Source organism: Ammospiza caudacuta, chromosome 5 (assembly GCF_027887145.1).
Source record: "Ammospiza caudacuta isolate bAmmCau1 chromosome 5, bAmmCau1.pri, whole genome shotgun sequence".
In the NCBI taxonomy this organism is placed as follows: domain Eukaryota; kingdom Metazoa; phylum Chordata; class Aves; order Passeriformes; family Passerellidae; genus Ammospiza; species Ammospiza caudacuta.
Genome location: NC_080597.1, coordinates 30,443,780 through 30,732,137, shown reverse-complemented (window position 1 = coordinate 30,732,137; position 288,358 = coordinate 30,443,780). Strand labels below are relative to the sequence as shown.

Genomic DNA, 288,358 nt, shown 5'->3' with positions numbered 1-288,358 from the left:
CACATCTAAACTTGTCACATGGGACACTTCTCTGAATCCAGGCATTATTGCTTTCTGAATATCTTCCCTCCTCACAAGATGTACTGAAACTCTTCCTCACTAAGCACAATACAGGAGTCAGAGCTGAAATTTGAAAGCTGAGGCAGCTGTCTGAAGTCAAAAGACCAGAACCATCTTAGGATAGCTGGAAAAGGGTATCTCTAGGCTAATGTCCAGTTGGGAATCCAGACCAATCCCTGCTGAGCTGCTACCATACCTGTTTGGTACTTGGAACATTTTGTTTTAAATTTTTAATTTGCTCTTAGCATAATTTTTTAATTACCCCTTTGAACCCCTTGGAACAAGTTGCACTGAGACTCCTCAGATTTCTTGACACATTCAGCAGTCCAACCTCAGCTCACAGGGTGAAAACAACGTCTGTCAGAGCTGCCTGGGCTTTGGGAGGAGGTTGGAGTCTGCACCCAGGTCTCAGCCCATTGCCAGTACCCAGCAGCAGGGTCTCTTGCAAAGACGCCTGGCCTCAGGGCTGTGGCTTCTTCCCTTCTCCTGCCAATCTATTTAGAGATGGAGAGGAGAGAAATCCCTGCCATCCATGTTAATAGTGACTCAGTGTGTTATTTCTGGCAGTTATTCCACAAGATTTCTTTTTCTACATCAAAATTCAAGAGCCCAGGAAGGCAGCTTAGGGCTAGGCTGCAGGATGCTAAATTCTGTAACTCAGAGAAATACACAAATGTATAACAAAGCATAGATAAAAAACTTTAAAGGCTGCACTGTTCATTTTGTGAAGACCTTTCAAGGGTCCAGGATATTAAGACGAGAAACACAATAACCCAGCTCTCCAAGGACTATGCAGTCTTGTGCTGCACTGATGCATCTTTCCTAGGTTTGGCCTTTCCAGCTGCCTGCCTGTGACTGTCACTGCTGCACTGCCTGTCCTGACACAGAGGATGGGCACCCATGTCCCTGTCCCTGGGCTGGGCTGCACCCCAGGGGCTCTCTCAGCTGCACCCCTGCAGAGAAGAGTGGGTGCAGAGGATGGTGAGCCCCTCTCTGGGTCACAGCCCTGCCCCAGGGTGACTCAGCTGGGGGGACACAGCCCTTTACTTTTCTGTTTGTTTTTTTTTCTCAGTCACTTTCCAGGTGAGCCAGTCTCTCCCTGAAAACTATGGAGGGTGCAAAGCTCTCACTGACCATTCAAAGCCTGGGGTGTGGTGGGAGACAGTGGGGCCTGCATTGCTCTTGGTTCAAATATGAGACCGTGGCAGTACCGGCTGTTGGTTTCTCTGGGGCTGGACTGAAGGCACTTGAGACAGTAATTCATGTTCTAACTCAGGTGTTTATTATTTCTTATCAGTAAAACAGGCTCACTACTGTGAGTTTGGCAGCTTTTCATTAGAAGGCACAAAATGGCTAACAATCTCTTGTTACAAGGCCTTTTAAGACTAAATTATCCAATTAAGAACTGACACCTAAATTATTTTCCCTTTTCACCCAATAACTGATCCCAAAGAGCTGCAATGGGGACTTTTCTGCCCAATCACAAAATGCCACCCAAACCCAGGAAGAAGAAGGAAGAAGAAGCATGAAGGAGAAACCCAGGACGACACCCTGTGCCTTCCATCTTGCTTCTATCCACAACACACTAAAAATCCCAAAACCTAAATTTGTCACCAGTGATACCCCTACACTACTCTCTATAATCTATTTCACACTTTTGTGGATTCTAGTCTGTCTTCAAGTCTGGGAAACTTTCTCCATGAATGAGGGTCAAAGTCAGTGCTCCCCTGGGGGTCAGGGCACCCCAGAGCAGACAGAGAAATATTCCCAGTGCCCTGGGTTCCCACAAGAGATGAGCCCCTGATAGCCAACGAGGGTACTGTGGAGCACAGTGTATGTATGAATCTCTTCCCATGGGATTCCTGGGCATGCAAGGCACAGTGGAAATGCAAGGCACCCTTGGTCCTATTTCTCCCCAGCCTGGTCACTCCATCCCTTCTATAGAGCCTGCAAAGGGAGCATCTCTCTGCCACTTTTACTGACCCCTCCACACTGGCAGCCACCTTGCAGAGTTAGCCTGTAAATGCATTTTACCCTCTACCCCCAGGCAGTCCATCACATTCCCCATTCCTCTCCCAGCTGCCCCCACCATGTGTCAGCACATCCCTGGGGGTCCCTTTGGGTGACTACTGCCCCTGACATGGAGATGTCTCCTGTTTTCCAGCTTTCCTGCCTCTCTCTGCTCCTCCCTGGCACCACAAACTGGCCTCTACAGGGCCTCTACAAGGCCTGGCAGGGGTGGCTGGTTTTGGGGAAAGTACACAGGTGGGTGGCTGCAGAGGACAAGGGTTGAAAGAGACGCACAGAGAGAAAACAAAGCTCCTGGAAGAGATATGTGATAAGAAGGGAACCCTTCCCACAGATTTGTGGAAGGTCAGAGGTGCCAGTAAGTTGGGGAAAACCTTGGAGAAGTGGCACTGGTTTGCTGTTGTTGCCCAGGCACCTTACACAGCCAAGCCAGGTCTGTTGCACAGGAGGTCATGCACAGGGGAAAGCCCTGCTGTGGGCAGAGCAAGGTATGCACATGAAGAGTGAGACTGCAGGAGATCTGGATTTGGGGCTCAGCCTCAAGGCTTTGGTGCTTCACAGTGTGGCTCCTGGCTGCCAGCCCTTCTGCTCACTCATTTTGTGCCTGAGCTTTCCTCCCTCCTTCTCTCTTACTGTTCTGCCTCTCTGTTCAGGTAGCAGCACACTTCACTGTGGCTTGGCCAGGGCAGGAGCTCCAGCTGAGCCCACAGGGCCAAGGAGCAGAGAGCACATTGGTGGAGACAGGTGGTGGCTCCACGTGGTTCTTGGTGGTGGGACTTGGTGGTGGGGGCAAGGGCAGGGAAAAGGAAAAGCTGGAGGGAAGGAGGGGATGAAGAGTAGGAGTGGAACAAGCTGAATGAGAAATCAGAGGAGAAAGAGACCTGGCCATTCAGCTGGGCACCACACACTTTACACTGTGACTGGCTCCTCTGTGTCTGAAATGTTTTGGTTAATGCTTAGGGAATAAAAAATGTGGTGGAAGGCTTTTTTTTTTTTTTTTTTGCTTTTTTTTTTTTTTTTTGTTAATAACAGTCATCTATTTATAGGCTGTAAATTATACACCACGAACATTACTCAGAGACAAGACATTATTTTGCTGCCAACAGGGAAAAGGGAAGGAAAGGGGGAAAAAAGCAGATGGAGAGAAAGGAGAGAGGGAGAAAGGCATACAGAGAGAAGGTGAGGAAGCTTTGAGCTTCTGACCTCTCCCTGCACCCCATGAATCTACAGCAAAAGGCATGTCATGTGCAATAAGGATGACACTGAAAAGAGGAAGAGAAGCATGTGGAGCCAGCTGTGGAAGCTCAATTCTTCTTGTTCCTTCCTGCCACAGAGGAAGTGTGGGACCATTTCTGAATGGGTTCAACCATTTTCTAGTGCTTCTTTTGAGTGCCAGAATAAAGCACCATGAAAAATTTTGCACAGTAGCTGATGGCCTGTGGAATCTGACACCCTCCTGTCTGTTGCTCTTGCAGACACAAGTGCATGGGCCACTTTCCAGGATTTCCTGGCCCCCTGACAGCAATTTGAGCGCTTCAGAAAAACACTTTACCATCCCCCTCCTCTCTTTTCAGCCCCTTCTGGTTCCCCCCCAAACCCTCTCCCTCCTTTTGCAATCACATGTGCACAGATTCATCTGCCAGAATTAGAAACCAGATCACGCTGGCTTCCTTTGCAGTCAATAGAAATAGGGAGAGAGGCTAATTTGCCTACTTGATCTCTGCATCAGTTATGAGATGGCCCTACAATATTTAATTCAGTATAATACTGAAGTGTCTAACACTAGATGAGATGAAGTTAGGCTTTATGAGAAATCCAACAAATTGTTTCCATAAAGCTTGCTGTGTGCAGGATGAAAACATTCAGGAGTAATCCCAGACCATCGTAGAATAAGAAAAAATTATTTTTAATGCAACTGCTGATAAACTTTTTCATGACTACTTCGGCTTCAGAAAGCATCACAGCAGATCTAACACAACTTCCTCCTTTTCTAAAGCTTATTGACCTTTTCCTTTGGCTCCCTAAGCTTCATCACTTAAGTCTTTCTTTCTTTCCACTTCCTCATTTCTCGCCTAGATTTCCTACTGTTTCTATAACTTCATTCCTTTTGATTTCATACACTGGAAAAAGAATAAGAGTTTTTGACCCAGCTTGCCCATGGGATTAAAAAAGCTTTTTACTCTCTGAGGTTTCCCAGTATCTATCCTGTATGATAAAAGCAAAACCTGTAAGTGAAACCCACTCATTTTACAGCTCCACCATAGAAAGAAGAGTATGTGCACCCTGCTGATGCTAAAAACATACCCTTGGGCAGGAGCCCACTGCAAAGCATCTACTGAGAGATGTCACAGTCCAGGTATGGACCAGAACCAGACACTACTCCCTTCTCAGCCTTGAATGCAAGGAGCACGTTTGGAGGCATGAAACACTGAGATCCAAACTCAATTCACCTCTTTTCTCTGGAGCTTGGCAACTGGGGGCACCTGGTCAGCCACATTAAGCAGCCAGGGCTCCATGTGTTTCAGCGAGATCAACATGGAGAACTGGAAAAGGATAAAGATCTGTTTGACAGCCTACTGAATCATCAGCAGTTGAGCAATGGGTGGCTCAGTAACTGTGGGGTGCTGCTTGGCATTGTTTCAAGCCACATGTTGCTCACAAGCAAGAAATTTAAGTCAGTAATCCACAGGGTAGAGCAAAAGTGAGACCATGAATTTGGATGTGGGCTTGCAGAGCAAAAGCCTCGAAGTGTTTCTCTAAGCTGTAGCTAGGAGGGATGCACCCACGAGTGGGATGGTGCCATGTTCAGTGCCACGCCATGAAATCAGTGAGCTCCCTCAAAGCTCCTGCAGATGGGAGCAACAACATTACAGTGCTTGGCTTGACAGTGCTTGGCATTGCAAACCATCCTAGAACACCATCCTATGATGAGTGCCTGTTTGGTGACCTGTGTGCAAAGGCACTTCCTAGTTCCACTTAAAAAGGCACAGGAAAAATATCCTAGATGAATCCAAGGGTAACTCTCATGCAGTCGAGTACAGAGATATCTAAGCAGACACTTAGCAAAATGTTACATCATACAGAATCCCATAAATATGTTCAGAGGTATTGCCTTTAGCCCTGGGAGTGCAATGTGATACAGAGCATTCAGCTGAGATACCGTGTCACTGAATTGCTTTTTCATTCCAGCAGTGGGTCTTTCCACAGCTGGGAGAAGACATCCATGATGGCAGTGATATGTGGGCAGGGAACCTGCAAAGCAAATGCTGCTGCCAAATAAATAGAAAATCAGATCTCCAGAGTTTCTAGTTTGGCCTGGAGGACAAGTCAACCAGCAGAATGCATCAGCATAGATACGCCTCATCTGAGCCCCAGGGAACATCTTTACCTGAGCACAGCGCACCCTTACCCCTCAAGCTCTGATCTTGCCAGAGCTCAAATACAAGCAGCATGAAAGAATATCCCACGGTTGCTGATGAATTAGTACATTGCTGCCTTCTCTCCAAATCAGTGCTGAAGCTAAATCTGTCTGCATTACATTAAAGAGCTATGCTGCCTTCCCAAACCCTGACGTGTGAAACCTCACCTCATTCCTATCCCCTGAAGCTCAAAACTGATCCTGGACCAGTGCTCCCAGCAAGCCAGCTGGCATCCTGTACCCTTGGCAGGGTCTCACAGCAACCTGTATTTTCACTGGTGCAGCAAATCAGAACCGAGCAGTCTCCTGTTCTGAGCCTTGCAGGGCATAGCAGTCCAGTCTCCAGAGCTGCTGTCTGTAGCCTCTGCTCTCATGCCCTTCCCATGCCAGAAATGCCTCTCGTCCCTGTGCCACACAGCCAACCCATAGCTGCCATTCCAATGGCAGATACCTGCCAGGAAGTCCCAGCAGGGCTCAAGTTCTGCCAAATCACATCTGCTTCTTTGTCCTGGTTTCCCCCAGCTCATCTCTGATTTCAATTAACTGAAATCACGACAGCTATTCCAGTCCTACGTGGGCAGGGCAGATCCTCTCACTGTTTTTTCTTTTTTTTTAATGAGTATTATTTTGGGGTGTAGGTGGAGGGGTGGTGCTTAAGTGAAAAAGTCTGAATCTGTAGCATAAAATCTCATCTCAGCCTAAAAGAAGAAGCTGGCAGATTGATGGAAAGCATCACCATAATGTGAAAGAACAAATAGGGTGAAGATGCTGCCAGATGGGAAAGTGAATCCTCCCTGGTCCTATGAGCATAGATATCGTTGGTGGTGTATGTACCACTGGCACATTCTGCAAGTAAACTTTAATCTTAGCTGCATCTATCACCAAATTATGCCATGGTCTATAAGAAGCAGCAAAATATTGTACCCAAATGATCTGGGGGTTTGGAGAATCCTTTGCTTGCCTCACTCAGCAGATCCCAGATTAGCACCTCTGTCCTTACACCAGTGAGTAAAGGGATATTTCTTCTTTGTGCACCCCATTTCCCGCTCTCTAACAGCTGGAACCCTCTCACAGTGAGACAGCTGGGAGCAGTGGCCCTTTGCAGAAGGCAAGGTGGTTTCTATGTGGGTGAGATTGTTGTTGTGAGGGCTCCAAAGAAGAAGAAAAATCTCCTCTGTTACTAAGCAGGGATCTGAAGGCCATTGTCAGGGGAGAAACAGAAGAATTTCCATAAAAGGAAGAATTATTCTGCCTGCAGCCAAACCACCTGGACTTTAATCTTGTCAGATCTCACATCAGTAGCAGGACTGGTCAGCAAGGGGAGACAGGGTGTTGCAGTGATGCAGGGCAGAAGGGAGGGAACTTCTTATCCTGTGCAGACAGTAAATATATTATCCCTGTGGATTTTATTTATTTCTTTCTTTCATGACCAAAAGAAGAAGAGTCTTTCATGATCCAGAGCATGAAGTGTGCATCACATGATGTCTAATCTGACTTTGTCATCTAATTTCAATAGGAGCATTTAGATTATGCTGCATTACTTTTCCTCTTTCCACTTTCTTTCATCATTCACCTAAGCTGCTCTAACCAGTTGTGAGCCCCAGAACTGTTTGAAGAACTGTGTATGAAAAATTTCCTTCTGTTGTAAGCAACATAAGGCTCCTGGAAACAAAGTGACCCATTGTCTGAGCAGCAAGAGGGGTCCCAGGACATTAAAGCAGAAATGGACATGACAGAGGAGAAGGGACATGGAGTACAGAGTCTCTGTCCATCAATCCAACGGCAGAGCCAACAGGGATCACTGTGGACTGCAGGGAAAAAGAGGCACCCCCAGATCCCAGCCCCTTTTTCTGCATCAGCCAGGGATTAGCTCAGGCAGTTTGTCTCCTTGCTTTGCCTCTGAGCCGTGCCCAGCAGAGATGGCAAAGCTGCAGAGGCTGACACAGCGGAGCTCTCTCCAGTGCCCTTGCAGGCCCTGGGACAGAGCTGGTGTCTGGGTTAAGTGCACTCACAGCAACTTTCCCCTGGCTCCACTAAGTGGGTGTTGAGTTCTCTCCACATGATGGCTGCTTAAATTCACTGTAAGACAAGTAGGAGGAAAAGAATGCATCAGGGGAAGGAAATAACCAACTCTTGTCCTACTGCTCTTTGGCCAGTAAAGTGATAAAGCAGAAAAGAGGGGAGGCTTTTCCCGCTGCAGTGTTAAGAAGCTGAAAATTGAAGAGCAAATGAAGAGTATATTTGAAGATAGCACAAATCCTCGATAAAGCCTCTCTGAAACTTGATGAAAAATTTCAGTGTGCATTAGGAAAGTTGGGATTTGCTAGAGGATAAATCCATCAGACAGGACAAACTGAGGAGAAGAGACAGACACAGATGGTTTTTTTGGACTCCCAAACCAGTGGGAGTGGGGTGGGGGTGCAGGATGTGCATTAACCTCTGTTGGCCTGTGGGTCAGGGATGGAGCACTAGCATGGAGGTCCAGCATGCAGAGTCTCTTCAGTCTCTGCTAAGCCTCTTGTGTCATTTGAGGAAACAGCCCCAGCATGCTGGAGCTCAGATGCAGAAGGTTCTGGGGCAATCATGAGTCTGGCCTGGTTGCCCTCTTGCCTTTCTCTCTGTCCACTTCCCGCCGCAGGGACAAGCTGTGGGCTGCACAGGCAAGCTGCACCCTTGATGGCTCCCTGCCTCATCAGGAAAGCTGGATAGCATGAGCCGCTGTGGGCCACAGAAATCTAGAGTAATTTCAGATGTGGTGATGAGGTCTTTGGTAGGAGATACAAACCCAGTCACCAATCTCACTCTTCGTTTTCTCCAGTGTGTCCTATAGGAGAGCAAGCAGAAGCCCTCTGCCTAGCTTTCCAAATCTGCACTAATACTCTCTCCCCAAATAGGAAAAGATATGGCCTAAATTTCCTACATGCTCTTCAAAGATTTCTCTTACCCCCTATGCATTTCCAACAAATTAATTCCCTTGGAACAGGCCTGTAATTAAGAAACTGTACAGGGAACTTTGTCATCAGGTAAATACAGATGATGGTGTCTGGAGACAGAAATTCTTTCAAGGAAGGTTAATAAGCAGAGCTCCTGTCCCAGTCTGTCTGGCAGTGGGGAGAGCAGGGTTTGAACGTGGGGGACAAGGGTCAGTGCTGCCCTGCACATCTGGCACCTTCCACCCAGAAAGCATTGTTCATGGAAGCCTTCAGAGGTTACAAATAGTTTCTCTGTTCTCAGGCTTTTTGTTTAGGCAGAACTGTTATTTAGACTGTTCCTGCAGCAGCAGGGGAAAAGGGCAGAGAAAACATGATTATTCTTGATCAGAAAGAGACACTTCTATTTGCCTTATGTTCATTTGCTTCCCAGAGGGGACATGGACAGGAACTGATGTTTGCAATCCACACAGTGCATAGTGGGAAGGCAGGTTCCGAGAGCGGCAATAGGACACAGCTATGCCTCTTCCTGGCAAGATCATCCTGGAAACAGATGTTTGGCCTTAGGAGTTTGTGCTCTTCAGTGCCCACCAGGCAGCAGCAACCTGACTGCAAAGGCCTGAGTCAGTGAAGGGAGCAGGGAAGAATAAAGAGAAAAAGCGTTGCTTTACATTTTGAATGGAAAAAGAAAATATCCCACATGAGGACAAAAAAGCCCACAGAGGTCACAGCACACAAAGCAAAGGAATGGGAGGAGAGATGATCCAACACACATCCCAGAAACTGCGTTAAAGCAGCAAGAAGAAAAAAGGCTGAGGAAAGACACAACAAATACCCAGCACTAGAATCAATTAAATATAGCCAGAGAAGGAAAAAGGTCAAGAAAAGACAGGCAAGAGAACAGCAGATCCTGGTGTCATGTGAGGTTAGGAGAGAGTGCTCACCCTTTAACCAGGAGACTTACATCCATAGCTCCTGTTAAAGCACAGGTTTGGACAGGACTACATTCCCACAAACAGGGAATCTTGCACAGCCACATAGGAACTGTTCCCATGGATTTCATATGAACCATCCCAGAAGTTATTTTACCAACTCAGCCAGCAGCACTGGCAAAGGGGAGTGAAAAACTGTGTGTTTTTCACAGTGATCCCTTCCCCATCACCACTCACTGGAAAGTGGAATGGGCTTGGTGGCTCTCAGCAGCAGATTTTAAGGAGAGAAGGGAAGGGTTAGGCACACTGGCCATGTCTGATCATCCAGCCCTTTCCACAGGCAGCAGATAACAGAAGCACACTGCTCTTGAGAACAATCTTAGAAAAGCTCCTGCTTTTGCATAATAACTTGTTCTTTTAACAACCGGGACAATACCTGCCCTTCTTGTGACCTGTTTGGCCCTTGAGATGTTTATTGACAGAATTCCAGAAAGCTGGATCACCTGGCTGGGAAGGCACATGGGCACTTCAGGAAACACCAGGTCTCATCTGGGATACAAATGGCTTCAAGTAAGCTCTCAGTCCAAGGTGGTGACTGGAATGCTGCTGACATTCCCGGGAAGGAAAGAAATAAAAAAGGTGTTATGAGAAGGTGAGGAAAGCCTTTGATGCTCAGTTTATTGGGAGGCATAATGTGCTATATGAGAGATTTAGGCAGCATTATCAAGTACTGGAGGACACTGACAAGTGCTTCAGAAGAGTGGTGCAGAGCTGTTCAGGATACTTCCAGAGAATTTCTAAGAGGAATCATCATTGCAGACCTAAGAGAGGGAGTACTGGACTACTCCTTCCAGCTTGAACACACCTTGGCAAAAAAAAAAAAAAAAAGCTACAGGATGAGAAAAGAAGCAGGAAGATTTGGAAGGTAGGGTGTGCAGAGGAGGAAGAAGACAATAGGTTGACCCAGTCCCAGGTGAGTGAAAAGGACCAGACCCACCAAAAATGCCCCAGCCCAACTCCAGGGACAAAGAAAGAAACAGCAGAAAATATTCTGAATATCTCCCTGAATTCATGCCCTGTATTTTCATGCAGAGAACAAGGCTTCAGGAGATCAAAAGGAAGCAGGGCCTCTGTTTGACAAGCAAGGACATAATTAAGAGGAGCTGTATTTGGCACCAAAAGCCCCTGAGGGGCGCAGAAGCAGAGTAACCCCTCGCACTGCAGAAACCTTAACACAGGACCTCAGATTTTACAATGAAACCCTACAGGCAATTGCAATTCAGAGTGCCAGGAGGTCCCAGAGACAAGCAAAAAGCCCCTAGAGCCCACAACCCCAAGACTGGCCCAGGCTTCCATAAAAGCTCTCAACAGGGGCAGGACAAAGTGAATTTTTTCCCTGACAAATGCTCGTTTATGGTCAGCATTTCCATGCTCTGTACCACTTGCAGCCAGGCAGGGGATATTTTGGCCACAAAGGTTTCCTTAGGAGGCAAAGGCTCTAATTTGAAAATGAGAGTGACAGAAGGGGCAGAAGATGCACTTCTGATGTGGGGAAGGAGCTAGATGCCCAGGTGTGATTAATGCCATGTAATTTTTGGTGTCTAAGCACAGATAAAAGCATAACATAGAAAATGGAGCTAGAATTGCTTGCAGTCAAAGGAGAGACAGCTTTTACATCACTTTTACATTGTGATTCTTTGATCTTTTTGAGATAGGTACATAAGGATGAGATAAATCATGCCCTTCCTCTCCCACAGATATAAGGGGAGCCTGGCACTGTGGTAGGCAGTTTTCATAAGAGAGAAACTTGCTCCCCACAGCTAGAGAGCTTTTAAAGGCTTCAGTTATCCACATAAATACACAACTGACCTGGCAATAAAACCAGCAAGGACACCAGTGACACAAACCCTGTGCCAAAACCCATATATCTGGGAAGATGCTGTGCTTGCTGCAGGGGCAGGACCACTGCCACCACAGGGGAAGACCATGGGGCTGCCTTGGCCTTCACTCCAGAGATCAAGACATTTCTCCAAAGCCCAAGTGCCCTCCTCCTGAGGCCCAGCACAGCCCCAGCAAAAGGAGAGCTGTGGAGAGCAGAGGATCACCACCCACACCCCCTGTAGACAAAGCCCCAGAGTCTCAGAACCACCACAACCTTCAGTGGAAGAGGCATGAAACAAGCAGTTATCATTTCCTATACAAGACAAATGTTTATCTATCCCATCACTTAAGGCAGCCTCCATGCCAAGTAGGAGCTAATGCTCTGCTCTGCCCAGCCCCATTTTCTCATTTCCCTGCTTTTCTGGGTCTGCTAGTCGTGGCCCAGGAAGGTCATGGCTGCCTCTGCAGCTGCTCAAGAGCCTCAGCCTGAAGGGCAATTACAGTGAACACTTGCCTTTTCTGTTTGAGTGCAGGGTGGGGAGTTGTGCCACAAACCGTGCCCAAGAAGTACTTCACAGAGAAACCAAACGACTCTCTTAAAAAAAAAAATCCTGTTCTGGAGGGACCCAAAGAGGTCTTTGTTTAACAGGCACCACACACAAGTGAACAGTGGCAACTCAGGAGCCCCTGCCCTCCTCTACATAGTGAATGAATTTTGCTGGTTTCCAGGGAGGAATATTCATATCTTGATGTTCAGAATGCAGTCCTGCTTGGGGAGAGGTACAGGGCAGCCTTGTCCCCCTGGTGCTCCAGCACTGCTGTCTGAGGGAGGCCAGGCTGCTCCACCCCTGGCATCTCCTCAGACATTGCCAACAGGACACAGCTAGCTCCAGCTGCAGAAGGCCATTAGTTTTGTATGTGCATAATCACATGCACTGACCATGTGAAAATGAGCCTACAGAGCTGGAAAACAATAATTCCCCTATTTGCATAACTTTATTCTTCATCTTCTCTGCAGACATAAGAGCCTGGACAGTGGCCACAAGCAAGACAATCCAGTCAGAATCTGGAGAGCTCCAGAGGTCCACTGGGGTTGAAGGAATATTTTACAGCTAGGGCAAGGGGTTGTGTTCAGTCTTGTCTCTCAGGAAGAGAAATACAAGCTAGGTTTCTTTGTATAACAGCATCCATGGGGGTTCTCCACAAATGGCACACATTGAACGATTCTGGCCTTCACTAGTTCTATCAATAAACCTCAGTCCACTTCTGTTCCCCAGGGCCTGAGAGTGCAGGACGTAACAAAACATCCCTCCTGCACAGGAGAGGTTCAGGATGAAGCAGAGGGAGCAGTGGAGGAGCAGAGCTGACAGAGGGTTGAGCCTATTTGAGCTCACAATAGCAATGTTTTGTTGGAACAGATTGTGGGGTACCCAAGAGAGAGAAGTGGAACTGCTGTGCTCCCTGAAGACCCTGTGCATGGAAAGATTGGACAAAGAATTGAACAACAGATCTGAGTGTCAGGGGTGCTCATGGCTCCTCTGAAGCCAAGTGTTCCAGCACTGGAGACATACCAGCACCATGCTGCAAAAGCACAGCACTGAGGGCTCATCCACGCAGAAAAGCAGAGAAACCAGACCCTCATTGGGTCTGGCCATTTCAGAACCATTGCAAGTTCCTTTTTGAGAGGTTGTCCACTCAACACTAACAGGAACAGACACACTCCAAAACACCAAAAACCTGGATGCACACGGTGAAATGAGGAGCCTGTTACAGGAGTGAAGAGCAAGGGGACAGAAGCACTCTGACAATGGCCAGACACAGAGGGCATTGCATGTGCCATAAGGGTCTGGCAGCCCAGAATCTTCCACACCTTCCCTTCCTCTTGCACAAACCTGACAATAACACAGCTTCTTTCCTCTGTTCCAGCCTCATCGCACCCCTACCCCCCTCCTGGGGTCTCCTGTGCCTGACACAGCTGATTACATGGTCTGAGACTTGTCATGGGAATTCACAAACCAAGAGAAAGGCTCCTAGGCTGTGCTGTGGCCAACGGACACCCTGCCTCTTTCAAGTTCCAGTTATTGCCTTCACAAGCCCAGGATGTGATTCTGACTGCTGGAGGAGTTGTTCCTCAGCTGGCTGGTGAAGAAATCTGCATGAGCTTAGCACAACAATCCTGCAACAAAGCCCAGACCAGGCAAAGTGGAGAAGGATGCAGTTTCTCTCTTAGTTGTAGACATCCCAAAGTTGTGATGAACTATTTTTCTGGCCTCAAAAACATATGGCAAGGACTCCATCTGTATGGGCCCTGGTCAGACCTTGACATGGTCTGGTAAAAGTTTTACTCTGAAAGTATGGTTTTGTTTTATTTTTCTGGTTTTTGGGAGGGCAGTGACACTGCAAAATGCGAGGAAATAGTGGAAAAACATGTTCAGCAAAAACAGTACAAGCACTGCATGAGTGTGTCCCAGGAGCACTAGGGGGGGAGAAAGCAAAACGTGGCACATCATCTATTCCATCAAGATCCAACACACTGTCCCTCCAGTGCCAACACTGAACATTAAATCCACTTTTCCTCCCAAAAGCAGCCTAATTGATGCACAGAAGTGTGAGCACATTACCATATTACCATGGGGGAAGTGCTGTGGGTCTGTGTGTGTACAGGCAGGAAGGTGGTCCTGTGGAAATGGGGCAAGAGGTGGTGGGCAGTGGGCAGGGATCAGTGCCCCCCAGCAGGGCACTGGGGGGAGCAGGCTCAAGGGGTTGGCACAGGGGCTGTGGAGAGAGGCATCTGCAAGGCACTGCACAACTCACTGAGCACTCAAGCTTCTGAGTGCTCAACAGCCAAAGCACTTGATGGGAGCTGTTATTTAAACAATCCAGTTGTTAATAAGTGGAACCTTTTAGTCCTAATTGATGAAGAACCACAAGCCTGCAAGCCTCCCAGAGCTCTTCAATTATAGATACTGCCCCAGAACTGCTGGGAGTGACTGAGCTGGTTCATGGGCTGCCACAGAGCGGCTCGTGTCCATCCCTTCATACAGCTCTGACAGTGCCCTGCTTTGTCAGTGCTGCCATCATTGGCCTTCCTTGATACACTCTGCAGAGGCAGAGTCACCCTCAGCCAGTCAAAGGCTCTGAACTCTGCAGAATAAGGGCTTTCTGTGCAGCTGTTTGCAGCAGTTCTGTCCTCTGTCCACTGCAGGCTTCCATCCCACCTCCCACCCGGCAGCTCACTGGCTTTGGCAGAGCCTGACTAACACAGACTTTGTAGCCAAACTTCCATCAAGTGTTTCCAGGTTTTTTCCTGTATCTCCCATAACTTCAATAATCTTTTTCCATCTGTGGAGTGCTGGACGGGCCCAGAGATCCTTTGTTTCCATACCCAAGCTGAACCAGGTCAGCATGGTCAGAGCCCAGGTACTTACTGCCTTTAGCCAGGTTAAGGCATTTTTTCTCCCTTGATTTTTCTCTCTGCTGCAAGGTATATATATACTACCACTATAAACTACCTTTCTGTGTGTAGCCATGAATAAAAAGCATGCAGACAGGGACCATTGAGTGGTATGAGAGAGCCCTTCCCAGTTTGCAATATATTTGATGTGTCAGCACACAGTAAGGTACGGGAATTCATCTAAGAGCCACCAACCTCTTCTGAAGGCTCTGAAATCCTCTGGTTCACTGTTTGGAAAACCTCTGGCTCTGCCAAATTAAACATTCAGAATGTTAAGATCCCTTCCAAACCAAAGCATTCTGTGATTCTGTGAAAATGGCTGAGGGATAACTACCCTTTGGATACCAAAAGAGAAAAAACCAAAAAAAAACAACAAAACAAGATTGCTAGACTGGATACAGCTGCTGGACTCAAAGGCAGGAGGCTGGAAGCCAAGGTGAGGGGCAATGCAGCAGCCAATTCCTTTTCTAAACAAATATTTAACATGCCCGAGTCCCATCCATGGATTTATCCAGTTGGGTACACTCCTGCCAAACAACAAGAGCCTCATGAATCAGTTTTCTAGCAGAAGCACAATGTCAAGAAATTCTTCATGAAGCCTCAAATCCCTGCACATTCTCAGAGAGTCTATACAATGCAAGCAAAGTCTCAAGGGTGGAAATCATCTCATGGCTTTAAATCCATGTCATGGACCCTCCTCTTTCTTCATAAGGAATTAAGTTTCCTGTCTTCTGGTACAGCTGTGTGCCTTTGCTTTCAGACCTCTTATTTGCAACCCATGAAGATAAAAGAAGAATTAGAGGGAATTCTGAGGAGGTAAAACAGAGTCTGAGCTGCTTCCCCACAGGCAGCCTATTCATTCTGCTGCCAGTGTCTTGCAAGGACTTCAGCTGTCTGCTCCTGAAGCCACCTAGACATAAATAAGCATTGTGGGGAAGGGAATGCTACTTATTCATGCTTTGTCATGCATGTCTAAACTCAAAAGTAAGCCTCACTCTGGGTAGGAGCCGAAAGCCTCTTCCAGAGCAATCTCCATGGGTGTGAGCTGCCAGCCCAGCCCAAGCAAAGACCCCCAAGGAAAAGGCAGTTAAAGGCACGCTGGCAAGAGACCTCCTCCAAGCCACTGCAGCCATCCTCCAAGGCACTGTGTGGGGAGGGCTGAGCTCTGCAGGGCACAGCTGCTGCCTGTGGGAGGGCAGAGGGATCCTGGGCGCTGGCGGTCACCTCTGCTCCTGCTCCTCAGAGCTGATGGGACAAGCTCACTTCTGAGGCGTTCAAAGGGCACATGGGCACACACATGGCCCTTTCTCTGCTCGTGTCAGACCTTTTTCTCCACAGCCACAACTGGTTTACCTCCTCTAGTCTGTTCAGAACTCTTCAGTAAAGCTTTTATCTCTCCTGCAGACCTTTTCTTCCTGGGTATGAGCGCTCTTCCCTGACTTTCAAGCTTTTCTTTCTGTGAGAATTGTTCAGGAAAGCTGTTCTGCCGTTGGCAGTGGGGGTGTTAGTGGTTTCAACAGACTTAATCAATCCCTAACAGTATTCAGGGCAGACTGTAAAAATACTTTTGCACATTTTCATGCCAGGGCCTTCCTGTTGTTTCCATATGCAAGAAATATGCCATGACATGCTCTTATTGGCATAGTGGGAGAGCATACTGAATGAAATCAACACACCCCCTCCCATCCTCTGAGGTTTACATCTTGGCTCTTGCTGCCCTGTGCTGTCCCAGTTTCCCTCAAATCTGTAGGCCAAGGAAAGGCCAGGCTGGAAAACACAGTGATGCATCTCCTTCTATAAACAGGTTTCTTCCAGTATAATGTCCATCAAGTTTGGCTTCTCCACATCTGCTTCTTCCTAACCAGAAATCAGCCTTCAGAGCAAGCGATTTTGAAAAATGAAGAAAGGAAAACATAAAAGCCCCACAACATGGAAGCCCTATGTAACACGTTTTGTTTTTAATGAGGAAGCCTTTGAGGCAGCTTTGAAGCAGCTGTGCCAGAAGAATGTGTGCTGAAGCTCTTTGCCCTTGGGCTGTCACCTTATCAGACCTCCAGAGAAAGCAGGGAAAATTGCATTGGGGCTTGCCCAGTTCTCAGCTGTTTAGGTGGCCTGGAAAGGCTTGGGGATGGCTGGTAATTGAAAGGTTGGTGGTTTGAGCCCACCCAGGGACGCCACTTGCGGGGTTCTCAGCTGTTTAGGTGGCCTGGAAAGGCTCGGGGATGGCCTTGAAGAGCTCGCACTTCAAAAGACTTCAGGTCTTTTCTCGGTGTTTATTAATTGTTTATCTAAAAGATTTTCTCTTGGCCCGACAGAGGTCTGCCCAGCATGTCAGCCATGAGCACACTGAGTGCCCCCGGGGCGGTCACCTATCTTTATACTCGAAGTTACGTATACAATATTTATTATTTTCCCCCAATACCTTTTACCCTTATTAACCAGTGCACTTTTAGTAATAACCAATCCCAAAGTGCCAACATCACCACAGAAGATGGAGGCCGAGAAGAAGAAGAAGAAGAACAGGACACGCCCCAATTCCTCCATCTTACTTCTTTAGACCCCCTGTACAGAAATCCTAAACCCTGTGTCTTACACTCTAATTAACTTATCCCTTCACCATTCACCCAGTGAAATCCTCCCATCCTCATACAGGTGTCGTCTCCTGTGTAGGATCAAAGTCCAGCCACCAGACACTTCCGGCAACATTCCAGGACTCCCGAGCCCCCCAAGGGTGGTCTCGGCCACTCTGCACCTCCGTCCTGAGGTGCTGAGATCCCACAGGGGCTCAGGGAGGAGACTGCACAGAAAACCTTGGGTGCTAGGCAGGAGGCTGGAGTCAAAGTTACAGATCTGCCTTACATGGGCCTTCCACAGTTTAGTCCCTTCAACTTTTGCCTCATAGTTACTGCTCTGGGTTATTCTACAGCAGCAGCAGACTAAAAGGGTGAAGTAAAGTCCAGCTCTCCAGATTGTGTGGGTGAGGGAGGGCTGCAAAGGCCACTAGATCATACTTGTAAAAGCTAGAGCCTTTGATTCAAAGAACTCTGTTGATGAAGACTGACAAGCACAGGCCCTGTGATGGCAGCAGAGTGCTGGTGGCACCACAGTAGGGTGGCTAGGGAGGCCCCAGCACCGTGGTGCTTCGGTAAAGGCTCCAGAAATATCTGACCACAATATACACTTTACTCTTCAGCCCCTACACAGATGGTTCATCCTGCCCTGGGTTTTCATTGTTCACCTTGACAGCATTCCCCTTCCTGCCAAGAGACCATGCATTTTTTCTCCTTCTTAACATGGGCTCTCTTTTTTTTTCTGTTGTGTATGGGATGCGGGTTTGTCCCTTTTTTGCTTTCTTCTCCACAACAGCAAAAACTCCTTCCTGCAAGTAGCACTGACCTGCTCAGTCAGCAGGACCAGTCCTCCCTGCAGGGATGAGGTAACATGGTAAGAAGAGAACCTGAGGTTTAAGTGGACTTCATGTTCCTGCAATCAGTCCAGCCTTAATAAGAGCCTCTGCAGCCCCACATCACCTCCACCAGCAGTGAACCTGTGCTGTCACGTGCCAGCATATACAATAATACAAGGAAGCAGGGCACCTAGGGACTTGGCCCTTTTGGGGCTGCATTTGTTCTCACACTGTTCCCCTTGCTAGGGATCGGCTGCCCTGGTGCCCTGAGGCTCTGGCCCTTGCTCCTCTGCTGCTGGTGGAGCTGAGCCCTGTCGCACAGCGCTGCAGCCATGTCCCAGACTGTTCACTGCCACTGCAGCCTGCAGAGCTGCACACAGCAGAGCTGCCCTTGCTCGATGCTTTGTGGCTGTGAGATCTAGCAGCAGAGGAGATCTGTGTCATGTTGCAGCTATAGCAGCCTTTTTGGCAAACAGATAATTAGGTCCTGTTCTCTCTGTCTCTGGATCCTGCAGCCAGCTGAAGGTACAGCCCACAGACTGCCCTGAGCACCCACAGAAAGGGGAAACACACTCATCTGTGTGGAGGATGTGGGTCCACCTGGGTACTGGAGGGCTCTGAAGCTGGCAAGGTCACTTTTGGCCAGGAAAGAGCTGTGCTTTTGGGTGGTTTGAGCTCCGTGGGGGTGCTGATCTGGCAGCACCCATAGCAGTGTGTCAGCTGGGTGCAGAGCCAGGTCAGAACCTGTGAACACACGGCAGTGAGGCAAAAAGAGAAAGAATTGAAGTGTGCATGTGGGGAATTGCAGATTCTTGTGAGGTATAGGCAGGGAAGAGAGGAGGTGTAGAGGCTGTGTGTGCAGGGGTAGGTCCAGCTCTCAGCTCTCATTCACTGTGCTCCACAAGCCACACAGCAGAGCTTTCTACTGACCTAGGAAGAGAGTGGTGAGTGATTCCCCATGGCCAGACAGCTTTTGGAAAGGAGGGAGGTAGGTCACTGTCTTCCACTCCTGTCACAAACATTAATTTCCTTGAGAAAAGTTAGACATAGAGATTTATAATGATCCTGTGCCTTGAAAATTTGCAATGTTGTTTTGGGTGACTGAAGCTTGCTCAAGATACTCAGCAGGCATATCAGTGATATGTAGCATAAAATAAAATAAATCAGTGTTCAGCAAGGGATATGTGAAGCTGCCAAAAGATGAAACTGATCTCTGTTCTTGCAAATGGAGTTTACACATTTGTATTCCCAATTCCCATCACACAACAGGGACCATTTCAACATGTGCAGACTGTGACACAGGGGAGCTCTCATTATTGCAGTGCCACACGGAGAACAGGTCACTCGAATTTCTCTTCCTGGAAAAGAGAACAGGGGGAGCAGATAGTGTAAAACTCTGGCAAGTTAAGGATCACTGTGTCTTCGTGCCACTGTGCAGAGGACACCACATATTACAGGCTGCTGCAACCCTCCAGCTCATGAAAGCCGTTCTGGAGGGCTTGCATCGTATCCTTGCAGCGTTGGTCAGGATAGCAAAGTTGTCCCATTTCAAGTTTCAGTTTGTGTCACAGAGATGAGGTGTACAGCTACACAGGCAGAGGTGAGAGCTGGCAGGCTGAGAGGCACTGGAGGCTGCAATACAGATCTTGCCTAAAAATGCACAGGCACTGAAAAACCCTGCAAGCTAGATATCAATGCCAGGGTGTGCATGTCAGCAGGATTGCCATTCAGCAGTGAGTGCAAGCAGTAAGGCAGAAGTTGTTGGAGGATTTTCTGCTCTGGATGAGGAATGCCACATAGGAAAAGTGTCCTATTTCTGCCATAAACTAGCTATCTGACTACAACACTGATGATCCCATTAGAGAATGCAGTAAGGAAATAAAATAGTATAATAAAAATCTGAAGTATTTTAAAATTTTAAAAAGTGGGCCATCTGAAATATAATTAATGCCCAAAAATAGCAGAAGGGGGGGCCTCTTGACCTTGGAATCACCATGAGTACTTGTAATGGCAGCAAGGACTGTGCTGCTGATGGGCAGAATCAGATGACTGCTGGGCCTGAGCTGGCTTGCTTTTTAACATCAACTCTCAGCTGAGATGTGTCTGTAGCAGTGGCCACAACAGCACAGCACTTGGGAAAAATAAATGTTTTAACACACTAGCTGACAACTGCTTAAGGTTACTTACTGCCCACACTGAAGCACAAGCTAACACTGCAGGAACAAATACACACCTAATTAAAAAAGCCGTGGTAAATAGGGCAGGGACACAGCAGTGGCTGGGCTGCCTTGCACTGAAGCAGAGACACCCTCAGCACAGCAGAGCAGTGTCCAGGCACAATCGCTCTGCGCCGTGCATGCTAGAAAACCATTGGAGAGAAATGTTGTTCTCAGCAGAAAGAAATGTAAAATGAGTTAACTAAATGTCCCTGAAGGACAAAACCCTGCTGATGATTTAAATAGCTGTTTTGAAACCAGTCTTTACCACAAACTGGTTTGTGATTGACAGAAAGAAAGGAACAAAGAAGCAAAGGAAACATGACAGATCAAGCCAAGCATATCTGCATCACAGCAAGCACTTCTTTTGATAAAAATAATTTTATGAAATGGCCTCCCAGGGGGTCCATAGAGCGAAACTAAGCCTAACATCTTTGCCTTTACCAAGACAAATTACAGAAGTAGAGTTTGTAGTAGGCAGCCTCACCTGGGTGTAGTTTACAGAATGAGTTGCCCGTGACGACGTTACTGTTGACCTGGGATGTTACACACAGAAACAGGGCTCCCTTTGGCACTCACCAAAAGGATTGTGGCTGCGTTTTCTTAAAATTCCTTCTTTCCCTTTTTTTTTCTTCATCAACAGAACTTTATGCATTTTTCTCTGCTGCATGCCAAGATAAGACTGTTTAATGGAGCATAAACAAACAAATGAATAAGATTATTTAAAAAGAACTGCTGTGAAAAAAAGCAGTTAAAAATCCTGGAAAGACATTAGTAATGAGAAAGAAATCTGCTAAAATTCAGGACTTTAAATAATGGGTAAAGTAATACTTACAGAGCAGAAAGGTCTTTCTGCTCTGTTGCAGCTTAGTTGCTGCAACTGAACTCATCTAAGGAAAGGCTGAGAATGCTGTGGCTGTTCCCTCTGGAGAAGAGAAGGCTCAGGGCCTGTCAGTGTGCACAAATGGCTGAAAGGGGAGCGCAAAGACACTGGAGCCTGGCTCTGCTCAGTGACAAACACTGACCAGAGGCAATGGGCACAAGCTAAAACACAGGCAGTTTCCTCTGAACACCAGGACACAGTTCACTGTGACAGCAACTGAGCATTGGCACGGGTATCCCAGAGAGGCTGCAGCATCTTCACCCATGAAGGCACTCAAAAGCCATCTGGGTGTGGTCCAGAGCAATGCTCACCTGGTCCTTGGCACTGCCTGGTGAGTGAGGCCAGACAAAATGATCTCCCAGGCCCCTTCCTACCTCAGACATTCTGTGCTTCTGTGAACACAACTGGCAAGAGGAAAAGCCTTGGAGAAGTAAAAGAAGATGCCAAAGATAACTCTTTGAAGATTGACAGTCCAAGGTGTTAGGTGGTGTGAGATCACAGAGAAGCTGCTGTTGGAAAGGTTGCCAATCTATGGCATCAACAAGAATCCTAAAGACAAATTGGAAAAGGATCCATGATGTTCCTGGGGGTTACTAATTGTCCATGTGTAGCTATTGTTCAGATTGAATGAAATGGGAAAAAGCTGTTCTCATTTCTGTGAAGCAAGCTTTGCACAACAAGGAATGAGGGTTAATTGAAGTAAAAAATTGCGGGGGTTTTGTACCAAGTTTTGGGTGCATTCCTAATAAGCACTGATTCATTTGTGTGCTCCTCTTGGATGTGTCATTCCAAGCACACCATCAATGCAGAGTCAAATAGGGGAAACGAGAAATCCATAAAAATGACAAGAGTGCTGGATACATCAAGCCCTATCGGATTCAAGTGATCTGTCTTAGCACAGAACAAAATATCTGGCAGCACATTATGAGATTCACCATTTCAGAGATTCTTGAACAGGAATTCTGCCATTGTCTAAAAAGCTTTTGGATCCAAGATTAATTAATACTGAAGTTGCTACAAAATAAACCTGTGTGCCAGAAGACACAGAAGACCTCTCTAAAAAGAGGGTCAAATTGTTACTTGCTAGAGAAATGAGAAAGAATTTGATGTGTCATAACCACTAAATGAGAGCATGTGGCAAAAGTGACCATGACATGTTTGTATAAAGACAAACTACATCAACAGAGCTTGAAATAGAAGGCTGTGCATGAGTGTAGTTTAAAACACAGCCTGCCACTGATGAAATCACAGCATGATCAAAGGTCCGAGGGCAAGGCAAACGGATTTTGAAAGAAAGGAAAAAACTGACTGGTAAAACACCTCTGCCACCCACATCTAGGTTGCATGTCTGAGATGTCCCTAGAGATCCCCCTGAGAGAAACAGAAGATTGCACCTCCTTCTCCAGGACTCATACAACATCAGTAATGTTGCTCTGTGTCGGCAGAACTCACTCCTTCATGGCATGAAATGAGGTTCTCCACCTACTGGAAACAAGCCAATGGCCAAAGTGCACAGAAAGGACAAGTTTTGTAAACCAGGAATGGTTTGCTGATCAGAATAAAGCCCTTTCCCCACTGTCTGACTTTTGTTGGCTGGACTGAAATTATCTCTAGCAGTATTTTTTGATTACAGGCTTGATATGCTCTTAGGGGTTTTAATAAAATAACGGAATGTCACATTAACAAAGAGGAGCCAGAATGTGTATCACTGAGGAGTCACTTATACTCCCATATTACAGTGGGAAAACAGAGAGATTTTTCAGGCACACGGGTATTTCCTTGTGCTTGAAAGCAGCAAGCTTGAAAGGCTCATCTCAAGGCCCCTTTGCACCTCTTCTACAGGATTAAGGAAAGCTAAGACTTCTCCTCCTATCAGTTCTGCCTCCTGCACATCCATAGCCCCTCACTTTTATAGCCGAGTGACTGGATCACCTGTGTACATGGCAGATACAACTGGTCATTGGTGTGTTTGCACTGTCCCTGCTTCAGCTCTCCTTGAGCAGACACACAAACCTGCTTCCCCACCCTTGCAGCAGACACACAAACCTGCTTCCCCACCCTTGCAGCCACAAGGACACAGGAGAGTGTGGAACTGGCTCATGCTCCTTCTGTGCCTGTCACAAGAAGACTTGCCAGGGGACTTCCTGCCACGTGTCAGTTCCCTTGTAGTATTCTTCCTTTACAGTATTTCCATTCACGACCTTTCAGCATTTAACAAAGCAAAGCAGCTGAAGTAAGAGCAGTAGAGGAGTGCAAGCAAAATGTCTAAATCCATCCAAATAGGAAAAGCAGCTCTAACACTTACCAGCTGGTCACATATATACCCTGCCAGGAAGCTAGATCCCATGTTACTCCCAAGGGCAAGGAATTCCCATGCAGAGCTACCTCTAGCTGCTAACCCACTCCATGAGTTTACTTTTGTTTTGGGATTAATTTCCAAGAGTGCCCATGTGGCTTTGTATGACTGTTTGTTTCTAAAAACATTTAGCCTACCCTTTTGAGTTCTGCTTTTCTTCCACTGGAAGATAAAAGCCTCACAAGGGACTGAATCCCCAGAGAAGCACTTACAAATGTGATGTAGGTGGCTAAAACATATTGTTTAATTTCAAGAAGTTCACACTGTGTTTGTGCTGTGGCACACCTTTGGAGACAACCTCAGCACACAGCAAAGTCTCCAGCTGCTAGCTGCTGCACAAGCACAGATGAGAGCTCATCCCTCCTGCATGAGTCCTGCACATCAGACATGGTGAAAAGCTGCTGGCACAGCAAGGCTGCCAGAGGAGGCACAGCCCATCAGCCAGGGAAGAGGCAGGAGAGCCAACATAGGGACCCAGAGTGGAGATCCCCTTCTCAAGCCGTGCACCTGCGCCCTGGCAGCTGCTCTGCTTTCCTGATCTGTCAGCAGGATAGGATAATCTGTGCCCCACTGCCTAGCCCCTCTCAAGGACTTGTTCAACTATCACAGAAAGAGAAGTCTGAGGCCAGAGAAACCCTAGAGTAAGATGGAGGGGTAAGGAGCAGATACACACCTCTGCTCCAGCTACCTTTCCTCCATCATGGCTTACCCAACCATGGTTTGGGTGGTCCAGCAGCAAAGGGTACCCACAGCATCCTCTTGTTACTGTCAGCAGTGACAGAGTCACATCACAGACACTGACTGTGACACACAGACATTCCAGGATTCACGGTGAAGAAGCAATAACACAGGTGCCATTTGTGTTGTGTGCAGGTACCAACAGCCAGCATGCTTTAGGGGGCTGCTTTAGACTCATCCCCCTCACCTGAATGCCCCTGAGGGATCCCTCAGAGAGGAGACCCTTCTTCTTCTGCAGCTTGTCTTTCTTGTGGCCTAAGACACACCAGCAGGGAAGATAGTAGCTTTTTCTTCCCTACCTGAGCTCTACACTACCTGTAATTGGAAAATCCCTCATCCTACTATAGAATAATTTATGCTTTTGATTTGCTCTTGGTAAATTTCAACCAAGTTCTTGTTGGGGAACAACACTCCTACATTAATGTCCATTCTGTACATTTACCATTCCTTGTGCTGTACTGTGACAGTGGTTTTGGTCTGGACAGGTGGGAATTGATGAATCCGTTCCTCTCTGAGGGGTGTTTTGAGCCATGAGAACTCCAGCCAGCTGGACTGATGTGGAAAACAGCTGCAAGTCTCTCTAAGGACATTGCCCAGGAGCCTTGCTGTTAATAAATACCTGCCTGGCTTGCCATAAAATCTGTTACATTACATATATTTGATGTATGCAAAAAGAACAAATCCCAGGGACTGATTAATTGCAGGGTGAGAACTGTGAGTGCCTCTAATCTATAAAAAGGAAAAGCATGTAGCCTTTATGACTTCCTCTCTTGTACTAGGCTGGTTTGGAGTGTCTGTTGGCCTGTTCCTGATCATTCATCATGCACCAGTTTATTACCTACACTTTGGTCTGCAGATCCCCAGCCCCACCATGCATCAGCTCCTTGCTCACCCCCGGACAGCTCCTCAGCCCCTCTTGCTTTGGATCACTTGAATTGCCCTTCACTGGACCTCTATGATTTCTGCACTCCTCATTAATTACACCCTTCCTTTCTTCCTTCCTGTGTTTATTCTTCTGTTGGTCTGGGCACACCTCTGCTTGTTTTACAAGTACCTGGCAACACATGGTGACAGGGTGTTGAAACAGCTTAGCTGGTGAGGGCTGAACAGCCGTCAAAATGCCACGTTAGTTACACAGGCACTGCTGACTGAGGAATTGGCTCAGACAGTCAGTCACCCAGCACAGCACACTCACATTGCCTTTGCACTGAGCTGAGGGAGGGGACATGGCCACAAACATCACCACACACATCTCTGTGGGTGTGAGCAGAGCAGCAGGAACACTGGGCAGGTGAAGAGAAAAGCTACAGCCTCCTTCCCTATGTGATGCGCACAGAGAAGGAGACAGGGCTTGGGAGAGATGCTTGAAACTGTTTGCTCCCAGCACCAGCAGTGACATCATTGTCAAACTAGTTCTTAACGCTGTCCACAGGCTAAGGAAGCCAGCCATGGACACTATTTCTGCACTCTTCAGCCCTACTGAATAACCCTCCCTCACACATCTGCCCGGTGGTGGGATCTGCTCTGCCATTGATGGCACCCTCCACAAGCTGAATATTGAGTCTAAGTACTACCACACCTCCAAAAGGGTCAGTGGCCATTCTGCTGGCTCAAACTGAGCCATCTTACTCACCTCTAGCACACAACCACCTCCCACAGTCACTGCTACCCAGGCACTGAGGTGAACACAACCTGGCATCAGAGGTATAAAAAAGGATGTACAGAAGGACACATCTAAGTGCTTTGGGGGAGCACCCTGACAGGTCAAGCAAACGCCACTTTCTGGGCATGTCTCATTTGCAGTCAAACAAAGCATCTCCTCACTAGGAAGTGTTTAACACTATCATTCACACTGCAAATATGTTAATGTGAGCAGTTTCAGGGTTGGCTACCTTACCTACACAGCACATTGCCCTGTAGAGTGGGGCAGAGCACCTCTGCCATGCCCAAGCTGCTGCATTCCTCCACTCTTATGAATGGGTTAAAGTAGGCAGCTCCTCATGGCAGGGCTCAAGTAAGAAAACACATACAAGAACCCTTCAGTCAGGCATTAAACCCAGGATTTTTGGTAATTTTGGGACAGTCATTTTTCTCCACATTGTTAACTAAAAAATATTTCTGCGAAGAATAGGTATCATCTCACAGAAGAATCTTTTTCTGATTGCATCTCCTGAGCTCAGACATTTCCAAATGCATGTGCAGTGCTGAGTATGTGCCTGATTGCTGAATAAAGAACAGCATTCAGGTACCTGGTGCAAGGAGCACTCTGCAGTAATAAGCAGTCAGTCTTTGGGGGATTTGGATAGTTCAGGGTGTTTTCAATATATGGATGCTCAATCTTTTTTGTTTTCTTGGCAGGATATTATTGCATGTAGCCCCATATAGCACATTGCACGATCACACAATAATTTAAGTGAAGTGAATTACAGCTTTTGTTGGCAAAACAATACAAAAGATACAAAGAGGGATATAAATATGCATGCATACACATATGTAAAGGAGACACAAAATATTTAAGAAGTCACAGGATGAAAAAAAAAGAAGCTGGTGGTTTGAAGCTGTATTTGGGAAAAGATGAAAAAATCCATCCACACTCATTCAAAATTACAGGTAGAATTCTTAGATAAGAAGAAATTAATTATACAAGCTGGAACTGGGCCAGGACACTGTCCTTTTCTATACTACACAACGTTATCATGTTTGAACATGCTTGTAGCAAATTGAGTCACAGGACACAAAGCTGAGCACAACTTTCCTCTGAGAGCAGGAACAAGCCAGCACAGCCCCCTCCGGGTCACCCTGCTCTTATTGTCATGGGACATCATGCTTTTGAATGCAATTTTCCAGGGCCCTGCTAAATCAGCCAGGATCCAATCTCTGACTGAACACAGCGTTCAAGTACAAGGCACCACTGTCCTTCATGCTCTTGCAGCCATTTGTGCTAATGTTACACCAGCTGAGAAGAGGGCTCACCAGGACTTAGATAGAGAAAACAGCCCTGTGCAGCTGACACCAGGGAGCCATTCACAGGGACCTGTAAGCTCTCTACTTGCACAGCACTTTACTTACAGCTCATGCGGCAGAAAATGGAGAGACAAGAGGGGAAGCACAACATTGCAGCTGACTGACAACCTCAGTCTTCTTTTTCACTCCTGACTGAAAGCAGTGAGTGCTTCTTACACCAATAGATCTTCCTGCAGGATCCTGTTTGCCTCTCCCAATGAGGCTTTATCCTGTGCAAGGCACCGCAGTGACGACTTTTGCTTTAGGGTCCTCTAATAAGCCTTCCTAATTTGAGAATAATGAAGACTGAAGGGTTCACATCCCTCAGGCCACTCAAGGAAGAGGGCAGGCCAGGATAGTAGAGGTTGGGGACGACACTAATATATTTTAATTACTTGCTAAACTTTTCTTATTTGTCTGGTACAGAAAGGGGCCCTCTTTGCTCTGGTAATTTCACTGCTGGCACGTGATGGAGAGATTTCATCCCCCTCACCCTGCACTGGAGGATGTGGCTGCTGGCACAGGACCTCTCCTGGGGCAACCATATTTCTGCATAGCTTGGGATTAATGTTGCAAAGGCACAAACAGGAAGGTGGAAGGCAGTGCACACAGCACAGGAGGTGCTGGAAGCCTGCCCGCTCCCGATCCTTTGAGTCCATTTGCCAGCAATTCTGAGGGACTGCCACAAGACATGGTGCACCCAGCAGGGGAGAGCTGGTGCCCAGGGCAAGTGCAGGAGCAAAGGTCCTTCTCAACTACAGCTGCACTGTCCGTGCTGGGGAGGGTGCCAGGGATTATGTCCTAAAGGATGGCAGTGTGGCTGAGTTCTGGGACACATGTGGGACCCTCGCTGTACTGCAGACAATGTCAGCCACTGCGATCATAAGTACCTTTGATTTCAGCTACATTTTCCCCCAAAGACATACATTATTTTCTGACTCTTTGCTGCTTATTGATCTGCCATTGAGTGCAGGCTGCCAGAGATGCCTCAGACAATAGAGTTCATTACAGTTCATTGTACTCCCATTTTACATCACTCAGCCCTCCCCTCCTCTGCACCTGACATTTTCAGCTACCCTGCAGCAAAGAACTTGGCCAGGAGGGAATTCCAATCGCACCTCTGTCCTCAGGGCCTGTCACTCAGTGCAACTCACCTGTAAGGGAGGCATTTACCCCCCAGCAATGTCTGCCATCTCCAATTAAACACAAGCAGTGGGCTTTGGTTGATCTGTCCTTAGTTGTCTTCTGCTGAAGATGTCCATGGGTCCAAACTCCCAGCAGATGTTTTCCAGACCATGAGTTTGGTGGGAGATTTCTCTGAGCCAAAAGAGATACCTCTTCGGAGAGGATGTAAATGTCTTCTATAGTCCATTGACTAGACAGGGTCTAGGTGCCAGCGAAAACCTAAGCATATAGCTGAGGTTTGAACCCCTAAAGCTTAGGTGGGCCCCTAAACACACACACACACACACACACACACAGACACACACACACACACACACACACACAGACACACACACACACACACACACTCCAATGCCAATCATCTGAACAATTATAAAAGAAATGCTCATCCAAGGGCCTGTGTGCCTCCTACACAGGCCTCAGGCCAGCATAGCCTATGTTTGAGAAATGCCTTTTGCCTGGAGGAAACAGGCTTGGAGATATCCCCTGCTAGACACTGGGTAGGGTGTCCCTGTTAGGGAGATGCATCCCCACCTAAGGGGTGAGGGTAGCAGATCCTGGATGCAGCAGGGAATAGATCTTTTCTATCACTGTGTTCTTGTGCTGTGTTTAAAAAGCTTTTCTGTAAACCTTGGCTCTTCAAAGAGCCAAAGGTGTCAGTAAGTGCTGGTGGCATCAGAATCAACCTATACTTGTCAAACTTGAGTACCATAAGAGCAATGATAATGTGATTATTTCCCTACACGTTTTTACCCACTTTTTCATACCTAGTCCCAGGTCACCAGATTGTAGCTGAGGTGAAAGTAAGAAGAAAATCTAGAGAGGAAAGTAAATCGATCTCTTCCCACTTTCAGCACATTGTTGTCCATCTGGGAGATTCAGAAAGGGAATCTGATTTTTCAGTTGCTCTCCCAGTCACTGATAGCATCTCCAGGCCTCTTAAAAATCATTTGCTTCAGCTAAAGCACTGTCAGTTGAGCCATTTAAAAAGTTCTGGTTGGATTTTATTTCAGTGAAATTTACAGAAGTAAAAAAACCCTGAGAAATACTTTTCTACTGTTCAAATCCTTCTTCAATCCTTTTGATGATTATCTTTACTTTTCTCTCACACACTCCATTTATTTTTCTGTTTGGATTATTCGTAGTCGATTAGGAGTTTTCAAGTGTGCAGCTTGGCCAAAAGGTGAATATTTTCAAACCTGAAATTAAATTGGCAAACATTTCTATCTTGAAAGCAGAACCTGTCAATTAAAAATTTCAATAATGAAAAAAGGAGTAAATGTTTAGAATGGTATTGAAAAGGTACAAAATCTTTCTGTTTTGAAAAGATAAAAGCTCAAAACACTGAAACTTTCAAACCATTAGTTTCCCCTGCACCTCCAGCCAAGACTTTGTTCTGGCTAGCAGGTGCAATCTAGTGAAATGCCTGCCTGCTTCTGGCACATGAACCCAGGCAATGAGCTAAAGTTTGAATAAACTATACAGTATTTCAGCTAGGAGTTGGAAGTTAACCAATTTTGATGAAGTATCGTGCATTTGAGTGGGAATTAATGCAGCTCCATTCCAGACCCAGAAAACAGAATTTTGTTTTCTTAACAAAAAATATCAGGTGCTGGCAGAATTGGCCCAAAAATCACATTTCATTTTTGCACTAAGCCTCTGCCAAAAAAGTAATTATTACCCATCAAAATGATATTGTTGGAACTCAGAAATATAAAGGTGAGTACCTTATATTCGCACATGGTTTGAGACTGAAAACCAAAACCCTAATATTCACCTTTTTTTGGCCCTCTGGTGTCATTAAGGTCCCAAGTGCACCGGTGGATTTTGAGGCTGGGAAGAACCACTGTCACAAGGCTATCCACACAAGCAGCAGCTGAGTCATTTCACTGCAGCAAGCCCAGTGACTTACGGGGGGAGGGAACGGGGCAGGTATTTCAGGGTGTGACAGTGGGGGCCTGGAGCTGCACCCCTCGTCGGGTCCCAGGTAATGTCCCACTTCCTCTAGTGATGAACAGCACTGCAGACATGGGTAATGACCCATTTGTCTCTCCAGCTTCATATCAAAACGGAGTGTTGAGCCTTTCAGTCTCTCCTGTGCTATTATTGACTTATCTCTCATCATTAGTACTTAACATCTATTTACCGGATTTTCAATAAGCATGGGCTTGTGTATATATAATCCTATTTACCTTCATGTTTACTAGCTGGAGATTTTCTTTCCCTGGTTCACAGTTTTGCTCACCTTATGAATTATCTTCATTTACTAACATTTAATTTGTGTCAGCTGCTATAAGCTTCTTGGCTGAATGCTGCATTTCCTGTTCTGAATCTGACTTGGTGCATCTGAGCGTTTCTGCTGTGTTCCACACTTTTAATTGCACCCCACAGGTAGTCTAGCATCCTCTGACTAACTCAGCCAGTCCATTTTCTTTATTTTTAGCTCCCCTAAAAATAACTGACTGCCCTCTCACCATAAAAGGTGATGCACAGCTCTGTATTTCCAAAACATGTCAGTTCTTAGCATTTCTTTATAAATAACCTCTTGAGCCTTTTCCATTGTTTGGACCAGGGTAACCTCTACAAAGATCAACTCCTTCCCTCAACTTTCCTGTAGTCTTGGAGTTGTGATTAATGACTGATGCCCAGATAAGGTGACACCACTGAAGACTTCCATGCCATCTTTGCCACCCCTGTCTTTGCCACTCATCTACAGTCACAGTCTGGGCTTTGTTTTATATAAACCATGTGCCAAAGCCTTGTCATTTGCTGGCTGACAGGAGGGGTTCAAGATATCTCCAAAGCCTTGCAGGTTGATTAGCAGTGATATCAGCAACTTCATGGTGGTTTTCATCGTGCAACCCCCAGAAACATTTTCAGGCAGTATAAAGGGAGATTCAACCCACTGAGACAATCTCCCGTTCCTGTCTCTGCCTCAGTATTGTTTGTGTTTCATGAATATGATCAGGCTCCTTCATCCACTCACTCTCATCATCCAACCCCACGAGTGCAGCCTCAACCCATGGCTAATAGTGGGCACCAGGGCAAGAGCCTCTCTCAAGTGACATTGTCATCCTAATTTCAACTCATCACCATTTCAGGCTTTTAAAACATCACTCATTCATGCAGCAAAATTCCCAGGCATCCTCCAAGTTAAGAACAAAATGAACGATGACAACAAAGAAAATATTCTGATTATGGGTTCCAATTTTGTTAACCCTGATATTCTGTGGTACATTTCTTTATTTTTGAATATAAAGTGACAGAAATAATTTGTTGTTAGAAAAGAGAAAGTATCTTTGACTATTTACACGTTTTGTACATCACAATAGTTTTCATGTTTTTGTTGATTTTTCTTCTTTTTTTTTCTTTTTTTTTTTTTTTTTTTTTTTCTCCACATCCTTTAAACAATGCTGAACTGGAAATCTGAACAGTTCACAAAAAACCTCTTCCCCAAAAAACAAACCCCAATGAGAAACAAGAGAAATCAAAGGGGAAAAAAATTAACTCCTTTCATAGCTGTCCATGAAATCCATTTGCCTAAATACATATATTTTTATATTTATAGATATTAGTTTTTCAAGTTCAAACACCCAAAATTCAAGAGAGAAAGGGAAAAAAAAATCAAACCAAAAACAAGTGTCTTCCCCACCCCCCTCCAGAATCTGTTGATCCCTGCTTGTCCAAAATCAGAAAGAGTTATTTACAGAAAGAAGAACCGGAGGAGGGCGAGGGTGTAGGAGAGAGGAGAATGAGGTTGTGACAGGTGGGGAGGAGACTGTAGGATTCGGGCCTCGGAGAGGTGAGGCAAGCCTGAGTTCGACCGCGCGTTCCCTTAGGAAGATGCCACCCTGGGGAAGTGTCCCCAGTGTCCCCTTGCCCCCACGTTCAGCACAAGGTGCTGCCTTTCTGGATCCTGTCTCAGCCCACAGCAGGAGCTCGGTGTTTGTCTCTGCCCTTCTCCCCACACCCTCCCTTGGTCCTCCCACCCCAGCCAGCCCTGGGCATCTCCAGCCAAAGGTGCACCAGGAGCAGAGGGAGTGCCTCGGGGGTCTCTGCTGCACCCAGCTGAGCCCCTTCACACAGATCCACGATTGGCAGCAGTGGTTGCTGCCCCTTTCCCTCCCACCGGCCCCTTTTGCTGCTCACCCATTTCACTCCCAGCCTAAAGTCACTGTGTGTTCACAGGAGCCTAACTCCAGCTCCACAGGTTCCATTTCATGAGACTCATCCTGCTGCCAGCTAACCTTGGCACCCTCTCCTTCTGTTTCATGACTGCAGGGCTTTGGCAAGTAACAGGCACTATGGAAAGACTTCACAGAAAATCCACCTCGGATCCAAATTCTTCCTTCCCTCTTTACAATATTCTGACTTCAACTCCAACCTGCTGGAAAAGGTCTGCTAGCTAAGTCAAATTTTACACAACAGAGAATGAAGTTTATGTTGCAGATGTGAGCCTGCAATTTCCACATGATTTGTGTGTGTTATAATGTATTAATCAGGAAACACTATGTAAATGTGTGTAAATGCAGACCACGATCTTAAATCAGTTTTGCATAATGCAAGTAAACAAATTAATCTCCCAATGTGCTTGTAAATGTTAATAAAAACTTGACATTAACCGTTAAGTTAATGTCACTAGATGATAATGTTACTGGATGAGAAAGCAGTGTTCTGTGTCACGTGTCCTTTAAATGCAAATGAGTAAAATCTACATGTCCAAGAAACATGTTCTTGAGAACTCAAATTGCTGTTTGCTGCAAGTCATGTAAGCTCTACTTCATCCGTCAGCAATTTCTTTTTAAAACACTGCCTCCTCCCTGGAGAGAGTAAACCATCCAAAATGTAAGGATCCCTTGAATATTTGAAAAGTGGCAGTGACTGTGTAAGTAGGAGTATGCATAATTTAAAGGGGTTCTGGCAAGACAGACCTACAATTTTGGAACAATTAATTAGGCTGCAAATTGAACTAAGATGACCTGTAAACCTAGGAAAGCTGCTTTTATCACCCTAGACTTTTGAAAACAAAAGGAAGCTGGGTCAGCCTCTGTCCATTTGCATGTTTGTTTGCACTTCAAACCATCCTTCAAGGTTCGAAAGCAATGCCCAAGAAATAGTTGGCCAGAAAGTTCAGTCACTATTCAAACAGACCAGGATGTCTTGGATGAAATTCATGAAGAGTTGCCAAGATGAATGAGCACTTTGCATGATACAAAGAGGTTCTTGATGAAGCTTCTCCAATGTGACAGTCTGAGGTGTTACTGCACACTGGTGGAACCAAAAAAAGGGAAATATTTTCTATACAATATTTTGACAGTCTCCCTGTAAATGCTGAAAGTTTGTAGCAGCCTGACAAAAGCAGCTAAGGGATGCTCAAGACTACTTGTGAGGAGTACAGTAAGACCTTGATGTGCAAGTTTCCAAAGAAGGGAAATGAGTTGTATTTTGAATCTTAGTAGATTTTCAGCTGAGAGAAATTGAGTCAAGCTGGCAGCAGAGGCTGAGCCCCGTGCACTGCACACATCCTCAGAGAGCATTTACAGCTCAGCACCTCTCTGGATTAGGTCCATACATGCACTTTCCCATGCTACCTGTAAAAGTAGAGCTAATTGAAAATGCATAGAGCAATCACAATTTATGGTTCAGGTTCTCTTTGTCCAGGGCTGGGATAAGTTACAGCATCCTCAAGGCTTTGTCCAACTGAAGAAGTGAAATGAAGCTGGAAAACAAGAGCACTGCCAGAATATCAAGATTTCTCACCAAACTCACCTGAAGCAGATGTTGATTGCCCTGGGCATGCTGTCATCCCTTCGTGATTTCCAGAAATGTAAGAAGAAGAAAACGTCCTTCCAGGTACTGAAGTGGAGACTCTGGGGTCTTGTGGCTTGCTCCTGAGTGGATCCCAGATTCACCTCTCACTGCTCCCCTGCCTGTATAGGAAAACCTTATCACCTTAGAGCATGGGGGAATCTCAGTTGTGTGGTATGTGCACCATGCTGCAAAGAGATGAGTGTAACTCTTTCAGATCTTGAAAACAAAAAAAAAACAAAAAAACCCCAACAGGCTGAGGCCCTGACTGGCTCTGCCTTTCAGGTTGAGGTCTGTCCACATCCCAAATCAAGGCTCCCAGCACAAACTTCTGCACTATTGCTGACTGCATCCTGGGAAGTTGCTACAATGCTTTCCCCAAACAGCAATCATGAACATAATACTTTTCCAAATGAAAATGTCAGATGTCCTTTTCCTCTGCTCCTAGTCTTTATCCCTGTTCATACAAGTCATACCAAGTCACCTGGCTTATCACGCCTGGATGCCTCAATTATTTCCCCTATAAAATGTATGTCTCATTTAACCTCAAGAAAATTAGATGCAAATGCATGCAAGATTTCCGGATATTTGCATAATATATGTAAACTATGGCATCTGTCAATTTACTTGCTAATGTAAATGCTAATATTAACGTATTTTAGTTTAGCATCAAAACTGCAAACTCTTTGAAGTAAGGACTGTGGCAGAGTGAAGCATAAAATGGACAAATCTTGTCTGGAAAAAGGACCTAAATGTTTTGATCAATTTTATGTCAGGGCTTCACCCTGCTGGCACAGCATTTCACTTTACTTGCTGCTTCCCAAATTAATGACTGCTACTGACACGGTCCAACTCCATAGCAATAGTGTTGTTAGGAGAGGAGGAGTCATTTTGATCAACACAAAATAACCCCTGAAGCCACCAGTCACTGCTTGCGTTCAATGTGCATCCCCAAGCATACCTTTCTGATGAAATCCTGCCCCACATGCTACCTACTTCCCCCTCAGTGACAGGAGCTACTGAGGAGGGAACTTTTGCATCTTCTCCAGGGATCTTCATATCCTCAGCTCAACCCAGGGCATCCTCCAGGATTAGTTGGTTGTTGAGATTAATATCACAATATTTTAGGCTCAGGAGAACTCAATTAATTTACCTCAGTATTAAATACTCCAGCCCCTTCATGAAGAGATTTTTTAAAAGAATAAACATTTCTAGCTTCTGTAATGGAAATTTCTAAAGGCATCTGAGCATCTAAGCACTATTGGCTTTCGATAAGATGGGGTATAAGAAATTTCTTGTATGTTTTTAAAAATCCTTCTCTATGCGATGCAAACATGCAAACTGTTTATTTTTTCCCAACATGGAGTGCTAATGGCTCACATCTGGGGTTGCCTGGGGTGCTCTAGGTCCAGGATGTATACATGGGGAACTTGAACAGAGCCTAGCAAGTGCTAAGTGATTGAGACTTTGGACTCAGGGCTCATCCCTTGAGACCAAGGGGGTAGAGAAATTGACCCTGCCCTCCATGGCAGGAACTAGTCTATTCCCTCAAAAAAAACCAAGTAGAAACATGCCCAGAGGCTGTGTTTGAGCACCAGTCAAAGCTCTGCCTTATTCTACCACTGCTCTGTGCGGAGTGATAACTGCCAGAGTTTCCAAGTGAAGGATGAACCTTCCCTTTCTCCTTTCCAGGAAATTTTCCTTTGGGAGCTGGGGAAATAGAGAAGGAATAAGCCAATTACTTCTTTTCTGCTTTGATGTGAGTCTACACCCCAGCCTTGAAGGAGTGGCGAGCACACGGTGTAAGTCACTCAGCATTCCAGTGTGCGTCCACTGCCGAAGGACAAGCGCCTGCCCAAAGCTTCACCTTGCAGCTGGCAGGGCTCCTTGGTGTCCTGCCTCCTCAGCAAGGACAGCTAATCAAAGGGCCACAGAGACAGGTCCAAAACATCATGCTGCTCCAGTTTTAATTGAATGTCTCAGATAAGAAAGCAGCCACGAAGCCCTCACACCCTGCATGTAAAATGGGGAAGGTCAGCAGGGACAGCAAATTCAGTCGCTGGTGCAGCACAGAGAGAGAGCCCTGAAGTGGCTTGAGGAGGAAGAACACCTGAACAGTTAGTTCCTAAGTAATGTGGAGCTGCAAAGCTAGAAGAAGTGGCTGGTTCATTACAACTAGCTCCTCTTCATTCCAAATAGTGTGCTTTTACCTGTATCTTAGCACAGCAAGGTTCAGCCTCCAGAGCTGAAAAAGGAGTATCTCTGTGCAGGAAAGGACCAGAATCTGGGGAAGTGCCTTCATTACATGGAAAAGTCCTTATGTATGAAAAGCCTAAGAGAAGCCTAATTGTTTGCTTCAATGAGTAAATAACATCTGATAATCTTCCCCAGGTATGGGAAATACCCCCTTGGAGATGTCTTTTGTGTAACTACAATCCTAATCCCTTGCTCAAATGTCAAAAAGACACATTGAATATCTGGTTTTCGCTGACACAATCTTGGCTTCTGGTGGTGACACAAATAATCTGTGAGGGCAAACAAACCCAGCAGCGCTCGTTAACAGAGACATTTCAAGAGTATTCAAGGCTTGTGTGCTCCAGACCTCCAGATTCCTGCCTTTGCTGTACATATGTACTGGAAGGAGTTCTGTCCTCCCTCTGGCATGCTTGAATGTCTACTTGAAAGACCTGATATCTTTCAGGTAGCAGTTTGGTGCAGAGACAAGGTGAGAAGAATGAAAGCTGTTTCACTTCGTCATTAGTCCCTGTGGGTCTAAGGGAAGTTGAGCCTCCTGCTTCATTCCAGTGAAGGGAAGGTGAGCAAGCACACAGGCTGGAGTAGAATGGCCCTTGGCTCAATTTCCAGCAAACCACGTTGCCACAGCCCTGGTTCCAGAGTCTGAGACATTATGCTTGGAAATCTGAATCTTCAGAGCATTCTCCAAATGTCTGCTTTAACTCTGGTCCACCAGTAACAAATGCAGAGCTAGTGCAAAATGGTCACAGGTGGAAGATACCGTATTTTTGAAAGAAAGCAGGTGGAATCTACAAGGTACTTGAGCAAAGTAAGGCAAGCAATACCCCTAACTTATGTGTAATGACTTCTCTGCCCTCATAAATCACTGAAGGACACAAAGGAGTATCCCATAAAGGGCCCTTTTTCTTAACATGCAGGTGCGGGAGGTCACAAGGGCAAAAAGGATGGGATTAGCAGACAGAAGAAGTGGGAAGAATGGTAAATAGCCAGATACTCACTGGAGGAACAGCCTAGATTTGTAACTAATAATGAGAAAACCTTCATAAAGCAAAGTCTCTTCTTCCTTGTAGGAGTCAAAAAGCAATTACAGATAGTGCATGGCATAGGGATTGGCAACAGGGAGAAGCAGGCTAACTAGGACCCACAGAGGCCAAGAAGATGTTTCAGGATTTGGTCTTTTTTATGATAATAGGACTGTCCCCCTCTTTTTTCCGCCAAGAGGTAATGTTCCCATGGATCCTCTTTCATACCTGGCTCAGAACTCAAGAACCCACCAGTCTAGCTGGTCTACACCATCATTGCCTTCAGGTCCTCCTTATCTACTTCACCCAAGTCTATATTGACTTGAGCACAAGACAAAATTTCTATCCAGGATTCTTTTTCCTAGCACACTGCTAGAGGTGTGGCCTAGGTTGATACTGAGACTTCACTTTTTTTCAGACTTCTCAGTCAGTGCTGAACACAATTTACTTCATAGCTTATTTTAAGCTATATGGTACACTATTTCCCTGTTATCTTCCAGTCTACAGTGTAGAAGACACCCAGACAAAAAGGACAGGAGCATCAGAGAAGGTCCCTGCTAGTTGGCTGGGTGATGTTTTGGTGATTGTGTGGGAGATGGGAGCATGAGGGAGTGAAGCTGAAATTCATTTGCAGATCTGATTCACTCAGGCATGTGGAATACCTTCAGGGCAGAATGAACAGAGCAACCTACCAACTTTCCTTGACCATTCCAGAAACCAGCATCTCCTCTCTTCTGGGCAAGAAGGACTCACAGCCTGTGCTGAGGAACTACCTCGATCCACAGCAGGGTGGGGTGGGTGCTAGCACCTGCGCAAAGGCAATGTAGTGCTCCAGCACCTGGAATCAGAGCCCTCAGAGGAGATAAAGAGCACTGATACCTCACCACCTTCAGGGGAGCAGAGAAGCACAGCCATCATTTCTAAGAGGGTCTGGAATGCTGAGACGACACACTGTTTTGTCTGGAATTTGCAGAGGCAGTCTGCTTCCTTTAGTAAACGTGTGGGGGGAGGAGTAAATTTTTTTAAAGAGTGAAGAATGGCACCAATATGTCCTGCAAAAGGACACTACCTTATTCTTTTATGCAGAAGGAAATGTGAAGAGCCCCTGCTTTAACTCCCATAATTCACGTTACAAAAAAGAAAAAGAATTTTTTCAATCCTTCGTTAATGTCTTACCTCCTTCGTACCTGCCTCCCACTATTGATACCTCAACTACTCAACAATCTTAAATCAAGAAGAAAAAATCATGATGAATGCCACACTCAAAAGCAATTCATGGCCATTTTCAATTTGCCATTTGGTTTTTTGAGTCCTTGGGATTCATTCTGTTCTTATTTTCAAGGTTTTCTTCCCAGCAATCACAGATAAAAAAATCTTTTCATATAGAATGAGTTGTGGTTTTTCCTTCTTTTTTTTACATAATCACAAGATTCCAGCTACCAAGATTGAATACCAAGACTGAAGAAAAACATTATGTATTGTGAATCTCACTGTAAAAGCCATGACTGCAGTATCTGTCTCTCATACACCACTGCTTCTCTCTTCCTTCTTTTCCCTCCATAACTAAACAAAAACACCCTTTGCACAGCTTTTATTCTTGATCATTTTATTTTGGTGGTTTTCATGCTACATAAAAATTAGTTTTTATATCAAAAAATTATTCACAATATTTCCAAAATAGTTCAAGTTTTTTTTTCCTTTTTGTGTTTTTTAAATATTTTTAATGTATTTTTATTTCTTTTTTTTTTTAACTGCAGCTAGGGTTACAAAACATCCCATTTCCTCTCGCCACCACCAATTCACTGTCGGTTCCCTTTTACATTTGCATATGTAAAAAAAAAAAAAAGAAAAATAACAAAACTTTTTATATAATTTACTTGAGAAATAAAAAGTCATTTGGCACTCATGTCTCTGTGGCTCTGATTTTCACCAGTGAAGTGGCTGGAGGTGGGCGTGTGTGTGTGTGTGTGCATGTGCACACACATATGCATGCATAAAGGGTGCGAAGAGGAGGCAAAATTTAGGCAGAGATAGTCTCAGAAGCGGACAGGATATATCTGCTGTGTTCAACAGCCTGATGGGTGGCCAGGTTCACCACAAGGTACCAACAGCTCAAGAGAAGAGGAGGTAGCAGTGTTGGGCAGTAGAAGACTTAGACTAGAGGTGAGTATTTCTTTTTCTTTTGGTTGATAGACTGAGCTTGCCAAAGGTGCTCTCCAAAGTAAATGTACATTAGTTAGAAAGCAAATACAGCTGAAGTTGACCTGTGACAGGTCTAGAGACGCTACCTGCCCCAACCCTAGTAGGCACAACAGTCCTCCACTGCTGTCCCCAGCCACTTCCAAGTGCCAAAGGATGAAGGTGCTGGGTTTTCCCTTAGGTGTCATGATATTGAGAGCTGGCCAGCTGCCCATGCAACACCTCTAATTCATACTTCATGGTTTGTGAGACTCTGCTCAGCCTTGAATGATGTTGTCCAAGTTCAGAGTCATTCCTACCCACTTGCAAACAGGTCAGGAGAGACAAGGCTGAAGACTTCTGGCCCATTCAGGGTCATTCATTTGTCCCTGTTGCAGACCTACATGCCTGGCTCCTGCTCCAGTGTGGGAAGGACTGTGCAAGGGTCAGCGAGCCATCTTTCCCTGCCTGCCCTCCAGCCTGATCCACAGCCCACGCAGACTAGAGGATGATCAGCAGTGGGTGACCATTCCCTTTGGGTCAGACCCCTCTGCTGCAGGGGTCTTGTCCAAAGAATGGCCATGGAAACTGCCAATTCCATCCTCACCTGGAAATCTTGCACGGCTTCAGGAGGGCAGGACCCAAGGGTCAGACAGGCTCCCTGCCTTGCAACAGCCTTTGGTGCAATGGCCAAAGCTCACTGGAGAAACATTTTAACATATTTTAGGGGAAAAAAAGAGAAATTTTAAAAGGAAGGAAAGAGAGGGAGTACCAAAAAAAAAAAAACACCAAAAAAACCCCCACAACTACAACAAAAATCTCCAAAGCCCACTTGTGCAACAATTAAATATTTTGTCTTCTGTGACTCCACAGGGAAGTCAGTGAAAAGCTACTTCCTGAAAGGCTGCTGCCTCCACTATATACCAGGCCTCACCTCCAATTACAGATGGTGCTTTGGTCACTGGCAAAGAGACGTTTCAAGATAGCCCTGCCATTCAGGAAAAACATGTACAAAGGAAAGACCCCAAATACAGCTGAACCATACAAACAATAACCGCACAGAACTGAGGTCTCGGAAAGTTGTATTGCTGAAAACACCTCCCTGCACCCACTAAAAGGACTGTGTAAACAAACAAACAAACATACAAAATAAATCAGCAGCTAAACAATAAACCTTCCCCCCCCCCACTCAATGTTAGAAATTTTGAAAATGCAAAGCTAAAAAGAGCAGTTTGCTGTGTTTCTGACCTCAGGTGAGAGACAGCCTGCTCCAAAGATAGGAAAAGCAACCAGACAGGCAGAGGCCTCCAAAGCTAGCAGCTTTCTGTGCTAACCTCCACACTGACTGCTGTCCAGTGGGAAGGTCATTTCCTACAGCACCTCTTGAAGGCTCCAGCTTGCTAGGAGTTTTTAGGTGTATAGCATGTTGATAATAGCAATAATATCTAAAATACACACACGCACATGTACAAGCATTCACACACATATATCTTCTCTTCCATAAAAGACAAACCTGGCAGAGCACAGGATACAGTTTGATGGAGAGGAAAGAGCAGCTAGACATGGAAGAAAGCAGAGGAAGTGGATGGAAGTGGTCTGACAGAATGAGTCATTGGAGACCACAGATTATTCTCTTACATTTCATATATATGAAGAAAAATAAACCATCAAAGAGGCCCAGTGACACCAGCACTAAAGGGCTGGCTAAGCAGACTTTAGATAGGCTAAACGATGAGTGCCCTAGCCCCTAAACGTTGCTCCTTCCTTTTCTGACTAATCATGGCATCTCTTCATTGGGTCCTGATTGTCTTTTCTGGCTGCTGACAGAGGACAGCAGTGTCTTGTTCAGCAGTTGGCCAGTTGAAGTGCTGTGCCAGTTGCTGTAGGGCCCTCCCAGAAGGTCCTCCTCTCTGGTGCTAGCAGTCTCGTGATCTCTCCTGGAAATGAACGGGATGGAGAATGGCTGTAGAAAGTTTACTTCCTTCTACTCTCCCTTTTCACCATCTCCTCTGGAGAAATGGAAACCCTCCAGAGTGTAGGATTTGCAAGCTCCCTCCTCAGCTCCAAGCAGCAAAAGTGATGTTCTTCCAGGTAATGGGATGGGAGAACAGTTCACCTCAGCTCAGCTTTTTTGTGTGTCTATCTGACACAGGAGCAAGAAAGGACAGGCTAGTGTTTTCTCGCAAGTGGAATTTCAGTGCTTGCATCGCCCAAGGAGCCAGCAAAATGAATAGCAAGGGAGTCTCTTGTTACAGTCACAGATCAGATTGACCAGATCTCTCCCAAAAGACCTTACCACTCAGGGTGTGATTGTCTGCCTGCTCCACCTACCAGTTAAGGCCAAAGTAGGTAATGAGTGTGGCACAATGGTTTGGAAATGCAGCACAGTGGATGAAGCACAGAAGTGAATGAACACATGGAATGGGTTTCTGATGCTGTAGTCAAACCCTCTACAGGGGTCTGCATCCCAGCCTCATCACTGATTCAGATCTGGTCGCCTGGAATCCAAAGAAAGCAGCCACGCCAGGGTGTACCAGGAAGGAGCAAGAGGGTTGCCAATTTACCTGCAGGTACCTACCATCACCTGGCTTTAGCAGCACAGGGCTCCCATCACTTTTGTCTCAGCTCAAACACATGCGTACAAACACCTAAGCACAGTGGCACCACATATACAAATGTGTGCAGGCTGCATAAATACACATACCAACATGAACCCACCCCTGCCCCCCACGACAGACACGTGCAAGAAATACAGACAAGTAGCAACAGGCATGCAACATACACATGGGGATCCCAAGCAGAGGGAACCCCTCTAAGCTATGTTCAAGCATGGTAGGTTCCTGGGAGATGAATCCTGGCAAAATACACTGTGGGAAGTGGCCCACGCAAGGAAGAGAATCCAAAAAAGCCATTCCAGGCATCTAAACCCCTAAGTAGCTCTTTCGAAAGCTCCTTGAATTTCACAGGAGTTTAGCTGCCTGTGAAGATGGATCTGGCTCCAAGGCCTGGAAGGGAAGCAGAGGGAGAAAGTACAAAACTTGAATCTTATCCCCTTGACTGATTTTTGTCTGTTCAGGGACAGGTATCACCTTTTTCTGGTTGACATGGGACTTACCAGCCAAGTGCCCAAGAATCTAGAGAGAAGTCTCATGCAGTAGATGCATTCTCTCTGGACACCCTGCAAATGTTGCCTTTATGCTGCACTTCTGGCACACTGAATAAGCAAAGGAAACACAGCAAAGGCCCTTGTGATGTTCAGAAAGGTAACTCACTATTTTGCCATAAATTAATCTATGGGGTGTTCTCCCAAGGAGATACCTACCTGCGTCATTGAAGTAGCATTAAATGGGCCAGCATTTCCAACTCCATTTATGTTTAGAGTTCTGCCAGGAGTCACTCAAATGTGCAAACATATACCTCCTCCCAGCCTTACGGGTATTTGTAGCCACGTATTCACCAGCACACAGACCTCCATGGACCATGCTGGGACAGTTTTGCCAACATCATAGCAAGGGTACATTAGAAGCCTGACTACCCTCCTCCCACCTGGGAGCAGAGATCCATTCCCAGGTGGCTGTGGTGTTTTTTCTCACCCAGAAATCAGAAACACGGGCAAAAAAAATGGAATGGCAGGTTGAGCAAGAGTTAGCTGCAGCTGGGAGAAGGTTGCTGCTCTGAATAACCTCTGGCCATGCTGATCCTTTGCATTGCTCCCTGCACTGCCCATGTACTCCCATACAGCTGCACTACACACACAGAGACTGACTGGCCCTTTCTCAGACTGTGGCCAGCAGACCTTGGTGTCTTCAGGGATAAGCAGCCAGTGCCAGGGACATTGAGGATGGTGGGTTGATGGACGTTCATTAAGGAACAACGCAAATTGTCAAAAAGGGAAGGAAGGACACGTCTTGGCATCTGCCTAAAGCCTCTACCAGTCTCACATTGGCTCTCTCCATGCTTATTCACCATCCTACCACTCTTCTTACTGCTATGACATCAGACCACCAACCCTAGCAGATGATGCCAAGTACCTGTTTATAGTGACTTGTCAGACAGAAAGGGACTAAAGACTACCAGGGGTTCACTCCCAGGTCTGCAACACAGCAGAACTTCACATAGGTCTTTAGAAGCCTCTAGGCAATAAAGGAAGTGTCCTGTACTTTTAAAAGATAGCATACTTCTCTCCAGCAGCCTTGCTTTATTCACATAGAGTAAAAGCAAAGAAACTGTACTGATCCTGATATGGGTCAACCTGGAGTGGATAAAAACTCTCTCCCTGCTAATAATTCATCAGTCAGCCATCAAGGACAGAAATTAGGTTCTTTCTCCAGGCTTTCTCAGAAAATACAATTTCACTGCTCCCTTGCATGGGCAAATTTGCCATACTGATGATTTCTTGAGTGTGCAAGAGTAGAACAATACCTCAGTGAACATGACAGAGAAGTCAAAAATAGCTACAAAATATCATCTTTTAAAAACCTGGTCATGGCTAGAATTTTCCAGGAGAGAAGAAGTGGATGCCTGCCCTTCACTCATCTGCTACACAGCATTGCACAGGCTGATGAAGACAACAGAGCAACAAGGGAGTAATAAGAGAAGGAGAGTGGGAAAACAGCCAACATAAGTAATTCTGAGGGAAGAGGCATTGAGATGAAATTGAAGAATTGGTGTAAGATGGGAAAGATGGGCCAAAGAGATGAAGCAGTAAGCTGCTGGAGAGATCAAAACACGTGAAAATGAGGTTCTGCTAAAAGAAAGGACAAAGAGCAGAGGAAATAAAGTGGTCAAGAATGGCACAGAGGGTCTGAGACCATGGTCCTCCCCTTTCACTGGTACTAGAAAGACAACAAAAAGAGGGAGAAGGAAGGGTTGGCCAGGAGAGGAAGGCCCATAGGGAGGTCCCTGTAATCCACAGTAACAAATGCACCCTGCTGACATCCCAGGGAGAAGACAATGGGGACCAGGGAAGAGGAAGTAATCAAAGAGCAAAGCACACAGAGAAGGAAACAGCCTTGTGCCTCACACAAACAGTCCCTAGCAATCGACACGGCTTTTATTACAGGAAATTATTAACACCCTCTGCTACCCACCACCCCTTACCAATCCCAAACCTCCCCTCTCTGGGGACCCTTTCTTGGCACACACATATAACATCCAGATAAACTTTCCAAACCAGCAAAAGCAACCACTGAAACAACTTCAAACACCACAGACCAATAAAACCACAATTTAGAAGTTAACTTTCCCAACCCCCCCATGCCATTATTTAATAAGGAAATACTGTACAGATATAAAACCCACCCTTTTCCCAACCTGAATATAATTGCTTGAGCTAGTTTCTGTACATATATACACATGTATTTACACAGTAATGCTGCAGTCAAGAAAGCAGATGATGTAAAAGTCACAAAGTGAATACATAAATTAAATAACTACCAGCAGAATATTAGGAAAGGTCACGCTGTTCCTACTTGGCAAAAATGTGTTGTGGGACAGAGTCATTAAGTGTAATGCAATGTACTCTGTGTTGTGTGTGTGTGTGTGTGTGTGTGTGTGTGTGTGTGCATACAGGCACACAAACCTCACAGCCTCCTGCTGTCTCAGGTCTGTTTGTGTATGTCTCACTTCCCCAGTATGTCTTGTATGTGTGTGTGTGCCCAGAGAAACCCCTGTTCCACAGCATGGAATTATTTTCTGACCTGTTGGAGTGTATACCAGTGCTTGCTGTGAACTTTTAACGTCAGGAAGCCAGCAGGTTAAGAGATCTGAACTACTAACACCTCACTGAGATCCTTCTTTACCTCAGCACTCAGGAGACTACCCTTGACATCGGTGGACATGAGTCCTGCTCTCTGCAATATGGTTTCAATGCCTTTTTCTATACACAAGCAAGTTTATGCTGTCAGTTTTGTTGTCAGCAATGGCAGAAGGGTGCCAGAATTCACTCAAATGGCATGGCTAGGAGAGGAATTTGGGGAATTCTCAAGAAACAGAGAAAAAAGTTGAAAGCCAATTGCAAAGTGGTTTTTGTTGCTGCTGTTCTAGTGGCAGACACCCAGGTTTGTCTGCAGTCAGCCCCAGGGAGGTCCAGAGGGCCCATGAAGAAGATGAAGCAATAGTGTTCATATTGCCAGTGAGACACTCGGCACCCCAGTTTGCCTTTGATGGGGGAGGAGAGAGGAAGTCACAGGGAAGTGTAGGTAAATGCAGCGAGGGTCTATGGCTTGGAAATCTATTTGGCTGCAAATTGAAAATAAGCCCTTGTGGGGACAAGAATCAGGTCCCACTAGTTACTATCTCAATGTAACTACCTGCAGCATCCAGCAGCATGATAGGTGTGTTCCAGGTGGACACGCCAGGTGAGTTTACCAGCAGGGAAGCACTTATGGGAAAGAGTGGGTGCAGATGGGGATCATGGCTTGGAGTCTGTCCCCATTTGTTGCCAGCAATTTGGTTCCTTTCTCACACACAGCTCCCAGAGACTCCTGTGGCGACCAGGCATGTGCCACAGAAAGGAAGCATAACTGGCCCCTACCCTTTGCCAGCTTGGATAGAGAAGAAAGGGTGAAGTGTAATTCCACAGAGCAAGGGCACAGAGGGTCAGCACAAAGTCCTTTCATCAACACTCCTGATCTTTATCTGCTTCCATTTTCTCTTTCTTTTTGGCAACCAAAAATGTGTGGGGAAGTGCAACCTCCCACCCTTCTAAAAGAGAAGGGCTCATCAAAGGTTGCTTGACTGGAGTGGAGGATGTGTGAAAGGCCTAAGTCTGATCATTGGCTGTGTTCCCAGGCTTGCTTCCATCTGTTGATAAGCAATGGAGGTGGGAGGATATGCCATATTTGATAGAAAGCTCTAAAGCAAAGACTTGCCTATGAAGATCCCTGAGGTATCTCTGATCACTCCAACCTGTCACCACCATCATATTCATTCTTTATCTCCCCCTCTCTCTTTTGCTGGCAATTTTGCTGTGAGCAACACCCTGATCTGAATGTACAAAGGGGCACTATTCAAGATGGATGCTAGTGTCTTCTCGGAGTGAGGAGCCCAACATGAGCAGACATTGCTGAAGAAGAGGCCCATCCTGGCAACTTTTAACCCCTCCATCGAATCCTTTGCAAAGTCAAAAAGGAAGCTTCCTCCCCCAGTATGCTGGAAATTGAAGTACCAGTTCCCTACAGGCAAAGTTCATACTTTGATATTGCTGAGCATTCTGAACCCACTGGGGTTCTCACCTGGAGAGTTCTGACAATGCATGCTGGATTTCAGAGAGAATGGGATTTTTTGTTGTTGCTGTTGTTGAGGTGGGGACGGTGTGCTTCATTGTCTCAACTGACAACAAGTTCTGACTGCAGCTTTTCTTGCCTGCTTAGGATGTGACATTGCAAGCTCTGATACTGCCCTCACTGGGAGGCATGATGGGGAGACAGAGAACACCAGCCTGCGTTGTGCTGCACTACAGTAAAAAGCCGGTGTGAATACTCCAACAAGGTTTATGATGTGGAGATCCATGGCTGCAAGTTCTACCTGCCAGCTGCTTTCTACTGTGTATGGCACATTTCTGATATTTTTTGCATATTTCCTCCATCTCCTTCATAGACATCCTCCTTCAGCTGAGTATATACGCTCCAGTACCACTTCAGAAGAACATGGCTCATGAAAATACCTCTCAGAGAGCCATGCCTCTGGCTAGAAGTGAGGAGGCAAATGTCAGAAACACTGCCAAAGGTGCCTAATCTTTCCTGGGAGGCTGTCTGCAAATAATCAGTAGAGGTCACCAACTGTAGAGGACACAATGGTTTTTGCTCAGTATTCTTGTGTGCAGAAAACTTCAGAGAGAGGAAATGTTCCCAGCCACTGCCCCAGAAAATACTGGTGTTTCTACAGCAGAGAGAGAGAAATGGTAAGGCAGGGGATGTGGAGTTTTGTCAGGCTCTGGTATGAAATCCCATTCTTTTCTGGACAGGTAATAAACAGCACATGGGTGGTTTTCTAGTATAGACAACACCTGCTGCTAATATTACCTGTTTGATTCACTTGAATACTTACAATGAAAATACACCAAATCTAAAATTCTAAATATATAATCAGAGTTTAATAACATCATTGATTTATTTTCTTGATTATGAATTATACCCTCCCCCCTCCCACCCCTTCCCCTTCATCTCTGTCCCAAAAACTTGTTGACCTGTCAGAACTAAAATAAACAAAGCAACCAGAAAAGATCACTTATAGGAGAAAGGATTAACCTGATGGACACGTGGCCTAATATATTATGGGAGAAGGCAAAATACCAGACTCCTGTGGTTAGACCAGTGGTTCAGTCCAGAATTTCCAGTTCTTCTTTTCTGGTTGCCCTAGAGCATTCATTTGAGTGGTTTGTGGCACAGTTAATATTTGTAGAGCACTCAAAGTGTTAACAGTGCTACAACAGTAAGAATACTAGATAATGATTTTGGCAAACTATCATTTGCCGATCAGTGGAACAAGGGACAGACCAGTTCGGAGAAAATACGAACCAACTTTCAACCCGGAACACAAAAATCAGAACCTTTAAGAAGAGATTTGAAAAAAGTTCCATTAACTTCTTTTTGGTTTGTTTTCAGCTTAATTTCCCTGCAGAGCCACCCTCCAGGTTTCCTCGTTCCAGGTGGGGAGGGACAGAAAAGTACCGAGATAACCACCAAAGAGATTAGCTGCCCTCGTCAGCTGTCAAGCTTCCCAACCCCAAGCCCTTAGGAAATACCAGAAATTATCACGAGCTTTCCCAGGTCCAAGATTTCTAAACCAAAGTAGCATTGGAGAAGTCTCTTAATGTCAAAATGATGGTCCAACCTGAGTGGCCAACTTGATGGTTCACCCCACCACTATCAAGACAGTGTAGTGCCTTGAGGCCCAAATTCCACAGAGAGATGCTGGTACAGAGAGTTTATATGCAAAAAGGAATTGGGGGTGCTCCCATCAAAACATGAAACCCTGCTGGCAAGGCTTGAAGTGACGTTCCGGCGTCTTCCATTCATGAAGATAAAGGTGACAGGGCAATACAAGGGGCCTCAGGGGAACACAACACACATGGGTTTCTCTCTCTCTCTCTCTCTCTCTTTTTTTTTTCCTCATTCATACGGCCTCGACCTGCGTAAACCGCTTCCAAAAATGCAGCCTGAAAAGTCATAGAAAACAAACAGAACGGAAACAAACTTCCCCTCCCTCCCACCCCACGACCTGAATATTCACAAGAAGAGAAACACCAATTTATACAAAAACGCAATAAAAAAGAAATATTTACAAAAGAAAGGAACGCCTTCTTGGTGGCCGCTATCAGAGGTGTTCTGACAAGCTGCCGTGTGTTCTGGATTGCAGATCGCTCTGTTAATTTGTTTGGTTTCTTTTTTTACTCTTTTCCTTTTTGTTCTTGTAATGAGAGAAGAGGGAAAGAGTAAGAAGTGCCCTTACCCCAAAGACTAGGGGGTGGCATCACAAAGACTCTTCCCCTCTTTTCTCCTTAATTTCCTCTGTGAAATATAAGAAAATATTCCCCTCACCAACCCTGCCCACCCTCTCCTCACACACTTTGACTTTACAGGAAAATCCCACCCTCCCCCCTGCCTCAGCTTAAAAAATAAATAAAATAAATAGGTAAATAAATAAAAGGCCTTCTGTTGGCTTAAAAAGAGAACGACAAGATAAAATCAACCATGGTGTGGTGAGGAATGTGAGAGAGGTGGCTTGCAGCTCAAGAAATGTGGCTCATAAAGACAGGGCTGCCATCTCCCTTCAGAGTCAATCCTCAGCAGTGTCCCCATGCCCTCAGCACAGGACTCTCTCAACCCTTCACCTGGTGAGCCATGGTGATTGAGACACTGGGACAGACCCAGGATAAGCCATAGAGACTTTGCCATATCTCTCAGGATGGGAGAGGTCAGTCCACACCCCCACCTCTGGAGATAGATGACATATGAAAGGTGTGCTCAGCCTCTCATTCCTACCATTGCTCCTTTTCCTTTAGTTTAGCTTGCATCTAAAATGATACAATGAAAAGAAAAAACACTCTTGTTGATACTAAGTGCACCAGGAAAGCTGTCACTACAACTGCAGGGATGGGAAACCCTAGGCTATTCCAGCTTTACACCTGTGCTAGTATCTCTCTCTTTCACACAGAGGCACACACACACGTACACGCACATCTCAGCTTTGTACATCTTCAGTCTTCAGCACAAGTTTCTGTGCTCTCTGGCATTTATTCAAGCACATCCCTTCCCAGGAAGACAAGCTGTGTACTTCCTCTGTACATTCAATAGTAAATATACACATGTATTTCCCACGGGTGCATACACCCTCCTCCCATTTTCACATGTGCAAGGAGGCATTGAAACAGTCCACCAGCACCACCAGACTCACCCTTCTATGGCATTTCTTTTTTCCTTTCCACCATTGGCAGAGGGCACCCTATTCTTTTTCTTCCAACCTGCTGGCCAAGTGTAGAGAGAGCAGAAGGATTAAGCTCCTTCTTTCTCTCCCATCCTTGCTGAAAGAACATCCCAAAATGGGTTTGGTGTCCCCTGAAGTGACAGTGAAAAAACTCCCCACCTTTCCCTATTATTAAGCTCTGTTCTACTGTGTTTGTTCTCCAGACACCTCAAAGGATACTGGGTTTATTTTGCTTTCTTCATAGACATTTCAAGTATAAAGTTATTGTATATACTTGCAGATAGACAAACCCATACTATATACTGCTCCCACCCTTGAAGAATGTCAGAACTAGTGAGCAGCTCACAGCTAACAAACCAACCCTGTTCCTCTTTCCTCAAATCCTTCTTATTTCTGTGCAAACCAGCATCTTTTGTCTAAGTTTGGGAAACCAACCCTGGAGTCAGAGAGGCTCAAACTCCTACTCCACTTCTTTTCTCTATCTCCCACTGGTCTGCCATAGATTCAATGGCTGTAATAAGCCATAGTGAAACCACTAGCCTGACCTGCAGACAAATCTTCCCTCCCTCCCTCCACACCCCCCAGCAGACAATTCAAAATTTTAGCGTAAAATTTCTCAGCATATACGCAAATATATATATATATATATTTCAGCCCTAAACCCCCATAGTCTTCACAAAATAATGTAACAAGAACCTCAATATACCTAACATGTAAGTGCATCATCAAGTTAGTGTTGTTATTCTCCCTTCACTTTCTCCACGTCAAACACTACTCTTTTCTAGGCAGTTTTAGGAACAGTTGCCTGAGCAAGCACATTTTCCTGCATGTCCATTACACTGCTGTTGCTGCCTCCTCCTGTCACACACACACACAGAGACGTGTGCGCACATGCCTTTCCCTGCTGAGAGCCAGCAGAAGTGAACACTAAAGTCACTGCTGCTTCTCCTCAGCCCACCCCTTCCCTGCCTTTTTCTCTGCTTCCTGAAACCATGAGCAAGGATATCCAACTCTGACATCACTGTAAAGTGCAATGGCCAGGAATGGAGGAGAATGGGAGGAGCGAGAACATGGAAAAAGAGATAAAACGGGAGGCTTGGGAAAGGAGGAGGAGGGGAAACCAAAGAGGTGGCACTTGTCACCAGTGCTGCACTACTCACAACTCCAGTATCCCACAAACTAAGGACGACTCAGGAGAGTAGCTGATGGGATTGATCCCACCCCACCCTCCCATGCTCCACATACATCCCCAGTCCCTCCCCGCGCTGTTCCCCTCTCACTCAAACGTCAGACTCAATACTGGAGAGTTTCTCATAAACATGCCCGTTGCTGGAGCCATTGAAAGCCCTGGGGTTTTTGTTGTTAGGCACACAGGGGTTGGACTGGTTCCCTATACAGATGTCCTTCTGGAAACGGGCTGGCACAGCCCCATGAAGGGCTGAGACCACCGGCTTGTTGGTGGTGACAATGGCTCGGAAGTCTGGCCTGGCTTTGGGCCCTCCTGCCACCACAGGCTGCCTGAAGAAATAAGATTTGCTGCCGTGGAGCAAGCATTGGTCATCCCCAAAAGTTGGGATGAAAGGGTTTTGGGTGACCCGGTCGGGGTAGAGCGACTTGCTGAGCATGTAGCCCCCACTGCTGCCGGGGTTGTTGTGGTGGTGGTAGCTGGTGGCGGGCACTGAGGACTTGTTGTTGGCAAAGGTGGTCTCACTGGCTGGCATCTCAAACATGTGGGCGTAGGGGCTCCCCTCCAAAAAGCGGCCCTTGTCCTTGAGGCTGACGCTGCGGGGGGCCAGGGCCGAGTCATCCTTCTGCAGGTCCACAAAGGTGTCGTAGGAGTGCTGCCGGCGGAGTTTGTTGCGGTTCTTCTTCTGCACCTTAGAGGCAGAATTGGAAGGGCTCTGAGGATATTTGGAGGAGGAGGTGGCACTGGTGGCCACGGGCACAGGGGCAGGCGGCTGGTCCAGCTCTTGGAGGGAGTTGTCCTCACTGATGTCGTACAGGTTGCCTGCTTTCTTGCAAGCCTCACAGCGGATGCAGGCCTGGCGGGTAGAGTTCTGCCCCACCGTTGATGGTGTGTAGTTGTGCAGTTTAGAAGGACAACTGCGGCAGAAATTAGCCCCGCTCCGGTCTTCCCAGTCTAGATTGGTCAGGTTCTTCTCCCATGGCGCTGGGACCCCACTCACAACACTATGCTTGTGCTCATTGCTTCCACCAAACTCGCCTGAGCCGTGCTTGTGATGGGCCCTGTTAGTGCAGGATCCACCCCCTCCTCCTCCCGTGTCACGCTTAAAGTCATCTCCCCGTTCTTTGTAGATATCCGTCAGGTCCACGTGCTCCCAGTGTGGTGAGTTCTCCTTGGTCCGAAACTGGTCAAGGTAGAAGTCCCGTAGCCCTTCCTTGTCCCTGAAGTAGCGCTTGTGGTCAGGTGAGCGGGGCGGGCGCCGGCGGTAGGCCAGCTCTATCTCATCAAATTCCCTCCGGGACTTGGCGGAGGCTGGGCGCTTCTTCAGGCTGTCCTTGTACTGCTGCTTCCGCCTCTTGGCTGCATTGCCCTCAATGTTGCCATAGGTGACCGTGTGAGTGGAAATGTCAGAGACGTCTGAGCGGATCAGGTCGTCGTGGGTCCCACTACCCCCGTAGCGGTCACTCTTGAAGGAGAACTTGCCATAAAGGTCACCTAGCTGGCTGTGCTTGGCAGGGGGTAAGCCCAGGTCCAGGGGCTTCTTCCCAATGGAGCGCGACTGGGCATTGAAGGGCGGGTTGTCACAGTCATAGAGCCCGTCAATGGAGCTGGTGCTGCCAATGCTATGGGGGCGGTGGTGGTGGTGGTAGTGGTCCTGATACACATTGCTGTCCTTCAGCTGGAGATTGCCAAAGGTCCTTTCCACCTCACTAATGTAGTCACTAAACAGGTTCTCCTCGCAGGGGGGGTTGTTGTAGGATTTGCAGTCTGAGTGGGTGAAGCTGCGGCGGTGCTCAGAGATGTCGTAGACGGATGACTCGCGGCGGATAAAGTCCAGGGCACTCTGTGGTGAGCCGTTGACCCCTGACAGGTTGGCCATGTTCTTGGCTGTCCGAAGCAGGCGGAGGATGTTGGAATGGGTGTTGTTCATAGTTGCTGTGGGGGAGTTCATTGCTGACTGGCGTTCTTCAATGGCCACGCCGTGGATGCAGCTGTAGATACCCTGAAATGAGAGAAAGAAAGGAGGTGAGCAGTCCTGCAAAGAATACACAGAGGGGGACCTAAACTGGTAAGCACTCTGTGCATCAAGGTTCTGTTCCTGTAGGATAGTAGGGCCTATCAGCCTTCCATCGTGAAGCACAATCAAATCAAATGAAATCAGATCTGCTGTACCAACCCTTGCGGTTCTGACCCTCTTTCTACCCTCACATTTTTCTTTTCCCTCCATTCCTCTTCCTCTGCTTTGTTCCAAGTTGTATCACCAGGATGGAGGAATGTCTGCTTGCATCTGTGAGAGCTAGTCAAATCTAGTGGGTATAACACAGAATTGTAAATGGGGACAATAATATCTTTGGGAATAAAAGAATCAAGACAAATGATTCTGTGGGGATGAGAGGACAAAAGTCTGTTTTGGCCCCTGAAAATCATCTGGGCATCAGTGAATCAACAAGACAGGAGCTATCTTAAAAGGGAACAGCTTCATTTGTCATAAACTTAGTTACCTTTATCACCACTACAGATTAGAGAAGGAAACAGAGAAAGACCAGAGCTCTAGGACAGGTATTTAGATATTTTGCATGTGGTTGACTGAGGTACAATAGAATTCTTAATTGCATTCTGTTAAATTTAACAATGATAACAGGCTCTAAATTGACACCCCTGAAAGCAGAAGTCCTCTACTCAACCTCAAATCAGATAACAGAAAGGCCCAATTTCCACACATTCTCCACAAGCTCATTTCACCCATGACTGTTTGCAAGGGCTATTCCTAGGAACAGAACGAAAGGGGCTCCTTTATTCCCTGACCTTCCAAGTGGTGCCTGATGATTAATGTCAATTGTGAAATGGACACCATCACATCATGTTATCATGGTTTCTCAGCAGCTAGCAGATGATGAACACTTTTCAGACCTTTCACCAACCTGGCCCAGGTCTAACAGATAACCACAGAATGAAATAATCTATTCTTAGCTTAGGGTCACCAAACACAATGCCCCATCTCATCTCCAGACTAAACCACATTAGAAACTAACAATATAGAAGAGAGGCTGTGCCCTTGCATTCTAAAGGCTTTGTCATTTCTCTTCAATATGTTATGCAGCAATTATATACTCCTTGTACAATCAAAGTAACTTCTGCTACATCAGATGCTGAGCTAAAAAATGCCAAGGTTTGACCTCACTTCAGAATAGATCAGGAGAATGGACCAGTGGCTTGAAAGAAGGAACATAAAGCTCCAAATGGGATACTGCTAGCAACACTAATAGTAGAAGATGACTCAGAAATGGCTAGAATCTGTTTTAAATGTAAATGTTGTACCCTAAGGCAGATTTGCATAAAGCAATTGCTAAGTTTATGTGGTCATCCTCTGTAAAAAGATTTCTGCATAGTTCAGGGCATGGCTTTCAGTTAAGGACTTCTGACTGTCAATGAAGGCACACTTCTAGTTAACAAAAGGTCAGCTGAAAAGCCGTAATTTAGAGGACAATGTAAAACTCTTGAATATCTAATCATGCCATCCATCATTACTTGATTACAACTCACAACTGACTTTGGAGGAGCAAACAGTAACAGTTAACTTGTCTTTTCCTGTTTTCATCTCCATGTGAAATTTCCCTTTCCTTTACCATAATCCAGCAGAGACCAGAGATGTCACAGAAAAGAACTAACATGTTTTTGCAACGTTAACAGTGCAAAGATGACACTGTGAAGACTGCCACCTGTGTATTAGACAGTCTTGGTGGATATTCCCATCCCCAGCACCTAGGACTGTGTAAATAAAGCCTCTGTTTGTCCCTGACAGTTACTGGCACTCACCCTGCTGATGGAGAAGACCACACCAGGCTTGCCAGAGCAGACACCCATGAAGCAGTGGCGGAATTGCCAGTAGAAGAGATGCTCACAGATGAAGGTGATGAGACTGAGGGCCATGGCTGCTCCCAACATGTAGAAGACACCTGCCATGTTATCTATATCCAGCTGGCTGCTCATAACCTCATTCTTCTCATTGTGACAAATGCCAGTGAGCCAGAGAGCTTCCAGCTCCTCCATCTCCCCTAGAATGACAGACAGGAGGAAAGAAACAGGTTAGATAGTCCTGCAATGGCTGAAGAGCTCAAACTGGGGCATACTGAAAGCAAGATCTAATGTAATTTCCAGTCTTCACGTTCTTTTTCCATATCTCCAACATCCATAAAATATCCTGACTGCCCTTCTGATGTGGGCAAGTGCCATTTGTCACAGGAAAGTCAACAGCATTTTTCCAAAGCTGATATTAGCCATAACAAGCTGTACCACAGGACACAGCTATGATGCTTGCACTGATGTTTACACTGAGATCCTGAAACAGTTGTCCACCACGTGACTGAAGACCTGGCTTCACAAACTTCCACTTTCATTAAGTCAATGAAGGGAAAAATTAGTGACTGATAGTGGTAGACAAAAATTAATCACTTCTAGATGAAAACATTGTATGTTTCCAACTCGGAATCAAAATATTGACTGTTTTCAATCAATTTTTGTTTCCATCATATCCATAGCTCATTAAAACCAAATGCAATGTTCCAAAAAACATTTGAGTATTTTTACTTGTTTTTCTTCCCTTCAATTTTGTCCAAATTCAACACTTACAAGGGCTTTGACCAATCAAAAATTTTACTAATTTGTATCAGCTATGAGCAAATGTTCTGTACTCTAATTTCATACACCACTTACTACCATTATGGAGCTTTCATGAGGGGTGAGAGAGAGGTAAACATTCACACTCATGCATGAATATTGGGACATTCAGAACAAACTAATTTTGCAGGATGACAAATTGTTTCACGCTTTTAGAAAAGTTTGTTTTTCACGTTTTCCATCTCCGGTCCGGTGTCGGGGGAAAAATCCATACATTTAAGTAGTGCCATAACAGATTCTTTGATGCTTTGTGGAGAACTTATGTCCTTCTCTGAAATAATACATACTAGGCCTTTTAAGAAACAGAACAATCTATCTGTCAGGTGGCCAATTTTCTGAAGTATGTCCAAGTTATGTTCTTTCCATATTTATAGTACTGTATGCTATTTTCAGATTTCAGGGGAGAAAAAGAATACTTATAAATAAAATAACCAGTGAATTTTATTTATTCATAAAAAAAGGACACAGGAAAATGTAATGTGAAATGGAAAGACAGGAAAATACTTGCGAAAAAGGAATTTATTTTCTTATGAACAGTTTTTGTTAATACCAGCATTTTCTCTGTAAATTAAGAAGTGAACTATGTAACTATAATGTTCTAATTAAAAACTCATTCCAAAATATGGTTCTGAGCCTCAAGTTTTTCTTGGTTTTTTAAAAATTTGGTTTTGGGCTATTTTTAGGTTTTGGAAAGTCTGATTTAGCTCTTTCATCCATAAATATTTATCAATTCAGTAAAGTCTGCATGAATTGATCCTGTCTGGAGCTATAAAGTATGGAATAACCACAGACAATCCAGTATGATTAGTGGGTTTGGTCATGGCAAAACCTCAAAGCTAGTGAAAAATTCACACCAGAGTTCTTGTTTTTACAAGATATTTTTCACAGAAGATATTTTTCACAGAAGATATTTTTCAAACACACATCTGATCCTGTTCTATGAAAACTTTAGTGCTTTTGGCACTAAAGGCTTTTGATGATACCACTACCCTGCATCAATAACAAGAGTGACATTCTCGCATTTTTGGTGTGTTGCCTCTAAAAAAACCCCATTAATAATTCCATGTTCTCAACTCACATCTGAAGCACCAGAGCTAGAAAATTCCATTCTTTACATGCAAAACTCGGTATTTCTTAGGAAAATTCCAGCACTTCTCTTTCCTGTCACTTACCATCTCCAAAAAGCTGTAGAATTGCAAGATCAACCTGGCGCTTCCAGCCTGAGTCCTTCTGGATGGCAATGCCATAGCCAGTGGAGGCAAACACTTTCCCACTCCCAATTGTCACCAGCTTGCAGCCTTCATCTCTGCCAGCCATGTAGTTTAGCACTGCTGCATCATAAATGAAAGCATCCAACTTCCTGTACAGAGGCAAGAAACAAGAGGGCATAGTACAGAAAACATAATACCTGCATAAAATCAAAGGTGGTTTTAGCAAGCTAAGGAAGAAATTAACCTCTTTAATATGGACTGCAATATGCCATGTAGAATCATAGAAAGCTTTGGGTTGGCAAGGATCTTAAAGACCCCTTAGTAGCAACCCCCATGACATGGGCAGGAACACCTTCCACTAGATGAGGTTGCTCAGAGCGCTATCCAGCCTGGCCTCAAACACTCCTAGAGATGGGGCATCCACAACTTCATCACCTCACAGTAAAGTGCCTCACCACCATCATGCAAAAGATTTTTTTTCCTAATATCTAATCTTTCAGATTGAAACCATTCCCCCTTGTCCCATCACTACATGTACTAATTAAAAGTTTCTCTCCAGCTCTCTTGTAGGTTCCCTTCAGGATGGTCACCCTAAAGTCTTCTGAACAATCCCAATTCTCTCAGCCTTTCCTTGTGGAGATGTGCTCTATCCTTTTAATCATTTTGGTGGCCTACTCTGGACTCGCCCCAGCAGGTCCATGTCCTTTTTTGTGCAGAAGACCCCAGAGCTGGATGCAGCACTGCAGGTGGGGTCTCACCAGTGCAGAGCAAAGGGGCAGAATCCCCTCCTTCATCCTGCTGCCCACACTCCTTTGGATGCAGCCCAGGATACAACTGGCTTTCTGTGCTGTGAGTGCCATTGCTGGGTTGTGTTCAGCCTCTTGTCCACCTGCACTCCCAAATCCTTCTTGGCAAGGCTGCCCTTGATCCCTTCATGCCCTAGCTTGTGTTGATACCCGCGGTTGCCCCAACCCAGGTACAGCACCTTGTTCTGGGTCTTGTTAAACCTCATTAAATCTTCATGTGCCCACTTCCTGAGCCTGTCCAGGTCCCTCTGGATGGTATCCCATCCTTCAGGTGTCATCTTTACTTTCACCATACTTAGATTAAAATCTAAGCCTAAAGCTGTTTCACAGGTGAATCTGGGTTATAAATGAGAATCGTCTATTTCTTTCTGACTATGTGCTAATCATCATTTCTGATCTTAAAGGAAATTTGGAATACACACATACTGCAAGATAAAGATGAATGAAGAGGAAGTCAAGGGGATCTATATCCTTAAGAATAGCTTATATTTCTCTACTGCCTTTCATCTCAAAAGAATCTAAAATGCCTTATAAAATATATTAATATTAGATAGCAAAGTAGGGATTGAAGTAAGGAAAATATTTTCTCCAGTTCAAGTACTGACATGACTTAGCTGAGAAAAATGATTTTTTTTCAAATCAAATACAGTCAGGACATTATGTTTAACCCCTCAGTTACTGTGAAAAGTACTACCAGATCTTTACCAATGTCAACTGGCCACGAGAGCAGCTTTATAGTTTACCCTGTTGAATTGGTCTTTGTTAAAGAATTTTCAGTTGAAAATCACAACAAAAATTCTGTTTCAACACAGAGAAATCCCCATTATGGACTGTGTAGAGAGCACAATGGCCTGGTGAGAACCTTTTCACACTGCAACAAATTGATTTGGATGTGGGGGACAGTCTCAGGAGGCTGCATCTTCCACAAACCCAAAGACAGCTGATGAGTAAATCCTCCCACTAGATCTGAAATGAAACATTTTCTAATAAATGACCTAAGATCTTCCAGTTGCACATTATCTCTCACATACTAAGTTTACAATACACCTCCTGCACATATATTTACAGTACAGTGATTATCTCAGTACAAGTGCTTCTCTGTGAGGAAGTCTGTCCAAGGGTGAACATGAAGTCAGGATGACATCTATCACAAGAGATGACCTCTCTCTCACCAATATATTTCCAGGACAGTGCATATTTATTTCCTGAATGATGACTATCCTGGCAAATGTACTTTCCCAGGATGATATCCAACTATGGTACAGCCATTTGCAATGGGCTGCAGGCCTCTGAACCTGGCAAACAGGTTTAGGAATATTCAGTCAATCTAGTAATTAAATTGGCTGAACATCCTAATTTGTGCTTTGAAACGAACTTTCTCCTAAGAGTACAACATGAGTGTAAGCAAAAATGTTTTTTATTCACTGTGGCTGGGCTCTGACAACCAAAACGATCAGTTCTGAGAGCAGGTCTTTAATTACAAAGGACAAAGGTTTGCAAAATGTCATTTTGACTTAGGTCCTTTGCAGATTCCCTGTTATTAAAATGGGATGAGCTATTCAAGCATGCTTTTTGCTAACGATTTTTCCCATGTCTCCAAAATTACCTAAGGAAATGTTTACATTTTTATACTTCCATATTATTCAAATAATGTTTTGTTTAGCCCTTGATACTAAAATATTCCAGAGAGTGGGCTACTTCCAAACTATTTGCTTCAAACCTACCTTCCATTATACTGTATTAGCTGGCGATACACTGGGGTGGGATTAGTCTGACAGCTTCCTGATTAACATAATCTTTTACACACAGAAGGAGGGAAAACAAAGGAATTTCCAGAAGACAATATAAATGCTCTGAAAAAAAACTTTGTCCACAGAGACCTGTGAGCTTTTCTTCTGTATGCATAAAAACCCATCAGCATGAAACATCTTGATGAAGCAAGGTCTTGGGGACCAACACACACACGGATTATGTACACAGGGATACAGTAGATCCTCCTTTTCCTTTTTTAAATTCTTATAAACACAGCAAATCAAGAAACTTTTAAAAAGTATCAATAGAAAAACCTGGTAAAAAGAACCACAGAGTCACTCTCCTGTGCTACTGTGGTCTTGCTATACTTTTAACCATGGAATGACAATCCAGGTTCATTTTTCAAACCCTAAAACTTAAATTTTCCAGACAAGCATGCAAAAAGGCAGATTTCTGTGGTGAGTAAGCATGCAAGAAAGCCTCACCCAGTCTTCAGCGAGAACAAAGCATCGTCCACACCCCTCTGATTGAACTTCACCATGTAGCTGTGCATTTCAGGGTAGTTGTTGCGGATGTTCCTTTCCGTGCTGCCGTTGGGAACTGTCCCGAAGCGGAAAGGGGGCGAGAAGTCATTTGGTTTCTGGAACTGAAGAGACAGGAAAAGGAATATTTCTCACAGTCTTTCAGATGGAAACAGTCATTGGGTTGGGAGAACATCAGAAGGTTGATCTGATTTTATTTTACTATCATGCAGAAAACATAATTGAAAAGATATTTTATTGTTTTCAAAGATGAATATCTCCTATTAATGCCAAAGACACAAGAAGTAAATCTGAGGAAGTTGTTCTTTTTCTCTACTCTGGATTAAGTGCATAAAATAGTCAGTGATCAGAGATTAAGTAGGAGGTAAAATGGAAAGGGAAAATGTAACAGTGGTGCTGGAAAGGGAATAAAAGATAAAAGCAAAATGGAAAGGGAAAATGTAACAGTGGTGCTGGAACACAGTCAAGAAACGGTTTCCAATAAAATCTATGTGATGTGCTTTTTATCCACAAACTGTCATTTAGTTCCTAAGAAGTATCTTTTTCAGCTCTGTGGATGCCTTTACACTTCCTGGTCCTGACAGAGATAGAAAAGTAATTAATGAGCAGAGATGCCTCTCAGCACACCTCACACCCACTTCACCAAGCAAATTATTAGCTTTCAAAGTTTTGGGCACATGTCCCAAATAAAATGCTGTTAGTGGCTGCAAGTTACTAGTTACATTTGATGCCCAGAACAGAGCTGGCAGAACACTCCAAAGCTTTTGCTGCTCACAAGAAATACATTCATCATATCATTCCCCCACGGCTGCAAGCCTCTGAGATTTTATATGCCACTTGCTTAACTCAAGTCATAATCAATGCTCTCTGGGATTTTGTGAGGAGTAAAATTTAGACTGTCAATTATCAAGACTGCTTAAAACCCCTAGAACCATCAGATGAGAAGGAGCACAGAACTATAAACTAGGATCTGAATAAGCAGTAACGAAAAAGATGCAAAGGTAGGTTAAATGGAAGGAAGCCTCCTCCTCTCTGGATCTATCAAGCAGTAGCTTGCCTAGTGTTATTTCTTGGCTCCCAAGTGTGACTGTGTATTTCTATGATCCTGAGAGGCACACTGAAAAGAGGCTAATGGTCACACCAAAACCATTTAAGAGCAGGAGTGCACCTGGGTCATGAATACGTGCAGTCATGCACTGCCACCTTCTACAGGGATGCAATCCACAGATAGTTCTAGCTCAAAACACGTGCAGATGAGCCTTGTTCTTGAGCTCTACTTAAAGCCATTTGGGAACTTGGTCAGCTCAGCTGAGGAGGCCAGAGCAGTGTATCTCGCTCACATCTCAGCCATGAGAACAGCTAGAAGCTGGGTCTGTGGGTAGATTACACACTGTTCACTTGTTTCTGTGCACCAGCCAACTCATCTCTCCAGTCTGGATGGCAAGAGGGGCCAACTTGCATGTGCATGTGAATGTGTAAGAGAGAACACGTGTCCTACTGCTTTAAGCCAATAAAAAAACATCGGGGCTGTTTTTCTGAACTCAGGCTAGTGCATCACCAACAAAACAGAAGTTTCACACAGCATAAAACAGACTGTAAGGTGTCTCTTAGAACTCTGTCACACCCTCTAGGGAGGAAGAAAACTCGCAGCTATCAAAGACTGTAATGAAAGCAAACTTTGATGGGAGGAAAATCACCGCAGCATGCTAAAATTATTCTTTTTTACTAAGCTGATTAAAGCAGCAGCCTAGGGGACCCATCACAAGGAGGGCACTGCCATGCCAGACACAAAGAAACACAATCTCTCCCCTGACATGCTAAACCAGGAGATTGCAGCATGGATGGGCAACTTGCTTTCCCAGAGGCTGCAGAACCCCACCTTAAAGGCATACAGGACATTCCCATTCCCACAGAGCCCCCTGACAGAGTGCAGCCAACAGGAGAAGCATCAGGCTGGCCTGACCAGCATTTGTGTGACTGAGTTTTGGCCAAGTCCATTTTGTACCTCCACCCTCCATTCCCAGTCATACAATCTCTGCTTTTGTCTGCTTCCATCATGGTGCCTACAAACTGGAGTAAGAAGGATTACAAAGGCAGGCATTTCCCTGTGATAAGGGAAATAATCCCAGCTCTGAACTATCTTTTGTTCCCACACTGTTCCAGAGCCCATAATAGCAGCCACAAGTGAAAGGTTCCAGAATCTCCTGGGCAATCAATAAATAAATGAAAACACTTCTGTTGTAAGAAATTACTGTTTCTGGCTACAGGAAAGGCATATTTCTAGAGAAAGAGGCCAGGTTGATGACTTCTTCAAATTCACATACTACTCATTCATTCACCAATCCTTACCTCCTGCTGACTCCTTAGTCAGACCAGATCTTCAAATGCAAATAACTCTACACACACCAACATGCACACACACTTCTTCAGCAATAGCTTGGTGAGCAGCAAGACAGGAAGTGATATGAAAGGATCCATGCGGGGCCCACACCAGACAATTTTAGCCTGAATGCCCAAGAGGAACACAGATCCCCAGCTAACCTAGCCTAATGTTTACAAAGCTGAAAGTAAGCAATGTCCAGCTGACTCCACAGTCCCTGCAGCCAGAGATAAGCAGCTACTTCTCCCTATTTGAGAAGTAATAGCAGTACATGCATGGAGCTTTCTGATGGGAGATAGCAGTTCAAAAATCCCCATGTGTTGCTTGGCAGTAAGTGGGCACAGTTCAGTCCAAGGATGAAGGGATCTCCAGTGAGCTCTCCAGAGTAAAAAAGTATTGCATCATTCTGAACTAACTTCTGTCCCACACAGCTCATCCTGAGGGAACAAGAAGATGTGTGAACCTTCCCAGAAAGTTCATGGGACAGATGGGGAAGGAGTGTGTCCTCTTCTGCCAACAGAGTAGAGGAATGTGTGGAGGAGCTGGAGATGATTTGTAAGGAGGAAAGTAAATTGACAGATTGTCAAAGAGCTCAGTAAGGAAAGCCACTTGTTTGATTTCTCCCAGGGGCCGGGACCGTGACCCTGGATCACAAGTATCATCCCCAGGGAAGCAGGGCTCTTTGGCAGACGGGTCTGTAGGGAGTCTGAGACACGAGGGAGGAGCTGATGCACAATGCAGGGGCCATTACATGGAGGAAGCCTGTGCAGAGGTAACCTCAATGCTGCAGGGAACACTGACAAAGGAATTAACCACAGATGTGGACAGAAAGGGTCAGAATGTAGATTAATTAGAGAACTGTCCCATTATTTCATGCAAAAATTTCTCCTGTCAGAGCTTTAAGTCACAACAACTTCACTCCAGGCATCTGCAAAGAGAAGTCCTGTGAGATTCTGGCAAAAAAAAAACAAAAAAAAAAAAAAAAAAAAAAAAAAAAAACAAAAAAAAAAAAAAACCCAAACAATCCAAAAACAGTGGTAATGGGGGAAAGGAAGGTAAGCAACTACATCAGTTGCTGAGAAAACCCAGCTGTACAGGGGCCACACTTGTAGGAGCTCCACATTGTACCTGCCTGCAGCAGGACACCTGTCCTGCTGCCCAGCTCTACCTGCCTCAAGGGGTGACTGCCTGTGAGGAACCAGCAGAGCTCAGCTGCAGTCCTGCACCCAAAGAGCCCCAGACAGAGATGTATCCCTCTTGCATCCTCCCACTCATTCACCGTGGAACCTCTGCTGGGAGATGCTCCCCTATTATGTACCCAAGGTGGTGTGCACATCCTCTCACCCCTGAAAGAAGTCCCACTTGCTTCACATCAATTGTGAAGGTGGATGCTAGAGTTGGGGTGGAAAGCAGGCACCGAGGATGCCTGAAGGGCTGCAGTAGCTCTGGGCCATGAGATATCTATGTTCAGAGCCCAGTGGCTGCCTGCCTCTTCAACCCCTCACTCCACAAACTGAAATTAAGGAGCACTAAGTGCAAAGCAGACCTCGGCTTTGCAAAAGTAATCTCTGTGAGTCAGAGAGCAGAAATCTTCCTCCTCTGGAGAGCAATAAACACACAGGCTGGAAGCTGTTAGCACATTCAGGGCAGAGAGCTCCTTTGCCGCTCCTCTCCCCATCTCTCCATGAGCGCTGTCGACAGCGGCAATGAAAGCGGGCTGAAGTGGCTCGGCTGGCAGAGCTGTTTCATTAGCAATTTGGAGCCGTGCCGTGCAGAAAGCAGCATTGTTCTCAGATGCTCACATATCAATCTGCATAATGAAACAGGTGATAGGAGCTCTTCCCATTCATGCAGCAGCAAATGGAGGGGATTTAGAGATGAGGGGAAGGGGTTATGTCTAATTGGCGACAATTAATTTGATGAGAATTTTTTTTTTCAATATATTGTCTATCACCGAATGGATCCTACAGAAAAGCACATCTGCACTTATTTATCTGCCTCATGTAGGCCCTGTTTACACTGTAAAGTGTTTGCCAATAGCATTGAAAGCAGTTTCCCAAACTCAGCAAGCTTTTGCTACAAAAAGTCTCTTTTTTATCAGCCGATCTACTTTTACACTGCTGAAAAAAAGCCCAAATCAATGCACTGCTGAATAACATAATGAGCTGGCAGAACTTGGCACAAGAGTGGGTGCGTGGGTGTGTGGGTGTGTGGGTGTAGTGCTTTACCCTTACACAGCCTCCCTGGAAGGGCTCCTTACACTCTGTAATGCCCTGATGACCAGTTAAAGTTTTCTACCGCAGAGAGCTCCACAGCTCTGACCCATCAAACTGAGAGCCACAAATTCAGCTCCTCCGCTAGCTGCAAGTCCAAAAGAGCTTAAGCCCATGTTAGATACTTTTGAGCTCACTTCATTTACCCAAAAGTAAGTGCCAAGCTGAGATGCCTAGGGAATTTCACCCCGGGAACAGGTCTCTCATAGTCCCTGTGTCAAATTTGCCCACACCTAAAATAGCTCTAGACATCTACATCAGCCTAAATGAATCTAGCCACTAGGCCATTCAGCACTCAGGGCATCTCCCACCAAAAGCACAGGGAGCCAACCACTATGGGGAGCAACAAGCCTGAAGTGCCCACCACCCCCCTAATGTACAACTTCTTTGCATTGCCCAAACATCCTTGATTGTCTCCTCTTGTTCTGGTTCAGCTGTATGTCACTGCAGTCAGCTTGCCCCTTTCTTCATTGCCTGAAAATCCAACCAGGCTGTTTGCACAGGAGCTTCCTTCAGAACCTTAAAAATTGAAGAATGGGTCAGTGGTTTCCAGATCTAACTCTGAGGTAGCTCTATGCCTGTACTTAAGTCCTGATAGGTTACACATGTCCACAGCAGCATGTCTTGCCATAGCTGCCTTCTGTGTCTGTCCTCTGTTTTCAGCTAGGAAATTAATTCTGTCACAGCTAATGGACAACTCTCAAAGAGAAAAAGCTTGGTTTTTTCTTATCCCCAGAATATATAATTTTTGTCCTCAAGCTGCACCATAAACAATGTCACAGAATCCCAAACCTGTATTTGACCCTGAGAAGATGTCTCTTCCACCTCTGTCTCTCCAGTGAGTCTCTCCTGGGCATCACCATTCCTGACAGCTCTTAATCCAGTTCACTGTGGAAGATGGCTGGAGACTCTTCTATTCCCTGGACATTGCCCACCAGAGCTTTACTACTAGAAAGTTGTTCCAAGTATCTGAACTAAAGTCTTCCAGCTGCAAATACAACTGCAATATTTTCTGTTATCTTGTCTGTGGGCAGGGAAATCCAAATAGTTTCTTCTTCTCTGAAGGTGAATTTTATGTTTTTGAAGACCATTGTGTTGCTGCTTCTCCATGTTCTTTGACTGCAGCTAAAGAAGCCCAGTTTCTTTAGTCTTTCTTTGCAAGCTGTGGACCTGCAACCATTCTTGCTGTTGTCCTTTGGCTGTATCCTGCACGTCTTTCCTTTACTTACCTTTGGTTGGGGAACATATATGTTCACCAATCAAGAACAGATCTAATCCCCATATCAAGAACCATATCTTGATGGTTCCACCATATCAAGAACAATCTGATCAAGATCCAAAAATGCTGAGATAATATTACACTAAAAAAGCTTGCAGTAAGGCAACACAAACAATGCTAATCAGAGTTCATGCTTATTATTCCTCTTCTCAGGGCCTCTCTGCATTATATCATGTTTTGTCAATCCTTCATTTTCAGCTTGCAAGTTCTTCAAAGCTGCAACTCTGTCCTGATCTGCATCCAGGTAGCGACCAGTTTGTTTCTGGAATGTCAATCAACACTGCCAGCACCATCTTCAGAGCTTTTACTGTATTCCCTTCTTTCTGCGGTTGGATTGTGCACGTAGGCACATCCACAAACCCATGGCCCCAGTCCCCTGTCCTGCTAGAGGAGGTGCTCTACAGATTTCGAGCACAGAACTTGCAACTGCTGGTGGCTTGTTGTTGTAGGCACTGTAAAATTGACAAAATTGAATCCCAGCTCTGAGTGGACTAGCTGTGCCAGCCCAACAGCATAGGCAGAAAAACATACTGCAAACCTAAATCTTAGCACTGGTACAAGTCTGTGAGGAGAGCAGACTAAAGTGACTGTGCTGCTTATTCTCTATTATTAATGACTCTTGTACAGATACTTCTTGAGATTCATTCCTAAAGCATCCCTCTCCTCTGTGCACAGTCATGTAGTTTTGACATTACAGACATTTTTTATTTCCAAGGTGGAACTCTCAGCCATTTCCAAGTGACTATGAGTTTTCAGATCGTCCTTTTACCCTAGCTCTTTTTAGTTCCCTCCTGCATTCCGTCACAATAATATTCTCTGCCTCTTCAGCAGTGGCTGGGACTCCTCAAGCTCTGAATCCAGTTGCCACATCAACTCTTCCTGAAACCCCAGTTTCGTTTCTTCGCTAGTCAAACAACATGTCTGGATGCATAAACAAACAAAAAAAAAGGAAGCTAAAAAAATGGGGACCAAACAGCACCAAATCAAATATGTCAATTTTGGGAGGGCATAAAATTACCCTGTCCTCCCTCAGACTTTGACTTTGTGGTTTATCTTATTATTCAGTACCCAGTGATGTTTCAAATTCTCTGTCTTGCTTTGCATAGCGCTTTCACCCATGAATTGCTCTAGATAAGTCCAAGAAAGGAGTTATCAGTTAGTGCAGCTGACTGCAGTGAACTTGGCAGAGAATTCTATTAAAGTCCCTTTTAAAGGAAGATGTAGTGTGGGTCAGACCCACAAACAAGAAAGAAAAATATCTGTGAATGTCTGTTGGTGAAATATGGACATGTATGGGTCAGGAAAGGGAACAGAGCAACCTGGTGACAATGCAGAGGTGGGGGGGGGGGGGCAGGTGAAAGCAAAAGAAAAGAGTTCAAATATAGCAACTTTAAAAATAGTTGTCCTTGCAAAATAACTGAGATGAAAGCAGAGATCCAATTGGTGGAAGAAGCCTCCATCATATGCAGTTATTGCCAGAGCAGCGCACACAGTAGGACTGTGCAGGCTCTTTGCAAGCTAGATTGCCATGTACAGACCTGCTCTGTTCCACTCCTGCACCCTGGGCAGGGCAGCATCCCCCCAAACAGACAGCATGTCAGGGATCCCACGTCCTCCATGGACACACCTGCTCGTGCCTGCTGCCACCACACTGCCTTGACGCTGACCCAGGCCTGAGGGGCCCCTGCAGGATCCCACATCATGAACAGACAGAGCCCACCCACCACCAGCACACCTCAGCCTTCCGCGTGGGGCAAGTGCGGGAACATTACACAGGCTCTGCGCAGTTTCTCCACCTGACAGGCAACAGTAAAGCCTTAAATATTCCTCAGAACACATGTGGCACTACATAGGCTTCAAGTCACTGCTGGGTGTCCCTCAAGTTTGACCAGAAATCTGCAGGAATCACTGAGCTTCACCAGTCAGAGCCAAAAGCTGCAGTGTTTGTACGTACGCTATCAGAGCACCACAGTCATAGCTGTTGCAATGAAGAGTGCTATGAAATCATAGCTATGGTGCACTTTAATCTTGGTTGCATGCATGTAGAGGATGGAGATGATCTGTTTATCCAGCATCAAATCATGCCATGTATCTAATTCTTCAAAGTCAGCTTCCTTGGAAGGTACACACAATGGGACAAAGGGTATCTACTGAATAATACCAGGCAAACACAAAAGAGAAATTCATGAGGTAGAAAGATGCCACTTACTACACTCATGTTAATATCATTAGGAGTGTAGATGTTCATTCAGAGGGAGAAAATTAACTGATTAAAAAGACCTTGAGAGGAGAGGTGACAGCTAAGTACAGAGGAATTTGAAATCTGCTTTGTTTGCACATGAGACAGCTGGTTAACAAATTATGAAACACTCTGAGAAATTCAGAGGATGTAGTTTGGTGGGGAAGCAATTCCATTTTTCACCCATTTTCACTAACAAAGGAAGGTCAGATCCTCCTGTCTTCTGAATACTAAGAGTAGCCAACCCACTATTATGTGGGTACTATCCACTGGGCAGCAGGGTGAAACCTTGCACAAGCCTGGCAAACCTCCAAAAGACTTCACAGGGGCTATAATTTTCATCCAAGCAATTTTAAAAGCTTAGTAGTTACATTAGTGCAATTTCTTAAGCACATCTGTAGGGCAGAGATGCAAAGCAAAAAGCAGGGCACTTCAGACAGGGCAGCACCTTCCCAGAGCTGGGAGATAATGCCTTCCTTTAACCTTCTGATGAAAACTGCCTCCTACCTGCAAGTGAAAGACAGAGAAATGAAAGCCACATCACTCCCATGTGAGTCCTGGGACACTGAGCTACATCTGGAGTAAACAAGTCTAATGGGCCACCCAGATTATGGGGAAGCTTGACCTTGAGTAGCCAAAGGCCTGGGAGAAGCAGGGCAATAAAGTAAAGTAAAGCATGCAGTGAAGTAAAAATGTTTGGAAAGATACAACCTGCCAAGTATTTGTCAAGTATATGTATGTGCATATAACTCCAAATGTCACAGTCACTAGGCATCAGGAATGAAAGTGTGGGGATACAGCTGTTGTATTTTTGGGGTTTTTTTTGTTAATCCTGTAGATTACTCTCATCCCTTCCCCACCAGTGATTCAGCCCTGATCATTCAGCTGAAGGAGGTCAGCTCTCATCTCTCAGGCTGCCAAATTTTGGTGGCAGGGCCATTGTCTTTTACTTGACTGCAAAGTGCCAAGTACATTTATGGTACCATATAAATAATAAATAAAAATATTCATTGTTTTCCTGTCCGCTGACTTATACTGATGTGAGAAGCAGGACAATCCTTTGCTTCCCTCTCTCACTCTCCCCCTTACATAATTCTCCAAAGACAGCTTTTTCCAGACTGCCAAGCAATTAGCACAGAAGCAACCAAATTTACCCACTCCCTCCAAAGGGGATAGCTCCAAGAGCTGCTGAAAAGGCAGATGAAAAGAAAGGGTCAGTGGTGGCCAAGGCCTCGAAAAGGCCAGGGTGCTGTGGAGAGGGAATCCAAAAGCTGCAAGCTAAGGACTACGCCACGGCCCCATCCCCAAAGTCCCTCATCCTGCAACTCTCATCTGTACCTGAAACAAAACCCAGGGGTTTGCATTTCCTCCTTTCCAGCAAGGATGAACTAGGCCGACAGTCTGACTCTGAGTATCCCCTCCCCTCACATCTTACCTGCTTAAGTTCCCAACTAAACTGCATTTTAGCTGTAGAAATCCTAAATAGTTCCATTAGAAGATTTTACTGTCATTAAATAATAGAATGGGGTGGAAGGGACTTTAAAGACAATCTAACCCCAATTCTCATGCCATGGGCAGGGACACCTTTCACTAGACCAGTTGCTTGGAGCCCCATCCAACCTGGTTTGAACAGTTCCAGGGATGAGGCATCCCCAACTTCTCTGGGCACTGCTTCCTGTGCATCATCACCATCACAGCAAATAATTTTTTCCCTAATTCTTAATTTAAACCTATTCTCTTTCAGTTTGAAGCCCTTACCCCTCGTCCTGTCATTACATGCTCTTGTTAAAGTCTCTCTCCATCTTTCTTGTATGCTCCCTTCAGGTACTGGAAGGCCACAATTAAGTCACCCTGAAGCCTTCCCTTTTCCAGGCTGGACAATCCCGGTTCTCTCAGCTTTTCCTTGTAAGGAGAGATGCTCCATCCCTTTAATAATTTTGGTGGCCTCCTCTGGACTTACTCTAGCAGGTCCATGGTTCTTTTTATTCAGTAGACAACACCTCAGAGCTGGATGCAGCACTGCAGGTGGGGTCTCACCAGTGCAGAGCAAAGGGGCAGAATCCCCTCCTTCATCCTGCTGCCCACACTCCTTTGGATGCAGCCCAGGATACAACTGGCTTTCTGCGCTGTGAGTGCCATTGCTGGGTTGTGTCCAGCCTCTTGTCCACCTGCATTCCCAAATCCTTCTTGGTTTGGGAGTGCAGGCTGCCCTTAATCCCTTCAACCCCCAGTCATTTTTGATACCAGGGAAGTCCCTGCAGATGAACAGAAAAAGAGAGAATCATGCGAGACCAAGTGAAGGCTAAAGCACACTGCAGCCTCCTTGTTGCTCTGCACTGTACAGTGCTGAGGTGAAGAAAAAGAGGGAGAATGACAAAGAAACTAGGATTGAAGCAGGGGGAAAACAAAACATGTTTGAAGAGCCACTGACTTTAAATATTTATAGCCTTAAAAAATCTACTGAATCACATTTTAGCATACAGGCACAGAAGTTTGTTCCAAAGATCTCAGAAAGCATAAAAATTATCCAAATACAAAGACTGCAGAATGTCTAAAAATCTATGATAAACACACCCATCTGCAACTGCAAAAAAAATCAAAGATTATATTTATGTATACAATAAATGTGTCACAAAATAGAAAAATCTATTACTAACATATGATCAGCTGTAGCTCTTTAATAGCTATTTATTAATAAAAAAACTTCTAGCATAAATGTAATTACACACAGTACACATGCATTATGTGTGTTTACACATAATATATAGCTACACTATATAATATTTTAAAATACTTCTTACTATAGCACCTGATGATTTACAAGGACATGCAGAGAAACAATCAAATTTTAAGCCATAATATTTCAGACTATCAGTGCTCTGAGTTTGTTACACTTCACTATGAACCAGTGTTTATTTTATTAAGCACTGTAGTGGATACCACTGTTATTGATAAAGATCATATTTAAGCAAAAGGCACAGTTCAACTCATTTACAAGGAGATGTACCCCTAGGGAAGCACTGTGGAAAGAAATTCAACTCTACCCCATGACATAAGGTCTGGAGATTCAAGAACCTCTTTATTTTGGGGAGGATTTTTTTGTCAGGTATGGTGCATCATATTTACGCATTTTGGAAAAGGTTATGATTTATCACAAGAGGACAGGATTGGAAGAGGCATGGTCCTTCTTCTGTCTGCCTAACTCATATCTCCACAAAGGTGTCCTGACAATAAAAATCATTCTGCTGTTGAAAGATTACCTACTTTCTGCCTTTGGACAGTGCCACATAAAACTTCCTTTGTATCCTGCTGAAATGTGAGGAAGTACCACAAATGTCAGTTAACACTAAATATTTAATCCTGTGGAAGATTTGTACTGCCTCCAAGTTATCCAGTTAGACAATCTTCCCCTTGTAGAGCTCAAGACTGACCCTCACTTTAGTCCTCTTAAAAAACATCTAGCAGAAGGTGTCTGCTCTGCATTTCCCTGGACTTCTCCAGAACAGGTATTTGTTGTACAAAAGCTGCAAGCTCAGGGAAGCATTTAACTTCAATCATGTGAATAATAGCCCATTGACTTTAATGTCACCACTCATGAGCACAAAGTTAAGCACACGATTAAGTCTGGGATCCCTGCATATCTGGGATCCTTGTATAATTTCGATTTAATGTGCCACAAAGTACAATGTGGGAAATAATTCATTTTTCAGTTTCACAGCCAAGCATCTATTACTGCCAGAAAAGAGCAGATTCTTTTCTTTCTGTAGGTTTTTCAGAGTCTTTTTGTAGGTTTTTCAGTGAGGCTTTTGTTTTGTATCAACCTGAAATGTTCCATTCACCTCAGATCTACCTATATTGTTTAGTCTTCCAATTATCTCTGTCTGTCCCCTTCCTTTGTTACAGAAAAAAAAGAATCTTTTTTCCACTTTCTTCCCCCTTAAATGTAGGTCAGTTTTATGAGTAGTGCCTTTAGAAAATGACATGTCAAAATACATGTCAGAAATATCAAAGTATTTTGTATAAAGTGTACTAAAATGAGCTATTTTGGAAAATACAGAAATTCCTTCTGCCTTCTTATACTCTCCTCAAGTTTGTTTTTTTTTTTTCATAAAAATACTGCCCAGTTTTAACTTCAAAACCTACCTTTCAAGAAAAGAAATAAACTCATATCTATTGAAAAAATAACTGACCCATGCTGCATTTGTCTCAACATTGCATTAACATCTTGAAAAGCAAATAAGTCAAATGCGTGTGAAATTTCAGCAATCTATATTTATTTGCAGGCATGCAGAAATCAATTTCTCTTCTTTTCATGTCAATTACAAATTACCATTTTGATACTTTATTAACTTCTTTGGCATTTCCAACTAATTTATAGGAAAGGATACTATTTTTTTTTATTATTATTAACCTACTGCCTTCTAAATCACTTTATTTAAATGTCCTGCTGGCTGTCCACATTTGCTTTTATTCTATTACTACTTTATATGAATGGAAATTACGTATAGCTATTAGATTACTTCACACATTAGTTCATTTTATATAATCTTTCCTGTATTTATTGCCTTCGTTAGACCAAAATACTGCAGGCGCTTGTTTCTCTAATGTGTCTGAGGCTCTCCCGCTAATGGAAATTGGGTTACATCTTCTGATTGCACTCAGATGAAACCCAGACCCAGGAGCTGACTGCATGTTCTGCAGCAGGCCCTCTCACCACTGGGGCTTTCACAGGGCTCAGGGCAGCAGCAGCAGCAGCCGCCACGTGGATCCTGGGTGGATGCAGCCCAGCAGCAGGTGCAGAGATGCTCCAGTTGGGCTTGCTGGGAGCTGGCACAGCCACTGTGGCACTGCCCCTGCCAGGAACACCTCCAGCCCCTCTGCTGCACAGGGTGGACCAGTGGAGGTGGAAGGTGCTGCTTCGGCTCCTATGCTGGAGGAAAGTGGTTCAGCATGCCACAGGCACAGGGAGCTGGGAAGGAGATGCTGTCAACATCAGGACTTTTCCTGCAGAGCTGACAAGGCCAGTGCTGCTCTCAGGCAGGAGCAGGTTTCTCCCCCTTCAAACTGCTCATGGCTGCCCCAGAGTTAAGAGCTAAAGCTTGATGTGTGATTTAGCAGATCCCAAGCTTCACATGAGGGAACTAACAGCCATCATAAGGTGGGCTCCTGCCCCAACTCTGGCACCTGTTTTGAGCCAGCTGTGCTCAAAGGGTGGCATTCAGCAAGGTCAGCATCACCTGGGACAGAGAGAGAGTGGCAGAGGTCTCTACATTCATACAGGGGGCCTCCAGACACCGTCAGTTCAACCTGGTACCCTGGGACAGAGGCATCCACTCCAGCCCAGCTCAGACAGACATGCTCAAGCATCCACAGAAGCACAGTGGGGGCATGACTTTAGTCATTGTATTTGCATGCCATTAGGAAGTAAATGCTGGGGCACAGCCAAGACAGCATCCAAGAGACATCCACCATCCTGAGCCATCTAGAGCATTTCAGTCAGTTTTTCTGGGGAAGTGGCATGCCAGCAGCTGTAGGCATCTCTTGCAGTGGTTCTTCCCAGGCAAAACCTAGGAAGAGGGTCCAAGGAGACGCTCAGGATTGCTGTTGCAGAGTGTAGCCAAGTGACTACACCAGCCTTGGCAAGTGCACACCAGCCAGGTACAGGAATGGATTTTGTGAGTACATCTGGCATTTTGGCTGCTCTGCAGTGTCAGTGGGACACCTTCCCCAGGTACTGTCGCACCACAGAGACGTTTGCAAGCAGATCTGGGTTTAGGCAAGTAGGAACAATGTAATTTTGTTACTGTCACTTTGCCGATTGGCTTGGATTACATCATCTGCTAAGTCCTTGTGCTGGACACAGGTGTCCTTACCAGCTGATGGAGAAGGCCAGGAGACCAATCTGCCTGACTTCTGCTGCGGACACCAGATCATACATTTGGGATAAAAGAGATTGGAAGCATCAATCTTTCCCCTTGGAAAACAGCCTTTCCCACCTGGCTTTGAACAGTGACTGACTCTTTTGAAAGTCTGAACTGGCTTTAAGCAGACAAAAGAAGTAAGGTAGAACACAGTGCACCTCCATGTGCCCTGGATGTGGCTGTGCCCTTCCTCCTAGCCAAGCAGTGCAGTGAGAGGGTCAGTGAGTTGCAAGCAGTGTGCAGGCTTCAGAAAAGGGTAGAGAGGAGATTCAGAAGAGTGAATTCCTCCCAGACCAGGGGATCTTGAAGCACTGTGACAAATGTCTGGATGACTGCTCACAAATCCTACAGGGCTCTTTGCATATTCAGAGAGTAAAATCCATAAGCCCAGTAGATCAAGCTCATTCACTCACTTTATTTTGGATGGAGTTAGTCCCACCTGCTTTATTGCCCAAAGGCAGCTGTTGGCCTTCAGTTTCACCAGCCAATTTTCATTTGATTCCAGATGCTCTGGTAGGTTGTAATCTTACCCAAATATTGCACTTGCACTAGCAGCTATGTTTGAGGCATACCACAATCCTCCATGTACTATAGCCTTTCTCTTCCCCAAGGAAAAAAGCACATATGCTTTAGCGTAGCAAAAGTAAATACAGGTACATTGGCAGAGAAGTAGAAGAAAATGGCCTCAATCCAACACACACAGGTGGCCCGACAGTGAAATCAACTAAAACAGGCCTAGAAATTTGTATTCAAAGGCTCTGTGAAGTTCCAGCAGTCACTGCTTTCAAATGATATTTCATGCACATATCTCTGCAGGTATGAAGAATATCTTGAAAAATGTGAGAATGGAAGCATGTTCTCTCCATGAGCCTAGGCACAGCCTGAAACAATAGATCTCAGCTACAAACTATCCCATTTAGCTCAGATAGTTGAAAACCTAATGATGACAAACTAATGTTACCTCTGATAGGGCTGGCTTGTTTTGAACAGTATCTTTCAATCTGAAGGTTAGAGCTCACAGTTTCTAAGGAGTCTCTGCAACAATCTCCACCTGACAGAAAAGCATCCTCCCCTCCACCCCATCCTCAACAGACCACATAGCAAATGAGGAGACAATGTGAAACAAATTGAGGTCAAAATGAAAACAAATAACAGGAGCACTTCTGCATGGATTGTATTATTCTGTGCCACGTTTCATTCCAGGAAAAAAAACCCAACCAAAAACCAAACAACAAAATGAGTAAGAAAAGCTCCTATGGTTAATCCATCACAGGATTTCGAGCCTGCTGAACAGGACACCATATACACAGGAGGCCTGGTCACAAATTATTTCTAGACTGTCACGACAGACACAAGAGTCAGTAACTACAACCAACCCAGCAGCCACAACTGACACTTGCAGTCCTCCTCTTGCTGCTATCCCCAGTAGCAATGTGTGCAACCTGTTGCTATTTGGCTGCCCTGCAGTGGCATGACCCCTTGAGCAGCCCCAGTGACTGCACAAAGCATTACACCCTCACGAGCCAGACAGTGCTACCCTGCATGTATCAGCAATCTCAAATCCTCAAATGTTCAGAGTCCAGCAGAAGCGAATGCTCTGCATGGACAAAATGCTGCGCAGATAAACAAGGCATTGAAATGCAGTCTGAACACAAAATGATTTCTAGTGGTAAGCCTCCAAACACCTTGAAAAAATAACAGTATAACTGCAAATGCAAGCAATAGTAAATCATCAAAGGCACAGTGATTTACCCCCATGGACAGAACTTGTTTTCAGAATAAATTAATAGATCATATTTGCTAGCCTAATGGCCAGCATTCCTACCCAAAACAAATGATTTAATCCTGAAAAAACAGGTTACAGCCATTTTACACATCGTCTCCAAAGCTCCATTAATGTGTTTCTTGCTGACAGTCAAGGTATGGTTTGGGATCATGCAAGCAAGCACAGTTCAGTACAGTCTATAATTCATTCCTGAAGTGCTTAAGGCATGTAAAAGTGCAACTGAATACCAATGAAGAACAGTTGTGCTATTTAAACTAGGGTCTAAAGCTCTGATGATGTGACTCTGGAAACACCTGCCCACTTTCCTTGTGAAAGGAAGGAAAGAGATGGTAGAGCAGCCTATTCTGGGGAAATGGCTGCTTTGAGGGTTTGGGGGGATACATTACCTTTTTGTCACTCAAGCCAGACACCTGGTCCACGTATTCCTCTTGGATCATGAAGGCAGCCAGGTTGGCAGTGTAGCTGGCCAGAAAGATGACAGCGAAGAAGGCCCACACCGACACCATGATCTTGCTAGTGGTACCCTTGGGATTCTGTACTGGCACAGAGTTGTTGAACACCAGCCCCCACAGCAGCCAGATAGCTTTGCCAATGGTGAAAGAGGGACCTCCTGGTTCTAGAGTGATTGAGAAACATGATCCCACAGTGAGCATCTGACAGTAAGTGGTCTGCATTTCCAGTCATATACACATCTTGATTTCAGAGTTAAGAGCAGAATCTATTCCCACTTGTGAGGTGAATATCTGCAGCTGCACTCCCCAAAGTTCATGCTACCATATCTCAGCTACATACAACCTGAAAAATTATTCTTTAAAAATGTCCTCAGATTTTCATATTTTTCTATCTCAGGGATTTCCACTGAAACCTTATACAAGGGCATTTTTTTAATTTGACTGAAGTATCTAGAAGACCAAACATTTAATTTTGGTTGAAGAGTTGTCCCCAGAAACAGAATTTGCTCAGAAACATTCTATCCTCATTTCCATCTGTTCAAGAGTAATGTCCTCAAACTCCCAGTATACGTCTGTGTAAAACATGGCTCTCTTTACTGTACTTGTAAAGGTATGAGGAAGAGCACCATCTGAAATAACAGGGCTCTACAAGTACTTCTGCATGAATGCTCCATTACTCAGCCTGTTGAAGATCCATGAACCAGAGAACAACACAGCTCCCTCTCCCCATATTTTGTGTCTAAGGTACGTGACAGTGACATCTACTTCTTCCACCTTAAGAAAATCTGCAGGTCTGCCCTAGATAGTCCAGGAGCAGATCCAGTGTTTTAAAAGCTCCTATTTTCCTCTTCTCCCTTTTCAGTGTGGAAGCTCAGTCATTCCCCAGAAGCCATGTGTGCTAAGGAAGCACTAGATCTGAAAACATGTGAAATGGCACCTGTTTCCCAGCAATCCTGTATCCCCAGCACGTGCTGGTTCCATTAGTGGGAATCTAACCCAGAATTTCCTCAACTTGAGCACAGGAAGAGCTGAGAGGGAGAATGCTGATGTGATCACTCTTTGGACACTGAGAAGATCCTCTTAGGATGAATGGAACAGTTCAAGCATCTGTCCTTTCTCCAATGGTGCCAACCTGATCAGCATCCCACGCTTTATCTCCTCAGGCAGGCTGATTGGGCCCTAGTGCTGCTGCCTGTGGTTGACTCCAGCAAAATAGCAAAAGGAAAGAAAGTTTTGACATGCCCCTCCAAACCTCCAAGCAGCAAATAGCATGGATCATCTGGAAACACTAACCGTGTTACCCTAAACACAACTGAAGAATGCAAGGGGCTCATTTTCTACCCAGGGAACTGCACACCAAGTTCAGAGCACAGTCATCACTTGGTAAACAAGTGCCTTTAAATTCCAGGGAGGTGAAGTTCCTAAGAGAAACACAGTTTGGCAGTCTTTGTCTTTTTACATGCTGGGGTGGTATTTTTATATCACTCTCTACCTAATGTGTCCTAAGAGATACAGGTGAAAGGCCTGAAAAACATCAGTGAGAATTATATGGTGGAAGGAAATCTTGAGTAGTTCCCTTCTAAAAGCCTTCCTCTCTCCACTGATCACCTTATGTGCTTCCACAATTGTTTTGTCAGACACAAACCAAGATTGTAATGGGAGATTCCAATCCAAAAGTCTTGATGTCCGTAAAGAGAAAATGCAGCTGTTTAAGGCGTACTGTCATAGTTCAAATGCAGCCAAAGTAACATTCGCCAGGGTTCTCATTACCAAATTCAGCATTGCAGTCTCTGCAGCAGATTTCTGTATCTTCATATTTCATCTCTCAGGGATAATATCTGTCTGATCATGCAATACTCTTCATAATTACTCAGAAATATTGATACTTGTAGCTGCAGTTTGGCTAACTTAACAACTGCATAACTGCATGCCTGTACTAAAACCTGCTTCCAGTTCCACATCTGTGTTAATACCTCCTAAGAGACTCAGGTTTCTCAGTACTTGTGCCCACAGATCCGTGCAATCACGATCAGGTGCCATAAAGGCCCTCCACAGCTCTATGTTAAGAGACAAGTTCTCCACTTCCCCATATATGCGGTTCTGCCTGCATTCTCATTAACACTTTTTATTTTCACTCCTCTCTAATTTGATGGCATAAATTCACTCAAAGCACTAAACTTGGGAGCAAATGAGTGCATTTTCCAGTAACTGTCTCTCTCCCACTATTCTGTATGAACAAATAAATCCAGAAAGATTTGAAGGGCTGATTCACCAGGGGGTGAAGATATGCAGATGACTGAAGACTCAACTTGCTAATTGTTTTCATGTCAATAAGGGGGAAAAGCTGTATCTTAGGAAGGACACACAGCCTTTCTTTAGTTCATCTGTCTGCCTTCTGAAGATCAGAACCAAAAAAATGGATCAATTGCTTGGTCCAAAATTTCCTGCTGCCCTTGAAAATAATTTTTTTACCCACTCCCAAGAAAATCAGTTTCCCATTCTCTCAGTTGGACTTAGAAAGCCAGAAAGGCAGGGAAGGACCTGACCAGGTGACAGATGTGGATTCTGGAGGACAGAGCACTGTGCCAGGAGGCCAGCAGAGTGACTTGCTCTGCAGGGAGATGCAGCACTGAAGGATGGATTGACAGTGCTGAGCCCTGTGATTGTCTCAGAGTGCAGCATCGTAGACCCTGCCAGCACTGGCTACCAGGGCCCATTTTCCTTCAATGAGAAACAAGTTGGAGCTGGTATGTGCTTTAGACATGAAAGGCGACACAGCTCCGTCTCTCACGCCAAGCAAATGATCCATTATACACATCTGCTCTCTTCACAGCCTTTTTTCCGCCTCCATCCCCATCCTCTTCAGTCTGAATGCAGAGCTCAGAGTGGGCTAGATCCCTATCGCATTCAAGGCAAAGGAACACCCCAACAAACAAACAGAGACTGGAAACCAGAGGGGATCATTGGAAGAAACAGCCTCCCTTACCTCTGCCATCAGCAAGGCACCGATTGTAGCCCACAGGGCTGAAGTACTCAAAGACGAAGACAGCCACCGCAGAGATGATAAGCAGCATCACAAACATCATCACCCATACGTCAGCACTGAAAGGTTCTGGAAAGGAAGAGAAAACCATGGTAAAAGACCTGATAACACCTCACCTCCTTTGCTCTCCAGGGAAGTCCAGTGTGGGGCAAACTGGGTTGGGGAAAAGCAGAAGTTAAAACAAAGTCTTCAACCTGATTCTAAAAACTTCTTGAACTGGAAAAACTGAAGTTTCTGTCTCTGTATTGACTGCATTCCCTCGTACTGTTACATTTGTGACACATGGCTCCATCTGGAACCACGCACAGCCATTGTGGCATGCATTGATAAAATAAAACACATTGATGAAAGATTGTTCCCAGGAAGTCCTCCAGCACCATCTGGAGAGAGTGGGAAAAATCAGGCAGAACTGGCAGAGTTTCAGACAAGCATCCAACTTTCAAGATGTTATCCAGCCAAAGAGCATCTCCAAATTTCTAAGGTTCAGCCATAATGACAGTAGGTTTTTAGTATTCCATCCCTCTAGCAATGGGAACACTGGCTCATTCTAGAAATGTTAGTGTTCGTATTCTGCAAGTATTTGATCTCTGCCAGGTTTTCTCCTTCTCCCAGTCTGAACAGAAAAAGATAGGACTGAACTAGATCAAAGAAACAAAGAACTTTGCTCCAGAGTATAGCCAATATTGCAACTTCAGTTCAATTGCAGTTTAGAACTTAAGAGATAATTTTAACATTGCTTTTACATACCCCAGCAATATTGGTGGACTTGCTAAGGGGAAAAACTCCTGAGGAGTTAGTAGTCATGAAACTCATATTTAAAAAGGTCTGTGAGAATTTCATTACCCATATAAAAGTATTTCTGTCTGTGAATGTTCTCAGGACTCTGGCAGAGAGCAGACAGTAATTACATAACTCATATAGCGTATTTGCAGCATCATAAAGCACTTTATAAAGCCAAATAGTAGACACCAGGAAGGCAGGAATGTCTTGGGGAAATGCAGTATCATTTCCGTATTCTCTGATCACCTGCCGTCGCTGAAGGACATTAGAAATACCTTTATTGTAAGACACAGTGTCAGCACAGAACCGATGGCTCAACCGTTCTTGTAAAGGTCTATTAGTTCTCTAACTTCTACTAGGCGTCAAGGGAGGGCTTAGTTAACAACATCTTTACAAACAATGTCTCTCAATGTGCAACTATTTACTGCCAATTGCTATCACCATGTGTTATGGTATCCCAGCTATAAGGTTTGAATCAATTTTCTTCTGGCCTACACTCCTTGAACATACTATTAGTTGAATCACTGGGAAATCAAGTGCTGCAGTGTATGTGACAACTCTGAGTAAGCCAAATTTTTCTAGGATTAGGCATACAATTGCTGAAAAATGTCTTGGCTTGGAACCCATAGGCAGTGCCTATTGTCACTTGCATTTGCCTGGATTTTGCTTGCCTGTGACTCAGTTCTAAAACATTACAGTATATTTTTATATACGTGTCCCACAGGTACTCCCAAAAAAGAGCTTTCAGACTAAGAATCACAAGCAACCTTCACCTAATTTTTTTTATGACCACTGGGTGAAGTTTTAATTTTAGATTGAGACAATACCTAAGAAGGCAGAAGGTGAGACAGTTCCATTGCTACGTGACACCATGACACTGATTCCCGTCTCAATGAAGGGCACAGAGAAGTCCACCACTTCTGAACGTTCCTCATTAATGGTGAGGGATCCCACAGCCATATAGGCCCGTTTGGTGACAACCTGGAGGAAGAAAAGAAAGAGATCACACACAGACACTAGGCAGCCCTCAAGCACCACAGGCAAGCCCCTTCTCATCTTCCTGCCTTTCAACACAATCCTTTTACTCCCGTAATCCCATTCCCTCTATTGTTTGTAACATCTCTCCTTTCTAATCTTTCATCAGGACATCTTCTTCTTTCAGAAAACCTATAGACATTAATCTTCTCCTCAAAGCTGGTCTGTGTACAAAAAATAGATCCACAGAGGTCTTAGGATAAACACATCATCCACGGAGAAGACGTCTTATCTCATTTTTCTGTCCTTGCTTTATCCTCCCTCAAACACTGCAAAGCCTTATTTCATTCTTTATTCACCTTATATACAACCTAAGCATAATCTAGGTTGCAGCAACCATGGTGAATGGATATCAGCCTCTTTCTAAGACTGTGTAGGCCAAATTTGTGAGACCATAGAGAACAATAATTAATGGTCAGACAAGAAAGGTTGTCATGGTCAGAGCGTCAGAGCAAATTAATTCACTCAGTGCCAAGAAAGAATGCAGACCAGTCATTTCTAGAGTCACCTCTGTCCCTGCCTCAGAAGGGGACCCAATAATAATGGGAGGCTAGACCTGACCGGTATCACCCAGCCCAGGGTTGAAGCCCACCATGCCCTCCCCTTGCTGCTGACCTCTCCAATCATTCCATTCCACGTCCCGTTGATCTTTTTTCCATGCTTGCCATTAGTCACCAAGTAGAGGTCATAGGTGAACTTGACAGACTTTGAGATTTTCTTGAGGATGTCTATGCAGAACCCCTTGCAACATTTCTTCATGTAATCCGGCTCCTCATCAGTTTTGTTCCTGAACCATCACAATAATAATGGGTTAAAAGACTGGGAGAAACAATTGTAATTCCCCTCTGTTGTCAGTTTGCATTCCCCCTCCCACTATATAATGTGGACAATTTATACTGTGCTATCTGTACTGGAGGGTGAAGGGACACACTGCAATGATTTGCCCAAAGGGGCCCATCATGAGTGGACACGGGACAGGCTGGGCAAATGGAGGTGATTTTCTAAAAAAGGGTTATAGATTATGATGGTATTGGCCCAAAAGACACTTTACATTCTGCTGAGAACAAAGAGCCCCAGATGAGCAGAAGAATACAGGGGCGCATACTCAGTCACGATGCGTTTTTGGCAAGGGACCGTGTTCCTCATGCAGGTGCCACTTAGGGGATCCACGTTCTCCACAATGACAAATGGTGCCTCTTCCAAGGTCACGATACTCAGGTGATCGTCCTCGCGTTCCTCAGAGTCGGGATACAGCTCAAAGCGCGGCCACACGTAATACTTCATCTGCAACTTTTTTTCCTTCCATTTCCCCACCTGAGGAGACACAAACCACAGAAGATAGACTTCTAATTGTGCCATCCCTTTGCATCAACCACAGCCACTGCAGTAAGAGGTAAGAGGACCATCCTGGAGTACCCAAACTCATGACTCATGTAAGATGGAGACATTTCTGGGGAGAAGGCTCTGAGCGAGTGGATTCAAACAAGGGGGAAGTGCAGAACAAGAAATATCTCTGAGCTGTCTCATGTCTGTTATGGTCTCACCTCCTGGGAGAGTGAGTGGATAACCATGGGAATGCTGTGACTGTGGTCAAACAGACTTATAACCTTCAACCTTTTCAGCCAAACAACTGGAACACAATGACTTGGTTACATACCTTAGCTGGAAACAATGAATTGTTTTATGTTTCTGATGCATGAAAATTAATACCAAAGAGTATCTATGATGATTTTTAAATCTTGCTATTTTTTCCCTAATTCTCATAACTTCCATAAATCTCTTGCAATTTTAGAACACTTAATTTTCCATTTCCTAACTGAATAGAGATCATATCTTCAGTAGTCAAAAAAGGGGGCAGGACTCAATTATCTCATACCTACTGCTAAGAATGAAAGCTGTTTAGAAGCCACTGCAGTCCTTAAAGAGACAGTACATGCAAGCTCACCCACTGCCCAGGCAGACCATTTCTTGCAAAAAAGAACCCCAAAAAAACATCCAGGGAAAAAAGAAAACTTGAACACCAACTGTACTTTCAACTATCAAAGTCTCGCCTTTGTTCTCAATTCCCCCTCCCACCATCACAGTTGACAGTAATTAGCACCTTGGCTGGCAACCAAAGCTGAGAGGGTGAAGAAGCTAACTGGGCTTTAGAAGAAGCTTTCCTGTATGATCCTCAAAGCAAGTCCTCCAGGCCAGGACTGAGACATGCTGACTTGATGGCAGAGGCAGTGTGGGTGCGTGGGAAGCTTGCATGACTGCTCTTAGTGGTGTACCTGCTTGGTGGGTAAACAGAAAAGCTTCACTCCACTCCAAACCAACACCCCTCCCACAACCCCCTAAATTTCAGTCATTTATTTATTGAAATGACAGAATGGGAGGGAGAAACATTTATTAAAGGCTCATTAGGTGTCAGTGGATAATCTGTGAAACTCAAAGCCCAGCTGGGGTTTGGCATTTGAGAGCATCCAGAATTCACATAAAACACTTGTCACCTTCAAAACAAACAAACACTTCATCTGGCCATGAAAGAAAAATCCTCTCTGAGGGCTGTGGAGGGGAAGAAAGGCAGAAGAAATCACCCAGAGACAGCAGTTTCCACATCCACCCTCCTTGTTCAGGGTGAACACAGCACCCCAGTGAGCACAAGGTGGGAGGGTTGTAAAAAGGTGGGCAGTTGGTCTTGCCTTCCCAAAGGCAAAGAATGCCAAGGAGAACTTGCCAATAATGTTCCCTCCACCCATGGAGATGCTCTGTACTCATGCTAATATCTAAGCCTGGATGTGGAAAGTGAATTTCTAAGGGAATAAAGAGCACAGACTCACATGCTTATCCAGGGTCTGCTCAGCCCTGGGCTTCCCACTCATTCACCAAGCAGGTCAATTCATCATCATCTGAGCCAGAGATTTCTGCAGTACTACTTTAGCTCTCAAGTAACTGAGCTCAAATCCCCAAAAGTAGTAACTGCCACACAGGGCTCAGCAGGGACCAGTGATTAAGATGCTGCACAGAACAGCCCAGTTTTCAGCTCAGCAACATTAACTTATCATAGAAATAAGTGGCTGATGAAAGAGACATCTCACAGAATCTCAGCAGCACTTAGATATCTCAGTAACAGGCATGATATAACCCCCTAAGTGATAAATTAGATCAGATAGGCAAACCCAACCCATAATTACCCAGAAGTTCTCTGGGATAGAAAAGGGAGTTCACAAGGCTGTGTGCCAGGCACGTCTCACAGTGTTGTACTACACAGAAACATTATGAAATTAGGATAATAATGACAGCATTGCCACAGCCTTCTGTGCACTAAATCACCTCACCTGCAAATACAGTAGTACACATCCATTTCTTATTATCCCAATAAAATAATTCTAAATTGTCCAAAGAGGAAGAAAAACAGGAAGTAAGTAAATGTTCTGATCTCCAAATCAATGATGGATTGTCTCAAAAATATGTGCAAATGTTACATTTTATTGCTAACCTGAACAATCAGATATGCCACATAATTCCATACATGTTCAGATATGAATAAGAAAAGTCAGAAAATCATAGTGAATTAAAAGAGGGCAGACTTCTTTGCATGCTTATGCATGCAAAGGTCAAATATATATGCTCATAGTTAAAGAAGGATGGGCATAAGCAACATGTGGGCAATAAGAAACACCACATGTGCAGAGGATGGAGACAATGCAAGATAAAGAATACTCAAATTTGTAGGCTAGATAATCTGCCATAAGAGGAAAGGACCAATTCACTGCAAGGACAAAAGTTAGCAGAGTTAAATGCCATAGATTTGTCCAGGTAAAGAGGCCTAAGCTTAAAGAATATAACCTAGCAAGCTGTGCAGAGCAGAGCAAGGCATTTCAGAAGTCTCAGGGTACTTTGTATTAACAGCTTATGAACTGTTATTACTTGGGTTCTGATGAGTGCTTGCCTCAGCAAAAAGAGGGAAAATAAACTATCCCAGGCATCCTTCATATTGGTCACCCTGCAGTTTCAAGACCCGTTGGGTGTTCTCCAATCAGTCCAGTCATCCAAACTCCCACTAGGAGCCCTGAAAGGTCACAGAATCAGTAAAAGTAAAATACTAGGAATCTATAAAAACTCCTTTCTAATCATATTCTCCAATCCCTGTATAATGTTACTTTATGCTAGGATGCAGCTCCTAAGCAACAGAATTTCACCTTAACTGTCCCACACTCCATCTGATCATGTCAAGAAGTAAAGTCACTTTGGCTTGGGGGTGAATTTGGAGGTGTTCAAGGAAGGGAGTAGCTAACTTTTAACTTAAATATAAGATCTTATTTTGGATAACAAGATTGGAAGTAGAAGTCCAATACATTTGCAAAGAAAGAAAGGGAGAATTATTGTAGAACAGAAAGGTAATCACACATGCTATTTGTTTGTCTAAGCATATAAGTTATCCCATGCAGACAAAAGGTAAGATTGCCTATGCAAGGGGAAAACAAGTGGGAGCCTTCTGAAAGCATTCCAGCCAGCTGGCAAATTGCCTCAACCGTGGTATAATACAGCCAGAATAAAAGAGTTCTGCAGTATGTTAATGCGCATCTTTAATGAAAGGTGCATCGCATTAGTTCCTTGAAACTAATTCTTAACAGAGGCTTTTCTCTCCTCCCACGGGAAGCTAAGGCTTGTAACAGCCATTTGTGGCAGATGTTTCTCTAACCTGGCCCTACACTGACAGAGAGTCCGTGGTCTCCACAAGCAATCTATTCCAGTGCTTAGCTATCCTTCCCATTAAAAAGTGAGGTTTTTCTCCTGATGTTTAACCTAAATCTTCTCGCTCCAATTTATACCAGGAGAGTGTATTTTCTTATTCTCCTACATGTGCTCTTTTCAGTGTTATCAGGTCAGTAAGATATTTTTAACAGAGAGGAGCTGATAGTCTCATTCAGTGGGTATCTTATAAGCTACCCTGGCAAAAGCAGCCACCTGTTCAAATGACTAGCATCCAGTCTCACCATTCACAAAATCCTTACCCAGATGGGTAGTATGGACAAGTAGAAGCTACTCCCATGAATTTCCAAAATCATCTGCTCCAACAAAGGCAGAAGTAAATTCCTGAGTCCCTCCTCATATGGCAAGCTAGGACTTCAAAATACAAGAGCATCTGGAAAGACCTACAACTATTGTCAACAGATGGAAAACTAAAATCTCCTAGAAATTCAGTTTTCAAGGGCTAGGCACAAGAACACAGTTCTGAATTAAACCATAAATGTTCAGATATGTTTCTTAGACAAGATACTCAGCAGCATTGCACTGGTATTTGGGGTGGAGGTTCAGGAGAGGGCCTGAACCTTTGGATGCTTGTTTTTCGACAGGCTGGAGTAAAACTAGCTAGGTGAAGTCTCCTGAAAGTTATTATTTTATTCAGGCTCCTGTTTGCACCATGCCTTGCACCACTCTCTTTTCATTTACAATCTTATCTCAATTCCTGCTCTCTCTCTTCCCTGCCCTCCCTCCCCACCCTGCTATAGAAGAAATGCAAAAGGAACAAAAGGGATTTGGTTTCATCTGCAGAATAAAAAAAAAAAAAAAAAAAAAAGACCATTCTAAACTCACTTAGGACTTGAACTGCTTTCTGCATTTTCCCAAAAGATCAATGTTTCCTCCCTTATTATTGTTTTTTTTTAATTTCTTTTTCCCCAGGAGCTAAGGAGTTTATTCATTCCAGTGAGGAAGCACTAAAGCAACAACAGAGAGCATGAATTAGGAGGCAGAAATTCCCTATTCCACAAAGCATCTCTGTAACCCAATCTGCATCCTCGTGGCTCCACATTGGGTAAAACTGAGATAATGTCATGTTTTTACATCTGGGATGCACTGGGTAGATAAACACAGAAAAGACCACAAGGCTCACAGATACTGTAGAAATGAGGAGACACATACACGTGTCCATGTGTCTAGAGCTTGATGAGGGAACACATACAGCATGTGTCTATGAATGGTATAAATGTGAAATGTATAAATGTGTATAAATGTGCAAGCTTCCTGTCTTTAAAATTTGGAAAAATCTTACATAACTTTTCCACCTGAATTAAATACATGAAAGACGGAAGATCAAATATAGAAATAGTAAAGGTAGGATGTTGGACAAGGGGCAGAAAATAGGACTGTTATTGGTAATACAGTTGATGGAGAAGCATACCTAACCCCTCTGGGAAGCAGGGCATATCCAAGGAGAAACAAGATTCTTGTCAGTAGAATTGGTCCAGATCCTGAATGAGGACATGGGAAAACCAGAACAACTGGGCAGGACCTGAAAAGGACTACTCTAGAAGGACCATAGAAATAGCAGTTATAACTGGGACACTGCCAATGGAAGTAGGCATAACTCAGGGTACATATAATAAAGGTAGACCATGGGGATGCTGTTGTAACCTTAATGCTGCAGTAGACTGTGAAGAAATAAATCATGCATAAATAAAGTAGAATAATTTTGGATTGAAATAGGTTTCGGAAGGCTGGTACAAGATATTCCATGAGGACTGAACTACAGAGATCTACTGTAGCTCCACAGGCTTGGCTTTTAGTCTAGATGGAGATGTCATTACTGTTTCTAAAGAGAAATTTTATCAAGAACTAAGTTATTACGGAAGTCTTTAGCTTCACAGAGATTAGATGGAGAACAAATGCAAATTTTCACAGCAGCACCTTGATGTTTCTTTTTCTGGATCTGATAGCTGGCATCTTTCTTTACCCCAAAATTACTCAACAGGCAATAGGTCGTGATGTTTTACACTCAGTTTGGACAAAGCAGCAAGGAACCTTACAGGAAAGCTAGTTATCAGAAATAACCTTGGATTGAGCAATTAGGGGAACAGAGAGCCTGTCTTAAAGAAGGAGATTAAAAAGCTTGTCTAACCTAGATAAATGAAAGCCAAGAGGGGATATGACTGCTCTGTATAAATAAAGGGGGGACAGATACACAAGGGAGAAAAGAAAGTGATTTTTTAGCAGGAAAAACAATGCCAGTAAAAGAACAACTGATTGTAAGGAAATTTGCCTTGAAAATAAGATGGATTTTAACCATCAGAGGGGGAAGTTCTGAAACAGCTGTCCAAAAGTAGCTGTGAAAACAACTAAAATGGAGTCAAGAAGCAGCACAACTGGTTTGTACAGGGCTATATGATTTTGCTGCCTAGAGCAGAGGGATGGGACCAGATGAGCCTTTCCAGTCCAGTGACTACAGATAAGCAGAAGCAAGAGGAGGAATTCCACTGTGAAAAGCCTTTTCCCCTCAATTTTTCCATCTGCAAATGTCAAAACTCAGTCTTAATCATCATATCTCTGTCCCCCAGCTAACCCACATGAAGACAAAGACCGATGCAAATGATACCTCCAACTCCTTTGCTCCTATTTCCCTCATTCAGCAGCAACACCTTCTCTAGTGCCCTGAGAATAAAACATTCCTCTTAGCCTTCACCCAAGCTGGTTAAGCTGTGACTCTCAGATTTACAGTGCTGACATCACACCCACTACCAAAAGTATCATTCCTGAGATGCTACAGGTTTGTATCCTCACACAGGCTGGTCTACAGCAGGTGGAAAAGAGATGCCACAAAGGGCAAGAATCCCCTGTTTACAGACACTTTAAGGTGATTAATTAACCACATCAGCCAAAGCAGACAAGAAATGGTTGTGAATGCTCCACATGCAAAATTAATTAACACAAAAACAACACTCCTTCCTGAACCTCAAGTTCACCTTCCACAACCACCTGGGGAAGGATGCTTTCTTGACTGCACCTGCAGAAGCAGGAATTGCTCCTAATAGCCTTTCAATTAAAAATGTTGGCTACAGGAGATGGTGTGATTTTCTCCCCTCTATATTTATACAGCACCTAGCATATGCCAGAAGGAGAGAGGCTGAGCTTAAAGTACAGACAGGGTGAGATAGTTGCTCCTGCTTTACAACTCATTCTGGGAATAAAAGCTCTTTGCAGAAACACAGTCTTCCATCTCACTGAGGTCTGGCATTTACACAACTCTTGCCATTTTTGCTGAAACATTTATTTCCTGGTGCATTTATGTGCCTTTTGCAGTTGCTAAGGTCCTGTCCCCTGCCATGATTAGCCAGAGAAGGTTAATGAGGTATACTTTGAGAACTTCTGACTTCTGCAAAGTCAGTGAACTATGGGGCTCCACTGGTGTCACACAAAGGTCAGAGCTGTGAGAATGCCAAAGAGTTTGCCTTGCTAAATCATTCATCCAAACCAGAAGGCACCAAGAATTCAATACAGGTATAAAACTAGCCCCTCTGGGAGATGATGGTGTTCTTGATGGTAGCATTAATTTGGTATCCCAGAAAGTGGTTCATGCAGGCAAGGCTGGCCTGGATGCAGCAGGGACACCAGGGGGACATAGTTATTCAAGGACCTTAGTGCTACCTGATGTATACATAACCATGATTTATGGAAATGCAGACTGCAATCAGCACAGGCATAAATAGGAGACATGAGGAGAGAGGAAGCTGTTAATGGTAGCGGGGGCTATGATCTGAGTAGGCTGGAGAATGTAACTCTGAGCTTCTGGCAGGGGCAAATCAGGTGTTAGGATTTCGGAAGAAGAATTAGAACAAAATTTTTATCTTAACAAATACTGAAAACTGACTACCATCCAACATAACCCACCTTCAGCTAACAGGCAGTGACAGCACCTGACTCAGACTCTTACTTAATAGTGTTGTATACTTAGAGCCATCATGCCCTTCTGAAATGACTGTGTGAGGACAGGGGAGCTTAAAAAATGTCCCAAATTCCAGCAAGATCAGTCTTTTCTGATTCTGGTCTGGTAAATAAAATCTAAAGTTGGGGAGCTTATACTATCCCTATCATTGTTCATCTAAGGTGAAAGAAGGTTTCACCTTGAGCATCTCTACTGCTCTCCTTTGCAGGACTGTGAGGCAGGGGAAAATGTAGCAGGGGTTCTGGTAAGATTGCACATTTTGTGTCCCAGGCGGTTCAGGAGTCACAAAGGCTTTAAAGAAAATGTATTTTTATGTGCATGTATAGGCATCTAAATGCTTTATGTAAGCATTTTGCAGTCTCTAGGACTGCATCCGCATTGTGCAGGTGTGTGTCTGCATCCAGTACGTGTCCATGCATGTAATGCCCTATCTAATGATTTTTCCCCTTGGCTTTCCCTGTTGAATTCTGGGTTTGAGTTTCATTTTGCTGAGCTTTCATTTATTTCACTCAGATTTTTTTTTCTCCCCCTAAAGCATGTTACACAGAGGGAGGGATGCTTGCCAATTCACTCCACAGTCTGGGAGACAGTTTAGAGCTTTGGCTGCTAAATGGGTCCAGTACAGTGGTGTACAAAACCCTGACACATGTGCAGTGACACCTGCTCTCTACAGTGATTGAATATCTCTCCCAGAATCTCTTGGGATCTGAAGCTGAAGGAATGTTCAAAAATGCAGATGCAGAAGAAGGCCAAAGTTGTTCCCCTGTGCTGAGAAAACCTAAATGTTGAAGCTGGCCCCAGCAGGGTTAGGAGAGGAGAAAACATAAAAAGAGAGGGGGTGAGTTACCTAAACCTCACTTTTTTCTATGCTCTGCAAGCAAGACTGAAGGCACTGCTTGAAAAGCGTCTCTGAGAATATCAGAGAGAGATGCTTTACCTTTCAGTGGGGGGTTGTCAGAGTGGGTGAAACACCTCCCCACCCCTCAGAGAGCACCAGAGCCCCTGCCCTTGGCCCTGTGCCTGGCAGCCCCACACTGCCCCTGTGCAGAGCTGCACACCTGCCGAGAGCAGCACTGGCACGGCTGTACACACACCCCTCTGGCAGGGAGAACACGGGGTGCTCAGCTCTCCTCTCACTGCTGGAAAGGGGAGGATCAAACCTCCTCCAGAGGAATTACTGCACACGTTGGGAGCCAGATTCCAGGGAAACCAGTTACAAAACCACAAGTCCCCGTTTCTTTCTTCTCCCACCACAGACAGCACTGGGCTGATTGCAAATGCTGTCCTCATGGGCAGAACACCCTTTGTCTGGATCCTGGGTCTGGAGTCACACTGGCATAGCCACAGCCAGCCCCACTACCTCCAAATCTTCAGGGTGCGTATCTGCAGCCCCCCTCACCCTGGCACAAGGCAGGGAGTCTAGTGCATGCACCAGGGCCACCCAAGGGACAGCCAGCTGAAACACTGCTCCAAGGTGTCACCAGATCTCCAAACCAAGGAGAAACAACAGGTCTGCTCTGCATCCTGGTTCTCTGCCAGGACTCTTCTCTTGGCTTTGCAAAGAGACAGGATGGGAAGCAAAGCTGTGGGATAGGAGCAACCAGGGACAACCTTGCTGCTTTCCCTGTATTCCATGGGTGGTAAAAGGGGCTGCTCACTGCATTCTTGCACCTTTTCTTATCCACAGTCTCCCTTATCTGCCTCTATGCAGAAAGCATGTAAATACCCTCATGCCCTGATTCAGTTTCTCCTCCTTCTTTCTTTTACTCACTCAGTTGCTCCCCAGCAAACACAGGGGACAGGGAGTGGGGCTGGGGGAAAGCAGCAGACAGCAGACAGTCTCCATCTCACCCATGTAACAGAAATGGATGGTGGTCCCTCCTGCCCGGCCCATCTCACCCACCCACCTCTGGTCCTGCCTCCTGTCACTACTGTGCACCATGGACACAGTCCTCACTGCGCAGACCTGTGTCCTGACCACTGCCTCCCTCATGTCTTCAGTCTGGTGCCCCTGCGCCAGGACCAGTCAAAGGAGTGAGAGCAGTGCAAGCAGTCGAGAAACCTGCAGAGATAGGGGAGCAATTTGCAGGGTGATTTCCCCCCTGTCTCAGCTCCCACTGACTTAGATATGGACTGGCTTGTCTGCATCCCAGCAGCATCCACCTCTGTCCTGAAATGAACTGCTGGCCCAGGCCACAGCAGTGTGAGCACTCTACATCTCCATCAGCAGTGAGACTTACCATGGTACTTCTGCCTGCAAACCAACCTCTCATACAGCACAGACTGCCAGGCCAGATGGGGCCCCCCAGGAGCTAGTGTGGGCTGTACTCCCCAGCTGGAGACTTCTGCCTCAGAAGCTCAAGCTTCAGACTTTCTGATGGATAAGAACGCCAGAAAGAGAACCCATGAGTTTCAGGCTCCCACCTGACTCATTGCTACAGCCAAGAGCTGGGCTTTGCTTGAAAACCACAGCATTCTGCCAAGTTTGGGAGGAGCATTAGACAAGACCTGCCAGCTCTACCTACACCTTACAGAGAAGATCCAACCAGGATGGAGCCCACCAAGCAGGACAGCTGGTTCAATGGCACACATGTGCATATGCCATGCTGGTTATAGCCAGCAAGTGCTCTTGTGAGTGATTCTGCCAAAGGTTTTCTTCTCCTTTCCCACGCCATTCACAGGTACTCACACACAGAGGTACCCCCCAGCAGCAGTTATCTTAAGCCCATCTGAGCTTGGAGTCCAAGCAGAATTGCCAAGGGCCCAGCTGAGGCCATCTGGGCTGCAAGGCATCTCTGTGCAAAAGGAGCACAACCAGACATGAGTGTGGAGGGAGTGAGAGGTAACCTTGAAAGCAGTGATTTGGAAAGGAGAGAAGAAGCTATGTATTTGCCAGCCCTAGGTAGCAAAGAAGAGTTAAGCCAAGAACTGTTTTCTTGGGAGCGTGGCCTTAAAGAAATAAAATTCTTCCCTTCTCTCAGACCTGATAAGCCTCAGATACACCTCTTTTTCAATGTGTGTCATTTTGGGCATAAAGATGTTAACACAAAACAGGATCTTGTGCCATTTCTGTGGCCTAAAAGTAGGAGAACAGGCATGACAGAGGCAGTCTTGGAGACATAAGATGAAGCTAAGGCTCTCAGCAGGTTGCAGGATATCTTTTATGATGGCATGTAAGTCCACACACAGAATGATTTCCGTCAGTCTAGAACCAGGTGGATAATTTTGTGTATTTAATGTGTGTGTGCTGTGCAGTTACCACTGTTTTAAGGGGATAAGCAGTTAGCCTGTAATTAAGTTCTCTGACATTTTCCATTGCAAGAATCTTCAGGTCAGTTCTCTGAGAAAAAACAACAATTCCATGTTTTGCAACAGGGATTTCAAAGTCAGCAGGGCAAAAATTCTGAGGTTAAGGACATGTTTTTTTACTTTGGCCCAATAAATTTCATTCTGTCTTAGCTGCATTATAAACTGTTGAATAATCACAATTTCTTTTCTATCACTTTGTTGCAGAAATCCTGGTAGCCAGTCCGAACAGCATCTGAGCATAAATGTTTAAGAGCTAAACCCAGCACCTCAGTCAATCAGTGGAGACTCCCCACCAGTGCCATGGTAAGTACCACACCTCAGCTTTGACAGAGCAAGAGAAAGGCAGAGGTCCAATCAGGCTACACACAAAATGTGGACAAATCATCCAGGTTCTCTTCTACCTGTTTAAATGTGCCTCAATGTGAAAAGGTCACCTGCACTCCACTAGTCAGGATGCAGAAGAAAGGCAAACCACTTTGAGCTTTCATTAATGTCTGTGAAACAAGTGCAGGTTAGTCACCAGCTCGAACAGTCAGACTCAGTGCTGAAAGCTCAGCATGCATGAGAATGAACAATTTATTTTACTGAAAAGATTTTGAGGGGTTTCCTCTTAAGAAACAAATTAAAACATAGCACATATAAAAAACCCACCACCACACCATAAAACCAGCTACATGAAGGGTAATTTATTTACTCTGAAGTATTAGAAAATGGCAGGTTTACAGTTTCCTTTTCAGCCTTTCTTCCATCCCACTTGTGTGTGGACATTTCGATTCAAATTTTAATTAATGAGTACATGCAGCTCTCTCCATGGAGTCCCTCCCTCAACCTTTACACTTCAAAGAAACTTGAAGTAGAATTGAGGTGGCCTGGGAAACAAGACTGGCATTTCCTAGCTTGACTTCACAAGCTAAAAATTGAATCACTGTTCTTTTATTTTCTGTATGTAATTACTTCTACGGCTTGAATGTGCACGAGCTATTACAAAACCAATAAACGGGCCAAGAACTTTCTGTGAAGATGGAGAAAGAGCAATCCATGAATCTCCAAGCACTGGCAGAGAAGAGAGGAATAAAGAAACAGCAATGGACAGCAAGAAAACCAACCAATGTAGAGATTACACAATCCTGTTTTATGATGAAAAAAGCAGCACTGACCTTGCCAAGGGGTTGAATGAGGCAAAGAAAGCAGAAGCCAAATTGGAAAAGGTGCATTGGAGAGAGGTGGAAGAGGGTGAAGCTGGCAGGTCCCTCATTGTCATGGTGCCCAGAAAGTGAGGCTATAGGAAGGCATAATCAGGCAGATCATGCTGCAGACAGGTTTCTTGTGTTGCACAATACACTCCTAGGAGACCAAGACAGGGCTGAGGGCTGTACATGGAAGGTGAGGACAGGACTGAGCTGGTCTGATCTGTGTAACCTCAGAGCAGAAGCACCATGGCAGGGGTGGATGCAGTGGGGATGGTTACAGTCCAGATGCCATGTAGCCTGAGCCCAGCAAGGGCAAGGTGAGAGCCAGGGCAGCTTGCCAGGCTCACACAGCTGCCCTGCACCCTGCTGGCTGATGCACCCCCGTGGCACTGCTCCACACCGTATGGATTTAGCATTGCAAGCATATGCCAGCACAGGCAGCACATAGCTGTGTTCACAGGGCAAACTTGCCCTAAGCAGCTGTGCAGCAGCTGTGCAGAGAGCAGACGCTTTCTCCTCAGATGCCCAGGAGTGAAGGGACCCAAGTGCTGCCTGTTATCTTGTCCTGTGCTTACTCTACAACCTTAAGCAAGCCACCAAAGCCTCCTGAAGTTCAGCTCTCCCTCTGTTAAAGGCTCTGAATAATCAGTCCCTTGTTGCAAGGGGCGTGAACAAATACCTGACAGCTGAGAGCAATGACAAGGGTCAGTGCAGGAAGGAGATGCCTCAGCCCAACCACTCCAGAGGAGCTGTGCAGCTCAGGGCTGCACCCACACCCCCTTCCCGCCCCACATCAGAGGCAGGAGCTCTGCCAAGGCAGGGTGGGTGGTGGTTCCAAAGCAGAGTGGTGGTTTGTGGGGGGCAGCCGTGCATGACAGCAGTCGGCAGCGGGAATCGTGCAGATTAATGACAGAGCAGCAGCACCGCCAGCCAGCCATGTGCACCAGCGGCTCTAAATGGAGCAGCAGGGTCTTGCATGGGACTTGCTAGGGACTAGTTTTGATGCAGGAGATTAACTAAAGCTCAAGAGAACATTCTTGTGTTTTCTCCACCTGCTCTGGAAGCTGAAGCGACACAAGTGACCAGGCAGCTGTCTTTACTCACTCTCTGAAAATCACTTTCCTGGAAAAGGGAGCACAGCGATGCTCTGGCTGATGCAGTGGCACTCGGCACTGCCCACTCCAGCCTCCAAGAAGCAGATGCATCTCATCTCCCACACTCAACACAGAGCTCAATCAGCTGAGGCCCCTGGCCACAGCTCTCCCTCATGGCTCTGAAGCAGCCACTGTGCCATCCAGGGCCCCACACACTAGTTCTCCACACACAGAGGTGAGATGTGCGGGGAGGGAGGGAAGGAAGGAGGCTGCAGCCTCCTCAGATAGCAGCATTGCTTTTCCTGTCCTGAACCCTCAGAGCCCACCTCCAAGGATGGTTCCCAGGTGTGGCTGAGAGCTGTTGGCTCACCAGTGCAGTGCTGTCTTCCACAAGCAAACAGAGGGAGCCTCTGAGAGCAGGGCAGGAGAAACAGTCTTGGAGAAAGACAGACCAGCAGTCCTCAGTGACAACACAGGTTCTGTGGTGGGACAGGGCCCCACAGCCAGCCCAAGAACGTGCATGTGCAAATTCTCCTCAGTGCCAGCTTTACAGGCCTGGCTGCTTCACTGCTGTGCCAAGAACATCCAGTAAGCCAGGTCTTACCCTTTTTTGCGATAGAAAAGATCGTGGTTATGACTGAACATTTATTCCTTCCAGTCTGCTGATTATTTCACCAGGCAACCTGAACATTCCATTAATATCATCTTTTGTGGAGCTAAATATATACACTAACCACATATACAAATACATATAAATACATGTCTATCTAGCAGAGAATCCAATTAAGTGAATATGTTACGCCTTAGCAATTAATGAATTCAACAAGCTGAGCTGCCTCTTGCATATGATTAAAGTTCAAGCAATATCAATCATACCAGCAAAAAAGATTCCAGATTTTCCTACATGCTGTCTACAAAGATATTGTTAACACTTAAATCAATGGGCAAATTTAAGTGTGTTTGCAATGCTCAGGAAACTCATATTTTCGATGATATACAGCCTGTCCTTCAAATTATGGTAGCCTGTTCTTGAATGTGGTGTCTCTGGCCACCCTGCTGCCTTATATATCTTTTTTGCAGCATTTTCTGCATGGCAGGTCTGTAAAAATGCTTGTGTCCTATGGGTCAAAAGAGAGCAAATTCCTGACTGAACAAATCAGACTGACTCTAATCACTTGACTCATGCAAATGTTTTCCTTCTCTTTGTGTTCAGTTGCCAGTTTTCTGTTTGTGTTTATACACGGGTAAGTGTGTGTTTGTGTGCACGGCTGTGTGCTTGTTCTTTCACACATTAATCTTTTTCCAGGACAAGCCTGTTCCTGCAGTTTCTGCCTCTCAGCAATAGACAACACTGAGCCCTCTAGGGACTGCTCATTACCTCCTTCTCTCACAATATCCCTCCTCTGCATTCATGAGACAATCCCTAGGGGCAAGTACTACATAAATAAATATTTAAGTAGCCACTAAGCCACAGAAGATGCCAAAAAGCACGTGAGGGACTCGTCTGCAGCATTCAGGGCACAAAGGAGAAAGAACAGAGGCATGGCTTGGAGGGTTGAGAGCAGACAAGTGATGAGGGTGTGAACTGGAAACACAACTGTACCCTTCTCTTCTCTGACCCAGCCAGCACAGTGGGTTGGTTTTCACCCTGAGACCAGAGCTGATATAGTACAGGTCTGTGTTAGTACAGCTGCATAAATCCAAAAGCCAAGAATGTGCCATACTGGGAGGCTGATAGAGGAAAGAGCCTTTAACTGAACCATCACAGACACAGATAACGAATCCTCCTACTAATGCTGAGTCTGTTTCAGTTTAACTGCTCCACCGTTCTCCTAGTTTATTGCCATACTCCAGAAGGAGGCCTCGAATGCCCAGGAGAAGGTTGGAGGTTCATCTCTGAGGACTGGTTGGGTCTGTCACAGAGAGAGGCCAGGCATGAGACCCAGACCTGGCTGCTCCTCTACCCTCTGAACTGGGTACCAGGAGGTTCCTTTGAGAGTTCCTTCCAGGCTCACCAGCTTACAGATCCTATATCCACTCAGAATTACATCTGAGTGCCAGTGCCTGTGCTTCTGCCCTAGCACTACAGATTTCATAAGTCTCCATGAGTTATCAAAGAATATAATTTGGATATTTTCTAGATTCCTTGAGAAACACTGTTCTGAAAATGGGTATTTTAGGGAATAGGGCATGTATTTGGCCACTTATGTCAGCCATGTAAGACAGCAGTTTGAAGGGTGATAGCCATATAAAATATGCCATACTCTAGGAAACTACATTTTTTTATGCTTCCCAACATATCCAGGAAAGCTAAAAAGCTCTCAGAAAATCAGTCAAGAGACAGTTTCTTGCAGAGCACACTCTAGCAAAAATCATAGAGCCCACAGCAGGCACCAGCAGACTTGAAGGACCACTTGTATGATCAGAGGAGGGCATTTTTTGTGCACTGGCACACAGCTGTTGGAGGGTGACATTTCAAAGAGATTTGGAGAACTTTCCTTCAGGAGTATGTCCCAGATTTTTCACTTCCCCAGAGAGCAGGAAAGGTCAAGGAAGGCCCCCTTTCAGGTTCTCTAGTACTATTTTCTCCTCCAGTACAAAGATTCTGGCTGCTACTTGAGTTGTGGTAAGGAGTAAGCCATCAGCAAGAGTTTTGGGCCCGAAGTGAATGCAATCAGACAAAGTCACTTCTTCCCTCTGTTTCAGCAATTTCTGCAGCTTTTTTTTCTGCCTCAGCAGGATGGGTTTTTATCATATTTTTTACCCTGCTGTAGATCAGTGTTCTTTAGGAAAGGAAGACATTTGGGGTTAAAATCTCATTATTGATAATAAAAACAAAATAAAATACCCAATCTGTATAAATACATCAAAAAACCAAGCCTTTGCACATTTGCAAACTAGGTGCTCAATGGGAGTGGGTATGTTTCTTTGCCTGAACTCGGTGCAATAACTATATATAGAAATGTACCTCCTTTCCTAGGCAACTTTCTTCCATTACAGGGAGAAGCACCCCATCCCTCAGCAAGCTGAAGAGTGAGAAGAGCCAGCAGTACCTACCAGAGCAGCAGATGGAGGTGCTCTGTCAGTGTGGTGCACACCACTAAACATGAGAATTCAGCCCATTCCTTCCATCCATTCCCATTTCTCTCTAAGCAGAGTGGAAAATGAAAACATCCTTCCCAAGATGTCAATCCAGTCATCCAGATGTCAAATCATAACTGCATTTGCGCACTTGGGATTCCCTCGGGATTCTTCACAGCCATCACAGCTGATGATTTCCCAAAGTGGCTGCTGCATTGTCAGGTTTCTTGCAGTTTGCTTTCTGTGTGGCATCAAGCCCTTTCCACCCATCACCTCCTCCCTGTCTGTGATTACCCCTGCCTGTCAGCACTGCAGTAAATACGTGTATATTCCCGGGTCTCTCATTTTTCACTTTACAGAACTTTCTCGCCTAAAAAATGCAGACTTTCCAAACAGAACAGACACTAATACAGAGAACAAACAGGAATTTTTGACAGGCTAATGGGCTCCATTCACTATCCATGCATCTACCTACACATAAGAACTTTTTTCTGCCTCCTGTAGGTTATTCCACTTCTGCAACTGTGCCATTGTTAAGCTGTTGTCAGACGTGCCTGTAATCTTACACATCAGGAAAAACCAGGTCTCATGAGAGCTGGACAAGATATCTCCAAAAAACAGAAGTCTGGTGACATGCAGCAAGCAGCACAGCAGGACTCAGTGAAGGAGAGCTCATGCTCAAATTCCTGGGTACAAAAAAGCAAACCCTGCTTCTGGACAGACGGTATTTTGGAGGGGAACACAGTCAGGCTCTTGACCCCATTTTGTCTTCAAAGATGCAGATCTGAGGTTTGGGTTTAGGAGCCAGGTCTGTTGACCCTCACTGACATAAATGGTTCCGCTCCCTTCCTTACTCTACCATGTTTTCACTTTGGCTGTGGCAAATGCCTCCCAGTCCCCCAACCCAGCACATGCATTCTAAAGGCTGTTTCAGACATTATTTTCCTGGTATAATTTTTTCCCCGTCTTTTCATTCCTCTTTTGCCTCCCTCCTCAGTTGTATCAAGTGCCTCTTTTCCAAGACACTTTATGCCTCTAACTCCTCAGTCAGTAACAAGGTGTGAATGTTGACCTGTTCCACTTTCTTCAGGAGCTTTTCAGAGACCCCCACAATTTTCTTCAATTTTGACCTTCTTCTTGAGGGAGGTCCCATGAACACCAGTGAAGTTCTGTCATTGCTTTTTGTCTTACCCTACCATAAGGCTCACTTTTGCCCTTTTACTCACTTTCTGCAGATAATTTGCAGTGGTCAGGCTGCTGCTATGTTAAGCTTATAGTCCACAAAACTCAAAATTCTCACCCATTTACAATTCATATTTCCCTAGCAGGTCAATGCAAAAATATACATTGCCTTCAGTGGATAAAATATGTCATCTCTTTACAGCCTTTCTCCAAAGTATGCTGAGCAAGAAAATCCTGGCTATTTACTACTGTTCTTAACCTGCCTGCATTTGCTGTGCACTGGCTCTGCCCTCTGTCTCTGTGACCATGTTTTCTCAGCTTATATTTACCTGGTAACTATTTAGTAGCAGCAGCCATCATCTACATCCCTCTGTGCAGCTCGCAGCACAGCAGGGCACTGGTTATTGGCAGGCTTTTTCAGTGAATAGAGTAACACAGATAATCAAAATAACCATAAAGCTTGTTCTGCACAGTTCATAAATCAAACTCACCAGGGCTGGTCTGCATGACAGAGATGATAGCCTGAGTGCTATTCATTACAATGCCTGTTCCCCTAATTACCCCTCCATTTTCACACATTTCCTAATGGCCGGTTAGAAGGGCTTTGCACTGATGAACGGCTGCCACATCTCATCCCAAGAAAGCACAGTTACATCTCTACAGAGGGCAAAACAACAGAATCCTGTGAACAGAATTCATTCTCAGAGAGCTCAGAGACCTTCCCAGGCTCAGGGAAAGAAGAGATCTGCTATCACAGATTTGCATTTGCCTCACCAAAACAAGTTTATAGGTATCTGAGAAGTCTGTCTTCAATTTATGTAAGTAATTTATATGTATTTAATGGCACTTGAAAAAACAGCAGAAACTCAAGAAGCAAGTGTCTATTTTTTTCCATTCATACCTCAAAAGCTTCTCTCCCCACCCCCCAGCTCTCCTTCCCCCTATCCCAGCATGAAACACAACCTTTGAAACACTAGCTACTCACTCCATGCATGTGACAGACTGATTAAACTCACAGATAATAACCTTACAAGGCAGAGTCAAACTTGCAGCAGTACACGCTGTTCTCATCATTGGCTCCCAAAAATAGTTCGTTGCCAATAAGAGTCAATCAGTTCAGGCGTTGCCAGCCTGCACTTCTACTGTCCTCCCCCATCTCAGGGGTTGCTGACACAACTCATCCCCTCCTGAGTGGTTGCAAGGCTGTAAATACCACCAGGAGCTGTGTACTGAAAATACCTCAGGTTTGTAAGATTACTGTACACCAGCTTCCAGGGCTCCTCCCTGTCTTTGCCCCCTCGTGTAAGGGAGATACGAGAGTCCTGGCCTGCAGTAGCTGAGACAGCATTTATGGACTTTGGTTGGCATCTTCCACAACCTCCTAAGACATGGTGGCAATGATGGTCCTGGCACAGCAGTTTCAGCTTTGTCTAAGCAACACCTGCTGCAAGGACTCGGCACAACCATCTCCATAGAGGGAGGAGAGGAAGCATGAGACTGCAGACAAGCTGATCTGAAGGCATTTGGGACGATACAACACGGAGCAGAAAACAAAGTCCCAGGACAGAAACAAATAAAAAAGAGGTTCTCAGTATGCAAGGGTGGAGTGCAGCATTGACAAGAAGCCAAACCAAGCCTGTGAATGGGTCATTTTGGGGAGAGAAAGCAGTCCATTATGTCTTAGACCTGTTCATTTTGATATCTACATTGCAAAAATTTTCTCCTGACGTCAAACAGTGAACCTACTCTGAAGTCAATGGAATTGCAACTCTTATGCCAGAGGTGAATTTGGCTCCCAAAGGACTTTTCTATGCCATGATTTAGATAATGAACCTTCAAAGCTTACGTTGTGGCTATAGCGTGAGTGGAGGACAAAAAGGGCCAAAAAAGGCTGCAATAGAATAGCCATCTGTCATACTCAAGTCTAGAGCCCCACTAACTCAGATAAGGCTAGAGCTCAGCTATGGCATAAAATAAGGGCAAGAAATACTGGAAGCTAATGAGCACCCCTGGAGGAAATCCTACTCCCATCTAACAGTATGAAACAGTACAGATGTGTTAATACAAGTCTCTTTATGTAAACTGCATCCCAGAATATTTTGTGAAGTCAAATACAAGGCAGAAAATGGCACGCAGCATAAAGAATAGCTGGTGCACTGAGCAATCAAGAGGCAGTGCAAATGGCCATATAATTTCGCCTTTTAAAAGCAGCTTCATAAAAGCTCATTCATCCATAAAAATGCTGCGTTTCTGTTTTCTGCCTTCCTAGGAGCTTTCTTGCCTGCCCCCTTTATCTTCAGCTACAGACTTTAGATCTTCTCAAAAGACTAAGAACACCTGTCCTTCCATGCCCAAATATTGCCTCTGCAATTCAAGGTTGTTTTATATAGCTCCTAAGTATTGCCAGATAGGGCTAATCAAAGAGTTCACAAGGCCTCAGACTCTTAATAGGTAATGAAAGTAATGCAGATGATAACTGTCTATGAATATTGCATCACCAGCACAACCACTACCCCCCAAAAAAGAAAAGTATGTCAAGGCAGTATGTGGTGAATACATTTGAAATTTAAAAAATAGAAATTAATGGGATACAGTTTCAGGTATGGAAGACTAAATTTGTTTCCCAGTTCCTTTGAGAAAATACAATTTGGCACTCCAGCATCCAATGGAATCTAGACATCATTTTAAATGCCATGACATTCAGCCTTCAAACTCTCTTCAGCTTTGATATCTGCAGGAGCTATTCAGACACCAAGTTACAAACACAATTCATTATGCTGTAATACAGATATTTCATTTTCTCATTGCACCCAAGATCTCCCATTGTCTCCATATGTATGTTTAATTTATCTACTTGTAGTGTGCAATATTTCCTTTCAACACTTTCAGACACTGACCTCCAGAAGGTGTTTTTGTGGTGCCTAATAAAAGACACCATAATAATGGCATTAAAGATGAGACAGTTGATATATAAAAGTCCTAGAGAATTACTGCAAGCCAGAAGACAAATACAAGTCCAGAAGAGGAAGTTGAGGCAGTTGAATCTCTGTGTTATATATTGGTGATAGATAGGAAGATAGAGATGAAAGAGAAAAACAAAGATAAGGGCAAGTAAGGCAATAAAGAACAAAGCCTGGCTTGAAGTAAAAAAATATAAGAGACAATATATAGCCTTTATCCTCCTCCCAGGGTTACAGATGGTGTGCAGAAGATGACCTGCCAACCCTCCAACCTCACCTTGAAGACATCAGCTGGCACACAGCACAGACAGTGAGTGACTGCAACAGCTCTTGGGCCCGAGCAGACCCTTGGCCAAGAGGCACCCACTTGTTTCAAGTGTGAGAGATTCCTCATGAGCCCTGCTCCCTAGCTCCCCTTCTTTTCTGTGACAGCCTCCAGACACTATGTTGACCATGGCCCAAAGGAACTGTTCCAACACAGGGGAACCACCTGAACCTCTAACCACACAAACCACATCACAGAAATGCTTCCTCCACTGGGCACCAGGTAAACGTGCTGACACTGTCACTGATGCTGCTACTCAGTGCTGTCATAGGGATTGCTCTGGGGAAGCTCTGATTCAGAGTCCACTGCCTGTTGTGCAATCTCTCCCCCTTTCTCCTCAGTTCTCCAAATTACAACTAAACAATGCCAATTCATCAAATCCTTGCTTGTAAGGCTAATTTTCTACATTCCCGATTACTCTCGCTGCTTCCCCCAGTGTCATTCTACTTTGTCCAGACCTTTTGTGAAGTGCTATCCACAGAACTGCAGAGAGATTTTAAGCCACCATCGCCCAGCAAAGCACAGAGATTACATCATATGCCTTGCAGGCTAAACTCCTATTTATATGCCCAAGTACAGCATTTGCCTCTTTCTCAACAATACACAACCATGTTCAGCTTGTGATCCTCTTTTATCCTTTCCCCAATCCTTTTCTGCAGAACTGTGATCTAATTGATCTTTCTCTGCACTGTATTTATGTAGTCTATTGTTCCTGCCAAGGTACAATAGTTTGCACTTGTCTCTATTGAATTACATCACACTTTTTCAGTGTACCTCCGGTTTGTCAAGAGCATTATGAATTCTAACCCTGCTCTCCATCAAATTTACAGTCCCCCCAGCTTTCTGTCATCTTCAAATTTAATATGCAAATTCTACATCAACCACCAAGTCTATTAAAGAAAACATTGAACTGAAATGAGCACAGGACAGACCCTCACAGAACTCCAGTCCATTCTCCCTTCCCTTTTGACATTTTAATTCATTTTTGCATGCATTTGTTATTCACTCTCCTCAAGACCTTGTTCCTCTAGATTGCTATCAAAGTGTGATAAAAGAAATGAAAAAAACCTTACTGGAGTCCAAGTGGATGACACCTTAAGTTTCACCTCTGTCCTAAATGTCTGTTACCCTGTTACAGAAAGATACCAGATTGGTCTGACATGACTTGTCCTTAACAAATCCTGGTGGACTTCTACAAGTCTCCATTCATTGTTCAGGTGCTGACAAAGAGTTTGGTTGATAAATGATTTCATATGCTTTCTTAGAATCAGGGTTAAGCAACAGTGATGCCATAAATCTACAATTCCTGAGCTCCTTTCCCTTCTGCTCCTTCTGATCTTTTTTAAAGACAGGCATTGATGTTCCTCCAGTATCTGGCAAATACCAGCTGGGTCAGCTTTACACGTACAGATTCAATGCAGTGCCTTCAGTGAATGCCCCTTCTGTAGATTTGCTTTGAAAACTGAGCAGGTTGGGTATGTAATGTGTTGCTGCAACAGGAGAAAGGAGGTTGTTACTAAGCAGTTTAGTCAGTGTATCTATGACCCCATCTGCAGCATCTCAACTATTTCAGTCCTTCCTGCCACTCCACGCTCAGTCTTGTCAATATGCCTCTGTCCTGCCAGCAGCATCCCCAGCTGCTCTGTCCTGCTTACCCTACCCACCCTGTGTGCTCAGCAGGGACTGATGTTAAGCTGATGGCTTGCACCTTCCCTGATATGACAGTTCTCACCCACTGTCCTGGTTTCAGCTGGGATAGACTTAATTTTCTTGCTATTAGCTGATACCGTGCTGTAGCTTTGATTTAGTATGAGAACACTGTTGATAACACACTGATGTTTTAGTTGCTAAGTAGTGCTTACTTGAAGTCAAGGACTTTTCAGTTTCCCATGCTCTGCCAGCAAGCAGGTGCAGAAGAAGATTGGGGAGAGCATGGCCAGGACAGCTGATCTGAGCAAGCTGAATGGATATTTCATACCCTAGAATGTCATGCTTGGTACATAAACTGAGAGGAGTTGTTTGGCAGTCATCAGTTGCTACTCAGGGATGGGTAGGGCATTGGTCAGCAGGCATTGAGAAATTGTATTGCGCATCACTTGTTTCTCTTGGGTTTTATTACTTTCTTTTTTAGATTCCTTCTTATTTCTATTATTATATTTTATTTTATTTTAATTATTAAATTCTTTTATCTCAATATATCAGTCTTACCTTTTTCTAATTCTCTTCCTCATCCTACTGGCAGAGGTCAGGAAGGGACTGCTTGGTGCATAGCTGTTGGCTGGCATTAAACCAGAGCATCCACTCTTCCTCCTCCTTCTCCATCTCTTCTGGGACATTTCAACCCTGACTTCCTGCTCTCTCCTGCACCCACAGCTGTGTCAGTGCATCTTTCACCTCAATAAACGCAGCTAATCCTGGGAAGACAACAAGCTGTGAAATGTTTCAGTGTGAAAACCCAAGCTGTGGAAACCCAGGAGGTGATCTGAGGTCTGTTACACTTGTTCCAGTTACAGCAGAGGACAGGCTGGACAGGAGTGATCAGGGAATAACCCACTGGAGGAAGAAGGCAACTGAACTGTGCTCTGGTGTGACAAGTGGAAGTCAACAGCAGCCACAAGTTCTGTGCTGGAAGTGAAGCAGTTGAGACAACTGGAGAAAGGAAGTTTCTCTCTAACTACTGAGAGATCAATTAACTGGTGTGCTGAGGAAACAGTGCTGTTCCAGCAATGAGCTGTGATGGGCAAAATAGCATTTTCATGTACTAAACACCATGTGCACTCTTCAGTGCAGACAAGGACTCAGGTGCTCATCAATTATTGAGCTTGCTTGAAAAGGCATTTAGAAGAACTGCACAAGAGGCCAGTCTGCAGTTCTACCTCGTTCCCAACTGGGCTGCTCTTAGCAACCCAGCCAGTGAGAAGGAAAGAGAAAGGTGGAGGTGGGGGGAGAGAAAGAAGAACAGAGAGAGAAGAGGGAAGAGCCTTCCCCTTGCCAGAAGAAATCATGTGTGCTGCAGAAAAGGCCTCTGTGATGCCCCATAGTATCATCCATGTAGTATCACCCTTTTCCTTCCAGAGCAATTCCCGTCTTCGGGGTGCAGCCCATACCCTCTGAGGCCAGCTCCAGAGAAGTCCTTGGGCTGGAGTCAGGTAAAGCCAAGGACCCATCCTTGCCCCAGCAGCACTGTTACCACATCCTGACCACTGCACTGCCCCAGACCTCAATGACTTCACAGCTTTAGGAAGAGCTGCCACAGACTATGGCATAGCTCAGTGAGCTATGAAACACCTAAAGCTTCTTTGTGCCAATGGCCCTTTAGGGAAAAGCACAGACAGCCCTTACCCCAAATGAGGCGCCAACATTTAAACTCTCACCCCACCTATCAAACACATTTTCACATGGGGATGTGATAGAAGACTCTCTCCTAACAGCACAAGCCCATGCATCCACTGCACTTCACCAGGAATGTTTGCTATAGCCAGCATTTAATTTTCACCATTGTTTGGGTATGAAGCACAACTCTCCAGAAAACCGCATGTCTAGGTGCAGCTCTCTCAGGAGATTCACAGCTGATTGTGCTTTCAAAAAGAGAAAATGAGAAGAAATCTCAAGGAACAGCTGCAATCTCAACGAACATTCACTCACAATCACGCAGAATGTTTCTATTTGTGAACTAGATTTCCTTGGATGTGAAACGTCACTCAAGCCACATAACAAGCATGAAGCTAAAATTTGACCAACCACAGAATTACACTAGCACTAAAAAGTGTTTATTTATTAAAAAGAGGAATTTTTTTTCTTCACAGTAATAGAATTTGAAAAATACTTAGTAAAGTCAAATTCTAAATGCTTTTTTTTTCCCAAGATTTTTGTTAGAGTTTTGAAATTTTATAGAAATGTTGGGTCAAGCACATACAAAATAAGAATAGTTTGGATTACCTTGATCCTCAAAAGGCAGACCTTTCTCAGCTAGGAGATTGTAGAAGACTAGATGCAATTATAGAAGGCCACACTAGAATGTAATTGCTTACAATTTGGAAAAGAAAGTCTTATGTTTTGAACCTGGAATCTTTAAAAAGTGGCTACAAATTTGTCCAAATTTATTTCTATTAGTATCTTTCATTTAGCATCACACATACATGCTTTTGGGACCTAGGAAATACTTCTCCACAAACTAGAGTGTGAGATTAGGGAATTTGCTGTCATAGCACAACAGCAGGGAACATGGCTTGGTGCTGAAGAAAGGACTCAGTACTCCTAGGTTTAGAAAACACTCCAAAAGTTGCAATGGCAATGATTAGAAAGAAGCAAAGACAAAAAAACTTGTATTTACAGGAGTGGTAAAAACTCTTGTGGTCAATCAAGAGTGAAAGAAGCAATGGTGGCTTTTGGCCCTGCACACACACATAACAAGGCAGTGCTCCACACACTCTGCAAGGACCAATATCTCTTAACTCACACTCATAAACACACACAGGACCACTACACTACACTTCCATACCTACCCTGTTAAGCCCAACCATCCCTACACAGATCTGCAACTTTCTGCAGACACCAAACACCACTCACTATGCTCCTCAAAGAGCAACGTGCAAAGTTTTTTCTGCCCTACAGCACCTCACAGAAGCATCATCTCCTGGAAACACTGCAAAAAGGATCAAGATTCATGCTCAATACCAACCACTGCCTGCTCATGCCATGTTGAGGTTTGTTTCTAGGCTTACATTTGGTGTATTGGGTGCAGAAGCAGACAAATGCCAGAAGCTAGCCTGGATGATAAGTGTAAAGCAGAGCACAACATTGCAAACTCACACTTGGCATTTTGGTTGCCTGAGATCTTTGGCCATTGAACAGAAGTCCCAGACTGCAACCAAAATAAGATAATAAAGAGGATAGAAAAAAAATTATCACCCCAAAACTAAAAACTAAGACTATTTTCCCTGAAGACATAACATTGATGGGGAGTCCAGCTCATTCAATTATGTTTAAACCATTCTACAAGTAACTCTACCTCTGCTGACTGTCCTGGCCTATGGAGAACTCTGAAAGAACACAGCTTTGAATATAGAATTATGCCAGAAAAATGCTGTCCTTAGAACAGTTTTATTTCTTTTCCTGGGCTCCAGAGGGCCACACATTTCAAATATCCAAGGGACAAAGCCTTATACTTGAAGTCCAAATCACTGGACACTTAAATTAGTCCACTGGCATTTTAACAGTTCTCAGTATCTGTGGAGGAGCCTGGAAGGACAGCCTGAAGATGCAACTCACTCAGCTCACCAGAAAGCAGAAGCAGTCCTGCCTTGCTACTGAAAAAATGGGGCATTATGTCTGGAGCCACTCTGAAGTTTCCCACATCATTTATTGCCCACATTAAAACACTACCTGCTGTGGAGATGTTACACTTCTATCCATGCGCAGAAAAACCTGTAGCGTAGAGTAGAGGTTTCATAGCAGCTGCTGAAAGAAACTCCACTTTTTCTGATTGCCAATGAAAGTCCCTTGATCTGTCTTCACCATGAAGTTAAGTGGCAGAGACGTTGGACTGAAGGAGATGTTTAGGATTTAACATGTCCTTTCAAGAAGTACTTCTCTCTACCACCTCTTTCTCTCTCCACAGTTTAATTTCAGCTGCCATTTCTCAAAACACATCTTCCTCAGCAGTCAGGAGAACTGGCTCCTGTGTTCAGGGGAGGGATGGAAAATTGTCACAAGGACAGCTCCACCCCTTCTCCCTTGGCTCTCTTGGGGAGTTTGTGCACAGATTTAAGAATGAATTAGTCCATACCACATGCCATCCATCACAGGCTGCAGGGCTACTACAAGAAGGACCCAGAACAATCAAACATCACCCTTTCAGAGGCAACTGCCACCTTAGAGTGTTGCATTAAAAACTGCTGCTGTAAAACAGGTACTAAGAAAATAACATCGGCCCACAGCCACAAGCCAGAAGATCACTGGTAGTCAGCATGAGACAGAGAATTACAAGATGTCAAAATTTTCCTATTCTCAAATAAATTAATTTGTTGGGAATGGTGGTACAGAGGAAATTCTCATTCTGGGACAATAAATATTGAACAAATTTATCCCAGAAATATGCCCCTTTGTAAACTATACTGTCAAAAGACTGAGAATGGAAATCAAAGCAAATAAAATTGTGTCTTCTTCAGGGGGATTTAGAAAAAAAATATCATCACAGACAGTTTTAGTGAACTGCAGCAAAACCCTTTAGGGGTTTGCACTGAATGTGGCAAACTGCAAGAGGTAAGGGACACTTTCTCCAGAAGAGAAGCCAGAAAAAGAAGGACAAGTAGTTTATTAGCCAACAAGGATGCTCCAGGCACCACAGATGTAAGATTTGCCAAACCTTATAAGATCATTAGGTTTATTTACTTCCCATTCTGTATTGTGAATTATTTCAATGTCTCCAAGTGCAATAGCAATAAAATTGAAAAACATCCATGGAAACACTTCCAATTAACACAAGGTCAGAAAAATTACATTAGAGACCTCCACAGCCCATAAAGAAGAAAAACATCTCAGAAACAGCCTCAGCAAGCAGGCAGGCAGTGAAACTTGTCATAAAGGTCAGCAACCTTTTGCCTGTGTTTTACCAAGAGCACGGAAGAAAGCATCAGTGTCTAACGCCCTGTGTGAGTACCACACCACCTGTAAGCTACATGCACAAACCTGATTTCAATCCAGGCTCAAAGATAAACCTTTAAAATACTGAGCATGCAAAGACACAGAGGGCTCTGAAGAACAGATTCAGTACCTTCAGTTGCACCAGAAACACAAAACAAATTTGATCTACCCCTGAAAAATACATGTACTGTAGGGTCAGTGTATGAGCACTACTCAGTGAAATATCTCTAACCTCACTATGACTTTGGCACAGGCTCCTAAAAACCCAGTAGCCAGAGAAATAGTGACTGCAGTGAGAAGGGAACAAAGCACAGCCAGTAAAATAAAAAAAAATGTGTTTTTAAACAGCTGTGGTGCTATGTCTTGTCTGCATGTCCAACACAAAACAGATGGGACACCCTGGTACCAGGAGATCACCCACTCAGTCTCATTTGATGGGCAAATTGGAACACTGTCTAGTGCTTTTCTGAGTTCTTGTGGCCTCTTCCAGTCAAGTCTGAGCCTTGAAAACTACCAGAACCAGATGCTGCTGACACTCACATGGAGGTCTTATTCCCCAGACCAACCACCCTTGTAGAGATAAGCAATTACCTTAAACTACCCTGGAGTTGAAGTGAACAGAACGGAGGTGTTAATGAAAACCTTGTGTCTGACTCAGCAACTGGATCGTGGTAATTACAACCTTCACAGCTTCCCTGTTCCCAAACCTAAGCTGAAACAGGTGAAAAAAATCAGAGATCTACTTCTGCACAGGCAACTCAGAAACTACCTTCGCCTGCAAGGAAACTCTCTGACAGGCAGGGAGAAAAAGAGAGAGGTCATCTACTTTGGGAGTGGATGTTTGCAGTATCTCTTAGAGTTTCTCACGGAAGGCTGGTAACCCATCTCCTTCTCTTTCTACAGAGGCCATGGTGATGTCAGAAAATCCTTGAAGTCAGCTCCAGTTTCCACTGCTGTCAGTGCTGTACTGCAGGTAGATTGTTGACTGCCCACGTGGCAGTCAGTATTCAGCTCACTGCTCTGCAAAGTGCTGCAGAAACAGATGACCAGTAACTGCAAAATTTCAAGCAGAAATAACCTTGGCTTACTCTTCCCCAAGATACACATTTGTAATCAAGGATGCAGTCAATTTTCTTTCAACACAGATCTCATGAGAGTCCTTTATTTTAAACCTTCCCACCTCTTCCCTCTTTTCTTGGCTATCTTCCTTTTCTGACTTTGCTGAGCTCTCCACGACAATCCTGTCCAGCACTGTCTGAAAGGACAATGTTGGGAGAATGTGAAAAGACTTCCTCACCATGTGCATCTCACATTAAGAACCAGGCAAGAACTGCTGTCCCAGCCTGCCAGCAGACAGAGATTGTGCTTGTGCCCCAGAAAGAGGGGCTGGGTCAGGAACTGCAGTACCATTTTCACAGCATCAATATAGCTCAGAATAGTCTGGTTTGCAGCAACAGAAGTGGGAGAGAGCAGAAGGCAGCAAGGAAAAGACACATACTTTGCATGTCACTGTAGAGGATGGTGTCTGGGTGGTCTGTGAGAGAGGCCTCTCAAGAACACAACACCTCTTTTTTGCTTTAATTTTTAGGAGGCATCTTGCAAAGTTGTGATGTTGTCTAAATATTTATCACTCATTCTTGCATCTCCTTCCAATAACTTCTGTATGCTTCCTGCCACACAGCTGTGCCTGTGTTCACCATACCCTTCAGAAGGCCTCAACAGGGTTCACAGCTTCAGATTTGGCCAGGATCACAGAATGGCTTGAGTTGGAAGAGACCTTGAAGATTCCGCAGTCCCAAACACCCTGCCATGGGCAGGGACACCTTTCACTAGACCAGGTTTCTCAAAGCTGTCCTTGAACACTTTCAGTTCAAGGATCTCAGCCTTGAACTGATTTCCATCCCTAGCTTTTTCCTCAGAAACCAAGGTTTGATTATTCCATCAGCATCGGCACAACTTTGCATTTATCATTGCAGAACTTTCTGGAGCAGAGAGAGATGATAATTTCCTCTGAAGGAGGTACAGTGGCTAAAAGTATGTTCTTTTTTTAATACAAGAATCATCTGGTTCGTGTTTCTGGCTTCCTGAAGCACACAAAAATATCCATTTGAATAGAAATGAGAGGAGGTCCCTGACTTCTGCTGCTGAAAATTTCAAAATAGTAGTCAAAAATCTGAGATAAAAAACAAAACAAAAAAAAAAGTCCCACTTGTAGCCATAAAAGACTCAAGAGTGTCACTTTTCAATCTTTCAGACTTCTCAAAAAAGTTAGGATATCCCAATGAAAATAAGCACTTAAAAAAAATTGAAATACTAATTTTCAACCAAAAAAACTTTCAGAAGTTTTTCTGCAAGTTAATTCAATACAAGTTGCTTTAGGCCAGACTAACTCAAATACGTGTGTTTGCACACATAGGCCTCTTTTCCAGGGCCTACACTTAAGCATTGTAACAAATCAGCATCAACAGCTCTTCAGGTTACATATCCCTGTGACAAAGCCCCAGTGAGCAGGACAGACACACCAGAGCGTCTTCCAGGATAACAGCCACACTTCCATAATATTAATATCTTCATTATATTCCTTTTGGTCCATTTCTCTTTGCCTTCATGGGATAATTTACCAGTAGAAGCAATACTAATTGAGAAGTCCTCAGCTTGAAATCTCTCCCTGACTTTCTATCATCCCTTTAGAAAACCTCCACTGCCTTTCACTTCAACTTTGCACATCTGTACTTGTCTCAGGGACAGCAGCTGAGGTGGGACAGAGCACCCAGCACAAGGGCAGAAAGCGTGGGATTCATCTTCACCTTGCATCCTTTTTTATCCACTTTGACCCTGGATGCGTAGCAAGCCATGTCAAATAGCGACCTGCCATCATTCTCCTGCTGCTGGCTCTGCAGAAAGGTTCAACAGTCCTCAAGGCCCCTCTCCATTCTGATGCCAGAACTGCCATCCAAATTCTGGTTTTGCCCACTGCTCCCCACTTCTGCTCTTCACATGTGCCACTTTCTCTCTGAGGGCTTCTCCTGAACCATCTTCTGACCTTCCCACAGGCCCACCTATGAGCCTCTTCTGAAGTGTCCCCTGCAGTGCCCTTTCTGCTACAGCAGCCCTGAGGGAATGTGAACCCTTCCTGGGGATGGGTCATCCCAGCAGCCAGCCCTGTGCTGGCAGAGGAGTCTGTAGGCACACACAGCTTGTCCAGGACATGGGAATGTAATGCCAACAGAGCAACAGCGCTTGTGAAGCAGAGAGGAGACCCACAGGACCCACACTCATCCTAACTGAGCCTGTTTCAGGCTGGAATTTCAGGCTCTCTCTGTGGCAGAGGAAGCAAAGGGGCTTTTGAGCAGGGCTGACCTTTAGGCACTTTGAACTGCCGACTGGAAGAGTCAGTCTTGTGACTGGTCACAGGTCCAACCTCATAAATTTCCCTTTCCTTTTTCCTGGGATCCCAAGTTCTGAGCCTGCTCAGGAGCACTGGGGTCAAGCAGTACCCCAGGTACCAGCAAGGCTTTGTGCTAAGCTCCCCCTGACCTGTGAGACAGTGCTTGGAGGTCTTGCTTTCCTCAGCGGCCTTCATCATCCACATCCTCTACCTGCTCCCGCAGGTGCTGCACAAAAAAAGGCAAAGGCCCCTTTTCTGGAGCAGGACTTGAAAATGTCTTATCTTTTGCTCACATTTCCTTCATTTCAGATCCCAACTGAAATCACGGGGAACTTTTTTCCTCCCTTACCTACCTCTTTCACTGCCCTCTGTCAGAATTATTCAGCTCTCTGAAGCATTACCAGATACACTATGTAGGAAAGATATGGCAGAAGAAATTAAATAGTATTGTTAGGTATCTATAATTACTCCAAGTAATTTTTTTCCACAGTGCAGCAATTTGAAATCTCTCACAGCACTCTCTTTGGAAAGCAGATGTTGACCATGTCAGCTGTGTGCTAAGAATGCATTTTCATGAGTTGCATTTCTTGGAATTTGCAAAGTGATGGTGGTGGCAGAGGGGGATGATCCTGGAAAATTCCACCCGTGCAGGCGCAAAGCAGGCAGTGCAGAGACCTGCCGGCCTCCTCAGGCTATCAGGGGCTTCTCAGCCCTCTCTCTCTCTGACATGGCACCAACTGGGCCTGCCCCTGTCAAGCAAAGGAAATTTCTTCTACATTCCAGCCCATAGGAAGGAAGGCAGGCAGGGCTGCTGGGGGAAGAGTACATCTGGGAGAGGGAGGGTTTCTCCTGGGAGAGGGGAGATTTGTGCTGCTCTCCTTCTAGAGAAACACAAACAGACATGGAACAATGAAAATAAAAAATCTGCTGTATATCTCTGCTGTCAGCTCCTCTCCATCTCTCTCCCATGTGGTCTGTCCTGTCCCATAGTCAACAGTTACAGCAACCAGGCTCCCAGCAGGTCCATCAGACTACTGTTCTGTATCTTCTAAAAGAACCCACTCCTCCCTGGTACTACATTTAAATGCACTTTTGCTCCACCCTCTGCCTCCAATTGCTCTTTAATTACATTCACTTGGACTGTCATAAAGAAGTCTTTCATTTTCTCATTGAATATTTCCTTCAAACACTTGCAGAAAATTATCATACTCCCTATCTAGCAAAAATATGTATTTGGGGAAAATCTACCCTCTGGAACCAGGCAAAGGTCCAGTGAGACACAGGTGAGCCAGAGAAAATAGGTTTTAACTAAAGTTCAAGTAACATTGCACAATAAACCCTGGGAATTCTTCAGTGTGTTTATTTAAGATAGGGGACTTCTTAATGGAGGAAGTTCCTAGTGCCAATTTCACTAGACTGTACTCTTTTAATCCTTATTTATTTATAAGACTGTGTCTCCATTAGTCCCAGGCTGGAGCAAGGTGTCTGAGCAATGAGCAGGAAAATTTATACACACACAGAACTTATTCTGGATCCAAACAGGAGACAGAGCATGGAGAGGACAAACATTCAAACAGACACAGGGAGTTCTCCATAGGTCTGTTCCTCAGCCTTTCCAAAAACTGAGACCTCGAACAGCAGTAACCTGTAAGAAAAGGAACAGGGCATGAAGCTGGTGGAAACTACAAATGCAGGCTGATCCATACACACAGGACAAGCTCTAGGAAAGCAGCTGTCCACAGGTAGCCCCTGTCAAAGGCAAAAAAAGCTACAGAAATGAGATGCTGCCATAATCCCAGCAGTCTTTACAAAGCAAACATAATTTAATGCAGCAATACAAAGAACTCTGGCCTCGGTGAAAATGAGCACACATCTAAGAAGAAAAGCAAATAGTTCCCACTTCTAAAAAAGAACAAAAGTAAAGCACTCGCTGAAAGAAGTGACCTGAGCAATCTGAATTCTTAAAAGACCCAGATGATGCTTAGAGCAAACAGTTAACTCAGTGTGCTGATCTCCAGCAGCAGACTGCAAAATGGACTTTCTGTTACTTCCAGATCTCCCAGCTTGGATGGTGAGACTGTTGCACGACACTGTTTAGACTGGAAAACTTGCAGCATGTCTCTGCTGTCCAGTGCTGCACCCAATACAAGTTGATTTCCCAGCAAAGACTATTTCCTCTAAAGAAACACATGATTAAATAAACCAGGATGGATCTGAAGGGAGAACAATAAGATGTTCAATGCCTGTTAGCATTTACATTTCACTCTGCAGTTTCTCCAGTCACATAAGTGCCCACACTTCATGCTTCACCACTGACTAAAATGGCGCTCTGATGAAGCTGTGCAAAAAAAGATTTTTCAAAGCAAGATACAAACAATTGAAAAAATTAAAAATTAAAGATATTACTTTGATCTAAACCCAGGTACTTCTTCCATCTAAACCCAGGCTTGTTTGCTTTTTAGAATTTTCCACTACCCCAACTCAGTCATTCAACACACACAAAAAAATCATGTTCTTTACCAGACATGAATAATAAAAGTGATGAAAATTTGTATTGAAACACAGATCTGCAGAGACACTTCATTTACTCACTAGCAACAAAGTATCAATTTAAAAAATAAAATAAACTGTAAAATCCCAGTCCCAAAGGATAGACCTCTCTCATGAGAGGTCTGAGTCAGGCTGAAATGATTTGAATACAGTTTTCACACTGCCTGTATCTGTCCTCACTGTTTGCCTGACAAGGCTCTGGGCTCTGGGGGAAGGTGCTGCCATTTTCTCCTCCACATCACCTTTGTGAATGGTACCTAAAGGCTTTTGTGAGTCTACAAGAAAACACCAAGATGTCCATTTTCATTTACAGCATTAAAACTTCAAAATAAATTCTCAATATCTGGTCAAAATTAATATTTTCATTGATCCTGAACTATGTTTTTTCACACTCATTTGTTCTTCCAGCCATATTTCTGAGACTTGTACATTATCACCTGGAAAGAGAAGGACACAGGCCTTATCACTCCTCTTATTTAACGATCCATGTCATTTTCCCCACAGACAGACTTTGTGGACAAAGTTGGCCAGAATCTAACTTAAAATTCCTCGCCTTCTTCTGTTTGAGACTCCTGTTCCTTACCTTACATGGTTGCGCCGCGCTATTTTGCATCATTAAACAGCCTAACCCCATTCCACCACATGAGCAGCTGAATGTTACTCATAGTGAAATGTTGTCTCTATGTTAATTTTGCAAAGTGCTTGGGATCCTTCTCGAAGGAAGGAACAATAGAAATGCAAGTCATTATCGTGTATGGGAACTGAGGAAATAAACCTAAGGGGAACAAGCACCAGAAGCTGCAACACAAAATGCAGACCAATCTGAAAGCTTAAAGGGGAACAAGAAAACGGCTGTCAAAAAGCCTCTCAGGCTTGGCATGGTGGGAGACATTGCAGCATGCAGCTAGCCCAGCAGAAGGAAATTAAATAAGACTGTCAAACTGCTGACTTAGCAGAAGACAGCACAACTCCCAGCGCATTTTAGAATTAAACCCAGGTCAGTAAATGCCAGGCCCTTTCACAAGGAAGGAAGGCCAAAGGGTGGTGACAGAAACTCAGACACCACTGCAAGGCAAGGCAAGAGTCAGAGCCGGGTTCTAACATTACCAAAGGCAGTCTGAAAAAAATTACAGACTCGGGGAAAACACAGTTCAGGCACAGGGAAAACAAAGGATGCTGAACATATTGTATGTTCAAATCAATGACACTGAGCGCATGCCAGAGCTCATGAGCAGCGCGAGTAACTCAAGCACAGAGTAGTTCCAGGGATAACCACAGCTTTAATGCTGAAAAACCTTTGAAAAACAGCAGAGAAGTTTACACATAACAGTGCGGAGAAGACCACAAGGGAACAGACCGTCCTGGTCTAGTAAAAAACACCGTCAAGACGCAGTTCAGCATCAAGCCAAGTCAAGCACATACAACCAGGGTTCAAACACAAAACAAGGAGCATGCGAGAACCAGCACGGGAACACTGAACCAACACCAGAGGAGAGAAGCAAACCAAGCCACAGACACAACAAACAAGCTATTTCTTACTGAAAAATGTCGGAACCATTTCATATTAGGAAAACTTTATTTCAAATTGATTCAGAAGCAAATGTGGCCAGACTTTTACTGCAGGAAAATCAAACTGCCAAAAATCTTACCAAAACAAATAGAGAAGCGGAGGAAGAGGAAGAGAAAGAAAAAGGCAAAAGAAAGAAAAACATAGGGTCCTCTGAATATGCAGCACTTCCCTTCTCTCAAGCCCCATGGAAGGAAAACAGAGCCTCCAGTTAATAACATTCAGATAATGTAAAAATAGAAAAAGCAAAGGATTCACAGGCCAAGCAAAGATGTCGTTGACATGAGACAGTTTCAAGCAAATGCAACTGAACAGATGAAAACACACCCTTAGGCACTAGGGGCACGTTCACTCACTGTGAGTCTTCTTCAGCTGCAGCTCTGCTAGTTCTTTCTCCAGACTCAGTTTGGTTGGCTGCTAGCTTTCTGTGCCCTCACCTCTTCATGCATTTCAAATCTTAAAGCTGCCTAAACTGCCATGCTTTCTTCAGCTGCCTTTTCATGGCACGGGAAAAGGCAGCTGAAGAAAGCAACAGGAAATAAACTTCCTCTTCCAATGGCACTGTGTGGCTCCTCAGTGCTACAGACTCCCTGAAGTGATTTCCAGTAGATGACTGGGCAGAAAGCAAGGGAAAGTGAAAGTGGCTATGCCGTGCATCTATCCAGGACTGAAGGATACGTGACCTGTTCACATCACTCCTGAGCAGAGTACAGATGAAGTAATTACTTATAAATAGTCACAGAATCACAGAATCTTAGAATATCCTCAGTTGGAAAGGACCTACAACGATCACTGAAGTCCAGCTTCTGGCCCTGGACAGGACCGGGATCCCAAGAATCACACCATATGCCTGAGAGCATTGTCCAAACACATCTTGAACTGTGGCAGCATTGATCACTTCCCTGGGGAGCCTGTTCCATTGGGTGAAGAACCTCTTCCTAATATATAGCTTAAACCTCCCCTGGCATAGCTTCATGCCATTTCCTTGCATCCTGTCACTGGCCACAGTGAAAAGAGATCAGTGTCTGCCTGGCCACTTCCCCTTGTGAGGAGCAGCTGCACTTGATGATCCTTGTGGGTCCCTTCCAACTCCGAATGTTCTGTGATTCTGTGAAGCTGTGAATTCTGTAAGACTGCAGTGAGGTCTCTGCTCAGTCTCCTCTTCCCCAAGCTGAACAAGCCAAGTGACCTCAACCACTTCAGTCAGCTCACTTTTACATGGAATTTGGGGAAAAATCACTCCTGCGTTCTAATTGAAATTAGGGACAATATCGAATCATCATCCATGGTCTGGGTTTTTTGGGGGGGTTTGGGATTTTTTGAGGATGTTATAGACTCATCAGGGATGATGATAGGATGGATCCTTGATACTGTGCTGTGATAGGAATATGTAATTACTGTATCCATACCTGAAAGCTCATCTTCCCATAGCAAATCAGCTATCTCCTGCATTAAGATATGGATATTTACTTTCAACATGCTGAGATGAAACATTCCCACAATCAATGAAATGCTGGGACACAGATACACAGCAGCATCTGATGTGCCATAGAAATCTCCAAGCTGCTGGCAAGCAGGAGGATTTCAACAAGAAGCAATGTGGCTCTGGCACTAGCACATCAGCCCTGTACTGGGAGTTTGTGCTGCATTGCAAGATGTGGCCTTACTAGAGGTTTTTCGGTTCTCTGTAAAGTTAGGATTATCAGATATTAAGATAGACTGGAAAATTTCCAGCAGCATTGGGTATTTTTGAGCTGTTGCACCTTCTCAGCTGCACTCTCCAAGCACCTTTGCTGCTTTTCCCTGTCTGCCCTTTGCACTCTCAATGAGGCTCCCATAAGCCTGCACAAAGCCAGTTATAATTCTCTGCTGCCTATCAAAGCCTTCACAAGAGTTAGGCAGTTGGTGTGTAGAGCCTGCTGCCTACCATGCTGACTAATGTTGTCTGATTGTTCCCTTGTACTCCCCCGTTGGTCCATCTGTACCCATCTGCTACCTTTGTCTTGTAATTAAAGTGTAACCACTTTGGGGTAGGAGCCACCTTGTTTGTTAGCATTCACTCAGCTCCCTGCAGAGCAGGGTCCCGGGTCCATAACTGGGTGCTGGGGACAGCAGTGATGATGTGCAAGAGGTGCACATACACTGGCAAAGGGTTACAGCAGCACTTCCCCCTTGGTGGCATGAACAACTCAGCTGAGAGAGAGCTCCAGACAAGAGTTCTCATGCAGAATACAATGGGGGTGAGGGCAGTCTTCTCTTGTGGCTGGATGTTGTCATCACACGTTGTTATTAGTACACCAAGCACAATCCTCCAGGATCCTCTGTCCAAGGAGCTAGGTTGGCAACCCCAGTAAAGGTCAGATGGCTGCTATCACCCTCATCAGCTACACCAGCAGAGAAATGGTAGGAGGCATTCTAACTACAGCCTGAGCTTAATAAAGATCTCCAGATATTCCAATATCTGATTTGCATAAGAGGACAAGGTCTTTCCAAGAAGCTGTCATTGTTTCAATGTAAGAATTCCCTCCAGTAGCAAGGGAGTAGGGTCTGGTGGAGAAGAGCCAGAATATTTTTCTGCAGGCTCATGAATCATACAAATAGACTCCAAAATTCAAGCAAAGTCAGGAACTGCTTCAGCAAGAGGCAAAGAAAGCAGACAGCTCATAATGACATAACACACAGTGGTTAGGAAGAGACACCCAATATGTTCTCTTTGGTCAGAGCTAGACCAGCTTATTATTGCAGCATGCAGTAATCCAGCAAAGACACAGTTTGACCAGCACGTCTGCAAGATTTACATAGAAGGCTTTTTCAGAAAGATTGTTCTGATTATCCTCTGATAAGGAAGGCTTTGTGTGGCACTGGAATCTGTCCTTCTCCTTAGGAGTCAGTGAAAGATTAACATGGCCATAATTAGCCACAAATACATACAGTTAGATCCTGGGCAACTGTAAGAAGTCAGGCCAGATCCTGGCAGTGGATGCAGCATAGGTGCACAAATAAAGTCATCTGGTTGTCTGATTGAATCCGGGTCATAAACAGACCCATCAGATGTGACCTAGATCAGGTATCTAAGGGACACTCACTTGGGAGAGGGATATCCATAAAATATGTATTCTTTGATGCAAGTCTGCTGTCTAATGAGAAGTAAGGCATTCAGCAAATTACGGTCTCTTAGAGACATGTCCAGAAAGAACACTTTAAAAATAAGAGGGGGAAATGCACATACAGACTCCCATTCTAATTTCAACCATATGTGCTTGAATGCAGAACAGTCCCTCTGCCCTAGGAGAAGCCATATCCTTCTAAAAACTGGTTCTGTGGAAACAGAATCAGTCTCTTACTCTGAGTAGGTTTAAACAAACTTCTATGCCATTTATCCCCAGGGACAATGAGTCATAAATCCCCATGTACACAGTGAAATTAGCAAAACAAGACTGACTGGCAAAAACAATCCAATCTCGTCTCACTGTAAAAGGAGTTGGTGGAATAAAAAATAATTTCCTCCCTGGACACACAGGTGAGAAGCCAGAACTCCACATACACAGCAGAACCTGACCAAAGGCAGTAACTTCTACCCCATGGAGACAAGCATACATTTGCAAGGCTCGCCTAGGCGGGCACCAGACAACATGAGGAAGAAACTGTCTCAAAACATCTAGTTATCTTTCCAAAGGCAGGCGAGGGCCTTCATAGAAGACTTAGATTTGTACAGCTGAAGTTTTCACCTCAAAACCCTTCATTCTTGTTCCTTCGCTATTTTTAAAGAGCCTTCTTTCAAGAGGCTTTTATTCTCTAAGAAAGTGAAATAAAAAAAAAATCGAAGTCCTTCCTTCTGCTAAGCAATGTAATAGATAGGATAACATGATTCATATTGATTCCTCATGGAGTGGTCAGTACCACATGGACTGTTACTAAAAGCCAAGAATACTGATCGAATTTTCAGTCATCTCCCCTGTTATTTCTGCCACTGGGACATTGAAGCACACAGAGACATGACAGTGAATGTTTCTTTTAATGCACAGTAAGAGATCAGGCCTGAAGGCTGTATCATCATCAAATGCTACAGCCTCTTCAGCATCTCTGTGGCGTTCATCAGCTCCCCAAAGGTGCAGACTTCAGGAGGTGACAAGTGCCTCCGCAAGAGCTTTTGTTCACAGACATGCACAATAGCCTTTACATGCCGACTGCCTGCTCGTACAAAAGGTTCGTGGTGGAAGCTTGAAGAAATTATGTCCTCACTGGATCATGCTTGAAGTTTCTGCTGATCAGCTTGTCCATAACCCAGGTTGCCTCTCCTATGAAATAAGCTGCTTTTTGTGAAACACTCTTCAGGTTTGTCTTGCTCATCTAATCACAGAAATATAGACTGGCAGAGAACCACAAGAGATCACTTACTGCATCCACCAGCTCAGAGGCAGGACAAAATAGACTGAGAGCCTGCACTGTTGGATATTTTTCTCTATATACTCCAGCAAATGAACCTCTACCAGCAAATGAGCCTCACCATGTCTCACCATGCCAATAATTAGACAGCTCCCTACAAATCTAACTGAAATCTTTCTGTTTGACAATTTAGCAAGACAACTTTTTCTCTCTCCCTACTGGGGCATGAAAAGCAGGTGACTAGTATGTCCTTTTTTCAGCAATCATTTAGGTGTCCAAAAATGTATCTTGTTCTCTTTCCTCATATTTTTAGATAAGGGAAATCTTCATTTTTCATTTTTCTTTTCTAAATCCTTCTTTCCTTTCTGTATCTCTGTCCCACATCCCAGGGGAACTCTTCCCAGGCATGGATTGGCATAATGGTGCTCTGTCCCAAGCTGAAGACAGGGTCACAGAAGTTCACAAACTCATCTTATGCAGACTGTGATCGAGGTTGAACACATCTCTGGAAAATCCATGTGGCAGAGAGTAATGGCACTATTTTCCACCCTGCTGCATCATTAGGAAGTCCTGGAAGTCTACAGTCACCGAGGCAGTTGAGAGGATGTCACAGCAAATGGCCCCATCCCCAGGGAGCACTAATGTGTGCAATGGTGTAAGGGTACAGGCTAGGAGCAGCCTGCCCATGAATTTGTAATCATGGTCACACCAATGGCTACAGGAAGCAGAACAGAACCTGCTGGAGTTGAAGAGTTCAAAAGTCAAGTGCTGATAATTATAGCACCAGCAGCAGGCAAACATTTTATCTGCTGAGTGGGGTGAAGGTTGATAGGGGCAGAGGATTGGTACATGCAGCAAGGAAAATGCATCTTTCAACAGAAGTTTCCCATCTGTCCTCTAAGATGGCTTGTAGTGGCACCCTGACCAAAACCATCACCTGGGGCTTTGCTTGTCCAGACAGGAAGAGGAGTGAATGGGGCATGCTTGGTAAGAGATGGAAGGAGCTTGTGAATCAAAGGGTCTGTGGGGTGGCACAAGAACCTGGTGTCAGGTGCCTCATGGAAAGATGCTCTGAATCCCCAGTGACACACCCAAGAGAAGAGGCTGAGCACAAACTAGCAATAGAAGTGATGCCAAACTCACTAGTAATTAAAGTAGAGAAGGAATCTGAAAGAGGGCCCCAAAGTTCATAACATTTCTGTCACCTCCAGGTTTGCTGGGGGAAAGTGAGGAAGCAGATGGGGAGATCTGGGAGCTAATGGGACAGGACTGTTGGCAGGGAGCTAGTGGGATAGGACTCAGTAGAGAAGGAAGATGTAAGCAAGAGCTGGAGATAGCAGCACTTGCTAGCTCTCACAGAGGGATCATGAACCCAGAATTAAGTCGTCATCATATGTGGGATCACAAGAGAGCAGAAAAAAAAGGCAAATAGTGAAGAAAAATACTGGGTGAAATCTCTTCCCACACAAAATATCAGAACCCACTGACACAAAACTTAGAGCAGTACTCATCCTCTGGCTCACTTTGCAAGACATCTGGCCCCCACTCATCACTGCACTGAGGCATGGTCCTCCATGGGGCAAGAGAGTAGACATCCTTCACCACCTCCATCTGCATACCTGCCCCTCTATGACAAATATAAAAGGGGCATCTAGGCACCCAAAATACACCTAGGCTATCTGGCCAGTGAAGCAAAGAGCTTCACTAACCTGCTGATGAACAGGTAGTGTGGAAAGGCATGCAGCGTTCTGCCCCCAAGGAGCAGAGTACAGAGAAGTGAATGAAATTCAGCACATTTGCTTACCATGATGAACCATTACTCATGGTTAAGACAAGCAGGAGAGCCCAAGTTACTGCCCCCTTGCAGAAAGTGGGTTTTCTCCTTGCTCTTTCATGACTGTCAGCCCTACAAGGCTTCAGTTTCTATGAAGCACTCATGAGGAGATTTATCATCATCATCATCATCATCATCATCATCATCATCATCATCATCATAGTCTGGGGGCAGCTGCAGCTCCTCTGGAAAATTAATTCCTGTTCTGAAATAACTGGTGAGGTTGTGAAGATATTTATTGGGAAAAAAAATCAAAATTGCAAAAGATTTCACAGACCCTGAAATCCTGAAACAGTTCAGTCACTGTCTGGATCTTTGCTGCTCAGAAAATGGAAGACTTCACACCTATTTTAAAACACATCTTTTTATATATACTCCATGAGACATACCCTCAAAATCCATTTGCCATCTTTCAAGAATCAAAGATGCCAAGCTGTACAGAGCTGCAAGCTGTGTTACTAAATCCAGAGGAGACTAACAGAAATTATCAGAAGACTAGGAAACATGACCTACCAAGAGGGACCGAACAAATTCTTGTTTAACCTACACCAGAGGTGACTGGGAGACAACATGATAGAAGACTTCAAACCCACATGGGGACAATAAGAAGTGGTAGAGAATAAACAATTCCCTATGTCCATTAGGCAGACACGAAGTATTCATGGGCTTAAATTACAGCCAGGGAAATCTAGGTTAGACATTAGGAAAACTTAGCAGGGTAAGGAGAAAGAAGTCATAGAAGAGATTGACTTGGGATTTCATGGGATCTGCAGCACTGAAGGTCTCTCAGAACAGGTGAGACAAGCATCTGTCAGGAATAATTTCAGTCTAGTTAAACCCTCTCTTGGGGCACAGGGAGGGACTAGTTGACCTCTTGATGTTCCTTCCAGGCACAGCATCTGATTATAGATAAGTGTGTAGTTAAAGACTGAGCTACAGTGAATGCAACTGGACCAAATCAGTGTTTCCCACTCAGCCTCTCATCTCATGTCTCCTACTGCCTGTTTGCCAAAAAGTTCCCAGGATGAAGCACCTTGCTCTTTACATAAAATTAGTGAGAATTTGGGTAATGTTCCAAAGCACTATAAAGGTATTGGAATTATGGGCTAAAAATATATTAATAATTTCTTGTATTGTGGCATTGCCTGGAAGCTGCTGTTAAGGGCCAACAGTTTGTGTTGCTTGACTCTTTGCAAACATGAAACAGAACTATGATCATTGTCGCAAAGATCTCTGCTTCACATTTTTATTTTTATGTTTGAATTTCTGCTGAATGGAAAAAAAAATTAAGAAAAAGAGCATGAGGTTCCAGGCATGAAAGGTTGTACCTGTGATCAGAACATGCTGGAGATTACTTCAGTGTCTTCCAGAAAGAGCCTGCCAGCACAAAATTCAACCAGTTCAGAGTTTGATTATAATAATCTGATCCTCCCTGAGGAAGACATCCATTTCAAGATAAAACATTTGTGCCCAGGAAGCACTATGTGTTTTTCTTACCACTAATACCACAGCTCATCATAGCCTCATTTCAGTCCAGCCCCAGCTCCTATGAAGTTAAGGACTGTTTTGGTTTAATGGATGCCAAGTAGTCCTCACAGAGAGCAGGGCTCAAGAAGGTCACAGATCTAACCCAAACACTCTTGATAACCCTTCTACTAATTGTCTGGTTCAACTGAGAGACCACAAATTCACTCCCAGAGAGTGAACAACCCTTCTTACCACTGACAGAAGCCACCAAGCCTTCACTGAGGGTGTGACATGGGAAGCATGTGACAGGCAAGATAAAAACAGGACTGTATTTAGCTGTGCCTCCCCAGAGACTGCAAAGCATTCCAGCAACAGATTCCCACAGCCAGGCCTGCTAATAACCCCTAGGAGGATTCAAGCTGCTGCTGCTTCATTTTCCTTCTCTGATGATGGAATTTTCCCCCATGAGAACAAATGTGGTGCCAGCTAGGAACAAATCCTCCTGGACTTTTGCTGGTAAGCTTAAATGAAGTTGAGTGACAGACCAAGCCTGATGTGAGCTCTACAGCCTGAGCTTTGCATGTGCACACCCTGTGCAGTATCTGGACAGCCTGCATTCAGCTATGGCCAAGAGCTGCCCACACATGCTATGCCATGCCCTTTGTTTCCTCACACTCCTGGCCCACTGAGACCTCTTCTGTCTGTCCCAGAACACACACCCTCCTCTGGTCTGAACAGTGCCAAGACCATGAGGTAGACAGGTCATCCTGGAAACCAGGCACAAGCTGAGGGCTTTCACCTTCTTGGCAAATTCCTGCAAGTACTGGGAGACCCTAGTGACTGCCAGGCACCAATGTCATTGCTCTTCTGTCTCATTCACTTAGCACTCTCTTGACAGCTCCCATTTCATTCTCATTTCCCCATTAATTTCTTCCTCACTTTCACCAAGTAAGTCACTTGCAAGTCCATACAAAGAACAAGCAGGCAAGGAGAAAAAGTTTTTTGTGCACAGTGGGACAAAGGGGCATTTTTCTAAGCCATACACATGATTATATACAGACCTGCTTCATATCTATCGACCATTCTGATGAATTCTCCTTCCTTTGCTCTTTTCTCACACCCAAAACTTTTTTTATATCTCATTTTCTTAGCCCTTAAACTACCCCCTCTGCTTCAACAGAAACCCTTTGGGAATACTTGTTCAGAACCTGGACCACTGACATTTACGTGGGAGGTGAAATGAACCAAAACTTCCCACTAACTCAGAAATTCACACCATTTCTAAAATGGTTCTTTGGGTTACATGCAAATTATTCCCAAATATGCAAATCTGGATCTTTGAACAACTCAATATGATCTCACGTTCACCATCCCACTTAATGCACCATCCCATTGCAAGGGACACTGGCCAGATACATCGAGCACAGTTAATACTGGCACAAATTACTAAGTGTGGCTGTAGCTCAATCACAGTCACTTAATGTACAGAACTTCACTGCCACCAAACCATACAGAGAAATATTTTCTGTCTCAGCCATTGAAACTCATGGCACAGAGGAGGTATCTTCTCTGAAAGGCTGGAAAACCTACGTTCAGAGATTACAGAAAGGAAGCTGATGAATTTTTTATGCATGCTAATGGAAGACTGTAATGGCATCCTGCATGGAGAAGACAGCAGCCTGGGCAGTGGAGATACCAGTGGTCCAGGATACAAGAAGCAGATTGCCAGCCCTTGACAAGAAGTACAGAAAGGTGGGGAGGATTATTTGCCTGGAGCCTTCCCCCTTCTTCTTCCCTGACACAGATGGAGAATAATCAAACATATCCTACCCTCTCCCACTTCCTCTCCTTGGTCAAAAGGATGATGACCAGCTTGGGATGCATCTGGTATCCATCCTCACTGAACGACAAATTCCTGCCTTCAAAGGTGACATTGATCAGGTACCTGTGGGAGAGAGAAGAGAGAAAGGAGAACATTAGCGCTTGGAAACCAAACCCAAAACGAGACCCTGCCTCCCCTCTTCAGCTCACATCAGGAGGGTAGAAGCCCAGTGCAAAACAATGGAAAACCTTAGAGGAAGGGAGTTAGAAAAACAGGACAATTAGTCCAGAAATCGGGACAATCAGGTAAGGCAGGGAAATTGGCCCCATTTTGTGACTGGGATAGGGAACTGATGTACTGCGTTGGCTCTCAATGAATTCCTAAAAACATGTCTAAAAGTCACACACACAAAAGTCAAGCCCACAGTCCCTGGTTTTCCCTTGCCTCAAAGGGCAGAGGGATCCTTAGCAGTCAGCTGTGCAAACACACTGCACAGCCTACACTTCACTCACTCTCCAAAGGGGATTTTGCATGCCACTTGAGGACAGTGATGGGCAACAGGTGAAGCGGTGGGGACAGCCTCCCCCCAGCCCAAATACTGAGGCAATGACTCGGGAAGCAGTGGAGACCAGAGCAAGGAGCAGCACACCTGCAAGAAGCTCCATCCCTATCAGAGCCAGCACACCTCATGGGGCCCAGAGTGATCCTGTGAAGGAGCTTAGGAATAGGGATAAGGATGTTGAAAGAGCCCAGTGAAAGTCTTTTTTCCTAGGGACAGAGTCCAGCCTTACACCCAGTAAAATCAAGTTAAAGGGTGATCAGCCCTGCAGCCAACATCAGCAATTCTCTCTGTCTGGAAAGGCCCCATCACTCCTGCAGAAGGCACTCCCTGTTGGGGCATTTCATGTCAGCTGTACAAATGGACAGTTAAACAGTCCAGGCTTCAATCTCATTTATCCTAAAGCCTCCTTACCCAGCTCTGGCAATAGGGAAGGCCTTTAAGTGGACTGAGATTACAGCTACACTCATTTCAAGGCCTTGCTGCACATTAAGAGCATGTTAAAGGGGTGTTGCTGTAAATAAGAATCAGGTCTATTGTTTTCTTAACTGTCAGACCATCTAGAAATACACTGTAGGGAAGAGGAGGTAAATACACATTTCACAGTTCAGTGGTTTATATGACATCACCATGGCACTCTGACAGTTTACCCTGTTCATATATTTCACTTCAATTCACAATCCTGTTGCATGAAGTAGATTTTACCTTTGTAAATCTGCTCTGGCACCAGTAGCATCACATCACCGTGAGAGGCAGAGGTGACCAAGCTGCCTGCAGGGCTGGCCCCTGGACTCTGCACTCCCCTGCTTTGCACAGTTCTATAAATTACACAAGCAACATTTCTATTACAGACATGAGAGGTTTTCTATTCTATTACACTGTGACATCAGGAAACATTTCCTAATATTCAGCTTCAATTTGTCCCTTATGAACTCAATTTGAACCAATTTCAAGAAAATAAATAAGAGGGGAAAAAACTCTTCTTTCAGTGGGTTCATGCTTTCCTACTATCTGCACAAAGAGACCTCCCTGTGAATCTAATGAAATCATTGTATCAGGGAAACTTCTTCAAACAAATGAAAAAGGCAGGTTTTTTTTTTTTAATTTTAGTTTCTTCCTTTTTCAAACTTTTTTGTTTTAACTCCATTAATCAACCAAACTCATCTATTCACTCCCCATTGCCAAGTGCAATCAGCAATTATGTTTATTTCTAAAGGAAATTCCACACTTGCTCCATGTTATGACCTTCAAGGGACGTGTTCAGCATTGGAAACATGGCCATAAGGGAGCCCAGCATGAAACATCTGCAACAGGACAATTTTCAAAGGCAGACTATGGGTTATTTTCCAAAAACCAAAGCCACTTGGAACGCAAACATTGACTGAACCCCAAAACATCGTCCACCTGGAAAATCTTAGCCACAAGATAAGATTTATGCATAAAACATGAAACATTCCATGTCAGGACCACACATGCTCCTTTTCTGACTTTTTTTTTCTCCCTCAGCTGTGTGAATTGTGCTGGTATTCAGGAATGCCAGGCACGGATCATTGCCAGGTATGTGCACCCTACAAGAACTAATTAAGGCTCTGATGGTGGTGGGAGGGATCTTCCAGTGGACCAAGACTACAACTTCATGACTCCTCTGCACTGGCCACCAGAGTAAAGACAGAGAAAGGCTGCAAGAAGGTGAGGATACCATTAGCCTGATGGGAGTTGCAGCTTTATATGTCAGTAATTAGTAAGCTATGCCAACATCTAATTAAACAAACACCAATATTAAACCGTTCTCAGTCCTCTTTCTTCTTACACCCAAGAACGATTCCACTACAGGAATCTCCCTAGCACAGCTTGACAAGAAGAGTTCACAGAAATCAGCAACAGATATGAGACAAGAGGATGTCATTTATGCTCATTTTCACTGGAAAGATTAGAACCTCTAATAATAATCAAGGCGGGATCATCAACGACTTCAATCCTTGGAGCTGCCTTGAGATTTACACTTAAAGCAGCACTAAAATCCCTTGCTTCACACCTTAATGACTGAAATTAGTCTCCAAATTTGGCAATATAACTCTTCAGAGTGTTTTCTCTCCAACCCATTAGCAATATGTTTACAAAAGTTTGCAGGAGAAGTGCAGAAGAAGTGGCATCCCCCCCAGCTTTCCCTGCTCTCCTGTACCTATGCTGCCAGCTAAGGCAGGCATGCAGGGCGAGAGCAGCTCTCAGGGAGCTGCAGGGCTTGCCTGCCTGCACTGAGCCTGTGTGACAAAGCATCAGGGCTTGAAGGACTCCCAGGCAGGCCGAGTCAGCAGCATGCTGCAAGGCAGCCACACTCAAGTGACTCTGCCCTCCACCATTACTGCAGCAGTAGTCCTCCCCAAGCAGCACTGCTGCTCTGCTACATCAGCACCACTGCTGCCTGCTCTGGCCAGGGGCATCTGGTTCCTCCCTGCAGACTACACACACTCCAGTCCCTAAGCAGGCAGGCAGGGGGCTGAGAGCCTCCCTGACATGTCTGAGCTGAGCCACCAGATGTAACAGGGCCACAACATGAGGGCAAGCAGGTTGTGCATGCAGGGGACATAAACCAGGAGGAAATCGTGCCTGTAAAAATTTTAATCCCTGCATGTTTGGCACTCTAAGAAAGAGAAAGGGGGCATGGTGGGGGCTGACACATGCAATTTAATTTAATTTGCTAGAATCACCTTTCAGCAAAGGATTTTGCTTATGTGGCAGCTTCTGGAATTACTTGATGCAAGCAGAGAAGGGTTGAGCCCTTTGCCAGCCCAATGGCAATGCAGCGGATGCAATGCCCAAACTCAGACGGGTGAGAGCAAAACATCCACAGCCTGTGGAAACAGGCTGACCCCGTGAGCCCTGTGGTATGGAAAGCAGGCAGGAGCAAAGGGACATGCCCTTGGGCACAAAGCAAATTAGACCCAGGGGGACCTAAGCCCCATGCTGGGCTCTGAGGTAACATCACCCATCCTGGACATAAATCTGTCAGCCCTGCAAGTTAAAGGAGAGTGTTTTAAGCATAGCTAATAGAGCATTAAAACCACATCAGATGGCCAATTTAGGACCAGCAGAGAGATGATGGCATTTTAAATGGTTTCAGCCGTGATGGAGAAAGCCTGAGGGGGCAGATGGTGGGCACAGGGGGCTTGAGGGAACACAGAAAGACTGCTAACCAGATTTTCTCTGCCCCAGAGACAGGTGTTGAAATCAGCACTTGCCACTCCTACTTCTGCCTCCAGTGCCTTGCCTGGAATCAGCTCCTCCTAAGCCTGCTGACTGGAGGGGCAAATTTGGACATTGCATCGGTTCACTGTCACATTCCCTGCCTCACATGTGTGCAGCACACACAAACACACACCCTCCCCTGCGTCCTGTCAGTGCTGGTTATGCTTCAGTGAGACAAGCAGTCTGTCTGAAATGGCGTGATTATCCTTCCATCGATCGCTTCCCTGAATAAGACAGACCATATAAATAAAACAGCCTCTCCACAGTCAGCACTGGGGAGTCATCTCTGCAGCCCAGCACATGAGGAAAAAACAAGGTGTAGGTGGAGGGTGGGGAAGGAAAATCTGTGGGATACCTTTTACCTTTGCAGGGTAAAAGGCAGGTGGAATGTGATGCAGGATAAAGGGATAGCAGTGCACACCACCATCATCCTGTCTGGAATCTCACTGTAATGGGGGAAACACTGAGGCCAATCATAACAGCAGTGAGATGAAAGCAATGAAAGGCCTTTACTCCACAGAATCTGCATGGTGAAATAGCCTTTTTTCCCCCTAGAGACAGTGTTAAAAATTCACTAGTCTGAGGTATCAGGAAACAGACCCACTTCACAACCAGGAAGGAGCAAAAAAGCAAAAGCATGTTACTGCATTTTAGTAGAAGTGCCCACTGCTCCAAACCACATTCCCTCTCTCAGCACCAGCAAGACCAACCCAGCCTTGCCTGATGCAAACAACCAAGGCAGAGAACATCAATCCAGCCCTGCAGCAGGGTCCTGCCCATCCCTCACGCCTGCCCCTGAACAAGGATGGACAGACAAAAAGATAGGCGGACTCAAATGACAGGGGAAAGGGAGTCTAGGACCGGTATATTGATCTACAAATGGGAATTCTCACCTTCAAGGGGCAAGTGATTGACAGATCAAAGACTTAACCAGCACTAACTACGCTGTTAATGCCTTCATCAGAGTGACTGAAGTAGTGTTGACTTTTTTAATGAGAAAACCACAACTGATCCCTTTTGCTTCTGATTTACACCTCCATTCTCCAAACCCATGGAAGGCTTAAAATAATACAGATATTATTTCTCTACACCATTGTTCAAAATTTCCAGGGCTGACTGTGCCTCAGAGCACAGCCAACTCAGACACCAGAGCCGTCCAGACCCGGCTGTGCATGGATGAGTTCTCCTGAGGTAAGACAGGCTCCACAGGATATCAAACCCAATTGTTCACCCCAAAAGAAGGCAAAAACAGGCTTTGCCTGGGCCTTTGATCAAATTTCACCATGGAATCTGTTCTGAAAATCCTGATCCTGGCTGAGCCTTTCAGAGGTTCTCTCATTGCTCACTGCCCTGCACTGTCCCTCACACGGCTGCGCTGTCAGTGGCTCACAGAATTGTGAAAGGTGGGCACATCTGGCTGTATCTGTGTAACATCTGTCTGGTGTCAGGTACAATTTACAGCAAAAGGATTCCATGCAAAGGGCATGAGTGCAGCTGATTTTATGTAACAAGAGGCTATTATGAAGAACAAAACCAAAACAAATTAGAAAAAAAAAAACAGAAGCAACCATTGACTAGGAAAATTAAATCTTAAGGGAATGATATTTCACTCTTCTGCATTTATTTCTTTCTCTTTCACTGTCAGTGGTACTACTGCATATGGGGAGATGCACTGTAAGAAAGAAAGAGTAGAAAAGAATGCTACCAAATTCCAAATTGTACAGGCATCCTGCACCAGAAGATCTGCCCAGACTACAACCTAAATTACTTCTGGGAATCAGTCTGACCAGTAGCCTTAGAGAAATGCCTAGAGCTCAAGATTGTTTTCATTAAGCAAAAAGATTCAGAGATCATCTAGATTAGGAAATATGCCTCAGGCTAGAAGATAACAGAGATGTAAGAGATTAATTTGGTTTGTCTCTGCTGTCCACACCTTTTTAGAAGACAAGAGGGCAGCTACTGGGCTGCAATAAATCAGTGATATTCATCTGACATCAATGGAGTGATACTGGTCAATCCACTGAAACTGGCCCCTCACCTCTAGGAAGATTAATTTTCTTGGTGTTTGATCCTGACCTCTGAAATAACCATTTCTGGTGGAAGACAAATTTCTACTGAACTATCCTTTCTCCAACATTTTTAGCAAAGTTGCTTTGACAACAATGTGTATGTGTGCCGAGACTTCCAAGTGAAAGCTCCTTTGTACAGTGGAAGGATGAATCTTTTACATCAATCCCTCTCTTAATCTAAAAAAAAAATTGTGCTTCCACTTTGTTTCCCATTTCTTCTATTTATCTACCACAAATTTGTCATTTCACAAAGACTCTGAGATGACAGCTCCTGGGGACTGAGGATATATCTATCCTTGGAGGATGCAGGGAGCCACAGCAATGGCAGGGCTGCTTTCCTACACGCTTTGCTTGATCCTAATGAGATGGGACCATTCCTGAGAATGAGAAGCAAAGCTCACTTTCCACAGTGTGTGCAGCCCCCAGTCTCCCTCCTGAGAACGTAAGGGGAAACTTATCATTGCCCCACAGGGCTCTGCCTCACAGACAGGTATCCATCAGGAAGCAGACAGGGTGGGGGAGTCACTGAATTACCCCTCCAAAGGGAACACGGGTTCCAACCTGGGGCTGACAGGACAGCAATGACACCTGGGCGGAAGGCTGCTGGTGTGAGCTTCACAGTTTTCACAATACATTTTTCCTCTGCCTACATACAGTCATCCAGGACCTGATCTCCCATTTGTTTATCATCCTATGCAGTAATTAATGGGGAAAGAGGGGCCATTTAGGCCTCGTGGCATTTCACACTCCCCCTGCCAGGGTGCTGCTGACAGTCCCAAAGCCAGACTGCTTGTGACTTGTAGGATAAAGTCACACACAATATACAACAGGATGAGGTAACCTGTTCATGGGAAGAAGAGCAAGATAAATCTTGATTTTGCCCTGTGTGCTATACTGGTCACGGCAATATCTTGAAATTTCAACCAAAACCAATTTTTTTTCACAGACATCCTGACTAACCTATTTTCACAAATGCCAGGGCCATGAAAAATTATCTGGCAAAACCAGTTTTTAAATGGGATAAGAATGTGGCCACAACATTTTCTCATGAAGAGGTCAACATTTTGTTAGAAAGAAACAGAAACATAAGATCTGAAAACTGTAGTAATTTTGGACAGAAGATGAAGCTTCCGGTATCATCATGCTCCCACACAGTCTGGTCTGTTGTGTGACACCTTCCACCCTTTCTTCTGTGGAAAAGAGTCCCAGTTAAAATGCATCTGTGATGTGCCACATGGAAAGAATCCTACAAGGAACAGCATCACCTCAACAGGCGAAGGAATATCACTGAATATTTAGTTCAAGTTTTGTGAAGGAGAAATAGGAATACAAAATGCCCATGCTCCTAATCACAAGAGACAGCATATAGGATTTCCATGTCAAAATATTCCCTTTTAAACCCCAAATACTTGATTTACAAATTCTGATTTCTTCTAAATTTATCTATTTTTTTCTCCTTTTTTTTCCCCTGGGAAAACAACACAGTCCTAAGTAGCTAGGGAATATACCTCTACATCTTCTGGCCCCACTGGAAATAAGACAGAAATAAGGAAAAGTGTTCTAAGGGAACACTAAGAGCATAGTCTGTTAAAGCTGAAACTATCTATAAATGTCATAGGATATCAGCCTATTCTCAGAAAGGCTTTTTTAGCCAGAAAAGCTTTGATAAAAACAAATATACTTCTGAACTGACTCACCAAACCTTTAAGTAACAGAAAATAGCTAATAGAAAATTAGCTTTAAGGTCAAAATTGTTACAGTCACTGCATAAAATAAAAACTAAATGTTCAGTCCAAAATTGGATCAAGCTGGAAAGCTTTACAGAGTTATTAAATTCCTGCCAATTACTTTTTTAAAGTATTATTTTTTTATTGCTACACCTTTACATCCTTCCTTATTCATTAGGTACAGATAACATATCACTTTTCTCCAAAGCAAAAATAGCTTTCAAGGTATTTCTTTCATATTCACAGCTTACATGGGGCAGTAAAATCATGGAAAATTACATTTGTCAGAACAGCCGACAATGGGTCATAATTATGTCTTGGCACCAACAATGGGTCGCTGATGAAAGCCATACCACTAGAATAAAACAAATACTGAAAGGTTAGGAGATGTCCTGTTTATCTGTCTTAAGGCATAGTCATACAATCATTGATAGGAGAAGCAGTCACAGACCAGAAGTCAAATGAGGCTCTTCAGTGATTTTTCACCCAGGATGATGTCTTTCAAGCTCTGTCAATTTGAAAGGCTGTAAAAAAATATTCCAGTTGAACTATTGTCCCTATGCAGTGAATTTAATCCCGCTGACAGCAGCCTTACTTTTCTTAATAATTTTTGTACATCCCCTTGGAATCTCACACGGCTGTGGACCACGGCTTAAAAACTCTGGCCGAGCAGCTGTGCAAGTCAGGGACCTCTTTGGTCTCCTGAAGGTGGCTGGCATGCTGGTGTGCAGCCAGCCATCAGGGCGTCTCGCTATTCACCCAGAGTTCATTCCAGTTTCTGTCCTGCGAGTCAAGACCAGCAAACAGGTGAACATGTCAGCTTTCCTATAGAGCTTTCAGAACATTTTTGCTTGTGGAAAACCACTCAAATCTGCCAGAAAGATCCATCTCACTGACAGAAGCCAGGCAAGGCTAAACCAGCTGGAGACTGAAATAAATCCTTTTATTATATTCTCAGAAAAAGCAAACTAGCTCAACTTTTTTGACCCAAGGAGAAACCACTAGTGATTTAGGGGTTATTCAAGTTTATCAAGTGTTGGAGGCATTCACACATTTGTAAGGGGCAATGAACTCACAGTGTTGGCAGGAGTAGAGTCACGCCTGCAAGGAGGCTTGCTCCAAAAAGTGTGACTGGATTTTCTTGGGTCTGTAGCAGTTTGGCCAAGCTGGCACCCTATCACTTTCTTCCCTATAACATTTCCAAGGGGAAATCGATTCAAAAAATAAACAAAAAATCACTCCTGTCTGTAACTAGGAAGGGAGGGTCTGGAGGTTGCTCTTCCTTCACCAGAGGAGCCATTCTCCCTCTGCTGCTGTTCCCTCTCCTTTCTCCCTCTTTCTCTCCCTCTGTGGGTTGATGTTTCCATGGAAACATGTTCTTTACTGCCGCTGAAATTACATTGCATTTAAAGCATTAACCCTTCCTTGGGCTGAGGAAAGTCTCAGAACTATTAGCGTTCATTTTTTTTATTTTCCCTGTTTCCTTTAAGCTTTCCTGTGATTTTTTTTCCCCTATATCATTAGGTAAACCTCTTTCTTTCAAGAAGGCCTCCCAGCTAGCATTTGTGTGACAAGGGGCACAGGATACATCACCAGTGGGATAGTGTCCAAATTAAGATTTCTTCATTCCCTTTTTTATTCTACATGAAAGCCTTAACGCATTTCTATCCACACTACATGCAAAGAAGGAAAATGCTGCAGTAGCAAATCAAATAAAATGAAAGTAAGACAGAAGGAGAAGCAAGAAAGCCACAAGCTGGCACATGTGAAGAACACAGCTTTGGCTAATACCAGAGCTCAAACCCTTGTAGTCACGCACTGATCAGCATCTTCTTCATTACAAAGTGCCATAATCACAGACCTCACCACTCCTCCTTGAGCCTGCCTCCTCTTCCTCTTCACAATCCTGTCTGTAATTAGTCATCCTTGTCCTCACTTGTAATTAGCACTCCAACAACGCTTGGTGCAATTAGTAGCCTCCTCACCATCAGCCCTTTCCTTGTGTGGCTGCTTCTCCACCCAATCTGCCATGTCTGCCATGCTTCCCTTTGGCTCTCTGCTGGCATCCACCACTTCCATCAGCACTTCCAACACAGACACTGCTGCCTTCACTGCAGCCAGCTCAACTGCACAGGTGGTACTTTCTCTGCTCTGACTGTGACAACAAGGCTCTAAAAGTCAACATGTCCCCACTTGGGTGCTCCCTGGACCCCAGGTCCCAAGTCCAAAATTACCCTGCAAATCCTCAGCCCCCAGCCTTTTCTTATACCCACTCCAGTCACAGCAATAACACCTCTGTGCTCTTCTTTCACTGACAGCATCCCTTTTTCAAACACTGGGAAAATAGAAAAGAGAGATAAATACCAAGAAGTTCCTTCCAGTTTTTCACATGGTTTCCTACACTCCGACATGCTTCCTTTCTGTCCCAAAGTCCCATGTCCTGACAGCTTGCAAACTGCTTCTGTTAATTCCACCTGTGTAGCTACAGAGTCCATATTCCCTTGCACCATCTATTTTGGGTTTCCCAACACACACTTCAAGCCTATCTCACCATTCTCAACTCTTGCCCCAAAAGCCAGGGTGTGAAGAATCCTGCTTTGAGCTGGGTGCATATGTAGTGCCGTGAGGATGGATCAGTGTGGGAGGAAGATGCTATTCTGAAATGAATGATAAATATGGATAATAAACCCAACCTAAGTCTTTTATGCCTGTCTCTAGTGGGTTCCCAATATGGGAGATAGAAATATCATGGGTACATTTTGAACACGGCTGGGAACACTGCCAAAGTCCTACTCAGAGTTCACACATTTACATCATTTATATCATATCCGACTTGTGCCTTGTATTATTAACTTTGGAGAGTGTTTTGTGATGTAGCTTGTAGTCCAGGCTCTGTTAAATCAACTTACATGCCTCTCTCTCTCTTCCTTTTGGTAAAAGAGAGAGAGAGATCTGGGGCTACACAAGGTCTTGTTAAGCACAAGGAGGGTGACTGGTTTGCTGATATTCTCTACATTCTCATATAGTGTTCTGGAAAATCTTTTGGGATTCCTCCCTGAGGTCTGACAGGTGCAAAAAGAAGGGAAATACTGCATTCTGGTCAATAATTCAACTCCTAGACCAGATTGGTAGTGGTTGAGTAATTTTTATAATTGCTGCTAAGTGTTCAGAAGCCTCTGTGAAACACAGAGATGGGGTCCACCTAATAGGTGCCCAACACGCTGCTGCAACTTCTCAGGCTTCCTCCTCAGCAGTGTTGGAGAAGAGGTTGAAAATGGAAGTAGACAAACAACCTAGGACATGGAACTGAAGAAATTATGTCTGTCTAGAACAGAGTAAAGGCATATTGCCAAGGAATAAGGTAGAGTTCTGCTGACAGATCAGGCTTTTTGCAAGCATCGCTGAGAGATCAGGCTTTTTGCTTTCTGTGTGGCAGTTGGAAATCCATCACCTTCCAGGGATTAATCCAAAAAAAGAAGAGGCTCTAAAATGACCTAGCACTATGACTTAATGGTTTTGTAAACCAATAGTTTTTCTAACAGTCTGAAAGGACTCAGTGTTACACTCCACACTCCACATGTCCAGGCCAGATTCCGTGACTACTTCAGCATCTGAGGTCAGGTGAGCAGCTAGTGACTCACAAACCTGGAACACACAGACAATGGGGAGAGGTAACCATGATGAGTAGATAAGGAGACTGCAGCAGACCACCTGAACCTAGTCATATATATAAAAATGAAACAGAGCAGGCGTCCTCAGTGTTATTGCGTCCTGAAGCAAGAAAAGAGTCAACTTCAGCCCATGTTGCTTCATCTCCAGTGAAATAAATGTGCCATTTTATTTTAGAGTTGCATTTGATCTTGAATTACTTCTCTGCTTCTTCTCTGAGAAAAGGTCACTTTAAAGAAGCCTCAGGCATGATACTAACATTGCATCCAATAAAAGACTCTCAGGAGGTCTGAAATAAGTACAAGGTCCAAATTTGGGATATATTATCTGAAGCTTATTCCTTCTCCCTCCTGAAAGTCAGAGTAGGAAATCTGACAAGAATATTTCTTTGCTCAGGAGACTTACAGGACTCCTTGGTCCTAGAAATACAGTGAAAACAGCTTTCCAGCAAGCATTTCAGCATTCCAGGCCACAGTGTCCACGGTGGGAAATCTGAACATAGAAACAAGTGTCCCAGGAGTGAGACCAGAACATTTCCATGGAAAGTGCATCAGAGGGTCAAGCTCCACATCTATTACCATACCACAGCTCCCTCCAGTTCAACCAGCTCTCAGAAATTTAACTATTTTCACCTTTAACTGGTACTGAAGCTAACAAACTAAAATATAACCCAGAAATCTCATCCACAAGTCCTGAGAGATGTGGACATACCCTGAAAGCTTGGAAATTAGCCTGAGTACCAGGTGGAATGGAATAATGTGGCTCTAGTTCTGGTCTCATTCAGTACCTTCGGCTGTATCATTCCCACAGCTCTTGCTATGCACATATTGTGGCAGTGCATGAGTTGTCTGCACCCTCTTCTATTGGCAGCAATCACCAAAACCACTTCAGAAAAAGCAGCCTCAAGAGGAGGCACCTTTCAGAAATCTCTCACTCCTCCTTTTTCTCCAACATGTCTTGGGTGCTTATACATCATTGATTCAGATGCCAAATGACACAGTCCCTTCAAAAAAACTGGTCATAAACTCCAGTGCCATGTAAGCACTTCCCAAGGCCATAACCCTGATGGGGGGCCCATTAGCTGGAGCTCCCATGCAGAGCTTCATACCACCCTCCCTCCAGGAGGACCTCCAATTCCAAGATAAAGACCTCCCTCTTGCCAAGGCACAAGGTTTCAAAGAGGCAGATACAGCTTTCCCTACCCACACATTAAACTGAAAAGCAAACTTTTAACATGAAAAAAAAACCAAACCAAAAACCCAAACCCCAATGGGTGTGGGGGGATCTGAAATTCTTTGTGGATTATGACTTTTCCATGGCAACAGGCTTGAGAAACAGGAGGGCTGGGGAGGGGGGTGAGGAGAGGGAGGGAATGGGAGGCAGAGTGCTGAGGAGGGAGCAAGCAGCACTGGTACATTGCCATGGAAACCCTCTTCCATCGGCAGCCAACTGCCAAAGTCAGTCAGGATCCTAGAAATGGACTTGGAGTGGGGCCTGGGAGGTGCTGGGGGAGTCACCTTGCCAGCCCTGAGGCTATCTCAACCCCAAGAACCCCAGCCCCACTCCTCTCCCCCTTTCCCAACTGCCTTGACACTGCTCCTGCCCTTGCCTCCACCAGACAGAGTCAAATTTGGCCCAGCTGAAGAGTGGGAGGAAATACAAGTCAGCAAACAAAACAACGAGAGCAGGCGGAAAGCAGTGAGGCAAAGCAGGATAATTTTTCTGATAGCCCTTGGTTTTCTTTCCACCTTTCTGGATCGATTTGGACCACGCAAATGTATTTGTTTTCACACCCCAGATGGCTGTAGAAAGAGGATGTCACTCCTAATCACTGAAATCAAGATGGAAATGTTACTTCCCTGCAAACTTAGCTACCAAGGAAAGAAGCAGAGTTGTTGTTGGGTTCACATTTGCACAAGGCCAGGTCCCCTTCAACTGTGTCTATCCCACCCAGTATAGCACATGTCCTAACCTACATGACAGATGTCACAATATTGTGGCCAAGCAAAAATTAGAGGAGATTCTGTTAATGGAAATGAAGTACACGGTGAAAATAAGTTAATTCTGGCTTCTAACTCGCATCTGCCACACTTGGACGGCAGGCAACTCAGTGAAATGAGCAACCATTCACACCCTTTTGCACACTGTATTTCGTCAGATGCCTTTTGGTGCTGTAAGAAATGGTCAAAGACAGAGTTTGGAGAAAGAACTTTCAAAGGGCTGGCAAATTCTAGGAACCCTTGCTAGTATTTATAGTTGCACCCCTAGCATGGAAAGGGATGGATGAGTCGTTTCAGGCTGCAGACGGCTGCAGACGGCAGGAAGGAATTGACTCCTACTCCAACCACACAACTGGCTAAGCAAATTGTGGAGGAAGATTCCCTTCTCCTGAAGCATCTGTTATCACCCATCTGATTGCACAATGAATCAGTAGTATGAGGACAGGCTGCTGTGAGGGTGGGGGAAGAGGGAAAGAGAGATTGCAAATCAGGCAGTTATAAAGCAAGGAGATGCCAGTTCCCACCTCATCACAGAAAAGGACACGGACCAAACAGAAAGGGCCTGGCTTGTATGTTTTTAAGTTATGTGTTTGGATTACTACTGACAGTATAGCACCAATGAAGCAGCTTAACTTTTATTGCAACAGCAGCTTGGTCTTCACACATATATTTCAGAGCTGGGGATCCCGAAGTTCTCTGTGCTCTGATCATTTATCTCTCTAAATGATCTGTACTGATGAAATAAAGCAACCAGCCAGCAGACAATGCTCAAATAGAAGAAAAAAATCCTTGCCGCTGCGCTCTGAGCCCAATCACAGCTCTGCTGGACCACCAAGTGATTCATCCGCATTGCTCTGCTTATTACTGAGATTGGAGCCCAAGCGCAGGCCTCCAGACCACCTCTAAGATTATCTAATCACATTATATGGGATAAAGAAAATAAGCATGGACAGTGGCAGATTTTTTCTCAACTTTCTTGATGAGGGAAGAACAGCTGACTGACTTTTCTCACCTTCATAACCTCCTATGTGTCTGATGCAAATATACCACAATAATGCCTTCATAATCTCAGCATCAGGATGAAAAATAGTGAAAAATCACTAAAGGGTCAAACTCTTATATCAACTGTTCTTGGAACCTAAAACCAGTCAACATTTTGGAGGAAGAGAAAGGAAATTATAAAAATGACCTGTTATGGGCTTAAGCAGTAAACAAGTCAATGCAGAAAAGAGTCAGCATGGGATTAGTGTTTTCACATGGACTTTGATTGTGAAACAACCAATAAATCAAATCCAAATCAGTGCAGATTTTCAGATCTGACAAGAAGCTCAACATGACCTGGCAATGTGCATTTCCCGCACAGAAAGCCAGCCATATCCAGGGCTACATCAAAGGCAGTGTGGCCAGAAGGGTGAGGGTATTGAGACCCCACCTTCAGTGCTGCATACAGCTCTGGGGTTCCCAGCACAAGGAGGGATAGTTCAAGGCCAGGCTGGATAGGGCTTTGAGAACCTGGTCTAATGGAAGGTGTCCCTGCTCATAGCAGATGGGTGAGGAGTAGATGTTTTTTTCAATCCCTTTTAATACAAACCATTCTATGATTCTATGGTCTGTATTGAGAAGTCCCTGGCTGTTGCAGTGTGTGGTAAACTTCCTTCCCCAGGTGTGCCAATACCTCTCTTCCCCATCCCCCCTCGCCCCCTGCTGGGCTGTCAATCAGGTTTAACATTCCAGCAAGGAGTGGTGTGGTTGGTCAAGTTCAAAGGATGCCCCTCAGGCCCAGGGGTCATTGGCCTGTCTAGGTGTCATCCCCCCCTGAGACCCTGCCCCTCTCACCTGGTTGGGTGGCTCATCTGTTCCCTCCCCTTCCCCTGTCCCTGAGCTTAAAAAGGTGATCAGAGCATGCGGCCGGATTCTGTTGGAGCAGTTGCTCACGTTCAGACCTCTGTAACCATGGAATAAACCTCTGGACATTAAACCCTCCAGCAGAATCCTCCTTTTTCTCTTCACCATCGCCTGAAGCTATTCCTCCTGAGGTAAACGGGGTTCCAACAAGCCTGGACTTGTTCAGTGCCCAGCTGCAACCACCAGCAAGCCAAGGTATCTCTGGGGTGATACACGGCTGTTGCTGCCTTTGGCCCAGCAGCGAGGGTCAGACTGGCCCAGGCACAATCCAACTGGTAATATTGGGAGCCATTTTTTCCAATACCTGGCAAGTCTGTTCTTTTGGGACCAATTTCAAGCAGGTGACCTCACAAAGAGAATTTCTTTTTGGGCTGGGCCGCTTTGAAATCTTGAAGTAAGGTGTTGGGAATCACTCTATAGGTCAGCATAGGGGATGCTATTGGGGAAAGGTAGCAGGCCCAGATGAGTCCAAGCTTGGGTCAGTTTTGTGAGATGTGGTCTGATTTGGAGCCTGGACGAAGTACTGTGCCCTAAGGGCAGGAGAAAGGCATGGGGGCTCCCACTAGACAAGAAAACATTGTGATGCCTACCCAAAGGGCAGCAAAGCTATATCTTAGCCTCAGACAAAGCTGAAGACAGTGCACAGCCCAGAGCCCACTATGCATACAACAACTAACTGTGCACCAATAAAAGGAACCAATATCCAGTATTTTCTTTTTGAACTCACTGTTACAATTACTCTGCAACATTGGATGCACAGGTCAAAAGGGGACAGATTTATTTCTTGTGGTCCAAAGTCTGATTTCAGAGACCTTCTAGTTGTGAGCTCAGCAGGAGCTCCCAGCCAGCTCACTCCCAGTTATTTACCAATAAAATAACTCAGTGGCAGTACCAAACAGGAGCCTGCCCCTGGAAGCCAGACTCCTATCGGCTACTTTGTGCCTGGTACTGAATCTTTTATCCCTGTACCCCTTTCACCTGCACCTGCCTCCAGGGAAATGGACAGGCTATTAAATATGGACTGGTATCACTTACGAGAGCTTTGCCAGCCCATCTGTGAAATTGCTCTGTGTCTCTTGAAGGCGTGCACAAGAGATGCTCTCTCCCCCCTCCCTCATCCTCCACTGATGGATTGGGTCTGTCAGCTTGTCAGCTCTCATTGGGCACTGTTTGACATCAGTCCACATTGGGGCAGTGAAAATCTGTTTGCAGTCAGCTCTTCCAATAGCTCCTGTGAAAGAGGGGAGGCTGACCCACTCCAAAACATGCTGCCTCAGCTGGCATCCAAACAGCCACATATGATAATGGTGATAGAAAACAGCTCGAGAGAGGGTGGCAAAGCCACAGGTTTCTTTGGGGTCTGCTGGAAGGGTCAAGGAGAATGCTGAGAGCTGGGGTAGGGCTCTCATGACTCCTGAATCCCATGCACAAACACTGCTGCCAAGACCAGTAGTCAGCGACTGAAAAAGAGGAAGTTTACACAGATGAGGTTGTGCAGGGACGCAGCTCAGTGGAGTGGGCCCTGGAATAATGTTCTGAGCATCCCTGGCCTCTCAACTTGCAAATGTCATCTGTCAATCCCAGACTCAGTCCTTCCGGAGCAGTTCTGACAGGGGTAGCTGAGAAGGGACATCAGAGGCAAGCTTAGGCTTGCAGAGCCTCCAGAGGGTCAATTGCCATGGTACATCAAGTAGCCAGTCATTCAAAATAGAGTTTCTTAACCCTGCTTTCTTAATGTCTAAAAAATTCAAACTGTTTGATATATCTGAAAATCCTTCTCAGAGTCTTTACAGAAAGCCAGAATCAAGGCTCTTGTGGCTAATCACAGTGCCTTGTAATGAGAACATGAAATCATTAAGAACACTGAAGCTTCCATTATTCCCCCTTCAATTCATTTCATTTTGACATGGGAAAAGCCATGTGAGAAATATGAGTTTCTAGGAAGAAGCTGAGGTGCCACAATGGGTAGTTGAAAGACTAAGACCTAGTGCTGCCTACAGAGATTTGCCATTTTGGGAGCCATTTTGACAGAAAAAAAAAAGCAAACTGTACTGCAAAATTCATATCTAGGTCCAGTTTCAGCTTTGCAGTTCCACTTCCAGCTGCAAGCCCTCATTTAGGTCTCTGAAATTGTAAAGGCTTTGACCCTATTTGTTATTGTAGCCCTTGATTGGCAAAACACTTCTATAGATGAGCTCTTCAAATTGCCATTTTTTGCTCTCCTGCAAAGTAAGATTTGTTTAGGCCATGAAAGAAGAAACACTTGATTGGATTTCAGTGCCTAGACAACAATATTCCAGATACTGCCCAGTCCCACCATGCCACGCACTGTGAGACAAGCAAATACAAACACACCTCAGGATGAAAATGTCACTACAGCAAACAGGATTTAAGAGTCACATAGAAATTCAGGTTAGAAAGGACCTCTGCAGGTGACCTGGCACAGCCCTCCACTCAGAAGAGGGACAGCTTATGTAATCTTTTCCCATCCATTTTTCAATGAAGCAATCAAACATCAAACTATGATCATTAGCTTACTTGTCATCTGTTGTTTCATGTCATGGTAGCCCACTCTTACACAGCCAAATGACACATACACAGAGAGCTTTTTAGCTCCATTTTCAGAAAATAAACAATAGGTCTCAACAGTTACACTAACAAATAGCATCATGAAAAAAAATCTGAACAAAACCACTAAAACATCCTGCAGTTAGGTATGATGGGTAAAGAGTGGCAAGAGGTTCAAGCAAAAGAGGAAAGAGTGAAGGGCAAAAAATGTGACTGTAGAATGCTCGGATGGAGAGGTGGAGTGTTGTGGAATGACAAACCTTTGGATCTGTGATAGAAGTATAACAAAATATAAACAATTTCATAAGCAAGGATTAGTTTTTCTGAGTTTTCTATCTCAGCTCTACTTCAGAGCCAATGCGCATGGGCAGTTGAGCTAAGCAGCCATGTTTTAGATACTGAAGGGAACCTGCTTGGTTTTGGAGTATCCTTTCCACAGAGCCTCAATGGGTGCCAGCTCCCTGCTGGGCTCCCTCACCACTGAGTTTGCTCTCCCAGCACTTCAGTCCAGAGGCAGCCCTGGGTGCAGGCAGAGGCACCACAGCAGAAGCAGCTCATGTGCACAGCTCTAAGAGTGAAGGAAAGCTGATGACATTGAAGAGGGAGCTGATGTTGCTTTCCTTGCACATGGTAGAAAACAGAGGGATGAAGGGCTCAGAGTGAGTGGTAAGCACACAGCCAGGTCATTTAAAGATGAAACTTTCTCCACCTCAGAGCCCCACGCTGTGCATTGGTTTCATCATTAGCAATGACAATGATGACTGAGGATGCCCAGCCTGGAACAGAGATATGAGAGCATCTGCAATTCCCTCCTATCACTGTCCAAATGAACTTCCTGTCTCTGCAGAATTGATACATGAGCTTTTATTGCTCCTACCAAGCCCTGTGTAATAGCTGGGGTTAGTCCTATTCAGAAAGTTAGCTAAACCATTATGGTTTCTTTTTAAGCTATTTGCCATAATATTCCAGCTATTTCCATATTTCAATTAGACACTGTATTTTTAAGTCTCCTCCTTTTAGTCTTTTGCCTTTCACACATTTTACCTCAGGAAATACCATTTGTTCTTGGAATATTGAAGAAGGTATGGTAGAGTCAAGCAAGGAAGTTTCAAGAAATTAGTACTGAGATGGAAGAAATATCAACAAACTCTCAAATACAAAGGTGGAGGCAGCTGAAGAACTGGGAAATACATGTGGAAGAAATGCTGCCTTGAGAGCACCCTGCAAAGGCATCACCATGCAATGGGGGTAGAAAGGGTGCACCTCTTGGTGTGTGCTCACGTGGTCAGTGCCACTTGACAGGGACACATTTCCCCACTGCACTCTCAGCAGTCCTGAGTGAAGCTTAGCAGAGGTGTATCCTTGCCAATTTCCTTTAACAACAGGGTCCTGTTACCCCTGATTTTTTGTGGGGTTCTTCTACTAGCGTTGTCAGTATGGCAGCTGACTACCTGAAGACATTTATTATAAACCACAAAGCAGGAGAGTCTGCTTTTTACTCCCATCTCCCAGTCATCACTGATGATATGGAATAAAAGGAGTGGAGGTGGGGTGGGAGAGGGCTGTGAGCCCCCATGCACAATGCAGAGCAGCTCAGACAGGGCTGGCTCTTCAGTGTGTGCAACATGCCTGAAGAACCAGTCTGATATTTCAGATGAGAGCTTTAGGCAACAGTAAGCCTTGCAGCAAAGGGCTCAGCACTCACTTAGGACTAAAAACAGCACTTCTTATTAAGGAGGCTGATGTAAAGCCCAGAGCAGGGGGAGTGGTGGGGGGATGATGCAGGAAGGAAGGACATGTGATATTCATTCAGTAAAAGAAAACCAACAGCTAGAGAATGCACAAGGTTAATATCAATCGCTTTTCCTGCCCTGGAGCCTTTTGGTGCACAGAAGCTAATTTAGGTGGGGTGATTTCTTCACACACACACAGCAGAAACAAATGCCACACACCCCATCAGCCTCCCACAGATTGAAAGAGGAGTAGATATCCAAACCATAGACTAAAGAGAAAGAGCTCTGCAGGGAGGAGTGCTTAACTGAGAAAAGAACTGGTCCTAGCCCAGAAATCATCAACCTCTCCAATTCCAGGGATGAGGACAGTTTTCTTGATGTCAGCCATTTCCAGCCCCTGAGCACGCACACAGCCACTCCCTGCAAACTGAAGAGGAGCCACAATTCCTGTAGGAAGCACATGCAGGGTGGGAACACCCACATCTTGCCTATATCTATCTCTCTTCATTACTCCCTGTCTAAGCTTCCAGTTTTCCCACTCCTGGTGCTAGAGGCTCTCCCACTACTACCTCTGTGATTTAAGAGACTGAGAACGGCACAGCCTTTAGCTCCCATGGACCAGCACAGCAGCCTCACCCACAGCAAGGGCCAAAAGGAGAATTCTCTCCAGGTGACGAAAGGCCCTAACACCCAGAGTCCCCTCTGTGTAGCTCTGCGTCTGATCACTGCCAGTCCTTTGGCTCCAGCATGGGTGCTCAGAGCTATTCCCACTGCTTTCAGCCTGGTTTATACTCTGGTTTCTTGGTGCTTCTCACCATGAATTGGCTAGCCCTGCCTACCCCTCTCCCCAGTGCACAGTGCAGCCCCTTTGCACAGTCACACATGGCCCAGAATCCAGGATCACTGCTAACCGTATCTGAAAGGAAGAACCAATGGGGGAAACCAGAAAGTTCATTTTAGCTTCAGGTGACAGCCAGGGAGAGCTAACGAAGACAAAGCAGAAAGGGTGGCAAAGTAAGACAGATGGACGGACAAGAAAGATGGCACAAAAATTATATTTTCTTTTATCCAGATGTAAATGGATTTATTGCCCAGCAGTAATTTACAATAGTTGAAAACTTGTCTGCAAACCCCAAGAGGGAATAAGGACGTCTCAGAGAGCTGAAAAGGTGGATTCAACGCTGAGCTGTTGCTCACTGGGAGATTCACAGTCCAATCAAAATACTGGCCTCAGTATTTTCTTTGCACCATGACCAGATGGACAGGAAAAGTCTGCTCCACTGACCACCTTCCTCCCCCCAGCTGCCTCAGCCACATGCATAACAAACTAATAATTCAATCATGCATCTTCACCACACTTTCACTGCAGCCCACACACTCACCCACCTGCTGCCAGAATAGGCACCCCCACCATTGCCAGAGTCAGTCAGGCATGTTTTTCTCCCACTCGTGCAGTCCCACTCAGCTCCATCCACACCCCGACTCTGTCTGCCTTTAACCATTATCTCCAGCTCTGGGAAGGAGCACTGCAGATTTCCATCCCAGCCTTCCCTCTAAGTGCTTATGTGCTGCATCACAGAACGTGCCCTGAGCTGGAATGAAATTTCGCCCTTTGCATATCCTTACTTATTTATACTTGCTGCCCATGCTGGTTGCCTAAGGGATGGGAAGGAGGTAGGAGGGTATTAACAAGCTCTTTAACATGATACCTCTTAGAAATAGAGTAGCTGCTGCTATCTGCATCACTATCTTTCGCTTGAGTGAAAATCGGGCAATGGACGCTACTGCTGGCTGCTTTTCTATGCCCACATGGTACTATGAGACACACCAGGAATTTGGGCTCTGCTGCTGACCCATCAGTTCTAAAGGACAGCGTTCACACACAAGGCTCAAATTTTACAAGGTGTGAGATGGCAAGTGTTTTCAGACACTTTTCAGAGCTCAAGGTGATGCTCTTCAGCGACAGAGCCATTTACAATTCATTTCCATTATTCTACATCATTATTCACAGTCTTTTGGATGCATATATCCTCTGCTCTCTTCACTGCCTTTCTCTAGTCAGTCACCAAGACCTTCCTTCCCTCTCCAGAAAAGCCCACTAGTTAAGCCCAGTAGTTAAAGCACTAGGTCCTCAAATCCTAAATGCCTGACTTCAGATAAGGATGTCAAGCAAAGTCTCCCTGGGAAGGTGCCCTAAATTTGAAGATGTCATATATACTGATATAGAAAAAATTCTCTAAATCCCTTTTTCAGAAGTAATTTTATATCATAAAAAAATACTCTGCATGGGCAGAACACTCAGACCTTCAACCATACACACACCCACACTCCCAGCCAATGATCTGGATCTGCCAGGAAAAGCAGTATGGAGTCAGAGGAATAATGTTTTTACCAAATAGGAGAATATGTGAAGAGGGATTTAGGGGAAATGGAGCCTGTCAGAGGGGTTATTTGCTGGGAGGACAGCTTGCTGGCATGGACAGGCAGGTGTTTGAGTGTTTGCAATGCAAGCCCTCACCTACAGATACCACATGCAATGCCCTCCCTCTTCAGGAGGTGGCTCGGGGCCCTGCACAGGACATTCCAGTGCCCCTGCATGACACCCCACTGCCTGCACCAGGCAGGTCCCCAGGACAGCAGCTGGCCCTGAACCTGCACAGCACCCCTGTAGCCCCTGGCTGTGGAGCCAATAAAGGATTGTTGGTAATAACACGGTGTGGGAAAGAACAGAAGAGAAGAGAGAGGAGGGGCCATGAGGAAGAAGGGCAGCACTTTTCCAAGGCAAACATCTTTGTTGTTCTTCCTGGAGATAATACAGTATAGAGTAAGGGCAGGAATGAGGCCAAGAAGGAGCTATGGACTGTAAGGGGGGGATCAAAACCACCCAAGCCTTCCAAAGCCCTCTAACCCATTTCCAAAAGGGTGTAAAAAATTATGTGTGCATGATGGTCAATTTGCACAGAAAGTGAAAAACCTGTCTTCAAGGCAAGGAAACCTATCTATGCAAAGATACCTCCACCAAGCCCAGGGAGCAGTCCCAGGATCCTGGACAGAGGAGCCCCATTCTCATGGTGCCACCAGGCTAAACCCTCCCCAGGGAGTTGGAGGTGTCTAGCCTAGAGAAAAGGAGGCTCAGGGGGGATCTTACTGCTCTGGAAGGAGGTCATAGACAGGTGGGTGTCAGTCTCTTCTCCCAGGTAACAGAGACAGAACAAGAGGAAATGGCTTCAAGTTGAGCCAGCAAACAGGCTGCCCAGAGAGGTGGTGGTGGCACCATCCCTGGAGGTAGACAGCAATGTGGCACTTAAGGTCATGGTTTAGTGGTGGACCTGACAGTTTAGGATAACTGGACTAAATTATTTTAGAGGTCTTTTCCAACCTTAGTGGTGCTATGATTCTATGAGTCTTTGAAGCCTGAATCTGTGGCATCTGACAGTGTCATCGCTGCAGGCTATAGTGCTAGCCCCATCTTGGCTAAGGATAGATGTAATTGTACAGGTAATGAAACACAGCTGCCACCACCAGAACAGTTGTTCCTTGAAGTCACAGAAGTACCAAGTAGGACTTTTTCCCTAATACAAGTGACTTGTGTGCACAAATAGTACCAGTCATTGGGACCAAATCAATTTTCTCTCCCCCAAGCTCTCCCTTCCTTCACCATTCATATGTAGCCAAGGCTATTTGGGAATGCAAGCAGAAAAAAAAACTGCTCCATTTTTTTTCCCGTGGATGCTGGTTCATGACTATCATGCTAAGGAACCAGAACTACATCCTTTCACACCCAAACCAGAACTACATCCTTTCACACCCAGTTCCCCTCTCTGCTGACAAAGCCATAGAGCCAGACCTTTTCTCATCTATGCAGGTAAATCCCTGTGACTTTATTCAGTTTTCCTCTGCTGAAGTCTTCTGTGGCACTCTCCAACACACCGATATCACAGATTTCTACCATGGTAATTAAGGGTAGAGCTTTGCATTGGGTCTGGCTGAGATGGAGTCATTTTCCCCCAGCAGCCCTCACTGTGCTATGCTTTGCATTGGTACCTAGAAAGGAGTTGGTAACACACCACAGGTTAGGCTACTGCTGAGCAGCGCTGGCACAGCATCCCACCTGAGACTGAAACTGTGTTCCAATTCCTATAATCATAGGAATAAATAATACGATAAAGCTAAATGTTCAGACCATGCCATTTCACACATCTTAATGAATCCACTGATTGTTCCCATACTCTCCCAGATTAGGATACCCTCTCCTAGAAAACATTAGTTTATTAACCCCAGTCACTCCTTCTAAAGCAGTCCCAGAACAGATAATTGCCTGCCCCCTAAATGCCAAGGTATTCATAATGTTCTGATTTACCAAGAGGCTTTGCAAAGTCTCTCTGAAGTATTTGAGTGGAGGAATAACACACAAGCTCTTTCAGAAGCATCATTAAAACCAGACAAACCTTTCAACCCATTTAGTGAAGTGCCTGGAGGCTGTCTTTTCAGAAGGGAAACAGAAGTAAATACAGCACACTGAAATTGAATATATGAAGTGCCACAGGCAGCAGCCCTCTTGCACATCATTTGCGATGCTGGTGTTTTTTCCTGTTTCCTCCTTTTTTCAATTTATACTCAGTGCATTTCAGGCTCATGTGAGGAGGAATCATAACAACCCTGGAGATTTTTATTCATTCCTGAGAAAGGTATAAAGTGGACATCAGCCAGGCAAGTTACCTCCACTGTCTACTGAATGTCAGCCATGAAGCATCCCTTACCTGCCACGAGAAGGCAGTTCATAATTCAGCCAACTCAAACCTCGCCCCTTCTGCTGTGGACAATTCACAAGAGCTATCTGGAAACAGCCTCAGGAGAGGGATGATATCAGCACTGAACCAGACTGAGATACCTTGTTCATCTCACAAGTCCCACACCACTGCTGTTAAATGGACATAATAGGATGAGAGAAAATGGCCTCAGGTTGCACCACAGAAGGTTTAGATTGGATATAAGAAAAAATTTCTTCACTGAGAGGGTTGTCAAGCACTGGACCAGGCTGCCCAGAGAAATGGTATAGCCATTCTCCCTGGAAGTATTTAAAAGATGTGTAGATGTGGCACTAAGGACATGGTTTACTGGTGGACTTGGCAGTGCTGGGTTAATGACTGCACTCAATGATCTCTCAGATCTTTTTCAACCTAAATGATACTTTGATTCTGTGAATATTTAGCTAAGGCTAGTAGTGACGTTCAAGGCTGCACCACCTACTCTGAAATCTCTTACCAGAACACAGAATGCCTTTCATAGAGTCCAAAGAAGTAGTATTTTTCACTATGTTTTTTTCCAAGAAGAGACCAAGGGAGGATGCATCAAGTGTCAGAAGATGCTTGGCCAAATCTTTGCCAAATCTCTCCCAACATTCTGACCCCAAACTTGCCTCTTCCAGTCTGCCACACTGTGTAGCTCTCAGCCAGAGCTCTCATCTGGAGCCTGTAACCTCAATGTGCCACTTGGCTTCTCGAAACATTTTACAAAAGATTGAGAAAAAGCAGCATCTCTGGCACTGCTTTCTTCCTACTAAGGCTTCCCATGTTTGGGGATGATTCATGAGCTGCATGAGTTAATGTGTTCTGATGAAGGCAGGACTGCAAAATACAGCACTGTAGCTGAACACCCATGGCTGCAGCAAGGAGGGAGGGAGAGAAGGAGAAGTAAGAAAAGGACAGCCTGTGGAGGATTGGATTTTTTTCCACTCTTGCAGTTGTTTTTTCTAACTGTTTGGATGGTTGGTTTTACTTCCATGCTGGGGACTGGTACCGATTTTCTTTCATTGTGTGACATACATTCTAAACAAAGATTAAAGGTGCTGAAAGCCTGGGGTAGACACTTTTTATCTTTTTTTAAGAAATGCAATTTTCAATTGAAACTGAAAAAAAAAAAGCCAATTCGTTTCTCTGCTTGCTGACTGAGACCCAGGTTTAGGACCCTACAAGAACACATTCAGCTAGTAAGCAGATCTACCTTGACCTCCTAAAAATGTTCCAGGAAGCCCACAGAGAAATTTCCACTGCTGGAGCTGGTATCACCATCTCTTCAAGCTGTCTCTTCTTCCCAAGGTAAAGTCTTCCTTATAGATTGCTCAAGCTATACCAAATTTTATCTTTAAGAGTGACATTTTCCATATCAGATGTTCATGTCATGTCTGATATTTGACAAAGATTGAAGTTAAAATGGTCTGTTCTTTTCCAAAAACAGGCAAGAGGAAAAAGCTATTTTACCAACATTAGGAAAAAGATAGTGACCTTTATAAAAAGCTCCCCTACTTCTCTGCTTTCAAGGGACATGAATTTTGATGAGAGAGGAAAGCAAACATTCATTTCATGCTGATTTTTGTGAAAATCTAGACAGGTCATAAGCCTTTGGAAAAACTGCAATTTACAGTTGTTCAAGAAAAATTATTAGAGCTTTCAAAAAACCCTCATCCTTTTTAAAATCCTGACTGGGCCTTCTGCAATCTAAGGCTCAAGTAAGGCTTATGAATGGACTGGGGAAGCAGAAGAAGGAGGAATACATCTATTGGGTTTGTATTTCCCTGCTCCCTGCACACAGAGATGGCTGGAAAAGAAGGTTGGCTTATTCCAAATCAGCAGAAAAGAGCCAAGAAGGTAATCAGGATACACTGACTTGGGACACTGCAAGAAGTAAGGGGCTAAAAAAGAAGAGAACTGGGAGGTGTGACACCTGGACAATTTGGACAAAGAGACCGTGACTTGTTGGAGCTGAGGGGAGGAGAAGACATTGGACAAGAATGTGAGATAGGTGGAAATGGAAGAAAATAAGTGGCACAGTGGAAGAATGGAAGAAAATAAGTCCAGCAGTGGAGGCTGGGTTTTTCTAGATGCAGGTTCTGGAGCTTAGATTCTTTTTCTGTAAGACAGATTCTGACTTCACTAGGAGAGAACCAGACTGAGACAAGAAGCCAGAAGGGCAGAACAGACAAGGCAAGCTGGTGGAGACAAGACAAAAGAGGTCAGCAGTGGGAGAGAAAAGCAACAAGTTTGTGACCCCGAAACCATGCAGTTTGGCAAAGTGCTGGCTCATTCATTTAAAAAAGTAAAGCACTGCAAAAGAGGGAAAACTGCAGCATTATAGTTATTCAACCAATTGGAATGCATCCCATTTTGCATAACGACTAAGAATCAGTCCTGAATCAACAATATTTCTTGCAGGAGCCTGATCTCATTGAATGCACCAGATAGATTAATTTGGGAATCAAACTTAGCTGTTTGGAAAGTGGGCAGTAATCAAGTGAGAGGTTGAGAATGGCTAGGACAAACAGGAAAAATCATATTGCTAAGCCAGCTGAAAGCTGTACTGCAAGGCTGGATTTGTCCCAACCTCCGCACAAAGCCATGGTGGCATAAAAAGAACAAAATATTATTTCATTATTTATTATTACAATATATTATGTATTCTATTCTATTTCAGAAAGGGACCTACAACAATCATCTAGCCCAAATGCCTCCTAAATACTGGCAGGCTTGGAGCATTGACCAAGAAGCCTGTTCCAGTGTTTGACCATCCTCTCAGCAATGAAAACCTTCAAACCTTCCTAACACCTAGTCTAAACCTCACAAGGAACAGCTTCAAACCATTCACTTGCATGCTATTACTGGACACAAGGGAGAAGAGATCTGTAAATTCTCTTAAACCAGGTTTTTTAAGAGCAGTCCCCAAATCTATGCATCCATTTTCTGGATGCTTAACAAAAGCTGGAAAAATCCTCTGGCCCCTTTTTTTGGTCTGATGGCAATTCCAAACAAAAATAAGTACTGTAGTGAGAGCCCAATTTTGGCAGATCAGTAAGTATAAAGTTCTGACTTTGGTGAAAGAAAAAATATATATATTCAGCCTGTCTTCTTTTGAGTCAGAGCATTTTCAAACATCTTTTTTTCAAATGAAAGGAAGATACATATTGAAGTTATAAACAAATTGGAATTCAAAATCCAGTTTTTCATCTCAAATATATTGAAAGAAATAATTCAGATTAAAATTAAAAAAGGGAAATGGTTTGGAGATTGTTTTGCTTTTCTCCTGGGTTCAAGATGATTTCTGCAAAACAAATAATTATACGGGGTATAAACAAACAGCCCATATAACTTGTATGTCACCAAATTTCCATTTCTACATTAATAAAAAATCAATGAAAAACGGTGCTCAGTCCTAGGTAAGACTTGGCAGGGGGCAATTGAAGAATTGCTGTGTTGAAGACAAAGAGAAATTTGCTTTAAACACTGAAAGCATTCTGTAATGATCAGTACTTTGAATAATGAGATTCTAGGTGTCTCAGATGGGCCATGAAAAATTAATAGACATTTTTGACCTTAATCTTGCTGCACCTTAGTTCCCCACCTATACAATGGATTTACATAAAGTAGCTTGTGTCCTCTCATCTCGCAGGAGCAGGGTGAAAATCCATGAACTTCATGATGTGCCAAGATACTGGCCTAACGTGCCACAGATAACACCTCGAGACAAAGAATCCTCAATTCTCAGCAGCCTGTGAAAGCAGACACAATGCAAAGCTTAAAGATACACATTAGGCAAGGCAAAGGAAATGAAATACTGAATCACTGCTCAGTCAGGAAATATTACCCACCATGCATACAGAAGCAGGCAGGGGTCCTGCCTTGAAAGATAGTACTGAAACCACTGCTCTATAATGCATAGGCACAAGAATGCCAAATTAAGATTGCAGCCTTAATTCTGGCACTTTCTTCTGTTTGAAGTGCTTGCCTTTGCAACCTAAATAATATTCTTCAGACAGAGTTGTGTGTACGTAATATATGAAAGGCTCTTGGCTCGGGGGCCTTGGACTTCACAGAACATTGCAGCAGTCCCCCTGAGCTTTCCTCCCCAGTTGTTTTGCTTCCAGCTCGTACCGGTTTTGCAGAACTGTATCAGAGCTTGTCTTTGCCTGTCTCTCTCCTTTAGCACATGCCCTTCCTCAGAAGTGCTTCCTCACCTCCAGCCACCCACCCTGCCAGCTCCCCAGCACCAGCTTTCATTGCTGCAGTGTTAATTATTTGCTTGGGCAATCACGGTCCTAGGACTATGAGCACAGACAGAGGTCTCGCTTCATTAGATATAAAACAGCAACGAGGTTTCCTCATTTCAGGGCAAAATTGCAATAGTGTTGGCATTCTGCATCCTTCCCAGATCTGGTCCATGATGCAGAGGTGCCTGCCTCCATCTCTTCTTTCTTTGCAACCTTCCACCCAGTAACTGTACTGGTGGGCGGCAGAAAGGAAAACTTTGACTCATCACACCTGTCTCTAATGGCAGTTGTCATGCTCCTCATAACCCCAAGTTCCCCAACATTTTCACTGCTATATAACTTCTGAAGTATTTTAATCTTTATCCATCCCTCTTCACCTGAACAGCAGCTTAAACATTCCCTACTTCTCACCTGAAAACTTCTTTTGGAGTAAAACTACCTTCAGAGAATTTCTGGTATGGTTTTGTTCATCCTGCAAAATATGCCCCAAGCCTTATGCAAAGACCATACAGACAACAAATCAGACATCTGCAGACAAATGAAACAAAGAGACCACATCAGGGCGGGAGTAAGGCCTGCCTGATGCTTAAAAAAATTCCATGCAGAGGGAAAGATAACTTAGTAATTGCCAAAAAAGAACTACTTGGAAAAAAGAGTTCAGAGCTTCTTTAGTTTTCAAGGGTTTTTCTTCCTACTAATATTAAGGTTCAGAAGTTGAAAACGTCAAAAAAATAGACAAAGACCAATCCAGTCCAACACTGTGGATGATCCTCTTCTTCCAGGCATCATGACACCTGTCAGTGTAACATTCTCCTTTGCTAACACCCCTTGTCCTGCCCTGTTGTAAGTTACTGACTCACTCCTTTTTCTTTTTCTCTGTCTTCCTTTTCTCTCTCTCTCCTGGCTCTCTCCTCTGGCTCTCCCTGGTGAACAGTGAGCTGCAAGAAGCATTCCTGAGCTAGAAATTAACATATTAATGAAGAGAGAGCCTTGAAGAAGGGTTGAGAGATGGGGAGAAAACAGAGAGAGGAGGCAGGCAGAACAAAATAACAAAGGGAAGATATTATGAGGCAGGGACACAGAGCCAAAGCACAAAGGGAGAAAAAAATGCCTTCCTCGGGAACTTGTGCTACTTCAAACACTTCCACGGGAAGAAAAGATAAAAGAGAGAAAAGAAAGGGAGTAGGAAAAATGGGTGGTTCTTCTGTTTTAAGATAAGATTTAATATTTCTATAGAAAAGAATCACCTATTGAGGGAAGGATAAGAAGATGGAAGATGGGAGTGATGGAAGGACACAGACATACAAAGGGGGCATGACTGATAACAAGAGCAGTGGGCTCATCCCTGGCTGTTTGCAAAACACTATCAGCATGGAATCATGGAAACACCAGTGCAACAGGCCTTGCCTATGGGCTATTGCCTCCCCTGCAACCTCCTGTTCTCTCCTTCTACAATGTAAGCCTGCCCCAAAATTATGCTAAAAAAGAAGGATAAAATGTCAGTTAGCAAGGACTAGGGTTGATCTGGCAAGCTCACAAATGTCCCACTCCCAACCCCTCTCAGCCCTCTCTTAGACAAACAGTGGGAAACCCATTAGTATCAGTGGATTGAGGAGGAAGTAAAAAAATTGTTAGTTCAAACATTTAAATACCTGTTCCATCCTCTCTGTTTCTCTTTTTGATTACCCACCATTTACATCCCTCTTTAGAAGCACTGCAGAAGAACAGATCCTAAATAATGCAAAATTTCCTCTTGCACCCACTGGCCAGAACAAGCCCACCATTCCCATGCCTAATGACAAGACAAAAGGAGGGGAGGGAAACAGGATTCCTGGCCTGAAGAAGGAACATAAAGAAATAGCATTTTTAGTGCTGAAATACATAACAAACATCGCAAAACCAAGGCATAAGGACTTGATTAGGAAAATAAGCTTTTTCTCATAGGTCTGCATCAGTGAAGGTGTGAGTTCTTACCAAGGAGTCATTCTTGTAAAACAGACCTCTCTCAGTTTGTCCACATCTTTCACAGTCCCACCAGCATGTGCCACTACACAAAAACTTGTTCCACAGCTTCCAGGTGGTACCAAGCCAGCTCCCTGACACCTCACCAGGCTACAACAATACTGAGAACACCCTCAATACCCTAAGTATTGACTGAGGCCCATGGTCTTGTCCAGCAGCCTCCTAGAGGTGCAGTAATTCAGTAAATAGCCACAGGCAGAACAGTGTTTGTCTCCTTGACCAGCCCAAATCCTCCTTTCTTCTATACCAGCGAGGGGAGCAGACCAAGGGCTGTTTGTCACTTGGTCATCACAAGATGAGACCCCCCAGGTGCTACCAGACAGCTTTCTTTGACACTTAAAGAAACTTTCAGCTTGAACCTCTATCATAAATGTGACAAATTTACATGGCTGCTTTCCCTTGACTTCTCAGATGACAAGGGGAGGTCCAGGGATTTCCTGGCATAGGAGTTCCCACTGCTCAGCTTCAGCAGAATGGTCACAGCCAAAGTCACAGCATCCATGCAACTGCCTGGTTTTGGGTACTGCTGCTGCTCTGACCTGTGGCATCTGAAAAGGCAAAGCAAGCTCCAAACCACACAGAGGAATGAAAGTCAGCATCACCCACAGCCCTCCCACTTAGAGAACCAGCTGCATGTCCTTCACAGTGAGTGCTCTAAAACCAAGCTTGGTGATGCTTTATATTTCCCCAAGTGGTCCTCCATCTGCACCACATCCCCACACTCCCTTTCTGTCAGTGCCCTTCTCTGGGGACCTGCTTCCAACTCATGGCTCTGACAAATGTTTCTGAGCTGCTGCAGCTGCGCACCAAGAGGCAGAGCCCCTTCTGCAGGCCTTGTGAGGATCCAGAAGAGGGTGACAAAAAGGGGGGAAACCACCAGCAATGCAAACCAGCCTGATCTGCAATGCAAGTTGGTGGATGCCTCTCACTTGGGCAGCTCTCCTCCTCCCTGTGGCTAATCCTACCCCTGAATGCCTACATACCCTCCATACTGGCTTACACAGCACTCCCAGTGCCATCCACTGTTGGGAGCACCATGCTTTTCTCATTTGGCTCCCTCACTCTGCCAAACTTCCTTGTTAAGCAATTTCATAGAACTATAATAAACTATTCCAAATCAATTTCACAGCATTGCTAAGCTTGTGCCTTCATCAATTCAAACTTGAGCCTTCCATGAAAAATTGCTGAGAGAAAAAAATACAAATCAGTAAAATGAGTAAACTTCTCACTCTAGGCAGTCAAACTGGAGCCTTTTCCAGAACTCTCATCTTTCCACAGCCACCAGAGGAACTGTGGCTTGGTGCTACCTCCAAGGCACTTGTTGGAGTACCTTTTCATGAGGAAAGGCTGAGAGAATTGGGATTGTTCAATCCGGAAAAGAAGATTCTTCTCTCAAAGAAGCCTTTGAGGTGACCGAATTGTAGCCTTCCAGTACCTGATGGGAACTTACAGGGAAGAGGAGGCAAGACTATTTACAAGAGCATGTACTGACAGGACAAGGGGAGATGGGTTCAAACTAAAACTGAGTAGGTTTAGATTATGTATTAGGAAAAAATTCTTTACTGTGCAGGTGGTGAGGCACTGGAACAGGTTGCCCAGAGAAGCTGTGGATGCCTCACCCCTGGGGGTGCTCAAAACCAGGTAAGGTGTGACTCTGAACGATCTGGTCTAGCTGAAGATGTCCCCTCCCATGGCAGGGAGCTTGGAAATAGATGATCTTCAAGGTCCCCTTCCAACTCAAGCCATTCTGTGATTCATCTGACCTGTAGTCTCACATTTACAAAAAGCAAGACCTTCTCCATCTCAAAGCTACATTAAAACCAAAATAGATCTGCAAACAAAGCCCCTCAGTATCTCAGCTACATGCCTGCAAGGAAAGGAAAAGGAAACTGAGACAAGGGCAGCAAAGCATGCAGAACTCTGAAATAATGGTTCTGCTGCACTTCCTGAATCTGGGCAAGTCAAATGCTGGAAAGCCCAATATCCTATGCTGCCCTGCAGAACAGCTTTCTGACATGAACACACACTAGGCATACTGAAGAGTAGTTGCTAGAGGTTCAGATTTATTCAGAGGCTGTAAGCATCTGTATTTTGCACCTCAAAGTCTTCACAGTCCCTTGGTGATGCTGAAGAGCATTTTGTGATGGCTTAAGTACCAGCACTTGTAGGCACTCACCATGCCATACGTCACCACTCAGATGCAGAAGGACAACATCAGCATCTTAGTGAAGAAGGTAGAAAGCATTGCTTGCAGCAATCTGTTTGAGGTACCTCATGTCACTCACAGGGCCTAATCTGTCAGTGACACATTATTTTAAGGGAGAAGAAAGCAATGAAAAGTATCCTTTTAGGAGGACCATCTGTTATATATGACATCTATTACCCATGTGGGTAAAACCCCTCAGAGCTTCATTGCAGTCAATCCTTTTGCTCTCCATCCAGTTCTGGTTATCACTTGTCTGTAACCACAGCAGCCTTGCTGGATATCTCCCACTGCCCAGGGCTGTATCCAGGGGAAATAAGCACATAATCAATGTAAAATCAAGATATATCAGCTAAAAACATGTCATTCCCTTGGGATGAAGGAGGCTACTGAAATTAGATATCATTTGCTCTTGAAGTCTGCACACTGGAAAAGCTGCTAACCTCCTCTGTGACACCACTTCTGGAGCTGCTGGCTGCCTGCTGCACACAGGCATAAGAGAGGCATGTGTGGCACTGCCGCTAATATCTTGCGCTCATTAAACACCCCCAATGTCTTGGCGAAAATCCACCTCTAGTAAATTCATTCTGCCAGCTGAAATTCCTCGTGCAGCTCCAGTAAGGTGCAGTATTCATCTCCACTTCGTACTATATTCTGTTAAAAAGTTGCTCTATTTCACCCCAGAGATGGCTGCAATTTTTTGGTGAATTAAGCCATCCCCTTCTACTTTGTAAAGTGCTTTGGAAGTGCAGATAAAAGATGCTAGAGCCTGTCATAAATAAATGTAAGTTGCTGACACTGCTACTGGAGGTAGCCATCTTGCTGAAAAATGATTTCATTTGTGACACTAATAATACAGGGAAGAACACTGGGCAAGACACTAAAAACTCATTTCCATCTCGTTTTAATACAGCTTCAAAAACAAAGAAAAAAAGTCAGCATCGAGTCAGCATTTGTGCACTTTTAACCACTGCCAGGTTACAGAGATTCACAAGTTTTCAGTCCATTGTGGCAGCTTTCTTCCACCATGACCACACCACCAAGAGGGTGAACTCTTCATCTGATTATCTTCTGTCTCTCCAGATCCTTAACAAAGACCAACACTGAGTTGACCAAAGCTGTTTTCCCACCATTTCTCACGGTACATTACCACAAAGGGGAGGCCCGATCACCTTACCATCTTTATTCAATCAAGACAGCATAGAGACCTGTTTGGTGTGATGTAGCAAGATCAGAAATCTCTCCACAGGGGTGGAAAAGAGCTTTCTTTGTATGAAGATGGCTGGCAGCACTCAGTCTGATCATTTCAAGGGCAGCTATGGTTAGATTATAATATTCATTTTATATTAAGGTGCTTGCAGACTTGAGTAAGGACATTTTTATTACTTAAATCAGGAGAGAACATGCTGCAGAAATGATAGAGCAGGGTGTACTGAACAAGCTGACAGGTCTCTGCTGTTTCTATTTTCTTTGTTATTATTTCACTCACATTCAAGCATTCTAAAGACCACATTCCTAGATTTTATTCCATTCAAATACTTCAAGAAATATAGTGCACAGCAAACGTACAATACAAAAAATTACACTAAGGTAACATACATCACCCTCAAATGTTTATATTTAATGCAAAATCACATTTCCTAACCTTAGCAAAGCAGGAATCCCTCATCTAACACTGCAAACCAATTTCTGAAGTTTGAAGTGAAGCTAGCTCTGAGTTATTTGTCCACACTAACAGAAACCCCACTGCTGGCTAATTATTTGAAAGCAGAACAAATTCATCCATTTCACACTCTCTTAACTCAAAATTGGATGAACAGGGATTTTTTTGCTCAGATTTTTCAAAAAATGTTCACCTTTGGACTGTGAATGAAAATAAAATTTGCTAAGTAAAACAAAAACGTACTTTAAAAATTATTGCTACTTGAAAATAGGCCAGTGGAGAGACGTGTACACTGCAGAGGGAGGTCTGGATTCTGCCCAGGTAACAGGTATGTAAAACCTGTTACCTGTGCAAACTTTGGTAGGATCCCTTTCAGATAAGTATTCAGCTGCCCCACCGATATGCAGATCCACATTTTCCCAAAATGTGGGTGCAATACTCAAGTAACCCTTAAAGCAATGATTTTGAGAGGAATTTCATCAGCAGCCTCTAGTCAGGAGTGCTCTAAGCCTCAATTCAGAAAAGCACTCAACCACGCACGATCTCTTGGCCAAAGCACAGATGGCAAAAGCCCCTGAACAGCAGGAGCTTCTGCAGGGGAGCAGGCAGCTGCTGGACAGCGCTCAGCTCCATCACACAAGCGTGTAACACAGAAAGGGGAAAGGAACACCCCGCTGAAAGTTAAACCACGGCAACAGTGTTAAATCTGCAGAACATTAAAAATCCCATCCCAGACACACCAGGGTTAATATCTCCACTCTTTCCCAAGAAAGGCCACCTGACTTAATCTTTTTCCTTTTTTTAGTGAACACAAAGGCTGTCATTGTCCATCCCCGCCCCAGCCTTCCAGGAGGGAGCACTAGGTGCAAGCAGCTCTTGTCATACCAAATTGGGAACCCAAATTGCATCAAAGAGAAGGAAAAGCTGCTCCAGAGCTGCACAGGGAGCCATAGCAACGCAGCAGTTCCTATTTTTAAAAACTTGAACGATAGTAAGAACATTAAGTCTAAGGGGAGGAGGGAGGGGAAAAAAAAAGAGAAACTATGTTTCTAACAGAAAGGAAAAAAATGCACATGCTCCTGATAGGCACCAGTGATGAAACTACATATGGCCAGCCATCAGTGTGCAGGTGTGCAAGCCAGAAAATACCCATTTCCCCATCAAGCCAGTTCCTGAAGGAAAAAGGATATTTCTCACTTTCCCTCCACTGCTCTGCTAAAGCAGGTTTTCAAATTCCCTGCGGCACTTTCAAACACACAGCACCCTAAATGCATTTTGTGATCAGAGCAGGATCAGCAAGGGCATAGCTGGTGCTAAACTGTGGCCCAGACTGGGTTTGTGGTTTCCAAGTTCCACCACAGAGGAGGATTTTGACTCACTTTCCATGAGGAGTGGAGAGAGTCTGAAGGCACACATTAAAACATATTGTCACCAGCAAGTGAAGTTGCCACAGTACTAGCACTAATTGGACTTGGCTCCAGAGCAGAAGATGTCTCAGAGGGCTGGAAGCAGAACACGGACATTTTCCCATCTGGAAACTGATGGTGCATACCAAAATTCATTCCCAGCTGGTGGATTTTGGAGGCGTTTATGAAAGGGTATGTCCTTTAATCAAAAGACAACCCTTGCCAAAAACCCATCATTTTACTTGAACCCTTCTATTAGCTCAGTTGGTTAGAGCAAGGTGCTAACATCAGCAAGGTTGCAGGTTCAATCCGTTTACAGGCCTCTCACTTAAGAGTTGGACTCAAAGATCCTTATGGGTCCCTTCCAACTCAGAATATTTTGTGATTCTATGATCCTATTTTAATTGCAAAGAGGCTGAAATACCCAGCTGTCCACACTGAGCAAGTCCCTACTGTCCCCCTCTGACAAAGCTCAGCTATGCAGGACTAAGGCGTCCTGTGGTGCCTGCTGAGGAACAAACATTTTTGCTGTGCCATCACGTACTCCCACTGAGAAGCCAGGGATCTCCAGTATCCTACCAGCATACAAGTTAGTTTGATGTTTGTCCTTCCACTGTAGGACAGCTGTGCTTCCCACTGCTCAAGCAGGACTGCTGCAGAGCTGGGCAGAGCAAGGAGGGCAGCCAGATGCAGACTGCTCCTGTGCATCCAGCACCCTCACCAGCCCACCTGCAAGGGGAGGTTTGGACCAAGAGCATGGTACAAACTGCCCTCAGCATTCCTCTCCAGTGACAGGGAAAAAAGGAGTCAGGAGAAGGCGACACTTCCTCCAAGATGTGGTGGCACACAACTGTTCACCTCCTGACCAGACAACATGAATACCCAGCAGCCCCAAGCCAACAAACCCAGCACCTTTCACCAGCACTGCACACAGGGCAAATGAAATGCAACAGGAGATGCAAGATAGGGACAGAAAAATGTGATGGCAGTACACACAGAGAGCAAGATTGTGTACAGCAAGGGATGCAGGGAGGCACAGAGACCCTGACAGAGGCAGGAGGTACAGGCCAGTCCCAGCCTCCAGCTGCTGCTGGAGCAGTGACAGGAACAAGCAGATTTCAGCAGCAGGGATGTCTAATCTGTCAGCAGCGCTCATGCCACGTGCTGCCACTCTGCACCAGCCTGACAGCAGCGGGACACACCAACCAGTGGGAACATAATGAGCTGCTAACTAGACATGGGCCTAAAGGCTCCAAAAGGTCAAAAGTTACATATGCTCCCTCACTCTCCCAGTTTCTGAAAAGGGCAATTTCTGCATCCTTGGGAACATGTCACTTACACCTTCTCTCACCACTCCCCAGCATTAAGAAGCAAGTCCCAGCACTGTGCCTGCCACAGCTGGGGTGCCACAGGATTCAAGGGCTGGAGCAGGGCTTCCCAGCCAGCTGCAAAGCAGGTAGATGTAGCCCTGCACACTGAGCGAGACAGGGCTCCTGTCTCTTAGTGCAAGGGTAACTTGACAAACCTGTGAATGGAGAAAAAAACATTGCAAATGGTCCATTGTCCATTCCTGCCCTCAACTCTCCTGCTGCACTCTGTGAAGTTGTGTGACCCACTCAACTACGAGACAACACAGAGTGGCTCCATGGCAATACCTGCACATGACATATCATGTCCCCTGTGTCTGGTGTGGAAGGTGATGGCTGCCATTATTAGAGACGACAGGGCAGGAGGGTGGGTTGAGAGAGACCAGAAAAACAAGGAAAGGTGTTGTGTGGGCACTGTCCTTGACACTGACCTGGTCTAGGGTGCTGCGGGTATGCAGGTATCAGGGTGACACAATACCCTGAAAGGGCACTGCACTTTTTAATGGATATGTACAGCCCATATAGTCTTGAGTTTCCAGAGCAGCAATTTGTTTGTACAACCCAATTTCAAGAACTTTCTCTGCTCACTGACTCACTGTTGAGGTATCTAAGCCCCAGCAATTCCTAGTTTCTATTAGGGAAATGTAGTCATGTGAGAACAGAGCTCGCCCTGGTTGTTCCAGGAAAAAACCAGTTGCCCAGCACTCATCAAAGGTTCTTCTGCATTTCTTATTTGTGTGGCAAGGTAAAACTACAGATGAATGTTACTTCCCCCAGAGTGGAAGTGTCATGTCCAAACAATGCACTGAGCAAGCTGGCCAGCTGTTTTCCTATTTGAAGAATCTAAGGTACAGAATTGAACCTAACTTTGTTTCCCTCTAAGAGTATTTCTTTGCAAAGGTGGTATAATTCCACATTTGTATTTTAATTCCAAAGCAAATGCTCCACTGCACTTTTTATTAAAATGAAATCCGCTGTGTGCAGCCTGGTGTTAAATGAGAGACTATTAAAGCCAATCAGTGGAGAACTCATTAGAAGCCCTACAACAACAAACTAATAGTTATGGCCCAGCATTCACAAGCAGCCATGACAACAAGGAGAAAGAATCCAGGTCTCATTGAAGGCTACAATAAAACCACAGCTTATGTAGCCGAAAGACTGTGAATATCCATACAAAACAGCTGAGCTTCCATTCCTCAAATATGAGCCAGAAATTATATTCTTTTCTCATGACTCATCTCTGAATTCCACTCCTAAGAATACTCCTGTCATTTAGTTATTTCTTCCCATTTCTAAAATGTAATGAGAAGCACCAATCCAGAGCTCAAGGAAATCTGTCCCATCAATTAAAATAACGAAATAAGCAGAAGGCTGCCTATAAACACATCCACCTCTGCCTACTCACTCCTCAGCAGCCATGGTGAAGGGAAAAAAGATGAGCTTTGCAGGATGCCTGGAAGCCTAGCAACTCTCCTAGGAAGGGCCAAGAGGTAAGAACTCCTCATCTGAGCATCTCCTACCCAACCTTTGAGATCTTCTCATCCAGTAGAAAAGAGCAGAGCACACAGTGGTGTTGCTGGGTGCCCAGAAGACCAGATATTGGGATTACTATAAACTTGGTAGACTGAAATATTCAGATCAGATTTTTTTCTGGGACAATGAAGGAATAAATGAATAGGTAATTATTACAAACAGAACAAAGAATTAAAGACTGTAATTGAACTGGGAAACAGCATTTGGATATTTGGACTCCAAATTACCTTCTAAGCCTATTATCAGCATAAATTGAGATAAATCCCTCACTAGAGGAAAAATTCCTCAAAAATCATTCAAAAATATAACTAACAAACCTTGTAGAACAAAACTCTCTCAAAGTATCATTTCACTACTCTTTAGTGGAGTTATCTCACCAGCATGTTCACTTATTGGACAAAATCCAAAATGTTCAATGGTCGTGATCATACTTCTGCAGTTCCAGTCTAACACAAAAGAGAACCAGTTTCAAAACAGAAACAGTTGCTATGCGACCATTAGTGATACAAGAAGATGCAGACCAAACACCTACATTGTCAAGAAATGGCATTTAGATAACAGTCTGTCTTGTTTCTTTTTGTGCTTACAGCCATACTTCAAATAAAACTTTGTTTGCACAAGTTCTTGCAAAAATGAACAAGTGTCAGGGTAAAAAGGAGAAAAGATATGGAAAATCTAAAAAACATTCAGTTCATTTTTTCCTTACTCTATTATATACCCAGATCAACCACTGACACCGTGTTGATCAAGACCATTTGATTTTAGTTGCATTCAGAACAACTGCTCTTTTAGAAAGACAAGGGAAAAAAGTAAGAAATGGTCAGAGTTCAAAGGAAGATCTTGGGAAATGACTAATTCACAGTCAGTGTATAGCGTGCCCCCAGCTGAACTAAATTACACATTTTTTTTAGTTTGAAGTGCCACTCTCCAAAGAATAAAATGGGAAAATTCCTTTATTGCTTTGCCTCCCCAGCTATGGATTTGAAGTAAATTGGACCCCTTTGGATTAGCTTCAAGAGTTTCTGAAAGAGTAGCTACAGGGTGATGCTTTATCCGAGGTCACATACACGTATACTTTGTCTCCCCAGACATCAAGCCCACATACATGCATTTCTCTACTCTGTGTAGGCAGGTGGAAGGGGGACTTTAAGTCACAGATGGCTGAATACAGTATTGCTGGGTCGAGAGCAAGGCTAAAATTAGCTTTCCAGAACCTGCAGTCCAGTCCAAAAAGAGCCAAACCAGGTTCCAGACATGCAGGTATTGCTGCTACCTGGTGTGCACAGCGCACAAGTACTGTGGGATCCTAATAGGTGGAAGGGGTTAGGGAAAGTATGAAGTAGCCAGGTCTGCAGAATCTGTGTTGGAGATGCTTGTTCAGACAAACACAGACAAAGCATATAAAGAGAGTTTTAAAGCTTAGCACATAGTAAATTCCAGTAAATTCAATGGAACTTGAAGGTATGAACACAGATTACAGCTATTAATCTCTGTGGGTTTTGGCTCAGTGAGGCAAACTCACATCTTCATGATTGCTTCCTTGTGCTTCTCCTCTGCCTCTTCTTCTCCATAGACTTCAGGCACGAGGCTGAGCTTGAAGCCATGCAATTTCTATCAAACCCTTGGATTTGTAAAAGCAATGGCTTATTTCAGACATCACTAGCTTTTAAACTTCAAAAGGTGCCTGAAAGTAATTTGACTTAAATAAAAAACTAAACATCCAACTCACTAAAGTCAAATTTTTATCCATCTCACTTGGAAATACAGAGAGTATGGAAACATGGGTGGGTGTGGGGGGAAAGGATGCAAGGTCAGAACCCCCTCACAGGCCAGCACCATGCGAGGCAAAGCGAATATTTGCACTGCGCTCACAAGTAACTACAAAAGTATAATTATTCCTCAGCTAGCTCAGGTGCCTGCAGCCATCTACACAGTGGCAGAACAGAGCCTGTTCTTCTCAGTGAGACTGATGTCGGTACCCAAACTGAGCTGGGTGTATCTACACGTATTGGCACTCATTCCTGTGATGCTGTACCCAAAGCAGACAAGGGAGCAGAAACAACATGATTTGGGCCATGAAGGTGAAAGGAAAGCTATGATCTTCACAAGTGACAGGAGCTGCTTTCAAGTGGGGTGCCGAGGCTTCCGGGCATATCTACACAGCATAACAGTGCTGGCATATCTACACTCAAGAGTCTCTGAACTGGTGACTTCTAAACAATGCAAAGAGGTGCTATGCAGAGAATTCTGTTGGGTCCTTGAAGCAGCATAGCTACATGGGTGTAATGTTATGCATAGGCTAACAGTGTCAACAGAACTCATTAGAGAAGGTCTCTGCAGAATGCTGCATCACATAGCAGGGAACGTTTTGTTTTCTAGATAACTGCTAAAAAGACACAATAGAGCTTCCCCCAGAATCCCTCTTCATTTGGAAAGGTAGAACAAAAGCCTGCCTCGATGTTACTTCTCATTACTTTGTATACACTATATATATTTTCCCAGCTTAATCATTTCAGTGATGACTCAAATGAGCAGCAGAAAAAACCCTTACTCCTAAGCCTAGCTGGGAAGGAAAGAGATAAAAGCTTTAGGCACCTTTAGTAGTTTCAAGGCCTGCATAGAGAAAAAAACAGCATGGAGAGGATGAAGTAAGCAATAAGACCTGGCAATATGCCAATGGACCATAAAGACAAAGGACAAATAGCAATATGGTTAATATATTGGGCCAAAGAATAAAGTTCTCCCACAGTCCCCAACATTCAAGCAAAGCAAAAGTCTGCTTCCTTGCCCCTTTGTCCCTCTATCTGCCTAGTAAGGTTGACAGTGAGGGGTCACAGCATGTGGACCAATCCATCATATTTGCACACTCAGTGATTCAACACGACAAATTAACAAAGACATTGAACTCTGTGTGGCCTGATGGCTACTGCCTGGATTCTCCTTTCCTAACCATGAAGGATCTAACCTGTCCAAGGATTTTATATGTAAAACACTGGACAATGACAGCTGAGCAGATCAAGGGGCATCTGGATTCCATGTCTAATTATCTGGGTTGCTTTGCTACATGCTAAAACTCCATCTGGGACAAAAAGGAACATTTAGTAATCAGAGTGCTGCTCGAGAGGTTGTTCCACCACAAGCTTCTTCTATGACCTTAAAGAGATGCCTTAGCTCTGTTTCTTAGGAAAATTTGAATTTGAATAAAGAGAAGATGTTTATTCAAACAGGTTTTCCCCGTCTTTAAATACCCTTTTCCATTTGGAAAAACATGCTGCTCTAATCGAGGTACTAGGCTTTCTGCATAAGGTGCACAAGAAAGAATGGTACCCAAAATAGCAGAAAACAGCCAGTGGAGTGCCAAAGAGCAGGGTGACAGCAGAAGCCCTGCTCTGAGGTAAACCTGATTCTTAAGACATCCAAGGTCTTTAAAGGCTTTGAGTACAAAGCAGGACCTGAGCAGAGCTGATGGCTCTAACTCCTTTTGCAGCTCTAGTTCTCCACATCTCTTTGCATCTAGAAGGAATTCTATCCTGCAATTCAAGGCTAATGAACAGCAGGACACTTGGTGTTCAGACAACAGTTGCCATGAAACTATTCCTGGCAGGTTACACAACCACCACCTATAAGGGACACCTGTTCACATAGTGCTAGTGCCTGGAACAGAAGCTGGTGCCTTCTAGACTTCAACAGAAACATTCCCATTGCTTGCAGCAAGAACCCACCTGGGAGCAGCGGACCCAGTCATGCAAAGACACTCCAAGAAGTTCAGCGCTGGCAAAGTTCTGTGCTGAAGAAGTTTGCTTACGAAAGCGAAGATTTGTGCATTGAGGGGCACTATCAAATTGTTGCACTATGCCTTTGTTATTCCTTTTCCTCACGCTGACTTGACCCCTGTGTTGTATGAAGGCTTTCTAAGGCGGTGACAACACTGGCACTCCTGATGCACAGCAGCTCGGGTCCCACCCTCAGCTCACCTGCCCTTGCCCAGTTCTGGCCAACACCACCTGCTGCCCCAGAGCACCACATGCCTAGCAGAAATATTCTGGTGCCAGAGGTCGTCTTTGACCACCCTTCTGTATGGCTGGCCTGGCTGTTCCCCTTACCTGTTGAGCATGTTGGACTGGTAAATCCTTTTCTCCTGGGTGTTGTAACAGCTGCTCTTGGGCTCAGGGATGAAGCTGTGTTCAGACAGCATATCAGAAGCAGCCGTGGTGATTATGGCTATTCCATCCCTTACTCTGGCAGGAAGACCGTAGTCCCATTCATCATATGAGACAGAGATGAGCCCGGTGGGGAACTCGGATGGCACTGTGTCTGTATCCCCTGCCACCAGGCTGGGCACGATCCACGTGTAACCATAGCCTGTCAGACCCACTGAGTTGGCCACCTCAAAAATGTAGGTGGCCTCTTCCTTTGTGCAGTAGAGGAGGATAACAGGGCTTTGGAGCTTCTTGAGCTGGTTCTGGATCTTTGAGTCCCCATCGTCCAGGGACATGTCCAACAGAAGGACCTCCTCCAGTTCCCAGCCCACAAAGCTGTGCTCAATGGTACTGCGGATCTTGTTCACAAAGTCCTGGTAACCAGGGAAGTACGTAGTGACAATGGAGAAGATGTACCAGTCGTATTCTTCCATGATGTTGAGCATGACAGAAGCTTGCTGTTCTATTGATGGGCCAAACTGGAAGAACATGGATGACTCATCCTAGAATAGGAAGTCAGAGGAAGAGAGAAAAAAAGAAAACAAGAATATGTCAAAGGAAATAAACAGCATTCCTAGCCAATCCATTGAGCATAAAGGGGTAGGCACACAGTCAGAATCTTACTTCATATCTTGGCCAGAGCTTAAAGATTTTTAACTTTTTAAAATTTAAGTGAAGCAAGTGAGAAGGAAGTAAAATCCTTTTTATGACCAGCTGTCCTTACTTTATTTTTAAAGGCAGGTTGCCAAAATTACTCAAAGGTTTCAACTGTTAGGCCTGATTCTAACAGACAGAGAACAAGTGGTACACAAGTGAGGACAGAAAAACAGAATATGTACAAAATATTTCATGAAATTAAGAGCTTTAATCACAGGATTATCATAACCTTATATGCAGCATAAACAGGATCACGGCAGTTTTGATATGGATTTTTGGGACAGTCACTTTGATACTGAGTTTGGGACAGTCACTGTGGTTTGAGTATCCAGACTAAAGTACAAATAGAGTAGACAAAATCACTGGATACAAATAGCTCTGACAATCTCTACTATTAGTTCCTCTCAAAGCAAGCAGCAGCACAGAGTTCTGTACAGTTCTTCTCAGTACAACTGTGAAGGCTCAGTCTCAGAATAACATAAAATACATTAAAATAAAACAGAGACTTCTAAACTATTATGAGCTTTGTTGACACCATGTTTTAGAGAAATATCAGCTCAGTATATCTCTTGGTATTGCTCTCATATCCTTCTACCATACTAAGTTAATCTTTGCAAAAATTAGAACTTGTACCACTTTACAACCTTGAAGACTCCAAGGAGTTTTATACAGATCTCAGCTCTCCAATGGCATAGTGTAAATCTCTTCTGTCCTGGGATTTCATCAGATATCAGGCTTTCAATTTATGACATCCAGAAAAATGCAAATCCCTGCTTTTGCCCAATTCATGAAGGAAAGGAATAGAAAAAAGTAGTTGCCAAAATTCTGTCTTAGGGATATATCTTCTATCTTTTAAAAGCAATTGCAAATTCCTCCTGACTTCTATAGAGTAGGATTAGATCATAAAAGAAAAAATTAAAAAAAAACAAACAAACCACCATAATTAAATTATATCTCTCTGTGTAGAGATTCCCATCATAATAACAAAGTTCTCCAAACCCAAACACTGCTTTAAGGAATGAGAACAGCCCAACCTTCTTTTAATAAGTCTGGAAAGCTGGACCAGAGATACAGAAAGATTCACTCAGGAGTTTGAGACCTGGAAAACTGATTGTGCCTTAAGACATTACCTCAAGACAGTCACATTTAGAACAGCTCTCTACCAAATTGAGTCTCCTACAGCCTGGCAGGTAAAGCTGTTTCTCGGCAGGGATGTAGTTAATCAATCATCCATTCATCCTTTAGCCATAGTTTTGATTATCTATAACCATTTCCTATATTGACAAAATATACAATAGCTCAGCAACTCCAGAAAAATAAATAAAATAAATAAATAAAGTCCTGATCCCATACCCAGCCTTAAGCTGCTTGTTTCTCTTTCCTGAGCTCCCCATGGGTCACATCCTATACAAAATGCCTCTCTTACAAGGTTTGGTGATTAAACTCTGTTTGCTTCCTCCATACAGCTCACCACCCACATGTGAAAGTTCTCTTAGGGCTGCTCTTTGCTTAGTGGAAAAATAAATGTATGCAAAAAGAAAAAGGAAAAGACAACAGCAACAAACTGAAGAGAAGTTAAAAAAAAAAAAAAAAACAAAAAAAAACAGGAGCAGCAACTGAAGCCACTCAATATATGGAAAACATCTCATATTTTTTATCACTGGAATTCGCCCCCTTCTCTCTGAACTGTGCTCAGGAAAAGAACCTACTCATCTAATAAAAATAAAAAGATACTTTATGTCTTTGAAGCTTATGCAGAAAATTAGAAAAGAGAGAGGAAAAGAAAAATCAAACTATTGTCACAGCATGTGCCAGAATTTAAAAAAATCCTGAACAAGCATCTCCAACACCCTTCATTGCACGGTGCCTTTGAAAGGCACTTGTAGCTTTCTCAACTGAATGCTAGAGTGTGAAGACTCTGCCTCACTGCCACATGAAAAGACAAGACAGCTACACCGATGACTAGTATTTACTTTTATATTAAGTTCAACAAGAACCTTTCTACACTTATGCATAAGAGTCTCTGAATTGACTGCAATTTTTCACCATTTCTAGCAGAGAGTCCAAGATCTGAAGGGCCTGGTTATTGAATTACCAGAACATTTGACACACAGCATCTGGAAGTCTTGTCTGGTTGCTTCCTCAGTGATAAATAGGAGACACTAGGTGGCAAATCCACTGCTATTTCAAGGCTACACACACACACTCTCAGGAGTTAGTAGGCAGGATAGCAAGGTGCAGGAGGTAATGCCCTCCCAGTGATTTAAACAGGGTCAAGCTGAAATGCCTGCTGACAGTTCGTTCCACACGAGTGCCCCGCCTAACTGTTGGAGGGAATTCAGCCCCAAAAGACTCAGGGACAAAATTCAGAGCTCCTCACTATCAAGAGTGTATGAACATCAAAAATCAATACACCAAATAGACAGCTTTATCACAACCCAGGGAAACAATTCCCCTCCACTGAGAAATGGAAGCACCCCACTTTACATCAAGCACAAGCCACTTGGCTGCACATGCAATAATTGCTCTTGAGCAACTGTTGGCATTTCCATTACAGAAGCAGCAAGAAGAGGCAACTTATATTCAAAATGAGAGCATTAAGGAGGTGCAAGCCAGTCCAGATTTTGTTTTGCCAAGATGGGTCTTGGCACTTAATCACCCCGATAGTTGGGCTGGCCAAATGTTCTTCATTCCCTGACCAACTCAGCACTCAGAGAGGGGTGAAGAAGGAAGGACAGACAACAGTAGAGAAGAAAGTGTCCCTCTTATAATAAATCAGGAGAATAGCTGATAGAGTTGGACAGAAATCTCAGCCACTACCTTTTGAGGGGGGCAAAAATCAAACTAAGAAAAATGTCCAAAAGCCTCAATTTTCTTCCCTACCTTGTTTTTGGGCATGCCTGATGAAAAGTCAAGGAAAAAGAACGAGCTGAACCGATACAGAACAGTGGGGCTATCAGAGTATGAATTTGACCTCACTGTATTGCTACAGTGAAGGTTTTTAATCAGGAGACAGATCTAAGGTAGTTTTACCATTTTTACACACATATACCCTATAGAATCATTATTGTTTTATTATGACTAGAACCAAAAAGGAGTATTTTACCCTTCCAGACATTATGGGTTTTTATAGAACATCATAAGATCCTATTTCTTCCTGAAGAAATTTCACATTTTCCATCTTCCTATTTTACCTTGAAACAGCCAAAATATGGCTCAGCATTGCCATTGGGAGACAGTTTTAAGTTTGGGACAGGGATAGGTCGAGTTTTAATCAGAAGTCCCTTGCATTGCACATCACCCAGGTGAAATATAATCCCCTGGCTACAGGAAAAAGCCTGTCTTCCTCCTACAGCCCTTTCACCTGCAAGCTCAGGCTTTCCATCACTACCTGATGCAAGAGACAGCAAGATGCTGCAGGGTGTCCCTCACGCAGTCTGAAAGAGCAGAGGCTCCATTACAGGATCTCAAAGCTTCCAGAGATCCCAGTACTCCCCCACTGTCACCCTACAAGGTCAGGGATCTGTAGTTTGCAGAGCTGAGCTGGAGGTGGAGCTGATCAATTGACACAGCACACTCCCCAGTTGACAGATGGCTTCCCACAGAAAATCTGCTCTGAGTTTACCAATGCTGGGACAAGTATTGCCTCCTCCTCCTGCACGTTTAACCCTTCCAATAAGAAGGCTGGATTGCACACAGTGAAGGTACGAACACACTCACCATGAAGCCTCTTCTTGCAGACTGGTGGCTAGTGAGCTCCTAGGTGGATGGAAGGCAGTTTGCAGAGGTAGGACAGGGCTTAGAGTACTACCACCAACACTTCTAAGTTCTTCAGACTTGCAGATGGGCCAGGTCTGACCCACACCTCAGTGAAGATGTGAGCCCTTGGCAAGGCTGCAGGTGACTCTCCCAGGAGCCCTCCTCCAGCTGCACCATTTGAAACCACTCACTGCCATTTAATGAGCCATTTACCTCAGATGTGGCAGGAGAGGTCCTCGGGGAGCTTTTCTCACAAGTTTCTTCCTAACAGACCCTCTAGATTCCCCATTCAAGCAAGTACAATTACTACCTTAAAAACAGGATCTTACAATCCAGAGCAAAACTGCTTCTCAGCGCAGGCCAGACTGGAGAACATCCTCAAAGCAGGGGAATGCAAGATCCCCAAAAAGTTGCAGGAGTCCACTCATGCTGAGGAACTGGCCAGCCTTGCACCGAGCCATGGTATTGACTGCTGACCTGGCAGTGAGTGAGGAGATCAGCATGCTACATTCCCTCTGTGCAGCCCACCGGAATGGAATCTGGTTCTGTGCTCCACACACTGGTGGGTGGTCCATGAACACATTTTTGCTAGGGGTGGCAAGCTCCTTCAGCTTCAAACTGCCAGACCCCACAAAGGCAAGATGTGTCAAATTATGCACAAGGAATTCGAGTAAGGAGCAAGTCTAGAACACGTTTGCTTCCAGGATTTTGAGAAATATACCATGTCATTGCAAAATGCCCTACTCTGCTGTCTCCACACAGGTGCAGGACAAATACAATTTGTACTGCTAAGCTAAGTAGCCCCTTTTTATTAGGCTTTTGGGAACATCTGTATATTTCCCCCCATTTGCTGCTTCATTAGGCTTCCTGTGCAGCCCTAATTTAACAACTGGGGTCTGCCCTTCCTCTCCAGCTCACAGAGGGGATCCTATCAGATCCTAATGACTCAGGCCACTATCACTTTCCAAAGCCCTCTTCCCATTTCCTGATTTAGAAGAAAAGCTGTTCATGTGTCTTTAGTACAGTCTTGATTTGCAAAATTACTCTATGACCAACAGCCAAACCACACAGGGCTGCCTTTTGTTTAGATTTCAGTCCTGTCTACCACACAATGTAGAGAGGGCAAAAAGGAGTGAGCAAGCACCAAATAACTTCTGGGAAAACACAGGCTTTCATTTGCCTACCTATGTATTTCTTTTCTTCAAAACTGAGACACCGCTGTGTACCTGTTTGTCACAGTCCTGGTGGGATACTTGATTCACTGGGAGTTTTACTGCTCATGATGGAAAATGCCAGTACAGTTCAACGTCTTATAATTTAGTTTCCTGTATGTCTGAGTCCCGTTTGTTATAACATATCTGACAGGAAATCAGGAGCTTTGTTGCTTAAGTGTTCATTTACTTCTGTTTATCTTACCACAAATCCATTACTGCCTCAGGCTAGCCTACAGTCAGGATCCTCTGTCTGTTTGGTTTTTTCTCTCCAAATTTAATTTTTTTATTTAGTTTTCAACAACTCAATACAATATAACTCTGGATTTTATATTGCATGTTGTATCATGCTGTGTGAGTCCTTTCTTGAATGCTCGCAGTAGGGACTATGAGAACATGGTGACACTACAGACCTAAAATTATGTCCTCCTGATCTAAAACAGAATCTCTGCTTCTCACTCTCATATACACACATATACATACTCACATATACATATACACACTCACACTTCCACAAATACATTCATAGCAAAACCTACTGAATGTAAAGTTGGAGCACGTTGAATTGTGTCATTTCCTAATGACTCTGCCTAATTTATACTATTTGATACGATTTCCTGTTTTACTGAAATAGGTTCCCTGGGTTACTAAAGATTTTGACTTGCACAGCACATGACCTCCTGCAATCCTTTTCCCACATTCTGATTCACTGAGGAGTGGATCATTCTTAGTGAAAATCCTCCAAGCTGCCCCGGGAACGTGCTATCAGTGGGAAGTTCAAATTTCTTAGATGAACAAATGTGGTTTATATAACCACATAATTTATCAGTTCCCCCCCTTGTTCTTGCAATAATTACTGAACACACTAGACTTACTTGACAGAAGGATACATAGCTCAGAGTTGATGGTTACAGGAACTGGTGGATGAGAGATAGCAAGAGACCCAGTTCAATGTCACCACTGATAGAAAGACAGGATACATGGTGATAAATTAATTAGGAGAATGGCTGTTGACTCTCCAGGTGTTCTCTGGAAGCCACAATCCCTGATGGCTACTAATTGCAATGAAGAATATAGAATTGTTAGCACAGTTCAGTTGTTACCCTGGTAAATGATAACAAATATACTAAATTCACATGTATAATGACATCACCTACACATAAAAGTTTCATCATAAATACAGATCCCAGTCCTGGATTGGACATTAATCTCTCTGTAGCAGTGGGAACAGGTCTGCTGCAGAGCCCTAACCCAGGGGCAACAGTCCAAGTGCTCCAGAACGAAGGAGTTCCTGAGAGCTGCAACAAAAAGGTCTCCAATTAAAGATGACTCAAGGGCTGAAAACAGCCAAGTGATTTCCACTTTCTACTTAAGGGTCTGCAGAAATTTGTTCAAAAGACTTTGCAACAGAGGAAACACAAGATAACCTAGATTCTGTAATCTTGATCTTGGTGTTGTTCCACTCTATACCACATGCAGTTAATAAAAAAAGATTAAAGAGTCAATCATACCAGAGTCATTGTCTGACATATACAATTCAGAGAAATTCAGTTGTTCGGCTAAAGAGAGGGTGAAAAATTTGTGACTTTTATAAACAATGACTGGTAAAAGCAGGCTAATATATGCTGGTATGTTATACCAGCTTCTTAAAGCATCATGCATGGATACCAGCATTTTTCCACAGAGGAGAAACAGCAGTTAGCAAGCTGCCAGGATAAACAGTTTCCCACCAGGACTGTTACATTTCCATTTTCACCTCTGTAGGTGTGTATTTCCTTGTTAGATGAAAGCACATGGACGGATTAGAGCACTGGCTGCACTGAGTAGAGCCCACCACCCAGGTGACATTATTCCATGGGGGCAATTCAGGCAGCCCAGGACCAGTTTCCCTGTCCCAACTCAGAGAAGCCCACCAGGATGGCTTAATATCGTGACATTGCCAGCCCAAAACAAATGAAAGTCAGACTGCCCCATTACTCATCCATCTGATTACATCATGATGTTTGCCTGGCTCTTCTTTTCTGGCTGTCTTACCCTCCAGACTAAGGACTGAATTTTGACTGTAAGCTGAATGGGATGTCATTTGGTATAGCCTTATTAATCAAGAGCAGCCATAAAACTATCCAGCACTTTCAAAAAAAGTCCAGTCACAGTATTTGGCAAGATGTCATTGAATAAATTTCTCAAATCAACTATCCTGGGTGAAATACTATTTCTTTTTATCATTTCTAAATTAACTGCTCTCCCATTTCATCAAGTATACCTTTGGTCTCTTATTATGAGCAAACCTTCATATGAGCTGAAGCTCCAAAGGTTCACAGAGTCAATTTACATAAGTCCTGGAAGTTCAGCATTGCATCCAATGCCCCCTGAGCCTCTCAGGAGCTTAAGATCTCTTCTCACTATGGTCCAGCTGAGGACAGGTCAGAGTGTGTCTGTTAAGTGCCTCTATTCCCCTTCTCTCATAAAGTAGTGATACCCCCTATCTCTCAAACTTTGCCTTGCTTATTTAATTTAATTATTAACCTTCTGCAGGCTAAGCTGTTACTTGTTTTCTCTGTCCTAAGAGATAGCACCTGCCGTCCTCATGATGCCAAGGTCTAGTCAGCCTTTATGGGCGGAGTGAATTTGGCCATGCCTATGCTCAAAGATGGACAGCTGAAGTAAGGCAGACAGTTTAAAGTAGTATTGTGCCAGGATTTAATCTTTTCTCACAGGCTGGTATTATTAAAGAGTTTAGATAATTTTAAACACATGGATATAACTTTCATACCCTTTGGATCAGAGTTGGCTTGCCTTAGAGTACACATGAGCGAGCAGCTGCACACAAAGTCTGTGTAGATGTGCCCTCTGCTTTCTTTAAGGCAAGGAGCAATAAAAGGCTTCAGCCTCATCCATCATGGACAGCAGTAAATGGGCAATTCTGGCACTTGCAGGAAAAAAAACCCCACTCACTTAAACCAGGAGAGCTCTCTAGCACGGGGACAAAAACAAGAGCTGAGGTTTGACTAAATTACACAGACTCCCTATTTCCCATTACCTCATACCTGGCTGCCACTTCTCTAAGAGAGTCATAATTGATATTCTGAATATGTCCCAAAGGAAAAATAATTTAAAAAAAAAAAAAAAAAAAAAAGGAAAGAAAAAGGGAGAGAGTGGGGGAGGGAGACAGAGAGAGAGGGGGGTAGGCACCGGTCCTGCCCCATCGCCCTGGTCCCAGCTCAGCAGCCAGGTTCCCTGGCAGCAGCGCACACGAAATGCCGCTGTGGCCGCAAGCTCCCGACCGCCGGCATCCCGCCGGGAGGCACCGCACCGCTCCGCTCCCGCCAGCGCTGTGGCTCGGCACGGCACGGCCCGGCCCGGCACGGCCCGGCCCGGCACGGCCCGGCACTGCACGGCACGGCACGGCACGGCCCGGCACGGCACGGCACAGGAGCTGCAAAGGCTGGGGCTGGGCGTCACTACCCCCATCACAGAGCGGGGCTCATCCCCTGACAGCCTGCCGGGACTGCAGAGATGCTCGGGAAGGGGAGCGGCACTGAGGAGAAGAAGGGAGCCCACTCTTCTCCTCCCGAGCCTGGGAGTGAGCATTCGCCATTTCACACTCGCAGCTTTCCGGGACAGGGAGTATCCACAACTCCCTCCACCGCGCCTTCCAGATCAGATTCCATCACTTTGGAAAGGGGGTGCTGATTGCTCAGAGTACAATTCCTTGTTGCCTTGAGCTCCCCCAAACCTGACTCAGCTCACTTCAACCTGTGTTTTACAGCAAGGGCTGGAACAGGAGGAATGCAAAATCATTGTTCTCTATACCAGGCAAGAAGGCAGCTCTGTGTGGTTTTATTTTAAGAGGGATTTTACCCCCTGCCTTATACTTTCAGAACAGGACAAAATAATCTGGCCATAAAATGAAGAAAGTACCCTGGTCCATTTTTTGTTTGGACATGCTGCTGGCAAGCAGCTGCCTCATTAGCACAGAATGTGTATGTCTGCACCAGGCAACAGGAGGCACAGAAACCATGCACTGGCCCTAAGGCATCTGTTCATCAGCACTGTGTGGAAGCTCCAGCTCGTGTCCCGTGGAGCTGCCAAATCAGGAGAGCTAACTAGTTCAAATCCCAGCCTGCGCCATCCTGGTGACCCTTTTTCTGGTGTTAGATCTAGCTGGGGACTCTCCTAGTCTGAGGAGAAGATGGATTCCTGACCCATTGGACCAGGCCTCTGGGTTAAGTCCCTGCTTTGGAAAGCTACTGTATCACTGAAGTGTGTTGTGAGAGTCCCTGGCTGAAACAACAAGGATTCCAACAGACTTGGAGACCCGATCCCCATTAGAGCTTGCTTTGGCCATAGTTAGTTACCTCTTGTGTTCCTGGATGAATGAAAACTGCACCTACCTTCTCTGCCCAGCTCTCCTTCCTAATCAACCAGTGAGGAGTGCCCCTGTAGGGAAGCTGGTATCATGTCTGTCTTGCTTATTGAATTGATTCACAAAGTTTTAAATGATTATTGATTGTCCTTATCCCCAATGGAAGCTCTGAGACCAATGGAGTTATTTACACAGATTTTAGACAGGAAAGAAGCTCCCTTCTCAAATCTTCTTGAGATTCCATCTATTAAGTCTTGAAAACTCAATAGGAGGTTTTCTGCAGCTTTACAGATAAAACTACTCACAAATACATGAAGTCTCCTGCATGCACAGATGTCCATCCAAACATATGCAGCATCTTCTGCCAAATCCACAGCTGCTGTATTATTTTTTTTCAATTATTTTTGTTTGGGATCATAGCTCTTCCATTTTCTTTCTTTGCCCTGATGATTAATGTCTGTTTTTCACAGCTCTTGTTGTTATGAGACTGAGGCACAAATTGTGGCAAAGTCCCTATTGATGGAACAGCCATTTCTGAACTCTGAGGAATTGGAAATTTTTCTTGGTAAAAGACTGGAGACCATAGGAGATTTGTAGAGCTAGAGTCTGAAATCATCCCCACCATTCCTGAAGTACTTAGAATTTACAGTTGTAACAGTGATTGGTGCTGTAAGGACCATTATATCCACTACCATGATCTAAGCACATGAACATTTACACTCCTCAGGATTCGATGAAGAGGATCTGAAAGTGGGAATTGGACTGTCTGACTTTGCAATAAGGTGACACAAGTTTCAGTTTTGTATATTTTTTTGCTTGGACGATGACAGTCAAGAAGCCCATTTCCAGTCAGTTAAACTCTGTGCCGAAGCACGCATAATTGAATTCAGTTTCTTTCTATACTTACCTGCACATTAATATATATCTATATATTCCATATGCCCTTGACATAACTTGAAAGCAGCAGCATAATAAATAAGATACTTTTTGTACTTGAATTCAAATTTTTCTATCTATATTAGGCTTTGTACTTTTTTAAACAAAACCCGAGGCTGAGACTGAACTGCCATATCTTTTTCAAGATCACACATGCACACGAGGCACTGAGATTTCTGTCGAGGATCGACACAGCAGAGAAAAGGAATGATAGAGCAGCAAGAGAATTTGCCTCTGCTGGTCATTAATAATAAGAGTAACAAAAGCATCTAAGAGAATAAAAGCCAGAGTGAGATGTGTTAGGTACAGAAATAGCTCTTGGACTGACTCAAAGGCAAAGCTGGTGCATCTTGTTTTCCTGCATCTCCTTGTCTGTCCTCTTTCTTAAGCACACGCTCTGGCACGATGGGGGAGTGGGAAGGAGATGGAAGCATCAGCAGGGGCTACAGCAAGCAGGGGAGAAATGAGCTATTCAGTCTGAACACTGCCTGGCCTCGGCCTGTGACAGAAGATAAACAAATGTCCATATGAGGGGAGAAAACAAAAAGTCCTGTCCAGCACTGCACTGGCTGCAAGGGAAGAACCATAGGCTGTGGTCTTTTGTCTTTCCGTCCACTTTGTATCACTCCAAGTCATTCTCTGTCTTCCTGCACTCCTGGTTTCTCACTGCACACAGGTGTGTGTCCATACAGACATACACATGTCCATGTGTACAAAGGCAGTCACTTGCAGGATGTCTCAAAGCAGGCAAAGCATCTCATCCCCAGTATGGCAGCTGCACTCCAATGCAGGCTGGCAGCACCTGAGTTGGCACCTGACAATGATCCCTGTGAATTCAGGTGATGGTGCAGCCCAGACTTACTGTAGAGCAGTGTCTGCATCACCACACATGCATTCAGAGCTAATGAAGCCTCTGGTTTGTGTTCTCAGGGAGAAGCCAGGGTTTACACAGGCTGCTTCACTACACAGCCCTGGCCACAGCCCAGAGGAAAACAGATGCCTTCAAATCATGGGTGAAAACACTCAAGATATAGTTTTACAGACCTTATTTCTTCTGACAAAATACAGTCCTTCAGGACTCACCTTCCATGGAGGCAAGCAGTCATGTAAATAATATACATCAAGAAGATTTTAGTTTAAAAAAAAAAAAAAAACAAAGCCAAAAATGAAAAAAAGTCAAAATTGTCTTGTCACAGACATATTTTCCGAAAAATCCTTTTGCCAGAACTTTTTCTTCTGAGAAGCCTCAAAGGAAAAGGAAAACAATAATTATCTGCTGCTGTGAAATGCAACAGGTTCATCTTTGATTGGTCCGTGTGAGTTATTTTTACTTAATGACCAATCACAGGTCCAGCTGTGTTAAGACTCTGGTCAGTCACAAGATTTTATTATCATTTTTTTCTACCCTTCTGATGAAATCCTTTCTCTTTCTTTAGTTTAGTTTTAATATATCATTTTCTTTTAATATAATATATATCACAAAATAATAAATCAGCCTTCTGAAACATGAAGTCAAGATTCTCATCTCTTCCCTCATCCTGGGACCCCTGCAAACAACACCACATTGTCTTTTCTTTAGGTAGGTCATAAGAGGGAATATTTGTGGGAAGGGTTTAGCCACAGGAAGGGTTATTTCAGGGTGCAGCTAAGCAATTCTGAAAGCTGATACAAAGACATCACTCTGGTCATCAAGCTTCAAGTTTGTTTTTTTTTTTTTTTGCTAGTAGGAAGTGTTTTATTCTCTTTTTATATAAAACTTCTGAATATCTCCTCCTGAGAAGCACCGTGATGAAAAATTTTCCTTCAACAGTGGTGGCTACTGCAAGGAGCTCAACCTTTTCATTATCTCAGTGCCTTCAGGATGTGTACATTCCTACACTAGGCATTTGTCTGCACTGCGTGGAGCCTGCAGCAGTAGCTGTGCACCCTTTATCTCAGAGGACATTCTCCTCTTCTGTGTGCTGAGAGCAGAAGGAGCAGACCTGAAGAACGATGTACATTTATTATCTTGGTGTTGGTGCTCTCCAAGGCATGCAGCCTTGCAGACTGGGCAAGCTCAGTGAATGAAGCACACTGCATGGAAAACATCAACCCAGTGTTCTACAGCTCATTTGGTGTCCAACTGCTCTTGTTATGTCACCCAGCAGCTTCTAAGGGCTGACAGTAGATCTCTGTGCTTTTGCTCCTCAGGCTAATCCCACTATCTTCATAGTGCTATCATACTCTCTAAATGGAAGTGAAAATATGGTCAGGCTCCCTGTGCATTCTGCACTAGGCTACGGACAAACCTCTCTATTCATCAGAGCACAAACATGGCCTTTCCTCTCTGGCCTTCCTACTAAATCTCTCTTTATACTGTAACTCTAGGATATCCAAGGAAGACAAAGTAAGCAATATTTTTACGTATTTTTATGCTTTACAATGCACATATTCCATTCCTATATAAAGTGCTGAGGATGCTAAATCAAGGGTCATGCATTCCCCTTCAGCTATCTTTGAGGGTTAGGGAGGGGCTGCACAGCCCATTGGTAATTTATGTGTTTCATATGCATCAATTGTTGGGTCCCCAGGAGATTTTCATTTCACTCCATAAGCACCAGCATGTCTGTTTCAAAAGAATTAATCATACAAGCCCTCCCAGTCTTGGACTCAGTCCTTCTCAGAGCAGTTTGCTTCCTTGCACAAGGTCAGCTGTGTATCTTGTACTTGGACAAAGAAAGTTCTCCATTCCCTGGGAACTCTGACAGCAGCATTTTAACAGGGTACAGTGATGCTGTGCAAGTTTACAGTCTAAACTTAACATGAGCAGCATTTCAGATAGAAGTGTCAGGAGGACTTTAAGCAAGCTGATCATAATCCTTCCTGCTGGGATATGGACATATCACCATTGATGGTCAATCCTGGTAGGGATTTTTCAGGACTGCAAGTGGGCAACATCTTCCATCCTACAGCTTCCAGCAAACCACCTCCTCAGAGTTTATCAGTTATCTTGCAGTCTTTATGGACTCAAAAGGCAGATTATTGCCTCTTGAGGTGTCAAGAGCTTTTGCTACAGCTTCTGGGTTTCCCTGAAATGCCCTCTTCTAGGTATTGATTGAGCTAGGTATTACAACTGAAAAGATTTTCATTTAGCAAATTTTTCTTTGCACTCCTCACGGTGCCAAGGGAATACATTAAGTGAGATCTCTTTGCTCACCCATTTTTGCATAAGCTTGTTCTAAGTGCACTATGCAATTGCTTTAATTCCCCAGCAACAGCCTCCTCACATTTTCAGACCTCTCAAAACCATGTCTATATTGTATAATGCCACATCCCTACCTCAGAAATGCCAGAGCTAACCTGAACAACCTAGAAAGACCCAGTTGTGTGCTGTGAGGCACAGCAACAGCTTGCAGAAGTATTACCTTGGGTCCTTGAAGCTGCAGAGTGGTGTCAGTATAGTCCCTGAGCTAAATGTTATGATACAATTGTACCATTTCTTCAAGGTAGCCTGTTGGGTGCTCTCTGAAGGTCCACACATGATGCCATGTAGCATTGACCTTCCTGCAGTGTCTAGGCACCCCAATATCTCACAGTGCTCCTCCCCACAGCTGCCACAGCACACTTACCCTTGCTGCCTGCTCCTCAGGCTCCCTTTGCACCCTCCACCTCAGCAGAGGTGTTTTCCACTCCCAGGACCCAGGGAACAACTTTAACCTCTCTCCTGGACCCTTCTCCCGCACGCTCAGCCCCACAGGCTCCCTCCACACCAGCTCCCCTCCCACCCACTTGGCACAGGACAGTCACAACCACGCTGGCACTGGGGCAGCAGGAGGTGAGGCCAAAAGGCCAGCAGACGGTGGGTTCGCATCCACACGCATCCCGATTAAGGATCCAGCTTTGTTTCCATGGTAACGAGCAGAGCCGCGGCAGCGCGGTCCCTGGTCCCTTCCCGCAGCGGCCGCGCTCCGTGCCCGACACCGCTCAATGCGCGGCCGGGGCTGCCGGCAGTGACCCTTCGTGCGCCTTCCAAAGCCCGACAGATTAGGGCTCACACATTTCCCACCCACGATGTGCCAGCCAGAAACAGGCAAATAAGGATGTGCCAACTAATAGCGGCGGCAGAAATAACACCTCCCATCGCAGCTGAGCTGTAAACCCCTTAGAACAGCATTAGAGGGAAATAAACGCGCTTTCTTTCCTAGAAGCCAGCAAGCATAAGCGATGGAATGCAGTTCAGGGAATTAAAGCAAGGCATTTTTTTGTGCAGGTAGCACACAGCCAAACAGCCCACACTCCCCTTGATCTATGCCAAATGATACTCACAAAGCACACCCAACTCCACCTGTCAGAGCGGGAGGTCCCACAGAGCACACCTTCCCATGGGACAGCACTGGCACTCCCTCCAAACAAGGGTATCACCACCAGGCTGCTCTGCTGGGCCCCGCAGCAGGAAGGGAAAACACCAGAGAGCAGTCGGGACACTGGGCCTGGGAGCTTGCACCCTCCTCAGCACCTCTCCAGGGGGAGGCAGGACACGGCCAGATGTTTCTTCAGGCCTTCTGCAGTCAGAAAACCTACTTTCCAGTTTAGACCCGAATCACAAACAGGACTGCTCAAGATTTCTTTGCCATTTCTACAACATCTAAAGGGTTGTCTAATGAGAAATGGTTGGGAAAATTAATCCAAATTAACTTAAGTTGTGAGTTTACCATGAATTCATTAAATCACATTAGTCCTGAATGGACACAGTTCTTCCAAATTAAAGCAACCCTTAGAAGAAAATTGAACTAAACTGAATTTAGGTCCTTTTAAATCCGAAGAGCAGAGTGCCTACATGGGGTTTGATATCATTAAGGAACAGCAGTCTGGGAGGGATGTTCCAGAGAGTTTTTCCATATTACTCTTTTCAGGAACCAATAATGCTCTCACTGGAAGGAAGTCATTTTTCTCACTTTCCCACATGATTTGAAAATTGCTGTGCTGATGACTTTGCTGAAGCCCTTTTCTAGCCAGTCAATACCTTCACCAGCAGCTCTTTACCTTGAAGAGCAGTATTGCTGCCAGGGTATTTTCACCTCACTCGTTTTAGTGGAAGGCAGCCTTTTCTGTTTTCTCAGACTGCTTTTTGCCAGGTTAGGTAAGCTACACTGTCTTACTCTCCTCCTGTAAAATTTGTTCTTCCCTCTCTCTACCAACCAGATACTTTTCTGGCTCCACTTTGCTTTAATTGGAATAACTAGAATTATACACAGAGGAAATTACAGTAGAGACTTTCACAATGATACTGACACGTCCCTGCCTTGGCAGGGAATATCCTGCCTGGCACCTAGGAATATAATTGCCTTTTATGCTGATGCGTCATATTGAAGACTCAGTTATCACATCAGTAAATAATACTCCCACTTTTTCTCTTTTTCATTTGCTTATAACTGGTAATCCTATTGTTTCTAGGATCAATTAGCAGGAGTAACAAAGAATCTTTCCATACAGACTAGCAGACTGTGCAAAGTCATCCAGACCAGTCAGAAGCAACAGAAATATGTTAGTGTTGCACTCTCCAAAAAATTTCTTCTGCTCAAGTCCTTAAGATCTAGCGTGGGTCCTACCCAAAGCAGGGCTCCAAAACAGCCCTGCAGTCACAGGTCTATCTGCATGGTCCTGACTTCACACTGGTACATTACAGCCTACTTCTACATTGTGGTCCTCCAGAATGTCCAGTTCTTCCTGTTTGTTCCCTGTTACACTCTGTGCTGATCACGCTACACTAGTTATTGCCACGTGTGCACAAATGTTCTTATTAACATGATCTCTCACACTTCTAGACCACAAACCAGAGCCAAACATTTGGAAACTTTTGCAATTCTGTCATTTAGAAAGTTTCAGTTTAGCCACACTACATCTTTCTGAGATGGAAAGAGGGAGCTGGGGAGACAGGTTGGAAATAGGTAATTAATGGAAGGGAGAAAATCGGGTCTCCCATTCAGACAAACACTACCCATTGAAGGACACAAGCACATTTACAGTAAGTGTCACATGAACACAGACAGCTAAAAAAGAAACAGTCTTCATACAATAAATATCCAATCTTTCCTTTTACTATGGGAAATCATTGCACTGATCAGCAGAAAGAGGCAAAGAGGAAAATTATTTGGTTATGATTCAACATTCCATTATTGCCATTCAAGATGGTGTTTACCAAGGACTAGGTTACTTTGCAGAAAAATACAACTTTTGTCCTGGTAATTTAGGCCCTTTAAAAATATTAATTCACTTTTTTAATGCAAAATTACTTAAGCCTAGCTTGTCTGTGTTTGTTTGCTGTCAGTGCGCCCATATAGGAGTTTTATCTGCATATTCATGTGTGGAAATTTGCAAAAACTTGCAGAAGTGTACATCTACCATGTTCATATGCAAGTATTCAAGACAGAAGTGCTTGTGTGTTCATTCAACAAGGGAATAGAAACAATACCAAATAGATCTCTCTGACCAACCATAATTAAGTAAAGCAGCCTGTATCAATCCATAGAGTAAATATTTTCCAAGAAGTTCACTAAGTAAATTCAAATAAATTTGAGGAAATTATGATCTGCACAATTGATATTCCATGAGCAGAAAAAGCAGCTAAATTCACTGAATAAATTACATGTTGTAATTAGTCCCCCAGCTCAGCAATTACTATGGCTGGATTACTAGAATTAATCGATAATTTAGCATCAATAATACTACTTTATTTTATAGGTACTGCTCAACATCAATTAAAAGACAGATTTTTGTTTAATTTTCTTTGTTTGGCTTTTTTTTTTTTTTTTTTTGGGGGGGGGGGGGTTAGGGGGTTGGGTTGGCTCAGATTTGGTTTGGTTTATCTCTATATTTTACAGAGGAGGAAAATAAAGAAACAACCTTTCTGGTGTCAGTGTGTGTCAAAGATCCCGGTGTGCACCAGCTCAGTAGACTGGAGGAAATACAGCCCACATCCCTGAGCAGGCAGCTAGATCCTCCTTCCAGCAACAGCAGAAGAGCTAGTCAGGACATGATCCCTCACACACATCCCTTGTCCCTCTGTATGAGAAGATGGCTGCATTTGAGATGCAGGAAGAGCGGGGATGCTGTTAGCTCAAAGCAACAGGCAACAGTTCCTGTTTGAAAGTGTCTCACTACATTTAATGGACTAGTGAGCACTAGATTTGCTCTTTTAGAACACATCCTTTGGGAAAATCCATTATTAATTGTGATCTCTTCTGTAGTGCCCCTGAACTATGATGGTCAGCAAACACTGCTGAAGTCTGAGGGGTAAATTAGTTAATTTATCAACTAGAAATTATATTGAAATCAGTCTGTTACCAGGAAACAATTCGGGAAGCAAGCTGCAGAGTCTCCCGCTGAAACACCTTGTTCAGCACCACACACAGAGCTGCCGCGGGAACAACAGCAAACGCTGCTGCAGGAGGGCAAAGGGTTTAGGAAGGCAAAGGGTTTAGGCAGTCTGAGCTGCCCACTGCCTCCTGGGGGACTTCCCTGGAGCAGGGGTGAGAAACTGGCCCAAGGCAGGGCAAGTGGAAGGGCAGCTGCAGGGCAGCCTTCTCTTGCGATGTGCCTGGGATGGTAACTAAGAAAATAATTCTGTGCTGCAAAAATCATCAGTTTGGCACCTCGCACCAGCCTCAGAACTATTCTGGTTAAAATGAACGAGGCAATTTCCTGGTAACTTCACTAAGCCCTCCCAGTCCTGATGTAAAGGCACGGGTTAGTGCTCGTCCATTGCTCCCTTCCCCAGGTGCTGTGCTGCTGCCACACGCGAGATTAACAAGGAGGTTATATTTAAACTTCCAAGAGGAGCTGCTGTGCGATTATGGGTCTATTTAAAATCCTCCGGGCAGCTGCAGTACATAATAACAAGTCAGCGGGAGGGAGGGAGGGAGAGAGTGGAAGGAGAAGAGGGAAAGGAGGGGGGTCAGGAAAACATCACGGATTGTCCCTGAAAAATGGGTTGCCAGCAATGGCAGGGGGTGCAGCCACGCTAAAATGCCCCCGCGGGAGCGAAAGGGAGAGGGGGACACACCAGAGAGGCGGCAGCGGCCGAGGAGAGCACTGACAGCGGCAGGGGGATTGGAGAGCCCGGCATGGAAAGCTGCCAGCCCCGAACCCTCACTGCCTCGGGCAAGGACGTCATTCCCTTAAACCCACTCCGCTGGCTCTGGAGGGCTCTGTCACACGCCACTGGGTGCCCGTCCAGGCTTCCTCAGATCACAGGCGTTTGAATGAGTAAATTGCTATTATTAGACTTCTCCTGCCTGCCGACGCACACACCTCAGCCTCGGGCCAGCACAAAACTACCCCCCAAAAAATCCCCACTTTTACCTACTCCAAAGGGCTTTACCCAGTTCTGCTACAGCACCTGGAAATGTGTTCCCCTGCCAAAATTGCAGCTAAAGGAGGGGCGCTTCCTCATGACACCAGAGCAGGGACTCAGCTCTTCTTGCCTCGTCGTAAATCACATTTTCTGGGTTTTCTTCCCCAACCCTCTCACCAGCTGACTCTGCTATCTTGTGTGATCAGGGAATGGGCAAAATGAGCTAAGGCCCCCAGGTGATCACTGGCACAGGTTCTCAGCTTGCAGTGATACCAGAGCTCAGTGACAGCATGCCTGGTGAGGTTGCACAGGTGGACATGGGGCAGGTGGGAGGGCAGCAGCAGTGGCCAGGCAGATGAGTGAGCACCATGCAGAGCACTGTAAGAGGCTGCGCTGGTGGCACCAGCCCTGAACTGAGGAAAGGGGCCCTTGGTGCTCCGTATCACTGAAGGATGAAGACTAATTCATTCCTCATTGCAGGGGTGAGACCTTTGAGCCACAGGTGTGTTTCAAATAAGTTCCACACCATCACACAGTTTCACATCTCATGATTTCCCTTTGGTGGTATCACAGCCTCCTGCCTGCCTTCTCCTGAGCAGCTGAATTTCCATGTCCTTTCAAAGACTTGCTGCAATCCAGCCAAGATGACTGCATTTCATTGCTGACTGGAGCCTTTGCGATGCAGTCTATAAAACATTTTGGGAGCTTTCCAGAGGAAAGATGCTCAAGCAACATCACTCAAGCAGTCCACACACATTCACTGACACTGTCCTAGGTGACCCGTTCCTACTCTTCTTTCTTCCCCATCCTCCCATCCCTACACAAGCATTTTCAGTACTGGAGGTTGTTGGTATCAGGCAGGGAAAGAGTGTCTCTCCAGAATGAGATTTGCCTCAATTTCCATCAGCAACACAGAAGAGGAGAAAAAAATGTCCAAATTAAGCTGCTTGATTACTGAAATTAATCTTGTCACTTAGCATCCCTGTTCCACAGAATGGGGCCTTTGATTAGCCTCCTTGTTTCAGAATATTACAAGCAGACGTTTATTAAGCAGAAGGCAATTCCTCTGCAGGGAGAGAGGGGCAGCTGATTCCAAAGGAAAGGCTGCTCTCTGGATAAGAGATGCCCACAGCTTTGCCTGCATCCCTGGCAAGTGAGGAGGTGCTGCTCTGACAACACAGCCACGGCCCCCAAGGATTCTCCAAGATCCTCTCCCCAACATATGACTAAGGACCATCCTGTTATTACTGTCATAGGCTTGGTATTTATAAGCCTGACAGCTCTTGCAGCAAGTTATCTCTTGTTATTACCATCATCCTGAGAGCCCTCAAAGGTTGTGAGGTGCTGTATCCCCCTGTCTGGCTCCCTCAGGGTGCTCAGGAAACACAGAAGGATGGGGAGCATTCCCCAGGGCAGCCAGTGGAGCACTGGACGTGCACATGGGACCTTCAACACCCACACTTCCCTCTCTGCTTCCTCTCCACCTCCAGGCAGCATCGCCGAACACACGGCGGTGACTCTGCATGACCGTGCTGTCACAGGCAGCCTTGTGCTTTTCCACTCCACAGGGCACATGCTCAGAAGCCAGCACGTCACTGTAGGCATGGCCTGCCCTTGCTGAGCTGATGCACCATGCTCTACTGGCTGGGATGGCAGAAGGGAGAGCTCCAAGAGACCTGTGGGGGGGACCCACGGATGCTCTTGCAGCTCCCTGGGAATTTAAGATTGACACACCTTAATACAGGCTCCTAGGAGGTGACATACAGGAGCTCCAGGGTTCAAAACTGGCAGTGCTGGTACAGAAGAGGGATGAGAAAGGGTAGAAGGCTGCCTCTCGTGGCTTGTTCTGACTCTGCCTCCACCAACCAAAAGGTTTTTGGACATTGTTACTGGCATAGGGATATACTCAGCATTCCAGGCAAATTACTGACAAATTTTAAGTAGGCTAAACTGATTGCTGGGTTTCAAGCTGCACCGGTCAAAGTCAGCCAGCACTGAAAGGTTGTAAAATCAAAGCTCAACCTTTATGCTACCTTCCTTTCCATTTCTGTGCAAGGGACATTTCTGGTAATGAGGACCTAACAATCCCAGTATTACTATTAAAATTGCTGTATTGCAGCCTCCATCCTGCAATCAGTGCTCCATCCTGCAGGAGAAACACAGATCAGAAGGAACAAGAGGGTGAGGCCTGCATAAGCTTTATGTATTTTTTTACAGGCTGTTGTTCTGAAGGGTGGCAAAATTTGGCTGTTTTCTAACCACTCTCACCAGAGGGCCTCAAACTACTTTCCAAACATTAGCTAAACAATTTTCACAGTAGCCCAAATCCTGCAAGGACCTGCTTGCACTGACCAGTCAACCCTGGCCAGCCTATGGGAAGGTATCATTATCTTCTCTGTTCTATAGATGGGGAAACTGAGGCACAGGGAACCAAAGTGATTCAGAGAAGGTCATGAAGATAAGCCAAGAGCAGAAAGAGAGCTTTTCTTGGTTTGGGTCTTCCTTAGCCCTCTGCTTCCCCACTCTTTGTGATACACTCAGAATCACCGAATCAATTAGGTTGGAAAAGACCTCTGAGATGATCAAGTTCAATCTATGAAACATCACCTCATCAACAGGCCCATGGCACTGAGTGCCACATCCAGTCTTTCCTTAAACAACAAACTCCAGGGACAGTGACTCCACCATTTCCCCTGGCAGCCCATTCCAATGCCCAATCACCCTTTCTGTTTAGAAATTCCTCCTAATGTCCAACCTAAATCTCCCCAGCACAACTTGTGCTGTCCTCTCATCCTGTCACTGGATGCTTGGAAGAAGAGGGCAACCCCAACCTGGCTGCAGCCTCCTTTCAGGCAGCTGTATAGAGTGACAAGGTCTTCCCTGAACCTCTTTTTCTCCAGGAAAACAACCCCAGCTCCCTCAGCCGTGCTGCACAGGACTTTCCCTCTCCCCCACCACCAGCTCTGCCACCCTTCTCTGTCAAAAGTCATTCCTAAACTGAGGGCCCAGCACTGGACACAGCACTCAAGGTGCAGCCTCACCAGTGCTGAGCACAGGGGAACAATCACTCCCCTTGTCCTGCTGGCCACCCTAATCCTGACACAAGCCAGGATGCCATTGGCCTTCTCGGCCACCTGAGCACATGCTGGCTCATGTTCAACCTGCTGCTGACCAACACCCCCAGGTCCTTTTCTGCTGGGCTGCTTTCCAGCCATTCTGCCTCCAGACTGTAGCGTTGCCTGAGGCTTTCAAACTGCATTCAGCAGCCTACATATAACAGCAGATCAAAGATTCTAGAGCTGGTCAAATTTATATGAACCTCCAGAACTATTCTGAGGGGCCCAGATGGAGGTGGGGGGGACAAGCTGGGTGTAACAAGCTCTAATTTTAGCTGATTTGTGCTTGCTCGTCCTTTCCTCCCCCAGGGCAGCGGGTAGGGTGTGCAGCCTGAATGAGAAACCGTGCTCTAGTGAGGCATCTACAGGTTTGGTGGGGTTTTGTTTGTGGGTTTGCTGTTTCCTGGGTACCAGGGCTGTGTGAAGCATTGAAATTCCACCCTGAGCAGCAGTGAGCAGCAGAACCTGTTTCCATAGCACTGCCATGGAAACAGCACTCTGCGAATCTGTGCCTTCAGGCCCCTCTGCGGCTGAAGCATCTCACTGCTCCTCCCCAGCACCCACCTCCACACCACAAGCCCCCAAACCTCCTTGTGTGCCTCTGGTGATTACAGAGTGCAGTACACAAGAAAAGCAGAACCTCCTGTTTGGCCTCTGTCTGAATCATAATGTGTAAAAGTATCCTTTGAAGATAAATACTAAAAGCATGCTTCTTTCCCCCTCTTCCATGCATAAAAGTAGAAAAAGCTACACTTAAAATTCAAGTTGAATTGCACCAGTAAAATTTCACCTGGTAATGTATTAAGGTGAAAAAACAGTAATCTCATGCAATAGGCTCTTTTATCTTCCTTTGTCTGCCAGGAACACCAGCTTCCAAAAGCGAAAGATTTAATTAACTCCCCTTAATCTTCTCCTCTGGTTTGGGGTTTCTTTTTGGTTCCCATCCCACGGTTCACGCTAAAAACTACTCATGGCAAGGGCTCCATAAAATGGAGGGATAAATCAAGCAATGGATGTGTGCAAGACACGTGTTGTTTCCTCCCTGCATCCACTGAGTGCCTGAGGAAGCGCACACCACAACACGCATGCTGCTGCTATTTGAGCATCTCACAGCCCATGAGTGTTAGAAGCCATCTCCACTGGCTGGAAGACCACAGGTCCACCTAGCACCTTGATAAGTCAGTCCTTAACAGGCTTGGTAATCATGAGGAGTTTTAGTTGTAGTGCTTAGATCCCCTATCCCAGGAATGGGACAGGAAAACAGTCTAAATTTCAGAGGACACCACCAGAGAAGCAAGGGAGAGACAGGATCAAACTGACAGGCAGCAAATGCAAAAACTTCTTCTTATTAACCTCCATCGTGGGTCCTGCGGAAGGGATCATATCCAGAGAAAGAGAGAAATCTAGTCTCCCTGCTATACAAACACCCCTGGGTCTCTTCCACAGCTATGGCAAAAGATAATGCGTTACCAGGATAGACAAGAAAATTTTGTTCCAAGTGGGTTGGGTATCACCCACAACCAATGATGCTTTATGCACTGTAAAAAATGGCAGCTGTCATCTGACATGCATGGAGCAAAGTAAGCCCCCAGATGGGAAAAGGATCAGTTTTAACTGGCTTAGGTCAGAGACCACCAAGGGCACAGACCCTCACCTCTTCCTTTCCCAAGCAAGTATCAGAATCACAAGAATCAACAAATATCAACATAATACCAAGTTTTGCATATTTGTAACCTGTCCACTGCTTAGTCAAAGGAGGACATTGAGTTGCTCTCTGAGGCAACCTGTGCTATCATGTGGACCAGCTCTTCTCCACGTGCAGAGCAGGGTTGAGTCTATCAGTCACATCGTGACCAGGGTCACATCTCACCTGCTGTGGCTGTAACTCATCTGAAGCCTTGCTGAGCAAAATGACTGATTTGCTGCATTCCCATGTGGAATGTGAAGATTGCCTGTCTTCCATTATGTGTGTCCACCTGACCTGACAGTCTCCTACAACAGAGTATTTTCCTGTGCTGCCAAGCCCACCCCTAGCTCTTCTCCAGCACGTGTGAATAAAATAATTTCATTAAGAAAGGAAGCTTCTCAGACGGCAAATGCTTTGAGATTTTTGGTTTGCCTTACTTGTCCCTTCATGTAACTAACCACAAATCCTAAGTCACTTTGACCCCAGTTTTTGACTCCAGTTTTCTGTTGAACAAAAAGCCTGCAGGAGGCATCTCACCCTGTAGATGCCACGCTGTGATTTAAAAGAGCTTAATACAGATCAAACTATAACCCACATCCCTTTCACTGTGTTCTTTATTATTTTAATGAGGTTTTCAACCCATCTGTTAAATCATGGATGAAGAAAACTAGCAGTTACATGTCAAAATCCATGCAAACTACTTAAAATTCATGCCTACTAAGCTGGCCTATAGTCAGATGTTACTAAGTAAGTCAGGTGTACAGTGTCTGGAAAAACAAATTTCGTATGCATGATCACCTACTTAGCTGAAGTGTCTTCTAATAAGGTTAACTCGAGGAAGAGAGAATAATAGCTTAGGACAAGTACATAGTGAATTGTTTTATTTTTGTGTTGGTTGTTTTGCTGCCTTTTCCAGGCAGCAAGGGGACAGTTTTCTTTGTACCACAAACTCTTTCACTTGACGTGGCCTACATTTTACATTTTTGGTATGCGTGTGAAAAGCTTTGACAGCCTCTTCAATATCACCGCTCTTCTGGGTTCAGGATAAAACCCTCTCTGGCCCCTCTCAAGTTCCTTTTAAATCCCTAAATTACCTTCACATAATCTTCAGTTTCTCATCTTGTATTCACTGGACATCTTGCACAGAAGTGCTCTCAAGATCTGGGCTGTTGGAACTAAACGAGGTGCTGAAATTTCTGACAAAGTTGTGGTACTTTTTCCTTATCTCTGGGGCAGTATTGGCAACACTGATTACAGGTGATCTACCTGTATTAACAAATCTTCACAGTATGTAATTTACACTTCATTGGTACTGGTTCCTCACCAAGATCTGGTAATGGCTTTATGGAGTTAAAATGCAGCCCAAAATTTCCACTGCCTAAATGTTCATGCCCACTGTCTCAGGATTCTTCCCCTCACAGCAGCAGGAACTGATCTATTTTTAAACCTTTATTTACTCTTTAAGATCGTATGTGTCCAGCTTTATACGCTTCATCACCTGATGATTTCCAGAGGAATAAAATCTTTATTTACTCTCCACTTACAACCAAAATGGAATTTTCTAGGGTTATGAATCATGGGCTGACTTGACTCCTACCACTCTACCCTATAGCTAGGCAGCTTCCCTCACCTCAGGAAAGTACCCTCAAATGGTTCCTTGGAGAGAAGGGTTAGCTGGTTTTGATCCTTACAGACCATTCCTTCTTAAGTTTCTTGGGCTTTTAGCCATACTTTCAATTCAGCCACTTCCCTTCAAAAGACCAACCATTCCCATACATCCTAAACTTCGCTGCTTTATCACTTCCTTCCATTATTTTTACTTTTAAGGCTAAGTCATTTTTTCTGGCATCAGACTAACATGCTCCTGTGCAAGCTCACTTCAAGAAGTATCCCCTTCCTTTGATGCCAACAACAAAATCATCTTCTATTGCAGAACTGCTCTTTGCAGCTACAAAGAAATGCCCAGTTTTAATGATGATGAGGGCATCTTCATTACTATATTGGGACTGCCTTTCCCAAGAAAGCACAGCGCTGCAGTTCTTGCAGCATTTCTCAAATGTCGGCACTGCCTTGCTTATTGCTGTTTGCTGCAACATTAGCACGGCTCTGTGTCATTTCTGGTGGACGCTGACTTTGAAAAGGGAAGGTAGCCAAATAGCTTTTTGCAGATTCCTTCTTTTGCAGCATATCAGGTTCCTTACCAAACCCATGCTTTCACTGGACTCAGTGATTTCTCCCATCAGGAAATTCAGAATACTTCTCCAAGGGGTACCACAGAAAATCTTGTGCTCATGTTCTCTCTCTGGTCACATTCACTGAGTTTTGTTGCCTCCTAGCACCATCCAGTCTTCCATGAGGGACTGGTTTAACATCTCAAAGTTTCCAGATATGGAGGACTTTGTCCTTTCCAGTTTCACAAGCCCTCTTGAGTTTTTTTGTCTTCTTTTTTTACTCTGGTTGAAAACCACAGGATGAATTTACACTAATTCCAGGATTATGGAATATATGCACTCCCATTCCAAATGAAAGCTCTATGGACAAAACCCCCTGATAAAAGCCCATGCTTCCAGCTACCCATGGTTTTCATTTTGCTTGCAGGTTTATGGTCAGGTACCATGCACGTGTTCCTTTGCCTCACCTGCACTTCCAAAGAGACTCAGCTATGGCAAGGCTTTTGTCTGCTCTGTTCTTCTACTCAACACTTTTCTTAGCTCATTTTACTCCTGATGCTATGTATTTTCCAATGTTCATTCAGAGTCAAGGAGCCACCTCCATCCAGCATCCATTCACAGGTTGCTTCACTGGAGTAAGGGAAGCATCCCTATAACACAACAGCTGGCTACAGCTGGGTCATGCCAAAGCATCCTGAAGAATGTGTCCTCTGTGCAAGGGCTTCTCAGGCAGCTCAGAAATTACTAGGTAGGCAAAAGCCTACTAAAACGAAGCACACGCTGCAAGTCAACATTACCCTTATGTGTGGGATTTGACCACATACAGTCTGGTTTAGAATACATTTCTGGTGATGGACAAACCTTTCTTGGAACAGTCTGGTGATCACTGTTTTTCAAGGGATTCTGGTCATGCAGAAATAAAAAGAGGCACTATTGGGAGTGACTAGCCATCCTCATTTCAAACTGGAGGCAGATTTAGCCACTCCCACACAGCTTCAGGATGGACTCTCTCTAACAGACATGTTTGGCTCAGTTATTTTTTCAGCCATGCTCCTCACAGAGTTTTCACTTCTGCACCCCAATAATCCCTGGATATTATCCACAGCAGTGTATTTTGGAGTGGCACTACTTTGCAGGATGACCAAGAAGATCTGCAAAGGTCACCCTGCTCACAAACTGCAGGTTAGTCCAATTGCAGAAGGTAAATTATAAGCATCCTGGACAAACATCAGAAGAGTCCAAGCAAGGCACCTCTCCTACCCACCAAGGTTTGGAGAGAAGAGCACAGACCTATCTAGGGAAAGGCTCTAACTCTTTCAGTGGTGTGGTTTGGATACACTAGGCCCTGGACAGCAGCGTGCTATAGAAAGGTCAAAAAGCTCCTTTTTTTAAATCTAGAGTCTCCTGGAGATATATGTGCACGCATAAGTGTGCAGACACGACATCCTGGACCCGCACAAGCTCCCATTCAATGCAACAGCCGAGGATGTTACACAAGAAGTCAGCACCGAGCACCGCCCCTCTGCACATAACGTGTGCATGTCCTCAGGATGGAAACCTCTTGATTCTCAGCCTGTCCTGCCTCCCCAGCCCATCTGCCTTCCCCAGATTTCTGACAGCTTCGGCTCGCTGTCCCTTCACTGTTCCTAGTAAACACAGCCTTTCCTCTCCTCAGTGTTGCTGTTACAGACTGTGTCACCCTGCTCTTACAAGTCCCCACTGCCACAGCTCCCTTCTCTGCCCCTACAAACCCCACAGGCCACCATTGCCTCTCAGAAGAAGGGACATGTTCCTCAGCAAGGCGATGCAACGGAGGCAGAGATAGCTCAGATGAGTCCCACACCACAGAAGGGACTCCCAGAGGAGAAAGAAGCACCAGAGGAATCATACATAAAAATTTTTTGCCTCTCTCCTCCATCCTCTGTGATTTTTGTAGGGAGGTAGCTCTTCTCATTTGCCCCATCCCACCCTATACCCTGCACCTAAATATGTCTTCAGGATGGGGAAGCATCTGTGCAGTGGGTGGTGATGCGGGGGTGCAGCCAATAAGGCTGCAGCCTAAAAGGACTGAAAGAGAGATTTGATAGCAATAGAACCTGCACGCTTTGAGCTTTTGCTGAGAAGGAAGGCACCAGAGCAGCTTGAGGGGCATGCTGGAAGTGGCTTTTGTCTGAAGGGGTCTGTTGGATCTGAATGAGTTCATTTCTGCCTTATTAGCTCTCACAGTGCTGTGCTTTGCACTGGTAGCTGGAAGGGTGCTGATAATTGTGCTGCGTATCTTGAGCTGGCAAGAACACAATTGCTGTTCTCTTTGGAGTCAGAGAGCAGAAAGTTCTCCCACTAACATGTATGAAAAATCAAATATTTGAGAAAACTTACAGAAGACAAATACTTGAAAAACTCCAGTTTGGAAGATTGCATTTTTAGCTTGTCACCTACTCAGCTGGCAGGCAAGGGATCTGGAAGAGCTGCACAGACTCTCTGCAGACCAACCAACCTGCCTCATTTCCATCCACAGTTGTGACAGGCCAGACATATTCACAGTGGACTTTTCATACCGTACAATCAACAATTTCCAGCAGAAAATTGTTCCACTGGAAAACTTTCAGGTAGTTCTACTACACATTTAGAAACATTTTGTATATACCAGTATGTTGGGCATATATTAATATGCTATCCAGATATTCTATAATCTCCAGATATTTCAAGTGCCTGTCTGTAAAGAAAAGGTAGAATATGCCCCTTAAAATGCCAATCACAGTTAAAATGATGAATGATCAGCACAAGGTTTTGCAAGAGAAGCTCATAGGTGGACTCTAATTTCCATTCTTGCTCTGATCGCATGGCTGACTGCAAAGCAGCTTCTGCCATGCTTGTGAGGAGCCTCACTGGAGTCCATAAGGATCTGCTGACAAGCTGCAGACACAGGCATTCTACCAGCACACAGAACCCAAGTGTGCCATCCATGTATGCTTTCTGTCACACAGAAAAGTGTGGATATTTTGCCCGTGTATACTGGACTGCAGACTCAACTTCATCTTTTTTTTGAAACCTCTCCTCAACCCCATGAGCTCTCTCCTGTGGGATTCCATGGCTGGAAAAATTAAAAATTTGTTTCCTTTAAATGCTATACTTCTGCTTTTCCTAGAGGCAGCAACAATTCTTTCTCTGTGATCTGAAATTGCAGCAATAATTATATTTCCTACTTTGTTCACTGTAGTTGACTGTTTTGGCAGTCATCCTGTAGCAGTAATCCACACATAAAGAGTCATCTTGCATTTTTCAATCCAATTTAAAGGGAATTGTTTCTCAAGGAAAGCAAGAGGGTGAAAATGTTCCCCTCTGGCAAAAATTTCAAGCACTTTGGTATTACATGTGAGAATTTTACCTACCTGTCTTATTCATTGTTGCATTTTACAAGCACTAATTTAAATTCTTCGCACTTCTAGGAAGGCCTGAGACTTTCTTCATGTGCTTTTTTGCTTAGTCCTCCTGTACTTCTCCCAGACACTGAGAAAGAGAACTTCAGTTCCCTCCTTCCAGATGATGCTCAGAGCACCAACTGCTCTTGTTTTGTTCTTATTTTCTTCTGGGGCTATTTGTTCATTCCAGAACAGAGGAAAGGATGCTGTAGAAATTAAGGCAAGGGTGCTTTAGGAGGCAAGGGAATAATTTTTTATTCTTGCCATCAGCTCATTCATTTGGTTTGATTTACACCAGTTGCCCCAAAGTTTCCCTTCTAATTTTTCACTGAAATACCCAGAAGCCTTTAATAATGGCATTTACATGTATAATGTAGCATTATTAATGTTAAACAAAGCCTTTGAAGTCTCCTCCATTCTGCACATCCCATACCATTTCAGAACAGATTATTTTCACAGTAACCTCTGCCAGGTACAAACACACAGACACACCGCTGCTATTTTATTAATTTCAGATACTTTTTCCTACACATTCTCAATCCCAATATTCCATAATCTATAAGAGCAGCACAAGAATGAAAGTGCTGTACCATAAACAGTATGGTCAGGGTAGACAAAGCAAGGTGACTAGAAATTCAACCTTTAAATCCAACAGAATTTGTAAGACAGGACAAGCATCTGAAATAATAGAATAGCAGTACAAGAAAGAAAAGTTTCAGGATATCTTAGAACAACCAGAAGAAGAGAGTACTGAAAGTTTAGAATTGTTGTTTGGGAAGCATCCTGCCTCACATCCCAGCACATCCAAAACCTGCACTTCATCTGAGGAAGCCTCAGACACATCTGCAATTACAGGAACTCTTAGGAGCTTTGTTCTTTTTTTGTCATTGTTTTAATGGGCTTTTCCATCTCCCAGGCATGCAATGATTCAGGCATCAGTTGTTTCTACAAGACCTCTCTGCTGCATCCATCCCTGTGACCCAGCTGCTGCTCTGCTCAGCAAGCCAAACTGACTCCAAGCCCTGTCCCACCCTTTGTTCTCTGCTCCTGGGGCCTGTCTGAGCATCGCTGTGCAGCTGGGCAGGCGGGATGATGGAAACCCCAGGGCACTCCTGCAGCAGCTGCTGCAGCTTCCCAGGGATACAGTAACTGCTCCCGGGGACTAAAACCCCACCCGCTCAGCACTGCAGCCCAAAATCTTGCTGTGTGCTTCCTAGAGGAATGCAGGAAAGGACAAAATCCTAATAGATCAATGGCAGTTGAGAAAACTGAAATCAGAGGGGGAAAAAAGAGTCACAAAGAGCTTTCATACCATACAGGCAATCCTAGAAATGTTCTGCATCTTACACTCATGTGTCATCACTGGGGCATCTCTATGTCACTTCATGGCATCCCACTGAAACGTTGGCAGGACAGGGTTTGAAGGATCCCCTCACAACAAGGCCATCACCAGCAGTAGATCTGCTTAGCTGTAGCTGACTCGAGGCCCTTTCTCCAACACTGCACTACCTTACTATTGAAATTTTTTTCCTGTTGTCCAAGGACCGACCATGGCCTTCCATGGTACTATCTGGCACTACCAAGTACAGAGGAGCTCCATCACCTTCATAACTACCCTTCAATCAGGGATGGAGACCTGCACCTCTTACCCACATCTCACAGGGCAGAGCCAAAAAAGTCCCTCAGGACAGCACATGGCATGTTGTGCCTGTGTCAGGGCCAGCTCACTTAGACACTGCAAGTAATTCCCATGGCCTATAGATCTTCTCATTTCCAGTAGAGAGTCTCTATGAAATGCCTTCCCACAGCGAGATGCAGAAGAGGCAAAAAAAAGGTATAAGGACGGATGACACAACTCCTGATATTCAACTAAATAAATTACTCTTGTCCCAAAGAAAAGTGATAGTAAGGACTTCAGAGGTCAGGGCCTGGATAGAGAAGGTGAAGAATGTATAACTGTTAGGCTACTTTTTCTTTCCTGTCAAAGAATGAGGGGACATCAAAATCGGAATACCAAGGAGCAAGTTACCAACAAAGACGTTCTTCACCCTATAAGCAGTTAAGTAAGCGATGGAACTCTTTTGTCTCTTGGATGCTAAAAGCATGCCTAGGTCCACAAACGCCCAGAATTGGTATGTTGGTAAGGGCATGGAAGAAAAACCCATCAAACACTACTAAATGCAGAGACACACTGATTATCTTAGAGACTTCCAAGTCACAACTCATGGGATGTCTGGAGATTATTCTGAGGAAGTATCTCTAATTGATCCTCTATCAATTGCTGTTGGATGCAAAATCCTGGACTAAATTACCTTTTGATATAAACAAGTTCACACATCATTACAAAAAAAGTTTCTAAAATAACAATTAACATTACTGGACAACTTTTAAGTCTATCAGGACAACGTAGCAAAGCTCCTACCTCTATCAGTCAAACCAATATCCAAGTTCACTCACCTCTTTTTATTTAAACGCTGCACCATTAAACAGAAAGAAGGCTTTTGGCATCCGGGAGAAAAGGCAGGACATTACCACTGTCCCACGGCGGCCAAACATGCAGAGCACCTGGGTTTGAGCCCAAGGACTTCAGCCATGGAACATCACTCTGCTTTGCTCTTCACTTCACAGCCAACTGCCCCCAGCTTCAAAGCATCTTTTATGAAAAACAGCAGTGCTGTACCATGGCTAGGACAGAAGATGCTCCAAGGCCAATCACCTTCTCAACCAACATTTGTACCTTCATCTCCGCTCCAAATACTCACAATTATTTTGTCCTCCCCTGTTTTTCTACCCTCTGCCATACGTAAAACCCCTAAAATAATCCACGGGGTTAAAAACTGGTCTTGGGATAGTAGTCCATTTGGCCAGGGGAAGAAAAAGCAAGGAAACCTCATCACCTTTTCATTTCTGCCCTGATGGGTAGAAAATGCTGGATTGTAGTGCTCTGCCACGTATCACCTCACACTGTCAGAGTGACACTCCTGTGGGACAGCAGATCTGCTCCCAGTTCCTGACAATACTCAGCCACCTGGACCTGCCCAATATGGGCAAGCCTCAATTTCTGCAAATTTCTAGTGCTGCCTGTGCTGACTCCTTTCCTACTCCCTTGGGTCAGATGCATAGCCCAGGGAAGACAGTTTGGCTGGGGGCATCCATGTGTCAGACTACTCCCAGCTGCCACAGGGGCCCTGGGAGTCTGTCAGCAGCCAGAATAAATTGAGGTGGGTCTGACTCATGCCAAATTCAAAGCCAGAGAGGGGCATATACAGGTGCAGAAGTGGTACAAAGCCAATTGCCTGCTTCAGCACACTGCCACGTACCAGGTACAGCTCAGTGTATCCAGGGAACAAGATCCAGTAATCACAATTCCCCAGCGAGACAAATTACTCCTATGGTCCTCCAGCTGCAGGTGCCTGCCCCATGGAGGATGGGACCTTGGGGGTCAAGGCCAAGGCTGTCCAAGAGATCTGCGCATGCAGATGTAGCACATTTACATTCACCCCAGGTTTATTACACTAGCTTTTCTAGTTCTAAGATATATTTTAAGCTAAGCAGCCCTCACCTCAGCACCCAGCTCCAGACAGCCCTGGCAGCAGCCAGGCAGAGATGAGGCAATGCTGTACTAAGCAGGGAACAAGCACGCCACGGCCACACGCTGCTGTCCCCTGCTAACCTCACCACCTTTACACCTTCCTACCCCTCCTCGCCCTGATTCTGCAGCAGGTTCATTGTGGAGCACAAAGTTGGTCCATGCCAAGCTGGCACAGGCTTCAGAGGAATTAATTTAGACGAGTAAAGTCTGATCCCTTTCAGGGAGCGTGCAAAAGAAGAGGCAGCGCTCAGCACTTTAGACATCAAGGGAGAGTAAGAGAGAAAGAGATGAGAGAAAGCCTCGCACAGAAAAGGCAGCAGGAAAAATGTCCTAATTTGGAGAGACAGGGCTCATTGCCATGGCAACCCAGAATCGCCCCAGAGCGGCCAAATACGACTTTATATGTGGTGTTAAACGATTCAACCATTAAGAGAAAATACTAAAGGGAAAAAAATAATGGGACTGTGGAAGGGAAAGTATTTGGCAACAAAGAGCTTTCCTCTGGGGGTACTCTGGAAACAGAAGTGAACCTTTTGAGTCTTAAGTTGTATTTTTTCCCCCCATCCTTAGGTGCAGACACATTTTTGTGCATTTGCTTGTTTGGGGAGAATGAGTCACTCCTTACTGCCTGCCTTCCCTCCCCAGCCTGGTGCTCATCAGCAGTGGGGCCAGATCCTGCCTACTGGGCAACAGAGGGAGGAAAGGCAACTGGAACCCCTGTTCCTTTCCTAAAGTCCCCTAACCAAGACCTCCCAGGACAAGGCAGAAACTGGCAACACAGCAAATCACACAGGGACACTGCAGGGTGGCAGCACATCTCACCAAAGAAGCAGCAACATGATACAGGGTGGCAGTGACCACCAGGAGCTCCAGCCTCCAGTCCACAGCCTTGAGAAAGCAGATATGGGATGTTTGTAAGAGATCTGGGATTGCTGAGCACATCTGGCCGTGGGCTAAGTGAGAGAAGCAGCAGGAGCGATATGCTCACTGTAAGTCACACAATGCACATACTGCTGGCTGAGAGCGAAAGATGAATCTCTGCAGTTGTCAATTAATTATCTGATCTCACCCTGAGCCCTTTCTATCTGCTTTAGTCTATGAATTACTTTAAATATCTTATCAAACTTCCTCATCCCACACCCTCACCTCCTTCCACCCTCACACTTGGGATTCCCTTCCTCTGCACTGCTCCCCTTTGTCAAACACCCCTGTTCAGCAGATCTTGCCAACTCTTTTCTTACCCCTGGCACAGCTCTGTTACATTTTCTCAGTCTTTATGAGAGGTCCCACCAAGGCTGCAGGGGCTACACCTCACGGGGCGCTGGTACATGGAGGTGGACCAGTGTGAAGAATAGCAAGACCAGGTGAGTAGCAAGGAAAACATTTTATCTTCTGGAGGTTACCTCCTTGTAACTGAAGGTACTAATCCCAGTGGATGAGATCCCAGAGGACCCCCTACAGATTCCGAAGTGCAAAGCAATAATTTGACTGTCAAGGCAAGATCTTTGTCACTCATGTCTAACCTACTCATGTCACCTCATTTCCCAATCCAATTTATTCATCAAATGCAGCAAAACGTTTGGCCAAAAGGATTCCTTGAGAGCAGAGATGGATTCAATGTTGAGGACAGGACATGCTTCTGCACAAGCATGGTTACACAGAGACACCACCACATCTCCTACACACTGTTACCCATTCCTATACGAAACCATTTCTTCCTGGCCACAGAAACCAAAACAAACCAAGCAAGATAATCCTCTCCCTAGTATTTTAGTCTAGACTAGATGAGGAGAGGGAAAAATTGAAAAACTAAACTCATTCCACTACTACCAAACAAAAAAAAGCCTTCAATGTGTGATTCAAGAGATTTGTGTACTGTGTAGCAGCAGAACGGCATGAGCTACTGGCTGGCTTCTGGCAGCAAAAAATGCTTCCCCACAGTTTGTACTGTGTACTACTGACTTTTATTACAGGCACACCTCAAGACATGGAGCAACAGACTGCAGGACCAGTATAGGGACCAGTGAGTGACATTGTCAGACAAAAACATGATCCTAAGCACAGCAAGAGACAAACATCACTTACAACCTCTCTTTCTCCTCCCAGTGGTCAGTATCACAGCATGTTTTTTGCTAGCCTCTGGTGAGAAAGCTGCCAGCCATGCTTCAGTTTATAACAACTAAGCAGCCGAAACCTCAAATCCACATGTGCACATAAAATCTTCCAAGGGTGCTCAGACAAGGGCAGAGGGATCAAACAGAGAGAATGGCTGGGACAAGTCCTGGTGAAGATGAGCCCTGCGGTCTCACAGCAGGACATGGAGACAGCAAAGGTTAATGGCAGCATGGCTCATTGGGGGAAAATGGACCATGGGCATCTCACAGCCTGGTGAGCTTTCCAGCCATTCCCTAAATGGAGCTGTTCTACCATCTGCAGGCGAGCACACTTTGGCATTAAACATTTTGCATGAAGACCTATTTAATGGAGCACAAAGTGACTTATTAAATCCAAATTAAAGAACCAATTGACTATCAAAAAAAATTAAATCTCTGGGTAGGTAATGGCTGTGTCAAACATTTGGATGCACACAAAACACATCAAAACTAACCTTACAGTTATACAACAAAATAGAAGCTGGCCACATAGGTTTGGGGAGCCTCTCAGATGACCAAAACTAACAGAAAGAGATAGCTGACTGTTGTTGTTATTATATTACAGAGGTTCCATACTGTTGTCTCCTTATTGCAAGAGTTTCATACCTCCTTGGCGTTTCTCAAGGGCAACTCCTCTAAGCACTGACTTTTATTTCTTCGTACAGCCAGCCACCCCACTCTTTTATAGCACTCTTCTTCTCATTGGCTACAGCTGTGGCCTGTTAAGTCAGGCCTGTTCCTAATCTTTAATAATTGGCCCAGCTGCAACTCCTTAGGGGTAAGATTACTTTCTATACTACCTTTATTTTCTTATATTCTATCCCCCTACAGCTGACTGGTTCCTCCTCTGTCCAGTTCAACCTTATCTCCCTCCACTTCAGCAGTGCTGTCCCCTACAGACATGCACATACTCCAAAACTCTGTCAGTCCCATTACACACCATTTCAGTGGCCAGACTGCAGCTGCAGAGATTAGCCCAGGGAGCCATAGAGGACTAACTGTTCAGAGGTACAGCCCAAGTTTGCTGGCCACTTCCCTGCCCTGCATTTTATCTCATTATAGTGTTCAGAACTCCCCAACTCTCCCATTCCCAGGATTTCAGCCTGTTCAGCTCGCTCCCTCATCTAGATCAAGGCATCCATCCTCCCTTGTTTTCACTACCAGGCTGGCCCCTCCTCAGCCCACCCAAGGCACCTAGTGATTGGAGTATGCCTTGATCTTCAGTGCCAGGTGAGGAACTCAAACCACCACAGGGGTGGGTTAGGCTTGCCACAAGGCTAAGAATAAAGCTAGACAGAAATCTCAGCCAGTCAAAAGGAAGGGAAAAAAGTGGGGCAGAAAACAGATGTCTGCTTGACAGTTATGAAGGAAAAAAGGCACAATTCACATTTTAAGTGCAAGTTTTAAGTCTGCATTGAGAATGCAGTTAAAGGCACATGTCTTTCTCTTCTACAGAGGATACTAATGGAATAATCCAATTACTGCTGCTGTCATCAGGCTAATTTCTTTTCTCAGGAGGTCTGTTGTGGGACAGTAATATTAAAATCTCCAAGCCTCGCGCCATGTTCCCCTTCAAAATCTCACCGACAGGAGCATGCGACATGGAGCCAGTGCGTGTTGGTGACCGTGCCTCCCCAGCTGCCGCAGCCAGGCAGCGTGACTCAGAGCGCACACATGTGCGCCCCATGCCACTGCGAGCCGTGCCCGGCCCCGGGAGCCCGCGGCGCCCGCCCGGCCAAACGCGGAGGCTGAGTCACCGTGACTCACCGAGGAGCGCCCGGAGCCGGGGCACGGCTGCTGGGTGCGCTGGGACGCGATGGGTGTGACCGGGACACGCTGGGTGTGCCCACGGGACACGCTGTGTGCGGCACGGGACACCCTGTGTGTGACACGGGACACCCTCTGTGTGTGCCCACGGGACACCCTGTGTGTGCTCGGGACGCACTGGGTGTGATCGGGACACCTTGTGTGTGCCCACGGGACAGGCTGTGTGCGGCACGGGACACGCTGTGTGTGCACAAGGGACACGCTGTGCGCACCCGGGACACGCTGTGTGCACATAGGACATGCTATGTGTGCTTGGGACAGACTGTGTGCAGCACGGGACACGCTGCGTGTGACACGGAACACCCTGTGTGTGCCCACGGGACACGCTGTGTGCAGACAGGACACCCTGTGTGTGCTCGGGACACGCTGTCTGCCCATGGAAGACACTGTGTGTGCTCGGGACACGCTGTGTGTGGTCAGGACACTCTGCATGTGCTCGGGACACACTGGGTGTGAGCTTGGGACACCCTGTCTGCTCATGGGAGACCCTGTGTGCGCTCGGGACACCCCATGTGTGCCCACGGGACACCCTGTGTGTGCTCGGGACACTCGTGATCAAAGTTCGGCTCCCAAGATGCTCCGGCGCAGTGCTGTGCCCACCTTCTGTGTGCGTCTTTAGCTTTTTTCCTTTAGGAAACAAGACTCTGGCAAACCTGGGGGGGCATGTGTTTGTGCACAAGTGAGTCAGGCCTCCAAGTAACTCTTGAACCTGCTGGCCAATTTCCACCTGATTTGACAAAGGGGCAGAGGACTCAAGGAGAATTAAATTCTTGGAGTGCTCTATAAAATACAGCCTGCAACTGCATGCAGTCCCAAAGCCTTGGTCTGACCCCACAGCAGTGTGAATGATTCACCCACTCACAGTCAAAGGCTCGCTAGGCAATCAAATGGACTTCATCCTGAGCTGGCAGCACGCCTGTGGTGGACAGCCCCTGTACACAGAAGCCTCGGGCCACCACAGTACAGCTCTCTCATAACTGTGCCAGCCAGTGACTATAAAAGGCACAGTGGAAACTGGGAGAAAAATAACAGGAGATCTGGGGAGAATGGTATATTTTTAGGGAGGAGGTGCATACAGGTCCTGAAAAATTGAAGCTGCTATGGGCACACAGACTTATTTGAACTGGTCATCTTCTAGTTGATACAAGGCAGTGGGTGAAGAAATGAGACCCTTTTAATGCCCCTAGTCTTCACCATAGGATGAAGGAGGAAATATATTCACTCAGCTCAAGTTCTCACCTCTATGGACACTCTAGTGTCTACCATATTACTGCCTTAGAATATGATTCAGTTAAAGAGTCAATTAACTGTGAGATGTGAATCCAGTGAAAACAGGATTCATTCATTTGGGAGCTGACAAAATTACTTGTTCCATTGCCATTCCACTTGCTGTCTTCTCAACAAGCTGTTTCAATGTTAGGTCATAAAATTCACTTCCAAGTGTGTCAAATAAGGGGAAAAATAAATAAAAGCCTCTAGTGTGCATTTGCAAAAGCAATGAGGGAGGGACTCAGAGTGTCCATTCAGCGATACAACATGAAAGACTCAACTTTCAGAAGATGGAGACGCCCAGCATTTTCTCAAATGTGAGCTGCATTAACCTGTCTCACGTTGGATCTTGAAAAAAAAGAAAGACCTATATTCACTGTTCACACTTAAAACACTCCAGCCTACTTCTTTGATTGCCATGGCTTCCTGGGAGGTGGGCAGAGCCCATTCAGATACCAGGTGTCCTCGCCTTGGAGCTTGGCAGCCAGTGCCGCGTGGAAAAGGCGCCACACTCCAGCAGCCTTGGTGCCACCTGTTCCCAACCCTCCCGCCGCCCACCCAGCCCTGCCATGTCGAGGAACAGTCTGAACCTGGCCCACAGCCCGGGCCATGAAGGAGCCCAAATGGAGCCAGGCAATTTGGAGACATGGAAAGCAGCACTTCTGAGAGACGCTCTCCCCATACACCATTATCTGACAAATACCCCATTATCCAACAAGAGCCTCTCTCTCCACTTCCCAAGCACCTGTCTCCTCTGTTAAGAATTCACCGACCCCTCCTTTTTATCTACAGTGCTGTCAGAGAAGAATCTTTTTCATTACATTTCTCCTGAGCTCACAAGGTGGTTTGTGGGGCTTTTTTCAACAGTCTCTGGTAGATAACTAAAAGGTATTGGTAACCATCTGCTCAGTGCATGCCCTGAAGGAAAGCATGTACTCTCCTTGCTCAAACTCCTTCTATATTGCACCAGAAACAGGACATTCTCTGCTCTTCACAAGTCTTTGTGAACTGGAGATGGAAGATGGAAACACCTCATTTCCAATGGCAGGAGTCTCAGCAAGAAGAAGCCATCCCCTTCAGAGCAAAAGCTCATTTACCTAAAGAGAGTCAGACCCACACATGACCACCTGCAAGAAAGAACATTTCTGGCAATGATGATTTTTATCTCGCACTCTGACCCCACGCAAAGCACGTGAACTCTACCTTCTGATCTGGCAGGCGTAAATAGAAGTTAAGAAAGCAAAACCGTGCCAGATCTCTGACCTTTGATAAATGTGAAGAGCTGGTTAATGCAGCACACCAAATATTGACTCTTCAGCTTGAGCAGGTTTGTGTTGGAGGAGGCCCGTCAGCTGGGAGCCATGACCCGTCGCTGCACACACTTCCTTGGGGGCAGCTCTGCCCCAGCTGAGGTGACACCTCACGCTGCCCCAGGCCAAGCCCCTGAGAGATCAGCAGCCTCATCCCTTAGCCCAGGGCAGTGACCAGCAACACGCAGGGCTGTAACAAACCATTCCCCAAGCTTTTCCTCCCCTTACCTGCTCAACCATGACATGGATGCCAGGCTGCATGTTCGGCTGTGGTGAGAGGATTGGTAGCTTGTCAAGCTGGTGATGTGGAGAACGGTATTAACTGAGTAATTAAATCATTTCTGTAATTACTCTCACACAGCTATAAATAATGTAAGCCCACACATTCTCTCTGGAAGCCACAATAGCAAGAGAAAGAGAGAGTGAGGGATGCTAATTAAAAAGAAGAAATAATAATAATACTTTACATTTATACAGCACTCTGCATTTTCAAAGCACAGTGCAAACAAGAATTAAGAAATGGGTAGAGTGACAGACAGGCGAGAGAGCGAGAGGAAGGGAAGCAGGAGAAGGGAGAAGATGGGAATGAGGACAGATACAGAGCAGGATTTGAGAGCCAGCAGGGCTGATGACTGGGTGTATGCTCAGCCCAGCCCCGTGGCAGGGCCATGGGCACTTCAGGGCCCGGCTCAGTACTGCTGCAGGAGCTGGGGGGGGCAAGGACACAGCTCTGCCTCTGCAGAGAGCGAGCCAGCGAAGCGGGAGCAAGGACAAAGCGCCGCTGCTGCAGGAGCTCACACATGGAGGAGCTGGCAGCTCCATCATGGAGCTGATCCCCTCCAGCACAGAGGCCTGACAGTGACTGTGCTGGCCCCAAGCCTGGCAGCTGGTGGAGGCTGTGAGAGCCTTGCCCCCTCCTCACAGGAGTTCTTCCCCCTGCCCATGAGGCCAGGGCCCTGGAACAGGGCGGGCTGGCTGAAGGAGTGCACAGCCGAGCCAGCCCCAGGCAGGCCTTGGGAGACCCACTGGCCCCAGCAGGGAGCACTGATTCCAGTGTCCCAGTCACCCTGCAGAGTCATTTCTGACTTCCTCTGTGGCTCAGGGCAGAACGGGAAGGGAATATTTCTGCCCAGCTGGAGGGAAGCAGCGCACTCAAGGAAAGCATCGCTGCCCAATCCCACTGTCCTGTGCCTGCCCCGGCCCAGATCTGGTCTTCTCAACTACACTGTTTCCACCTGACAGGTTTTCCACTCCCATTTCACACTCCTCATCCTATTTGTTCAGCAGTTATGCCACCTCCTGTGCTCCCTGGTGGTTGCTCCTGCAGCCAGCAAGGAAGCATAACCTGGGCAGGTTTCTCTTTTCCTATCCACCATCTCCTTCTTCCTACCTTTATCCAGTTGCCTTGCCCATCTCCTTGTATTGGGATCTCTTCCATACTCTACTCACCCTCTCTTAGTGGCTCCTCTGAATACCCTGCATGCCCCCACCCCACCACATTTCTGCCCAGATTCCCTGCTGCACAGCACATTCCTGCAGGCTGGATCCCACCAGGATCCCACAGGAGACCTCCAGCTCCAGCACAGCCTGTGCAGCCCCCAGGGCCAAGTGCAGTTCTGAAGCGCAGTTTGCAAGGGCAAGTTCTTTGCAAGAGAGGCGGCAAACATCTAAAAAGACTCCAGGCACATCTGCAGTTCCTTACACATGCAACAAGGCCAAACTTGGAGCAGCCAAAAGCACACCTCTGGTTACAAGTCCTTCCCTCAAAGACACCCCTGCTCCAGACCCATGCCCTTGCTCTGAGAACATGTGGTGGTCAGGCAGAACCTTTGGAGGAAAATGTGACAGCATTTGTGATATAGATAAATCACATATCATCCTGTGCCACATTTTCAGAGAGAGATGTTTTATTTTCCAAATAAATATCAAATTAAATCAATCAGTTTGAGGCATACACCTGGCCTAGGAAACTGCTCAAACAGTCATAGTCTGGCAAAATTACAAGAAACCCCCAAGAGAATTTTATAATGGGGAATGCTGACCAAGCTTACAAGAGATGGTACTATCAGCTCTGCATAAAATGAGTTCTCCGGCATGATGCAGCTATTCAGCCACCATGTCTAATGGGGGTTAAAGCTTCTCCTCCTGGAGTCCAGATTTTCATCTCAAGCATTGTATTTACTTCAGTTAGAAAAATCCAGTAATTGTTTCCTGCTAATTAGGTCACCTTTGCCTTTTATAGAGCTCAAACTTGACAAAAACATTGTTATGGTCTTCTTGTAAAGGGCAAATTGCTGTAGACAGCAGTTGAGCAAGTGTCTTACAGTCATGTTTTATAGCAGAGCTGCAGTGAGCACTAGGGTCTATTAGAACTGCTGGATTCTGTTGCCACCTTTTAGATCAAATCTCCTCACTGCATGTACCTGCCTCCTTTACTTTTCTGCCTGCTCACCCTTGGACTCTCCACGTCCTTCATTCCTGTCTTCCCCCTTCCTCTGAAACCAACATTTATTGTTATTACCAGGAACCTCACAGATACACAGCTAAAAGCTACTGCCAAGCACTGAGAAAAATTGCTTCGACAGAGCCTTTAAAGTATTTTTTGTCTTACTCTCAGAACTTACACCTTTTTTTCCCCTTAATTTTCTCCCCATGATCCTAGGTTCAGAAGATGTTTTCCTATCTGTCTTTCATCTTCTTTATCCTTTTCCTCCTCTGCTTCATCTATATAGCATCTTCTCCAGCACTTAGTTCAATCCTATTTGAAAACAGCTGAAGAAACATGGTTTCCATGTTCTTCCCTAAGAAGTCTGGAGCACTTCCTAAGAAAAGTCAGTGTCTGAACTTTTTTCTTGATACACATATATATCAATTAATATTATCATTTGATGTATCATAATACATTATTTAATGTATTTCCCTAACTTTATCCTGTCATTCCTATGTCTGTTTCTGGCAGCTACACTAGGCATTTTTTTTTCTCTAATCTTAGTCTACCTCTATTCATTGAGTATATAAATCACACCCTGACTCATTGTTCAACCAATCTACAGTACACACATACAGCTGTTTCACTCTTTCTTCGTATATTAGCTCTTCCAGACTGTTAACAGGGTCACAGACTACAATTGTATCTTCTTCTTTACCCTGTTTCATTCAGCCTGTAAATGTAATTCCCTTAGCTTCCTTCATAATCCATCCCCTCCAAACTTGGCTAATGAGGCAAATAAAAGGCAAAAAGAATAAGAGATTCCCTGGAAAGAATTGTTTCTCTCTGTCCTGCGGTTACTGGGGAATGACATGCAGATCTAAAGCAGCAGCATCGGGCAATTTCACACTCGGTGTCTTCAATTTCATTTTGAGGCCAGTTTAGGGTAGGGACAAATTTGAGTGTAATTAATTTAGATTTTGTGAGACAAGTTACTGCTTGGGGTTGTAATAAAGGACTGCCTGTCCAGATTGAAGAAACTAATCTCCTTGTCCGGCTGGGGATGGCACAAATTGATTTAAGACCTTTTTGTTGGGTTTTTTGTTTTGAAGAGAGGGGTTGTGATAAAGATTATAAATAACTATCAGTCACAGCTCATCAAGCTTCCAGATTTTCTTCAGGTAAGTGCTTACAGATTTGGTGATCCACTTAAATATTGTTAGTGTGAAAATCAAGGTATAAATTATACTACCCCAGTACCTCCTAAGAATAAAATTACTAACCTAAATAAGTTCCCACAACAATTACTAAAAAGATATTAACTCATTTGTAAAAAAAAAAAAACTAACAAAACAGTCCTTCAAAAATTAAAAGTAGCCCATATAACATCAAACAACTCACTATAATAACACCTAGTGTTAAAAAAAACCTTAATCCAACAACACCCAGGTCTAAGCTGGGTGGAAATCAATGTTTTCCTCACAGAGAGTTCAACAGCTCTATTTCCAGGTAGAGAGTGGCAACATTGCATTTAAGCAATAGGAGTGACAAGGTTAATTCACCTTTTCTTTACCCCAGGTGGGTTGCAGAAGTTGCGTGCAGAGCCAGGGAAGGAAAGGTCTTCTGTCCCTCAAAAGAAAACATCACTATAACAACAGAAGAAAACTAACACTCTCTACTCCTGGAGGAAAAATCCTATGACCCGAAACAAAACAGCTTATAAATAGCTGCAGAAGGCTGCTGTGAAGGAATCAGACTTCACTTTTGCTTGACATTTGTTGTCCGAGACAACTTCTGCTCAAGGAAAGCACCCACACCTCGGTGTGGCCGCCGTCTCCCCAGGGTACCCGGTTTCCTCCTTCCCAATTCCGTGCCACCCAAACTCAGGTAACACTTTCAAGCATCAGGTGTCCACAGCTCAGGGCAAATATGAAGTGCATCCAGTATAAATTATTAGGAGGGAAAATGAAATAGGGATATTTCATGGAAAGTTACGCTGCCATAAGAATTGTTTTCTTTTTTTTTTTTTTTTTAAGAGGCTTTCTTGTTGCTCTTAAGAGATAAACCAAAAAGAAAGGAATCAACTCCACTTTTTTTTTTTTTTCCTGTGACTCCTGAAAACAATACCCCAGAAAAAAGTGACAGCCTTGAAATTAGGTTTCTCCCAAGAAAATTGGAGATGAACTTGAGGAAAGCCTTAAAAATTAAAAAAAAATAACCAAACACAAAAAACCACAAAAACCCCAAAACACACAAAAAAGCACACTATTTTAATAGGATAATTAATAAAAGAAATTATACATTTCTTTGAAAAGTCATATTTTCATTGGAATAATACTAATGAGAGCACTTGAGCTCTTGTTTAGAAAATAAGAGTTCACATTTAAGGATTTAATGTCCCTGGGGAGAGCTTAGACCTCGCAAAAGTTCACTTCCAGGTTTCCTAATATCTGAGGATTTTTAAGTGCCGTAATTTATTTGTAAAGTAATAAAAATAGTCCTAGGGAAATTCTCAGGTGTTAAACTTTCAAAAATATGCTGCCCACATTCCCTTTCTTTACAGGAATAAAAGAAAATGTTATTTTGCATGGGTTGATTAGACACAGATGTAAACATAAATTACAGACCCACCTGGCTTTTTACTACATGTGTATACAAGGAAAAACAACACTGGCATACAATACTGGCTTTTATTTTCTGTGTCTCTGTGACTTACCTTTTATTACTCTCCCCCAACCTTTGCAGCAGACTTGTAATTTGAGGGCACATTATATTTACTTTGTTATTTGTGAGCTACAGAGAGCTTTATTTTGGCAGCAAAAGGAAACAACAGAGTACTAAAAGCAAAAGAAGTGTATTAATCATGTCCTTAATAAAATTATTAAGAGCTTGGAGGGAAGTTGCTGATTTCTTTTTATTTTTTAAAATCAAACTCATCTTTGCTAATCACTAGGTAAGTTTAAGAAACATTTAAACTAGTACTATCATCAAATGCAATTTCAGAGAAATGAAAACACTTTGTGAAATTACATGAACTGCATATAAATTTGTTTTGCAGGAAAAAGGGATAAAAATCTTTCAATGTCTGCAGATCAAAATGTGCCTTTTCCCCCGCTTCTAAGCAGCATTTTGTTTGCAATTTATTTTACTTCAATTCCTATAATCCATTCAAAGGGTACTTTGACTCCTTTTTTAAATTTCTTTTTTTTTTTAACTGAATTTCCTTCACACAAGGGCTTGAAAAACTTCAGATGTCATCCCTAATGGAAATGAAACAGATTTACACCCAAAAAATGAGGTTTTCATTCCCTATGCATCCCTCTTACTTAACCTTTGAAAACCTAAGACTGAAAGTGCTTTCCTTTTAATTACAGATGTTCTGCTTTTAGCAGCACTGCCCCAGTGTCTTTGACTTTGTCCTGGTTTCAGTGTGTATCTAGGTGCTCAGCTTATCCAACTAGTTTTGGCTTCCCTGTACCTGCAGCATCACTTTGCCGCACTCTGGCCAACAGCAATGATCCTTCCCTGGTGCTTTACTCCCACTGTCTAACTCTGGACCTGCTTTCCACCAAAATACCAAAGCAATGAAGGAAACAGCTGCAGCAGCATGGCCCAAACACAGAGTGATCACAGCAACCTTTGGCACTGAAGGAGAGATACAACGTGGTGTCTTGGAAATTGTACCAGAAACCAAAATAAAGGGGACAGGGATTTGTGAAGTGGGGATACAAAGGCAGAGAAAACATCGTGGCTTTGGTATAAACAGAAAAAAGAACAGGCTAGTGGAGGGAGTGAGAGAAAAGCCAGCTCCATGCTGTGTGAAAAAAAGGAAGGAGAATCTGGCCCAGAACAGATGTTAAATTTCAGGTTCATTTTATGCAGCTTTTATACAAATGGTATTACTGGCACAGCTGAGTAATAGATCACTCTTTCCTACCATTTTATTTCCATCAGCATGCTGATGCACACTGTGTGTATCCCTGTGTGGGCAAGCCCTGGAGAGAACAGCAAGGGATGCAGAGACAGAGAAGACTGATTTTCACCTGGGAAAACACAACCATCCTCTTCTCCCAAGACCTTTTTCCTCTTCTGCCTGTGCACCATTGTGTTGCTATAAAGCTGCACAGGACAAGAAGCTCTGGCAAAATAACGTGTCTGTTGAGAAGTAATGAGGAACAGTTCCAGCAAAAATGATGGCCATCAGCTGTGCTATAAGAGAACCCAAATTATTTTCTGTTCTTACCTTTTCTGCATTCATTATAACCAAGTTGCCTTTTTCTGTTATTTTAAAACAAATAAATAGTCTATCATTACAAAATGGACCAGTCAGCCAAATGGTGTGGTCATTTTTTAGTCAAGAAGCTAAATCTTTTCCAATGCAGTAAGTTTTGTAAATCAGAATAACAATTCACCCTTCCCTTGAGATACCTATAAATGTACTTTTTTTTTTTTCTTTTTTTTTTTTTCTTTTTTTTTGGTGATTGTTCCTTTACGTCCTAACTCTGGGCAGAACTGATTTTAGGTAATATGGAAATGAAAATGAAGGAAAGCTAGTTCAGATTTTCAGATTTCCAGTTTCAGGCAACCCAAGGTATTGGTTTGTGTGGTTATCTGAACTGAAGCTTGGTTTGCAGTCTTGAAGATTTACTTTCACCATCGGTCTCCTAACACAGGGGATACTCATACAATTTAATTTCTGCTTTCAAAACAATTGGGGGGAAACAAGAAATTATCTTCAGTGCTGGAAGGCCAGCAGATATGCTCTCTGGTCAAAAGTGCATTGCAGTCCTCTAGACGATACAAACTAATGCTTAAAATCAGGAAACACAAAGCTGTTCAAAGTCAGGTCATCGCAGCAACATCAGGCAAACTGAAGGACCAGCAAGCTTCCAGAGCAAAGGTTTTGGACCACAGAAACCTAACACTGGCAGTGGTACACATTTCTCTCCTCTCCATCTCATCTATTTTGGATTAAACACAGATCACCAGTGGTCAATGCTATTGCCTTTCTAATCCCCGGTCCTGGTGAGATGATGCTATTGCCCTAGTCCTTTTCAAGGAATCAGCACCAGAATAAGGTGTTTTCTTACTGAGCTGAAACAGTGTGAGCACTCTTCTACCCCGTCCCAGAGCTACAGCCTTGCTCCTCTGAGAGGAACTGATCTGGGGTCTGTTGGACCCCTTAGCCATCACTCCCAGGCCACCCAGCCCCAACAAAAGGACTGCTGCACTTCACTCCATTTGGAGTCACTGCTGGCATGCTTATCCAGCTCAAGGGACCGAACTGGCTGTGACAGAACCCTCACTCTGCAAAGGAGCCTCTCCAGAGCTCGAGTGAGGCACATCGTGTGTCTCTGCTTCACTGCTTTCCTGGAACTGAACCCAGATCACAGTGTGCACACAGATCATCTGGTCACATTCTTCTTATGCCAGATTAGTCAGAAATTAAATGTAACACTCTGTAACAGGTAAACAGGTGGAATTAGAGACACAAGCACCAAGGAGTAAAAACAGCAAAAACATGTAGATTTTTGTATACATATTTTTCAGAGGAAAAAGGCAAAATACAGTGAAAACAAACTATATATTATCTACAAAATCTAATCAACTACAGTATTAAAGAATGTGAGTTTGAAAAAATCAGGAAAAAAGGATGTTACACTTTCATCAACATACCTCCACCTGCTATGTCACACCTAAGGCAGGATTCATGGCATTTAACTTGAGATATCATGAACACATTGAGGCACAGCCTTCTTCAGTAACCAATAAGGAGACACAGGACTATCCCATGAGCATTTCACTGCACCCTGAATTGGGTGGGGTGAATTATCCTCAGCTGGTGTCTCCATTACCACTGATGCCTAGACCTCCAGCTGGTGGGTAGCAAACTTCTAGATTAATATTAACTGAGATAAAGCCAGTACATAGTGCACATTATACAATATTTCTGTCTTTATATACAGGACAAGAGAAAATTTGGGCTTGAAATCCTAATTTTCTTTTTCTTCTTGTCTGCCCTTTTGTGCCTCAATTTACCAGCTGCATGGTACATTAAAAAGCCCTTTTTACACATGACCCACATTTCCTAACAGAACACTTAACTAAACCCTCACTGAAGGTGAAACAGAATTTCACATGCTGTTCCAGGAAAGGTGGTTTGACTGGGGAGTGTTTTTGCGTTAAACCCCAGCAAAGAGGGGCTCATCTGTCACACCAAGACATCCATGGTTTCTAGCATTCCTAAGGTTTGCATTGGCACTACTGATCACAAACACACGGGGAGCATAACAAAGCTGTAAGTGCAGATCTGAACCTGTGAAATGCTGAGCAAGTTCAATCACAGCTGACTGCTGTGGGCGTTGAGGGGATGCTGAAAGAAGTATTCCATGCTTGCAGGAGCAAACCTCAGCCACACAACTCATCTGCAAAGAGCATGACTAAGAGTCACTAAAAGAAAAGCCTCTGTCAAGGCCCTCTATGGAAAATAAATTGCTGAAGGACTTACCAGGCTGACTTCAGTATTTTTAGTAGAATTTCAGTGTATTTACACTCTACCATATTTTAATTCAATTCATCAAATAAATATTATCCATTAAAGATTACACACCTGTGGATCAGAAGTTGTAAAGGTCAGCCTTTTCAAATTATTTTTCAAAGAAACCTTGGCCTTTCTTAAAACCACAAATCTTTGTACATTACCTGCAAAAACCTCCTGTCTGCAAAACTACCAAAGAAAAAGAAAAAGACTGGTAAAACAGAAGGCTCCATTCATAAGGCTGCCACCTCTGAGCTCCCTGTGGGCTGCCTGCCTGCCTGCCAGAATGCTCTTTAGAAGCGAGCCAGTGGGGTACACAGGGCAGTGGCAGGAGATGCTGCCTTCCCAAGGAGAGACTAGGGACAGGTAGAAAGAAAAATCTTTTCAAAGTTCAATAGGCCAAATTTCTCTTTGAGTTACAGCAGCATAAATCTGATCTAATCCTGCCAAAGGCAATGGGGCCGTGCTGGACTTACACTGCGGGAATCTGGAATCAGAATTTGGCCTGCCATGTTCAAAGTCACAAGGACTTTTCCCAGTGCTTAGGAGGTCCTCTGTCAGTAACTCTTACACTTGTTCAAAGATATAAGATGTCACCCCAAGTGTGAAATGCAGCACTTGAGCACTGCTTCCAACCCTCCTTTGCACAGACAGATAACCATGCAACACTGCAGGCAGGAGAGCATCAACATGCAGCATTGCTGCCTGCCTGGTCTCCAAATCAGAAAAGCTTCACTGTGGGTGGAATGGGGTAGTGGAACTTCAGCACATGTGCAACTATTCAAGGGGTGAGAGAAAAAAGGCCTGTGATTATTCAGTGACTATTTCAGTTTAAAGGCCAATACGAGAAAATAACACTGCATACTAACCGTGTGTTATTTGGCAACTGAACAGTTGGTCAAAAAGTGAGGAAATAACATCTTAGCACCTTCAATAGCCTGCACTGGATTACTTACTTGCAAGGTAAATAAAAGAGAATGTGCCTGGATTTCTCATCTCACTAGATCTCTTTCTGAGGAAAAGCTGCCATAGCAGCCAGGTCAGTTCTCACCCTTCATTCCATTAGGCCAGATTCTGCCTAGTTAAATGTCTCAGAGTCACTTAAAAGCAATTGTAAAAGAAAAAGACTGTCAGCTTGTGTCCCTATTTACTTCGTTGGGATGCATAAAGAATGGTTGTGAGGTCTTCTCAATAAAAGCCTTGGCCTTGACCGGCTTCAAGCCTGCAGGAAAAGGGACAGCCATCTTTTCATATGTTCCCACTGGCCAAGAGTAGCCCCAAGGCCACTGTTAGCCTCGCTCTCTGGCCAAATGCACATTCAGGTGTGAATTGCTGCATGTCCTGTTTGTGAAAGGTAGAAGATTTGTATCAGGTCCACCTGCACCCCATGGAGGCTTTACAAATAGTTATTAGCTGGCCAAAGATGCTACTCCCTTTCTGCATCTTGCCCTGTTCAAAAGCAGTAGTAGGATGGCTTGTTTGTGTAGTTATTCTTTAGAGAGTGGCTAGGGCCTGGGAAAACAATGAAATGTCTGTGACATAAAGGAATAAAGTTGTGCAGTGGAAAAAAAGAAAGATGTAGCTGGACTAGTTCAGACTGGTTAGTCACTTCAGCTAACACCTATTTAACTTCAGGAGCTAATGAACACTTTATGGAGAGGATAGCTTTATTAAAGATTCAATTATATTCCAATTAAGATGTAAGAGCTGTATTAAGCATCCCTGAAAATACCACAATGTCCTCCAGCTACATGCAGGAAAAAACCCAGGCTATGATCCCTGGCTCTTCTAAAGTAAAACACAAGCAAAAATAAGACCTTTAAAAAAATTACAATTGTCAGGGGCTCTTTACCCTTCTTAAGGAAGAAGAAAAGGGCTGATTCTTTTGTGGGTCTCTTCTACCTGCTTCTTTCCCTCCTCAGTTTTTCTCTGTTGCAGATAATTCCTCATGATTAATAGGCTCTTCTCAGTAGTGCTACACACAGTTAGCTCTTTTAATCTGTCTTTGAATCTGAAGCTGTCTAATCCCCCAAGCCTTCGGCCCCACGAGACACCACCTGAGGATCACAGAATAAGATATTTCTCTTTGTTTTAAGTTTGGATGCACAGGTCTGCAACAGAAGGAAGCTCATTTAAATTTACCTTATCTGCCATGATCATAGAGGAGCCTCCATGGATGCCTAGGATGGGAGTGAGGGTCTGGGCAGAGATGAAGTCCAGGATCTGGGCAATGGCTTCCTGGTCTGTGTCATCGGCGAATACCACCCCTTGGATCTTGCGGTCAGACATGAGGTCACAGATGCGGGTGATGATGCTCTTGGGATCTGTCTCATTCATGGCCACCAGCTCCACCCGAGGCACCACTGAGAGGTGGTGGAAGTCATCTTTCTCGTGGGCATCTTTGATGGCCACTTCGTCTGAGGTCCCCACCAGGATGACTGCAATGCCAATGCTCGGGTGGCTTTTCTGGGCATGGGCCCCGCTCCCTGTTGTTGCGAGGACTGCCAGCACCAGCCAAAACCTTGGAGAGTAGCACTCCACCCTGGGCCTCATCTTCGGCTCTTACACTCCCTGAGTGAGGAAGAAAAAAGGGGGAAAGTAGAACAAAGTGATTAATTGACAAGTCAGTCATGCACTCAGCCTTCAAGGTAGATCCGTTGATCTTGCTCAGCCCCTAGCTCCCCTCCCAAGAATCCTTCTGGTCTGATGCCGAGGCCTTTGGCTACATTCAGGGCTCTGTTAAAGTTGGGGGGTCAGACCAGCCCCTACTTCAGAGTCTGGCATCACTTAAGAGAACAGCTGTCAGCAGAAGATGGGATCATGTCATCTCTCAGGTCCTGTGTCACTTTGAGACCCAAGTCAAAAGTGATAGAGGATTGTCCTTTGACAGCTGATCAGCTGTCTTTGTGAAATTAATTGCTTATGTCAAGCCCATGTCAGAGTGCTCACCCTCAACACAAAGGAAGGACTGGTGCTTGCAATCAGTTTGGACTTGTGCTGGAGGTACAGGCAGGGAGATTGAGGAGACCAGGCAGATAGGGACTCCCTTTTCCTTTCTCAGCACAGTCCTTCCAGAATAAAGTGAGGACAAATGGCAAGGCCATTGGATGCATATGCATGTGTGTATCCATTACATACACCATCAGGACACACACACAGCTTCAGTGTGTAATACAGTCAGCCATATGCTTTTCACCAATACAGGATTCTTTAAAAAAAATAAGAAAGAAAAACAGGAATACAGAATTTCCCAGCTGTCATGGCCAAAACTGGATCAGGATCCCCCAAGTCCATATGACAGCTGTGTTTGCACAGAAGTAAAAATGCCAACACAGCTTACAATGGTTCACCCTTAGCTACTACAGCCAGGCATGCTACGTTAATCTTCTCCCTGAGCATGTCCACTTTATTTTGTAATCACAACAGCAGAAATGAAAAAAAAAAACTGATGAGGTGATCTCTCTAGCCCCTGCCTGAGTGGGACAGTTCCCTGCGGGACTGTTCCTCGCTCTTTCTTTATTCGGTCCCGCTTTAATAATAGTTCACATTTCCACAGCACTTTTCATCCTCAAGGCACTCTACAAACACTAATGAACTAATTCTTACACTGCACCCATGCAGTGTAAATATCAGAGACAACAGAACAGTGCCCCCCCATCTGCCCACCACATCTGTTGGAGGTAGCACTGCTTGGTGTGCCCACCCAGGGCCACATTGATGTCCCAAGGAGATTTCAGGCATTTCAAACTAAAGAAGATTTTCCCTCAACACAACAGGTCCTGCGTATCTACTCATGCCCAGAACTCTGTTCTTCAGCAGCCAGGCACACTTGAAATAAATACCTCAGCCCTGCACCTCTTTGTGCTACACCTCTGGTCTTGGGTGTCCAAGAATGGGACCCTTCCATACTGTTCATTGCTACACATGCCTCTATCAAATTAACAGAAAGCCACAGCAGCAGGGACAAAAGCTAGCAAAACTTTGCGGAAGCAGAAGTCCAAAAACAACCCTCGCTGACATTAGCCACCCCCAGAGAAAAGGCCCAGGAGGCCCCATCTTGCCATGCCCAGGAGAACACACAGGCTCAACACCTGCTCCCTCATTGTCATGCTAAGCAGAGAGGACGTATCCTGCATTGAGATTACCAGATAAATAAGCAGATAATAAAACAGATCATAAATATGCACCAGAGAAACCAAATCCACTTAAGAAGCTGAAAGGGACTGCGGGTGTGAAGCACCAATCGATTCTAAGCTCTCCAAAGGATTCACTTTCTGAGAGATGCTCACAAGGAGAACCAAGAGACTTTGAGAGTTTGGCAAAATGAACAGTTAACTTCATTCCAGTATGACTGTTATCCTCCAATTACGAGTCACTAAATTAGATTCCTTCACAGTGAAATGCAGTCCCCATTTCTGCAATGCTTTATTAACTTTAATGCACTCTATACACTCTCTGTCTCTCACTCTCTTGCTCACTCACTTAAATGCTATATTTGTTCTCTTAAAATATGTTTCCTGCAGTCCCCCTGCATCACCTCATACAGTGTATTATGGTTGATTAGGCAATGGCTAGTTGTGATGCCCAGGGAGGAGAGTGTAGGTTTTCCCAGCCCCTTTCCCTCCAGGAATAATTTATAGGGCCTTCCAACCCAGGGCTCAGATAGCATTCAAGCAGGAGCTATACAGGCAGTCATGGCAGCTGTCAGCACGTGCTTCTCCAGGTGGGAAAAATGGCAGCCAAGAAACATATCCCCTACTCTTCACCTGTATTAAAGCAAATAAATCTCTAGCATCTACCTCCAAGCAGGAGAAGAGAGCCCAGATCCTGAAGAGCACATAGGTGCCAATCTGTCTGTGCCCCACCCAGGCAGATTTTTCCATTCAATATAAGATGGGGCTATGTGCTCAGTGCCAGATGCTCAGGCTTTGGCCAGATGGGCAGGGAGCAGCCAGGGCTAGGAAGAAGCTCATTCAAAGAGGAGGTCGTTTGTGGCTTGGTAGCCAACCTGCCATCTCCAGTTTGGGTCCTCAGCCATAAGCCCTCTCTGTATCAGGCAGAGCAATGCTTAGGTAGTCTGTTGTTGTACCAGCCAAGACATCTCCCTCTCCATCTCTCACTCACACATAACAACTCTGTCAGGCTCACAATGTCTTTCAGGTGCTCCATGGGCAGTCTGTGCGACAGACAGCAGTGTTCTTCTAAGGGAATAGCAGGTACCAGGTCCAGGCTGGGCTCCCTCATAGGATGGGAGCTGGGGATATGATAAGGCAGGAGAACATCAATAAATCACACCCAGCCCAGGGCTGAGTGTGGTTTTCACCATTCAGCTCCCACATGGCAGCATAGAGGTGAGCTGCTCAAAGACTAAATCATGGTGTTACAATTCCTTCCCTCCTTGGAGCTGACTTGTGTTCACATCAGTAGCCACTCTCCACACAGCGGCTCACATGCATGTGCTGGCTGTTAGACAAAGGGACAGAAAGGACATCCCAACACCAACCTCACCTCATGTTCCTCCTCTGGTCTGGCTCACTGCAGGCCCTTTTTCAATGTGTGCTGGTACAGACAAGGCAGGCATCAACCACCACAGACTTATTATCAGATTAAGGGGACCCCAGAACTACTGTGAAAATGTGTTTCTGCATACAGAGCAACAAGCTTTGTCCATGACTTCCATAGTGTTCAAGTGCAAACATTCACGGTACTCAATTAAGAAAGCACTGGAGACAGCATACAGACCTCCTTCTAAGTGTGTTCCTGTTTCCAGTGAAAGGGGAATGGAGAAATTCACACACAAAGAAATTCATAAGCACCTGACAAGGCTATAGCTGTAAAACAGGGCATTTACTCTTTTGTTGTTTCAAGAAATTTTAATAATTTTACAGTCAAGAATGATTATAAAAACATGCAAGTATTTTCTATTACCAAGTATTTTACATGAACAGATTTTCCTTTAGAGGTGGCGTGGGGCAACACAGTGTTTGAAGTATTTTCTGTGATTATGGCACTCTGAAACAATTTAGTAAATCCCAAACTCCAGACTGGTACGTAAAATCCTTTACACATTACTGCACACTATTATATTGTCTCTGACTCCCTAGAAAATAATATATGGTAGGGCCATTAGATAAAGTGGTTTTACAGACATATCTATATTTAGGTATAAACATGCCAGTAAAATCATTATACCTCTATAATCTTATTTTACTTACCAATAAAATATATCCACCACTTAGAGGAATGCAGCGTGTACTTACTGCAGAGCAATGTTACACAATCACTTTCAAAATGGGAAGTGAAAGCTAACTTCTCCCATTGAAAATGCAAGAGGAATGTAGGTAGTCAGACAGTAATTATTCCAATTGGAATTTAGCCAGGACCAAAGGTTAGATTGCTTAAAAATATCATGAGAACCTTACTTGACACTGCACTTTTATGTGGATCAGACCTAAGATAAGTATTAATAGAAAATTATTAGGCTGCACAGGCAAAATCCAGCTCAGCATTAAGAGATAGTTCTGGATGATATTTCAAAATACAGAAAGTACACAAATAGGTCACTGTGCATTCAACCAGGCTAACTGTAAACAGCCTACTACTCCAGAAGTGTACAGCAAAGCCAGGCCATATTCAGGTCAGGTAAAGAAACTGAGGCAGAACAAGGGCTGGTCACAGGTTTTTGGGGGTAGTTCTGTTGTGTGCTGACACTGGTACCTCCTCCTGCTGCAGTCCTGCCTTCTGGGTAGCCTTGCACAATATCCTCTAGGAAGGGTGCTTGCAGGCTCAGCAAACCCAATCTCCAAGCTCAAGACAGCAAGAGAAAAGGAAGTCATCTAATACTGCAGTTCCAGACAAAAAGCTGTCTTGAAGGCAGCTTTCCTAATTAATAGGAAGACAATGCTTGTGACAGGAGGCTGAAAAATGCCCCTAGCCACCATCAAAGGGAACTTCACATGGATACTGGCTCCATATGGGAGAATGAAAAGCCTACCTCCAGCCTCTCCCTCCTGTGCTTCATTGGACGGCCACGAGGAAGTTCCCATCCCAGTGGTTTTTGAGTTCTGCTCACTGAGAGCTCTGATGCTCTAAGCACTGCTTAGACTTCAAGCCACAAAATCTGGATTCCACGGCTAATTTTGTGTCTGTACCAGCTGCAATGCTAATTCCCAACCCTTCTCTTATGAGTCGCCCAATTCCAGGCCTCACCACTATCACCCCCTTCAGTCCCATTACTACCTGAAGAGAGATGTCCTGCCAGACCCAGTGGAATACATCAGCATTACCCTTTGGCATTTGCTCACCTTTGACAGCAACTGAATTCACACTGCCTTCATTTCTCTGACAGTTTGAGCAGTATCAGACAATGAACCCAAAAGAAATCTTTATGTTTCAGGATCAGGTTGGAGGTAGGAAGAAATCCATCTCACCTCTGAAATACTTTAAAAACCTCAAAGGTGCATTGGGCCTAGCATCCAACACACCACCAGAGAACAAGTGCACTAAAAGAAGCTGTAGGGAAGTCAGCATTGCATTAGATACTACTGGGCTCTCCCACAAGGATATGTCCAGATCAAAGAACAGAAGACTGGTGACATTTTGATCTTTTTGTCTACTACCTGCCTTATGGGCAAACTGAAGGAGCTAAGAAGACCCATTAAAAAAAAAAAAAAAAAAAAAAAAATAGGCTAAAAGCTATAAATCACATCACAATCTACACCTAAGTTTTTCCATCTCTCTGATTTTTGATGAACCACTTTCAGCTTAGGACATCCTCTCAATCTCATGGCTACTCTGCAATGTAGACATGCTGCATGTTGTGTACCTCTAAAGAGGCATTCCTCTTCTTCTAGCACTGCTGTAACTATGATCCTACCACACCTTCAGCCCAGGCTATTTGTACATTGACAACTCTTGTGCTGTTGTTTCCTGCATAACTGCTTACCACATAGGTGACATAAGTGCCCATAAATCTTCTTCTGGCTCACAGCCTTATTGTTCCAGGAATTTTGTTAACAGACACAAAGAAGAGGAGGATGGATCTGGGGCACGATAAATGTGTCTTGAAAGCACCTGCACACTTCAGGTGCTGATAGACAGAATGAATGATGCTGCAGAAAAATCTCCATACATTCAGAGCAGAAAGATGGCAGAGACTAGGGACAATGGAAGTGCCATACACAGTGATGAATGCAACAATCCAGCACCTTGACCAAAAAGGTTTATTATAGTGACCCTGAGTAAACAACCCTTCAAGGGCATTTCAGTAGTTTCAGATGAAAACTGATATGGTTTAGTTTATTTTAACTAGCTTTGGACATCACTTATATTCTCATTCTGAGCTATAAATGCTTCTACGACAGTGGCAGAAACATTCCTCCAAGGTCTTTTGGACAGGTCTTCTTTCTATTCTTCACAATCACTCCCTCTCCAATACGTACCTTTGTCCACGCCTGTAACATCCCACAGATCCATTCTTATCTAACATACAAAATGTTTCAAATTTTCCCTTATTTCTTCCAAGTCAGCCTTGTTCTTTTGGGGGATGCATCACATACCCCAGCCAAAGCCTTCAAAGCTTTTGGAGCTCCCTCATTAATGACCTCACTCTTAGCTCTCTTTCCATAGACACTGAGTGGAAAATAGCACATATATTTACTTCTAGTCTCTATTTATTTTCTTCAGAGCTGTTCTTTCTTTATTAAACGAGGTACAAACTCCTGCCTGGCTTGGGCAGTGTCAGATACAACAGAGGGTAGTTTGCCTCTGTCTATCCAACAGGTATATGCAAGAATAAGGTGAAAAAGTACTTCCCCTTCTCTACCCCATGCAAAGGAGAAGAGCAATTCTCTCCCTGCACTTAAGGCAGTACAAAAAATGCTTTGATCATCAATTAGACCCATATCATTCCCAATAGATGAAGAACTATGTCTTATTATTTTAAGCTTGCCCAAGGGTAAGTTCCCAGTGCCCTTCCCACTTCCTCCCACCCACATATTTTACATATCACAGCTGATAGCTTATACAGCCACAGCCAGCAACCTTCTGTTGAGACCAACACCAAATGATTCATAGAAATCAAAAATTAAAATCCTCGGCTTAATAGTCTTGCCCTTCCCCCAGTCACTTCAGGATTACTGTTTACAGCACCTGCTTTAGCACACTACCTGCTCTGAAACAACTCAAAAATAAGATTACCACTGCTAGGAGATGGCTCATATTTTGAAACATATCCCTAAACTCAGCCTAAATTTTCCCTTTGCTCAGCTATCCTGTAACTTTAATAATATCGCCTTCATTCAGCCTAAACCATTTCTCGCTCTCAACTCACCGTTTCCACCGTGAAAATGCTTGTATGTGGTTATCTGATCACCCCTTGAGACTTTCCTCTGATGCAGGAAAAGTTCAGCTGCGTTTATTGCTCCTCATAATTCGAGTCCCCTTGGATCCTCATCAGGATGAGTGAGGGAGAATGAAGGAAATGGCTGGGCAGGGAGCGAAGGAGCAGGTCTGACCTGCTTACCCAGACTGGCACACACGTGCAGAGCTACAGGACTCAGTGTCACACACACAAAAGCCATTAACAGAGACAGCAGGTCAGTCTGGCATTGCCCAGTGCCAGCTTCTAAATGCCAGAGCAGAGAGGCTTGGCACAGCCACCCCTCTCTGCAAGCCTGGCTTGCGGAGCCAGGCTAGAGCCACTATTCTCCTGCCAGGATCTCACCCTTCCCCCAGCATCCTGCTTAGAGAAGTTTAGAGGGTTGAGACAGGTCCTCCCTGCCAGAGACTGAAATATCCTCACCACCTGGAGGGTTCAGTTGCCACAGCTGTCACTCCATGCATGTGTATGCTCCACTTGAAACAAGGGATTTCAAAGCTTACGAGGCATACACCATTTCCCACTTGCAACTGTTGTCTGCCTCACCTCAGAACCGAATCTCAGCTCCGAGCGAGACCATCCAAATCAAGGGATGCAGGATTTCAGCATGGTTGAAATTCAGCAGCTTTGCCTCCTGAAGAGCAAGACTCAGTTTAAACAGGCAGCAGAATGCTGCACAGAGCAACATCAGGTTTGCCTCTCAAATAGAACTGAAGCCCTCTGAAAATCCATTGGACAATCCCTTCCTTCCATTCTTAATTCTCCACTTCCAGTTTTCATTTCCAAGCAGGAATCGACAGCACATTAATAACATGAGGATATAAAATACCGCAATTTCCAAAAGCTAGAGACTTAAATACCTCAAATCCATTAATAACCATGAGAAACACACATTTAACTTCACTTGGATGGTTTGGAAAAGCAGATCCTTGGCATTTCTCATTATGTGATGTATTAATTTGAGGTTTTCTATTCAACTTTAATCAATTCTGCATTTTGTGCATTGACAGATTGATACAATAAATTTCAAAATTTAAAAAACAAGGAGAATTTTAATTTCCAATGGTGGAAATTAATGGGAAGTTTAATTTTTTCCAGGCTCTCTCATGCACCTCACTCAGTACCTGCTCATTCCCTGCATCATTTCCTTAAAGGGAAAACACAAAGCAATTAAACAGAGTCTGCACTGGCTCTCAAAGGCAGCTGCCAAATTCCACACCAGTGCCAAGATCCCCATTGATTACTCAAAGTCTCACATCAAGAGACAGTGTTAAATTATTTGAACGCCAGACATAAACCATGTAAAAGCTAATTCAGAATCTTTTTTTTTTAAAACACCATAAGCAGGAAAGAAAATATTTTCTTTTTTAGGCCAAAATTGAGTGATTCCTTCTTCTGCAAGTCTGAGAATTCTAGAAAGGGCATCTGAGTCAGAGGGAGACAGCCTCAAACTACACTTGCACTTTGGACATAGTCATCCTGTTTGCTGCCTATCTTCTCACATATAATGTATGACACGGGATACAGTTTTAAAACATAAAGCTGCCCACCCCTTATAAAAGATCCTCATGGGTACACATCTCAGTTTTGGAACCCATGCAGCAGGGAAAAGGTAGGAAAAAATATGCACTGCCTCTGCTCATGATGGCACTGCTACAGCAAAACTGAAACAGCCCTAAAGCAGAGTGCCAGGGTTCACCAGGCCTGATCAGACTCCTATGAAGGTGTTACAGACAGCAGAAATGGCAGAAAAGGTCACTTGATGCCTGAAGCACCAAGATGTGATGAGGACAAAAGAGCTGCTAAGTGGAGGTAGTGGAGTGGAGAGAGAGATGCATCCTGTGAGCTGGTCCAGGACAAAGCTGCAGTGCTGCAGACATGGATGGGCCACACTTCACAAGCCACCAACATCCCTCATGGCCTCTTGTTCTCCACTGCTATGTAGCATTTTGGAAAGTGAGGTTTCGTCACCAAGGGACCCTGTGACACTGCCAGGCTTGTCCATGAAATAAGACAGGGAATTAATCTGGAAGTGAAAGGGACCAAGATAATGGGTTTAGCATGTGGAAAGAGGCATGACGAGGCCACTGAAGCCAAGAAGAGTCAAAGGTAAGTTCTGGTCAGGCCATTAGAAATTATAGAGGAGAACCCAGAAAACTGGTTTGAGTCTCCTTCTTTGTAATTACCTGTCTGTTGATCCCTCCCTTCTCCTCACTCTGATCCTTGGTAAAGGACTTTTATGTTCCCATTATCATTACTTATTGAAAAATAAAACTATGTCTACTTAGGAGAAATAATAAAGCAAGACATATGTATGACACCTAAAAGGGTGCAACTGAAGGTATTTGGAGCAGAACACTCCCTATCCAGAAGCATCCCAAAAAGCATCCCTTTAGAAAAGCTTGTTCCTTACAATAAACACTAAAGCCAGGATAACTGGAGAATTGATAACTGCAAATCAGAAAAATTTGTGATAGTCTCATTTTTCTTCTCCTTTCCCTCTTTCTTCTTCCAACCCAACTCTCTTCCCTTTCCCTTTCTGAGTTCAATGACCAGTAAGGGACCAGCCATCAAGCCGCTGGATACAATATGCTTTCACAGTACATTAGTGCTGTGCACCAGACCATGCTGTGCCTGCAATTGTATGACAGGTCAGGGCCAATTCATCTTTCTGAGACCTTCAATCAGCAGTGTCCAGAAAGATCTCCCCATTGGAGGGACCCAGCCCAGCAGCCACTGACCTCTCCCTCTGCTCAACACTCCATCATATTTACAGCAATGCAGTGAAGGAAAGATACACAGGCAAAGCCATGTCAGGACCACACCTCATCACTGGCTGCTGATGCTTCAGGGACAGGGATGGGAACACCCAATCCAGGGCAAACAGACCACATTTGACTCAGCTGAATGCCATTTCCATGCCTTTTTTTTTTCTTTCTGTTTTTTGTTTTCTCCAGCCTCTCAAATTCATTGATGCTGGCTACTGCAGGCACATTTCCCAGTAGCTCATTCCACTGTTGATTCCTCCTCATGCCAGTGAATGCATGCAAGCAGGTACCAGCCCATGTCAGCTCCCAGCCCAGCTCCACCACTGACTTCATCATGGCGCAGTTCAGCTCCTTTGGACCACATCTGATTTACACAAAAGTCACTATAGCTTATGTTTGCAGCAGGAAGAAGAAGCATTAGCAGCAAGAGTAAGAGATAACATGACCACAACACGACAATTGTCACAATACTGAATACCAGTAAATAAAAAACAATACTATGGACAAAGTGTAGCTCTGCCTCATTAATGCTTTAAGATCAGTATAAGAGGGCTTAGTAAAAAAAAAAAAAATCCAGTATTTCAGTATTCCTCATCAACTTCCTTCAATCTACAATGTATGTCCTACTCTACCACTCTTCTCCATCCATCATTTTTCTCCAATCCATTTTCTGTTCTTCATGGCTCCATTTCTCACTTTAAGCACTGTTATATTTTTGGTCCATCCTTTTTACCTCTTAGCTCATCATTCATTGTCTGGGTTTAAATCTTAAAAGCATGGAGGGAACAAACCACAAGTGAAGTCTTGTTCTAATCCTTCATATCACCATCTAAAACCAATAAGCATTTTTTGAAAGTGCAAATGCCATTGGTTTTTTTTTTCTCATCCTTTGCCTTATTCTCCTCATCAGAAAGATGGAGATGCATCTTCTCTGCTTCATAGAGTTGGAATGTTTAATTATTTATGGTATTTAAAGTACTTTTGACTCTCAAGCAATAGAAGCTACAGGAGCAGAGATTATTATTATTGCTTTCCACTGCACTTACCCAAAGGCAGCAATGTCTTCTTGTGAGATCATACCCAACATTACTCACAGGATCCCAAGAGAGTGTATTAAAACCTGTATGTCCAAGATCTTGAGGACAATAAATCCTAGTTTAGCTAGGAGCAGAGAGAAAGGAAATCCTGTAATACCACAAATACTTGGTGACTGCCAAGCTAATTCCTGATACTCAATATCGACTTTGCCACATTGACTCAAATTGAAAACACTGCTGAGCTGTAGTTTTTGATGAAACATGTTAGCAACTGCAGATTTGTTAAGCTTATGCTCACAAAAATATCTAAACTCATGATCCATTTCACCTAGTGCCAAGCCTTGCTGGCAAGGAGGAGCAAGAGCAATGCAGAGCTTTGGTGAGGGAGGCAGAGCTGCAATGGGCAGCCAGCCCTCAGGGGTGGAGCTGCAGCTCTTCTCAGCACCAGGGTCCATCCTCCAGGGAACTTCCAGCCAGAGCTAGGAAACTCCTGTTTCACCAAGAGATCTGTCCTGGGCGTCTGACACACATCCAGGAGGTCTGGTTCCAGCAGCTCTTGGGCAGTGGAAATGTAAAGCCCAGCTCCATTTCAATTCACTTGCAGGAATTCAAAAAGGAGATCAACTAGGCATGGGTCTCCAAAATGGGGAACCTGGATTTAATTTGATCTGAGGGAAGGTGGGCAGACCAGAGTCAGCAGGCTTTACACTATGGACAAAAAATCTTGGGAGCTCTAGTTCATTCCCAAACAAAATCCAGGAGCCTGCAGAACCCAAGAATCCTGTCTGGGGCTTCAGTGTCAGAGGTGCCAGGAATCTGGGATTCATGGAGAAGTCCTCACATGTAATTTTGAGGCCCCATGCCCTTAGATCAGACCATGAGTTACAGCAGCCCACGACTAGAAGCCCTGGATGCCAGGGGAAGAAATAGAGCTGTGACAAGTTCACCACAGTTAATTAGTGACTCTTACAGGTACCTCTGAAATTGCAGTATCCCAATATTTGCAGGGAAAGGAAAGGACTTTTAACATTAAGTTTGGCCTAAAAAAGTTTCAGTCTCTGAAGGCATCCCCCTGCCTGGAAAAGCTCCTTGCACCCTGCAGGCTTGTGATTCTGTCAGACGTCACAAACTGCACTGCACTGTGCCTGAGCACCTGAGTGACACCTGGGGGAACACCAAGGGGTTTGAGGGGTTCTGGAAGCCACAGGGCATCTGTCGTCATTGGCAAATTTACAGAGAAACCGCCCTGCTTTGGGAGATTTTTCTGTTGAGCAGGGACAAATGGTGATGGCTGGAGTAGTCCTGGAGTCAAGAGAAGAGATGCCCATCCTGACTCAGTTTCTTCTTTCCATTCCAACTTGGATTGCACTGCCATAGAGAAATGTTGAAAGACTTGTGCATTCCCACGGCAGAATTAATTATAAGGTTAAATAAAAGTGTGTATGTATTTTTACATGCACACACACACGGTATATATTTGTTTATATGTAAACATACAGTGTTTGTTATCATTGTTTATTTTTATATAAATTTAGAAGGCATATATGCACTCCATCTCATCTTGAACCAGGAGACAGGTCTGCATTTCTTCAAAGGTGGAAAATAGGTGAGAGAAGCAGCTCTTTACCCTTTTCCTGTCAGACCTGAAATGGCACCAGTTCCCAAACACACTAAATCCATGTATTCCTGAAAAGAGGGAAAAAAAACCTTTCTGGGACAGAAAAAGAAAAGGTGGAGACAACATTCAAGTTGCATCCCTGTTACATCTAGGACGACCCTTGAAGGAAATCGGCTTCTAAGTCAAAAAACCCAAATGTTACTGCTCACAAGAGGCCAGCACCCAGCCCAAAGCAGCTGCTCTCCCTGTCAAGAGTGGTTTCTGGGCTGGAAGAAGAGGCACCGCTCAGACAGTGGGTGAGGGTTTGGTGGCTACATTGTCAGGGCTGCTGCAATAGCACTGAGGTGCCAGTCCTGCCTTCTGAAGGATTTTTATACAACCCTGAGGTTATAATGGCAAATAATCACCATGTTAAAACAGTCAGTTAAAATGGTCTTCACCTCAGTCTCACCCTTGTTTGTATACAGCAGTACCAGTATTAACATCCTGAATAGCCAAAGATTATATGTTGCAAATATTACCCATCCTCAAAATGATGTAGATAAAACAAACCCAGTAGTCTATATGAACTGCCTCTGCAAGTGCCTTCAGCACACCTCTACGCTCCTGGGGCTACGCTCACTTTGGGCTTTTCGTGCTTCTTCTACTCAACATAGCTTTGACTCTTCTCCAGACCAGGTCAAGGCCACAGTGAAGTGAACTTCAGCCCCATGGGGTCCCCAGTTTCAAATTAAAAAAATATCAGCCCTTAGACACCATCCTTGCTTCCTGCAAAACCTCTCTGACACAGCCCTGCTTTGGTGTCCTGTTCAGGATGACATTGTGGCAGCACCTTGATTCCAAGCCAGGAGGCATTTCTGCACGCAGCCGTGTCAATTGTTATATTTATGAAGATGCCAAAGTATATTAAAGTTCTCAGAGGCCTTTGCACTATTCATTTCCACCAGCACTGTGCCAGAGGGGTGTAAAACCCCTTTCATCTGATGTGGCAGGATCTTAAACCTGCTTTGCACAGGTGTTAGCACCTTTGTGAGGAGTGTTTCAGTGGGCATACAGGAGGGGGTTCATGATCTACATCCAGAGCATACATCCAGAGAGAAGCCTCTTGCCATGTTCCTAGTGGTATTTGTCTCAGGGGAGAAAGGGAAAAGCTGGAACAAATAAGACACTTATGCATTATCAACTGACTACACTGTTGGTGCTCTGGGATCCCCCTTCCTCTTGTTTATACTTTATCTTCAGAGCCTGCAAAGCTTCAGGGACTCTCCACCTCCCTGACCACATTCCTAGCACAGCCCTGTCATCACTTCATCCAGAGTCCCGGGGTACTTCAGCAGGACAAAAAACAATACCCATTTATCATTCCTTCTTTCCTAATTAAAGAAATCAGAGGACTCAACAGACCTGGAGCTCAGGTGAGTTGGTGGGCAAGCTGTGCAGCCCTTCCAGGTGATTCATCCACCCAGGCTGGCCTGGCATGCAGGAACCATCCTCTCCACATCCGTATCTTCCAGCTTCCCCCCACTGCTATAATTTTTATTTATGTATAAAATATAATTGCCTAAAATCATATATTTAAAGAGGAAAAACAAAGGAAAAAAAAATCACCACCTCATACCCAAAATATCAGATACCCAGACACTGGGGAAAGAAAACACACTCAGGCAGTGCATCAACTCCCTAAGGGAGGTACTCAGGTTTGAGTTACTGCCAAGATGACATCTGTAGGGAAATAAGCCACCAGATGCAGGGAATGGACTGCAGGAGCCCAGAGCAATGGGAAGGGGAGGGAGGGTTAAAAAAAGAGCACGCAAGAGAGAGAAATAAACCAAGAAATTAAGCAGTCCGGTTTGTTCATCACTAGCTATTCTGCTTTATGAAATTTGCAGGCGTTTTCCACTCCCTATCTCTGCTGAAGCAGTTTCCCAGATGTCCCAGTACCTGCTTCAATCCACCTGGTTTGCCATACCCCAGCCCAGCAGATTCTCAGCCAGAAAGGTTTCGCTGCCCATTGGATCAGAGAAGAAGAGACATTCTCTCTAGGTATTGGGATCTGTGGGTTCCCTCACTTCTTCCCTCTACCTAGAGGGTCCCCAGTCCCCTCATAAAGAAAAAGTATCTCATACACATTCCAGTTTTCAAAGCACGGCATCTTCCCAAGCATCCCTTTGGCAACAGCAGTGCTGTCTCCCTCAGCCCTTCAAGCCTACTGGTGAGAAGAGGGGATATGTCCCACACCAGCAGAAATGGGAAAAGAAGAAGTTGATGTTTCACCAAAAGGCTTCAGACTTGTCACAGCAGGGAGAGAAACACACTTGAAAAATGTGGCCCTGGCACTAACCATCATCTCCTAAACTGGTAGTGCAGGGCAGCTGGAGCTGCTGGGGCTGAATACCAGATGTGAGATGACAGGAATGCAGAGCAGCAGTCACACAGGGCAAACATGGAGGCAGTAAAACCACAGGCTCCCTCTGGGACTGCAATGACATGTTCAGCAGACAACACATTTAGAGCAAGAGCAGTGGAAAAGATGCACGTACTAAAGAGTCGGGGGAGCAAGGTAATGAAGAGTCAAACCATCTGACCATAGCTTACAGTGAACAGCATCAAAGCAAGACAAGCAATGTGTGAAAGAAGGGCAAGGTCTAGGGAAGGTTCTGCAGCATCAAACATGCAGGGCACCAGCCTCCCTACAGAGCTCACCTGCCCAGAAGACTTTACCCTCCCTAACCCAGCAACAGCCCAGAACAACCACTAGTGGCAGTTCCAATCCTCATTTCACAGAGCCCCTCTAAAGGTCCTTAGACATCATGCCTGAAAACTCAGATGACCACCAGACAACTGTACTTTGTACATGTGAAATCTTTGTACTTGTGAAACCTGTACCTGTTGTCCAGCACCTGAAGGAAGCAAAGGAAGGTCCTTGTCTTTTCCCTGCTGTTTGCTGTGTTACAGTAGACAACCTTCTGCTATTACAGAAAATATCATCTGATGCTGAAACCTCACCTAGAGATACCCCTTTTTTTTTTTTTATAACCTTTACTGGATTTTTTGTTTTGATGGGCCTCATCTCAGCACCAGGGTGTCAGCCAGATATCAGCATGGCTGAAACAGAAGCTGCTGCAAGTAGACAGCTGGTGGGACCAGGGGATCCCATGGGGATGGATGTAACCACACTTTCAGTGGCATGACTGAGCCCATGTACCCTTTTCCTACAAAAGTGTCAGCCAGAAGGGGACTAAAAGGAAAAGGAATGCCCCACAGTGACAGTCACACAGCAACTGGCAGATGTGCTAAGAGTAAATCAGATAGAGCTGCATCATAGAGAGAGGGATGACAGAGATGCTTTGCCTTTTCTTGTCTTCAGGTGCTCCCCAAAAAGCCCATCAGCCTGCATCCTTCCTCTAGCAATGCACGCTTTCCAAGGAGGGGGCCATGCACAGTTAGGTGCAGGCAGTCCCTCCACTCCATCACAGGCTGACATCCATGCCAGGCACAATGTACACACCCACACACACATCAACAGTGATCAGAGAAAGTGGATAAAAGCTAAGGGAAAGGGAACAGCAGAGCAGAGAAAGGGAGGACAAGAAGAAAAGTAAGAAGTGAGAGGGACAGTGAAAAGAAGAGATAATAATGGGAGAGAAAGTGGAGAGGGAGTTACTTTGCAAGCGGTAGCTAAAAATCTCCCAATGTTTACAGCAAATGATGCATGAAATACACTGTCAGAAATGTGATGCCCAGAACCTATTGCTGCTAAATATTTAATCTGATTGGCAGGGAGCTGTTAAAACCTCAGAGTCTGGATCTCAAGCTTCTACAGAGCAACAGGTGAAGTAAATACTTCAACATGTAGTGATTCACCATGGGTGTCACCAATCCTTCCAATCTGCAGCACTTGGCAGAGAAAAATGTTGTCAATGGATATTAGCAACATTAGAAACAGGCTAGAGGAAAGGTGCTGTTTATGGACTTTGGCTCCCACTGCAACCTAGAGAAAAGGGAAAGGTGGATATGCCAATTGTCTTCTTCAGAAATTAGAACACACGTGCTGCTGCGAAGATCTCACACAATGCAGTTCACGTCCCTCAAGCACTAGAAAGTCATGCAGGAGCGTGGCACATCAATGCTGCAGGTCTACTGGCTCACACTTCCCTGCATGTAATCCCTGAAGCCAATCTGCAGGCAGACCAAAGGCTGCCTCCAGCAATCAGCTCCCACCGTCTGTGGAGCAGGCAGCAGGTCAGGACATCCTGCACTCGTGTGTCCTAATGCCAGCACCAAGGATGCAGCAGGGCAGCTGGGGTGCAGGCAGGCACACAGCCCTTTGGGGCAGGAAACCTGATTAGCTGCTGCTGCTGCTGCAGCCTGGTGAGGGGACACAGGGCAGCCACCTGCTAGCAGGGGCTTGCACACTGCACACCCAGTGCACCGTCCCACTTTGCTGACTCTACCCATAAAGCTTTCAGAAGCGCTGCTGTCCATGTCACCTCTGGTGTCCCTGAGCCAGCAGCTGAGCTGGGTCTGTGCTCCCAAACAGTGGCTTCTTGGAGCCTTGCAAAGGAGGAGGATTGTGTTTAGACAAAGCTTTTGCAGTTTAAAAGTACAACTCCGTTCTGATTTAGAGTCAAACTTGGCCACTCAGAGATAGTCTGGGAAAAGAAACAGACTTTCTTTTCAATCATTTTGTATTGTTCAAACCCACTCATTTCCAGAATGAAGCAATTTTGAGGGTTGTTTATTTAGGTATAACGTAACATTTTAGATTTTCCAAAACTACCAAAGGTAAAAATATTCTGTTCTGCTATAGTGAATTTCAGACCAAGTTCCTCACCACCATCCAATACTCCAGCAACAGGAGTACAGCCCTTCCTAAGAATTCTACAGGTCCAGGGCATGTGGTTGACTCAGTGCTGACTGGCACTGACAACTTACAAACTGCATGAGCCAAGTAGCTACCTTCCAAAAAAAGCATAAATAGATATAAGTAAATGCATAAGAAGCGGAAAGCCGTGACAGAAATCTAGGGAAAAACCAATACGCTCCATACTTGTTTAAGAGGACATGGGATTTTACTGTATCCAAACTCCATTTCACATAAAACATCTGCAAATCTAACACTGGTTGCAGAGCATTGGAAGTCTGGGATGAGGGCTCCAGAGATAAGACAGCACTGAGATCTTCTCTAGGCACAGATCCTGCAGATCTTCTGATAGATTCATAAATCTCCCATCATATTCCCCCTTCTGTATTTCTGGCTGCTTTGCTGTCCCTGTTGCAGCTGTTCAAGGAGCTGACTTCATCAGAATATGCTTTGTGAAGTGCTTTTCTGCTCTGTATGGTGCTTTTGCTTGCCTGCTTGCTTTCAGTAAGTGCCAAATCACTGAAGAATGCCAAGGCTAGAGCTCTGAAAGCTAAGACCAAGTAAAGAGTAAGTATGATTCTGTGGCATCATCAGCTGAAAAGTGACACCTCACAAGCAAAAAGGAAGTGTGACTTTTGAGTACAGCTGTACAGTGTTCATCATCCCAGCTCACAGCAGCACAAGTAGGCTGAGTGATTTGCTCACGGGCTCTGACAAATCCTGCTACTGCTTAAGACTTGTCCAAGCCCAGCTTGCTAGGGTTGTGAGAAGGTACCGTGGGCAGCTGGCAAGGCAGGAGGAGACCTGTGCCCATGTTTCACTCCAGCTGACAGCCTGACTTTCTATCTTCAACCACCAATGAAGGTGGGCTTGCCAGACCACTGAACTACTGCAGGAAAAAACTGCTGGGGCAAGGAAACAAAATGACTTTACTGACCACAGCTCTTGATTAACTAAATAAGAGCCAATTCGTGGAACAGTGAGATAAGGAGGACCCTGAGAATATGCCTCCTGTCTTTACCACAAATTGAGATGCAGTCTTCCCTGTAGCCCAGGACAGCACAGCCCCAGACTTGCACACAGTGCTTCAGCCTTTGCCTTAAAAAGTGCCCTTACAAATCTGCAGCAAGAATCTATTTCTCTGATGCTGGGCTCCTGTCACTCTTTGAAATTCCTCTTAAAATTGTCCAGGAACTAGTTGTGACACCAGGACACAGTCACTGTCCTACAGCGAACTATGCTGGAACACTTATTTTACAAATGGCTCTGCAAACAGATATCACAAAAGAATACAGTTTAGGATGCTCTTCACATCACAATCACACAGCTATTCACCAACAGAGGCTGGAGCCACCAGCTGAGATACTGCACCAGCTAATGGCTCTGTTTCTTATCATCACCTCTTCCTTTCACTTGGAAATGCACTCAGTCTTAAAAGTAGATCAGGAAATTAACATTTCCAGGTATAAAATACATCCATGTATGAAATAGCCAAGCATGTGAAAATGGGCTTTATATGAAAAACATGCAGAATTTTTTAAGCACAACTGGATGAGAAACACTGTGATAGGAGTTCTTGCTTCAAATTTTCCCATGCCTGTCAAAAAGAGGAGATATAGAATTGCACACTTTTTTAAAACTAATTAGGCTATTTTATTCCTAAAAAAAAAAAAAAAAAAAAAAAAATTCAAACCAAAGGGGCAAAAAAACCCAGCTAATCAACACTTTGTTGGAACTAACCCCTCATTGCATTTTTTGTAAGAAGTGTACATTTCCTCCACAGACTTTCCATTGCAAAAGACAGCATTCAAACAGATCTATAATCAAAGAAAATATAAACAGAGATATTAATAAACATGTTGATAGAGATAATATTAATTTAAAACCTGCAAGAAAAGGCACCACAGCTCTATCTTGTTCAGAAGCTCAAGAAGATTTTAGAGGCTCCAAAATCACATGAAAATTTACTGAATCAATATCAGTTTCCCAATGCCTGTGGTGTGTGATAAGCAAGTGTCTCATGTCACCCCTGGCCATCTACATTCATAACAATTCCCTCACCCCTCCTGGCCTCCTTGTCACCCAACACTCAGGCCTCTTCTTCCTACAGGTCCTGGTTTTCCCAGTTTCAGCCAAGGGCCCACTTTCTTCACTATTCCCTTAGCGACTAAAGGGAATAACTGGCCCCTGTCCTCTCTTTATAGCAGTCCTTTACAGAATTGCTGTTTGGTTTCCACCCACAGTTATCTTTCCTCTAGACTGAACATGTTTGGCTCTCTCAGCATTTCTTACAGGTACCATCTACCACATCCCTGTGCTTGCTCCCACTTCACCCTGCAAACTATCTTTTTGGAAACACTGCACCCTGACATGGATGCAACACTACACATTCACAGACAAAAGGACAGGGGAGAAATTATCTAAGGGTCCTGCAAACCAGAGAGGGAGGACCTCTGTGGGAACACCAAACCCTTTTCCTCCTCCCCAGGAGAATTCTGGACACTACTTGTGGCAAAGCTTCAAGAGTCACTTCCCTGGAAACAGTACTTTAGCCTCTGCCACATTTCACAGCAGGAACTGTGCTGTCTATTCAGCGCTTTCTTTTGTTCATTTGCTGCTATTGTTTGGCTACAGCTACTTCTCAGTCTCTGGTTCTGCTCCTACACAGCTCTGGTAGCAGTGCAGAGCAGGCACCTGACCAACAAGCACTCCAACAGCACTAAACAATCCCTCCCTCTAGTTCTCTCTCCTCTCTGTTTACATTCTTAAGCACACACTTTAAGGCAGTCATCACATCTCTCTTTTAATTGTCATTTGGCCAAGCTAAATGTAGTTAGTTACTTTAATCTTCCCTCTTAGATCAATCCCTCCAGCATCTTAATCATTTTTGTTGCTCCACTGAATTTGTTCTAATTTGCTGCCATCTTTGGGGCACAAAGTTCTCCAGAAATTAGACTAGGTACACTCAGATGAGGCTCCTGAAGGAAGCATGACTAGAAACACACAGGAAACATTTCTTTGCTTCAAGACACAACAGTTCTGTTTATGCAATCCAGAAATCACATCAGCCTCTTTGCTGCCACATTGTACTGTGAGTGCACATCTCATTTGCTAACCAGGATAACCCCGGTGTCATTTCTAGCATTACTGCTTTCCAGGGGTGTACCTCTCATCTCTGCTTTCTTTCCAAGCACAGTCTGATTTTAACTCCTACTATTCAATTTACTCTCCACTCTGTTAATCCCCAAATCCTATTCTGAGGTATGACTGCTTAGCTTGCTATGTATCTCAAATCTCTTTGATTTCCAGTAGAAATACTCTCACAAAGCAAAGGCATGGGGTTTGTCATCAGAGTAAAGTCAAGACATATCCCTAAATTCACAAGACAATATGGATTGTTCACAGAAATGTCCCCATCATCTGTCCCTCACCAAAAACTACCAAAAGGGCTTCAGTTTGCTTTGGTGGTGACCAGTGCTGGGCTGCTGAGTGACAGCCTTGCTGCTCTCAGAAAAAGCAGTAGGTCCTGGAGACCCAGACCCTGTGACAACAACTGGGGGCACTGAGCAGGTGCTGCTGAAGCATCACTCCAAGGTACATTTCTGTACCCTGCCTTTCCCTGGGCACATCCCCAAAGTGGGCACAGCACCTTCCAAACAGTGGTGCCTAAGCCTTCTCTCCTCCTTCATTCCAAAGAGGGAGGAGGTGGGAGGCTACTTCAAAGCCTTTCTGTGAGACATCACACCTGTGCAAAGCACACCAGATGCTGCTCAAGCAGCAAGTAGTCACAGAAGCAAGACCTGGGTGCAAAGAGTATCTTTTAGGATTCAAAAGGTAAAAAAGCCTTTCCCTCCTCCAAAACTTCTCCTCCTGAAATCTCCTTCAAAACTCTTCCCCTGCCCCTCCAGCTCCCAGACACCAGAGCCCCCAACAGCTCCCAAAGTAGTTCAAAGGCTCTGAGACACTGGCTTTGCCTCCCCAGCCCCACTGACCACCTGCAGGACTGCCCCAGCCCAAAGCTGTGCCTTATAGAATGAAATGCAGTTGGTCTTGTCCAGACTGTCGGAGGAGAAAAGAAGATGGAAGAACAAGAGAAAGGTGGGGGTGGATGGGGAGCCTGCCCTGGGCAGCACAGATTCACTGCTTCCATGGCTGCTCAGCTCCATGGAGGAGAGGCTGCTGAGCCCAGCTTCTGATAGCCACAAGGCAGCTATGGCTCAGCAGTGTCTAAATGAAGTGGGGGTGTCCTTAACACTATACCTCTGACTGTGCCTGCTGCCCTTCTGCTCTGGGATCCAGATGAAGGGGGTACATCTACCACACAAGTGGGCTGTAGCATCAGCTTCCCTCTTCAAAGAAGAGAAGTCCAAAATAAAGCAACGGCTACTCCCTCCCACCCTCTCCCATGAGTATGTACTGCCAGTGTGGGTAAACCTGTCAGCTGTCTCAGTCCTTCACAGTCCAGGTTTTAGCAGGACCAGAATGCAATTTACAGCCAGTGAAAGTCCAAACAAAGTGTATAAATCTGTCTTCTGGCCACAATCTGTTCTCATAATCCCTGTCAGCTCACTTCCCCCTCATCAGCATCAAGAGGAGGTTTTCTGATTAACTTTCCAGACTCAGAAGGGACAAAGGAAGCTAAGCACAACTCAAGTCACTTGAAAAGCCTCAACATGTGTGAATTGGCTGGATTCATGACAGTTGTTAGCACCATGACAAAGATCTTTATAACAGAACCCATCTCAGTAGAGAGAGAAAACAAAGTGGGTTGCATAAAAAATACCAAACTGTGTCTGTCCTTTGTATGTTCAGAAAACATGAGATGGCATAGATGCACACATACACCTTCCCCACACTTTGCACTTACTTGAAGCCCAAGGGTCCTCCTGCAGGAGACCAGTGTGCTTCTAGTTGAAAAGAAAGACCAGACCTAGGCATGTATCTAAAGCAGAGGAGCCCCATCCAAACCACCTGACTGTATCTCCAGGCACAGACCAAGGACAGCTGCTTTCTGCCAAATGCTGATCAACCAGGATGGAGATGGTCAGCTTGGCTTCACCCAACTGGGAGCTATGGCCAAGAGAAAGCTTAGTGTGGCTTTTACCTTCCCAGTCTAGCACACAACAAGATGATTCCCAATTACACCCTCTCCAAGCCCTTCAGTTTTGCACTGAGGAGCTCCATCCATCCATTCAGCACACCACAACTTCTGCTCAAGGTCCTACAGCTGTTCCCCAGTATGTTCTTCTGTTTACTGGCATGAATGTTTCATGTCTCATTGCCAGTTATGAGGGGCACAGCTTAACATCCTCCTCCTGACTGAAGCTTACCTTCTCTTTACATTACTATTCTAATCTTCCATGCAACATATAATCTCCAGATGATTTTATCCAAGTTCTGTATTTCTTTGGCTGGTGTAATAAACGTGGCATTTCAGTAAAGCCAAGACTCAAGCTGAGTCTTTTGCATACAAACTCTTTAAACCCCAAGGCTTCAACTAAATAACACACATAGGTTTGTCCTGTGCAGGAGAAGCATTGGACCAAACATTTTTGCCACTAAATATTTAGACATCCTTTAAGGAAATCAGAAATTTTAAAGGGAATTTAAGTTTTGAATGTTTTTTTTTCTCTCTTCCTCTGGATCTCTGACCGTAAAATCAAGTTCTAGGATTTTTCCACCAATTTTTGTCCAGCAACTTTAAAACCATTTTATATCACTCTTTCAAAGTAGTTGCGATTATGAGAAAACACAATTAATTTGCCTTTAAAGTCTCAAATTTTGTTCAGATGGAAATTTCAACTATGCCAAATACAGTCATTTTAAGCAGTTCTGCAAGAGAGCATTGATTTTTCTCTCTCGGACACAAGCCATGAGGATTTGGGGGAGCAAACCTGATACAACTTAATCTGATCCCAAAACTGAATGTCAGCTAGATTCTATATCCACTCCTGTTTCATACTGCAGGAAAAGCAGTACATTACACGATCAAGAAAACACCTGAAAACTTACATGGAAAAGAAGTGTTTAAGAATATGCTGGATCCTTAAAATCATGTTATTTAACATTTGAGAAAAAAGGAAATCATCAGACACAAGGACAAAAAACAGCACCTTTTGTATTAACATGAAGCATTAATGCAGCATTCATTGCAGGGACTGAAAGAACAGCCTAGACAGTACCTAAATAGCTTTTTATGATGTTCCTCCAGTGACAAAAGTGAACAAGTTTATAAACAAAAATACATCAAAATTAAATTGATTCAAATAAATATTGGAAGCCCTTGTGTCTTGTACCACAGAACAGATATCCAAAGTCAATCCAGTTTGATGCTGAATCCACAACCAATGCCAAGACTGCCCATTTTGAAGGGACAGTGGAGCCAGGCTCTGGGCTGCAGCTGCACCCTTGTACAGGCACACATTGCAATTGGTCCCGCCACAGTGGCTGAACTACACTATCACTGAAGACTGTCACTTCAGAGAACACACAGATTTCTGTATTACCCTGTGCACTTAAAAGCACACAGACTGTCAGGGCAAACCTTCTCTCTAATCTTCTGTTTTCTTTGATTTTTATGCTTAATCACGCAAGCAGTATTTTCTTAGGAAAGATGTGCCTCGATGAAGATGGGCAATGCTTCTTAATGCATGCAGGAAAAAATGTACGAAGACATATAATAAAATGTCATTCTTAAACTAGCTCTGTCCTGGGACACAGTGGTGTTACAAGCAGCAAGCCCTGGCCCATCTCTCCTTAGCCTGTAACACCCAGAGAAGCAGATCTCTATGGGGTGCCACAGACCATCCCTATACCTGGCCATGTCAACAGACCTCATGCACCAGCTTGCCACTGCCTGGTGTGAAAGCAAGGTCTGAGAGATTCATAAATTGTGGTTCAGCTCACCTAAGGGGACATTTGTGTTAGTTGCAAATTGAAATCATGTTTAAGGACCGTTTACATTGGGCACAGACTAAGGAATCTCCAGGCCTCTGAGTTCAAAAAGAGATGGACTATCAAGTACACAGTCTTCTTACAGAGGACAAGACACAAGACAGAGAAACAGGCATTAGGAGATTTTGGATTCCTCATGGAACGTGACTGTTTTCCAAACTAGGCGGTGAAAGAGTAATAATTTAATACACCTCTTGTCTTTTCTAGCTCCTAACCCAGTAAATCCTTAAAATGCATACATGCAGAACAAAAGAGATAATTAAAAGCTTTCAGAAAGCTCATCTATGTAGGCTACCTTTGACTTTAGCCAATGAGGATTAGCTTTTCCAGAGGGCAAGCTGGAGCACATCCATGGGCTTCCTGCTCTACACTGCCCTTCAAAGAAAGACCACTTTTGAAGGGCTTTTTTCTCCACTGACTCCCTGGAGCTCTTCTGAAAACAAGTCTCCCACAGGCAGTGTTCACTTCTGGAAAAACTCCCCTTTCCATATGAAAGTCAAACATCTCACCAAGCTTATAAAAGCAAATGTATAACAAACGATGAGAGGGGATATACTGAGGGATATGAACTGCAGGAATGAAAATCCCAAGTGATTTTAAAGATCTGGAGACAATTGTAAAGAGTTACCTGCACATTACAGGAAACGATAAAAATTTTCATTGGAGCAGTAACTCTGGTTTTCTGTCACAGAGTCCATATTCTCATCCCTCATCCTTAGTTTAGGAGCACTTGCCTGAGGATCAGGACTTTGTTTCCCAGGAATTTACCTCCTCCTATCACTTTATTCCCCACCTGGAATCAGCACTGGAGCTCAATGCTAAATGAAACATTTTGTTTTCATGTCACCGGGAAAAAACAAATGCATCCAAAGCAGAACAAGAACAAACCTGCACTGACTAATTTGGAGGAAGAATTAGCTCCCATGTCTCCTATGTCTCAGAGGACTCCACTGCCTCTGGGCTACAGAGCCTGTGCCTCTATTTCTTTCAGGTTGAAATAAATTCTCTTTTTATAAGTAATTACTTTGTATTGGGCCAAAGAAACAAACTACCTCCACAGCCCAGTCGTTAGAGCACTCCCTCCAGCACAATGAATAGGCATTTATATAAAGTAGAACAGTTCCAACTGGAGAAGTTCCAACTGAGAAAGCATTACTGCAGAGGACCCAGTAGTCTGAGCCCTCATCTTGGTTACGACAACCTCAGGGACAAGTCCCCACTTCGAAGTATGCAGAATAAGGATGCATCACACAAAACCCTGTTAGTTTTCTGCCCACCAGGCTACTAGCTATTCTTTTCTCTGCTTTTTCATGAAAACACATCAAACACTCTAATTAAGCTCAGTGCACAACTAGCAAAACCTCTGAAATTACTTTTTTTTGTCGGTTGGGCAGTTAACCCGTTTCCAAACCTCTTCTGTCAAAAACATTAATCATCTTCTCTAATATCAAAAGCTGAAATCAGGAATCAATCTTCCCTAACAAAAAAAAAAAAACATAGGAGACTATCAAGGCAAGGCATGTCATTAAACAGCCCTCATCTATGCATCTCCTGGTTTCTGAAAGTTATTATGCCCTCCAGTAAGAAAAAGGCCATTGTGCAGAAAGGGGTGTTCATGTATGATACCCTCTGTGACAGCCAGCTGCTGCTTCAGACAGCACCAAGGTACAGGCATTCAGATCCTGCAAAGTTCTCTGAGTCCGAAAGTTCAGAGAGCCTTGGTGCCCCTTTACTCTACATAGAAATGTTGCAAATTAAAAATGGTGTGATCCTTGGCTCTCTCTCTGAATCCCTGGTTTGAAAGTTCACAAACTTCCAAACCAGGGATTCAAAGTGCTTTCTGCAAGAGCCACTGTTATCTTTCAAGGCAGCCATCCCACAGCTATCCTCTTTTTCTAAACTACCTAATTTTTGTCTCCTCCTATTTAGGATACTGGTGCCCCATCACTTAATGAAATTATTGCAATGTCCTTCCTGAGATTCTATTTATACTTTCATGGCCTTTACCACTGTTACTTTCAGACTGAGTCTTAAAAGCTCCCTTCCAGAAAGACAGTACTGCAGACCACATCCATGCTGATTTTTTTGACTTCCAACACTTCAGGACACTATCTATATAATTTCAATTATATATGATAGTCACCTTTTCAGTAATAAATTAGAGGGTAATTTCAAGTTGCACCAAAAACGTGGAGAGCTGAAAGGGAGAGACTATGAGAACAGATTATGTCATTCTGTCGCTTTCATTAGACTCTCCCTTGGGGATTGTCAGCCTCTGATGTTTCAGCTTGCCTCTGCCGAAACACACGTCTGACAGGAGGGAATCTCCCCTGAGATACTTAGGCCACTGACTACAGCAGCCAGCAATAATAGAGAATTATAGAGGAGGAGAGAGAGAGGGGTGCAGGGACAAGCAGATCCTTCCCATGAGCCTTCCATACAAGCGTATGCCTACGTGCAAGTAGCCGCCAGTTAGTGCATTCTAGTGCATTTCCTCTGCCACAGTGCACTTCAAATGCATTTCTAAGCAAAGCCCTGTGACAGAAATTCCCCAGCAATCCAGCTGTGTACAATTAAACAACATCCTGTTTTATCTGGCACAAAGAGCCAGCAGCAAATTTACAGCAGCAACCCCTCCTCCATCCTCCTCCTGGGGCAGGTGGCAGCACCCTGACACCTTTCCATGCAGCAGTGGAGCCGTTCTTCTCACTGCACAGGCTTCAAAACCACTGCTGTGAAGAGTTGGGATTGCCCTTGGCTTTAGGATCCTAGCAGTTCTTCTGCAACTCATTTCCAGATGGTATTGATTTAGGACCTTCAACTTTCACATTCCAAAGAGCCACTGTGTATCTCCAGTACCTTGTTTCCAGCTGTGAGTAGCAGAAGTCTCATGTGACACAGGGAAACCACAGTCCCTTGTTATGACAGACTTCAATCTCTGACCTACTCATGCCCCACTGTATCCTGCTCACAGCCCACAGCCAGAGGTAACAGCATGGGACCACTGCAATCTTAAGATATCCATGAGACTACTATGCCTATATTTATGCCTGAAAACAAATTTCTGTTCATTAGGAAATCTGTGATGTAGGACATGGCATTTGCACTAGTAAATTATCATCAGGTTGGTGACACCAGATTTTATCTGCCTCAGCTGGCTTCAAGTAGCCATCTCACCTCCTAGTCTGTTTTGAAGTAGTGGATTTAGTAGTTTTACATTTGTTTCCTTTCCTCCAAATTCTTCAGAGGTTATACATGCAAGAAACCACATCCATGTGAGAGAGTTGTATACATTATATCCCAAAAGAGCGTGGCAACCTTAACTAAGAGATTAGGTGAAGAAGCTAAACAAAAAAGTGAAATCCAAGTATAATAAGAGAGTGTATTGTGTCATTTCCTCTATTTGGGTCAGAGTGTGTCCGGGACACCTGTATAGAAATTCCTGATTCCCACAAAAAAACACCAGAGGTCAGGATTACATGCTTGTCGCTCTATTTTAAAATAGTGTAATCCACCAGCAGGGCTTCTCCACAGTCACCATTTCTGCTGAGGCACAGGAGGATTTACACTGGTACAGGCCTTAGGCCGCACAGCACGTTCCCGATGCTGGCCAAACTCACAAGTCCAAAACAGCCCTTTCAGCCATCTCAGCCTCTGGCAGGGGAAGCTCTACTGACCCGAGGTGGGAAGATCCCTCACAGAACTTCACTGTCAGAGCTGTTCATCCAAACGCCAAGCAGGCACAGAAAGCTCCTCCAACTCAGAGCACAAAGAGATGTGACTGTGAAGGCTGGCTAGTGGAGCGATAATCCTCAGAAACCACAATGCTCATGGCTGCCTGTATCCCACTTTTCCTTCTGGAAGCAGCAAAGAGGAGTAAAAAGAAGGTGCTTTTAAACTATCTCATCTTGCAAGACAAAAGAATGACATCATGCAATAGCAAGGTGTGAATTTTCACATCTCTCAGTGTGTGACGGTCAACCTCCCCTCCCCCTGCAGTATCAGGTTTTGACACAGCAGTTATTCAGATGCTGTGATAGTGCAAAGCCTTGAAAGCTGTGGCTACAAACAGGTGAGGATTCTGAATGAAAGAGATGGTCTCAATCTAAACAGCCCAACTTATCCCAGGATTCAAGAACTGTGCTTGCAAATGCTAAAGCATCGTTCACACAAGACATGTTTGTAAGCCTCTTCTGCCCGATTTCTATACTGCAGCTCTTGCCAGTCCCCTGGACAGTATGAGCTGTCACAACCTACCAGAGGTTTTGTAAAGCAGGCATCTTTGGGGAGCTCCTGATACATGCAAGCTGTGCCACCAGTTGACACCATTATTTTGATTCCTACAGGTCCCATATTAGATTTGTTGCACAGAGGCAAACCCAATCAGGTTCCTCCAATGGGACAGTCTCTCCCTCCTGCACACAGGACAAATCAACCTCATTATCTTTCTTACAAAGTTGTTTGGTTAGGCATGCAAATATCATGATCTGAGGTTCACTGGAGACAGACTTTATTAGATACAAAATCCTGATAGTTCAGCACCTACATCTAGCTTTAAATATTGTCAGTCACAGCTAATCTGCCAAATTTATCAGCTCTTCTACTGTCACTAAAACATTAGTGCAGTAAACATTTAATTTGATGTTTAATCTGTATTCTCTCTGCTTCATCTTAAAGTCATTTATTTCCTGATCTGTCCTCTGTGACTAATGAGAATAATTGGCCCCTGTCTTCTTTCTGTAACAGTCTTTTATGTATTTGCAGACAGCTAAGGATCCACCCACAGTTGTCTTTTCTCCAGACTGAGCTCCCCTAGGTCTCTCTCATTCTTTCTTTACAGGTCTTGTTTTCTCTGCTCTGTGATCATCGTCTTAGTTCACTCCTGCACACTCCCCCCAGTCCTTCCCTCTCTTGGAAGTGCTGCCCTCAAACAGAACATCGTTACCTAAGCAGAGCTAAACCACATCTGTAAATAGGTTCTAGACAGATCATTTCACTGCTTTGAACAAACAGGGATTGTATACAATCTGTATTCTGTGTACAGAGCTCACACATGGGCTGGACAGTGAGTTTGGAGGAGGAGGGTGGTAGCTACACTGCTTAATTCCTTGATCCATGTTTGAAAATCCAGACTGGAAGCACAGTAAGCAAGAACTGTTCCATAACTAAATAGCTATGCACAGGCAAAGCAGACTAGGCTGACTGCTACCTTGAGAGGCAACTTAAGAGTTTGTCCCATGGACGGTTAACCGGAGGTGAGCTCCTACAACCCCAAAATGCCAGGGGCGTGCAGGAGTGGCAGAATAATATCCCATGGATTATTCAGGCCACACAACCTGGTGGCCCTGCACCTGTTTTAGTGGAGGAGCAATCAGAACAGATAATCCGCCAAACATGAAGATCAAATTCACATTTTTCCCTTTAGAGTGTTTCTTTCCTATAAATGTTTCAGCACAGCCTTGCACACCAATGTTAGTAATACTGTACACATGCTTTGGGAATACAGAAACATCTTCAGTATTCAGAGCTAGCAATCTAACCTTTTACCTCAGCCACTTTCTGTGGCTCTTTTCAGTTCTGAACCTTCCCTGTGGATGGGGTTTGAGGTATATGGAGTGAATGGTGCAGAGATATCAGGCTAGTATCCCTTCCACTTTGTGCCAATAACCTCTCTCATTCAAAATTTCTTTTCCCCGAGATATTTAATCAATTCATCTATATTGATATATATAGATTATATATATTGATATAAAACATGGTCTTTGATTGCTTGTGTTAGAAAGGGAAGAGAGCCACCCAGCATACTTTGCAGTCTAAAAATACCAGCTGTATTGGGAAGATGAGCTGGCAGTGAGTCTCAGAACACATACCCTTTCACTCTTCACTTTTTTTGGTGACCCTGGGTATGGAAAAAGAAGTTTTTTATTCTTCTCACATGAAACATATTCAATGTATATGTAAAAAATTTATAAAGAAAAGTCTGTCCCTTCTCCTGCCCAGAGTCAGTGTTCTCTTCTGTTTCCAAGAAAACACTGAATAAAAGACAGCCTTGCCTCTAGAGGTCCAAATTAGCCATGGTTTGAATTGAATTTGAATTTGCACAATTTGCACACTGCCTTGTGCCATACATTTGTTTCTGAGTGCATAGAGAGGGGATTTTCTTCTCTGCAGTGACCTCAGGCACATGGAGATACGCTGCTTGGTTTGCACAGATCACCACCCTGCACTTGGTCAACTTTTACACACACCAGTTCACATTCCAATGTACAATTCTAGCTGGGAGCTTGTGGCTTGCAGCTTAAGAAAGCAATGAGCTCCTGAACAATAAAGAATGGGTTTGCTTGGATTTTTTTTTCCCCAAAATGAAAAGTAGCTTTAACATTTAACCTGGTCAGATCAATCTCCTAGTTCCCAGGCACTTAGCACCAAGGCACTAATTGTGTCAGAGGGAGCATCAGTCCATACCTGCCAGGAATCTTCTCTTTCCTGTCGTTAGGTAAACAGACAAGCAAGAAAGGTAGGTCAGAGGGATGGTGGAGCCCCCTTTGTGGTTGGAGAAATGGGTTTTTTACTTCCCATTACAAGGCGCTTTGCCTTGTAAGCAAAAAGCAGAAAGACAAAACTCATAAGAAGGGACAAGGCAGTAGTAGCAGGTGGGCCATGCTTAGCTTCAAATATCTTATTTTCCTCTGATTCCCTTTCTACTTATTTCAGTGCTGTGATCTTCAAACTGCCATTTCATTTTACGCAGGGAGGTACCCAAGGCAGCAGCGAGTCTGTCTGACTGCAACAAAGTGACAATTAATAAGTTGACTCACTTTGGTGTAAAGAGTTCTTGTGGATGGGTGGACAGAGGACAGATCAGGGTAATAGACAACTGATCAGCCCTGCTTCTCCCAACCACTTTGTGCTTTTCTCTCAAGTATAAATAAATATCAAAGAGAGCTAATCACAGAACTGCAGAAGAGTCAGGCAGGCCTGATGTCAGGCAGAGTGCATACTACGAGCATTCCATGGTGGATTAGGCAATCACAATACCCTGAGCCATTTTGCTCAGAAAGATCATCTAGTCCATCTTTCCTATTAACTAATCCTTTCTTTTTGTGATTAATTGCAGCTTACAAAAACAAAACTGTAAAAATTCAAAAAACCCTCTGCGCGTTCTCCAGTTGCAAGGTAGCTGTCTCGCCACTGCCCACCAAACCACACTGCTAAGTACAGAACAGGCAGGGAAGAGTTGTGGCCTCCCTAAAGGCCAAGAAGGGGACCAGACCTCAGTCTGGACTATCTCATAGGCAGCTTTTGTGCGTCCTAAGGATGGGAATGTGGAATGGAGCCCATTGCAGATACAAGCAGTGCTATCTGTACAGTGCTCCCACCCTCTGCCAGCTTGGGGGAATGAAAAACAGCACCAGGAATCAAATCCAGACCTCCCACATGGTGCTGCAGAGAGACAGATTCCTGGTGCCAACCCAGGCAATGTGAGTCCAGTGTGGGAATCCAAGCACAGCTCCACAGCTCTGGCACTGGAAGCGAGCAGTGCCAGAAGCACCTGCCCTCTTCCAAACCAAGCACTAGAAATAGCCCCAGCAATATGAAATATAAATTAATTCTATCACCTTTTCCCCCTCTGGGTTAGGGTTTGGGGATCAGGTGCTTGTTCATAGGTTGATAGACTTTTTATACAGGGACAGTTGGAAAATCCAAAATGAGGATAATAAAAGTCAGAGTGTCAGTTATTAGATGGGTATAGCAGCTTGGAATTTTTGCCCCTGTTCTGTATTTTCCACCTCTCTGTGATCTCTTGCATGATGTTCTGGCATGTACAGATGCAACGTAGAACTCGGCCAACAATCTTGGTGTCCTGAGACCCTTGCCCAGAACAGGACGGCTGGGTGCCGCTGCTGACACCTTCCTCTGCTCAGCAATGGTCTCACTGACACAGGGATCACAACAGGCACCAGCACTGACACAGGCTGAACTGGCTGCTGCAGCAGGTGTGCCGACAGATCAGAGCCCAGGGTCCCTGGGAAGAGGAGCTGTGGCTTTCACCATGCTTCCTTCCTTTTCTCTGCTGAGATCTGCATTGTTACCTGTGTAACAATGACTGAGCCAAGAGGAATTTGAAGCTAATCTCACCATCCCTGGGCTGCTTCCCGACTCTGCCCTCAACCTGTTCCGTTGTGTCCCAACCCTCTGAGACCTCCACCCAGGACTGGGAGACAAGCTGGTGTGGTGAGGGACCAAAGAACAGCAAGATAAACGGAGGCGACAAGAGCTGTTGCTTTGGGGCGGCGTGGGTGTGCAGCTGAAAATTGCCCACACCCACAGCTCCCCTCCTGCAGAGCACCCTGCACCCACGAACAAACTGCTGCTCTGCAGAGCTGCAGCTGGGGCACACCAGGTCATGGCAGGGTACGGTGTCCCTGCTCTGCTCCCCACGGCCCTGGGGTGTGGGACAGCACTAGCGCCCCATGAGCTGGGAGCGCTGCACACCCGGCCCTTCCTGCCTGCCCAAGGGGCAGCTCAGGAGGGATCAGCTGCCTCCATGCACTGCTTGCAAAGCCCGAGGTAGCTGTGCTTGATGGTGGGGAAAGCAATGGTAGCGGACATCTCCTTTTGCCCATACTGGAGCTTGCAGAGAAGATGAGGAAAAGTCACAGGTAAAGGCAGCAGCCAGAGAGATTGGGCAAAAGGCAGTAAAGAGTGAGGATGTGGGCCGGTGCTCCTGGCTCCCACGGCTGAGCACCAAAGGTGTAAGACCCCTCCCCAAGTCCCAGCTGTGCACAGCCTGGCCCTGGTCGCGGCTGCGGCCCCGCTCGGGCCGGGTGCCCGGCGGGCAGAGAGCTGGGCACCGCTCCGAGGGGAGCAGGCAGCCTGGCCCCGCTGCCGACGGCTGTCACCCTCTCCTGGCACCCGAGAAATCCGATGTGCCTGCAAAACCCAGAGTAGGGGGCAGAGGGGCAGGGACTGAGCCCACCCTCCCCTTTCCGTGCATCCCCCTGGGTTTGTGCTCCTAGGGGCTCTCGGGGGTAACCGATGGCCGATGAAGGGGGCTACAATCCCCCACCAGTCCGGTGCTGGGGTCATGGGAAAATCCAGGAACTGCGAGGCCTGAGAAATTCCTTCGGGAAACGGGGGAAAGGCTCCCACACGCCCTCCTCTCCGCACAGGTAAACTTTCTACTCCCACTTGCGGCGAGGCAGGGAGAGCTCAGGCAGGGAGGATCCAGGCGCGGATACCCTGGGAAGCCTTAGATATTTATAGAAGCACAGCCAGAATATGTCAGGAAAGGTGGCTCTCAACCCCTTCACGCGGAACCGCTCTTGGTTTTTAACAATAGGCCGACAAAATCCCGCAGAAATGTAGCAAGGAGCTGCTGGAAGGATGCAGGCAAAGGAGGTGGTAGGAAAGGCGCGCCCCCGCCTCGGCATGCTCGGGATGCACCAAGGGCTCCGAGTGCCTCGAGGCTTGCCCCACCCCGCAGCGGGGCTGGAGGATGACCCCCCTCTTCCTCCCTCTGCCGTGGGGTGCGCCTCCCGTTCCCCTTGCCGTCCCCCACCCAGTGCCAGCCTTGCGGTCTGGGAGGGAGAGGCGGCTGGGGCAGCCTGGGCGGGGGCCTGGCCATGCGGGTGAGGGTGCCTGGCAGGGGCTGGCCATGCGGGTGAGGGTGCCTGGCAGGGGCTGGCCATGCGGGTGAGGGTGCCTGGCAGGGGCCGGCGGTGCGGGTGAGGGTGCCGGGGGTCCGCCCCGGGGGGGCCGTGCAGCAGCTCCCCCTGCCCCCGCCGCTCCCGGCGTGGGGGCGCGCACACCCACGCGTGACCGGCGCGGCGGGCACGGGCTGAGGCTTAAAATAACCCCGAGACGTTCAACACCTTGTGCCCGGCGCTCCCGCACCCCCCGGCTCCCTTTGTCTTGCCACCATCTTACGGAAAGACTCACATGTCACGTTACGGTCGGGATGCACCGGTATCTCTCGCGTATCTAGAGCCGAGCGGCACGATAGCCATTTTGCATCCCTCCCGAGTGGGCTGGGGAAGGGGCTGCAAGGCGAGGGGGAAGGATGGGGCGAGGCGAAGAGGGGCCACGATGCCCGCTGATAGCACCAGGGGTACGGGGATAAATTAAAACACGTGAAGTTGCCTGAATACAGCGCCTCGTAGGTTCAGGCTAAGTCGCTTGACGTGCTTGGACTTAAAATAGCCCTCCACCTCCACGCAAGCAGGCGCACTGGCCCCGGCGCTGGGCGGGCTCCTGCCGCGGTGCCAGGGGCGGCCCCGGCCACTCCCCGGGCCCCGGCCCCGGCCCCCGCGTTAGGCCGCTCACGGTCGAGAGCCGGCGTGGGTTTTCGGTAATGCACCGCCCTCCCCGGCAACAAGCGGGTTTCTACGTCCTGTTGTTGCTGACCGGCTCTGCTTTCGTATCAAAGCATGGCAAGGAGCCGCTGGACCAGTGAAAAGGAGGAGGCAATTTGCGGGTGGATGGATGAAAATTATTTTCGTTTTCACCCCTTTCCAAAGCTGTGTTCCTCCTTCCGTGTCTCTCCCGACCCCACCTGCCCACTGCCCACCCCCCACCCCCCCCCCGAAAAAAAATCACAAGGGACTTTCCCCCAATTCACAACGTGGTACCTAAGTCAAACCCTTTCGCCTTCTCTTCATGTCCTATTTGATGAGCCAAGAGGGAATCAACATGTCTGGTGAATGTTGGGGGTTATTTTCCCCTCTATCTGCTTCTAAAAGCAGCATCTCTAAACCTTTTGTTCTACCGTGAGTGATCATCCCTGGGCAAACCCGCGTACCAAAATGAGCTGCAAGCAAAACCACAGAAACAAGAATTTCCCTACCTTGGTTTGTAGAAGCAGAACCTCTAGACGGACAGATCAAGGGAGAGAGCATGTTGGGAATGTCCAGTCTCCTCTTCTTGCTTGCATATCCACATAAGAAGAATAAGGGTCGGGGGCAAATGTGGGGGAATGAGTTAAAAAACAATCCTATTTGGCTGTAAAAAAAATAGAGGTTTCTTTGTGGCAATCTTGCGTCTTGAAGCGGTGCAAATTCAAAAGCTGGAGAGAATCACTTCAGAGGATATTCAGCGCGAGTGGTGAGGATCATCAAATGCAGGTTCCAGAGTAAGCATTCCTTTTGCCTTTTTAATGATTATTCTTATAATTATTCTCTCTCTTTTTTTTTTTTTTTTTCCTGGAGCCCTAGTGGAGGAGGTTGTGTTTAATGCAACTGGAGGTCGGTGCCGTTCTTCTGTGAAGCATGATTATCCTCAAAGCGTCCCCTTCCTGAAGGGAAAAATAAGCATCAATTCTGTATTAGAGGGATCTGAAGGGGATAGAAAACGCTCCCCAACAAAGACATTAATATATTGAGAAGAAAGGAAGGCAAAACGCATTTCCCAATACTGCACACAAGCTGAATTTAAAAAAAAAATTAAAAAAAAAAAAAACAGCTGGCACGAGTCTATAAATAATTCAGATACGGGCTGACTACACCATTCCCGGGATAGGCATGCATACGAGACGAGAAAGCGGGCGCGATGTGAATCGCGGAGAGAAAGCGGCTCCCCCCCCGCGGCCCCCTCCCCATGCACGCACAGCATTTCGCCCACCCCCGGGCCCAGCCCCCGAGGGCTGGCGAGGGCCGTGCCCACCCCTCTGCAGTGCTGCCGGCTCCGCTGCCCGCCGCGCACACGCACCCGCACCGCCGCGGGGCTGGGGGCACGGCGGGGCTGCTCCACCTGCCGCGGGCCCCCGCCTCCTTCGGCCCCGGCAACACAACCCTCCGCTCTCCGGGCTCGGCTCGGGATTTTTTCTTTTTTTTTTTTTTCCTAGGGGTGGGTGGATGGCTGGGAGTGTCCCCACCACCACCTCCTCCAGCACAGCCGGACAGGGCTTACAGCTATGCAGGCATTTATTTAATGAAGCCGCAGATATTTATTTCTTTTCCCCTCCTTTGTCGCTCGGTAAAAGATTCACACTTAGAGCTGTCATAAAATCCAGACCCACATACATACCAGCAAATCCTGCTTCAAGCATTCGGGCTGCTCTGAGTAGCTACTGCCCCCCTCTCTGCCTGCAAGGCTGATCCGCCTCAGACATGCTCAACTTCTTCATTCTCTTCTCTGGTACTGCCCGGGTGGGAGATGAGGGGCGGGGAGGTGGAAGTGCTCAGAGCATCACTCTAAAAATACATTAAAAAAAAAAAAATCTCTGCAATATAAAAGCTCCGAGAATGCCTCCCGGAGGTGGGGAAAGCATGGGAAGGTGAATTAATAAAGCAGCTTAATAATTAATAATAATTAAATATACCCGCGGAAAATGGTGGGGAGGGGGAGATATCGAGGGGCGGAGAGGGGAAGCTGTGCGAGTGAGCAGTGGGGGAAAACGGGGGGAGAAGACGAGGAGGAAGGACAGCACGGGCAACGGGAGACCAAACCCTGGCCGCTGCCGGCGGGAGGGAGCAGGTCTCGGCTCGGCGGGGGGAAGGGGGAGCCCGCTCCGGGCGGCACCTGTGCCTCCGGCCGAGCCGAGCCGGGCCGGGCCGGGCCGAGCCGCAGCCCCGCGGGGACCGCCCGGGGCTCCCTGCGTCCGGCGCCCTCTCGGACCGCGACCCGCGTGTTTGGAAGCAACCGAGAGCAGGAATGCTTAAAAAAAAATGTATTAACAATAACCATAAAATAGTAATAATGAGAAGAAAGAAACGGGCACCCAGCCAGCAGGCAGGCAGCAGAATTGGATCCAGAGGAAAAGAAAGCAGTGAGAGCAGAGATAACGCTAATATCCAAATTGGATACTCCACAATTAAGCCCGGTGCTTTAATTGCTATTCTCAGAGCCCCTTGGAAGCTAAGAAACGTGAAATCAGCCTGAACAGAAAGGAACTCGTGCCTTCATCCTCATCCTGCCCTGCCCATAGATGCCTGCACCCTTGCAGCCCATGGTGCTCTCAGCCTCACTGCAGGAGGGCAATCCACTCTGTGGTCACAGATCCATCCCTGTCCCCTCCTGTGCCATGGGTGGCCTGAGAAGAGTGTGCTCTACCCCTCTCAGAACCAGAGAATGGCCCTAGAGTAAGTCTTGCTCCCACCAGGAAAAGCCAGAGTGGGTAACAAAGCAAACCTCTTCCAGGTGGAAGTGTCAAATGCAGTGTCCTTCACTCTAGGGTTGCAAACACCCACTCTGCCAATGTCTGAGTCTTGGTAGGAGATTTGGAAGAGCTCAGATGGTCCTTGGTGACGCCCTAGAAACAAGAGCACCGAGGAAAGCCCTCCCCCTGCTTCCCTGCCAGCTCCAGGGTCCTGCAGGAAATCAGACCCCAGGCCGAGCATCACACGCTCTGCCTCAGTGCCAATGCAGACTGCACTGTCCAGCCTTTGCATCCCTCCACTGAAAGCACCCTCCAAGGAACACACAGTTGCTTGGACCTACCTAGCACTCTCTATGTCCAGGAGCAGTGAAGAAGATGCAGCTCAAAAGACAGGCAAGGAGAGCTGGATCCCACATGTCAGAGAATTGTGTTCCACCTTTGCTGCAGGTATGTATTTGCAGGGCAAAACATGCATATGGCCAAGGTTTCTGAGGGAGGAAGGCCTCCTAAAAGAGCCACTGTGGAGTCTCTCTTAACCCCCAGGTCCTTTCTCAGTTTGTACCTCAGAATCGATCCACATGCTGCAAATAGAGTTTGCTGGTCTGTAGGGAAGGTTATGGACAGAAATGTGGCTGTAGCGCTGTGTGCATCTATATCAATATGCCATCTGGAGCTTGAATGAATTTCTGTTTCCATGTGTAGTGTGTGTACAGTGATATTTTTTCATGTAGCTGCAGTGACCACAAGCAATACCAATCTGTGCTTGAGCTCTTTGACAAAAGCAGACACCAATATTTTCATTTTGACAGCCTGGATCTTCCTGAGGGTGCTGGTAAGGGCTGTTCTCCTGTAAGAAAGATTTTCCTAACATTTTTAGGCATGCTTTAAAAAGTGACTATGATATTTTGCATTCTAATTTCAGTAAAAATGGAAGACATATTAGCCAAAGCCTAAAGTAATCTGAAATTATCTCAGAACAGTTGGAGAAAAGAACTGTAGAGTGATACTTACATACAGAAGCTGCTAATAGCTGAAGAGATTAGTCATTTGACTTTGCCATTCCTTTCACTGATAATAGTGATACAGGAATAGCAGATGTGGTTTGGCCAAGGGATGTTTTTTCCTTTCTGTATGGCAAGAAGGGACAAACTATGACTCTACAAGTCCTCCTGCATTCTTCTGGATGAAATAAGCTGACAAGGAGCTTGACAAAAAGAGAGGGAGTGGTTTTCATCCAGCATATTACTTAGAAACACAAAATGAAGGGTTAAGTATTTCTAGGAACAATTTTCTGACAAGGGGCTGCAATCATTTTAAGGAAGTCAATGATATTTAAGGTTATATTTCCCTGTGATCTTAAGATGAAGGAATTCATCAACTGTTTTTCTTTATAAAAGTACACAACTCCACAGTTACATGGTACATGAAAGCCTTGTTTACTTTCAGGATGAGACTAGTTGCCTTTCTACTTGATAGATATCCATGAACATCTTACATAAACATAATATATATGTATATTTATCATTCCCTCCTAAATAAATCATAAGGGCTAAGTTCTCTATAGTGATTAGGGGCCTGAGTGTCCAGTTCAACAATTTTTTTCAGACAAAATGGGTACATTCCCCTTGATCAAAGAAATCAGGCTTAATTACAAGTTTGAAATCAGGCACATAAAAATGCCAATTGCTTTCAGAATTATCTTCTCAAGATGTTGCACAGCATCTAACCCCCAAATTATTTTTATATTAAGATGTAATAGTTATTGTAAATAATGTGTGTGGAGGTTGGCTCCAAATAAAAAACGTTGCAAAATCTACAGCAGCACAGTACTGTGGCAGGGTTTACTCTCACTAGCTTGGGTAGGCTTGTTTTTTTCTCCAATCAACTAAGATGAATAAACTGCATGAAATGAAACAAATAGCATCTCTGATAGGAAGCAGTTTTTCAAACATCTCTTTAATTCAAAAACACTTAAATGTTGTTTGTAAGACAAATTGAGGGATTTATTTTAAACGGGTTCATGTTTACTATAAATTAAGGGCTACAGTATTTTTGTCCTGCCTGAGATAAAAGAATGTGAATGAAAGTTCTTATATCAAAAGCAAGCAGGGCTGGATGTGGCAGTGATGATGTTGGGGAGGATGCAGTCCAGAAGAGCCATTCTGTCACAACAGAACAGCCTCTGCCAGCACTGACAGGGACCAAAGGCCCTACAGGAGCTTTGACCCTTAGTCAAAGACCCTTTGATACCTGCTGACTTTGTAAAATCAGAGCCTATTTCCAGGGCCCTAGATAAATGGGGTCTGCAGCTAAGGGAAAGGACTTCCACTTCACAGGTCCTCTGTTCAAACATAGACACACTTGCATTAGTAGAAGAAAAGCCATGTCTATAGAAAACAATTTCTTATAATCAACGAAATGGATCAATTGTTCTGGATAATTCACACCATAAAAATGTTTTCCATAGTAGCACTCCTTTGGGTGTTTGCACATGGGCTGCAGAGCATGGTAACCAGGACTCCAGCTGCTTTTACACGGTGCTCTGTGCCCTGCTCTACCCAGCCAGTCAGGTTATAAAGTGGCTGAATACATCTGTGCTCTTCTCCTGGTGTTCAGATACCAGGCCTGTGTCAGTTCTGGAAGATCACCATAACATTGGCCACGCAGGTCCACAAACAAGGATGCCATGTCACGATGCATAAAGAACAGCATAGAAGAAATTTTATCAGCTAATTAAGGGAAAGCAAGTGGAGAAACAAGCATACAAACCTGAGAGTGGCACAAGCACCTGGCTGAAGGACTTAGCTTAATTTTGGTATGAAACCTGTTTTCATTTCTTTTGCACATGGTTCAGGACCAAGAGATTCTAGAGCAAGATTGAGCCAGAAGCCACTGGTGGGGAGATCTCATCAGGAGACAAGGACACCTGGGCACAAGGAGACTGATCACTTTGTTTGCCACTCGGAGGACACTCATCCTGCCAGCAGCCCAGCAGAAGGGAATTGTGAGCACTGCTGCAGTTGCTTTGAAGTGTTACACATGTTCTCTCAGCTGTCATACCAGGACACTTAGCTGAGCTCTCATCATTTTACACTGCAATAGTTGCAGCATCCCCTACTGTCTCTGCCATGGTCAGTCTGCCCCAGAAATCCTAACAACTAGCAGACTGGTTTTTTGTAATGCAGAATCAAAAACAATGTGAAGCAGATTAAAGGAGAAACAGCTTTCTCTGTCTCTTTATAGACTTGTTTTATTATTTTGAGTATGGAATGTCAGGCTCACTGAAATTGGTTGTCCTGGATGGTCATTTATGTATGAAATACAGGCACATTAAACTAAGAAACTGTGGAGTTTGTTCTTTCAAATGGAAATGTGTTATTTTTGAACTGCAGAACTACAGACAGGATTTCAAACTGACAGTGTCACTTCTCTAAGATGATACATGGCTCTTCTTCCTGTAGCACACCCAGACTGAAGAACCTATCCATCAAAAGGCAGCACATCTATCTAATAATAAATAGTAATTAACATCAAATGCTGTACTGTATTTCATCAAAGCATGGTACAAACATTAGCCATAGATGGCACCCCTTCTACCCTGCCATTCAGAAGCAGAAAGGCTGAAGCACTCACTGCCTTGCATCACTCTGAGGAATACCTTTCTTCTCCACCTCTGGGGTGCAAAGATCATTCCAGTGGCTGGAGATTTTGTCCCATCTCACTGGTCTTAACAAGATACAGTCTCCTGACACACCTGAATGAATGGGAAACCACAACCCTCCTGGCAGTCATCTCCATCTTGTTCCAATCCTAACAAGACAAACAGATTATATGGGGGTTTTTTTCTAAAATCAACTTTCTGGTTGATGAAAATCTTACTGGTTCTCTCCAGATTCAAGTGATGACTCTCTTCACTGGAAGAGCTGCAAAATGGATTAGGCAGATTGCCTTCACGGTTTAAAGGAAACTGAAAAACCGCTTTCAGTAAAAGATAAAGTGTGGCTTTTGCCAGCTTATCGTGATGAAAAGCTAAAGAAGAGTTTCTTCAGCAAAGTACCTGCATTCACCTATTCTCCATACAGGGCATACAGCAGCCAGAAAAATCACCCTTATGTCTGAAAGCTGTCTTTAATGTTCTAGCAGATGATCCATCAGAGCATTCAAAACTAAATTAAAATCCCAAGGAGGAATAGGGGATTTAATTCTAGGATTAAGCTTTGAAGTTGCTCCCAGGAAATAAATTATTATTGGATGAGAACCAACACACCAATTATCTAGTTTACTGCTCATGCTACTGAGAGCTGCTGCAAGCACCCTCAGGGATCCGCTTTACCTAGATGGTCTGATCTTTAACACAATATCCACATAAAGGCAAAAGCTCAACTAGTCACATGCCAAGAAACTTCCCAGACCCCAGTGTTAAAAGGGAAACTGCCCACTACAGATATACAGGGCAATAAGTTTTCAGTCGCTTAAGTTCCCTGGCTTTCACCTTTTAACTTGCTTTGTTGTAGATAATAGAATAGTTAATAACATGCCACTTCTTTGCTCCGTGTGTTACAGTTGGGTCAAAGTTCTGCAGTATTGGTGCTATCATAAATAAGCAGATTTATTTTTCTTACCCAGAAGGCCTACATGCTAGTGAAGTGGCTAGGAAGCCCTACTCCATCTCAATGGCCTCTAGACAAAACAATGGGACATTTCTAGCTTTTTACTTGCTATTCCACAGATTTCTTAACACTACCCAGAATACCTCAACTTCACATATGCAGCTTCAAATCCTTTATGGTTGTTCACTGGGACATTGCTAAAACATGTACCACTTCCTATGAAAAGGATAAGTTAAATAGCTCCAAGACTGATAAAAGTGTCTGGAGCAAAAAAGAGTACAGAGAGACATCAGAGCTGATATTTCACTCAAACTAAGTGGTACCAGTTAATCAGTGCTATTATAAACTCACTTGGAACATTAAGTTACTGCAGGTAAAAAAATAAACCCTTCACTCTTAAAAATACATGTGTCACCACTGAGGCCAAATCTAACAGCAGAAGTGTCCACAAATATTTGGTTTTCTCCTAAGGGATGCATTTTTTGTTTAAATGCCTTGTGGCATAAAAATACTGTCAAAGTATCACTACTAATTTCCTCCCAAACACATGGTTCCTATCTTTTCTCCATAGTTTTTTTCCAGTCCTTTACACAGGGAAACAATGTACACGAAGCAAAGACAAAACCCCACCCACCTCCTATGCTCTCCTTCACCTGCCAAGCTCTGTAAGAACTTTTGATGCCATTTATTACACACAAGAACCTAGGGAGAGGGTATATCCAACAAAGGGATTCACTTTAATGTCACTGTGGCATGACCAGGTTGGTTAGTGTCACCAGCCGGGCTCCCTGTCAGCACAGTTCTGAAAATCCCCTAGTTCACAACATCCTAACAGCCCCTGCTTTTGTTCAGGGAAAGTTTGGGGTTGATAACAGCACCAAGTCTCTCTCTGTTCATCTCATTTCTCCTTCAGGTGAAGCAGATGGTATTCCCAATAACTCACCAAGAGGGTGCAGGGGAAGAAATGGTAGGGAAGGAAAATATTATTTATACTGTCAAGGATTCTGAAAATAGAGCAGCATGACGTTAGAAAAGCAGATCACTTTTCTAACACAGAAATACGGGCCTGAAAGCCTTCCTTGAAACAGAAGCATGAATGATTTCACTAGGAAGCCAAGAGCCTGTGAGCTGGTAACGTTCTCACTGGGTTTGAGTTAGGTGCTCGCTACGGCATTTATTGTGCATTTGCATTGACCATCTAATTTAAGACAAATGTTTTCTTTACACACACTTTAAAGTGAAAAATTAGTTCTGTTAGCATGCAGCTGTGGTCCCCCAGGATAGCTCTTTGCCCAGGGGCAAACAGAAGAGAGATGTTAAAGAGCTTAAAAGTAGTTCTGAAAATCTGCCCATGGTCAGTTGAGAGCCAGCAGCATTAGGGTCACCTGCTCCTCTGCCCATTTGTTTAGTAGTCTCATTAATTCAAAAGATGGAAAAGCATGTGTTAAGCCTGAATATTCACAGTCCTGGGAGAGAATATCTACCTACAGCAACTGAGGTTATCCTGCTGCTCCATCACCAGCACACCTTCCTGATAAAATAAGACCTACCATTGGCAAATTACTTTATGCAAATGGAGATAGATTTCTTTTGCTTGAGCTGTTTCCAAGTGAGCCAGCTGACTCAATAATTCAGCCCTCTGGCTGGAAGAAACATTAAGATTTCTGTCAGATTACTCTATATTCTAAAGAAAACTGCCACCTTCTTTTCCCCTTTACTTAGATATCTAGGAAGAGGCAATAAGCAAAAGACCTCTAGTACACTTCAGCTGCATCTTTTAATCTACCATCAAATTGAAATGGAGGCATTTGTCTCAACAGCTTTGAAGCCCAGCAGCCCATTTTCACTCTCATGTTAGTTCTGACCCAAACTCAAACCTCAGCATTTTAATGGCATGCACTACCCACAAAAGGTCTCATGCTCTGATGTTTTTCTCTTTGTTTTTTTCCATACCTCAGCTGTAAACCTCACCCCAAGACCAGGCCTTACTAAAATGTAAGTTCTCTTTCCCCTTCACAGTGTTTATGAGCTCAGAGCCAAGGTTATCTTCAGCTGACCAGATTCCATCCTCCAGAAAGTCTGTAAGTATGTCCTCTACCTGCCATGTTACTTCAAGGATGCAAGTGTTGATTATGTTTCTATGCCCTGGCAGTGGGAAAATGCAAAATACGGACCCTTGCTGTGAATGAGCTAGGCCTTTTCCTCGCTCCTTATTAAGCACCACATTCAGAAAAGCACACGATGTTCTGTCCCTCTTCCCTCATCATCTTGAGAAAATGTCCACCTAGAGCTTTGGCCACACCCTGGCAACTTTCCCAGCCCAAGGACAGAGGCTGGGCATTACAGCAAGGCAACATTTATTGGAAGAACAGCTTAAAGCAGCTCACAGTGAAAATCTTGGCTTCTTCTGGCCCTTGTAGATAGGTTTGCCTGAGTAGAGGGAAATCTGTGACTGCATTCTGTGGGTTTGCAACGAGGCCATTTGTCATTTGTTGTGCCCTTTAAGCGCAAGTACATTAAACTCCTGTGGAGTTATGGCTTGTTCCCCTGGCAAAAATGCAGCTGGACATCTCTGCTCCAGCCCATATGTCAGTCAAGAGTCAGAACCCTGGGCTTGATGTGCTACCAGGCTCTCTCATGCTGACAATGAGGGAACCTGCAAGCTGTTGTGCCCTTGTTGGTCATGTTCTTATCCCAGGCCAAGGACAGCCATGTGTTTTCAAGCTGAAGGAATTGTACATTTTTTTGTCATAAACTGACTGGTGCCACCTGTATGACTCAACTTTCTTAGGCCCCTATCTTTTGCCTAACAGGTTTTTTGTTATAGCCCAGCCTCTGCAGAGAACACTGTCTCAGTGTCACAGACAACAAAGGGACAGTCCACAACCTAATGAAATAAAAGCACAAGGAAGAGGGATATCACTAATGCCACTCTTCCCAGAGATTTTCACCCTCAAAAACATTAGAGAGAGTCTATGTCTCAGTTATATTTTTCCTTGTGTAGCTCAGGGGATGTAGAGAGAAGAGAGATGCTGGGAGAGAGTAATGAAGAGATTTACTATTTGGCAGAACTATAATTGTATGTCAAGGGTCATTTAGTGTCATATTAGGAAAGGATTTCTCCCCCCTCCAGAGGGTGATTGGGCACTGGAACAGGCTCCCCAGGGAAGTGGCCACAGCACCAAGGCTGACAGAGTTCAAGAAGCGTTTGGACAATACTCTCAGGCACATGGTGTGACTCTTGGGGTGCCCTGTGCAGGGCCAGGAGTTGGACTCGATGGTCCCTGTGAGTGCCTTCCAACTCAGGAGTCACCCAATACTGGTGATGTTGTTGGGCTGAGCACAGGTAGGTTTGACTTCAGTAAATCCAGTGTTGATGAAATGGCTCCTTGCTGGCCTCACTGTCTTGTGGTGTCCAGAATAGGGTACAGAAATGTCAGCAAAGCCTGGGATGCTGCTACAGGTGACTGAATGATCATGCACATTATGACAAGTGAACAGGACCTGAAGGCACAGTGCAATGTCCATGATGGCCAGAAGCAGCCAGAAAAAGATGCAAGAATTAGATAAGCTGCATCATTTGGAATGCAGGCTGGTGGCTATGTGCTAGAAAAGTTACTGTCCACAGGCAGAAAAAAGCCTCACCTGACTATGATGACAAAGAGAACTACTGACTATGTAGGCATCCAACACACGCCCAACAGTGCCTGCATTAATGCCCATAGAGAAGGTCAAACATCCCATTCAACCATTCATTACAGCCTATGTTATAATGGCATAGTACTCCTTTTTCTTCATTTGGTGAGCTGTCACATCAGGCTGGCAATTTGTAGAGGCATGGGCCCAGCAACTGGAGAATTTGTTCAACTAAAACTGTTAGTACTCCCTTTGGGACACTACAAGGCGTGCAGTGACATGGGGCCCATCAGGATGGGATGAAAAGTGAACACCGTGACAGTGCTTCCCCCTTCTGTGACAGCCTCAGTGATGAACCGAGGCTGCTGCCCATCAACAGAAGCTGACAGCTGTCCCTCTGCACCCTTGGCCTTAAAGGCTGCATGCTATGCTGGCAGTCTTGGATGTATGTGACTTCATGGCACAGCAACTCCAAAGATCTTCACATGTATACAAGCACCTGCTGCTGCTGGCCTTAGCAGATGCAGAGAACATCATGAACCCATGGAGTGTTGGTCCAGGTCTCCCAGAACTGCTGGTCTGCAGCACAGAAGCAGGAATCAGGGTCAGTCACTTGTAGCTGGGGAAAACAAAATCTAAATAGTGCCTCAAAAAAACAAGGGGGGCAGAATGGCTTTTTTTCTCTGCCCAGATATACTGGGTCCCAGAGTTGAGAATAGACAGGATTCTGGAAAAGGCCTTGGTACCAGACTAGGTCCCCACCAGAACAAAAGGATCCCACATCATAGGATCCCTGACAAGAAACATGCAATAGCATAAGACGACTGGGGCTGGGTGCAGGCATCCAGGTAACAAAGGTAACAGTTGAGTTCAACCTGAGTTCCCTGTTCCTCAGGCAATTCCCACTGTCTCCCTCAGCCTTTATCCCCCAAAAATGCAAACTGAGAAATTTTCCTTTCTGAGAATACTAAAAAAAAGACTAGGGCACCATAACAGCTGCAGAGAAGTCTGACTTCAACCGTCATTATTCCAATCATGTAAATCTTCAAGGAAGAAGTGAGGAGGACCATGCAAGTGGCTGCAGGAATCCCCATTTGAAATGGCCATACCTGGTAGAGGGCACCAGACACAAGTGGATGATTCTGGTCACCCGATGCTGGAGGCAGGCCAGTATTGAGCAGATACCCACCACACAGGATAGCACTGCTTCAAAACCCAGTGACCTGAAAGGACAGCTTACCTAAGAGGCACTGGTGCCCTTGAACATGGTGCTAACATGGAGCAGAGTTAGGTTTCTCCTGACAGGTAAGGAAATGCATAGGGAAACTGGTTATGCTCATCTGCTTCTACAGTAATCCAGGAAACAAGTCCTTAGCTGTAAATAAACCAGCTCACAAAAAATAAACCGAGTTGTATGGATTCTTTGCTTAATGGGAACAGCATGATGAGATCACTGACACTGGCTAACTTCCTGGGACCCTCCTCCCAAACTGTCACCAGGATCTGCATTATTCTTCTCTACCAGTAGCTCTACTGCATAGAGCTGAAATAACTAATCACACAATCTCACAGGTCTCAATGTCACAGGTTGTAATGATAGGTCCCAAACTATAAGATAGCAAGAATCTTACACATGTACAGAAGATAAATGTCCCGTGGAGTTACTGCTCAAAAGACCACTTTCAGAGTTTTCATCAGAAGGAGCGGTCTCCTTAAAAAATCTCTTTCTCCCAAAGCTGACAGAGTTCTCCTTGGTGCCTCTGTGTGCTGCAATGAAAGTATAATCTCCTTCAAGGGGGTGAATAGGAACAACAGGTTTTGGTATTAACTACTTATCTGACTGTCATTGCATCTGTGACATTTTTGTTTCCAAGTTTCTCTTAGTGGCTGCAAAGGTTGGGAACTGCAGAGGTGCTGTAGAACTTCAGGTGCTTGGCCTGAAGTCTGTGGGCATCTTAGAGCACAAAGTAACAGCAGCCCCTCTTCACCAACCAGGCAGTCATAGGATCGCAGGATAATTCAGGCTGGGAGGGGCCTCAGGAGGCTCTAGTCCAATCTCCTGCTCAAAACAGGGTCACTTGGGAGACCAGAACTGGTTGCTTAGGTCTTGAACCAGATGAGTCTTGAAAATATCCAGGGATGCAGACTGCACATCCTCTCTGGGCAATCTGTCCCACTGCCTTCCTGTCCACAGCCAATTCCTGCAGAAGCATGGAAGTATGCTCCACAGGGTCTTTGAGCCCAAAATTCTGAGGAAGACCATGTTGGCTGGACAGCCCAGCATGCCTTCACAAGGGCATGAGGAGGCCTGCTCCACAATCCCCACACAGTCATATTCCATGGATCTCTTCAAAACCCTGGTCAGTACCAAGACAGGGTGCCTATCCTCCTCATCACCTGCTCTGCCCACATCCCTGTACAGCATCAAGATGCTCACCAGCTCCCTATCTCCACATGGTTATTGTACATACCCTTGTCCCCCAGCTCCCCCTTCTCCTCCCAGTGAGTATTCACTAAAGTGTCCCCTCCTTGGATATTGCATCTGAATGGTGACAACAGGGTTGCCAAGCAACATGAATCCTCCAAGCAACCAACCATGGCAGATCGCAGCAACCCGCTGCAAACCTACTCCAAAGCTTACAGGCCTGACACCATTTTGTCTTTTATCATCTCTTTCATCCAGCCATAGCTCAATTCCACTCAGATCCATTGTCTGCTCTTCCCTCATCAACCAACAGCACCATATCCCAGGTACTCCTGCCATTTCCAACCTAAATTATCATTCTATGCAACATACTAAAGGCCAGCTCCCTCTCAACAGACCGAGACAAATGATTTAAGTGCCCACTACCTGCCTTAAGCCCTCCTTCCTCTCCACAGGACTGTTGGAACATACAGAGTATTTCCCCCAGGCTCACCCCAATCTTTGGAATAACGTAAAATGTTTTTATCTGCCTTTGGAAACACACATTGTCCTTGCAAGTCTTCAGCAGATGCAATGACATGATCATCCTGAGGAGGGTGGTGGTTCAGTCAGCCACTGGAGCCACAGGGCAGGCAGACCCCAGCTGGCCACTCTTGGAACAAATTCCTTAGGGACTGTAAACCACAATGGCAGGAGAGAAACACAAGGCAGCAAGATCCAGAAGTGACTAATTGCTGCTCTTTATTCTGTCTTTCTGCTTTTCTTCAGGTGGCAGTCACAGCACCTCCTGGGACCAGCACTAGTGGATCCCAAACACCAAATCCCTTGTCTCACAATCACATAACTTCCGGTACAAGGGAGATGGAGGCAGAAGGTCATTTCTCTGCTTCGCTCTCCTGAAGCTTTTAAGCAGATACTGTGAGCAAATGAGAGGCAGTAAACTCTTGGAAGGCACACTCATGGCACTCAGGAGAAATTGAAGGCTTGGCCTTACTGCCTGCAATCAGCTGAGTTTAGAGGGGGTGGAGATTCCAGGATGAGCCAACTGCTGTCTTCACTCAGCACAGCTGAGAAAGAGGCTCCCCAGGCTGCCTTGGGCAATCTCAGAAGTCACCCCAGGAGAAGGCTGAGCTCAGGGGCTCACGTGCTGGCACCATGAGCCTGGGATGGGTGGCTGTATGAGGGCAGCCCCAATAGCTAAAGGGCACACTGCTTTTACCAGTTATATCACCTTTAGGAGCTGGGATCACCTCCATGGTTGGCTCCAAGATGACCATCTAGGGAGAGAAGACTTAGTGGCCACTTCTTTCCAATGCACATTGCCTTTCATCCTGAGAGACTTAGAGAAGGATGTTGGTTTCCAAGTTTATTGTTAGGTTTGACAGGGCATATCTACACTACTCCATGGTACAGTACACTGACATTAGAAAATCCCAATTGTGGCATTTAATGGTGCCAATAATCAGCCCATGTGCACTAGTTTGCCGATAGGAATTCTGGATTTGGTCTGTCCAGACCTAGGTTACAGATATCCACCTCCAATTCCATTGGCTGTACAGCCATGCCCTTGTATTGATGTATTTTAACAAGATGTATTTTAACCAAAGCTAACTGAAAAGGGTTCAGATTAAGTAAATCAATCCTCCCACATAAAGAGGCTGCATAGACTTAATTAAATTGATAACTGGGCCAACCTGAACTAAACTAGCTCAAATTTGGGTATAGACAAGGCTTTATTTTTCTTACTAAAATCATTAACTAATCCAAGCTTTAATGGGCATTAACTGCATGGTAACAAAAGCGAATACTCAGTCCAGTCTTCTAGTGTCTCTGCCTCCATCTGGCCCCAAATATAACACTCAGGAGAGCTGGATACACTCCTGAACCTACCCTCAGAATCAGTATTCATTGTGTTCTCACCTGAAGCCCAAAAGACTCAGTAAAATCGCTGCTTTTCCCATAAAAATAACTTTATGGAAGCATCTATACAACCATTCCTCACAGAGGAATCTGAGCAAGTCTCACTCTTACAGAGAAGCTATAATTTCTGAAGAAGCAGCAGTTAACCAAATAATTCTGTTCCAGCATCTCATCTATGGACCCTGTATAGGGATGATGGTATTATCCTATTTTTCTTTCTCAGCTAGTTAATAGGAAATCCCCTTTCAAAGGCAATTTCCATTTTAAATCACCCACATTAAGAGAGACATGTTTAATACCAATAAATCCGCTTTCTTAAAAGAGACATAGAAGCCAGGCTCATCGGCTGACTAAATCCTCTCCCCCCACCCCCATTTCTGCCTCGCAATCTGTAGATCTTGCAGAAGGGTGATCTAAGACAGCTGTAGTTAGCTAGCTACACTTCTGAGCACTAAGCTGCTCCTCGCTTTGTATTCACTCTGTGCCAAACCAAGGTCACAGGGACACGAGGCGCTAAAGTGGGAGTTGCAGCCAGAGATGCTTGGAGGCTGCGTTTCCACACACCTCCCATAGCAGCCTCTCCCTACATCAGTCTCCCACTACAAGTCACTGTGGGGTGAGTGCTATCTAAAGCCTCTGCAGATGAAATTATTTTTTCTCCTCAAAGCTTTTTGTAGCACACCAAGGAGAACCAGCCTCCAATTCACTGAGGGATCACAATGCTCAAAACACATGGCCTAAGGGCCCCTCCTCATCTACGGGGACCCAACTCCATCTCCACCAGTGCTTCTCCTATCCAGAGGGACTTCTAGCATAATTGCTCTTGCAGAGAGCTGTAGCACACCTTTGGCAGAGAAGGGGGTGGCAGACTTTCCAGGTCTCTTGTGTGCCTAAAGCCACAGCCAGCAGTGGGGGCAATACTAAGGCAATACCCCATCAGAAGCCAGAGAAGAGTGACTTCAAAGCACCCCCCACAATGTCAGTGCTGTCATCTTATTGCAAAGTTCCATACCATTCTTGGTGATTTCTCATGGACATCTCCTTGTAGCACTGACTCCTTCTTCTTCACAGCACAACCAACAAACCCCAACACTCTCACTCTCCTCAACAAGCTAACCCACTCTTTTGTAGCACTCTTCTTCTTATTGGACACAGCTGTGGCCTGTTAGGGGCAGGCCTGCTCCTAACTGGTAATTAGCACAACTGCAGCTCCTCAGGGGTGAGATTGCCTCCTGCACTATTCTCTTACATTCTATCTCCCCACAGGTCAGGGCTGCAGTGGCATAGGCATCTCACTTGTCTGAAAGGAATAGACAAAGCTGAATGAAGTCCCTTTTGCTTCCCCTTGCTATGACAAGTACAAGGAGGAAAAATTACTAGGTAAGATAAGGCTTAAGAGGGGAAAAAAAGCAAAACCAAGGCACAGCAGAAAACCTTGGCCTGGCTGTTCTTAGTGCTGCCAAGTACTGCACCAAAGCCACCCATGTGATTTTGCCCTGCCTCATCATGCAGCTCCCATAGCCAGACCTTCTGCTGGCAGGTAAAATCCTGTGTCCCTGCAAAGCCTCTCATGGGAGACAGCTCCCTTCACTGGACAAGATCGTGACACAGCAGTAGGAATCCCGAAAATTACTTTGAACCTTCTGTCTGAAGCAGATATAATTCACTGTGCATTTTCCCAGTTGGAAGTCTGAACTATTTATTTGGAAAACAATCCTTGTTTGTCTGATAGCAAAGGGATCCATTTGCTCTGGACACATCCCTGTTCCTCCATCAAGCTCCAGCTCTGCAAGCACCCCTAGAAGTGGTGTAGTCATGCACAGGCATGCCAAAAACAGCATCACCACCAGCAAGTACCCACCTGTGTGCTTGTATGAGGCAGGGCCCCTCAGAGTGGTGGGACTGAGCCCAGTGACTGAGGAGGGCCCTTCTGCAATGTCCCAACCCTGCAGCAGGACCCTTACAATCAGATCCTTCCTTTCCAGGACCACTGCCCCAACAAAGCCTGTTGATAGAGGAGCACTTCAAAAAGAAGTTTATTTCTTTAAGAAGCATAAAGGTAAGAACAGAAGACTCTTGTTTCATGCTTTATTGTTCAAAGAACCTTGCCCTCATTTTGCTCCACGACTCTGAGACTGACTGGGCATTGCTAAGCAGCAAGGACAGGCCTTCCACTGTGGGAAACCGCCCTGCCTTTACTGGAGCAGGAAGCCATCCTCCTCCTCCTCCTCCTCCCTCGCAGCACTCTTTCCAGTCTAGATAGCATGGATAATTTTATCTGTTTCTATGCTCTCCTTAACCAAAATGGTATTTCTTCAACAATTCCATAAACACAGACAAGAGCACTTTGCTTTCAATCTTGTACTTATTTTCCACCTGATAATAAGATCCATTTCTTGACCTGAGAGTGCATAAAGATTAAAAAATTACTTAATCATCTAGTCAGTGGAGAGAAAGAGGAAGGGCAAAAACATGAGTTGGGGGAGCTTCATGGCTTTCTGCCCTGCAACTTGTCATAATAGGTCATAGCAGTTAGGTTACATTACAACACAAGACCAATTAATGATATGTAGATCAGGGTAAAGCATACAAAGATTAATATAAATTTTATGCAACAGCTTGCTTAAATAATGCTTCTAGGGAAAAATAAGTTAAGAAAACAGTGGGAGGGAGAGCACACAATCCTCGTTTTCTGTTATTCCAAGACAATTTTAACCTGTTCAGTGGGCAAAACTCCTTGCTTGACCAAAATATTTTTGCTGTAAAAAGATTAATTAGTACCATACGTAACTTCTACCATGCCCCAGGGTGGAGTTAGGTGCATGCTAGAATGTTCCTATCTGTCTGTATCTGCATTGAACTGTTAAGCAGATGCTCACTGAGGAGAAAATAGACTGCAATAAACTGGCACTGACACAGATCTGGATTGCTGGAACTGCTAGAGAGATAAAATTCATTTAAGAAATGTGGTTTCCATTTCCATTTTCCTTTAATAAAAAGCTATTGAAACATTAAAAATATCTACTATTTCAAGCAGCATACTGTACACATAAGTAAGAGAAGAAACAGAATTCATTTTATTATGTAAAATGTAATACAGCCTAATACTGCACCTCATAGAAGAGCCAAATTAAAGTCCTTTTTCAGAGCAAGGAACAAATCCTGTTCTCATTTATAGAGCTGACCTATAGTTAAGGTCTGGTCCATTTTCCATTTTCAAAGCCATAGTCCATGTATGAGGACACACCACAGATCCCAATAGGAGAACTGCACAAGGGAAAGAAGAGAGCATGCAGTGCAACACATCCAAGTGGAGATCTCTAGCTATGCTGACAGTGGACTGCCCTTCCTCCCTCCATCAGTCTCCTCTTTGGTCTTACTCTCAATGCTCTCTCCCAGTCACTGCACAGAGTTAGCCAATACACACTCATTATATTAGCACAGCTCTTCCCAGAATGGGGCAAAACCCTACAACAGGCAATTCTTTGATCTTCATGCAAATCTCCCCAAGTTCTGTCCAGGCTGCTTCAGCAGCATGTAATGAGCTCCTATCCTGTGCAATGAGTAGTCATGACAAAACCCCAAAATTACACCGATAAATCATTGTCTCCTCTCATGATACCAAGAACAGTAATTATTCTGCCAAATTAACCTGCCTCCAAATCAAGCCTTTGGTCTTGCACTCCAGGAAGATTTAAGAGTAGGAATTTGAAGTACTCTTAGTACTCAGATGAGATCAGAAGCAGGAGTGGAAAGCTATAATGGAGGACTATATGCCCCTCCCCTGCCCCTGTGTAAGTCAGGCTGACAGCTCCAGAGCTGGTGGTTAAGTTGTCACACCAGCATTCCAGGGATCTGTGAAACCTGAACACACAGCACCCTAAGCTTGTCATTATGTACCAAAAAGAAGCATTGCCATGCTAAGCTAATAGATTATCAGGTCTTCTTTAACCATGTGACCAAAGATCATCCTGGACACTATAAATTGCTGCATAATTTCAGCTCTGAAGACAAATCTGAAGAGTTTTAAATACCATTTTTACTGGCTATGACCCCCCCCTCCCCATTCCATCTTGTATATTTCTCTAGGAAACATGAGCATCACAGTGCTCAAGTCCCATCTCTTTCTGGTCCCTTGCATTCACTGCCTTGCACCACCCTGTTGTATGAGAAACATGATCCAAGGTGAAACATCAACCTGCAGAAGGTTTCCAGGTCACTAGCACAGTATGGCAACCCAGAATTAGCAAGAACATCAAGACTGACAGAAAATTAGCAGAAGGCTCATAGCTATACTAAGTTTTTGGTTTCCAGGAAGAAGCTAAGCAGCCATTTCGTTATAGCCACACTTTGAACACTCTTGCAGTGGCATAAGGAAAGCCAAAAAAGTACCAGTGCTCTTTTCAAGAATGCCTTGAAAAGCATTTGTGATGGAGAAGAGGAAAGTGCCACGTTTGGGGGTGGTTCCTGATACAAGACCCTTTAGATTCTCAGGGAGCAGAAGGGGCAGGCTGCTCCACAAGGAAAAGTGAGAAAAGCTGGGCACTGCAGGACCACACCGTCACCAACACAGGCACGGCACCTGAGCAAAGCCAGCACAGCAGTCACCTTACAACCACAAATCAAGTCCAAGGTCAGTCCAGGAAACACAACAAGATTCATCAAAGCTGTGCTGCTCACTGCACAGCTCAGGCTCAGAGCAAGGCTGAGGCTAAGGCATCCCCAGGCCAGGGAGCAGCCAGAGACAATGGGTGGGGGTTCCAGGTGAGGTGCACACAGCAACTGCAGCCCCCCGGAGCAGTGGGGCTCAGCAGCAGCTCGCAATGCTCAGTTTCCCATGTCAGGGCCATGAGTCAGCTTCCATGGCTGCTGCTCCAAGTTTTTCACCTAGCAACAAGACAGACGGATGGATGGGGGGGGGGGGGGGGGGTGTTAGAAGAGATGTTGAAGCAAAATGAGATGAGAAAGACAGAAACTAAATTGTCAGGGAGATTAAGAGAAAGATGCGGTGCCTGAAGCTATTTCAGCTTCTAAAGGACAAAGTTGGTGGGTAGCAGAGTCCCTTCTGCACTTTAGCCTTCCTGGCATGGACACCCCTCATGGGGTGAGGGACACATCCAGGTCCCTCTTGAGCCACTCTGCAGGTCTGTGGGCTCCTGTGCTTTGATCTGCATGTCAAAAGCTCTGCACCAGCTCCTCTGTGACCAAAGGCTTTGTAATTTGCAGTGCGTAAGCTTACTCCGATTCTGCTTCTCACCAGGCAGCACAAAGTGCTCTGTCAGGGGATAGCCATGAGACAATTCTCACTGTGCCCACTGAGGAATAGCAAGTAAGCACTACCCTAGCTGACTTTCAGCTGGTTGAACTGAAGCCACTGGGAGGGTTGGAAGGCATGAAGCCAAGAGCTGCCCAGGGAATGGACCCCATCCAGGGCCAGAGCCCTGTACCCTCCCACAGTACACACCATGCTGCAGTCCTTCCTGCTGGTGTCAGGCTTAGGATCAGGGAGAATAGCCAGGCTGCTGCACCACCTCTTCCCAGAGGAGAGGGTGCTCTCAGAGACTTGAGGGTCAGCACTAGGGAAGGCTGTGCCTCCTCAAGCTCTAAAAAAAGGACTTTGTTCCCGCTCAGCAATTTTTTCCCATCTGGGCTAAATCCACTCTTAGAAAGAGATAGCTCTATCTCCAGGGAAACAGGCTCTCTGCACTCACAGGGACTCAGCCAGCTCCCTCTCTCCTTTTGCTGTGGGGTCACTCAGCAGCGAGGCTGAGGCACCACAGGCCATGGGGCTCATGGGGCCACCCCATGTCTGGAGCACAGGATGCTCCCAGGCAGCATGTGCCGGTCTCTGTGCTGGAGCTACACAGTACCTTTGTGAACTTGCCCAGCTCTGGAGAGCTCACACAAAAGCGATTACAGAGATTGACCATGCTCAGAAGTCTCTCATTACTGAGAGTGACTCGTGCAGTCTGCTTTGAATCTTCTTATTTGCCCAAAATAGCTTCATGTTCTCAGCACCAGTTTTCTTTGCAAAATCATTCACTGCCCTCCTTCCCACTACAGAGAGCCAGACATGTCCTGCGCACCAAGAACTCCTCCCCAGCTGCACTACACCATCCCTGTCTCCCCTCACAATCACCCTCCCATCCTCTCCCCTTCTGGGTACTGCAAGTCCATGGGGTGCTTTGGGCAAGCTGGGAAGCTAAAACAGCTCAGAAGGAGTCAGGGTGACACAACAAGAGCAGAGCTCATTGCAGAGCCCCACAGACCCCTTAGCTCAGCCTAGTTATCCCCTCCCTCCCATGCCTGCCTAATCTCTGGGCAAACAATTCATGTCATGGTGGAGGAAGGTTTCACCTAGCACTTTTTGATTTTCCTCTCTCTAGGATCAACCCTGAAATCTGAGACCCAAGGAAATTATCCCAGCAGCTACATTTTGGGGATCTGAGAGCACTGTTCTGCACTAGCATCTGAGCTAGAAAGAAACCAAGTCCACAAGAGTCTTCTGAGATACAGTCCCCCTACCCATGCATGGACATGATACCTCTCCTATGGGCACTGTCCCAGGTAACTCACCCTTCTCTGCTTTGGGGACCAATTTCCAAATCTGTGACCACTGCTTCTACGCTCAGAAGCAGAGACAGCCAACGCACCCCACACTGCGTTGCAGAAGAGTTATACCCAGGTTTCCACACAGCCCTGCCATCAGCTCTGCCCTGCTGGGACCTCAGCCAAAGAGGAGCACACATGGGCAGTGGACACACTGCCTCTCCACCTCCCAGGCTCTGGAGCAGAGCACAGTGCAGGAGCTCAGCCCTGACACAATGCCTGCCCAGAGTTAGTTGCAGGATCTGTGCCTTATCTCGCCTCAGCATCTGAAAGCAGACTTTGGCTAAGTCCTACATGCTGCTATTTAAAGTAAGCCAATTTGTATTCATTCTGCTTGCTACATTCACCAGTTGTTCTGAATTGTGTTTGAAGCTGAAGGGAAGAGGAAATGTACAACAAGAAAAAATTATACACTGGTAAATTTTGTGCTAATCCCTTCTCCTCCCCTTATCGCTTCCCCTTTTTTTTTGGGTTTCTTTTTGTTTTCTGTGTTTTATGTATTATTAGCTTTAGCATAATTTTGACTGAGAAAATACGTAGCTGATAGGATGGACTAATTACACTACCTAGAAGAATTAATTACACCATCTGTGACTGACAGTGAGCCTGACTTGTTGCTTCCTGGTAGATGGAACTACACCACCAGCTGCCCTGAATATTTCCCCGTAGAAGGCAAAAGAGGAATTACTGTCGGAAGCATCGTTTAAAAGCCATTATTTCTCTTTTTGAGCAATTTAACGCCATTGGGTGACCTAGCCTGGCTGGCCGAGTCAGGGATGAGGCTCATTTGCCTTCCCTTGTGATCCTTCTACCGATATTTCTACACATATCCTGGCCCTCTGTCACTAGCAATTAGGGGGCTCAGTCAATCCTAAGAGCTAAAACGGGGCCATTTTCAAGACAAGTGGTACAGTGTGGTTAATGTTCCTAGAGCTACCCTCCTCTTCTACCTCTTCACATCTCCTGGAAGCACCTCTCTGGATAAAGCCATCCATGAGCTGGAGTGAGGCTTTGTCTGCAAGTTGGCACAGCCTAAACATGTTCTGGGGGTTGCACTAACAGTGTGATGGTCAGGATAATCATCATAGGACATCCAGTGCCCTGACTCTGCCCAGTGTTCTCACAGAGACTCCCAAGATCAGCGTCTGCTGTTATTCACCAGCTATGGGTGGGATGGGAGGGCAGGCCATTCCCTCAGCATTCACTGTGCATGGAAAAGAAGCAAACTCACCTCAGGGGAAGCAGGGACCTGGAGACAGTGAGATTTTTCCTTCTTGGAAAGACTGCATCTCTTACATGTTCACCCACAGAGTCCCAGCTACCTGCTGCTGCCCTGCCATCCACAATGGACTCTGGCTGCAGCCATGAAAGGACCGTGGCAACTTTGGTGTCTGCAGCCAGCTGAGGAGGTGTCCTGGTTTATATTCTGGCTGACAATAGGCCTGCTGAAGATTGTGATGGCTGAATGTGGGTGATGGAAGATCTGTGCAGATGCACAGACTTGAATGTGTGTTTTCAGCTAAGGGAGAGGAGTCGTGCCCACATGGGTCAGGAAATTTTAAGCAGTCATGCTTTAAGGTAGCTGTTCCTGCCCTTTTTGCCTCCAGCTCTGCTGCAGTTCTTTTCCTCCCACTCGTCTTTTAAGCCCACTCAATTTACACAGGGTAAGCTGCAGTTATGTTAGAGCAAACCTCCTGCTTGCATAAACATATTCCTAAGCAAAATTCAGCATACAACTGTACATATACCCCCTTGCAATTGTTTGTCAGGCACACATTATACATGGACAAAAAATCTCACTCTCCAGCCCTTGATCCCTATTTTTAACTAGGGTTCTGGTTTCTCTCAGTGCTGAACAACTTAGTGCAGTGATCCTTAGCCTGAGAAACCTGAATTCTTCTCCAGATAATCAAGGAAGAGCTCGAGAGATCCACTGAGACCTTATGTTTGCCTGACTCCATTTCTGCCCCGGGTCTTGAGCAGCATCCAAACCATACATGGGTTAAACCTTAGCTTAGGTTGCAAGATGTGGCTGGGGTGTGTGTTCTATTGCCATCTGTGAGAGGTGGGGCAGTTTTCTTCTGTTAATTTGGCCACCTGTTAAAATCAAGTGGGGCAGTTTTCTTTATGTCTTCCATGACCCATCTTCCCTCTGGGAAGATATCTTCTGTTAATGGGCCATTGAGTGTCCCTGCATGACTGATAATGTCCCTGCATCCCATTGTGAGATGCTCCACCCAGGAGGAGGAGACAAGCATTCCTACCTGGATATAATCTGAGATTTTGGAACACCAGAGACAGCCTTTTCCCACTGGATTCCCAGAGGAGCAGATGTCCTCTCCACTGGATTCACAGAGGAAGACCAGGCCCATCTACACTGGACCTTCAGAGGAAAACTCCACCCTTCTACAGGATCACTGCTCCAACAGAACCTGCCACTGCAGGAGGACTGCAGCCACCATTTAATCAGATTGCTACCAACACCCTGACCAACAGGGCATCAGGTCATATTCTGATTCTGTCAGTGGTTGGGTTTTTTTGTACTATTGCATTTGTATTTTTAATTTTCCTAGTAAAGAACTGTTATTCCTATTCCCATATCTTTGCCTGAGAGCCACTTAATTTCAAAATTATAATAATTTGGAGGGAGAGGGTTTACATTTTCCATTTCAAGAGAAGCTCCTGCCTCCCTTAACACACACCTGTCTTTTCCAACCAAGACAAGGCTGTAGCAAACACACACTAGCAGGACACAGACAGACCCTGGGAAATTCCCAAGTGCTCACAGTGGAGGTGAGCTTTATCTTGGAATGATATTGGGAAAGATCTGTGATGGCAACAAAGGACTGTCAGCACACAAAGATGCTCTGGCCTTAACCTGTAGGCAGGGTGTTGAGAATAGCTCACAGCTCTCTAAAGGGCTTTTTTAACATTATGAAATTCCTTGGTGAATGCTGAAATACCAAGGTACTAGCCCTGCACTGCCAGAGCAAGGACTCATGTCTGGCTTATAACAAACATTTGCACAGCTGCATTTCACGTGACAAATTTCCTGAAATCTTTCTCTTATTAAAACTACATAATTTGGTGGGTTTTCTTTCTTCCTCCCCAGGTAATCCTTGTGCTCATTCTCATTGAATGAAATTCTCCACCTCCAACTTGGGAGTGCTTGTTTTTGCAGCCTATGGCCGCTCCCAACTCCAAGGACATGCCACCAGTTTCTCTTGGAATGACTATTTTCTGCATCTTGCCAAGTTCTGTATATGTGGGTGAAGGGTGGGAAAAGAGCAGGCTGGAGTAGAGCTGGAGAGCAGAAAGGAGATGTGGCAGCAAAGAAAGGAACAATAAGCCAGAGAGGGTCTAAGGAAAGGGGAAAGGATGTCTGATTCAGGGGAACAGTCACTGGGAAACAACAGGAAAAATCTGGGGAACAACAACAGCAATGCAATGAGTGAGCAAAAGGAGAGAGTTAAGGAGGAGCAGATGCACAGAGAAATGACAGGGAGACGCCATTCTGCTGTTTGCAATTCTGGAAATACTGATGGGTGAAGGATTTGGACCTGATACAGGATATTCAGGCATACGTTTTTCAAGAAGCTGTTCCTGCATTTCAGCTGGGTATTTCTGTGACATTGAAATGTCACTTTATTTCTTTATACCTTCACTTACTTACCTGTCATTTAGAGGTAGTGATAATATTTCAATCACAAGAGCATGGGTATACTTAAGCAAAAAGCTTCAAGATCGTGGGTGAAACTGCCAAGTATTGTCACACTTAGATTTCACACATGTACAGACATGCTCAAATGACCTTGTACATTGATATCTACATGTATGTAGATTCAAATATATCACAAAGATATGTATGCCTTATTTATTTAGGCCAAGCTGACATTTCATGGTTGCCTAGTTACCAGAGAACAATAATGAGAATCTGCTTAGTATATATTGCATGATGAAGGGAAGGGAGAGGGCAGATGGGTATCATGTCAGACACAACCACCTGTCAGGTAGGTTAGCCCTTTTCATGGGAACCTCAGAGAAAGGCAAAAGAGATCAGAGCTGGAAGGAATTCAGAGAGAAAAGCAATAAGCTGGGACAGGAGGTATGTGTGGCTCTCTGAATTCCCATGGCACATCTGGGAATATGAAGCAAAGCTCAGGTCACTGGAAGCTGTGAAATGTTCATTACTTTCATGACATATTCCAAGTCTCGAGTTAAACAGACATTGGGAACATCATAAGTGGTTACAAAAGTTGCCTTTACTTTCACCAGATCTCTACCTTCATCCACACCAGTACTGGTACCCTTTCTTCAAAACAAATGCCTTTGCTAACTGTAAGGAAGAAGGAAGTTTTGCTGAACAAAAAATAAAAAACAAACAGCACAAAAAAAAGTGCATTTTTGCCTTCCAACTGAATTAATTTTCTCAAAGATCTGCCTCCACTGGAGCTCCCAACCATTTCAAAATTTGCTTGGCCTGATTTTGTAAACTCATGGAGGAGCCTTAAGGTTCAGAAACTCATCTGACTGTTTCATTTCATGCTAATGGTAGTCTGTGTAAATCTTCTGATGGAAAAAAAATCATTCTCAGATTGGCATCTTGTGTTGCCAGATCTCATACAAGCCCAGAAAGCTTAATGAGGGAGCTTGAATTCATCCCAGGACACCCTGAGAGTGGTTTATGGTTCAACATTCCCTTCAGAATATAGATTCTGGAGTTCAACCTTCCCTGAAGGCACTTCTGATAGCAGACAAAGAGGTTAAGACAAAATTAAAGATACAGTATATTTGCCACTATCCATGTATTAAAAATAGAATTGCTAAGCTTAGAGACAAAAAAAAAAAAAAAAAAAAAAAAAAAAAAATCAGGCTTTGCTATAGTTAAGCTGCCAGAACTTCCCTCTCTGCATTATCCAGCTTAAAAGATGCTAGAACACAGTCCTGGTACTAAAGATTCAAATCTCAGGAAAGACCCTTGTCCTGGGTATTTCTCAGACACATACTGGATATGTTACTTACCTTAAATACATAGCTCCCTCACAAAATTCCACTGAGAGTTAAGGCTTCTTTCCACACTCCTCAATCTCCAAGAACTCCCTATGACTCATAACATTAATATTTAATCAAGCTATGTTAACATTTCTTCCAAATGATTATTGACTGTCCTAACTTTAGAGATGCTGTTGTTGTCCCTTGATCATATCTAGGAACAACTCCTGACAAGATAGTTAAAAAACCTCTTTGCTGGTGAAGTTAAATACCAGTGTTGAACTTGGCTCCAAACAAGCCATTTTAATGCTCTTAAAGAAATATTGCTAAGGCTGTCAAAGCATATGTCTGGTACTGGACCCAAAGGACCACCCAGCACAGTGCTCTGAATACAGCCAAGAATCAGCAAAGGTTTAGGAAAAGACAGGGCAAATATACAGTGATCCCTCTCCCACTGTATTCTCCCAGCAGCCAGATATCTGTGGCTGAGAGTTTCCTGAGCCAAAGATCACATCTGTGTCAATGAATTTAGTAGATCTTAATGGCCTTTTTTTCCCCCATAAATGTGTCAAGATGCTTTTAGAACTATTTATAATTTTGCCCTTCACATCATCCGGTGAATTCCACAATTTATGCATGCACCAGATGAAAAAAAGTGCCTCTTTTTTATTTTGACTGATGAATTTACTGGGGATTCCTACTCTTCATATTAAGAGAAAACAGTGATTTCCTACCCATCTCTGTGATCCTCCTAGACCCCTGTCATGCCCTACTCAGACATGTTTTTTTCCAGGCTCAAAGTCCTAACACCCTACCAAATAAAAGGGAGGGTTTGAGTTTTGCTGACTTATGAACTGAGATACTGAAAAGCATGCAGAAGTGCAGAAAATTATATGTTTATGGTATGAAGTAGATTTACATTATACAAACATACCACTGAGATTAGTACCTGCAGTCCATTGCAGGCTCTTGATGAAGATACAGAATGGCAATCAGCCCTGGGGAGAACAGTGCTTGGGACAAATCGTGCTTGCCCACTATGGAAGGATGTTGTTACATTAGAGCAGTAAAAGCAAATATTTCTTCATAATTCAAACCAATTTCAGCTCAAATAATCTGATCCCAGAATCAGCTGTACTGCCACAGACATCACATATCTGGTGTATTTCTATCCAGCCAATTACAAAGCCTGTTACACATAAGGCTGGAACCCCCTCAGCAAAAGTGGCTCTGGTTGCCTAGAATCTGATCTAAATTACAGCTCCAGCAAATTTTAGATCAAACTTAACTGAAAAAGTTTTTAAACTTCCTTGAATTTTGGACGCATATTCTCCAGGTCTGGAGTTTGGGTTTTTTCTGTACTCATATACCCAGATAAGTACAAAATATTGCTTTTTAATCCCCTCTGCAGGACAAAAGTTACCTCACCAACCAACCTTCTGGGCTGTGCCTTAAATCATGCTGAAAGCCAAGTGCACAACATACAGGAACTAAAGAAACTACAGCAGAAAGGCAAAGACCTGAAAATATCCACTGGCAAATTACAGCTGAACTTCACTTCCTAGCCTATATCCTCAAAGGTTGTGGCAACTAAAGCTTGTGAGATATTGAAATGACCCTTGACTATTACTGTCTACCTACTTAGCAAGGCTTATTTACTTCATGATCATCATGCAATCTAAAATCATCCAATAATAACTATTCTAAATAAGTCAACCACGTTTTCATATTTAATGTACATACTGTAGCTAAATAAAACCACTTTTGAGGGGTAAATAATTGCAGAGGAAGAGAAAAATTCAAGAGCGTAGGCTATGAAGATGCACTTTCAGCTGAAATTCTTTAACAAGCAATTAGTTGAGGCAGAAAAGCAGGAAAACTGTTCTTATATGGCTAAATCAACACTAGAGGAGGGTTTCACACTAACTGTGGTAGGTAAGTAGACGAAAGCAAGGTGGTACATGAGGGAGGGGTTGGTAGGGGGTTATGGTTTAAAAAATACAAGAGACAAGAGAAAGGAACCTGAACCATTAAATTGCCTCAGGCTGAGTCTGAGGGCAAGTCCTTTAAATTCCTCTGCTGAAAAGATTTTGCATTTATAGTGGGTAGAACTTCCAAATGGGTACTGTAAGGATTAATAGAGTGAAGACATCTAGGAATGTAAGTGCAGTACAACCAGCCTCAAAGAGTGAAAAAAACCAGGAGCTGGACTCCAGAAAAGTCACTACAAGGTCTTCATATTTTTCCCTCTGGAAAAGCTGCTGTGTTTGAGCAGTCTTTGGAGCACACGATTCCCAGCTCCCCAGCATGTAACACTCACAGAGTCACCAGCACTCCCAAAAGCAGATGGTGACTCTGGATCACCTCTGCAGTGACTCTGGCCCCTTAGAGATGCAGAAAATCCAGCTCCTCCCCAGAAGTGTCAGTAATTCCCTCTGCTCCACACACCTCCTTGTGCTCAGGACCAGCAGTGAATTATTAACTTCTCAGCCCCACCTCTCCTGATGCTGTCCCAGCCCACAGGAGTGCTTTCTACTTCTCCCCCTTATTCCTTGGCCTGCCTCTACTGAGATTCCTCTTTGCTTTATGACCCCTTGCACAGCCTACCACACAGATTGCAGTGAATCAAGGTGGAATAGGATGGGGTGAAACTACACAACCTCAGCAGCATTCAAGACTTCCTGATTCTTCCTCTCCTGGGGGAGAGAAGGGTTTGGAATCTCCCTTTTTCCCTTTTCCACACCTACAGTGCTAAAAGTGAGTGGAGCAAAATGAAGTCAACCCATTTTACCAGAAGGTGGCAAGGGAGGAGCACTGCACAGAATATCTGCTCCCTCTACTGTGTGCCCACAGGAGGTCCTCTGTCCTTCCTCCCAGTTTAAAAACAGTCCCCCAGTCTTTTGCAGAATCCACCAAAAAACAGTAGCCACCTCCTCAATGAAACTAGGATCCCAGTTGAGAGCTATGAGCTGTCTGTCCTCTGGCATATAGTGTAAGGTGATAAGGGGATCTTTTTCAACCAGACCAGCCAGGGCAGGCTAGGCAAGGCCAGAAAGGGTGTGAAATAATGAAACAATGCAAAAAGCACCCCCTGAATCACACAAGAATTGCTCCATTGGAGAGAAGGGGAGAGCAAACCTGGAGAAAGATATGGCAATGGACCAAGAGGATCTGAATTTTAAAAGTAAGGGTTTTTCTGAAAGTACAATTGAGACCATCGGTATGTGCAGGCCACACACGTTATCCTACATGTGATGACACCACCTTGGGGTTTGTTCCCACAGAAACAGCCCAGCCTGGATTTGGCCAGCAGTGGAGCATGAGGAAACAAAGCAGGAACTGTGTTGGTGGCTCTGCAGACAGCGCTCTGTCACCAGAGACAGCTCTGGATGAGCACGTCCCTGAAAGACTGTATCTGAGGATGCTGTCTGCCAGATGGCCACGAATTCTTCCCAAGGCTTTGGAGTTTGTCATGATTTCATCCTTTTTTAGGACTATGAAGCCCTGCCTCATGCAAAATGAGGCTTTGCCTGCTTTAAGCAGTGGTGAGGCAGTGCATCCAAGAACTCCCAGAACAGGAGACTGATGTTTCCATCCAGCATTTGCAGGTAACTCTGCTCATGCCAAGGGCAGCTACCACACACTCCTATTTCAAGCGGGGATGAAGCACGTCTCCCCAACTAGTGAGAAACATGCCCTGTGGAGGGGCAGGCGGGGTCAGGGAAATGGTCAGTTCAGGAAAAGACTTGGAAGCAGTTGTTTGTAAAGTCAGAGTGGCCTAGGACCATGTCTGATCTCAGAGGAGAAGGACACCACCAAAGCAACATGACGTGCAAGGGACCAGAACTGACAAAAAGGAAGAAGAAAGGAGGAGATCAAGTGGAAATAGGAGGATGTTGAGAGGCAGAAAAAAACAGCAGATGAGATGGAAAATGCAAGCTGGATAAACACTATTCTATCCCCACTCCTTACTGAGAAAAAGCACTTTGAAAGTAAGTCATTATTATTATTATTAGGAACCTAAAGAAATAATCCCACTTTTGCTCTATCATCTGTCCGTGTGACTGAGAAATGTCAGATGCTCAGGGAGGGGAGGAGGAAAGGTTGACATCAGACAGCATCCATTTGTAAAATTGTATCTGCCAGTTTCCAGCAGCTGCGATCTCCAGTTAATATCAGGAGTGAATGTGAAAGGTTAGACAGAGGGGAGCTGGGGGTGGAGGAATGATGATTTTCAGTTCTCCCCAGCAATTCTTGGCATGAAAGCCAGCACTTGATAACGACTTGACTCAGTCACTAACTCACATAGGCTCCCTCTCTAGTAATGGACTCCAGTCTCATTAGCAAATACAATTGACAGTAAAAATAAACACACTTGCACCCTCCCCCCCCGTGTGCTGCTGACACAGACTTGATTGACAGATCTCACAAGTACATCAATGAAAGGAGAGGACAGCTGCTGTTATCAGCCAGCTTGAACATGGAATGGAGCTAATAATAATATCTTACTTTTACACAGTTTCTTTCTGTCACGATCCAAAGCACCATAGAAAACAGAGCAGTCTAGCAAGCTCTGAATGGTTTGCAGTAAGTAATTTTGAGAAGGAACTTCTCTGTTCAGTTGCTCAAAGGAGTCATATTTTACATTTATTAATTTTCTGCTAGCACTGACAGTGAACAATACCCAGAGTTAACAGCCTAGAAAAGAGAACAACAAAAAGCAGCCAGGCTTTGTTTTGTTTGCAAAATAAACAAATCCCAAATAGTTCCTTTGGTTCTGAAGCACGACTGCACATACCTAGGCCTCATCCTAGTGAGGAAGTATTCTGGCAAGCCTCAGGAAAAATTTTCAAAGACATTATGCCTGAGTTATCTGAGAATGAAAGGGGGAAAAGATGGAAGAAAGTGTCTTTACAGACTTTAAACAAATAATCAATCAGATCTCTTTGCACTACTGAAGTGCAAGTAGTTGAGCTTACACTTCGGTGATGAATTATCATTACACCAGATCATAATGAAGAAAAAAATATTAATTGTTGCAGAAGTGTGTCCAGGCATTAACAATGTACACATGCAGCAACACCACAACATTATGCACAGAACATGCCTAGCAGTCTGCAATGGCAGATGCAGTTTTATACAGAAGCAACCACTTCCCATCAAAGATTATACATTGCAAAAATTCCAGCAAAGAGCCATTATGCACATGCTCCACAGGCTATGTCTGAAGGCACTATTTAGAACAAGAGCCATATGCAAGTCTCCCAGCATGCAGTGTGCATTATCCCACTTCACACCACTCACTGCACAGATCCTCCTGCCTGAACTGTCAGCTGTAATCTCACCAAAAAGGGCAAAAGAGTTGAACCCATTTCCCCTCATGCTTAATATCATGGAGTGTGGAGTGCAGTTTCACTCCTTGGTGAGAAGGTTTCTGACAAGGCCCCACATTTTCCACAGCAGCAGAATTTTCCATGGAATACATTTTATTTCCTCTTAAACTGCAGCATTGCATTCTTCAGGTAATACCATTCTACTCTAAAGAAGAAATCTAAAAATAAAGAAACCTTAAAATACCAAGAAGATGTAATCTGATGCCATACTGCCCTCCTGAATCCACAATCAGCACAGAAGCACCCTTTTCCATTCTCCTCCAGGGAGGTCTTATGCCTGAGCTAGTTCTGTGGCTCTTCAGTACATGTGAGAAAGGTATAAA

At 44.9% G+C, this 288,358-nt stretch overlaps 1 protein-coding gene across 1 annotated transcript; it reads right to left on the bottom strand.

The window, feature by feature from the left end:
• Nucleotides 1–51,462: 51,462 nt before the first annotated feature.
• Nucleotides 51,463–256,394, bottom strand: GRIN2B (glutamate ionotropic receptor NMDA type subunit 2B). Its single transcript, XM_058805276.1, has 13 exons — nucleotides 256,201–256,394; nucleotides 220,877–221,305; nucleotides 169,865–170,463; nucleotides 127,060–127,174; nucleotides 82,650–82,858; nucleotides 82,160–82,331; nucleotides 81,337–81,490; nucleotides 79,673–79,798; nucleotides 76,621–76,850; nucleotides 60,300–60,460; nucleotides 57,218–57,405; nucleotides 55,185–55,423; nucleotides 51,463–53,370 (listed from the first exon to the last, which is right to left on the bottom strand). Exons 2-13 carry the CDS (start codon nucleotides 221,285–221,287, stop codon nucleotides 51,463–51,465), a joined length of 4,512 nt encoding a protein of 1,503 aa, XP_058661259.1. The 5' UTR covers nucleotides 221,288–221,305; nucleotides 256,201–256,394.
• Nucleotides 256,395–288,358: the final 31,964 nt, after the last annotated feature.

Bases quoted from the DNA above. Each gene is read 5' to 3' on its own strand.
- GRIN2B (XM_058805276.1), bottom strand. From the start codon at position 221,287: ATGAGGCCCAGGGTGGAGTGCTACTCTCCAAGGTTTTGGCTGGTGCTG. The intron at 170,464-220,876 runs GTAAATTTAAAT...TTCCTATTCTAG, and splicing joins CTATGATCATGGCAGATAAG to GATGAGTCATCCATGTTCTT. The intron at 60,461-76,620 runs GTAATGTATCCC...CTGTCTCTTCAG, and splicing joins CTGGCTTGAGTGACAAAAAG to TTCCAGAAACCAAATGACTT.